Below are 242,427 nucleotides of genomic sequence, written 5' to 3' on the forward strand. Positions count from 1 at the left end.
GTTGGTGTACTTGAGGGAAACAGAGGGGGCAATAACCTCTGATACTTTAAGTAGAGTTCTGAAGACAGACCCCAGTCAGGACCTTTTAAATCTTATAGATTTTGAGGTAAGGCCAGCTACATTACAGGTCCCCGACGCGGGATTTATAGATATGACAGGCATACATCGCTGGAATCCCTCGGGCCCTACATCTGTCCCTATGTTACAACCACATGTTGGAACAGAAATCTTAACCCCGGAAAAATCAACCAGAACATAATGAGGCCAGACAGCAGTATGTTCTCAGATTTGGTTAGGGGTGCGAGGCAGGGAATGGAAACAGGGTCACCGGGTGCAAAATGTAAACCCAATGAGGATAAGGGTTATAGCTGGGAAAGGACGGGATGGACGTTTGATTCGAAACTACGGCCTTCTCACACAGAGCCCTCAAAAACAACAAGACTGTTTAACAAGGACTGTCTACTTAAGGATTCCTCACTATCATCGGGAGAGAGCAGTGTTGCAGATTTGGAGAGGAGACTATCGAATCTGCGTATGTCAACTGACAATTTGATTTTTAATCAAACTAAGCAGGAGCCTCCATCCAAGTCTGACAGGAGTCTCAAACAGGAGCCATTATCAGCATCTTTGTTCAAGTCTGCTGAGGAAATAAAAAGGCAACTGATTGAGCAGCATGCTCAACAATTAGAATTAATTTTGCGGTTGGAGCATGCAGCATCTGGATCTCTGTCTAGGACAACAAAGCGGTCTTGTAGATCACTTAAGCAGGAGGATGTCAACAAAGAAAAAGGACATACTGATTTATCTGCTAGGCCTTCTAGGTCTATTAATAAGGGTAAGTCTGATGTAAAACCTACACTGTCCATTTCTAGGATGTCCATGGAATCCGGTATGCAGGGTCAGACAGATCGGTGTTCTACATCAGCATCTGTCGACACCAGGTCCCCGTCTCACACAAGGTCACTGAAGGGTCATAAAGGTGACCGATACTCTAGACACCGTCGCCAGTCACCTAGGACTACAACCTCGCATGGTAAGTCTGAAATCCAGGATTCGCGTACGCGTAAAGGTTCCAGAGACTCGAGGTCTTCTCGATCAGAGTTCAAGGTCACGCGCGCGAAAGGGTCAAGGTCGGACAAACAACAAAGGTCGCGATCGAGGTCATCAAGCTCGTCCTCGCCAGAGGGGAGGTACTTATCTGACAAAAGTCAGCATAAGAAACACAAATCCTTTAAATCGCGATATCAAAAAGTAAGCGCGGGGGAAAAAAGTCAAAATTATACTTTAGTTCTTCGAAGGATTCCTCCAACAGCAGTTCTGAGGAAGGAAGTCTGGAGCGGTTTTCTAAATCGCGAAGGGGTAACCCAACAAAGTTACCCAAAAACCTGAAGTATGATGGGAAAACAAACTGGCTTTCGATTTGGTGCCAAAGAGCTGAAGGAAACCTTTAAAGCTAAGTTTCAGCAAGCCCAACAGAAGCAGGATGAATCACTTGAAGACTGGGCTGATAGAGTGATGACTTTGGCTACACCAGCATTTAGAGATTTGCCAGACAAGTATGCTCATCGGGAGGCAATCTCAAAATTTTGTCAGGGTTGTGTGGGCAAAGAGGCAGGGAAGCACGCTTGTTTTGCTAACCCTGGACAAGGTAAAACAGCACCAATACATCACTCAGGCTGTGGACGGCAAGTCTAAAAAGAAGGCAAAAGATGAAGTTACCATCAATGCGGTGGAGTCCCTGTCACAGGCCAAGGTAGAAACAATGATAGAGAAGGCTCTAAGTCGTTTTACCGACAAATTCACCCAAGGCTAAGGAGGACAGGAAGGAGAAGACAACACAATCTTCTAACAGCGCCTGTTTCTTCTGTAAGAAAACAGGTCATTTCAAGAAAGATTGCGACAAGTATAAGAAATGGCTACAAAAGAAAAAGGATGGGGATACAGATAACTCCACACCAGATTTAAACACCAAAGGTTCAGGTGTGTAGGCCAAACCCCTGAGCCAGGACAAGATGGCCGTCCAAAAGGAACAGAGTCTTCTAAACTCTCTCAGCCAGAAAAAACCTGCTGTTGTGGCGTTACACGCACTTTAGGCTACGGAGGTTTGTGGGACTTTTAGTCCCAATTGAAGTACTGGGACACCCCGTCCCACTAAGGATAATTGGACTTTTAGTACCGATTCAAGCATTTACTAAGGATTATGGAACCCGTCTCATTAAGGATAATGGGACATTTAGTTCCAATTCAAGCATTGGGACACCAGGTCCCACTAAGGATTATGGGACACCCCGTCCTACTAAGGATAATGGGACTTTTAGTCACAATTCAAGAATTGGGACACCCCGTCCTAATAAGGACATTGGGTTATCCCGTCCCAATAAGAACACTGGGACACTTAGTTGTAGTAAGGACATTAGGTCTTACGGATCAAACAAGGACCATGGGACTTCTAGTCTCAAACAGGATACAGCTTCAGAGGTGGAGATAGTACAGGTATTTAGGGTACGTCCAGGATCATCATCCATACCGATAATCGTCGGGGACGTCCCAATCACAGCAAGGATGGACTCTGGAGCAGAGATAACTATTCTGTCAGCAGCAATATATGATAGACTGGGAAAAAAACCAGGCATGTATATGGCGGACCAGGATTCGGCTATGAACGGCTTCATTACTAAACCTATCTGTATGAGACTAGGGAATCACTCATTCCAACACGGAGTTTATGTAGCACCAATAAACGAGGAAATGTTATTGGGTCATGATCTTCTTCACCACTGGGGAGCGATTCATGACATGCAGACAGACACACTCATTCTAGAGGATGAACGGATTCCAAACTCTACAAAATTTAGGGATGATAAGCCTGTAGTCGCCAGAGTCACAACTACCAGACGAATTGTTGTACCTCCTAACTCTGTAGTAAGAGTGTTGGGGAAAATGGATTGTCCGTTGAATGACTACTTTATTGAATCTTTCAACGATCTTGGTTTATCCGTCCCCCGTACGGTGCGGAATTCCAATACAACTCCTGTAGTATGTTTAGTCAACCCAAGCAACAACTTTAAAACAGTTAAGCAGGGATAAATCATTGCTAATGCATATGAAGTGGACAAGATACTTCAGGAACCCCATACCCAATCAGTGAGTATCCATAGCAGAAATTCTGATCCAGAGGCAACTAATGTGGACAGGAAGTTCAGCAAAGAGGCAACTAATGTGGACCCAGAACTTGTCAAGGGGATTTCTAATCCCGAAGTCCATAAGGTATTGCTACCGGACACGGTGATACAGAATTTACCGTCTCATTTGAGGACCGTATTTGAGGACTCCACCAAGCATCTTACAGCAGATCAAGCTACACAACTAAAGTGCCTGCTGGGCAACTACAGCGAAGTGTTTGCGGAAGCTGATTTTGACTTGGGAAGTTTTACGGAAATCGAACATCAGATTGACACAGGGGATGCTAAACCGATTAAACAGAGAATGCGGCGTACTCCAGCCTGTTTTGTAGGGGAAGAGGAGGCACATCTTAAAAAGATGGTGGACGCCGGTGTCATACAGGAATCTGTTTCGGAATGGGCATCAGCACCCGTTTTGATAAGAAAACGGGATGGGTCAGTTCGTTGGTGTATAGATTATCGGGCATTAAATTATGTTACCATTAAGGACACATTTCCTTTACCACTCGTGGAGGATTGTTTAGACACCCTGGCAGGTAGTGTTTGGTTTTCAAAACTAGACGCCAATTCTGCCTACTGGCAGGTAAAGACCAACGAACCAGACCGTAAGAAAACAGCATTTTTGACACAGTATGTGCTGTTTGAACACGTTAGGATGGGATTTGGATTAACAAATGCACCAGCAACATTCTCTCGTGTCGTCAATCTGATACTTAGGGGACTAACTTGGAAAACCGTGTTGGCCTTTTTGGACGACATTTTGGTTTTAGGTAGTAGCTTTGAGGATCATCTGAGGAATCTCTCGCAGGCATTAGAACGTTTCAGGACCTATGGTATGAAACTTAAGCCAAGGAAATGTCTATTCTTCCAACCGGAAGTAGAATTCTTAGGAAGGATGGTCAGTTCAAATCAAATTGCAGTAGCTGACAAGGACACAAGTGCTGTAAGAAACTGGCCAACTCCAACTTGCAGTAAGGATGTTGAAAGGCTTCTTGGGTTTGTAAACTACCATAGAACGTTCATAAGGGACTTAGCGGAAATTGCACACCCTCTCTATGGTTTAATCGGAAAGAATAAATTAATGTGGGTGATAAGTCATCAGAAGGCCTTTGAGAGACTAACGGAAATTCTCACGCAACCACCAGTATTGGCTCTACCCAATAAAACGGATCATTTTATCCTGGACACTGATGCTTCAGACGTCGCTATTGGGGGAGTACTAAGTCAAGTGCAAGGAAATGAGGAGAAAGTAATTGCTTTTAGCAGTTTTTCTCTAACAGCAGAACAGAAAAATTACTGCACCACACGTAAGGAGTTGTTGAGCATAGTCAGGTTCACTCGACAGTTTAAACACTACCTATTAGGTAAACAGTTTACCGTCCGGACAGATCATTCAAGTCTTACTTGGCTCTTACGGTTTAAGGAACCACAGGGACAACTGGCACGATGGATGGAGGAGCTTGCACAGTATCACATGATCGTCAAGCATAGGTCAGGAGTTAAGCACGGAAATGCGGATGCACTCTCACGAGTTCCGGACAGTCTTACTCGGTGTCCATCATATGTGGCAGGCATAAAGCCTGAGATGTTACAATGTGGAGGATGCCGTTACTGCAGAAGAGCTGACCGGCAATGGGGAGAATTTACCCAGGAAGTGGACGAAGCAATTGGTCTGTCTATGCAGTCCCAGGCGGGAAGGTCCGTACTTTATCCGGAGGGTGCGGAAATTATCTCTCATCAGGATGCACGTGGCAAACCGGTTATGGATAAAGTGGCTACCGTGCGTAGAGATAAACGAGTGGATCTTCTGGATGTTTCAACCAGACCAAGGGACTGTAGGAAAGGAAACCAAGGGTTTACTACAGATAAAGGGTCTAGTGTGGTGAAAGGTACCTTGCACTCGAATACATCAGTGGCAACAGTGGATCTGAGTTGTTTTCTAAACAACATATCAGACGGTCACTTGGGACTTAATGACGATGGTTCTAGCTTCGATATTGAACTTCAGAATAACACTTTGCATGTTCAAACATGTATTGTTAGATTAGCGAAAGAGCCTACAGCGGAGGAGCCATCTTGCTGGGGTTTCACATGCTGTGAACTCCAAATGGAGCAGGAAAAGGATCAGGACTTGAAATTCATCAGGGAATATCTGAAGGATGGAACAAAACCCGGAGAGGGTGAATTATTTTCATCATCTCCAGCTGGAAAGTACTACTGGATAAACAAGGAACTTTTCAAGCTTAAGGATGAGGTTTTGTATAGGAAAAAGCTAGACACTCAGGATTTGGAACTTGTAGTTCCTACGTCATTACAGGAAAGGGCAATGCAGTGGCACCATGACATTCCGTCATCGGGACATCAGGGAGTAGCCCGGACTAGGGCAAAAATTAAGGAAAAATTCTTCTGGGTACACCTTGCACGGGATGTGGAGTCTTATGTCTTGTCATGCGACACCTGTAACCGTAATAAAAAGAACAAATGTTACGGGAAGGTCCCACTAACAGAATACCAGGCAGGTGCACCAATGGAACGGGTGCATATAGACTTCTTGGGTCCCCTACCCAAGACCTCCAACTGAAATCAACACTGTCTAATGATGGTTGATCAGTTTACCAAGTGGGTAGAATGTGTTCCATTACCATCTCAAAAGGCTGAGGTTACTGCGAAAGCCGCTATCGACGAGTTCTTCTCGCGGTTTGGTTATCCATTCAAGTTGTTTTCGGACCAGGGGCGCAACTTTGAGAGCAAATTGTTTGAGGCTCTCTGTAAAGCGTTGCAGATCCATAAGGCTAGGACAACGCCGTACAGACCCTCGTCAAACGGACAAGTAGAGCGGTATAATCGTACCTTGATGGACGCCGTACGTTGCTTTCTAAGCAAAATTCAGAACCGATGGGATGAACATTTACAGCAGATTGCGGGAGCGATACGGTCATCTGTAAACCGTAGTACAGGATTTACCCCTAACATGTTAATGTTGGGAAGGGAGGTAAATGTTCCAGCACATCTTATGTTTCCCAATACATTGGTTAAGGCGGAGGACACAGATGAATATGTTTCTGGATTGACAAGGAACATTAAGCAAGCCCATCGGGTAGCTAGGGAAAACCTCAAGTCGTCGCTTAAGCGAATGAAGAGAAACTACGATTTGAGAGTTTTACTGAGGCCATACACAGAAGGGGATATAGTATATATTTTAGATACAGCGGTTACCAAAGGTAAGTGCAGGAAACTATGCTCTCCATGGAAGGGTCCTGGTATCATCATAAAGAAGATTACGCCATATCTCTACAGAGTCAAACTAATGAATCTCAATGTTCGTGGCTAATCATGACAGGATGATGCCTTGTAGGGACAGAAAGATACCAGCATGGATTACAGCATACAAAGCACAACCTGTGGGAGATAACAACCCCGCTAGGGATCTTGAGGAAGATACAGGGGAATACTGTATCTGTAGGCAGCCATGGACCGGTCAATTTATGATCCAGTGTGATCATTGCTCGGAATGGTTTCATGGATCCTGTGTCAATATCACGGCTACAGACGCGTTGGACATTGACCGGTACAAATGTAAAACGTGCTGTGAGATTTAGGATCAAGATATGCTTTTCTGTGTTTCAGATATGGCCGACAATACATTTGATGTTGAGGTTGACGGACTTTTAGCCCGTGGTCTCTACCATCCCCCTGCGAGGGACTTGGCGGAGAGACTAGCCTTGGCATTGCCTCGCCAGCAGGAAAGGTTGGAGGACCTGCTACGAAGGATGGCGTTACTGGTATGGGACAAGCTGGACCATGCCAGTGGAAAGAGAGCCAGAAGTACCGCCGCTGGCTCATGGACTTGGCAAAGGCTCTGGACACCCTCCAGATGGTGGACAGGAACTGGATTCAGCGAAATGTATGAGAGCTCCCATGCAAATCGGCCAAACCCGTTCAAGATCACCATACTGGGGATATGACGCGGGATATCCGATTGGCAGATAATCCAGCGTTAGAGTGCCATCGGGAGGATGTAGGTGGGGGAACAAAGGACCAGGAGGAAGTACTGGATCTGTTGGAAGAGAGCCCAATGGAGTTTAGCCTTTCTATTCCGGAGGCTTCAGCACCTTCACCGGAGACCAGGAAGACTCTCTCTCTTTCTCCAGACCCACCAATACTGATGGTAGCACTGCCCAAGTGGTCCCCCATCAAGGCCCCGAGGAGATTGTCACGTCCAGAAAAGACCTCAAGGACTTCTAGCCCGCGAGGAACACTCGAAAGCTTGGAAGCGTCTGGAACTTCTAGTTCCCAGCATGGATCAACCCAGCTGAAGAGTGTGGTGAGAACTTCTAGTTCTCTTGGGAAGAGGAAATTCGGACCCGTATCTGCGGCGGCAGGGAGTAGCGACAAGAAGGACAAGAGGGGAGGACACCCGGCTACCCAGTCTTCATCCGGAACACGAAAGCCGAAAGTGAAGAGGTGTTGGGTTCCCGATTGCCAGGAAGTAAATAGGTACCAGAAACCTCATGCGTTCCGGTGCCATTTACCAATAATGTTTCACACGTTTGAATGAAATGAATTAGTGTGAAATTACTTTCTCCCGTGGGTAGTCCACTAGGTGGCGGTGTGCAATCAAGTACGTGTACCCGAGTATAGTCGGGTATAGTCGGGTACACGTGCTGTATGATCAGTTCAGGCAGCGCACCGGGCGAGGACAGACGTTAATCCGTGTTCGTACCGTTCTGGGCTTATATATACACGTGGCAATGAGCTTGAGTGAGGAGGAAAACGTTTCACGTACGACAGAACCTAAGACGGTTTCAGATCCGTCTATGAGAGAACTCTTTGAAGCTATCAATAGTAGCCAGGAGGTTTTTGAGAACCAAATTGCCAATTTACGCACAGAAATTTCGGCCAAAAGTACCATAAAAGATATAGAATTTAAGAGACTTAAAGACGGTATAGAATTGGACTGGAAGAGGAACGGCAATAAGGACCAATTCAAGTTTAATTCTGATGTGGTGGATACTCTCAAACAGGCTGTGTGGGGGCTACAAAACGAAAAGTTTTAATATTGTGAGGAGTTATTATCCAAGGTTATAGCAGATATAGAGGAGCGTAATAGACATATTAGACTGGCTGACCGGTCAGAGTTTGGGTGGGATACCGTTAAGCACTATATTGCTGACCCTATTGCTAAGGACGCAGATGATTTAAAGAAGATTTACAAAGCAGAAGCCGACGCAAAAAAGGAGAAAAACAAAAAAGAACTCTTGTCTAAACGTCAGCAGCGCCGTTCCGGAGATGTTAGACCGGCGCCCTATCCGAGTTTTGCTGTGGGGGCTCCTACTTCCGGTGGTGGTCAGCTTGGTGTTCACGGAGGAGGAAATCAGCTTTTTCGTGGGCAAAGGAAAGCATGGACATACGGGACATGTTACGGATGTGGCCAACCGGGGCATTTCAGGAGGGATTGTCCGGTCCTTGTTGGAACAGACGGAAAAATCAACCCGCAACCGAAGTAGCTGTGACGCAGTATCTTCGACGAATCTTGGTACTACTGCAGGGAAACGGACAAGGCACAGAATTTGATGCTAGATAAGTATCTCAATTTAAACATAGATAGTAGAAATGACAATTTGTTGGGTGATCATGAAATAGAGTTCACCGATGATTATTTTGAGTATGAGCAAGGGCTTACATGATGGTCTAGGGGGTCATAGTGATAGACAAGAATGTAGCGTGCAGAGTGAACAGGTTAAATCAGATTTAATTTTGTCCGGATTTGTTCCTAAGGCAGAAAAATCATTGTGGATGCCAGTTCAGTGTCTTATTTTTTGGGGGGACAAGATTGATACTGAGGAGGGTTCATTATCTATTCCAGATCATAGGATTGTTAGGGCTAAGTCTTGTATAGCAGATTTAATTAAGGTTTCGGAGCAAGGTCGTTCAGTACATGTGAAGAAAGTGGCAAAATGTGTAGGTCATCTTAGTTCGATGTCCCTTGTATTTGGTAGTATCACATAGTTAATGACTCGGAGTATGAACATGCAGATAGCGAGTACATTTTCATGGAATGACCAGGTGTTTGTCAATGAACAATCTAAGGAAGAGGTTAAGTTTTGGGACAAAAACATTTGTGTTCGAAATAGTTGTCCATTAAAAGTTGAGTCTAAATGTCATCGACTTGTTTGGACTTCGGATGCAAGTTCAACAGGATATGGTGGTTATTGTGTTGTGTCTTCAGCAGTTGTATCCCAAGGTTTAATGGAGGGAATGTGATATGAGTCGTAGCTCTACATGGAGGGAGCTAACAGCTGTTTCCCAAGTGTTGAAATCACTCGTTCAGTTTTTGGAAGGGTAGCGAGTAAAATGGTTTTCAGATAATCAAGGTGTTGTTTCTATTGTTGAAAAGGGCAGTATGAAGCCAGAATTACAGTCTATAGCACTTGGTATATTTGAAGTATGTTGTACTAATAATATTAGGTTAGAGATGGCATGGGTACCTCGTTTAGAAAATGAACGAGCTGATTATTTGAGTAGAATTGATGATCCGGATGATTGGAGATATTCAATCAGCTTGATAAGCTTTGGGGTACTTTCGAAGTTGATTGGTTTGCATCTTATTATAACAAGAAGCATGAGGTTTGTTACTCCAGGTTTTGGAATCCAGGATCAGCAGGTATGGATGCCTTTGCAGTGGATTGGGCCGGTAGGAATGGGTGGTTTGTACCACCTGTGTATTTGATTACCAGAGTACTGTTTTATATGGAACAATGTCAGGCTTATGGTACTTTGATTATTCCTGATTGGAAATCAGGGAGGTTTTGGCCGATTTTGTACCCAAAGGGAGATGGTTTTGTGACAGCAGTACTAGTGAAGGATGTAAGGTTTTTGCCTCAAACAGAAAATGTTTGTTTACGTGCAAGGGGAAGTAACTCTGTGTTTAGTGAGAGAAAGCTTCCTTTTCGGTTGTTAGCTCTGTATATAGACTTTCGTTAGTTGGAGAAAACTTTACTGTTTTTTGTAAATGTAATAATAGAATTACAAGCATACATGGAATTTGTTCAGTGGCATTATGGTGCTTTCCACAACGATGGAAGTGAATAGAGTCTGTATGACTAGTGCAATATTATTATTGGTCGAGTTTGTATAACTCATGATCATGAAGCCTTTGTGCTTGATTGGTTTGTATAACCATGTTGCTAGCTGTATGCTAGTTTGGAGATTATTGTCAAAGTGATATTTGATAATTTTGCGTTGTTTGACAACGTTGGATTTACGATTATATATACATTTATGAGTTAGATTATTATTTTGTTTTTTTAAGTACTGTGTTTACGAATGAAGCATTTGTGCTTGATTGGTTTGTATAACCACATATTGCTAGCTGGAGGCTAGTTTGGACTCCTTTGTTTTGGTTATCAATTGTTTTATATTATTTTGATTAAAGTTAAAACCTGGATATTTATTTGTGTTTTTTTTTTTTTTTTATTATAAATTTATTTTTTCAGAATAATCAAAAAGAGATTATACAACTGTCACCATGTTTGAGAAGTTTGGCGAAAGGATTACCAGAATTGTTATTAAATGCAAAAGCGGATAAACTGTTCAAAAATATTATTATGGTTTTCAAAAATGGAGTAATTGGGCTAAAGCTAATAATGTAGTTGTGTTTCCTGTGAAGCCACTACAACTTTGTTTGTTTTGTAAATTTTTGGTTTTGAATGGTACTAAGCAAAGTGTATTAACAGAAATTTTTTACAGTGTTCGATGGGCACATCAGTTAGTCGGTGTGGTTTCTCTCACGGATAACAGTCTTGTAAAAAATGTTTTTGAAGGAGCGAAAAGGAAGGTTGCAAGACCGATTGTTAAAAAAGATGTTATCACTGTGGAAATTCTGGAGAAGTTGTATAACAAATATTTTGATCCCAATGATTTGTTGTCACAGAGAATTATTACGATCTCCTTATTATGTTATCAGGGTTCTTGAGGAGTGCAGAAGTGCTATTTCTGATGAGGTGCGATGTGAAGCTGTCCTCCACTCACATGGAAATTTTTATAGAGAAACCCAAAACCGATATTTATCGTGATGGAGCTTGGGTAGTTATAGCTAGGACAGGAACTAAATTGTGTCCTGTGAGCAACCTGGAATACCCTGCAGGTAGGGCGTAAGAATTGTACCTGCTGCCCCCATTGCATGATCGTAAGAGGCGACTAAATTTGGGATCTTATCTTTTCTCTTCTTGACAACTTTCTTCTTCCTAATGTCTCCCTTGACAATGCCTCACTTTTGGCCTTTAGTTGAGCGTTCGCCCCTGTGAGGAAGGTTTTGGGTTCTGTCCCCTAGCCGAGCCGAAATGGTAGTTGCTACTCCTGCTTAGCGCTCAGCATAGTTGGAGTGAAACGACTGGTTCGCCCGTTGTCAGTATAATGTGACCGGGTGGGGTGTGCTGCTGGGTGTCTTCGGCAGTATGCTTCAGTGAGTTAGCACTATAAATCGGCAAAAGTTCCGGCCTATCACAAGGAGACTTAACACGAACATACCGCAGCCTCCCAAAAAACACATACGCACTCATCACACGCATACATGTCGCACGCACGGGAGGCCGTCCTTAAATGACCTTAGATGTTAATAGGACGTTAAACAAAATAAACCAAACCAAAAAAGTAACCTGGAATTATATTTCAAGCTGGCCATGTTGGATGAGGGTAAACATGGAAGTTATTTTTAGGAATGTGACTAAGTGCCAAGGCAAATATGTGTTGAGAGATGGCAATAAACCTATGCTTTATAATAGGCTCCGTGAACAATTTATTGAATTTTATCAGCCTATTGTGCCAGATATTTCCATATATGGATTGCACAGTTTCAGAGCAGGGGGAGCAACTGCTGCAGCCTGTAATGGTGTTCCCGACAGGCTTTTCAAAAGGCATGGTCGTTGGCGGTCTGAGACTGCTAAAGACGGTTATGTGAAAGATAGTTTATCGGAAAGGCTCACAGTATCACAAAGATTAAGTTTATAATTGACATTAACTCACTGTTTTGGTGACGTTCGGTTAAATTGATATAGATTTAGTTGCTAAGTGGCTGGAGGATAGTGGTAGTATGTACAATTTGTACAAATTGTTTAACCTGTTTTTTTCCCCGTTCTTTTAGTTCATCGCACGGTGCGTTGTGGACAGTCTGTCTGTGTTTGTTGTTCATTGCCACCTGGACGGTGGCCTACGGGAGAAATAATGTTTCACACGTTTGAATGAAATGAATTAGTGTGAAATTACTTTCTCCCGTGGGTAGTCCACTAGGTGGCGGTGTGCAATCAAGTACGTGTACCCGAGTATAGTCGGGTGCACGTGCTGTATGTTCAGGCAGCGCACCGGGCGAGGACAGACGTTAATTTTCGTCTTGTTTAATTTTTTGTGTAAGGAAATGTAAGAATCTATAAGGTTAGGTTAGGTTATCAGTTACCATTTCATGTATAATTGAATAGCTTGGGGTTGCGATTTGGTACATGGATAATTTGATTACAAATTGTAAATTGTATTTGTAATATCATATGATTATTATTTATTATTAATGAATTGTTCATTAAATTCATCGCATGGTGCGTTGTGGACAGTCTGTCTGTGTTTGTTGTTCATTGCCACCTGGACGGTGGCCTACGGGAGAATCAATTTTTGACGAGAGGCTACCACCTGCTGAGCCAGAGGTCCTTATAATCCGTAAGAAGGCTCTCCAGCAAGCTGGTACATGGTTGTTATCACGTCCATGCTCATGGGAGGATTTGGTGAAGTTTGTCAAGATTCAGCGCCTCTTGACATCTACAGACAACTCCCATCATTTCCAGCACACAAGAGGAAGCTATGATAGCCATGTGCCAGCACCTGAAGTTCCCAGTTCCAAGGGAGTTTCAGTTGGAGCCCATCAACTCTGTTGCAGCACTGCTTCACTGGAAGGCCTTGTTGTTAATAGCAGCAAGGTTGGACACAGAGGAGAGGGAATACTGGAGGGAAATGTTTCCAGCACCACCAGGAATGCTGCCCCAGCGACAGAGGCCTCAGGCGTTCGATGCGCACTTTCATCTTGACAGGACACTGCACTCCATGGGTTTACCTCCACATGCCAGTCTCCGTGCCATTTTTAATGGCACGGTAGTGGAAGAAGACAAAGAGGTAGACGTGGTCGGGACCTGCGCATCGTTCTGCGATCCAGATACCTATCCTAGTGCTGAGCGTCTTTTAGACCTGCCTAGGGATATGGTTGTCGCTGTGAGACTCCATCCGAAGACAAAGTTCCAGAGCTTCCGAGAGGTTGACGACTGTTTCCGTCACTTGCGGAAACTAGTCCAGCAGGAGCGGGTAACCGCAGTTGGAGAGGTTGGACTGGATCATACTGTGCCGATGAGAGACTGGCATTACCAAATGGTGAACTTGCAAAAGATCCTACCCTTAGTGACGACCCGACATGTGCTCGTGCTTCACTGCCGTGGTATGAGCCATGACAACGGGACTGAGGTTTACATGTTGCTATTGAGTCTCGTGAGACAGGGAGTGTCGCGGGACCAGAGGATATATCTTCATTGTTTCAATGGAGATAGGTATGTCCTGGACCAATGGACTACGGCATTCCCAAACCTCTACTTGGGATTCACCAGGCTTGTGACCTCATTCACTCCACATCAGTCGGAGGCACTTAGGAAGGTGGAAGAGGGACGGATATTGCTGGAGACCGATGCCCCGTACTTTTCAGTTCGGGGGAGACCATGGTCAGCACCAAACCAGCTATACTCCGTAGCAGAATCTGTGGCAGCTGTACTCCAGATGACCCCAGAGCGACTCCTGGAGATCACCACAGCCAATTAACGCCAGGAGACTATTCCGCCAGTAGGTGAACAGCTAGTTTACCAGGATCACAACAGGACTAGGATTTTTAATCCTACCAGAAAATCCACTTAGCAGTTCCAGTCCAGTCCAGTCAGGATTTCTAATCTTGTCTGAGGTTTCCAGTCCAGTCAGGATTTCTAATCTTGTCTGAGAGTTCCAGTCCAGTCAGGATTTCTAATCTTGTCTGGGAGTTCCAGCTAGGAGTTTCTAACTCCTTCCAGTTCCAGTTCAGTGGTTCCATTTTGGGGTTTCTAACTCAGTTTAATGGTTCCAGTGGGGTTTCTAACCCTATCCAGCTAACCTGATTATTAGTAGGATTTTCAGATTCCGGTTAGTTCGTCTCAACCCAGAAGTTCAGCCCCACCAATCCAGTGGATTACCCCGGTGCTGCACTCCCCAGGATGGACTAGAGGCTTTCATCATAAGGTTGGGGGGGGGGGGGGGAGGAGTGTAGTGATCGGTGACTTGTATGTGTATACATGTGTGGTGGTGTGCGAGCTTGACTGTGTGAAGAGAAGCGTCTGAGCGACCCCGCGCATGCGTAGGAGACATTCGGGTGACAGACCTGCAGACATCTAACACGGACCAGAGCGCTATACCTACTTTAACGACTCAACCGCCTATATCTATCCAAGTTCAAGTACTAGGTAAGTGCTTCAGTGCTCCAAGAAACACTTGTAATTTTGTGTGCTAAAATAGTACTACAGTAAAATATTAAATAGCTGTCATTGTTGTAAATGATAGAACAGTTGTAGGGTACACTTGTGCATTTTTGTGGATCCGTATTAGGTTTTTTTAAAGTAATATCTATATAACACTTATATCTGACCAGCCATTTTACGTAGTTTTTCGTGTTCATGGGGACATTGAACACGTTACAAGTTACAGACGATATTTCTTCTGTGCCTGGTAAAGGTATGTGAGTTAATAGAGTTATGTTGTTGAGTTATCGCAGGGTTTATAGAACTTAAATTATATTTATTATACCATTGTTTATATGTGTTCGAGATTATCAAGCGAATTCCAGCAGTTACCAGCGAATACCAGCAATCGCTTCACGCGACTTTATTCCTATTTTAGCGGGCGATTCAAAACAGGTAGTCTGCGTTCGTCTGCGTCTGTAGTCAGTCTTGTTTGGTTAGGTGGGTGTCTAAGCGATGGACAAACAGGTGTTTCCTCAGTTCCAAAGCTTGTCATGTATTTATGTGTTAGGTTAGGTATAGTCTTTATGGGTGGGGATGGGTTTATGTAATTTAATGTGGGATTTTCGGTAATTTGTTCTTGTTAGTTGGGACGGACGGGGCATTTTTACAAAATAAGTGAGTTACTGATAGGATCTGCTGCTGAGGTTTTTGGTGTACTATCTAATGTTAGATGTTTATTATTATTTAGACAAATAGCAGAATTTACGGGATTATCTAAGGAATATTTTAGAATAATTATTATTATTAAATATTAAGGGAAATTGTTGTATTTTCACAGATTTCTGGAAGCTTTGAAGTTCTTATGAACAAAGTTTAAGTACATGTAGTTTTATTAGGTAGGATTTATTCTGCTGATGCTGAGTATAGTTCCATACACATATAGTTAAAAATGAGTGAAAATTATTTATTAGTTTATTTCTACAAATACTAGTTGAGAGTGATATTACACATTAGTTCAGTAGTTTGATTCCTGTGGTAGATTATTTACCATATTAATGTTAGTGTTAAAGTACCCAAGGTAATAGAAAGTTTGTATTTGCCAGTTAAGAATATTTATTGTTGTTATCAGTCAGTAAGTGTTACAGTTTTAGAGAGTGATTCAGGATATTAGTGAATACATAATTCATTAGTGTGGAACAGATATATATAGTTAAGAATGTGAGTTAAGAAACAATGTCATGTAAGAGAGGATGAAATTATTGTCATAAATGGAATCTTTTATGTCTCATAAATAAATGCCTAATTTACTGTAATTTGGTATCTTGGTTGTCTCATAGAAGTTATAAGCTATTCAGGTGTTTAATTGGTGCAAACTGAGTCGTCAGTTTAGGGTAGTTAGGCAAGAGTCTCCTACCCGTCCTTTATACTATTGTGGCGGTAGCCACGCTACCACAGGTTATTTTCAAGCGGAGTCAGGATACAGAGTCCTGACCACTTGACCGTCACAGTATTCTTCCTCTCAAAAGGCATAATTGCCTATTGCTTTATGAATAAACATGATACATTTGAGAACATCATATTGAAATATCTGTATCATAGTATTTCTAGATACACAAGAACAATCTTTTTTGTCAAAATCCAAGATTGCTGTCATTTTCCAAAACCATGTAAAATGTTATATACAAAAGTTTATTCGAATTTGAACCTCCAAATTTGAAGTCATTTGAAATAATGATACGAGACTGTTCAATCATAATTGGACCACAGATGAAAGGTAGCTTGAATATTGATGAGATGGCATTCAGTATTTTATGAAGACCAGAAGTGCCCATAAATACAGGATTCTTTGCCAGCATTAACAAAATGTTAACTGGTAATTAAAAGCCTTCTGGAAAGAACCATGATGGAAACATGACTGCAAATATTCAACATATTTTCTTTAAATATTTTAATATCCTCTTACTCTTTGCTACATATCTTTTCTCCTCAATGTTTTCAATTTCAAATCGTTCGACATCTTTCAATGGAAACCTGCATAAATGTATTTCATTTAATGAACACAAACATTTGGCATTGCGACAAAGCCAAACTTGCAAGTCAATGTAATACTGGGTACATACAATTTTAGTTTCCATCACTGAGGACTTTTATCAGGTACCAATATTTAGACCCCATAATGAAAAATAGCCCCCTTCCCCTGGCTTGTTTTAAATTCACCAATATTTTTTTAAATCAATTTCAGTTTGTATGCTTATTTTGTAAAATTCCATTAGTGTTATTCTGTAAATTCTCTACTTGGTTAACTGTGGCCAATTTGTCTATACAAAATCCTCCAGCCCCATTCACAAAATAGCGATATTGTCCGGGTGGGGTGTCCTGCTGGGTGTCTTCGGCAGTATGCTTCAGTGAGGTAGCACTATAAATCGGCAAAAGTTTCGGCCTATCACAAGGAGACTTAACACGGAAATACCTCCCAAAACACACATACGCATTCACTACACACATGCATGTCGCACGCACGGGAGGCCGTCCTTAAATGACCTTAGCTGTAAATAGGACGTTAAACAAAACCAAACCAAACCAGGTAGCACTATAAATCGGCAAAAGTTCCGGCTTATCACAAGGAGACTTAACACAAACATACCACAGCCTCCCAAAACTCACATGCGCACTCCTCTCACGCATACACATTTCGCACGCACGGGAGGCCGTCCTTAAATGACCTTAGCTGTTAATAGAACGTTAAACAAAATAAACCAAACCAAACCAATCCAGAAACTTGTAGATTTGACAAGAGAATTAGTCATCGAAACAACGGAAATGATACCACATGTTACAAACACCACAGGAAATACTCCTGTCTGTTAGATCCACATCTTCTTTAATCTGTTGATTGCAAGTAGGGCAAAAGAAGACTGTATCTAAACTTCCATTGTTGTCAACTTCCATGGATTCTTCTTCCTGGGTAATGACCTCATCCTGTATTGCCCGTGTTTGAATTTCTGGTTTGATGAAGTTGACTATGCAATATGCTATATCTACAAGCAATTCATTGTAATAAACAGAATCAAAGAAAAAAAATCGTGGAATGACCCATTATATGTGTGTATTGACATACACACCATGGTCTGTTTGTTAATGCCATTTGACCTTGTAGAGCCCTTTTTTTCAAAGTTGGGGATTGGTTTTGGTAAGAAAACTAGGTAAATAACATGTACAAAATGAATTACAAATTCCACACTTTTCCACCATGGGACACTTAATCTCCAGTAACCAATCTCCACAATAAGAGCATGAAATTAGTAAATTTGAACTGGCTCCAAGTAATGTGAAAAAAAATTCTACCAAAATCCCACAGAAGTTACATTTTTATGATGTTTACAGTACAATTTCAAAAAAATTTCCTTGGCAACAGGAATAATTCAGTGATCTGGTGTTAGGATTAACTGAAGTTATACCCCATGATATTCTTAAGAGGCTCAACATTAAAATAGGATTTTTTTTATATGAAGTAACTTTTGTATGCACTGCATAGAAGTTTGATGCTGTTATTCTGCATGGCCTCATCTCAGTCCAGTGGTTGTTGCCTGACTAACAAACAGTACCCTCCTGAATTGCCTGAACTTCATTGGATGCCAGCTCCTCTGTTGATGTAGAAAGCAATGCCTCCATCTTAAATTTACTGTTTATCTTTGGTTGTTCTGACACCTTAAGGACACATTGTTCCTTTTTTGCTGTGACTTGCCTTTTAAAATGAAAAAAATGGTGAAAAATGATTATATATTTCCCTCTTACAGATTTTGTAAATTTTGTGTCTTATTGACATCGATCCTTAAGTCAAGATAAAGGTTTGGTTTGGTTTGGTTTATTTTATTTAACGTCCTATTAACAGCTAAGGTCATTTAAGGACGGCCTCCCGTGCGTGCGAAATGTATGCGTGTGATGAGTGCGTATGTGTGTTTTGGGAGGCTGTGGTATGTTTGTGTTAAGTCTCCTTGTGATAGGCCGGAATTTGGTTTTGTTTATTTTGTTTAACGTCCTATTAACAGCTAAGGTCATTTAAGGACGGCCTCCCGTGCGTGCGACATGTATGCGTGTGATGAGTGCGTATGTGTGTTTTGGGAGGCTGTGGTATGTTTGTGTTAAGTCTCCTTGTGATAGGCCGGAATTTGGTTTTGTTTATTTTGTTTAACGTCCTATTAACAGCTAAGGTCATTTAAGGACGGCCTCCCGTGCGTGCGACATGTATGCGTGTGATGAGTGCGTGTGTGTGTTTTGGGAGGCTGCGGTATGTTAGTGTTAGGTCTCCTTGTGATAGGCCGGAACTTTTGCCGATTTAAAGTGCTATCTCACTGAAGCATACTGCCGGAGACACCCAGCAGCACACCCCACCCGGTCACATTATACTGACAACGGGCGAACCAGTCGTCCCACTCCTAATTTGCTGAGCGCTAAGCAGGAGTAGCAACTACCATTTTTAAAGACTCTGGTATGTCTCGGCCAGGGAACAGAACCCAAAGCCTTCCTCACAGGGGCGAACGCTCAACTAAAGGCCAAAAGTGAGGCATTGTCAAGGGAGACATTAGGAAGATTTGTTTGTTTTTGTTTAACGTCCTATTAACAGCCAGTGTCATTTAAGGACGTGCCAGGTTTTGGAGGTGGAGGAAAGCCGGAGTACCCGGAGAAAAACCACCGGCCTACAGTCAGTACCTGGCAACTGCCCGCACGTAGGTTTCGAACTCGCAACCCAGAGGTGGAGGGCTAGTGTTAAAGTGTCGGGACACCTTAACCACTCAGCCACCGCGACCCCGCTCATTAGGAAGAAGGAAGTTGTTAAGAAAGAAGAGAAAAGATAAGATCCCAAGTTTAGTCGCCTTTTACGATCATGCAATGGGGGCAGCAGGAACAATTCTTACGCCCTACCTGCATGGCAGATCACAGTGACCGATCATGGTACACTTGAAGAATTATCATCAAACATCTTGAACTGTTCAAGAATTATCCCAAAGACTTTTTTAATTCAAGCAACTTTAGGCTTTGTCAGAAATCCTGCAGAACTATGTCAATTGTATTATCATCCTGTATTTATGTCTTGATACAAATTGATTAAATTTATTTTAAAGACTTTGTATTATATAGTTCATTCATGATTCAGTAAAATATGTTGTTCATAGTGCTTCATCAACCAGGTATGACTGAGGTGGCATATTGACAGCTTAATTTATTAAACCTGACAAGGTTATTTAATGAACTATGTAATTTTAAGTTCAATTATTGTAATATATTTAATGAATTTATATTCAAATTGATCAAACAGATTTATATCTAATTCTGTGCGATATAATGACTCATTAAAACCAGTATATAATCCAACAGCAATATGAAACATCATTACGGTGCATGTACAATTACCAATACATTGTACTAGATGTATATCTAAAGTCGTAAATTCTTTGTCACTAGATTTTAAGATTACCATAGATACTGGTATGTCATATCCTGGGGGTCTATCGATATCACTTTCCTTTACATTCTTTATTGTATGTGCCAGTTATTAAAGCTTAAATTACCTTGTACCAAGATTTAAGTTGCCAAGAGGCTGATTGTAATTTGATATTAGGCATAATTTCCTCCTATAAAGTGTTCATGTATATAATGTATAATATATGATACCTGTGAGGTGATTTGTTATGTATTTACTTCTTTTATCGGATGTCATTGCTTAGAGATAACAAGTATAAGACCTTAAATTCAGTGTATGCAACATGTATCTTTCAACACACAAGCACTTAGTTGAAACTCTAAGCTTTGCTGAATGGTCGATGTACTTGTATCACAGGGAATTGCATCAGAAAGGCAGAAAGCTGCCTTCAGATTTCCTACCAGTGGTCTGGAAGCTATGATATTGAAAACATTTTTGACTATCAGGTTCTGTAAAGAAGGTTGACATTTGACACAAATATGACATATTTGAAAAGCATTCCACATGTGAAAATATTCAATCAAAAACAAACTTTTCATGGAAAGTGAAAGTCTTCTCTAAAATTCATAGATCAACAATGTTGCTTTTAGCTTATACCTTGCCTACAGTGACAGGTTTGTAAACTTGCTGAGGGTTGATAACCTAGCTGAGAATATATCATTTTACTAAAATCCAGTTGTTGATTACCTTACCAATCCATAATCTTTGGTGGAAGGGGTCCAGCTACATTAACAGGGATTACCCAAACACATTTACTGGAAGTACATGCTGTCAGTACAATGGTATTGGCATGCTCAATTTTGAATAGGAGCCCTGCCAAATGGTTACATGTCTGACCAAGTCTATCAAACAAAACAAGCATTTTAATAACATTAAAAGCTAATAAAGTAGACATTCTCCAAGTGCATTGTGCATTGTAGGGGAAATGTTTATAATTAAGTAAGATTTCAGTACTCGGCCAAAATGTGTGACTTGAGAATAAAAAATTAAACTTGTTCCAATTGGTCTATAATTGTCATTATTTTGTACCTATCATACCATGCTGTGAGAAAATATAGGGAAATAGATAGTTGTAAAAACTGGTTTTTCATAAAATGACTTGAAAAGTTGAATTCGGCCATTATTATGTTCATAACTTGGTGTCCAATTTGAAAAGATTACTTTATATTCTGAATAAATTAAATTGTTTTCCTTTCATTTATGACAATATAAGAGCATACCATAAAACATTAAAAAAAATACAAACTGAAAAATAATACTGAAAAAAACCCAAGTAAGCACCTGAAAGATCTGGACACCGTCACGAACAAATCCAACAACCAAATTGTTTACCTCCATCAGTAGAAAAATAACTTAAGCAGATGCATACTTGATTAAAAACATGTCTTTGTCTTAAATATTAATGTATTGCATCAGTTGACAACAATTTATGCATCTAGGCCAAGAAATAGTGTCTTATTTCCCATTATTTGTTCGTTACATGGACACCAATATCAAATGGACGATGTAAAATAAATTAATAAATGACAATATATGGTATTATTCTAACTGATTATATTAAAGACAACAACTTATAAACGTTTCAACTTCAATTTATTCAAAAGCTCATAGCTTAAATAGCTGCCTCCTTGTAGTTGATTTCTCAGCAACAAAAACGGGTGGAGAAATTATGGACACCACATTCTGAAGTGGCTCCCAGGAGAAGTCTTCAACAGTAGGCCAGAAATAAAACTCCTGATGTGACTGCATGAACTGAAGCAAGGCCTCCCCATTATGCAGCTCCTTGATCTAAAAATAAATTCAAAATCATATTTGAAGAATTCAAATTACCTGGTATCAGTTAGCATACATTATTTGATAAACAGCTTGCAGGGATTGGCTAAAAAAATGTTTAATACAAGAAATTATTTGTTTATATGTTATTATTTCAATAGCAAAAATAGGATCTTTGGTAACTTTTTTATGGTTTTTGTATTTGTACTACAATTATACAGATCAACTGTATACGGGAATCAACACACTTTGGTTATGTACTTACTTACCCAATTACTTTTATAGATTTTATACAATACAAGCTCTGAATATTTTAATTTAAAGATATTACAAAATAGTAATATTTTGAAAACATTACACATCAACATTTTAACACCAACATTAAACTGGTCTGGCCTTTTGAATAAACAAAACAAAGAAACAAATGGAACATAATAACCACCAAAACATGAAATTTCAACACGAGTAATACCTTTGCAACATATTGCTTAGGCTTTTTTCTTCGGTCATTAGTCAATGTTACCAAAACAAATTGACCACACCTGTAATTCACAAAATAAAGCATAAACATGAAGTGTAAACTCTCTTTCTAATCGGTAACAAAAAGCATTGACATATTTTTGAAAAAAAATATGAATTTGAAATGCTGAAGAAATTACCAGAAAGGTCCCTCAGGGTCTGGTTTGGCATTGGTGGGGGGGCATGTTCTCTGTTATGATGGCACTTAGCATTCCGTCTGTAAATGAATATCAAAAGTTAATGCTATAAAGAAATTGATAAACTACTAGAACCATAAATCAGGAAGGGCTCTCCGGTGTCACACCTTTATGTAACATTTCAGAAAAAGAAATCTTCATTCCGAGATATTAAACTCCGAAAATCTAAGCTGGGTCGGTGGCTTTTCTTCAAGAACTTTGGCTCTCCCCTAGCACCAAAACCTGGCACGTCCTTAAATGATGTTAAACTCAAACAAATTCTGAGGGAAGGACACACAAACTCTGATGAATATTATGAATATAATGATATATTTTTTTAACCAATTTCTACTTTTCATTACACAAGTACTTTTACTTATTATATTTACTTGAAGTTTTTTTTTTAACACTTATACATACCCAAGCTGATATTGAAGTCTGAGGTTGATTTATTCATCTCCTCCATTATGACATCTGTGTCTGGGGAAAAAAAGGTTTTACTTTGAATAATATGTTCATCACTCTTTCAAACTAACATAGATATTACATCAGAATCAATTGTTTTCAGAGACAACTAATTTTTCTTTTACAAGCAAAGTTGTTTCAGAAATTAAACTTTTTTGTATGGGCCAAGCTAAACAAAATGTTATCGACAATATGCTGATGACATGAAAATGAATAATATGATTTCAGGTCAACAATTATTATCACAACAGTCAACACACCAAATCTGTTGGAAGAAACATGCAATCAATATTTACATTAAAAAAAACATCATCTGGACAAAATAAGGATGAAATTAATCTTGTTCTTACAGGGATATAGATTCCATTATCAATGACTAAACTTCTTGTACTTGCTCACCTATACTAAGTCCACTCAGATCATGGGCATCATCATATGAATCATCTCCAATTTGTGTGTTCACTATAGAAGATAAATTTAACAAGAGATCCCAGAGGGATCTTGGCGCCCACCATTGAATGATCTTCATAGGTTCCATGTCAGATTGATCTTTTCTCTACTTTTCCCTTCATTTTACTAATCTGTGCAAATTGAGACATCCCTCCAGTACTTTTCAAACAAGAGAATCCTAGCTATATAAGAAATTTGAGATTTAACGATAATGGCTGTTTGTTTGCCAGGTTGTTTTCAGGACAGACTGGTCCAAAAATGCAATACAAGGGACCAAGGGGAACCTACTTATGAAATTTGAGAAAGATCCATTCAGTACTTTGAGAAATAGAGATAACAAACTTCAATTGTCAAAATCCAAGATGGCGGTCTGTCGGCCATATTGTTTTCCAATTGATCTCAAAATGCAATAAGCATAACGAGGCACCAAGGGGAACCTCCATATGAAATTTGAGAAAGATCCCTTCAGTACTTTCTCAAAAATAGCGATAACAAACTTCAATTGTCAAAATCCAAGATGGCTGCCTGTCGGCCATGTTATTTTCAGATTGGTCTCAAAATGCAATATGCATAACAAGGCACCAAGGGAAACTTACATATGAAATTTGGGAAAGATCCCTTAAATGCTTTCTCAGAAATAGTGATAACAAACTTCAATTGTCAAAATCCAAGATGGCTGCCTGTCGGCCATGTTGTTTTCAGATTGGTCTCAAAATGCAATATGCATAACTAGGCACCAAGGGAAACCTACATATGAAATTTGAGAAAGATCCCTTAAATACTTTCTCAGAATTAGCGATAACAAACTTCAATTGTCAAAATCCAAGATGGCTGCCTGTCGGCCATGTTGTTTTCCGATTGGTCTCAAAATGCAATATGCATAACTAGGCACCAAGGGGAGCCTACATATGAAATTTGAGAAAGATCCCTTCAGTACTTTCTCAGAAATAGTGATAACAAACTTCAAATGTCAAAATCCAAGATGGCTGCCTGTCGGCCATGTTGTTTTCCGATTGGTCTCAAAATGCAATATGCATAACTAGGCACCAAGGGGAACCCACATATGAAATTTGAGAAAGATCCCTTCAGTACTTTCTCAGAAATAGCGATAACAAACTTCAATTGTCAAAATCCAAGATGGCTGCCTGTCGGCCATGTTGTTTTCCGATAGGTCTCAAAAAGCAATATGCATATCTAGGCACCAAGGGGAACCTACATGTGAAATTTGAGAAAGATCCCTTCAGCACTTTCTCAGAAATAGCGATAACAAACTTCAATTATCAAAATCCAAGATGGCTGCCTGTCGGCCATGTTGTTTTCCGATTGGTCTCAAAATGCAATATGCATAACAAGGCACCAAGGGGAACCTACATGTGAAATTTGAGAAAGATCCCTTCAGCACTTTCTCAGAAATAGCGATAACAAACTTCAATTGTCAAAATCCAAGATGGCTGCCTGTCGGCCATGTTGTTTTCTGATTGGTCTCAAAATGCAATATGCATAACTAGACACCAAGGGGAGCTTACATATGAAATTTGAGAAAGATCCCTTCAGTACTTTCTCAGAAATAGCGATAACAAACTTCAATTATCAAAATCCAAGATGGCTGCCTGTCGGCCATGTTGTTTTCCGATTGGTCTCAAAATGCAATATGCATAACTAGGCACCAAGGGGAACCTACATGTGAAATTTGAGAAAGATCCCTTCAGCACTTTCTCAGAAATAGTGATAACAAACTTCAATTATCAAAATCCAAGATGGCTGCCTGTCGGCCATGTTGAATTCCGATTAGTCTCAAAATGCAATATGCATAATTAGGCACCAAGGGGAACCTACATGTGAAATTTGAGAAAGATCCCTTCAGCACTTTCTCAGAAACAGCAATAACAAACTTCAATTGTCAAAATCCAAGATGGCTGCTTGTCGGCCATGTTGTTTTCCGATTGGTCTCAAAATGCAATATGCATAACTAGACACCAAGGGGAGCTTACATATGAAATTTGAGAAAGATCCCTTCAGTACTTTCTCAGAAATAGCGATAACAAACTTCAATTGTCAAAATCCAAGATGGCTGCCTGTCGGCCATGTTGTTTTCCGATTGGTCTCAAAATGCAATATGCATAACTAGGCACCAAGGGGAACGCACATATGAAATTTGAGAAAGATCCCTTCAGTACTTTCTGAGGATTAGCGATAACAAGAATTGTTTACGGACGGAGGGACGGACGGACGGACGGACGGACGACGGACCACGGACGCAGGGCGATTTGAATAGCCCACCATCATCAGATGGTGGGCTAAAAAGGTCATCATGCCTGGCAAACAAATTAATTACTATTTTTTTTTCAGAAAGCTTATAAAGAGAGTTGCGGAACTATTTGTAATATTGGCTTATCTTGTAGTTGTACATTTTCCTATAATACTAACCAGCTAAAAGAGCACCATCCACAAGGACACCATCTACGGGGGAGTCATTCAGAGGAGCACCATCCATAGGGGTGTCATTTTCAGGAGCACCATCCACAGGAGCACCATCCACAGGGGCATCATCCACAGGGGCGTCATTCACAGGGGCACCATCCACAGAGGTATCATTCACAGGGGCATCATCCACAGGGGCGTCATTCACAGGGGCATCATCCACAGGGGCGTCATTCACAGGGGCACCATCCACAGAGGCATCATTCACGGGCATCATCCACAGGGGCGTCATTCACAGGGGCATCATCCACATGGGTGTCATTCAGAGGAGCACCATCCACAGGGGCACCATCCACAGGAGCACCATCCGCAGGGGCATCATTCACAGGGGCATCATCCACAGGGGCGTCATTCAGAGGAGCACCATCCATAGGGGTGTCATTTTCAGGAGCACCATCCACAGGAGCACCATCCACAGGGGCATCATTCACAGGAGCACCATCCACAGGGGTATCATCCACAAGGGTGTCATTCAGAGGAGCACCATCCACAGGGGCGTCATTCAGAGGAGCACCATCCACAGGAGCACCATCCACAGGAGTGTCATTCAGAGGAGCACCATCCACAGGAGCACCATCCACAGGGGCGTCATTCAGAGGAGCACCATCCACAGGGGCGTCATTCACAGGGACATCAACAGCTGGAGGGGCCACTGAAAAAAAAATAGTCTAAATATCAAAACAGTAACAACCAATTGATACTTACTAACAAAGGAAAATCATGTAGAAAAAACAACTAGAAAAATCAGTAACAGCTTGTGGCAATAGTGCATCTAACTGAACATATCTTCACCTTTCACAGACAGTATTGTGTTCCATGGAATAAGATGTTTGTATAATGTGCAAACTTATATCGACAGTCGACAGCAAAATTAAAAAGTTTACCAAAATGATCACTGACCTTGTCTCCTTCTTATCTTCAATGTGTGCACATTCCATTTCCCAACTATGTCTGCATTCTTGCATTCTGATGATCCCTCCAGCTGTTGGCATGCATCACAGAAACATGTTCTTTCTCTAGACAGAACGACAAAGGGCTGGACACTTTTGAAATGGTGGCTCTGTCTCGTCTGGGGAACAGCCTTTATGTTTCGCAGCCTTGGTTGACGGTCCCTGCTGATCTCTCTGCTATTAACAAAGAAGAATATCCTTTTTGAATGTATATGAGATTCGCTATTGTCAGTTGTCATTTTTGGTAAAGGCAAGTTTTCTTTGGCGTATTCAAAAAAGTCCTTGGCATTTGAGATCATTTCTCCTCTCTTCACCGCAGATGTTGCAGACCTCTTCAGAACCCCCACTTCACCATCACATGGTCCTTTGCCATGGCGGCTTCCAAAATAGTGTTTCTCAATATTGAGACCAAAGTCGTCTTGTCCCATAGACATATCAACAAAATTAAACTTGGACTTGTACCGAGTCGGTGCGCCATCCGAGAAATGGATCTCTGTGTGAATGTCTAGTCCAACTTCTTCGAGCAAATACTGATTGGACTTTTCAATAAAGTGCTGCACAGCATGATAATCGTGCTTGTGGTCATCAGTGATGAAGACCAGGGACTCATGGACGGTTTCATCACATCCCTCCTTCTGACATCTATAATAGACAACAATGGGATGCATGGTGACCTGTTCGTAATGCCAGTGGGCTCCCTGAGCCTCATCCTGATGATGACATGCATAATTTTCACCAAAGTCCATGCAAAACATTGCCCACTGTTTTGGCATTTTCTTCTTTAAGTCGTCGAACTGACCCGACTGCCACTTGGCATTAAACAAGTGCTTCGCAAATGGATGTAGCTTTAGTTTCAGCTCTGTAATTAGTTCTCCAATTGTTCCTTCCTTAGATACCAGAGTCATGAACTTTTTCTGGGTGTTAGGTTGAGTGACCATTTCCCAGCTCCTCCATTTTATTTGTGTGTCTATGTACTGATTCAGTCCACGAGTTTTTTCGTCAACATTATCCACCCCACAAAACTGGCAATTTCTGTCGAGACATTCCATTTTGTAATTAGCCCCATCTTTAGGGCACAAAGTAATTCTGGAAGCATCATACCTATCAACAAAGGGTCTCTCCAATTTTTTGGCACAACAATATCTCTCCAAAGCCTTCACCTGAAAGTCAACATTGACACAGTATTCGCACAAACATTGATAGTGCTTTTGTTTTGTCAATGGTAGAACATTAGAAGGTCTCAAACTAGCAAACTTACTATATGACAGCTTGTTTTCTGGATATTTTGTTTTGAAAGTTTTGTAGGACTGTACAAGGGATTGTTCTAGGGCTTTCCTGGGTTCTGTCATTTTCTTTGCACTCACAAGCCTTTGAAGCGGCAACTCTCTGGACATCTCAGAACTCTGGTAAAATTCTGTTACCTCTTTCACCGCATCATCTGGCAGACAGTCACTTCTTGTTTTTCTTCCCTCGTTTTCAAGCTCATCTACAGACAGCTTGGAGAGTTTCTTACTTAGTCCAAATTCCTTTTGTGTGGCCCGACTTATACGTCCTTTTGCAGCAAGAGAGGCATGAATTATTCTTCTAATTCGGTTGTCCCTTTCTTTCCGGCGGTTACGCAGTTCCATAAGCTTCTCTTTTACAATCAATGTTGTTGTATTCTTTTTCTTCTCTGTGGCATCTAAACCAAAGGCCTGTTTTTTTCTTCTGTAAAGTTGAGTTACCACTTCGGCGTACTTCTTTGGGTTTTTCGGTAGCACTCTCAGACACCTACTGACAGCTTTCCTTTTGGCAACTTGGGTCATTAGTGATTCATTATCCACTGGATCTATTTCTTTCTCCTTTTCTGAAGATTTAGGTTGTTTCTTTTCATGATATATTTTTCTGCCACGCTCATTAATTCTTCTCTTTTTCTGATGAGACATATTCATCCTCTGCAAACGTTTTGCTTCTCTCCATGTTTGTCGCTGCACTTCCTTACTGGCTCGTGTTTTGTTCACTGGTGCTTTTGATGTAATATGTCCTTCAAGTTTTTTTTTATTCCTATATCTCTGTTGCCGTAACCTTGCCTGCCCTTTTTGTATTTCTTTTTGTTCATTGCTCAGGTTTTTTCTATAGTCTTGTAACCGCAAGGTTTCAACAAGTCTATGTTCTTTATATTTTGCAGGATTTTCTTTGAGGCGCTCTCGCCATTCCTTGGAAATTTTTCTTTTTTGCTCTGCAGTAGTAAGTTTAGCTGCTGTGTCAATCAGCTGAAAAAAATACCAGTTTCACTTTATTGTTATTCCTGAAAAGATCATTATCAAATAATTAATATAAGATGAGATACCAATGCTACCAGTTCCTTAACTGTCTTAGTCATGAGAATAGTCCTCAGTTGGTGATATATATATATATATATTTATTTGATATTTAAATTAACTTTATAAAATTATCTCAGTTATCTCACTGAAAATTTTGAGTGGATCCATATATCCATAGAATTTAAGAATGTATAGGAAAATAACCCACCAAAAGAAATTAAATTATTAATTGCAAGACTCTTAAATTTCTTTTTAGAAAAATGTCTTAAATATTGTTGCAACTATATTTATGTTTGCAATACATGTAGACTGGACAAGAAGTGTCTCTTGTTTTGAACATATTCCATCAAAGCCAAGTTTGTTTGAATCATTAATGTACCTACAGCTTAATCGAGTAGTTAAATATGATCTGTACGATAAATCATTCGCTACATGTACATGTCCTTAAAATAATTTTTTCATTTCCACAATTAAGAAGTTCCACAATTTATGTGACAAAGACACTAACACCTTGTGTCTAAATAACGAACATGTCACTTTTAGAAATAATTTAGAATGTACTGTCCCAAAATTAATTTTTAACAATTGCGTGGGCTGTTCGAGTTTTAATTTGAGCATAAATTTTATCAAAATGTGTAGAATATATGTATATATCTCCAATTAAGTATTTTGAATATGTATGTGACAGAGACACAAACTCTTTGTGTCTGAATAACGTACAAGTAAGTTTGAATTATAACTACATTATTATGTAACTTAATTAATTTTCAACAACTGCTTTAATTCTTAGATCTTAACCTGAATAAAAAATTAATCAACATAAACTGAACAAACACCCTTCTATTCTTCAATTAAGTAGTTTGACTATGTATGTGACAAAGACGCAAACTTTTTATAAACACCTTGTGTCTGAATAACGAACATATATATATATGACTTTCAGAAATATTCAAAAATGTAATGTCACAAAATCATTCTCCAACAATTGTGTTTAGTTCTCAGATTATTAACTGAATGAAAAATTAACTAATATGTCCACAAATACACTCTTCATAAAGATCTTTTATTGTTTGACTATGTATGTGACAAAGACACGAACTCCTTGTGTCTGAATAACGAACATTTTACTTTCGGAAATATTTCATTTTTTTTCACTAAATGAAGTTAAAACAATAATCATTGGACGATAAATTATTTACTGTTTTACGAGCATTTATATATAAACAAACATATGTCAGTGTTATTTTGTAAAACATATGATTGTGTCAAAAAGAGAATGTTCGTTACTATGGACGCCGTGATTTTCGAGTCTTCGTCACGAACGAAATCGAATGTGAAAGTAAGAATTTCACGTTCATAAAATTATTTCCGGTGCAAAATTATTGAAGATTAACATAACGAGATATGCAATACAAAAGAAAGAGCTAGCTAAATTAATTATATAAATGACTTCGAATACGTACGGCGACGTTCATAACACAGGACACGTAAGTTATTTTTTCATTGTCAGTGACACAATCCAGTTTTCGTCGTCATACAGCTGAATTGAGATGGAAGAACACGAGGTTTCTCAATGAAACTAGTATGTAATCATTCTTTGTGGTGTGAATTGTTGTTTGATGTGCCAACTAGTAAAAAATTACCCAATTTTAGTCAAAAACAGAACTTACTTACCTCCTTTTCACGTTCGTTACGCCGGCGTAGATTCGCGGACACTGCTTGGTCCGCCATGATTTTCCAACAATACACCGCGCAAGTGTGAAAAAGCGTGTCTATTTTTAGCAACCCAGTCCATGTGGGGAAATCACCGCATATAGTTGTGTCTTCGGCGGTTGCGGTTTTGCAGGGAAATGGATATCCACGTTCGTTATTATATGGACACGAAATTCATCCCACATATAAAAAGTGATTTTTTTAAAAGTACAGTTGACAATTTATGTCAGCATGACAGAATGTCGAATCCAAGTCGTAAATAGAGTGTAACAAACGAAGAAACGCTAAATAATACGATCTAATTCCATTTTGTCATGCCCACAAACCTAGTGTAGTGTCGGACGCCATACATAACGAACATGTCACTAGAAGTAATTCACTTTTTTACAAATTTGGAAATAAATTTGACAATGACAAAGAAACAGAAAACATAGACCAATATCTTAATTTTTAATTGAAAAACAATAACATACCATTTTCATTTCTAATTCATTCATAATTCAGACTTAATTAGTGAAGGTTATTAATGTCACATTTTTGGCATATAAAACTGCATCAATTAAAGAAACAAATTAATTTAATTTTTTTTTTTTTTCATATTTTCCTGTTATGTTTTATCTACATGTGAAGTAGTGAGTTTAATCTAACAGAAATAATACATGTAAGTATTCATATATATTATATATTTAATTTAATAAGCAAAATACCTAAAATCCCCAGTACTGAAATCTTACTTAATTGCAATATAATTAAATCGGAACAACCACACTGTGTAAAAGAACGTCGTTTCCGTCACACGCGTAAGGGATTTCCCCACACGTGTGCACACTGTCACAACCCAGGTTCGGGGGATCCAGGGTTCTGTTGGTACCTTAATTGGTTATTTTTATAATAACATACGGAATCAATGACAGACTAAAAGGCCATGTAAATATATAATGTATATTTATTTGGGTACATTTGTATATAACATGCTACAGCAATTTGTATAGTCCAGATATACCTATTATACAGTGTAGTGTCCCCTAACAAGCCCTGCCTGCCTATGTATAGATTTGATTGATGACCTCCCCAGCTTCCCTCGCCAGTCTAGCTAGGTACCTGCAGCTAGCGCTAGCCCCTACACACACCACGCATACCTTATCACTGCGTTTGCCCCAGCCACTACAGGTGTATACACTACTGTTAGCCTAGGGTGGGACCTAATACTCACCCTATAGAGTAGCCTCAGGGAGGAGGGGAGCAGCCGAATGGAGGCTTTTAAGGGAGGGGAGGTGAAGTCACGGCTACATGGAAGCCTTCGACTCGACTCTAACTGTAAGGGACACTGCCTTTTATACCCCAACCCAGGGAAACCCAACTCCTACACAAAAAGGTACCTGTCTTGATCCAATGAAAAAGGGTTTTACTCCCTAACTTTGGTATACCCTAGATTGAAGTGCCCGTATGAGAGCCTACTTCCTGTAATATATACATGCTACCAATATACTGATGTATATACAGATATAACTGCTTTAAGATTTAATTCTTTTACACTCCTCCCCCCTTAAAACAAATGTTATCCGTTGGAAACATTTGCCAATGCAATGGCCCCATACATTTTCACAAGCAAAAACCTGCAAATTACACAAACACAATAACATCTATAAAATTTACCAACAATATAAAAATGGAGGGACTAATGTGTAAATGAGTAAATATCATCAATAATATGGAATACTCTAAAGACTAGAAAACAAAGAAATCTCATACTTAACAGGAATCATTATGAAGTAAAGTAATCTGTCCATACTGTTGTTCCGAGATTCTCGTATCAACGAACATAAAACTATAAATGTATCAAAATAGAACTATTATAAATGTCAACAACTTCTACTTCATGTATGCTGCACTGCGGTTTGCGATAATCTTCCCATCAAAACGGAATAACATACTTAAAAATGGGAATGGCGTTCCGTAAAATATGTAGGTCTATAATCGTTCACACATGTACATTACATGGCAGAAAACACATCAAAGTCGAAGTCCTCATATACATTATAGGGATGCGACTCCTTAGAACGGGGGTGCCACACTGGATCGTCCTGGATTGCACCATGTCCTTGCTCATCAATAATGACCTCCTGGTCCCGTGCGACAATAACATTAACTCGCGAAACCTGTGTTAACTGAGGAGGCCCGCGTCTTCTCTCCTCAGCAGCCTTTCTTCTTTCCTCATCCCTTTCATCCGATACCATCTTGAGCGGGAGTTTGTAATGTTCCGGGGAGACATATCGATGGTTGGCTTTACTCTCACCTGCTCCAATGGCTGTTGTATTGTCATGGTGAACACGAACCAGGTGCCGTTTCACCTGACCCCTATTGGGGTGTTGAAAACTGCACTTTGGACAGGGAAACTTAATAACCTCCCTTTTGTGAGTCCTCCCCCAGTGCCTTCTCATGCTGGAATAATGAGTAAACTGCTGCTCACAACTAGGCACGGGACATGCCATTCCGGGTGTCCAGTGCCTCAGGTCGTCGTCCACACAGGCTACCTCCTCCTCATTCACTCTAAACTCCATGCTGTCTGTGAACAAATATACACATCGGTCAGTTCAATCGAAGTACTTTGATACTGTAACTATGGCGAGTAAATGGTTGGAGGTTTAATGGTCCGGCCTGACCGAGTTTGTCTTGCTATTTTCCCTTCTGGTTCAAATACCACATCGCCTAGTTCTGATGTTTCATTGTGGTCACAGGACTCTTCATCTGTCTCAAACCCATCCTCACCTAAACTATTGGATGTCTCGTCGACCATTTCAGCCCACTCTGAGGGAGTATTCCTTCCCATATAAGGTTTTAAATGGTCTACATGTACGATAATTGGCTTTGAAGCGGGAGCTCGCTGTATTTGGTAGTTAATGTCGGTAACTTTCTTTGTTACTTTATATGGTCCGGTCCATCCTTGTCCTAACTTGTTAGCCATGGCTGGGGGGTACCATCTCCAGACGAAGTCATTCACAGAAAAACTGGTTTCTTTGCATGACCTGTCGTAGTACATCTTCTGTCGACTCGCTGCTTCGCCTAAGTTCTTGTGAACAAACTCAAATGCCGTTCTCATAGCACTTTGGACCCATGCTACATACTCCACTTGACATCTATCCTCCTTGGATATGGGCGGTAACCCAACCATCAGGTCTAAGGGGCAACATGTTTCCCTACCCAACATAACTAAATTTGGGCTACAGGCCGTAGTGCTATGTCTAGTAGCTCTATAGGCCATAAGTACAAAAGGGAGGTAGTCATCCCAGTCATCCTTATTATCATTAACAAATGACGACAGCATCTGAATTAACGTCCTATTTAGTCGTTCCACTAACCCGTCAGACTGAGGCCTATAGGTAGAGGTTCGAGTCTTGTGAATACCCATCTTTCCACAAATAGCGCTAAAAAGTTCACTCTCAAATTCCCTTCCCTGGTCAGAATGTATGAACCTGGGCATCCCAAACCTGGTAAATATTTCCGTTACGAGCTTATCGGCAACGGTTAGAGCAGTGTGGTCAACCAAAGGGAAAGCCTCTACCCATTTTGAGAAATAATCTCCCACTACCATAATGTAATTGTTCCCATTGCTAGTTGTGTGAAGACCTCCCAGGATATCTACTGCTAATCTTTCCATAGGGGCACTAGTCGGTACTGAGGGACAAAGGGGAGCTTTGTGTTTTATAGGACCAGGTTTACGTTTGGCACACGACTCGCATTCCCTACACCAGTTTTTGACATCGTCGGTAAGACCAGGCCAATAAAAGCGCCTTTGCACCAACTCTATCGTCCTATCTCGTCCAAGGTGCCCAGAGGTTACTGAGTTATGGAGGTGGTGTAATATTTCATCTCTAATACAAAAGGGGGCAACCACCTTGTAGATACTATTCCCAGTGATATCCACTGAATCTATACGGCAAAGTACCCCATTTTGGTCAAAGTCTAATACCTCCCACATGTGATATAGTTTCCTGGCGTCTGGGGGAAATAATTCTACTTCGGTTTTAGGGGGCTTTATGCGATGTCGTTCTTTGAGTGCCAAAAACTTTCCTATACTGTGATCCTCCTGTTGCCATTGTTTTAATTTTTCTGTACCCCAGCTTTCTAACCAAGCTCCTAACTCTAGTTTGTCACCCTCTGTATCAGATATATCGTCCCTGGTATCTGACTTATCATCCCACTGTATTTTGTCTCTTTTTACCTTAGAGTTATCCTTCTTGGCCCTAGTAGTGACCATCTGAATCCCGACAGGCTGATCAACATGGCCTTTGGAGGGGTCAGACACACACTCATCTACACCCTCACTATCACTACAAGTGGGACACCCTAGCTTCTTACATTTACTACAAGGTTTACGAGATAGCCCGTCAGCATTGCCATGTTTGTGCCCAGGTCGGTGCTGGACGTCTAGGTCATACAGGTCGATTACGGCCAGCCAGCGGGCTAGTATACCCTCAGCGCTTTTAAAGTTCTTGAGCCAGACTAGCGACGCGTGGTCGGTTCTGAGGAGGAATGGTCTCCCCCAAAGGTAGTGTTTAAACTCCTTAACAAAGCACACTACTGCAAACAACTCTCTGTGCGTGGTACAGTAGTTCTGTTGTGCTCGATTTAAAGTCTTACTCGCATAGGCGATCACCTTCTCCTCTCCATTTTGTATTTGGCTCAAAACCCCACCGACAGCGGTATTAGATGCGTCTGTATCTAAAATGAACTTATCTTGGGACGTCGGGTAGCTCAGGATGGGAGCGGACGTCAGCGCACTCTTAAGGGTCTCAAACGCCTTTTGACAGTTGTCATCCCAGAGAAAACGTTGGTTTTTGCGCGTAAGACGTGTCAGCGGTGAAGAAATGTCAGAGAAGTGATTTATGAACTTTCGGTAGTACCCGGTGATCCCTAGAAAGGTTCTAATTTCGGACACGTTTTGCGGTACATGCCAATCGCTTACAGCGCGGACCTTTTCAGGATCACAGCTTATTCCCTCGCCGGATACGACATGACCCAAATAGGATACTGCTGTCTGAAATAGGTTACATTTCTTCGTTTTTAATTTTAGATTAGCCTTCCTTAGACAATCAAAAACTTCTCTGAGATTCTTGAGAGCTACCTCAAATGTGTGTCCAAACACAACGACATCATCCAAATAACACAAACACTTTGTCCAGTTTAGACCGCCTAAAACTAACTGCATTAAGCGTGAGAATGTCGCGGGGGCATTACAAAGCCCAAAGGGAAGGACATTGAACTCGAAGAGACCTTTATGTGTGCTAAAAGCCGTCTTTTCTTTGTGTCTTGGGTCCATTTTACATTGCCAATATCCACTAGCAAGATCTAAAGTAGAGAACCAACGTGACCCTCCCATTGCGTCTAATGCGTCATCTATTTTCGGCAAAGGAAAGGCGTCCTTTTTCGTCGCCGCATTAAGCCGCCGATAGTCAATACAAAACCTAACACTACCATCTTTCTTGGTACACAATACAACAGGGGCTGACCAGGGGGAAGAACTGGGCTGAATGATATCATCTTTCAACATCTTGTCTAGTTCAGACTCCACGATTTCCTTCTGTGCTGGCGAAACACGCCTGGCAGGAATTTTTATTGGCGCCTGATCACATGTGTCTATGGTATGTTCTATCAAATCTGTCTGTCCAAACCCTCCATGTGGACTTAAAAAGATATCCTGAAACTCAATAACTAACTCGGTGACATCTTGTTTCTCAACTCCTGACAACTCTGGGGAAAGCTTATCAATTAATGGAACCAAATGAGGAGGTAACTCTGAGTGCTCACTACAACTATCGCTCACCTCACATACCTTGACAACTCCTTGGAATTCCCCAATAACAGTATTCTGGTGTAACCTAATGTCCTGCCTACCAAGATTAAGGACAGAGAAACATGTCTCTTTGCCTTCTGTTGCAACCAATGTCCTTGCCATACTCAATCCTTGATTCGCTAGAAACTTACTGGGTTCCACCAATCCCTCGGGGGTGGCCACTGGCCTATCTAAATATCCACGAATGTGAACCTCTGAACTAGCTGGAATAGAGACTGCCTCGCTAAGTCTCACGTGGGCACACTCATTGTACCCATCCACCGCCAGGTTTACCCGTTGTCCTTCTAACTTTAGAGCATTATCCACGAAGTCCAAAACTCCACCATGCTCAGAGAGGAAATCTACCCCTATAATCCACGACAACTGGTCTAGGTGCGCCACTATAGCCTCATGCTTATATACCACTTTGCCCACCTTAAAACTAAACCTAGCCTTCCCCGCCACCTTCAGAGTATCACCAGACGCAGAATACAGTAGGATGTTGCTACTCTTTAGTTCTGGCCTTTGGCTTTCCGGAAGTGAGAAGTAAAAATCATCCGTAACGATTGTGACCACTGACCCAGAATCAACTAAGTATCTACAACTCCTATCCCCTATCATTGCATCAAGGAATAAACAACCGGCCTTAATTGAATTAAGCCTGATCTCGGTAAGCCCTTTAGACACTACATCAAAATTATCTAATAAACAAGCGTCAGGCGTGGTTGAACTTTCGGGCACGAGTCCAACCACTTCTAGTTTTTTTGTTCGGTCGCTTCTTGTCTATTTTCTATCCGTCTCGGATTTGGACACTCCCTCGCATAATGTCCCGACTCACCACAGTTGAAACAAGTCCCATTCATAGGCCTGTTCCCGCGATTCCTATCATTTCCACGGCCACGACCTTGTCGGTTAAAGCCAGAGGAATTTCTGCCTCTATTTGCTTTCTGAAATTCTTCCTTGATGTCCTTTAATCCGTCCAAAAGCAACTGAGCTAAATCTTGCATGTTATTTGCCTCGTGTTTTACACCTAAAACCGGTGCTTGTTCAATCGAGTCAACGTACGCTTTTGGCTTTTTGATGGTCAAAGCCTGTTCGTTTTCAAAAGACTCGAATTCAATAGCCAGCGTTATAGCTGCCTCAAGAGTAGTTGGATGTTTGAACTGAACATGCTTTTTCATTTCGTGGCTTCGAAGCCCATGGATGAACTGATCTATGATGTTTACTTCGCGAGCCTTCGGAGACATATCCGGAAATGACAGCGCAGCAAGCCGTCTCAATTCTAATCCATATGAGTTTATGCTTTCTTTCTCTTTGTAAGATCTGTTTTTCAGCTGACACCTATAGGCATTTTCTCTCCCGGGAGGCGCGAACCTTTCCGCTAAAATATCCTTAATTTGCGCGTAATTGCCTAACTGGGACATGGTCAGGTCAGCTAGAATTTTCTGTGCCGCCCCTCTAAGACTCATGGCTAGCTGCTGGGCTTTCTCATAGTTACCCCAATGGTTCCAGTTAGAAACCTGCTCAAAATGTATGATGTAATCATTGAAGTCTGTCGACCCATCATAGGTCTGAGGGTCTTTTTGTTTCCTCTGTCGAGAGAATGGCTGCGTTACATTTCCTACTGACGGAAGCCTATCCGGAAGTTTATGAAATTCATCTACCTTTCCGGTATTGCCATTTCCTATCGGGTTATCTACAACCTTTGGTGTACTAGTCTGGATAGCGCTCGGCATGATAGGACCCCACTCAAACCCTACCGATTCCTGTCCTTGTAACGGGGTGTCAACTACACCAAAGACATCCTGCATATGTAGGTCATTATCAAATGTACCCCGATTGCCATGTTCCACAGCCTCAAAATTAACTGACTTTGTAGGTATTTCTCTAAAATTACCTTCATTTGACAGAGGGTTACTCAACTTAGGCCTGGCCCCTATTCCTAGTGCTTGATAACTGTTGTCCCTAACCTCAAATGTTTCAGCAAAGGGGTTTAAGTTACAGTTTTCCCCGAAACCTTGTAAGGGAACTCTCCTGTGAGAATGCCAAATAGCACCCCTACCCTGGGACATTGTAGTTCTAGTTGACATTGTGGTGACAACAGATGATGTTGTGTTTGTTAGGGGAAATGCTGTTGCCAGTGTGAATGGGCGCTTATCAACATAACTTCCAAACGAACTGTGACCCGTAAGGCCAATTAATCTATCTGTCATGATTCAAAAATCAAAGTTAATAAAAAAACAATGAGGTAAATGCTCTTAGAAAAATAAACTTACCAAAGAAACGAATACCCAATAGATTTCCCTGGATCCTGGTCACGGCACCAGTGTAAAAGAACGTCGTTTCCGTCACACGCGTAAGGGATTTCCCCACACGTGTGCACACTGTCACAACCCAGGTTCGGGGGATCCAGGGTTCTGTTGGTACCTTAATTGGTTATTTTTATAATAACATACGGAATCAATGACAGACTAAAAGGCCATGTAAATATATAATGTATATTTATTTGGGTACATTTGTATATAACATGCTACAGCAATTTGTATAGTCCAGATATACCTATTATACAGTGTAGTGTCCCCTAACAAGCACTGCCTGCCTATGTATAGATTTGATTGATGACCTCCCCAGCTTCCCTCGCCAGTCTAGCTAGGTACCTGCAGCTAGCGCTAGCCCCTACACACACCACGCATACCTTATCACTGCGTTTGCCCCAGCCACTACAGGTGTATACACTACTGTTAGCCTAGGGTGGGACCTAATACTCACCCTATAGAGTAGCCTCAGGGAGGAGGGGAGCAGCCGAATGGAGGCTTTTAAGGGAGGGGAGGTGAAGTCACGGCTACATGGAAGCCTTCGACTCGACTCTAACTGTAAGGGACACTGCCTTTTATACCCCAACCCAGGGAAACCCAACTCCTACACAAAAAGGTACCTGTCTTGATCCAATGAAAAAGGGTTTTACTCCCTAACTTTGGTATACCCTAGATTGAAGTGCCCGTATGAGAGCCTACTTCCTGTAATATATACATGCTACCAATATACTGATGTATTAATTCTTTTACACACACTGTAAGAATTGTACCTGCAGCCCGCATTGCATGATTGTAAGAGGCGACTAAATTTGGGATCTTATCTTTTCTCTTCTTTCTTAACAACTCTGCCCTGCAGGTAGGGCGTAAGCATCGTACCTACTGACCCCATTGCATGATCGTAAGAGGCGACTAAATTTGGGATCTTATCTTTTCTATTCTTTCTTGAACAACTTTCTTCTTCCTAATGTCTCCCTTGACAATGCCTCACTTCTGGTCTTCAGTTGAGCGTTCGCCCCTGTGAGGAAGGCTTTGGGTTCTGTCCCCTTGCCGAGACATACCATAGTCTTTAAAAATGGTAGGGGAGACCGGGGCTAGTTCGGCCCCGTTTTAGAAAAATCGCAAATAACAACTTACAAATTAAGATAGACATCTGAAAATGTATATTTATGTCAATAATATTTGGGCCTATTAAGTCCCATGATTCCTTAATTATTTTCTCTGCCGACAAATGGTTAATATCTGCCCAAAGTGAGTTGGCCAAGATGACCGAACTTGCCCCGCACTGGGGCTAGTTCGGCATCCACCGGGGCAAGTACGGCCCCTGCTCGAGAAGGCTGTATACTAAACGTTAGTATACTTGTATTGCCAAATAGTTGTTTTAATTGACATGTCAGAGTCTAAGGGAGGGTAATGGGTCATCCCAAGCTCAATGCCTATGCTGTCGCGGGATAGCTAGATTCTGCCAGACGGCAGTATGCGTCTTTTGTGCCCTGTCCCTGCGGTTTGATTGTGGTTTATGAATTGGAAACTCGATATATCGCTTTATACCAAGTTGATCGACAATACACCAACCATTATTAAAATCGGCATATGAGGGTGTGGTTTGGTTGGGAATATAACCTCCCGGTCCTTTTGCATCCTCAGTATTAGCCCAATACCAAATTATCTCCTCCCCCGGTTCCCTCATTCCTCTCTCCGGATTCCGGCCCCTCCCCATGACTCCCGACAATCCTGTCCCGACCCTTTTATTCTCGACTCCCGCCCATCAAGTCCAGGCATCCGCCCCTTTATCATATTAAGTTTTGAAGTCTCGTTCTAATTAATTATTCATTATACATCATGATTTTTCGGGCTGTTTTGGAAACTACTATTGCTCAATATTTCATTTTGTGTAACCTAGTTGTAGATTGAATGACCTCAACACATGTATGTATAACTCTATAATAATAATTTAATTCAAAATACAATTCATCAATTCATTCTAATCTATATCAGAATCACAGTTATGGCATGTGTAAAATAGCATGCCCCTTGTGTCCGCACATTCCTCATGTGACCACATTTTACAAATCGTGCACTCGATCCATTTCTCATTTGGCCTACTGTTGGCCCATGTCTCTAGACAAACTAAACAAAAACATTCATCTTCACTTTCGGATTGTTCGTCTCGGATTGCTGGAGATTTCCTTTTTGAAGTTTTTCTGGTTTTGTTTAACTGTTGTATTGGTTTGTGGGATGTTTTGCGTGATTTGGTTTTTGTATTACTTGTCTTCTGTTTCGATTTACGGTTGTTTTGCTCCTGTCGTAAAGCTTCTTTTTCTGGTGTATCGGTAAGTATACATGTCTTTCTACGCTTTTTGATTCCCAATGTCTTGCAAGAGGGTGCCTTTGGGAGGGGTTTTACTAGATCAGGGGAAAACTTCTTTTTCTTTGAAATGGGCGAACAGGTATACATCAACTTACGACGTGAGCTGCTTGCTATACTTTCTTCCTGTGTATTACAACTAAAACCACTGGCGTTGATGGATGTCGAGTTATCTTCTATTGGATCATGGAAGCTGTTGCTGATTTGTGATACCATTTCACAATCAGTTGAGGTTTCCGATACTTTGTAAACAGCACCACTGTAATGCGCGTTAGAGCCAGAGCCTTGCAGTATCAAATGTATAGTGCGTTGAGGTTCTACTCCAAGCCTGCAAGGGAGCAACTCCAGTTTACTTATCACACCATTCATCTCTCGAATAACAATTACTTTCATGATCATTGCATTGCATAGAGCACTAAGGAAAAGGTCACAAATGTTATTGTTATATTGTTTTTCTTGTATGTACCTCTGGATTGCAACCAATATGTCCACGTCGCCTGTTACTGCGAATTCTCTATAGAATGACTGGTGCGTGTGAATTTCAGCTGATAGACTCTTTTTCAAATCCTCATCTGTAAAAATCTCATCTCCAGCAGCATACAAGGATGAACTAACGGCATAAAGGAGGCAATGTCCGTCACCGCTTACGGATATGGATGAAATATTCTGTTCTTGAAGATAGCAATTCATGTTAGTATCTCTGTCAATTTGGGTGTCATCTACTAGTACTTGTTCCGAATCTATATCTCTGTTACTGGTAGTGGACGTGTCAAAAACTTGTTCTACTGGGGCAACCGCGGGCTTTACTGGTCCCGATTCTAATGGTCTGTCCGTCACGGCTGATGGCATGAAGTCTTCTTCTGTGAAAACTTCTGTGTTTAATGGGAAAATCCCAGCCTTTTGAAAACCACTACAAATGTTGGACATAGTTAGTGCCTCCTTCCATGGGTTACATAAAATGCCTGCAATATCATATATAGATATTGGCTTCCCTGGATTGTTACGAAGCCAGTTACTTTGCGACACCGACAGTTTTCTTTTCAGTGGTCCGAAGACCGACAGGTCCAGTGGCTGCAAGCGATGCGAACAGTGCGGTGGAAATGATAACATAACAATCCCGTTCTCCTTGGCGTAATCAAGAGCGTCTATGGAGAGATGAGAGACATGATTATCAAGCAAAATGAGAACTGGATTATTCACGGTTGGTTTGACATGTTGAACAAAGTGCTGCAGAAAGAGAAGAAAGTTATCAGCTGTCATCCAACCAGATGGATGGGCCGTTCCCTTGGAACCCGCTGGTGCTCCAATTAGAAAATGGTCTCTGTAGTTAACACGAGGATAAATAAGGAACGGTGGAATTGCTTTCCCGCCTGCGGATACACCAGCACACAGCGTGACTAGTTGTCCCCTCTCAGCTGATGTTAGAGATCCTTTTTGCTTAACACCAGTACCTGCTACAACCTTTTTTGGTTTTACCACTGTCACCACTCCAGTTTCATCGACATTCCAAATGTCACATGCCTCAAACATATGTCTCTCCGTCACTTCCGTCAGTTTGGTAAAGTATTCAGATACATTTGTTTTGTTAAAGGCTGTCGCTCTAGCGATGCTTGTTGCTTCTGGGGTCCTGAGTGAAAGTTCCGAATGACGTTTTAGAAACGAAGAGAACCAATCGGCACCCGCTATTTCCTTTTCCGACCACGATGCTGGCATTTTGATGTTAAATTGCTTGCCGCATTCATATGCTAAAAGTCTTACTTCACGTGGACACAGTCCAAAGTAAATGGTCGACGCGTGCTTTAAGTACACAACAAGTGCAGTTTCATCTCCATCTGAGAAAACTTGTCTAGGCCTTTGGTATCCGAAACGCATATTCGAAATTGATCTTTCTGATTCGGGCATCTTGTTTAGTTTTTACACATTATCTTGTAGCGTTGAACGAGGTACGCCAAACAACTGACTTGTTTTCTTTTATCCATCGATAGTATTCTTGTAATGAGCTAGCGCTCTTTGCAACACATCTGTTGATACTCTGTCCCCTCTTTTCTTTTTGTACGTACGTACCATGTTGTAATTCTAAAATAAACATGAAAAAACTTGCATAAGGTTTGGAAAGTATCAAATTATGGTGACTGATATCGGACATTTCGCAATGTCGATAAATCGCTTAGAAGAGTGCGACATAACGCACGACAGATATTGCGACAGTATGAGAAAACAGGCGACAATGCGAAAGAAATTTATTGTTGCTATCTCGCCCGTTTTGTCGCACTCTCACTCTCAGTCTGTCATGCGTTTTGTCGCACTATATATCATGCATTTTGTCACCGGTTTTGTCGTTATCTCGCCCATGAAAGTGCGCCAAAACCGGCGAGATAGCGACAGTGACACTCTCGCCCGTTTTGTCGTACTGTCTGACGTGCGTAGGCCTATAATGTCGCACTGTGACGTGTCGCTCTGTCGTGCGTTTGTTTTAGCAATGTCTTGGACGAGATAGCGACCGTTCAAACTGTCCGATATCAGCCATGCAACATATCAAATAAACAAACAATTCTGCCATATACCTCACAACAATTTTCCGTCCAGAATGCCCCGATAAAAATAATTGCAGCTAATTATTGTTCGTTGTCCGCAAGTTACAGCTGTGTGGGGCACGTTCGGCCTTGTATGGGGCAAGTTCGGCCCAGGCCGAACGTGCCCCTACTCTCAGGGCCGGACATGCCCCCAGCAGTTTTTCCGAACACTTCGCTTTGCACCTTATTTAATGGTACATGGGATGAAGTAAACATAGTGTAATAGCAAAGCCCAGTATCTTACCTTCATATTTCATATTTAAGTTCGTCCGAATTTCTTACGGTTCTCGGTGAAAATTAAAACTGAAAAGAATGTTGAAAATTTACTCACCAGGCTTAAAAATAAACATTCGCCACCAAAACGACCAAAAACACTGCGGCCATCGTTGTACTGACGTAAACAGCTTCGTCATAAGTGACGTCATAGTATAAATGACGTCTCTTTATTCTTAATTACGCGCGATATATAGCAATTAGCCGAACATGCCCCGAGGCCGGACTAGCCCCGGTCTCCCCTAGTTGCTGCTCCTGTTTAGCGCTCAGCATACAAGAAGTGGGACGACTGGTTCGCCCGTTGTCAGTATAATGTGACCGGGTGGGGTGTGCTGCTGGGTGTCTTCGGCGGTGTGCTTCAGTGAGGTAGCACTATAAAATGGCTAAAGTTCCGGCCTATCACAAGGAGACTTAACACGAACATACTGCAGCCTCCCAAAACACACATACGCACTCAATACACGCATTCATGTCGCACGCACGGGAGGCCGTCCTTAAATGACCTTAGCTGTTAATAGGACGTTAAACAAAATAAACCAAAAAAAAACAATTCTTAACAACTTCCTAATGTCTCGCTTGACAATGCCTCACTTTTTGGCCTTTTGTTGAGCGTTCATCGCTGTGAGGAAGGCTTTGGGTTCTGTTCCCTAGCCGAGACATACCAGAGTATTTAAAAATGGTAGTTGCTACTCCTGCTTAGCGCTCAGCATATTTGGAGTGGGACGACTGGTTCGCCTGTTGTCAGTATAATGTGACCGGATGGGGTGTGCTGATGGGTGTCTTTGGCAGTATGCTTCAGTGAGGTAGCACTATAAATCCGCAAAAGTTCCGGCCTATCACAAGGAGACTTAACACGAACCTACCGCAGCCTCGCAAAACACACACACGCACTCACAACACGCATGCATGTCGCATGCACGGGAGGCCGTCCTTAAATTACCTTAGCTGTTAATAGGACGTTAAACCAATAAAACCAAACCAAACCGAACAATTCCTCACTTTTGACCTTTAGTAAAGCGTTCGCCCCTGTGAGGAAGGCTTTTTGCTCTGTCCCCTGGCCGAGACATACCAGGGTCATTAAAAATGGTAGTTGCTACTCCTGCTTAGCGCTCACCATTTTGGGAGTGGGACGACTGGGATCCAACAGATGTAAATTCCCTATGCAATACCCTTCTTGACAATACTAAATTGTCCCTTGTTTATGTAAGGTCCATTAGACATGGAAGAGAGACCGAACCTTTAGCCAAGAAAGGCTTTGTGAAGTAATTTTCTCTTCAACATCAAAACATAGATTTTAGTGAATGTAGCCTTATCATATGTCAATAATATCCATTTCTTTCTGCCTCCCCAGATTTGGTGATATCATGCTCATATTGCGGGCATGTTCTTTTAGAAGTGAAATGTCCTTTGATCACAAAATGTAGTGCCCTGCAGGTAGGGCGTAAGAATTGTACCTGCTGTCCCCATTGCATGATCGTAAGAGGCGACTAAATTTGGGATCTTATCTTTTCTCTTCTCCTAATGTCTCCCTTGACAATGCCTCACTTTTGGCCTTTAGTTGAGCGTTCGCCACTGTGAGGAAGGCTTTGGGTTCTGTCGCCTAGCCGAGACATACCAGAGTCTTTAAAAATAGTAGTTGCTACTCCTGCTCAGCATAGTTGGAGTGGAACGACTGGTTCGCCCGTTGTCAGTATACTGTGACCGCAAGGGGTGTCCTGCTGGGTGTCTTCGCCAGTATGCTTCAGTGAGGTAGCACTATAAATCCGCAAAAGTTCCGGCCTATCACAAGGAGACTTAACACGAACATATCGCAGCCTCCCAAAACACACATACGCACCCACCACACGCATACACGCACGGGAGGCCGTCCTTGAATTACTTTAGCTGTTAATAGGACGTTAAACAAAATAAACCAAACCAAACCAAATCACAGAATGTAAAAATTAGATTTTTCAGATAGTAAAATAGTACTGAAGAAGAACGGCGCATATTAAGCCCAGATTTAAGGCCAATTAGCTATAGCAGAAAACGAGTGGTGTGACTTTTTTGTATATATGCCAAATGGAAATTTCTGCCAGAAAATATTTCCTGATGCAGAGTTTTTTCAATGTATGTTAACTAATCTTGTTTTATTCTTTAAAAGATACATGGACCCCAGTCTCTTGTTCTAATGAAGCATCTCAAAAAGATTGTGAACCCATGGATTGGTTTGGTTTGGTTTATTTTGTTTAACGTCCTATTAACAGCTAAGGTCATTTAAGGACGGCCTCCCGTGCGTGCGACATGTATGCGTGTGGTGAGTGCGTACGTGTGTTTTGGGACGCTGCGGTATGTTCGTGTTAAGTCTCCTTGTGATAGGCCAGAACTTTTGCCGATTTATAGTGCTATCCCACTGAAGCATACTGCCGAAGACACCCAGCAGCACACCCCAGGGGTGAACCCATGGATATTTATCCTATTGAAGTTCAAGCTACTGATTCAGAAGTGCATGATGAAGTAGGTTTTGTTTCTGTCCAGTATGCCGGAACATTATTCAAGAAGGGGAAAATGTACAGAGACTAAATGATCGTAGTGTTTGTTGTGATTCCTGCAACATATGGTATCATTACTCTTGTGTGAAAGTCACAGTCTCAGTTGAACCAGATGACCAGTGGCTGGTATTGCGCTGCATATAAAAGTTGAAAATGATAATTTAAGGACCCGAGAATAACTTCGTTTATTTGTGGAAAAATCATTTCCAGATTTTGTGAAAGTTGTATTTAATGAAAGTACAGTATAGACAAATTCCCCAAAATTACTGTGTTTGCTTACCAATTTATACAATGTACTTATAGGTACCTGTATTTTATGATTTACTTGAAAAATTGAACACATACAATGCAAGACCATAATTAAGGAATTTAAGTATTTCATCAATATCAAATTTAAAATACAAGGTGTTTTTTTCTTTATGATCAGTATTTTTACTTTAACTTACTTGATAGCTGTAAATATACCTTATGTCTACCGCGAAACAACCTTGGAAGAGGGGATACAAATTGCATAGTCCACCTGCTATCTTAATAATATCAATGTGACATAACATGGCCAGAGGTAGTTCGTATTTCAAAACTCTGAAACATTTGAGTCGTCTTATTGCTTGTTTTACATATATTCTGCGATTGGCTATTTCTTTTGTACCAAGAACCTCCACACGCATGCATGTCGCACGCACGGGAGGCCGTCCTTAAATGACCTTAGCTGTTAATAGGACGTTAAACAAAATAAACCAAACCAAGCCTCTGCAGAGGTCATCTGTGCCTCAGTGGCAGTGATCGGCCATAACTGTGTCATAGGCTTCCAAAATATCGAGAAAAATTGCTAGGTTTCTCAATAAATACCTCTGAATAATCAATTATGTGGCGGACATTGTTGAGTTTGTTAGTTTTAAAGGAAGGTGGTAAATTGGCTTTAACAACATCTTTCCCAAGGGTCGAAGCCAAGTGAATATTATGTTTGAAACACATGTTGCAGAAACACCCAAGCGATCCCCTAAATTTTGATTCAAAAGACCCGATCTGATTTTCATAATTGTTCCTTCTTAGACTGCGGACCGCAGGTAGGTTTATGTGGATTGGCTGCTACCCTACCTGGTCCTTTTTCAATATATGACTGCCCTGCAGGCAGAGCGTAAGAATTGTACCTGCTGCCCCCATTGCATGATCGTAAGAGGCGACTAAATTTGGGATCTTATCTTCTCTTTTTTCTGAACAATTTTCTTCTTCCTAATGTCTCCCTTGACAATGCCTCACTTTTGGCATTTAGTTGAGCGTTCGCCGCTGTGAGGAAGGCTTTGGGTTCTGTCCCCTGGTCGAGACATACCAGCGTCTTTAAAAATGGTATTTGCTACTCCTGCCTAACGCTCAGCTTATTTGGAGTGGGACGACTGGTTGGCCCATTGTCACTATAATGTGACCGGGCTTGGTGTCTTTGGCAGTATGCTTCAGTGAGGTAGCACTATAAATCAGCAAAAGTTCCGGCCTATCACAAGGAGACTTAACACGAACATACCGCAGCCTCCCAAAACACACATACGCACTCACCACATGCATGCAGACATGCACGCATGGGAGGCCGTCCTTAAATGACCTTAGCTGTTAATAGGACGTTAAACAAAATAAACCAAACCAAACCAAACCAAACCCTGAAATAACTTTCTCCATTAGCCAGTGGTGAGCGACGGTATAACCGTTGAGATCTCTAGCTTTCTATAGATTTCTTTAACTTGACAGTATTTGGAGGCACACTCCCGTGGATTACTTGTATTCCTCACACCGTTATCAGCTATAGGAACTCCTAATTCTAAACATACTTCTGCAAAATTTGACATCAGAAATTGACATTGTGAAGTATCTTTTTTTCCCACAAAAATGAAATCGTCTAAATAATGATGTAACGTTTGTATTTTTGCTCTGAATTGTACTACCCAATGTATAAATGATGAAAATTTTTCAAATATACTGCAAGAAGCTGAACATCCCATAGGAAGGCATTTGTCCACGTAATATTTGCCATCAAAACAAAAACCTAATAAATCAAAGTCACCCGGATGTACTGGTATAAGCCTAAAAGCCGATTTTATGTCCGTCTTTCCCAACAAGGTCCCCTGTCCCAGCTGGCTAATCATTTCAATAACTTTATCGAATGAAGTATAATTTACCGAACAAAACTCTGGGTCGATAAAATCATTTATACTTAACGAGCTCGGAGAAGATAAATGAGTAATCATCCTCCACCCCCCATCCGATTTTGGCACAACTCCTATAGGAGAAATATGGAGATTAGAAATCGGCAACTCTGAAAATGGGCCCATAATTCGACCTTGCTCTATTTCTGATGTGATCTTAGACCTTACTGCCTCGGGATGTTGGATTGCCGATATCCGGTTACCACTATGTATATGCAAACGAGGACCTACATAATTGAGTCTAAACCCCTCCCTAAAACATTTCCCCAACTCGTCCGCTACTGCTTGCAACGGATACATATTTAAACAGTTCTGAAGAGGTTGTAATTGCCTAGGGCCCATATGTCTTGGTCTACCGTTATTGCCTTGTTGATTTTGCATTGAGAATCCCTGTTGACCTGTATGTTGTTTGCCTTGACTGTGGTTACGAAAAGGTGTACTATTCATCTGATTACTACATTTAGCCTCAGGGTGATCCCCTCCACATCTCATACACTTATGTGCATAAGGGCATTGGGAACGAGAACAAGACGAGAACAAGACCCTTGGTAATTATAATCGTAACATTTTAGACTACTATTTTTCTGTAATCCTGTGTTTGTTTTCACTTGAGCTGTTGACGCTCCATGCATATATATCCACCATAACTCGCTGTCAACATTGGACCAGGACCTACCAGGATCTCTACTCTGTCTCAGCCTAAATTGCTCATCGTAAGCCTTCCACCCTGTTCCCTGTCCCCCACACCTGGCTTGCCCCAAACGAACAATTTGTATATATTTCAACAACTCCTGAGTTTTTTCGGGGTGGATCGAAAGGTAGATGCTTGTGAAAATTAAAAATGCATCAGTCCACTCATGAATGGAATGTATTGTTTTCGCTGATCTAGCCCTGGCCAAGAGCTCCCCATTATCACCCATATTTAATCTTTTTATCCCCTCGCGACGAAAGTCGGGGAGGGGATATAGCGTTCCGTTCGTACGTACTTACACGTACGTATGTTCACTTTTTGTCAGCGCTCTTGCGACTTCATTTCTGAACGGATCCTGACCAAACTTCATATATGGGTCCAGCATGGGAATACCTCAAACGAGTTCGTGTTTCAGGGTGCCAAGGTCAAGGTCAAGGTCACCGTTACTATTCATAGAAAATCTTTGTCAGCGCTCTTGCGACTTCATTTCTGAACGGATCCTGACCAAACTTCATATATGGGTCCAGCATGGGAATACCTCAAACGAGTTCGTGTTTCAGGGTGCCAAGGTCAAGGTCAAGGTCACCATTACTATTTATAGAAAATCTTTGTCAGCGCTCTTGCGACTTCATTTTTGAACTGATTCTGACCAAACTTCATATATGGGTCCAGCATGGGAATACCTCGAACGAGTTCGTCTTTCAGGGTGCCAAGGTCAAGGTCACTGTTACTATTTATAGAAAATCTTTGTCAGCGCTCTTGCGACTTCATTTCTGAACGGATCCTGACCAAACTTCATATATGGGTCCAGCACGGGAATACCTCGAACGAGTTCGTCTTTCAGGGTGCCAAGGTCAAGGTCAAGGTCACTGTTACTATTTATAGAAAATCTTTGTCAGCGCTCTTGCGACTTCATTTCTGAACGGATCCTGACCAAACTTCATATATGGGTCCAGCACGGGAATACCTCGAACGAGTTCGTGTTTCAGGGTGCCAAGGTCAAGGTCAGCGTCACTATTTATAGAAAATCTTTGTCAGCGCTCTTGCAACTTCATTTCTGAACGGATCCTGACCAAACTTCATATATGGGTCCAGCATGGGAATACCTCAAACGAGTTCGTCTTTCAGGGTGCCAAGGTCAAGGTCAGCGTCACTATTTATAGAAAATCTTTGTCAGCGCTCTTGCGACTTCATTTTTGAACGGATCCTGACCAAACTTCATATATTGGTCCAGCATGGGAATACCTCGAACGAGTTCGTCTTTCAGGATGTCTATTGCAGTTCAGTGCAAATGACAACTGATGTTATTTCAATGTCCTGCAATAACCCCACCCCCCATTTTGCGTCAGAGTTCATGTGTTAGCACGCGAGGGGATTTGTATCGTTTGCGATGCCTTGTTGGGTTTTGGTCCTCCCGAGATGCCCAGGAATTATCCAGTAAGGCCCCAAGCTCTACAAATTCGCCATTGACAATTTTTGCCCTTAATTTGGGTGACACGTTTTCCCCCAATGAACTATGCACACTGGGAACAGCTGTGACATTATAATTACAAGGAAGATCATGATCATTCAATAACAAAGAATGACCTGCTCGAGAACTAGTAGGCCTAGTGTTGTCAGTCCCTCCGGTTTCCGGTAACTCAACGTGTTGTCTAGGCATCCCCACGCTAGAATTCGAAACCCCCGATGCGGATCCCTGCCTCGGTTCCGAGTTCTGATACTTTTCCATTCGTGCCCTGGCGTACGGACTGTTGGTTTTCCGCTTTTGTATACCGGTGGCCCTCGCCCTTCCCATCACGATGAGATGATTCGACGTAGTAAATCACAAAATGAATAAAAACAGTCCTTTAAAATTCAAAAGTTAAATATTAAGGTAGGCCTATTACCTTTTCTTTTCAATCAAATTTACATTCAGGAATTATTAACAAGTACTGCTCGATAACGAATTTACAAATTTACGACAAGATGATATGTCGTAGTATACCAAGAAATTGAATAAAATAATCCTTTTAAATTTAAAATAGATTTAAACGTATTACCTTTCCTATTCAATCAAATTTTCATTCAGGAATATTAATTAGTACTGCTCAAAAGCAAATTCAAAAATTCATCAGCCCCACTTGCTAATATGGCCGCTCGCCGACACAAAAATGTCGATGTTAAATCCGTGCCATCAGTCCTTCAATAAAGCTTATTTTGTAACAAAACACATCTCAATTCTTAAATTAATAGATTTGAAAATTACTTGCAATAAAAAATTTTCAACTATTACCACAATACAAATTTTTCAATATTATTCTCTCTATCTCAATTTCCCATCCTTACCCTATGTCTCCAAAATTTGAAAGGAAGCATCCGTTAAACGGCGCCCCCTATGTTAAAATATTTCTCGAACTTCCGAGCATCCAGATGTTCTCAGCACCCAGCTTCATTGTACAAAGGGAAGTAACTCCCACTCAAAAATTCTACCTTTGGCAAACAAACACTTTACACACTTGAACTGGCGAACAAATACGCCAATGAAACAAATCCACAATTATGGTATCTGCAAACACATTGCAGAGAAGAACAGTCTTTTATTTCAATAACCCAATCTATTTTTAAGCAATAGATTTAAATATTGTTCTGCCCAGATCGGAGCCCCTGGGAGTAGATGGATAGTACCTGATAGTGAAAATTTAAGTTTTATCTTTCCAGATTCTTGTTCGACCGACGCTCCATCAATGCTAAATCGGCTGGCTGGTCTTTTTGGTCGGTTGAGTAAATAAATGGTCTGTGATATTGACTGGATGCAGAAAAACCCAAGAATATCCTTTAAGTTATTTTAACATAGTATCAAAATAGTGTTAGGGAATCTCTTAAAATGTCCAGATCAGCAATCACGATAAATAATAGATTCTAATCCTGAACAGAAGGGAAAATATTTACAAAAGCATTCGCCAATGGGAAACTGACTAGATATAAAAGATATATATGTTAAAGTGCATTTTAGAGTCATTTATTTAATTAATAATTTTGTTCATTTTCAGGGTAGCTGTAAATCTCAAATAATCATGACCGATAATAGGAAGCATGATTGTGTAGTCGAAGGTGAATTTTGTTTGTTTGTTTATGTTTTACGGCCCATCGACAACTAGGGTCATTTAGGGCCAAACAATATAATATCGTATTTTCCTATTTTTAACGTTAAAATCAGATAAAATTTGTCATTTTTAAAAGCATTCGAATTGTATATTTAGATCATTATGATAAAAAAGTTGGTTAAAAATGGTAAAATATATCTATGTACGAATAGATTATGTCAACTTTGTGATATAAATAGAACGTCAAGGAGAGTAACGTAAAAGACATCAAAGTCTATAAAATGGATCGATTTCTTTCAAGTAGCTAAATATTGTTTTCGAATCCACGGAACTGAAAAAAGTTCTCATATCCGGGACTCAAAAGTATTTATCGAGAATGTGCTTGAAATCGAAACATTCTATTAAAAAAAGGTGAAACAAATACTCATTTTATTGACTTTAGAAACTGTCAAATGCTGATGGTGTAGATTGCTTCAACTTGATTTATTAGTTCCCTACCGGTGATTTGGTTGCGTTTGTTTTTGTTTAACGTCCTATTAACAGCCAGGGTCATTTAAGGACATGCCAGGTTTTGGAGGTGGAGGAAAGCCAGAAAACCGGAGAAAAACCACCCGCCTATAGTCAGTACCTGGCAACTGCCACAATTTGGTTTCGAACTCACAACTCAGAGGTGGAGGGCTAGTGATAAAGTGACGGGACACCTTACCACTCGGCTACGCGGCCCCCGTACCAGTGAAACAATGGGAGACTATAAGTTTTCTCCCATCCTTCTGTCAGTTCAACCAGCCAGCCGGTTGTCCGTCCACTCAATTTTCCTCTCTTTACTCAGCCATGCTTCAAGGTATGTTGGTGAAAGTTTGTATGTAACTTCAGTATGAATAGCTACAGATCAAGTTCAAGTTTCAGCGATGATATCAGATGTTTGTTTTATACAATTGTGAAATCAGCCATTGGCCTGGAGGGAAGCCTGCAATGGGACCTGGAAAAGAAAGTGGACCCTCATACCTTTCATGTCCGATAAGGGAATAAACCTTGGCAGCCTCGGTGAAAGTAAATTACCTAGAGCACCATCCAGCCACTCCAGTCAATCTTGCTGGTATAGGCTGAATGTATGAAGAATAGGATGAACTTAAACAACAGACACAACACTTTGTAATCTTGAATATATGTACAAATTTATTATGTACTAATGGAATTCATCATATTTGTACACAGTTGGATCCTGTTATCAATGATATATGTATATATTTATGTACAACTGTAAAAAATATTTGTCATATAGAAAAATAACCATATTTCAACCAGTTCTTTGACTATGTTAGCTTATCAATCGGTTCTAGGTTATAAATTACATCTATGTAGGGATATACATTAATACATAGCAACCACATATCACTATTTTTTAAACCTGAACAATCTTAATTTAAGCTTAAGGATCATGAATCAGTCTTAAGTCTTCAGATTTACTTAACCAATCATTCTGGACATCATTTGTATGACGTAAGTGATTGATCAAGTAGAAACCCATGATAGATTCATATAATACTTGGAAGGTCCTGTGGCCTAAAGAAGTAATACAGGTGAAACATGTTTGTGATTCAAAGGTAGAATAATAAGATGGACTAAAATTTGAAAAAGACTGACACCTGTTCATGGGCGTTGATTAGTGCAAATTTTAATGTATTCATACTTGCCAATAACCAGGACTAATTATCTTGTACAATTTGCAATTAAACACATTTTATTGGAATGTATTGATTGAAAACCTACAAGAGATAGTTTCTTTGTAACGTAATAACCTGTCCGAGCTTCTCTTAAATTGCCAGACATTTGTTGGCCTTAATCGCCTGTAAAGAAGTGTTGATGGGCTGTTAAGAATATAATATCAATATTTGCTGAGTTTTACATCCATTTTCCCTAGTGGTCCTATCATACAAGTAGTAATAAGTGATAGATACTACCTACTGTTTGTGGAATACACTATATAACACTTCGGTAAGAATATATCTTCATAACTTTATCACAATGTTTCATATAAATATATCGAAGGGAGATAACTTCTACAAGCAAGAGAGATGATTAGGTGCGACTAGGGAGCACTCCACCATAGTAAACATGTCAATACCTCCCTGGCTATAAATCTACATTGTGTCTAGTTTAATATGCACCAGTTTAGGAACCACAGACTTGCATTAATATCTAATTAAATTATATAACTTAAGTCTGTGTTATAAGTCTCCTTGTCAAGTTTGGATTTTCTTAATTATTATTTCACAAGAACTTTGTAGTTTACTGATGGAATTTGGAAGAAAGAAAAAGAATGAAATGTATAATGTATAATATATTCATTTATATATACTTTATTAGTTTACTCTTTCTTTAAAACTATTTTCAACAATGCTGGAACATATGCAATAGTATGAAAATGTTTGTTTTATGTTTTCAGAGATAAAATCAGATCAAACAAAAGTTCTATTAACAGTAGACAATCCAGAATCTTCCCCTGATTCAGGGTCACAGTACATAATCATGGAATTCCAACTTTCCCCAATGCAGAGTTATCTGTTCTTGAGAGAAGGTATCGATTTCTGAGAAAACGACGTTATCTCCTCCCGGAAACTTATGATGTAGCAATCAATACCTGCTCATAAGAGCAGATAACTCTGTATTCCAGAACAGAATTATACCATTTATCATTCAACCTTACAAATTAATAATCAATTCAAGAAGAAAACATACCAGTAATGAATATAATGTACCATTTAAAACCATGGAAAAAAAGTATGTATATGAAGATGATTAAGTAAACAAGTTTGAGAAAATGGTCATTTAAATGAGAATTAGGCCTGTAGATAAGTACATGATATGTTTATTGATGTATACACTTAATCAGGATAAATTGGTCCCACTGACAGTTTGCTGCTATCACCTTTATGTACCTGATAATTATCAATGAACATGTACGAAAATAATTCAGAAAATATTTAACCATATCAAATTCTTCAAAAATATTTAACTTTTCTGTTCAACAGGAATACTATAAAAGCTTTAACAGGAAAATTGAAAATAATAGTTACAATTTCATCAATGATAATTTTTTATTATATAGTTTCACAGGTAATGAAATTCAAAAATTCACAATGTGCTGTACCTTGAACAAAATCACAGTTACCTCCCTTAACCATTCATTCATCAATCAGAGGGGAAAATCATAGACATGTCAAATCAAAAACAAATGTCAAATGATGTCAATGAATTTCTAACAACACCATAATTAAAAGCAGATTTGCCAATCTCTTACCAGAAATGATTCTTAAAATAAATAAATCCACTTCAATTTTGCTTCATTCATACACCTTCAGAAATGCACCAAATATATAAATTTCCCACATATTTTCCATGTAAAATGATGCATGAATCTTTACAGTATCATTGAATTCATTTATCCACATGGCGATATTCTAGACAGTAGAAAGGTTACATCCGTGATAAACGTTATTCTAGCCTATCAGATACACAAACTTTCCTATCCAGCACTACTGGAAATTTCACAAGATCAGAATTCTGATGAATGCAAACGATTTGGGGGACAATTTTCAATAAAAGTGTCTAATTGGTCCTCACTTTAAAAATCAGTGTTGATTTGGGGTTATTTTGGGGGTTTTTTTTTCGTTTTCTTTTTCTTTTCCTTGCATTTATTTGGCCTCATTACCATTTTCATAAATAAAAAGTCATTCACACTACAAAACTGACTCAAGTGTGTGTGTAGGTTGTACATTTTACCAGTTGGTTTTTTTTACTTTAAAATGTCAGAGATTGATGTAATACAAGTACAAAGAATAAAAGTGAATATATTTTATATACATATAATATACAGATCACCAGGACTTATCCAAAATAAATATTTCATTACTGCATTACAAAGATTTTTTTATTGAGATTTTAATTGAATTTATCGATCAGTGGTTCTTAATATTACGAAATTTTAAAATACCAAAATAATTTTTTCAATGATATTTTATGTTTGAAACTGGCACAAACATTATGAGTCTCTCTTCAAAATAATCAATTTTCATTGAATCTTTTGTCTGATAATTTATGTCTGAAAATTTGGCATTAAAATTATGTATAAGGTTCTACCGTGTGTATGAAACAATACATTTGTAGCACTGACCGACATATAACAATGACACGAGTAATATACCTTATAATGAACACCTGTTTCCAATTAAAATAACAAAGGTATGAAAAGTTATAATATTATCATGGTTAGAAAAATATATTAATTCTTGGAATAACTCTTCTTCTTCAGTTGAAGAGCTCTAGATTTGTAACATCTATCACATAACACGATGAAGAAATGCTCAAAGCAAGTGTAACACAAAACGTTTTGACGACACACAAGCACAATGAAATATCAAACATTATTGTGACATGTAGGCTGTGGAATGAGATATACTTTGCTGGTGGCAAGACCCAATTGCCATGAATTTGGTTTCATGCAGCGTTGAGAAGAGATTGCAGTTTCTTCATTACCTGCATCACCAAAGATACATCGTCATATCTCCAATTAAAACTACTTCTTAAAGAAAGTGTTTTTTTGTCAATATTCATCACCCAGTATGGGGGGGGGGGGGGGGGGGGGGGGGGGGGGGGGCGACAACTTTTGATTATCAATATTGAATCACATTAAATACAAATGTTGATATACGAGTACGGTACAACTGTGCCCATCCAATCTGGGCTATAAACTCTAGGATTAACACAATTATTAAAGTTAAAAGCAAGATAACAATAATATGACTCAAACCCTCAGGGCTGTGAAATTCATAAAGAAATCAAAGAAATTATAAAGTCTCGGTATGAAGCAACAGTTAAACTCTGGAACAAGGAAAAGGAATTGAATGTTCATATCTCGAAATAAAATGTTATCGTCACCCTAAAATACTTTTCTGTCTCCATACAGAGGCATCAAAGCCCATGTCTATTACCATTCCTAATGACTAATTTCACATTTTTATCAAAGTTAAACATTACTTGAAGTGAATAAATTGCGCAGTTCACGTGCATCATTTTAACACTATCTAAATGTACAGCACAAGTTTACATTAGAAATAACAAAGGATGGTATTGAAGTCAGAAAATGATGAAATGGACTTAAATGATGCTAAATTGTATAATGTTAACTTATATCTGGTTCAAATTAAATATTTGTGTCTCCTCCAGGAGTAATTAAGTAATATTAACGACCTTATCCCAAATAAGGAATTTTATCACATTATTGGAATGACATTTTTAACATGTAAAAATAATATGGAATAATAGTCACAAAAACTGTGCACCAGTGAGTTACATATACAGCACAGAAAATTGATATCAAAATTTGTTTCTTGTTTCATAGGCTAGATTCTAGTTTGCATTACAGAATTATTGTAATATAGTGTTGACTCAATTAACATTAACTGGTTACTTTTCTACTGCAACGAAATTTTAGCTAATTATGGGATCAACCATTTCACAATCAAGAAAAACGCTTGATCGTTCTATTTCGTTATGCTCCAGGCACCGATACAGTTGATGCACAGAATATGCATTGTAATGTACGATTTGGAAATGAATATACAACATCCATCTTTGGTGATGACAATGAAGATAAAAAGACGATAGAGATGAAAATGGAAGCTGTCTAAACCGGTGGGCATAGATATCATTCCTCTCATACAATGAAGCTCCCTACGGTCAGCTTAGTAAGGAATAACTGCCTTTGTAAGGCAGAGTAGTAATGACAATGAAAAACACATACTGAAATCTTCTAAGGCATTTCAAACGTCCTTGTAGAGAAAGTAATTTCAATATTGTTTTCCATTCACTTGAAGCCATTATTTCCCACTGGGGTGGCAACCCACTATGTAAAGGTCATGACCTTTTTGTAATTTAATTATCTGTAGTTGCCATAGTAAGAAAATTGTGACGCCACAGAATAGCACTAGAGTACTCCTGGGGTGTCCTTGGCACAAATGTCCTGATCTCCCTGGGTCAAAGGTCACACACTGGGCATTGTGACCTCCGAGTATGTTGTTGGTCCGAGGTCGGTGTCCAGAATCTGTATGGGTCGCCGACTTCTCGGTCGATCATCAAAAGTTAAGTCTGCATATTGTAGATCACCCTTCCCTTTATCGAACTGTGTAAATAGAAATAAACTTGCTATCACATTCAGATTATTATCAATTAAAATTTAAGCATCTATCAACCTGCTACAATACAACTACTACTGTTGTATATGTTATACATGCATTTGGCAATGTTAATCTTACACAAACTATCATTAATATTTTTTTTTTTTTTTAAGTACAGAGATGTGCCGGCTGTGCCATTCTTATTCATTTTTGCCAGAATATAAGATGTCGGCGAAGAAGCAAGACAACAGCCTATATTCTTGTTTTCAATTGATCATAAAGTATACTCTCTATGACAGATGTTGCATCTTTACATTACAAAAATGGTTTGTTTTTGATGATTCTACATGTTTTCCGACCTACTTTGTGCCATCACCCATCAGGACATACAGGCAGGATATCACAGTAAATAGCCGACCAATACAATTACACCAATAGGAGGGGCAGATCTACATTTACTTACATTATTGTAACCAATGTTCCGCTTCTCATCATTACGGGTCACATCTGGGGGCTTGTTCACAAAACTGAGGTCTGAGTTACTGTGAAAACAAGGAATGGAATAGAAACTTAGGCAAGTCACCAAAATAAAAAAAGAAATATGGAATTTTATGATTCTTAAACCTCAAACTAGTTTTTAACACTCTAGATGACATTATATAATGATAATCTTTGTGAATTCAATAAACAAAACTGCATTCTTTTTTATCATTATTGAAATTTCACATCCAGTTACAAGTGATGTATCAGTTATCTCCCTTTATGCAATTATTGACAACCTTATGAAGGATTACCTCCCTTTGCATGCATTTTTGTTTTAACACAAAACAGTTACTTACTTTCTTGGCTTCTCTGGGGGTTCTGAAAAGAAACAAGATATTTTTAATGACTGTATGTGAATCACTTTAATCATTTTGAGTGGAAATTAGAAATATTTCTTTTTATCAAACCAATGTGTGAAAGCGCGGGCTAGCTGGAATTTCCTTCCAGTTTAATGGTAGGATGTCTGCTCGAAGAGCAGGAGATCGCTAGTTCAATGCTCGGCGTAAGCTGGGTTTTTTCTTCATTACTCCTTCCTAATACATATTTATACAGTACAGTATATAGTATTATACAAATGATAGATTCTATTCCTCATAACAGATTGAGAATGCAGTTATATGTGTGTATATAATTTATATATACATGTACAGTACAATATGAAATTGTATACATTAAACATATATCAATCTTATTTGTATAATCTGAAATCTCAAATAACATTTGTATACCATGTGCCATGTTGACAATGATGTCAACATCATATTTTTAACATTCTCCGATACCTGATGATGAAGAACCGTCAAGTTCCAATGTCAAAATAAAATCTGTATATGTATATTCATTATTCAGGCTCCTCCATCCGAGTTGACTTCATTAATGAATTAGTAAGTTAATCATATCTTAGTTACCTTGGCTGAATCAGTGTGGAGTCTGGTCAATCATGTCAATGACTCTGTTGATGTGGAAAGAGTTGATATGACCAACACAGACACTTAGCCCTTGACATGACTGATCAGGCTACCAGGAAACTGAATATGTTTGTGTGTGTTTGTATATTCTGTGTCGGTGTATGAGGATGTGTGTATGTTCTGTATGTTTGATGATGATGATGATGATGAAAGACATAATTTGTGATGGTGAAAATGAAAGTAAGAAAAACATACCGATTGGAATCGATGTATGTATGTGTGTGTGTGTGTGTGTGTGTGTGTGTGTGAATATTATTGTATTTATGTATTAAAAATGCCTTAAAAATTAAAAATTAAAAAAAAAAATATCTTAGTTACCTTCAATACTCTTGTTGGCATTCCTACGCTTGAGACAAATAAATGCAACGACAGCAACCACGATGATGACGACGACCACGACGACGACAATGACAATGATGATAGTTGTGTCGATTCCTCCAGAATCTGTAGTGATAGATAACATGATCACATCTGTCATAGACTTGGTCAGACAATAGAGGATAATATTAGGCTACACAACAATTAAACTTCGAGTTTTTAACTGTTAAAGGATTTTCAAGGATACGAAAAAATTAATTCTTACATACAGTCTTAAGTTATACAGGGCATTCAAGAATTCATGAAATAATCTTGGACAAAACTGAAGAAGTTTTTTCTAAGATAAATTTTAGAGGAAGTTATAGATAAAATTAAAGAATATCAAACATATTTTGGCTCAATAGATCAATTTGAAAATAATGAGCGTCCTTAATGTATACTTGCCGTACATGTACTCATGCCTATCTGGTGGCGAGCCATATAGATATAAAAGTTTAAATTAAAGTCAAATTAAGCTTCCATCTTCATTTGTATTGCAGTATTGAGTACAACTGTAAAAATATTCCTATCTGGAAACACTATAGAACTTTTTCAACATCTTAAAAATATATACATCATTAAGTGTTTATCTGGAGCCGATAAAGGGTTCAATACACTTCATCACTAAAAGGTTTTGAAGATATCTTTTTAAATATTTACTTTGAACACCCTTACTTATTGAAATGGAAATATCATTAAGACATTGTTTGGATGTTCATTTGGTCATCACTATAGCGATTAGAAAACTTCCTTTATTACAACTCATTCCTCAGCTAATCAATATGTCGGCCACCTGCCCAAGTTGTATGATCTATAATTTAACAGCTTTGTTTCGTGAACAAACCTATTAGGGCCATAGCTATTGTCTTTTATGATTGTAATCACCAAACAACCATGTAATTATGCAAGAACAAATCAATTTTTATTATAAAAGGGTTGAAATTAAAAAACAATTCTTTTAAATATTTCAACACTTCTGGATCATTTAAATACTCTCTAGTTAATTTCACTCCCAAAAGACGGCTATGAAAACATTTTTAATTAGCTATATATATAACAATTAAACTTTAAACAACTATTTTCAGTTTGTTAACTAAAAACTACAAGATGTTTGTCATAGGAATTCAGAACTTTTTTTATCCAAATCATTATGTGACATGAAATTAATATTCAAATTTAATGTATCGTGCTTGATGAAGCAACTACTTATATTAAATCAATAATTTCACTTCATGTCATCAACACATACCAGGTATGTAAAATGATAAAATTCAAAGAAGATTTATTTTCATACAGGTTATGAATACAGAAAATTCCTGAATTTATTAGTAATTTTTCATTTGAAAAGAATTTGTCCATAAACAGAGCTTTAGAAAAATCAAATTAGCTGTGTGATTTCATTAATTTACAAATGAATCCAGTTAAAGTCTGAAATTGTATGTTAACTATAGAAAAATAAAAATTGTACATACAAAATTTTTTTAGTGTGCTACAAATTAGTCTTTGGTAAGAACAGCAAGTGATTTATAACTTAAAATTCAAGTATATGATTTTGAAGCTAGGTACAGTTTGTAGTATGATGATCTGATTACCGTGTATACTTTTGAATGTGATACTTACTGCCGTCCCCGCCCTGGGGTGACTTAGTCCCGCCGCCTCCCGATGTTGGCACTACAGATGGAACAGGAGTTGTAGTTTGGGGGGTAGTTGTGGGTGGTGGTGTTTCTGTAGAGAAGGGAGGTAATAGATGTCCAGAATCATGCAGAAAACTCACCTTTGTCAGCCATGTTATAACACAACTAGATTTCAGGCCAAGCAAACCAATGCACTGTTTCCTGTATCTGATATTGATTATTTCCCAAATTTGATAAAACAGTAATTTCAAGAAGTTTCATCATTTGGTTTTTTTGTTTTTGTTTTAATTTTTTATCAAAATCAGAATTACTTATAATTTTAGATTACTTCTATTTTGAAAGATCTACACTAGTTAATTACAAACGGACAGCCAATTGCAACAAAAGGTCTTTCTTTATAGAATTTTTGTCTGATCTTGATTTCAGCAATTGTGTTTGTACTTTAGATTTTTTGTCTGCAAACACAAAGCAATGAATATAAATATGTAACAATGAAGAGTTTTAATATAAAAATTATTTTTGCTTCCATAAGATATGTTTGTGATGTTATTCATTGTGTCAATAATATGTTACTTCAGTCAGGAAACAGTGTCTTAGTTATACTCAACCTCGTGTAGACATTAAATGGAATCTCTTGAAAGTCATACTTTGTCAGTCAAGTACATAATTTATTATGGAATTATTCAGATTATTACCAAAATTCTACATAAATATGTGGCCAACAATGATCTTCATTTGGGTAACTATTTACTTTAAATCTAAAAATGTATGCCAAAACAAGCCACTGAACTTAAAAGGATCAATCTAGAATCACAGTCTGAGTACATGCAACACTAATGCATTTTTTATCAACAAGAGGGAGAGCCATGAACATTAAAACAGCTTTAAAAGACGATTGAGACTTTGTCTGTGGTGACCTAATTAACCAGATCCTATATAGGTCACTTGAGACTGTCTCTGAGGTGACCTAATTAACCAGATCCTATATAGGTCACTTGAGACTGTCTCTGAGGTGACCTAATTAACCAGATCCTATATAGGTCACTTGAGACTGTCTCTGAAGTGACCTAATTAACCAGATCCTATAAAGGTCACTTGAGACTGTCTCTGAGGTGACCTAATTAACCAGATCCTATATAGGTCACTTGAGACTGTCTCTGAAGTGACCTAATTAACCAGATCCTAAATAGGTCACTTGAGACTGTCTCTGAGGTGACCTAATTAACCAGATTCTGTACCTAACGGTATGTGTTCAAGAGGTTCCATTCATTACTGTAGGTCATATCAAGTCAAATTAGCCATAATTCAAAAAAAAAATATTTGAAGAAGTTCAATGTATCAAAGTAATTTACAGATTTGTAATTAACTTATAAAAGTTAACTAGTTTCTTTCAAAAACAACCACTCCTTCCTATGTTCCAGAAAACCAAATTCTCACACAGATCAACACTCGATATGACAGTCAGTTTTCCACACGTTCATCTGCGTACTAGCCCAGATTACAGTACTTATTTGAAGCATGCAAATTATTAATTGTACATTCCAGCTAAGTGCAAGCCATTGCCAACTGCATTTTGCAACCATGACATGTTCAATAGTTACAACTGGTGACACCAAATTATAACTTCAATCAAGTTATTAATTGATACTTGGTAACTTTATATCAAACTATTACCGGCATCAAATTGTAACTTGAATTAAGTTATAACTGATACCAAATGATAACATTATACCAAGTTATAATTCAAATATACCAAGTTAAAATTCAAATTATAACATTATACCAAGTTATAATTCAAATTATAACATTATACCAAGTTATAATTCAAATCATAACATTACATCAAATTATAACTTTTTACCAAATTATAATTGATAACAAAATCATTTATGATTTTATACCAAGTTATAACTGATACAAAAATTATAACTTAATAACTGATTAGAACTGATACCAAATTTAATTAGAACTGATACCAGATTATTGGATATTTTATATACCAGGAATCTCATCACTGACAAAAGTTAGAACGAGATAAAGTTAGAACCATAACCTAGTCATAATTTATCAAAATCAAAATCCATTACCACCAACATTAGCCAAAATGTTACTCTATCTCCTGTATCAGTGCTCTGTGTCATTTGATGTGGGGGATAGTAATGGATCCCAATAAGTCAGACACAAATAAAAATTGATAAACTTCATCTTAAAGTTAAATTGAACTAACTTAAAAGTTTGATTAAGAGACAATAGATTGTTTAAAAGGAAAACATCTGTCACTTTAGGGTGTTAATTAGAGAATTCCTCAATACAATAAATAATGTTTACTTATAGAAGTGTTACAAATACATTCAAAATAAGATGAACTTATAGTCTGAATCCTATGTATTAGGCATTATTATGGGTGTAACCAGAGACTGGTCAGGAATAATGACAGTGTATACCAAACTAAGCCCAGAGCTACAAAACTACAGGACAATACACGGGATGTAGTCACATACTGCCATATTTGGTTGTTTGGTGGGGGGTTTTTTTCACCAGAGGGGGTTGCAGTGAGGAATTTGTCCTGATCAACATTGCGTTTGATGAATATGTTCATAATGGAGACAGAAAAAAAGAGCTTACTTGAACATTACTGAGCAATTGAACAGGACCAGTTTTGAGAAGTTCTTAGTATCAAAAGAATTGAAGTTTATTTTCATCTTGACTGAGGAAAATTTTTGTAATTATCTTCAGCTTTTTTTCTTTCTCCGTTTTATCGTAATAAGGGATTTTTAATAAATGTTCTGCTATTGTGTATTATGCCTATATCACTAACCTTTTGTAAATAAAATGATCTCAAGACTTTTACTTAAGATGTTGATAACAGTTGAAACTTGAAATATCTCTTTCATGTTTTTTTCATGATCATGCATGGGCATAAATATTTGATTAAGTACAAATTCACAGATAATATATGTTTTCTTTGACCTTTTATAATTTGTCAAGATACAAATATCCATATTATGTAAATATTACTGTACAGCACTTTAATTCATGGAATCGCAACATTTGTGGTACAAAAAAAAAGTGCAAAATGTATGCTGAACAAAATCACAACATAGAGCTGATAATAAGGTATAATTGCTAATTATCAGCATTGTTCTAGATTTAACACAAAATTTTATTTCTCAGTAACATTTTTTCTGATCATGAATTAAAGTGCCATACAGTAAGTATGTTTTCCAATGTAAAATGTATGACTATAATAATACATGTCATTTACTGGTGGATAATATTGATTATCAACATCAACATCTGTTTATAGATATATACTCATTCTGTGTGTATATGACGTCTTTTGTTTTTTGATTACAAGATATGTTTTTCCCATTTATAGAAGATACAAAAATATTAGCAAACAAAAAAAGAAGGAAACAACACCAATCTAATACAGAACTCAAGCAAGAAAATAGGAAAAAGGAAACTAAAATGGTAAAAAAAATTCAAATCACTGGAAACAGAAGTTTATTGTTTATTTATTGATATATTCAACAAATATTAATCAATTTCACCAAAATATTCTTATGACAAACAAATCAAAAATGGAAATGTGTAATGAAAAAGCACCACAGATCCCGAACTTTTTGCAGATCAAAGTGTATTATAATTATTATAAAAATATTCTGATCTGCTTCCAATGATTTTTTCAGTGTTAATGACAGAAGAGTGAAAGAAGGGGAGACAACTAAAGGGATATAAAAAGTTTAGGAAGGGAGGAAACTCAGGGGAGTTGTGTAGGTGGACATATAAATATGAAATCATAATAACATAATAAACAAATGAAAAACATAAGAAAATTAATATACGGTATATAATAATGATAAACAAAAGTGAGGTGAAATTTGAACCAAATGGAAATGACCCAACTTTACAATCATATCATTCAGTATGTATTTTTTAGAATTCTTTTGAAAGTATGAAAGCATAAGTTTTCTTTAAATCATTTTTTTATATATATATTTCCCTTTTTATCAAATTTTAAAATCTGAATTAATGAAATATAAATTGAGTCAAAAGTAAAGATTACAGGACAGATAAAGTGAAAACACCAAACAGACTAGCTGTTGACAGGATACGTAACCCTACTAATACCTACACTGTTTTTTCCTATATTTCTCAACTAGTTAAATCTTAATCCAGACATACCTATTGTAATGCTGATCATCTCGGACAGGTTGTATGTAGTCCCTGTAAAATTATTCTTGGCCTCGCAGACATAGTCTCCCGATTGGTCAATCTTGATATTAGTCAGCGATAGCTGTGCTGTAGTGCCAAGCTGAGTTCCATTACGTCGCCAAATATAGGTAGGCGTGGGGTTGCCTTCAGCAGCACAGTTCAAGGTAAGATCTTCACCCTCGTAATGCATGTCCTTTGTGGGGTTCTTTGTAATGGTGGGTGTTCTTACTTGATCTGTTTTAACAAATAATTAATTAAACCATTCATCAACAAGTTTAATAAGAAAAGTAAATATATACCTTTTTAGAAAATAATCTAAGAATGCTTTAGATATAATCATGAATATTTATGCAAATTAAACTGAAAAGAGACAACCCAAAAGTAAGCAAAATCCTGCTGAATAATTCAAAAGACGCGGATGTTTTCCTATCATACACCACTTCAATTCCATTTATCAATGATCAACGACGGCCAACTAAATGTTTTTTTCAAACTTTTTTTTTTTTTTTTTGGTTTGTTTAATGTCCTGTTAACAGCCAGGGTCATTTAAGGACGTGCCAGGTTTGGAGGTGGAGGAAAGCCGGAGTACCCGGAGAAAAACCACCGGCCTACGGTCAGTTCCTGGCAACTGCCCCACGTAGGTTTCGAACTCGGGACACCTTAACCACTAGGCCACCGCGGCCCCATATTTTTTCAAACAAAATTTTCTTGATGATTTTTTTTCTTTTCTCACAGTACTGCATGTTCACCATGTAATACGCATTTCTTTATAAAAGCAGAAAATGTCTAATTAGACATAAATGCCCCCGCTGCCACTTGACACCCTGAAACACAGTTTGGTGAGGATCGAATCAAGACATATCTAACACTATATGCCCCACATTTCATGGCGGGGAGCATAAAAATTCATGATAGTTTAACCAGAAATAATTGGTTTACAAAGGATTTAAAATAGTTGTTAAACTGTGATTAGCCTAATCATCTTTGGAACATCTGGCCAGGCCAAAGACATTTATGGGACGTCATCACAACTTCTGGACAGTCATGTGACGTCGACAAGACTTCAGTGATTAATGACGTCACAATACTGTTATGATATATATGCCTATGACACTGCTGTGTAACATGACAAATCATGCCATTTATAAGATAAATATCATTCAATGTCATAAACTTACAATAAACTTTGATTGGATCAGTTTGTTTATAGTAGGCGTTGTCTGTTGGGTCGGAGAGTGTTTCCTGTTGTAAAGTACACCGGATGATGACGTCATTGTCGTCTTTGGTCATCGGAATGTTGATAACACTACTTCCGGTGAAGGTACAGTCGGTGCTGGGCGAAGTTTGTGTGGTAGAAGTGACAGTACTACCCACAGAATCGGAAATATCCCTGTACTTGGTCCATAAGAAGGTCCCGGCCGGCCGACCAACATTACTGGTACATGTGAACTGGACTGTTCTCCCTTCCTCAATATTTGATGCTGGAACCACTTCAACTTCACCAAAGGATGTAGCGTTAGGATGTGCTGAAACAGAATAATACATAAAACCAATTGTATTTGACAACAATCACCTACTTTTAGCAACTTTGTTAGTTTTTTCTCACTATAGGTAATGATCGAATAATGTTTATTAATGGTTTTATCAAGCCAGCCTCATCAGTATCCCTTAAATATAATTTTCCATAAGAAAACCATACAGAATAGCTTTTCCCTTAAATGATTTTGTTAAGTCCATCATTTGTAAAAAAAAAATTTAAATGAAGTTTAAAGGGCCATGGATCATAAATTTGTTTTGGAAATGAACCATCACAATGACAAATTACCAGATTGCACCCTTGAAAATGTAAATCAAAACCATATAATGTATATTACCTGTGACTGTTAGACTGGTCTCACTGGATGGATTGGCCTGTATATTGTTATTTAGTCCTTGTACACTGCACTGGTATTTACGTTCATCACCACACACAACACTTGTAAACTTGATCTTCGCAGTGAGTGAAGAATCTGTGGGATTTGTTAGAACTATTCGTCCAAACACAGTCGGGTTTGTTAAATTTAATAATGTCGCTGGAGCTTGATTTGATCCTGGTGGTGAAAACGATGCTAACTGTTCGTATGTTCCAGAGTCTTTAGTGATCTCCCTGTTCCATGCTATTGAAAACAATCTATCACTTGATGTAAGACTGTATGTACACACAAGTTCTAATTCGTTATTCCCCACAAGTCCAACTGGGTTAACTGTTGTTGTGACAGAGATATCAGCTCGTAAATCTGAAATACAAAACACAGGTAATACTTTAATTAAATGTTAAGTCAATATTGATCAATAAAAGTTCAATTATCATCAAAAAATATTTAATAAAATAAATCATCTTTTTGATAAAAGATTATATTGCCTTACAGCGTCGTACTGATCGCTTGTTACAAATACATTTTTCGGGGTCTAAAATATGAACAAATGCTAAAATCTATAGCACTGGAAAACAAGTATACTGTGTACTGTTAAAGCAATACATGTCCTCTACTGGCCCCCGCTAAAAATAGTAACAGTGACCATGATCTTTACCCAAAAGCCCTAAAACTCACTCCAACGTGTTAGAGGTATAATAATCTTTTATCATTTTGTGTGAAGTCCGATCTTAACAAAACTTGGTATACATGATCAGTATAACATTTTTTTTCTCGAAAAAACATTTAAAAAAAAAAAGAAAATAAATATGTGCACTTCTAGCTCAGACAGGGGACTTCAGCAATACTATCCATCCTTGTTATATATATATGCTTCTCTACATACAGGTATTTTAAGACTCAGGGTTTTATCATCTGGGCTCAAGTGATAATTAGTATCATGTGACACACTTGTATTCTTATTCTGCTCATTTCCCATAAAGATTCACCATACGTTATTGTCATCATGTACATAAACAAGAGGCCCAGGGGCCTTAACGGTCATCTGACTCTAAATTAAAACCCTTATATTATTGTAGTATGCATTCTCTGTAGCAAGTATATAGTGGCACTGTTGGCCATGGTGGCCATCTTGGATTTCTGACCGGCCCAATAAATAATAACACTTGGTCTGGACCATCTAAGGATAATTTCTGGTAAGTTACAGCTGAATCCCACCGGTGGAATTTGAGAAGAAGTTTGAAATAGGTGTTGTTCAGGAAAACCATGATTGCGCAATCATGTTACAAAATGGCCGCCATTGCTGCCATGTCAAAGTTTTTACGAGGCCGAAAAATTAACAACACTTTGTTGGCCCTCCTTCCTTAACTTCCTCACCAATTTCCAGCTCAATGGCACCAGTGGAACTGGAGAAGAAGTTTAAAATGTGTTTTTTAAGATGGCGGATATGGCGGCCATCTTGGATTTCAGACCAATCTAAAAGAAACAACACTTGGTCGGGATCATCTCAGGAACATTTCAGGCAAGTTTCAGGCCAACAGCACTGGTGAAACTTGAGAAGAAGTTTAAAATGTGTTTTTCAAGATGGCGGCTATGGTGGCCATCTTGGATTTCGGACCGACCCGAAAAATAACAACACTTGGTCGGGATCATATCAGAATCATTACAGGCAAGTTTCAGCTCAACAGCATTGGTGGAACTTGAGAAGTTTAAAATGTGTTTTTCAAGATGGCGGCTATGGCGGCCATCTTGGATTTCGGACCGACCCGAAAAATAACAACACTTTGTCGGGATCATATCAGAATCATTACAGGCAAGTTTCAGCTCAATAGCATTGGTGAAACTTGAGAAGAAGTTTAAAATGTGTTTTTCAAGATGGCGGCTATGGCGGCCATCTTGGATTTCGGACCGACTCGGAAAATAACAACACTTGGTCGGGATCATATCAGAATCATTACAGGCAAGTTTCAGCTCAATAGCATTGGTGAAACTTGAGAAGAAGTTTAAAATGTGTTTTTCAAGATGGCGGCTATGGCGGCCATCTTGGATTTCAGACCAATCTAAAAGAAACAGCACTTGGTCGGGATCATCTCAGGAACATTTCAGGCAAGTTTCAGCCCAACAGCACTGGTGAAACTTGAGAAGAAGTTTAAAATGTGTTTTTCAAGATGGCGGCTATGGCGGCCATCTTTGATTTCAGACCAATCTAAAAGAAACAGCACTTGGTCGGGATCATCTCAGGAACATTTCAGGCAAGTTTCAGCCCAACAGCACTGGTGAAACTTGAGAAGAAGTTTAAAATGTGTTTTTCAAGATGGCGGCTATGGCGGCCATCTTGGATTTCGGACCGACCCGAAAAATAACAACATTTGGTCGGGATCATATCAGAATCATTACAGGCAAGTTTCAGCTCAATAGCATTGGTGAAACTTGAGAAGAAGTTTAAAATGTGTTTTTCAAGATGGCGGCTATGGCGGCCATCTTGGATTTCGGACCGACTCGGAAAATAACAACACTTGGTCGGGATCATATCAGAATCATTACAGGCAAGTTTCAGCTCAATAGCATTGGTGGAACTTGAGAAGAAGTTTAAAATGTGTTTTTCAAGATGGCGGCTATGGCGGCCATCTTGGATTTCAGACCAATCTAAAAGAAACAGCACTTGGTCGGGATCATCTCAGGAACATTTCAGGCAAGTTTCAGCCCAACAGCACTGGTGAAACTTGAGAAGAAGTTTAAAATGTGTTTTTCAAGATGGCGGCTATGGCGGCCATCTTTGATTTCAGACCAATCTAAAAGAAACAGCACTTGGTCGGGATCATCTCAGGAACATTTCAGGCAAGTTTCAGCCCAACAGCACTGGTGAAACTTGAGAAGAAGTTTAAAATGTGTTTTTCAAGATGGCGGCTATGGCGGCCATCTTGGATTTCGGACCGACCCGAAAAATAACAACATTTGGTCGGGATCATATCAGAATCATTACAGGCAAGTTTCAGCTCAATAGCATTGGTGGAACTTGAGAAGATTAAAATGTGTTTTTCAAGATGGCGGCTATGGCGGCCATCTTGGATTTCGGACCGACCCGAAAAATAACAACACTTGGTCGGGATCATATCAGAATCATTACAGGCAAGTTTCAGCTCAATAGCATTGGTGAAACTTGAGAAGAAGTTTAAAATGTGTTTTTCAAGATGGCGGCCATCTTGGATTTCGGACCGACTCGGAAAATAACAACACTTGGTCGGGATCATATCAGAATCATTACAGGCAAGTTTCAGCTCAATAGCATTGGTGAAACTTGAGAAGAAGTTTAAAATGTGTTTTTCAAGATGGCGGCCATCTTGGATTTCGGACCGACTCGGAAAATAACAACACTTGGTCGGGATCATATCAGAATCATTACAGGCAAGTTTCAGCTCAACAGCACTGGTGGAACTTGAGAAGAAGTTTAAAATGTGTTTTCAAGATGGCGGCTATGGCGGCCATCTTGGATTTCGGACCGACCCGAAAAATAACAACACTTGGTCGGGATCATATCATAAGTATCATTTCAGGCAAGTTTCAGCTCAATAGCACTGGTGGAACTTGAGAAGAAGTTTAAAATATGTTTATCAAGATGGTGGCTATGGCGGCCATCTTTGATTTCGGACCGACCCGAAAAATAACAACACTTGGTTGGGATCATCTCAGGATCATTTCAGGCAAGTTTCAGCTCAATAGCACTGGTGGAACTTGAGAAGAAGTTTAAAATATGTTTATCAAGATGGTGGCTATGGCGGCCATCTTTGATTTCGGACCGACCCGAAAAATAACAACACTTGGTTGGGATCATCTCAGGATCATTTCAGGCAAGTTTCAGCTCAATAGCACTGGTGGAACTTGAGAAGAAGTTTACAAGGGCCCAATGGGCCCAAATCGCTCACCTGCAATGCAGTGATCTTTTCATATATGGATCCTGCAGTTATTTGAAAGCATGCTACAGGACCAATATAATGTCTCTCTGCACTTTGGCTTTTCACTAAAAGTCATTTAAAGATTTAAGCATACTTGATCGACGTGACCTTGAATGAAGGTCAAGGTCATTCATTTGAACAAACTTGGTAGCCCTTCACCCCAGCATGCTACAGACCCAATATCAACTCCCTGGGACTCTTGGTTATTGAGAAGAAGTTGTTTAAAGATTTTAGCCTTTTTGACCCCTGTGACCTTGAATGAAGGTCAAGGTCATTCATTTGAACAAACTTGGTAGCCCTTTACCCCAGCATGCTACAGACCCAATATCAACTCTCTGGGACTCTTGGTTATTGAGAAGAAGTCGTTTAAAGATTTTAGCCTTTTTGACTCCTGTGACCTTGAATGAAAGTCAAGGTCATTCATTTGAACAAACTTGGTAGCCCTTCACCCAAGCATGCTACAGGCCAAATATTAGGTCTCTGGGACTCTTGGTTATTGAGAAGAAGTCGTTTAAAGATTTTAGCCTTTTTGACTCCTGTGACCTTGAATGAAAGTCAAGGTCATTCATTTGAACAAACTTGGTAGCTCTTTACCCGAGCATGCTACAGGCCAAATATTAGGTCTCTGGGACTGTTGGTTATCGAGAAGAAGTCGTTTAAAGATTTTAGCCTTTTTGGCCCCTGTGACCTTGAATGAAGGTCAAGACCATTCATTTGAACAAACTAGGTAGCCCTTCATCCCAGCATGCTACAGACCCAATATCAACTCCCTGGGACTGTTGGTTATTGAGAAGAAGTCGTTTGAAGATTTTAGCCTTTTTGACCCCTGTGACCTTGAATGAAGGTCAAGGTCATTCATTTGAACAAAATTGGTAGCCCTTTACCGCAGCATGCTACAGACCCAATATCAACTCCCTGAGACTCTTGGTTATTGAGAAGAAGTCGTTAAAAGATTTTAGCCTTTTTGACTCCTGTGACCTTGAATGAAAGTCAAGGTCATTCATTTGAACAAACTTGGGAGCCCTTCACCCCAGCATGCTACAGGCCAAATATTAGGCCTCTGGGACTCTTGGTTATTGAGAAGAAGTCGTTTAAAGATTTTAGCCTTTTTGACTCCTGTGACCTTGAATGACGGTCAAGGTCATTCATTTGAACAAACTTGGTAGCCCTTCACCCCAGCATGCTACAGACCCAATATCAACTCCCTGGGACTCTTGGTTATTGAGAAGAAGTCGTTTAAAGATTTTAGCCTTTTTGACCCCTGTGACCTTGAATGAAAGTCAAGGTCATTCATTTGAACAAACTTGGTAGCCCTTCACCCGAGCATGCTACAGACCCAATATCAACTCCCTGGGACTCTTGGTTATTGAGAAGAAGTCGTTTAAAGATTTTAGCCTTTTTGACTCCTGTGACCTTGAAGAAAGTCAAGGTCATTCATTTGAACAAACTTGGTAGCCCTTCACCCCAGCATGCTACAGACCCAATATCAAGTCCCTGGGACTCTTGGTTATTGAGAAGAAGTCGTTTAAAGATTTTAGCCTTTTTGACTCCTGTGACCTTGAATGACGGTCAAGGTCATTCATTTGAACAAACTTGGTAGCCCTTCACCCCAGCATGCTACAGACCCAATATCAACTCCCTGGGACTCTTGGTTATTGAGAAGAAGTCGTTTAAAGATTTTAGCCTTTTTGACCCCTGTGACCTTGAATGAAAGTCAAGGTCATTCATTTGAACAAACTTGGTAGCCCTTCACCCGAGCATGCTACAGACCCAATATCAACTCCCTGGGACTCTTGGTTATTGAGAAGAAGTCGTTTAAAGATTTTAGCCTTTTTGACTCCTGTGACCTTGAAGAAAGTCAAGGTCATTCATTTGAACAAACTTGGTAGCCCTTCACCCCAGCATGCTACAGACCCAATATCAAGTCCCTGGGACTCTTGGTTATTGAGAAGAAGTCGTTTAAAGATTTTAGCCTTTTTGACTCCTGTGACCTTGAATGAAGGTCAAGGTCATTCATTTAAACAAACTTGGTAGCCCTTCACCCCAGCATGCTACAGACCCAATATCAAGTCCCTGGGTCTTTTGGCTATTTAGAAGAAGTCGTCTAATTTTTTTTTAGCCTTTTTGACTCCTGTGACCTTGAATGAAAGTCAAGGTCATTCATTTGAACAAACTTGGTAGCCCTTTACCCCAGCATGCTACAGACCCAATATCAACTCCCTGGGACTGTTGGTTGTTGAGAAGAAGTCGTTTGAAGATTTTAGCCTTTTTGACTCCTGTGACCTTGAATGAAGGTCAAGGTCATTCATTTGAACAAACTTGGTAGCCCTTCACCCCAGCATGCTACAGGCCCAATATTAGGTCTCTAGGCCTTTTGGTTATTGAGAAGAAGTTGCTTGAATGGAAAGTTGACGCCGGACGGATGGCCGGATGGCCGGACGACGGACGGACGACGGACGCCGCGCCACGGCATAAGCTCACTTGCCCTTTGGGCAGGTGAGCTAAAAATGTGTTTTTCAAGATGGCGGCTATGGCGGCCATCTTTGATTTCGGACCGACCCGAAAAATAACAACACTTGGTTGGGATCATCTCAGGATCATTTCAGGCAAGTTTCAGCTCAATAGCACTGGTGGAACTTGAGAAGTTTAAAATGTGTTTTTCAAGATGGCGGCTATGGCGGCCATCTTGGATTTCGGACCGACCCGAAAAATAACAACACTTGGTCGGGATCATCTCAGGATCATTTCTTGCAAGTTTCAGCCCAACAGCTCTGGTGGAACTTGAGAGGAAATTTAAAATGTGTTTTCAAAATGGCGGCTATGGCGGCCATCTTGGATTTCGGACTGACCTGAAAAATAACAACACTTGGTCAGGACCATCCCAGCATCATTTCAGGCGAGTTGCAGCTCAATCCCACTGATGGAATTTGAGAAGAAGTTTTAAATAGGTGTTGTTTAGAAGAACCATGATAGCGCAATCACTTTACAAAATGGCCGCCATGGCTGCCATGTCAAAGTTTTTACGGGGTCGAAAAATAACAACACTTTGTTGGCTTTCCTTCCTTAACATCCTCACCAATTTCCAGCTCAATGGCACCAGTGGAACTGGAGAAGAAGTTTAAAATGTGTTTTTCAAGATGGTTGCCATGGCGGCCATCTTGGATTTCTGACCGACCCGAAAAATAACAACACTTCCTCAGGACCAACTCAGGATCATTTCGAATGGTAAGAGCTGAATCCCACCGGTGGAATTTGAGAAGAAGTTTTAAATAGGTGTTGTTTAGAAGAACCATGATTGCGCAATCATTATACAAAATGGCCGCCATGACTGCCATGTCGAAGTTTTTACGGGGCCAAAAAATAACAACACTTTGTTGGCTCTCCTTCCTTAACATCCTCACCAATTTCCAGCTCAATGGCACCAGTGGAACTGGAAAAGAAGTTTAAAATGTGTTTTTCAAGATGGTTGCCATGGCGGCCATCTTGGATTTCTGACCGACCTGAAAAATAACAACACTTCCTCAGGAACATCCCAGGATCATTTCAGGCAAGTTTCAGCTCAATCTCACCAGTGGAACTTGAGAAGAAGTTTCAAATGTGTTTTCAAAATGGCGGCTGTGGCAGCCATCTTGGATTTCAGACTGACCCGAAAAATAACAACACTTGGTCAGGACCATCCCAGCATCATTTCAGGCAAGTTTCAACTCAATCCCACTGATGGAACTTGAGAAGAAGTTTGAAATGTGAAAAGTTTACGCACGGCGGACGGCGGACGGCGCACGACGGACGAAGCATGATGACTATAGGTCATCCTGACCCTTCGGGTCAGATGACCTAATAAGAAGTAAATATGCCAACTATGATGCAGCATAGGTGTTTAGCATGCTCATTTGTCAGAGATCAATGTTTGACTAAAATGAACTTGCTTTGATGCACTATATAGGAACCAATTTGCTGACAAACTTTATCCAAAGATTTTTTCCCTCGCCTATTAAAAGCAATAACAATTAATTTCCCTTTTAGGGATAACTGGTTTCGTGTTGTGTCCTTGGTAACTGTCTGGTGTGACACCCATTGTCCTCTGTGTCACTTTGACTTTGACAACAAAGGGAGGTAACCCACCAAGGTGGAAAGGTAGTGTAATAGGATAGTGTAGCAGCTGATGGTATCGTGTTTATTCCTCCAATCCATCAGTGATATATATACATTTTACAATGCTATATCCTTGATATAAAACTTGAATGAACATATTTAAGCATCTTCTGCAGCTAAGTACAACAGTATAGACCAAGAAAGGAGGTGTCGAAAATGGGTAGATATAGCTAGAAAAAAAATATTGTCATAAAAAAAATCATGATCTTAGTTCAGGTTTTTTAAAACAATTTGTAAGCATCTACAGGAGCTTATACAACAGTACTGACCCCAGAAGTGTGGAGATCAATATTGGGTAGCTACACCTAGAAAGAATATTGCTGTGGTCCCAATTAAGGATATTTCAAAGAATATGTAAGCATATCCTCTGGAGTTATATTGCTCGAGAAGGGCAGAGATCAATGTTGGGTTAAGTTAGAAATATTGCCACAATCCCAGTTTTCATAATCTGCTTTATTGGCCTATATCATAAGGAAACTGTCCTGTAGATCACACAGAAGCAGATAAAGGCCAGAAAAAAAACAGTTTATAACTGTAGAAATTAAACATAATTATAATTTGTTTGCATAATTTCACCATAAAATTCTATCTGTGTATGCATGCCAGAAATAAAACTTATAGCATGCATACTTGTTTATCTATCGTACAATTATAACTGTGCAAGTTAAAGGATTATTGGACTGAATATAATCTGCCATTTCGTTCATTTACTACCCCAGGCTAAGTCATAAATACCTGGCTGTGGAATATCACATATGTGTAGTATGTACTCGAACTTTGACCAATACACTTCACCCCCATTAACGGTACTCTGTACATATAGAAAATATATACCAACCCAGTTAGCCATGAAGTAGGGTTGGGATCAATGATCAAGCTTGCATGGATAGGCTAGCATAAAATGTTTTGTTCAACTCTCTTGAAAACTGAGGAATATTTTCTCATTTTTATCATATGGTTTCATATGGTGACTTTTTATATAATAAATTAGAATCTGTGTCAACATAAAAGTTGACCTAACAGCAGAAAGCCTAATGATTATGGTAAGTAAAACACCTATATTGACTGGTTTCTGTAATAGAGCCAGTCTGATACACACCTCTAATACATTCCTCACCACATAGTTGTGGCCTATTAGGTGTAGATCTACCCACACAGCTAATAGGTTAATTGGTTATAATGCCCTGTATAATGACAATTATTGTGAAAATTTGATACAATTGGTTTCACAACACTAGTTAAAGAACTAATCACTAATAGCATTATATTTTGGGTTAAAAGTTACAATTTTTTTTCTAATGATAATTGAGGGATTACTCATATTTCATTCTGATATATTGATGGAACCTGATCACAACTAAATATGTACGTAAAGAATTTCCCCATTCATAACATGAATGTACTTTTTTAAATCATCATTTTCATTAACCACTTAATAGATTCTGCTACCAGGTGGTCAGGGTACAGGGCATTATTTATGGAAATAGAGGTACTAGTCTTTCACAAACAGGTGACCAGGGTTGGTGACCAGGGTTCAAATCCACAATTGTAGGTGAAAAAGTATGGGGCTATCTGCCCAACCACATATAGGCCTTCTCCAGCTATTCAGCTTTCCAACCACAGTAAAATCACTCCCATGCTGACATCAGGACTACTTAATGCCCAACCACATATAGGCCTTCTCCAGCTATTCAGCCTTCCAACCACAGTAAAATCACTCCCATGCTGACATCAGGGCTACTTAATGCCCAACCACATATAGGCCTTCTCCAGCTATTCAGCCTTCCAACCACAGTAAAATCACTCCCATGCTGACATCAGGGCTACTTAATGCCCAACCACATATAGGCCTTCTCCAGCTATTCAGCTTTCCAGCCACAGTAAAATCACTCCCATGCTGACATCAGGACTACTTAATGCCCAACCACATATAGGCCTTCTCCAGCTATTCAGCTTTCCAACCACAGTAAATCACTCCAATGCTGACATCAGGGCTACTTAATGCCCAACCACATATAGGCCTTCTCCAGCTATTCAGCTTTCCAACCACAGTAAAACACTCCCATGCTGACATCAGGGCTACTTAATGCCCAACCACATATAGGCCTTCTCCAGCTATTCAGCTTTCCAACCACAGTAAAATCACTCCCATGCTGACATCAGGGGCTACTTAATGCCCAACCACATATAGGCCTTCTCCAGCTATTCAGCTTTCCAACCACAGTAAAATCACTCCCATGCTGACATCAGGGCTACTTAATGCCCAACCACATATAGGCCTTCTCCAGCTATTCAGCTTTCCAACCACAGTAAAATCACTCCCATGCTGACATCAGGGCTACTTAATGCCCAACCACATATAGGCCTTCTCCAGCTATTCAGCTTTCCAACCACAGTAAAACACTCCCATGCTAACATCAGGACTACTTAATGCCCAACCACATATAGGCCTTCTCCAGCTATTCAGCTTTCCAACCACAGTAAAACACTCCCATGCTGACATCAGGGCTACTTAATGCCCAACCACATATAGGCCTTCTCCAGCTATTCAGCTTTCCAACCACAGTAAAACACTCCCATGCTAACATCAGGGCTACTTAATGCCCAACCACATATAGGCCTTCTCCAGCTATTCAGCTTTCCAACCACAGTAAAACACTCCCATGCTGACATCAGGGCTACTTAATGCCCAACCACATATAGGCCTTCTCCAGCTATTCAGCTTTCCAGCCACAGTAAAACACTCCCATGCTAACATCAGGACTACTTAATGCCCAACCACATATAGGCCTTCTCCAGCTATTCAGCTTTCCAACCACAGTAAAATCACTCCCATGCTGACATCAGGGCTACTTAATGCCCAACCACATATAGGCCTTCTCCAGCTATTCAGCCTTCCAACCACAGTAAAATCACTCCCATGCTGACATCAGGGCTACTTAATGCCCAACCACATATAGGCCTTCTCCAGCTATTCAGCCTTCCAACCACAGTAAAATCACTCCCATGCTGACATCAGGGCTACTTAATGCCCAACCACATATAGGCCTTCTCCAGCTATTCAGCTTTCCAGCCACAGTAAAATCACTCCCATGCTGACATCAGGACTACTTAATGCCCAACCACATATAGGCCTTCTCCAGCTATTCAGCTTTCCAACCACAGTAAATCACTCCCATGCTGACATCAGGGCTACTTAATGCCCAACCACATATAGGCCTTCTCCAGCTATTCAGCTTTCCAACCACAGTAAAATCACTCCCATGCTGACATCAGGGCTACTTAATGCCCAACCACATATAGGCCTTCTCCAGCTATTCAGCTTTCCAACCACAGTAAAATCACTCCCATGCTGACATCAGGGCTACTTAATGCCCAAACACATATAGGCCTAGATCTCCAGCTATTCAGCTTTCCAACCACAGTAAAATCACTCCCACGCTGACATCAGGGCTACTTAATGCCCAACCACATATAGGCCTTCTCCAGCTATTCAGCTTTCCAACCACAGTAAAATCACTCCCATGCTGACATCAGGACTACTTAATGCCCAACCACATATAGGCCTTCTCCAGCTATTCAGCTTTCCAACCACAGTAAAATCACTCCCATGCACGCTGACATCAGGGCTACTTAATGCCCAACCACATATAGGCCTTCTCCAGCTATTCAGCTTTCCAACCACAGTAAAACACTCCCATGCTAACATCAGGGCTACTTAATGCCCAACCACATATAGGCCTTCTCCAGCTATTCAGCCTTCCAGCCACAGTAAAATCACTCCCATGCTGACATCAGGACTACTTAACATCAGTGATTACAGGAGTATGTTAAATAACTTGTTTTCCAATTATTGTAAAATAAATATTTATTCTTATATTAACAAAAAAATATTCTTTAAGATCCCAATTTGTAACAACAGCAAAAATTTAAGAATTTAATTACCTCTTGGAAAGAAAAGTGAATTTTGATAAATCTACCCTTTCCCCAATTACCTGGTTTTGTGTCGGCTGTGTGTGTGAATTATTTACATGCGATTTATTTTGTTTTCTCATCAATTTATTTGCAATAAATTTTGAAAATGGAATAAAGACTGTCATAAAAATTCACTTAAGAATTCAAACAAATATTTTAATCGCTTTCTGAAAACAAACCCTCACACAATACACCAATGATACGATTTTAACACCTGTGTGATCAGTCACCACGACGATAAACGAGTCCATTATCCCATTACACCTGGGGCTTACACCTGGAAAACTCCAGTGACAATTATCACAGATTTGTGGCAGGCTAATGATAGGCATCAGGGCAAGGGCATAAAATCATGTAGCCGAGCAGTAGACCTTACCGTGCAAACCGATAGTCTGACTAGTCTCCAAAACTTTTTTATATCAGAATCCTCAAAATTAACTTCAAATTGAGTGGATTGTGGTATGATTGTAAAAACCTTGGGAAATGGTTACAAAGTATATCATAACACCATAAAAATTCCAAATATGGCAACAAAACATTGAAATGAAGAATTTCAATTTATGTAAATGTAGATTTTAGTCAAATATATGTAAACTGCTGCTATTTATTACAGCCACTTTTATAAACAGATTTTGATTAACCCAAAGTATTAATTATGATTAATTAATTTATCGTTAAAATGTTCTTAAATTTATTCATTTTTATCTTTTAAACACCATTCCAGGAGAACCAAACTAACAATGCTGTTTTAACATGAAGGTCTGTGAACACACAACACTGAAAAATAAACATCCCAAACTTGATACCCTACAAAACCAATATATCAAGAAAACATCATATTTTGCACATTTTATTTGAATCAAAATTCATTTGGATCTGACAAGAAATAATAACAGGATTCCAATCCCAGAACATGATACAATTAAAGCTATTTATCGGCATGAAAAGATCAATCGGCGCCCGGAGAAGAAGGTTAAAATAACATTAGGACTGGTCCTCCTAGCGTGTAATTGTCCATGATTGGGAATTGGAATGTGCTACAATACCCCGAGTACAAGGTCTATACCCCAGACAGTAATACCCGACATTCCAACACTGGGGTTTAAATAAGGATACAGACTTACGGAATAACAGGGGCGCTCTTCCGGAACCTTGAGAGGTTTTTATGTAGTTTTCAAAGATGATCCACATCAAAGGATTATAAGGGACTTTTAAGGTTAGGTAGATACTCAAAAATGCAGTTCAACTCAGACCAGGGATGAGATTAATGACCCCAACACCCCTATTAGATGATAATGGGCCTTTTACTTCAAAGATCATGGTTTGTCTATTTTGTTCTGTGGGGGTCATATGCAGGAGAAATGATCACAGATGTTTAAAATGACCTTTAGATTGATACACACAATAAGCCCAGGTGAGATTTAAATTTAAGTCTGTGTCATCCCAACAACTATCCAAACAAAAACTGCAAGTGTACAAGCATACCAAATACAGATTAAAATGTAATGTATTTATACCTGCATTACCATATGATCAACAAAATTTTATTTCAATAATAGATTACCATAATTTCACTGATAATGGATATGTTCAACAGTAGTATTGAAATAAAATACTGTCCCAGTTTCACCAATATTTCTTTCATCTATTTTTTTGATAGAATTGACAGGTTCCTAAACACAGATTTGATTTTCTTAAATCCAATTACACTAATTAATCAATTAATTTGATCAATTACCATGGTAATAGTTATGGAAAATCTCAAACTGTGCCAACAGATTTACTAACTACAATGAGGTCAGAAGTCTTGTCTCAAATCTCCTTCAAAATTAATAGACATTAGAAAAGCTCCTTCTCCCACTGAAGCGATTCTTTCCATGCTTTTGTATTTTCATAAGAGCCTATCTTGCGTCAACCCAGACAAGAGGATTCAGATCTACAGAACCTTGGGCATCAGATTGTTCAAGCCTATTGGAAAACATAAAATCAATCGGATCACTTTATTGTGTCACCGTAAAGACGTTTCACAAGACACAAGATATTAGAGTCTTTGATACAAATTGAGGGGCCCGATAAATCAGCCAATGACCAAGTTAATGCATCACATGTACAGCTGTTTGATAAAGACAGGACCTAACAAGGAGGCCATGGTGGAAACTCAAAAAAGTCTGAACTTAACAGATAAACAAATACTTTTAATTTAATACCATATTTTTAATATCCTCAAATAAGCCCCCTCCCCTGGTAAAACTTTTCTTATGTAAGCCCCTTCAAATAGGGAAAAGGTTTCAAACTGTAGCTCAAAAAAGCCCCCTTCCCCAACGTAAAGTTTTTATAGTACTGTAATTATCCTCAAATAAGCTCCATCCCCTAGAGTAAGATGGCATTATCATATTTATCTTCAAATAAGCCCCATCCTCTCTTGTAACAGTTCAGTATTAAAATTTGGAGAGGAATTATTTGTGCACCACCTTATAAGCTTACTGTTTCAAAATTGATTCTGCGAAAATGGGGCCAATTAAGGTATTAGGTATTTGTAAGTGTGCAGGGGCTTTGTGTACAGGGCTTATTTGTGTTTAGGACACAACATGATATAATATATATTATTCCAGGTAAGAGTTACTGTCCTGTTACCTTGACGATGAACAAATAAAGAACAGTGTCACTAGATCTTTTCCTTGAAACAGAACCTCGTGATCAACTGTTAACTATTCACCACTTTTGTCTTCCTTGTAAAGAAATTTGATTTCCCCTGATAACACACACTGCCTCACCTGAACTGTTCATCATTTGTCTTCCCTATGTTTTGTATGATGCATGCTATTTACTAAACACAACTATCCATTACACAGAAACATGATCTTCAGACCAAAACTAAAAACATTCAGGGTGGTTTGTCTTCCTGAAATAAACCAAACCTTGTCACGTTCTGGATCTCAATCAGCTGATCATGTTTACATTTTATATTGTTCATGTGCCAAGGCCAACGATTTGGATCTGTACCTGTCTACGATATTTGGGATCTGTACCTGTCTACAATATTTGGATCTGTACCTGTCTACAATATTTGGATCTGTACCTGTCTACAATATTTGGGATCTGTACCCGTATACAATATTTGGATCTGTACCCGTCTACAATATTTGGATCTGTACCCGTCTACAATATTTGGATCTGTACCTGTATACAATATTTGGATCTGTACCTGTATACAATATTTGGATCTGTACCTGTATACAATATTTGGGTCTGTACCTGTCTACAATATTTGGGTCTGTACCTGTATACAATATTTGGGTCTGTACCTGTCTACAATATTTGGATCTGGTACCTGGTATTTACAATATTTGGTCTGTCCTGTATACAATATTTGGGTTCTTGTACCTGTACAATATTTGGGTTCGGTATATGGTCTACGATTAATTTGGCTCCTGTATTCTGTATACCAATCATTTGGGTCTGTTACCCTGTCTTCTACTCTACCTTATTTGGATCTGTACCTGTCTACAATATTTGGATCTGTACCTGTCTACAATATTTGGGTCTGTACCTGTCTACAATATTTGGGTCTGTACCTGTCTACAATATTTGGGTCTGTACCTGTATACAATATTTGGGTCTGTACCTGTATACAATATTTGGGTCTGTACCTGTCTACAATATTTGGGTCTGTACCTGTCTACACTCTACAATATTTGGATCTGTACTTGTCTACAATATTTGGGTCTGTACCTGTCTACGATATTTGAAATATCATCATTGAACCCATGTCAGCTAGTTGGCAAGAATCCAAATTTGGGGAAACAAACTCTTTCTTATATTTGTAAACACTGTCCGTGCACATACAGGTATATAGTAATGTCTAGGTAAATTGAACCACCACTACATCAGTGTTCAGTGTTTGTCGTAAAATGAAGTAAAACAAAATTGATGTGGTTGCCTAAAAAAACCATATACATATATACTGTACGTTTTACACAGGTAAACCAACAAGGCTTGTAAACTATAAATAACATACAGGTAACCTTTCTCTGTCAACATTACTGAAAACATGATATACCAATCTGTATTACACAATTTCACTGTCTGGGGCGACAGACCTATTATTACACAGGTATTAGATCTTATATATATAGTAATGTTATATGTATAGAATATGTATAGATCTTTGAGGTTTAAATCTCCTCTCACAGGAATCAATTCATTCACCATGAAAGTTTAAATCCCATGTCTACAGATTTATTTTATTCACTGACAAGAAATCTGCTCGATAAGATATTTATGCATTTCACAAGGAAATCATAAGTGGTCCGTTAACTCTGTTTTTTTTTCTATCAAAAGCAGCAAACAAATTGTAGTAAAGTTAGATTTCCTTTGAGAAATACTACCTACCCAATATCGCATATACATTATTGAACTTCAAATTCTCTAAGGAAATAATTTATACTATCAGACAATCTCTAACCAATACATGGTGCAGGTGTACATGTTCCGATAGTATCTCTCTGGCAAAAACGTAATGAATAATTCAAACCCACTTCACAATGTTCACCTATACATGTATTTATGGAAAATCAAATTGAATTTTGTACTTCAATATATTACTAGTCACCCAGACTACACATACTACAAAGGTGTTACTATAATAACACCACCAGACTTCCTGGTCACGATGATAACCTATCAGGGTTTGTTTACGTTCTGTGTATTTTAGATAAACATCATTTTGCCCTAGCGCTTATCAAAATAGTAACTTCTCTATGTTTTAATCAGATTCAGAATCAGAATTTTATAAGGAAAACTAAGTATAAAATGACATCAGTATTCTCCATCACATTTCATATTCATAACCAAGTCACAGTAACTACACAGGTGGTACACTGTACATCAGATGGACACAATTAATATTCCTCATTATAATTATATTCACAAGTCTAAAGCATGTGTTATGAATTTGCATAAAGTAATGCATTGTCCTATTGTTTTGGTGTCAAGTAACAACTGGAAAGCAAAATGACTCGCTTTAGATTATGATTTGAGATACTGTAAGCATCCTGGAAGTTCTACCCAAAATTTATAGGGGCCGCGGTGGCCGAGTGGTTAAGGTGTCCCGACACTTTATCACTAGCCCTCCACCTCTGGGTTGCGAGTTCAAAACCTACGTGGGGCAGTTGCCAGGTACTGACCGTAGGCCGGTGGTTTTTCTCCGGGTACTCCGGCTTTCCTCCACCTCCAAAACCTGGCACGTCCTTAAATGACCCTGGCTGTTAATAGGACGTTAAACAAAATCAAACAAACAAACAAACTACCCAAAATTTACAGAGTTTTTTCTCCTAGGCTTTTTGCTGTCATACTCTCCCCCTACTCAATACTTAAGAAAATAAGACTTCATGCAGATTTGGAAATGCAACATCAACTCACCCCCCTCCAATAAAATTACTAACAAGGACCTTTAACTTGACCCAAAAACTCCTAAAAAGTAATTAGCATCAACACAATTAATTACTGTAGATCAATATTATACTATCAATTTCATTCCTAAGTTGGTAGATTTTTTTGTTAGTTACAATGAATTACAATCTGGTACCAAAGCGTGTGATGTCAAAGTGGAATAATCAGTTGTTTGATAAATAGTTAATACAAAAACCACCCTGTAACTGTGCTCAATGAATATTTTATAATAACTGATCTTAGATCTCAGACCTAACAGAGAACTTCAATCATGCACAAAATTGTCTATGTATTACCTGATTTTGATGGAAATAGACGATTACTTCGACTTAGGTGTTTCCCTTATAGCTGAGCTTTGTTATCTTTCAAAGCTAATATTTCATAATATTCAGAGAATCAATAGTATCTATGTGTAGATTGTTTGGTGGGTGATGATTTTCAACCCCAAAGTTGTATCATAATTCTGAATTTTGGTTTTAAAAATATTTATGATAATAGAGTAAAATTTCATTGTTTTGTGTTGCATTTGTTAATCTAACAAAACATGACAAAGCCCTGATTTACATTGTTTTATGATTTCTTAATTATATCTTTCATAACTGAATACCTCAAATGTAGTAATCATACACACATTCATGATAATTATACCTGCATGTTCTATAGCATTACAGACATGTATTAGATTTATCAAATCTGGAGGCCTGTAAATCTGGCTTCTTGCCTTTACAACAGAAATCCCTTACAAGCTGAAATAATACTTAGAAGTATCTTACTGTTGAGACTTTTAAGTTTGGGAACAATAAAATATCATACATACTATAACACTGTACAGTATTAAAGTATTAAAGGTCATTAGAAGTCAATTTATTGAGTATTGCAATCTGCTGGTTAACAGGCATATAAGGTATACATATACACCTTGATAATACAAGAGTTTACTTTGGGAAATTAAAAACATTCAGTTAATATTTAGATATCCTGATAGACTTCTAAAATTGTCACGAAAATAACAATTTTCTTTTGGTCTTTCAGACAGTTTATATAATTTCTTAGGTTCTAATCAAATTCAAACATCAAGTGTATTTTTCAAATGTTTATTAACAAAACCAACTTTATTTGTTATAGTGCAATTTTCAATTTGACATGAAATGTAGGTTGCTTTTGTTAAATCAAATACAGTATCATACAACCTGACCTTGTGAACTGATCCCTACATATTCTACAAAGCTCTAAAGGTCTCTCAATTGAGATCCCTATGACTGCCCTGTGTTGCCCCCTACATCAGCCCCATACATCACCAGGAGGAGGTAATTCAGTTGTCAGGTTTTCCTAAATACCATTATAGAAATGTAAACAATACCTCTCCAACACTGTCCCTGTATATCCTGATAACAGGGCATCTAGAGCTGTGGAGTGACATCAATTATGTCCCTAATGAGAAACTGTCAGTTACTGCCCTCAAACATAAACAACAGCAATTGTATTGTTCTCCCTCCCTCCCCTCCACAAAATAATGCTACATTACACAAGAGTCAAAAAAGAGATTGAATTACATTAATCTATGATTGTATGTAAATATATCTTCTGGGTATGTCCTTAATTCACCTCAAAATGTCCCTCAAAGTGCCTCTTTCAGCCACCTTTGAATTCCCCCTGTGGTGCCCCTACCTGACCATTTGTATTTTACCTGGGGCTACAACTCCCAGCAACAGGCCCCTAGCTTCTCTGTCAGCTTTCTCTGTCCCTTGACAACAATGGGTGCTTTAGATAACAATTTCCCCCTGTGGTGCCCCTGATAAAGAGAGTGTCAAGTTTTAATTTACTGGTCTGGAGTGTATTGGAGGGTAGAAAATCCTGGCCAGTAGACAATGGAGGTGTGGACTGAGATTACACAGGTGCCCTGTCCTGTAGAATCTGGGAAAGGGTAACATGCATGGCATCTCCGTCACCATTACTATTTACAGCTTAATCTAACTACCAACTCTGCCAAAACTTTCACTACTTTACTGAAATTCTTATGCTTATTCATTTAAGTTTTACCTTTTAAATGCTTTATTTAAAAAACAAAAACCATATAAACTCCGACACCACATCACTATCTCTCAGAATGTCTGGTGTTAGGGCCAGAAGAAACTCTGGCTACTTTATTAATTACAACACATAAATTTGCTGATGTAAATTAAAACTAACAAAACATTGGAGTGTCTGGACACTGTGTCATATATGTATATATATAACACATGTCTTTTTATCAGACATGGCTGGTCAGAGGTGGGGTAACTTTAATTCATACGAGTCAATTTAACTGGCTAAAAAGTTGTGATTAAGAGGTGGGGCATTCAAACAAGTGGATACAAGTCAAGTTCAGACCAGTCATCATAACTCATTAACTCCATATATGTAATAAGAATTTTTTTTTCTATTGTGTAGATAATTAACTTTGACAAGGGGAGATAACTGTTTGCATGGTCATATTCTTTTAAGGCCTGGAATTTCTACTAACAACTGTATTCATCACAACTACATGTCATACTTTTGTCAGCAAACAGCTTAATTCATATTTCATCTTGACTTGCAAACATATATCTTATCTTCATGTAATTGTACTACATGCATATATATGTTTTGTCATGTAAATGCACATACCAAGGTTCAGAAGTACATGTAGTAGCAGTTGGACAATTCAAAGTTGGTAAGCTGTAAAGCAGATAAAATATTGGGAAAATGTAAAATTACATTGGTGTATTAAAAAAAATTGTCTATAACAATCCTGGTGGTGTTAAATCCACTACTCAATGTGCCATCTCAAAGACTCATGTAAATTGTACAGATACTATACTACATAAATAATTATATACAGCAAGATACTTATACAGCTAGATTACAAAGCAAATTAAGATTCAGATTAGCCACCCCTCTATAATTTCAAAGATTTTCCTTTAAGTTAAACATTTTACTTGAATAAAATATATCAGTGACATCAAATACCTATATCCTATGTAAGCAGTCACCGTCCCAAGGGCAAACTTGTCTCTTCATCAAGGGCACAACCAGCTAAAGGACAAATGGTATAACAATATCCCACGATATTCATTTTTTATCGCTGACGACCCATTTACGTGAGTATGGAACACTTATCACGAAAACCTAACTCTACATCGAGGAGAGTTATTAATTATTAAAAGGTAAATGATAAAATATACATTCAGTAATCATTGGGTTTCGATCAAAATTTCCCATTTTATAAATGGCTTTTTAAAATTCACTTATAACAATTATATGAGAAAACATTCACAGTCTGGAGTCCGAGACAACATTTATGGTATAAGGAGTAATTTCAACTCTGCTTCGTTTCACAATTCATTATTTCAGTCTAATATGTTCAGGTTTTCCAGCGTTACTGCAATAGATTTTTTTCTATTCAGGTGACTTATTTTTCCAGCAGCCCAGCAGTCTAATGTCGATACAGGTCATTCAACTGACATTACCTCCGTCCTAATCACCAAAATGTTGAGTGATCAAGCTGTCCCGAGGGTATAAAAATCTACCTGTAGTACAGTGAAATGACCACACGCTATAAGAAGCATCAGACTACAGCTATAGGTCTTCAGTACATGAATCCATCCTTTTGAAGTGTGAATTCCAAAGTTTTTTGGGGGTTTTTTTTATTGAAATACAATTGAATTTACAAAGAAATAAAGTGAACATGGAAATTGGAATCATCATTTCAGCCCTGAAAACCAAATCTGATTTCATTCTTAATTCAATTTTATTGTACACAAGTGTGATTTTTCAATCAAGAAAAAAAACAGAAATCAGGTACTCGAGTACTCAACGTGTCGAGCTCAACGTGTACTTTTTGTGGAATGGAGACTGGGTAATTGTATAGTTAATTATATAAAGATCTTGTCCTGTCTACAGACATTACATGTACATATGAAAGCCTATCTGTTGATCAGCCAGGAAGTCAAATCTGATAAAAGCCGTCTCGACTGACAACACTAGTACTAACATAACATTAATAACATCAACATTTTCTTTCAGTGGAAAAAAAAAATTCATTTCTATTAGCCTAGCTAATTCAAAACTGCCCAGTCATCCTGATAAATATATAGTACACAAAATGTGTTTTACTTGAAATTGAATATGTTTTGTATAATGTGTGTACACTTAGACAGTGACCTTGGTAAAAGTTTTCTAACTTTCAGACTCCAGCCGAGGCCAATAACGAGATTTAAATCCCATATCGCCATTATAAGTCTAGTGATCAGTTCTAACCAAGCTCCGTCAACCTAAGTGTCAAACAAGCATTTACAACAAAGCCCGACTGCTCAGACTTTCAAACATGATAGGTAAATTATTTTTCAAATCCAAACATTATGAAACATATCTCAAAGAGCTGAGACGCATTGATAAATTTAGGGATTTTACCAAATATGTTAGTAAAGTACAATAGTTTAGGGTGTTTTGTCTTTATTTTCTATTGCGTTCAAAAGTAGGTAAAATTATGGAAAGTACATGGACAATTTTCAACTGGGAATGGGGCAGACATCACTACATATACATATGTAACAGTCAGGGTCACATTTGAAAACTTAAAAATAACGACCCCTAGTTTGACAAATGTTTCCCAAAGAGTGACAGAATAGACCTGTTGTAGCTGTAGTAGATATTTGTGTGTAGGTGTCACGCTCTGATTGATAGACAAGGTACTTTTGTTTACAATTGTAGCTGTCTCTGGTGGTAGGCATGATGTAGTGTATGGTACGTATAGCACAATCTGTTTATAAAACATTCTCCCTGAACCCCAAATAACTTTATCCAGTATCAAATTCATAACATCATATTCCCATGCTGCAGTTTATATACTCGAAGTTATCTGAATTTTGTTAGCACTAGAATTTATATACATGTACAGTATACATATTTATTAGTTTTAAATTGTTGAAAAATATCTTCAAAGAGACCAGTCCCTTGTGAGCTAACATATTACATAATTAAACTAAATTTCTTAACTGAAATTCTCCAAAGTAAAGAGCATTATAGATTTTCTGAGAATTTGTTAGATTTTTTTCCTTCATATAATCATTTCCTAGGTAGAGGCTGCAAGGTGACTTTCAAATATTTCCTGATTTTAATATCTTTGTTTAATTATGAGCAATTGGTCAGAGGAGGAAGGGGCTAAGATTTTTATTCATAATTATTTGAAACATAAATAGTTAACCGTATTAAGAATCATATTATCATAAGTTATACAATAAAGGTCGCTGGTTAATGTTTTTGTACCGTAATGTTTTGCAATATTTAGGTCAAGCTACGAAAGTTAAGCAGGATATTCAAATTACCTTTAATATAATAGAGACCATTTACAGTATTTATTCATTTCAGGCTGTTTCATTGGATTTACAAAGAATATACATGAATTTTCTTGATAATTTGGTAGAAATTTGTTCAGTTCATGCTGTATTAAAGTCTGAACCATGTAAGGGCAATAAGATTTGCTTGTTTGTTTCCTGGGTTTATCACCCCGTGAATAGTCCGGGTCATTTTATGGCAGTCGCCTTGTAGCAGTTGGTGACTACCTCACTGAACGATATACAATTCTCTACTTCCCAGCACAACAAATACGCTTAGGGAACCACACACCTCAGATCTTCACCTGAGGTTGCGTGGCTGGCACTTTAACCGACTAAGCTTTTGCGGCACACTTGCGATAAGAAGCCAAGTCTGAAAAACTTGTAATGGAAATGTTGCAACAAATCTACTAGGCAACATCCAATGAATTTTGAAGGATGTTTACAAATAAAATCCTTGATCATTTTCAAAACACAATATCATGATCAGGAGTTCCATTTCTAAAAGACAGGGTGGGTTATAACCTTGTTCTTAAAATGAAGATATATCTGATAAGAAAAGCTCTTTATCTCTAAATTCACTGTGATTTTGTTCCATAGTTAGGGACATTCACCTAATTTCCCTGTATAGACTCAATATAGCATGACAAATAAACCTATCGACCAAGTTGTGTATCTAAATCGGCTAATTAGGGCAATATGTCACAATCCATTCACTTAGTCAACTAGATTGACATTCCACATATATACTCGTGTCAGTGTGTATCTATTATACATAGCAATGAAAGCTTGTCGTGTAGCGATTCTTTCTGCAGAAAACAAAAATATGATGATATATGAATAACTTTGTCAAAAGACGACAATCTTATTATCATTTTATCAGTAAATAACTCTGAGATTATACAAAGAACTTGCATTTTCTAATCATAGCTTTAAACAGTCACTAGAACTAAGAAGTGGGCCCAGCCTCCAGTATAAACTTGTAGTACTCTACTTATATTATTGAACCGTTATGTTTGAATATGGGTATTGACGTCAAATTATTATGTAATTAAAACTGGACAATAAGCATTTAAAATTAATACACTTTTCACCGGGAATTAAATTTTGTGGTATCATCTTTTTGAAAATATCTTTTTTTTAATAATTTGAGAATATATTTATAAATCTAAATCGATAAAATAAATTCATGTGTGACTGTGGGTAAAAATAAGCTTTAAAGTGATATCTAGTTGCTGTGGTTCGACAAAAATAAATCAGTGTCCCACATGCACATCATAAATTTTTGTTTTGTCTACATATGTGAATTACATATAGCCAAAGTGAGTTTGCTCACCCTATAGTTAGATTCGGGGGCCTAGCTAGTCACAATAAATACTGATTACAATACAGCTGTAAATGTACCACAATTAAAATGCATAAAAGCAGGAAAATAATATGGATATATTGACGATCGAAAAATATAAGGAAGGTAAACAAAACAAAACAAAATTTGTATGGAGACACTTGAAAAGGTCCTTGGATATCAATGCTTAGACTGGCCACCTGTCTATAGAATATTTGAATTATTAATCAAATTGAGGACGTTAAATGATTTTGGTCTCAAGGATATGTCTGATCCTTAGTTTCAAACTAGGGGGAGATAATCTAGTATTAGATTTTAGAGGAGTAATTCTAACAAAAACTTTGGGTCTTTTGGCCAGTCTAATCAATACTATGTAAATTGAGGTTTAGTTTTAAATTTGTCACAGACATAAAACTTCAGTATCAGTAATTGTGTAATCAGTAATTGTATAATCACATATCTCATCATATCAATAAAACACTTGATTGACACTGACATGTATAAAAAGTGATGTATAAGTGTACAAGGTGAGTAGGTCCTACCTGTAGATTGAATTACAGGTGATTATTACCTGTCCATCTCTGACAGTGATGGAACAGGTATGTACAGGTAATATGTGGGAGGCAGAATGTGGGAGGAGGTCAGCTTGGGTCACAATATACAATATATAGGTATTGGACAGTGTATACCTTCTGTTACCATCTGACACAGAACACAAGCATTCATCAATGACTCAGGATATATCAAACAACAAACATGTCTATTGAAATTCTGTCAAAATACTTAATAGTTACCTCATTGCTTACCCCTAAAATCAATTCATTGCGAGTCCTGACCCCCTTGGTCACCAATATGGGATATATATATATGGTACAGCTCAGGAGAGTGAAATCAGAATCTACCTCATAACTACAAATTGTTGTTGTATTATAATGGTGACAATGGTACCAGCCCCAGTGAGATTATATAATCCAAACATACAACAAAGATGAGGAAAATGGGGTGAAGGGTTACTATAAACATCAATTTTTGTAGAGTTTTATCATACATTAGTCCACCATTTGAGTCCTATTTCAAACAAAGACTGCATCTTCAAATTATGTGGGCAAATTCCCTAGAAAAGTGAAAAAAGTAAGATCACAAAATAGCAGAGATGAAGTGTGTGTGTGTGAGTGTGTGAGTGTGTGTGTGGGGGGGAGGGGATGTTGCAACATTAAGGATTGCACTTCAGGAACGAGACTCATCCTACAAGATGTGCGTTGTAACCACGGAAACACAATCAACAGGTGGAAAAGTCCTGACTCACTGGGTGGAGTTTGTGTTGTAGGAGTGGCCATGGCCACGCAACAAAATCAATGTCATTGGTTTGTATGCTGAGGGTTTATCATCCAATGTCCTGTGTTTAGTACACAATACACTGGTAGGTTTAACTGTTTACCAAACGTAATTGATTGTACAATATAACTGACGGTAACAAAAAAGGAACGGAAATATAACTAATATACACAGGAAGTTTGAATAATACTCTATGATATTTCAATACAGCCAGCCTTGAGCTCTTTTATAGCAAAAAAAAAAAAGCAAGCAGCCTATGAATTGAGTTTTCTCCCACTTCTAGGACTCTCAACTCAATCGTTGGTATTCTAAATCCTGACTTTTATGTTTCTCCGAGTTCTGGGACTCTTAATCCCAACTTTGGTGACTCTCAATCTCGATTTTTGTGACTCTCAATATATACATGTGATTCTGAAATCTCTATCCCGACATTTGTTAATATCAATTTCAACTTCTGTGACACTAAAGTTCTGGGACCTCTCGGTCTTAACTTGAGGGAGCTTCTATCCGGACTTTTGGGACTTTAATTATATAACTCTCAATTTTTTTTTCTTTAGTAATTGTTCCCAAGACCTCACCTGACTAGTTATAGCTATGAAAAGTGTGTACATATTGTATTTGTCTTTCTACCATAATACCAAAACAGTTCAAAAGAAAAAAACTTGAGATGTTGTTCTAGTACTCCATGTCAGAATATGTTTTTTTCTTAACATTCTTTAGCTTGGTAGTAAATTATTTCTAGAGTTGTATGACAGGATGTCACAAGTATAAGTGGCCTATATATATATATCGGTCATAAAAATTATCTTGTGAGAGCTAGAGCCGGATTCACACAATCAGAACGTAACTATGACTGTCAATATACCAGGTCACATTGAATCAAGATTTTATAAAGTAATTTGTCCAGTACATAAATTAAAATATGACATGTTATATCAAACATGACAATTTGACAATCAGCATGTGTATCACATTACAATTAGATTCAAGCTGGTATCGGGCAGAATGAAGTATCTTGTGTATTGATGTTACAGTATATGATAACTGACTGTGTCTCCACTAAATTAACTACCAATGTTGATATAGCTGATATACATTATCATGTTGAACTGATATGGATATTTATATGTGTACATTATTAAACATCGGTTTGTAACATGATCAATCCACATAAATATTGACTATTCTTACAATCCACATAAATATTGACTATTCTTACAATCCACATAAATATTGACTATTCTTACCAACGTATTTACACTTATATGGTAGAATGTAAATAATATCGCTGAAAAACTTAACTAAAATCAATGAGGTTTTAAGTTTAATATTCAACCTCGAGTTTACGTGTAAACTGTTCATCATGATCTTCATCTCCAGTGACATTTCACCAAACAAGTTACTTGTTTGAAATACTGTCTTCACCAATTTGGTCTTCTTTCATTACTGATTTTTTCCCTCTACTTTATACACTGTCTATATATACAGTGTTGTATATATATATTTTATCTGTACAGTACATTGGCAGGTGAAGATAAGCTGTCTACCTGTTGGGATTACCTGTAAGTTTGAATACCTGTGATTTGTCCCCGGGGGTATACACAGTAGCTGATAAATGATGATAAACTAGAAACCCAAACATTTCCATGTCACCTACCCTATAACTACACACCGTACATCCTGCTGTGTCAGAACTTACCGGTAATTTGTTTAAAAACAGTAATGCAATTGACCTGCAGTAAAAAAACTTGAACTTTTAAATTCAAAATGTGTTCTTGATACAGTTATACTAATTTTGTTTATCTTGTTTATATCATGTCCGTGCATAATGAACTCAATGAAATGCAAGTTGTTTTCCTTCCTGTTTTTAAATTAAGTATGATATCAATGATTGAAACAACTGTATATACAATTTTTAAAACAAGACCCTGACTAATTATTAATTGATTCTCATACAGGTTTTAAAAGACAACATTACTTCTCATAAGTTGTCAAATAGAATTGTTCAAAAGTGTTGACTTAATTTCAATGCAATTAACAATGAAAGACTTAATTTCTTGGCCTACTATAAGATGCATTTTTTTCTGGCAGGTCAGTGTATATGTATACGTATCTATCCATATTTCTTATATTCAATTAAAGCTAACAATGCTTTCTAGATTTACGTTTGACCTACTTTGGATTTGTCTTCACTAGGACTATATAGTAGATCATACCTTATATAGATATGTAGCTTGCCAGATGTTGGACAGCCGAACTAATGGTCTACTATAGCTACAGGGGGAGAGGGATGGACGTCACAGGTTGGTCTCATAACTGTGATGTAATCAGTCCGTCTGACACACATAAAGGCCTCTAGATATAGCTAGGTTTATCATTTCATCACTAAATGTTCAATATTAGTTTTATAATTGAAAGTGACATTTAACTTTAGTTTCAAATTGAACTGACATGTATTCTGGTAGAATAACTTCATTCAGCAAACACAGGATCATAATAATTCTTGGTCATTTATCTCCTTATAAGTATTTCGTATGCTGTTACAATTTCTGACATCTTTAAGCTTAAATTACTAATAAATAAAATATTATAATACGCGAATAATTGCAATAAATGATTTCTCCAATCATCAAGTACAGACTCGGGTCAGGATCATAATGTGTAATATATACTCATAACATCAATATGTTATGTTATGATTATATAACATTATGTATCCTGACCCAAGTCTGTACTTCATGTTCATTATAAACTCTCTTAGTGAACTCATCATGTCATTTTAAAGTGTATGATGTCATAAGTACAATCAATCTTGCACATAAAATGTATTTCCTGGTATCAGTATACAGATAAGTTATACAACATATTTTTCTACGATTTACTTCAGTACTTCCAAGTAAATACACATTTCAATGTAAAGATACTTAGTCTAACCTAAATAGAGGTGGATATGAATCATGCCTTAGTTATGCAGTTTATATATGTCTAATACTATCAACATTTGCATATATTTAAGATGTTTTGTATAGAAAATCTTAGGAAAACAACTTGACATGTAATAGTCATGTTGTCAAATTTTATTTTTTAAATTATTTCTTTTCAAATTTTACAAATTACACATCCAACAAAAGAGTAGTTTTGATTGATTGAAAGTAAGTAATTATAAAATGCTGTTGTATATTTTTACATAAAACCTTAAGTTACAGTATTAGGGAACTTATTATCTAATAAACGAAATAAATTCACTGCTTTAAACTTTTCCACAGATTTTTCCTCAGATTGTATCTACATGTAATTTTAACTTAAAATGGATAATGAATAAAACAATGTCAAGGAAGTAACTATAGCCTCGTTGTTCATTAAATGCATCATTTCTATGCTACACAGTTATCAATATCATTTACATCTTGTGAATCATTTTTCCTGTTGTTGCTGCAATATTTCATACAAAACAGGAAACATTTATGGATTATATGCAAAATGTATGTAAGTGTTCAAATATGATCCCTGCGGATGAAGTCACATAAAGAAAAGAAACACTTAACAACACAAGACTGTCTTAAGCTCTTTTGTCAGATAGCATGTTGGCTTTGTTTTAAAACAGGATATGTACAAAATATGTACAAAATAAATATATTCTCTCGAACATCTTTATTATCATGCACATTAGTTTTTTTTCCTTGAAAAAAGGCTGTGCTATCTTGTTATGTGATAACAATATTTATATTTTGTTCGAAGTATAACTGAGTCATGTGACAATTATGACTAACTTTTACACTTTACAAGCCACTTGGACCCTGGCAGTAACATGTAGTGTGTATCATTTAAAGGGTTTAAGAGTTTAATCACCTCACATTTATGACCCCTCCATGTCCCAGACATAAAACTAAATTGATATAGTTGGGGCAAGTGGTGGGTAGAATATGGACATTTTATCTCATCCCTTCATTATAAAGGGTTCTACAAATCTGGTGCCAGCGGTGGGATGATTTCACACATACCAGTGGTTAATTTTATCTCTGCTTGGACATATATAATGACCATTTGGAACAACTCTATCAAATACATAACAAAGAATTCTAGGGAACAGGGTGAAGGGTGTATATCTGTCAACATGCTTTGGTTTATAACTGATTGCTATATGTGGCATGCTGTCGTTTTAATCAACTTGACAATGGAACTTTCAAACATTAATTTAAGGAAGGGGACATTGGTTGCTTTTTGAACAATGATGCACCCTGCGTATAGTGTTTGAAAGCTCCAACTGATGTCCATGAAGAAATCCATATCAATATTATTGCTTTATTTTTCTTATATATTTTACAAACAAAATAATGTGTTCAATGTTTTAACAAGTTATCTAAGCTCATAATGTTTTAACATGATCAATTTATTACAAAGAATGCTGGAATAAACTAAAAAAATGCTGGAATAAACTATCAACACAATCAGTGTCTAACTATAGTTTTATTGAATATCATGATGTCAAACACAATGAATCGAAAGATGTTTTTAGTGGAGCAGCATAACAACTCAAGGTCAATGTATAATTACAGGTAGGTTCCAACAGCACCCCGACCTGATAGTCGATATGTGTTCAAAGCTTTTTTGTGTTCAAAATTTCAAAACATACTTCTCTTTATGCCAGATCTAATACACTTTTGGTCTGTGGACCCTGCATACAAAACTCTCCACCTAAGCTTAGTTTGAAAACAGTAAATCTGTCAAGTATTCCTTCTTGAAGGTTGAAGTTTTACAAAGTTTTATCTAGATTGACAAACATACTCCAACTGTCACTTCATTCCAAATCCCTGTGTGATATCTGGGGCATAGAATTTGCTGCTTCACAACTGCTACTGATTCAAAAGATTTGCCAGTCGTCTCTCAACATTATTTAATCACCAAGACATGAACAGCATTATTAACATAACATTTTCTTTCTTTTCTTTTCATACCTTTCATACACTTTTATACACACTGTTCTATGATTTTTTTTGTGAGTTAAATGCTTAGTGACAACATTATGTTATGAACATATAATTTTTTTTCTTTTCAACAGACTCAAATCATACTTTATATACTAACTTCTTGTTGTTGTTTAATGTATTTGTATTAAATAAAGTCCACTGTTTATCGAGACCAATATATAATAGTTAGAATATTTACTGACGAATATCTTACACCTAAGTTATTGACAACATTCCCAGGTAAGGGTCTTACTCCGGAGATAAATCCTCCTAAGAACCAGTACTATCGTTTATCTTCACAGCTAAGACAGATTACAAACCTAAGTATGAGATAGCTATGGGTATACTATTTAAATACACATTGATAACTTTTCTTCTAGACAGTTTGACTTCTTGAGTGACAAGACGAAATTTGTAAAATTTAACATGTTTTTGTCTCTAATTATATGACCATGAAATTGTCAAAACCGCAATCAGGAATAATTCAAATCTTGTGACAGACAGTCACATGCTTTATATCAACACAGAAATAATGTGTCCTTTGTGGCTAAAAGGAAATTCTGTAATGCTAGAGTCATTTGTTCAACTAAACTTGGCTATATATATATGTCATAAATTGTGTATTTTTATTACAAGTTTAAAATGTTTAGACAAGCCTCTGGTACTTAACACTGGGGGAACTGCTTTGTTGTAGTTTTTTTCTGACGATATATACCTAAGTGTATTATAAAATATAACTTGTAAATCGGTCTCTCCATAAGGATGTGTATTCAGGAAAGCTTCAAATGGTAATATGAATTGCTTTATACAGAGACAGCTTCAGACATCCATATAACTTCGTGCATTATCTCATACAGTTGAGCAGTTCCATTCAGCCCGGCTTGGTACGCTAAGGTGTGTATCACTCACAGTCAAACAGGTGCCCGTTCCTTAGGAAGCGCTAGTGATATATTTTTACGGGTCGTATCAAGTTCTCGCTATTTAGATAAAGTTCTTTTACAAACATACAGTATAAGGTGACATTAACACGTTCTGGTTTAATCTCTAGAAAGAATAACAGTTAGTGAAGTGAAGGTTTAGCCAAGCGAGACACTCCCAAACAGACGCTATTTTTATCTCGAGTAGACGACACAGCCGGTTGTTCCCGAGACACGAGTGTTTTATATATATATTCAGCGTTACCTACCTTTGACAAACACCAAAACTGCGACAGTCGTGTAAAGAAAATACTGCAATAAATCCATGATTCTGGTTTGTTTAAGATCCATGTCGAAATTCTTGTTTTAAAGTTCTTTTGCTGCTCAATTCAAATTCAACACATCCGCCATCGTTTGAGTCACTTCCCAAAATGCCCATAATGCAGTTCGGCCCAGGTAAAACTATCCACCTGAGATTGTTTGAGGCGCCTTTGGGGAAATCGTTGTAGACTTTTTATACTAATCATAATATTAAAATATTTGCTTTAAAACCAGATTCTAAGTTTCAAGACAAAAATAAAGATAAAAAAACGGCTGCCTTGATATAGATTTTTGTCGCGGGATGTTGACAGCAAGCTAGGGAACGATTTTTTAAAAGATTACAATGTGTCAATTTGAACTAATAATAACAATACCCCGTTCTGGCCTCCGGAAGGTACAACCCAGGAAGCTATAATGAGTAACACACGACGAAATTGAGTGATGACTGTCACTTTACTATTTAAATCGATATACAGTCACTCATGTATTTGATTATAAATTTACTCTGAAATAGATACATTGGGTAATACATTGATGGCATGTGTAACTCTCGAGTTTTATTTCAAATATGTCAGTTCTATCTTGACCGTGGATGAAAATCATGAGGGCAAATTTGTGTCAGAATCCTTTGTTGCGACTATATTTTTTTTTTTTTTTTTCATTTATAACTAAATGTCGTTTTTTAGTCAACATATCATTTCATTCAAATGCAGAACAAAATAATAAGCAACAAAATTGCAATAGTCGAGTTGCGATATATGTGTTGGCAGTTTGAACTTTTGTAATGATAATGGTGAGGATGCGAATGTGTGCTTAAAGTCTACGTCATTTTATTTTGTTTGAACATATCAAAGAATTTGTCATTTTTGAATAGATATATACTTGCTTCTGCCTTTCTGTTTCCACAGTAGTTTGTCAATATTAAGTCATAGCAGAGTAGGAGCGTAAATCATTAAGTTTAGCTTAAACAGAATCCATTACCATCAAGCAATAAGATTGCTATATGGTATGGTATGTGCTACATATATATGTGATGTACAGTTTTATTTCAGTAAAATGCATAGCCAACAAATTATGTAGGATTTAGAATGAAGCTATTCTATCGATAAAAAATATATATTATACTTTTGGAATTCAAGGTTTTCATTTTCGGTATTATGCGTACAATGCTTGGATATCCACAGAAGGGGCCTGTTCATTCCGGAATTGAGACGAATGCGGAAATACTGGTCAATTTTACATAAGTCTATTTTGCTACGAATTGATTTTGATTTAAACTAATTTTATGGTCCTTATTAAATGACAAATTGATGAAAGACAACTTACGATTTCTTCTCTTTAAATACATCATATACAATCAGGTTTACATCAAGTGACGCACATTATTCTTGTGATTCACTTTGTTATGATTCACTACTTAAAACATGCTGGCAATATTAATTAGATTACGAGAAACTAAAAACCGTATTTCTGCGCTCATAAAATTGCCACATAAGTCGCCTCTTCCTGTCTGACATACTGTATTTCTGACTTTACTTGTCAACCCTCCATATCTATAGGGGAGGATAACAGTTTTTATCCAACAAGTTATAAAATGCCATTCACTCTCAATTATTTATCATGATATGTCGTTTCAAGGAGTAAGTTTGTCGTAACGAGGTTTGTACTTTCCCAAGACTTGAACGTTTCACCTCGATCCCCAAGGAAATTCCCCCGAAAAATGGTATCTATATTGATACCGTTGAGTGCTACTAGTAATTCACTTTCAATCGACCTCCATCGGTTACACATTTTATGTCTTTATTACCGTTTAAAATATCCAAACATACCATGGACAAAAACAGTTTTAGAGCGAGAACAAAGCTCCATATCATAAACAGCCTATGTATTTTTTATCCGGCTTTACAAGCATTGAAGAGTTACGGTCCGTTCATACAGGTTTATATGTTTAGAGGTTCAATTTTAATGTTCAATGTTTATTCAACTTCAGCCTTACGACTTATAAGCGTATTAAAGATTACATAATACAATTTATAATCCCGGTAATATGTAATACAAATTAACGGAAGATGGACAGCATTAATATAATTACTTTATTGGAAATAAGTATTACAGTTAGGTTACAGATGTTATGACATTTCTGAGCGGGAAGATCGAATGGATAAGTGAGTGGAGTATACAATAGTGTAGTCAGGGGATGGACGGCTATAATGTTGGTAAACCTAGAAACTGATATGGGTGAAAGGTAAATAAGCTAAGGCTGATATCTACAACATTCTGTGAAATATAATTTCATGTACTCCCCTACAAAGCTCTTTCCTGTTACGTACAGACAACAGCCGGACAAGGTTATATGAAGATGGACGGTTCCAGTAATACATTTAAATAAATTCTTTCGATTATCTTTTTCGAACGGACATATCAGAAACTCATCCTCTACCTAGTTTCGGTCACATTGTGTTTAGAGGTATATGTTTGGCATATATTATTTAATATAAAATTGGTATGTTAACGATAAAGGCATACTATATGATTACAAATATATGTGCATGAAAATAGACATACAGTGTACAGACTAGAATTACGTACACATCTATTGAATAATAATCCTTGATGTAATTTAAATTCTTCCAGCCATCAAGAAAGAAAGTACTCTACATATGACACACAATCGGGCAGCAATGACATTAATTTCTCAGCATACAATAATAGCCCTTTGATAAGGTCGATAAATGATGAAAATATCGATCGAGGAAACAATTTGTCACATAATCGGTCTGTTATCCATAAAATTAATTCGTGATTGGAATTTTTTGTATACGTCACTATTTAGGCGTCTTTCATTGGCTGTACCGGTCAGAAATCAATTGTGACGTCATAATATGGACAATGACGTGACGTCGTGAATTGTGAATGGCAAAAAATGTCTGTCTCCGTTTAATTCTGCCCTCCACATTATGACTATCAAACTTTTTTTGTCAAAACGGAAGGGGTTTTTTTGCGTCATATGAGAAAAAGTACCTTCTATCTGTTTCATTTCAGATTTTATGATTTTAAGATAGTGGTCAAATTTTTGCTACCTCAGGTTCGCAAAAATAAACACTTTAAGACTCGTTTAATCCAATCCCATATGAAGCATCAGCGAATTTGTTCCTCTAATAAGATTTTCCAAAGGAAATCTGTAAAGAACTGTAAAAACGTTCCTAACATGACAAAGCATTACCAAAGACTAAACGTTCCTTGACTATGATTCTCCACATGAAAGCATTACTGATTTAGATGAAAACTCCAACTAAGATTTCACATAAGAAAACATAAACAGTGTTTCCTCTGGCCCTGGCACCATGTCTGGTGTAGGCTAAGGAAAGCATAGTCAGAGTTTCATTTGGCCCCAATACCCATGTCTGGTACATGTAGACGAAGGAAACATAGCCTGGGTTTCCTGTGGTCCTAATACCATGTCTGGTACAGTACACTGTATATGTAAGCTGTGGAAAACATAATCCCAGATTCCTTTGGCCCTAATAGTATTATACCATGTCTGATACACGTAGGTTAAGGATAACACTACATAATTACAGAGAAAAAACTCATAAACTAAGATTCCCATATGAAGTAAGTCCTGATATCAAAGAAAGTCTCGTTAGGAAGAACGTTTGTTTCTGTAATGTTTTCTAATGAAATTTACGTTGAGTGTTTTCCTTCAATTAAGAGACGTTGATGAAAACGGGGCCCGGAGGTTTGTTATCTAGTGATTTACGACATATAGTTTAACAAACATGAAAGGCACCGCCACAATGTTAGTGGTGATAATCTATAGAGTATCACTTCCTTATATGGTGTTCTACGTCACAGGGGATCAATACCTGTCCGATCTACATCTGCCCCTGAAGGCCAAACACAGCCCGGTCAAAGGTTACCGATATCTATACAGGTAACAGCGGTTTGTATCAACAATATATTGTCATAACTTCCGGGGTGGTATTTTTGTCACAAACACTTTGTGTAAAACGGAAAAAAGACCGCTGTCCGTTTTCAGTTGTAGTCGCCCCGTTGTCAATACGCAGGCTAGTTAAAATGGAGTATCTCATTCCTTTAAGGAGCAATGCTTATCCAGAGACTTGTATATCTTGTGATATTCAAGTCTCTGGCTTATCTAGTACTCAACCAGATGATATAAAACATTGTTAACCCTATAAGATATCTTATGTATGTACTTTTTTATACGATCTAACAGAAATATATATATATATATACTAACCTAGTTATATACGTTTCTGATATAAAGAAAAGTTTGTGGGATATCATATATTTTATGAGATAACTTAAATATAAAAGATACAAGATACCTAATTAAACTCTAATTAAGCTATCTAATAAAGAAATTATATATATGATAAACATTATGTTATCTTGTATACTTTGTCGTTTATTACACGAACCGTTAAAAACATATATAGTTCTATGTCATAAAGATGTCTCGTCTTAATAACGATCTGTGTGAACAGAGGTCTCTTAGCCATAGGTGTTTAGCACCCTCATTAGTCAAAGATCGATTATGACTTAATACATATGTACCCATGGGCAGTTCAGTTGTATTGCATCTGTGTCAGTAAATATTACATAGTTGCGACATGTTCGATGTTTGACCAATGGATGCACAAGGTCTACAGGTATTGTATTATAGACTTGTAAATTAACTTCTCGTGTCTCCCCTTTAGTTGGTGACTATCAAATTGGACCTAATTCTGACTGTTCATTAAAACTTCGTAGATTAACAACCCACTTATCTACACACCTGTGTAGGTCGGTCTGAACAGTTCGGACACTGGTCACTACCGTGTTATCTGCCTAGCTCCCTATCATATTTACAGGTATGGCGTTGATGGCAGTCGCGTTGATTACCAACGACAGGTATGACCCCCCGAGGCCACGATTTTAATCAATTCTCTAACGAGATATTGTAGGGAACAGTAGGCAGATCTATGGCACCAGGCTGACCAGTTATACTAGTCAGATATTGACCCCTGGCTACTTTTTACGCTACACGTACAGGATGGGCCGATCTTTCTGTCGTCGTTCGATGTAAAGGGGATGATTGACATGGTACAAGGTCCACTTGTACAGGTGTGAGTGGTACAATATCATGGCTACATGTTACCAATGTATAATAAAAGCCCTGATGGCAATTATACGAGCGGTTTTGTCCTAATTGCAACTTGGTACCCCTGTCTGGCGAGTCGGAGACGCAAATTAAGTACGGAATATTGTTGGAATGACACAACATTTAAACTGTTCTGCAATCTTGTTTCCTCGTAGTATAATACAAACTCCAGCGTTCTTAGCTGATTTTTTTTACTACAATACGGAAAACCCTGTAACATGAAACATATACAAAATGTTGAAGATTTTTTACACTGAAATTCAATATATAGCATGCAATACTAATATGCAAACATAAACAATTATCATTATATTAAATCCGCAAACTGACTTAAAAACGAAAGGAGTGGCTTTCATGAAAATCTATTGAGAAGAACAGGAAAGGGGATAGACCATGTTAGGGTGTATCATATGGCGCGGGAAGGATGTCATAACTAATTATTTCTGCCTAATTATTTTGTTTCGATTATTGCCTAGACAATAATAATTTTGCCTAAGCAGAAATCGAATTTTGACTAGGCAGAAATCGACTTTTGCCTAGGCAAAATTATCTAATTATGACATCCTTCCCGCGCCATAGTATCATGACTGGGTAAAAATCGACTGAAACATACAATTTAAATCTATGCAGGACCATGTTCTCAAAAGGAGAACCACGAGGGTGGCAATAATCACGAAGAGACTATTAAGGTTTGGTTTGATATTCCCAATGTTAAAAAAACTACCAGAACTCTCAACTAAAACGAAAAGATAAATAGAGCACACTGGAGTATCAATAACAACCGAAAGCTACCAAATCACATTTAAAGGGAAACAACTCTTACTTATTTTACAGCTAAATGGGTGTAATTTCCAAACCATTGAAACAGAGACCAATTGAACCGGAGAGCTATATATTAAGCATATACATGTATGTATCTGATAATATAATGAAGAAATAATAAGTATGAAAACCCGAATATATACAATACTTCTTCGAGTACTTCTTCGATTGTACCGATTTGTAGCAACTTACTTGAATAAAATTACCTTCAATACATTTATCAACAAGACTATTCTCAACAGTATCACAATAAGATGAGATTTAAATGAAAATATAGATACAAAAAAATATATATTGTCACGGTAATTGATCGCCAATCAGTAGAATCTAGCGTGAAAACAAGTGCAAATAACATCTGCATCAAGCCGTGCTGACAGAGTTACGTGCCTTGAAATAGCTCTTTTTGATACGCATATGTTATACGCATGCGCGATATACCATAGCAACAAAGTAAATCCAAGATGGAGGGCGACGGTGAAAAACCACCTTCTCCGAAGCCGGAAAATCCAGGTACACTTTTAGAAATGAACCCTCGAGAAATTGCAAGCGTTAAGAAATATATAGCTGAGGATGTCGTTATATTGTACGCAGTGTATGATGTTGTTATGAGATAGTCTGATCTGTAAAAGTAAACGGTAACTGCTACGTGCCCGCGGAATTTTATGACACTGTCGTTGTAAACACACAATTTCACACTAAGCTTTTTGTTATGAAGTCCTCTTAACAAACCAACTGCGTCAATTCGTATTGACTGTTAGGTTCCGCCATATAATAAATTTATATTGTATGATGTTGTTGCAAAGCAGACCTCTGACGTTAGCATAATTTGTCGATATGCAATCTGGTAATTCGTGTACGTGTTATGAGCCCATGACTCGTACGCTCATTTCAAATTCTGCAATGGAAAACACACGTAGCTCATTTAAATTGGGAATATGTCAGATAAACGAGTACTGATTATTCGCACTAATGCGATTTTACCAGTGATCAGGTGGTAGGGCTTTGTCCGTTGCCCGTGTTCAGTAATGTTCTCGTTGTAGCATGTCAAAGTTTTTAAACATCTGTTGTGAACATATAAAGATGTAACACCACCCCATGTATTGATAATCAGCTAGAATTAACCAAGATAGGAACAGTTCTTTAGGCTTTTTGAAACAAAATCTAAAAATAAACTCACCAGACGTTTATATAACAAAGCAAAGATGGACCCAAGCTTGAATAAAGCTTGTACAAAACAACAACATTGAGATAAATATACGGGTAATATAAATGCCATCATGCTAGCCCTGCTACAGACATGTTACAACATTTCTGATGGCCAAAACTCCAAAAAAGCCAACTGTGCACATTCTTTATTCTCTCCTTGTCCTACATAATAGCAGTCAAACATATCTAGCGTTATATACGATCTTACTCAGCTGATTGATCATGATGCTTTGCCAGGGATTGTCACATTTGAGATTTAATTCCTGTAAGGACACTTGACAGGAAAATGTTTTTTCCCAGTTCTTTCGCATTGATGCCCAACTAAAATCCCACAGTGCAGGTGGTATTGAGAGTCTTGGGTTGAGATATAAAATCTCAAGAAATTAAGGAGTGTAAAAGGAGTCAGTCTGACAGTGTAGCCTTGTACATAGTGTTAAATATGGTCTCTGTGATTCAGCTGACAGAGCATGCTACTTTTGCTGAGGAGGTAGTGCCCGGGATTATCACGTCGCAGACCCGGATTTGATTTCTTTGTCCGGACACTCGGGACACATTTTAAAATGCAACAGTCTGGTACATCAGTGTCAAAAAGTTTGATAGTCTTTTTAGAAGAATCATTGAGGGGCACCAATCCTTTAGAAAATAAAGAGAAATAAATCTTCAGATTAGAAAATCCTCCAAAACTAACATTGTTCATCTCCAAGGATCTAAGAAAATCCTTAGTGGGATACTGAACCTTCTTGAAATGAATAAATGAAACAGAAAGGAAGAGACGCATCTTAAATTGAAACCAGGTTTCTGATCATTTTATTCTTCAACTTTTATTGCTGGTGGTCTGTTGATGACAGCCTGATTAGGCTGAAATAGCACAACGCGTTAGGCCAATTAGGAAGATATATACTGATCAGGAATCTAGTTTCAAGATTGCTTCTCTTCTTTTATGTTTCATTCATTGTATTATGATAAGTTATATAGCAATCACTGTAAAAACAAGTGCCATGAATAATCTTCTGTATCTTATAGTATTATTACTATAAAATCACATAACCCTGTCCATGCTACCCGGTATTTCACTATACACAGTCACTATTATATAGTGTACTAGTGAAATAGAACCAAGGACTGAATTGATTATCAGACAGAAAGCTTCGTTGATATTTGGTAATTCAGTCAGATACATTACCTTCCTTATCCTAAACTTGTATTTAATCATTTGTTTTGAGATTTCAGTTGGATGCAGATTAAGAATTACCAGTAGCATAGATCTTAGTTTTTGCTCCTGAATTTGTTTGGCTTTTAAATGGTAGATGAATGCTGACTTTTGTCATGGATAAGACATATTATTTCCTTTTTAAAATAGTGTAAAGTTATTGAAATTGCTTTTATAGGTTATTTGCTAGTTAAAATGTGGACATAGTTATTTCATTTCATATCAGTTTTGTTTTACAATAACAACAGGAAAATGTCCACATGATAGATGTATACAAACACATATGATACTTTTAACAAACTCAGTGTTGAGGTTGTGATATTACAAACAGCATTAGTTAAATGTATGACACATTTTCTAAAGATGATATGTTAATGATATATTGCTTTTATTAATTTGTCACTCGAGGATCCCGTGACTCTCCGGCATCTGGCTCAGGAAATGAGGGCACTGGTCGTAAGTCACGCAATTTAAAAGAGGCCACCTCACATTTAAAGGAGGAGGCAATGCGTAGATACAGGTTACGTCAAGAGGCAATGGCATCAGACTCGGGTGGTGAGGGGACTCCCATACCACCAGAAACTCGAATACCAAAACCGCCAGAAGGGGAAAAACCGACCAGCAGAAGAAACAGTCCTCGACAGAGAACAGTTCAATCAAGTGAGGAAGCAGGAAAGCAGAATGAGATTTCACAACCAGAATTAATTCACGAAAAGAGTGATGCATCTCTCCCTGTATCTGTTGATGAGAAGATGGAAGAGAATACGGAGCGCCTTGTATCAAATTCTGTAGATCTTCAGGAATGGGGGAGTTTGTCCAATACTCCTGTACTTGAGATGGAACAGAGCAACCTGAGTCAGGGGAAGGTTTCCCATACACAAGTGATCACGTCTACCTCGGTTGACCTTGACAATATCAGCAGCCAAATCATCACCACCAGAACAGATGTGGAGCAGATCGAAAGTCAAATCATTACTAGCAGTGAGATTTCAGGTCTGGCCGAGTCGGAGATTCATCATATGGTGGAAATGATGGAGAAGAACCAGGGAGAAGGGTTGGAAAAGATAACCATCACTACAAAAGAATTTGTTCAAGATGATCAAACTGTTCAAGATAGTGAAATCCAAGAAGAAAAGGACAGCAGGATTCAGCAGAGCTTGGGAGTAGTCCAAATGACTGCCCGCGAAATGTCTCGAGAACCATCTATGGAGGAAGACATGTTCAAGGAAAATTTTGAGGTTGTCCACCAGTCAGAAAACAATGCTGTATTATCACAATTATCTCGTGAAGGAACTTTGGTTGAGGAGCAGATCGTACCCACACAAACAGGAATACAAGACGCTGCTGTACAGGCAGGAGAATCGGGAGGTATTGCGACTGTGCACCGCCTAGCCTTCTGTTCTTTCCAGGCCCTTAGACATCTTCTATACATTTTCAATGCTTTTATCTCAGTCCACTCTTTGACATTTCAGACTATTTTGCATGTCCACATCAAATTTCACATTTTATAAACCATTAGTTTTAAGCTATTTTAAATGTGTACATGTTCATAGATCATTATGAAGGACTCTAATCATTTATGTTTTATGGTTATATAGATTGTGGTGAATTTTGGCTGAAAAAAACCCAACCATAATCTAATACAGGCAATTGCAGATCGCAGTTAAAAATAAAGATAATATTTTCATTTATGAAATTAAAAGTAAATAAATTCAGAAATCGGAAAGATATTATTATAGTCCGATTAAAATCGAATCTTGATCTACGCTCATCTGGAAACTACACTCACCTAATGGGAACATAGATTAAGACACAATTTTAATCTGATTGGATAATGTTATTTTGGATATTTTTATCTTTTGTTCTTATTTTGAACCAATTGAATTGAAGGAATTTCTGGTGTAGTGAAATTACATGTGAGAAAACGTTATTGTGATTTGGTTTGAAAGTTAACAAAAATGACCTTTTAGTATTTTATTGGTTAGAATATTACAAAGATTGAATTTGTTTGTAATTTTTGACCATAATTATCACTGAACATGGACATTGGTTATTATTAGTACTTGCCAATTTATCTCTACATTGTATTGAGCCTGAGATCTGTCAGTTTTACACCCGTCAATTTTGACCTCTTGGTCCTAATATGTTTCCTCTGTTAAAATTCATTCAATTTTGTAGAACAGTTTAGTCAATTGCAAACAAACAATTTGATCAATTATTGTCTCTAGCAGGATTTGTTGTAAGACATTCGAAGACAATTTAAGAATTTATCCCTGAAAAAGTTGAAAAGTTGGCAAGTACACTGATAAAGAACACAATTTTGAAGATATCTTCCTTTTCTGTGGAATGTTATATATATTTTGCTAGCTGCAGGAACTGTAGATCATTGTCCAATCGATTGATATTATGTACTACTGAAGGTAATACCTAATACATATGTATATCTGTAGGAACTTGTGATTCAGTAACTCGATTGCTAAAGCCTAAAAACAAAACATTTGAAATTTGTATGCATGAGATGGTGTTATTTTTTGCCATTTTGAGGAAAGATTAAAGATTAATCTTAAAATTGGGAAAAGTATCTAAATACCCTTTGAAAGTAAATATTATAGACAAATTTGTAGTCTGTTTCAGAATTTTATGCGAAAAATTAATTCTGTGAAACCTTTTGTAAAACTCAATCTGCACCATCGATAGAAATACATGTACCTCACAGGGCATTTATAATCTTTGTCAGTAATTCCAAATAAATGTAACCAAGGTTACTGAAGGTCACTTTCTAAAATATTGAATGCTTTATAACTCTTTGGTTGGTAAACTAAAATTTTAAAAAGGGACATAGATTGGACGAAGGACTATACATCCTGTAGCTAACGTGAGTGCTAGTTTAGAATTGATTACGACCCCACTACTAGTTCATTGACTGTAAGGTTTGTACCAGTAGATGGTAGATTTGTGTGACAAATGTAGACCCTTGTGTGAGTACTTGTAGATTATGTTGATAAAGCTGACCTATAAACCACAGTTCTAAAGTTTATTGTGAAAAACATATCCCGGAGTACCTCTAACATTTGGTTTTATGTGAATAAATTTTCCCACAAAAGGTTAATAAAATCTTGTTAAACCCACTCGAGGATAGCATTTGGGTGTCTGCAGCCAAGGTCAATATTCCATCACAAAAATGGAATTATTTTGATGTAAAAAGTTGAAGATTTTTCTATTTAAGTGTATTGTATTAATTCCAATATATTTACTTTTGCCCTAAAAATTATTACTTGCAAAATATATTGGTACACAAAATTAAGATTTAGAGTGGGGAAACACATGAATTTTGACATAAGATTGTATATTTTGTCATAACTTTACTTACTTGCAGTTGAAAATTATGCAAGTATTGTTTACAAAAGAGAACTAGAGAATTTATATATAAGTTAATTACCTACGGAATGGCTTTAGAACACTGTGGTTTAACGGTAGCTACCTATTTGAAGTTTTTGACTACCTACCCCAATCTTGTACTAAATTTACTGAAGTCTTCTCTAAACAACCATTTGCCTTTGAATCATCCTCATTAAAAAAATACATTAGAATAGATAAATTCCTCCACACACAATCCAATATAAAAATATTTTTGATCTGTTGTGTTTTCAAAAATTTGTTTTATTTATATGTTAAAGTTTTAAACTTAATTATAAAAAATGTTTGGGCCCATTTTTATTTCTATTTTATCTTCTTTTTTTTAACTTGATTGAAGTAAGATTATTCTGAAATACTGGATGCTATTTATATCCTTACAGTCATTGATCTGGTACAGCAGAGGTGGGGTCCAGTTTGGAGGGTGGGGGGCATGTTGTCACAATTCTTGTTCTTCTCACAGCTGGGTAACCCAGCATAGCTATGAATGCATGGAATGTTTGCTTTATTTATTGTAAAATGCATGTTATTTTCACTTTTCACAATCTTGATAAATGATAAAGATTTGTCAACAAATATATTTCATCAAATCTGTATTTTGTGGATTTTTTCATCATGTACATTAAGAATGTATTGTTGGTTTTAATTCACAGATTTTGAAATTAAAATAAATATTTTATGACAGAACTTGTATTTTATTAGATTTGCTAGTAATATATACCCAAAGCTATACTTAAATATAAAATTGCTGAAACTTCAACTTATATAATCTTCATCATATCATAAAATATTGACCAAGTATTGGAGAAAATTTCTAGGTGATATACACTGCTTCTCTTTCTACACATCTCTTCAGCATTCAGTTATCAAACGATTGTGCATGTATATAATCTATCTCACATATTATTTGAGAATTTTTTTTTAGTTTTATTTACAGAGGTAAAAAATGTTTAAAATAGCATAACACCCATACTGAAATTATACTGGCCTAATTTGATATAATAAATTTACAAATTTAATTAACATGTGAAAATATCCACTGGTCAAATTAAACAAGCGTGTTAAAATTTTGTACTCGTCCAAACCTGAAAATTATTTTGTACAGTATTTTAGGAAATATCTTGATAAATATTTGATATTTATAGCCTGCAAAATTATATACTGGCCAAGTCTGAGCTGGTTTCCCCATCATGTAGCAAGGGAATCTTTAAACCTTGTACTTTAGTGTACCATGGTAAGTTATAAGTAAGTCAGCATTGGCTTCGACCTGCTGCCAGCAAATTGACATTACTCTGGAGAATATTTTTTGTAATCTGAAGCTAAAATATTCTATATTAAAAGAAAAATGATAAAATTTCATTGATGTGAAAAAAATGTTGTTTGATTTAAAAAGCTTATCAAAAATATGAGGAGTATGGGTTTATTACTGGACAACAGCATACCGTTACTCTGGATTTCTCCTGAACTACAAGTCATAGGGGTGGGCTTATTACCAGGCATGGGGTTACTGCATGTCACACACAGTGAAATAAAATGCCTTATGATACAAAATGTTTCATCAATTGATGCTTGTTGCATGTACACTCTTTACACGCCGCTGGCGTAGCTACCGTGTATGCTAACCTTGTATGCCAAGGCATCCCCATTTTTTTTCTGAAAAAAAATTGAATTAAGAAAGAAAAAATGAAGCTACGCCACTGCATATATACTCCTCACCATGTAGTGCTACATCAGTAAGCATCACTTCAACCTGTAATGTACAAATTACATTTTCTAAATTTTTTAATCTATTTGTTGTCTAAATGTTTCCTCCTTAATTTAGTCTTTATAATCGTAAATTATTCTCTTTTTATAGTTGTGTGTTGTGTAAAATTAGTAAAATGACTGAACTAGATTCTGATCTGTTTAGAATTTAATTGTTGTATATGTTCTGTGGATGTGATAAGTATATATGTAGATTTCACCAAGAATTGTCTCTTTGTGTAAATTGTTTATTCCCTTATAAAATGAAAGAAAGATCAAATAACATGTTCTAGTTTTGGGGTTACATGCATTTATAAAGTCTAAAGCTAATTTGTTGCTCCTAATGTTTAAAAAAAAAAGATAAGTTATATGAATTGATGATGTATGGTGAATAATTAGAAATTTGACAACATTTTATATCTCTTGTTTTTGTTTGTTAGAAGGGACCGATGGAGAACAAATACCTGAACCACCTCTAGTAGAGGCCCAGGGGCAGGAGGCAGAAAAGGCCCCAGAACAGGAGGCAGAAAAAGCCCCAGAACAGGAGGCAGAAAAAGCCCCAGAACAGGAGGCAGAAAAGGCCCCAGAACAGGAGGCAGAAAAAGCCCCAGAACAGGAGGCAGAAAAAGCCCCAGAACAGGAGGCAGAAAAAGCCCCAGAACAGGAGGCAGAAAAGGCCCCAGAACAAGAGGCAGAAAAGGCCCCAGAACAGGAGGCAGAAAAGACCCCTGAGCAGGAGACAGAAAAGGCCCCTGAGCAAGAGGCAGAAAAGGTCCCAGAACAGGAGGCAGAAAAAGCCCCCGAACAGGAATCAGAAAAGGCCCCTGAGCAAGAGGCAGAAAAGGCCCCTGAGCAAGAGGCAGAAAAGGCCCCAGAACAAGCAGAAGAGGCACCAAAACAAACAACAGACGGAGAAAAGCTTGAAGAAAATGTTAAAGTAGGTGAAAAGACAGAAGGAGAGGAAGGAAAAGAACAGACTCCTGGTGAGTCAGAGCAAGCACCTGAAGGTGAAAAGGCCCCAGAACAAGTGCAGGAAGGAGAAAAAGCCCCTGAACAGACACAGGAAGGAGAAAAGGCCCCTGAACAGGCACAGGAAGCTGAAAAGGCACCTGAACAGGCACAGGAAGCTGAAAAGGCCCCAGAACAAGCACAGGAAGGAGAAAAGGCCCCAGAGCAGGTACAGGAAGGAGAAAAGGCCCCAGAACAAGCACAGGAAGGAGAAAAGGCCCCAGAGCAGGTACAGGAAGGAGAAAAGGCCCCAGAACAGGCACAGGAAGGAGAAAAAGCCCCTGAACAGGCACAGGAAGGAGAAAAAGCCCCTGAACAGGCACAGGAAGGAGAGAAGGCCCCTGAACAAGCACAAGAAGCTGAAAAACCACAAGAAGATGGCAGTGGTGATAAACCTGTTGAGGGTGAAAAAGTTCAGGAACAGGAAGAATCTGTTGCAATGGACAAGCCAGGAGATGAAACTGCCAATGCTTCAAACAGTGATGGGAAAGGTAAGTCCTAGATATGTACATGTATTCAGTTCTTTTGTTGATCTTACAAAAAGAAAAATGGAATAGTAAAAAGTTAATCTTACAAAAGGAAATACGGAATAGCAAAAAGTTTTTAATCTTCCTTTGAAAATCAAAAGAACAGTTAGTTTTTATTGTTTGTAACTGATACAATTATACTATTGTTAATTTGTCATGTAGTTATAGAAGATGAAGAAAACATTCATTTGAATAAAAACGATAATTATTCAAAATTAATACTGAATACTCAGGATAATACTACTAGTATTGGTATCCTGCAAGCAGACATTTTTCATTTATTAAAATTCATCTATCTGTAACAGAAGAAACACAAGTGGAGGTGAAGGAGGAAGCAGAGGGTGAGAAAACACAAGAAGAAGAGGAAGAAAAAGGCATTCCTTCCAACTTCTTCTATGAACTGGACAAAATGACATCCAAGCCAATGATAACAGAAGACTCTGGTCTACCTGAGGACATGCTGTCACTCCAGTATCCTTTGTTACTGTCGTCCTGTGACATGCTCACGTACAGGTCCAATCCTGTGACATGCTCATGTACAGGTCCAAACTGCTGGGTAGAAATATCAGTCATCATTTTGCCATATATATGAATTGTGTCACTCCATGCAATTTATTTTGATGTTTACTTTTTTTGTACCTTTCCAAAAGTGTGATGTAAAAAGGATGTTTTTTTTTGGTGGAAATTATCAAACAGACCATAGTTTTCTCAACTGAGTACTTTGTTTTCAAGATATGGTGACTTTTTTCAAGATTTGTATTTTTTTTCTTCCAAAATAGAAAAATTAGACCCTTTGAAAATGACCAATTTTACATTATTTTAAAGTTTGTCATGGTATAGTTTTCGTATAATATACATAACTATTCAGTGTTGAGTTTCCTTGACCGTTTCCCTAGATATTCTTTTGGTTACGACTGTACAAAAAGAGCTAACCTTCATTTACTTGATGAGAAAACTGTGATATTTGCTGCGGGAAACCTGGTTCAACTGGTGGACCTTCAGACTCGTGAACATACGTATCTACGTAGTACAAGTGGAGGTGGAGTTGGAGCCCTCGCGGTCAGTAGCAATGATATCTCATTGAGATGCATATTGTATAATTGGTAATATTTGCAGGAGATTGAATTTTTGAATATACATAAATGTGTGGATCGAAACTTCAGAATATTTACAAGTCGGTGTTGTGTGAAATTTAATACCTGCAAACTAGTTCCGAGTGAGACCTCAAAATGTTTTCCCTCCTGAATTTAACAACTATACAATACTTCTATTTACCTTAAAGAATAGTTTCTTGCTAAATAAACATATTGCTTTGATTATGGCGGAATACAAATATTTTTCATGATTATAAGATTTTTGTTAATAGACTACAGGTTATTAGAATTTATATACTGATATCTTAAAGCATTTCACAGAATACTTAAAATTGCTTTTTGTATATTTATCAAAATGTAAATTTAATTCCATTGAAAGAATGTTATCTATATACCTTCCCTAATTTAACAATTAAACGCTTGGTAGATTGTATTTATTGGCAAGATCAATGCAATCTGGGTGACAGATAAATAGAATGACGCCCGTTAGGGCGTCATGAATATTTATCTGTCACCCAGATTGCATTGATATTGACAATAAATATAATCTAACAAGCGTTTAATTGTTATATTTACATTAGATACGTTAAACTTCACTTTCTCTTTGCTAAATCTGGGATTTAAGTTAAGATATTCCCCTGTTTGTTCAATTGAAAGAACGGCACATGTGAAATCGATTTCATTGTAGTGCTTGGTTTGCATTCAAATTGATGTGTAATACAAAGCCTTGGCATGACTATGATCAACATAGCACCAAAATGACGTCATAATTACGCGATTGTTCTAAGTCGAAATCCTTGCTAGGTTTGATTCACCCGCAACGCATTGCCAAACATTTTTTTGACGCTGACGGAAGTGACGTCATGTGATCTGGGCTGCATTTATACGGTGATCAATACCATCTGGTTTAACACAGGAGTAATGGGAGACCGTCACACAGAATGTAAATATAAGATCTTAACAGACAAATGATGTAAGATGGTTTGAAAGGGAGACAGACAAATCAATGTTTAGTGTCTCTGCTGTTGTAGGTTCATCCAAGCAGGAAGTACTTTGCTGTTGCTGAGAAAGGAAATTCTCCTAACATTAATATATTTGAGTACCCCTCCCTGAAGTTGTACCGGATCATGAGGGGAGGAACAGAGAGGTCCTATTCCTACGTCGACTTTAGGTCAGTCAGAGAAAAGATACTACTACATTTTGATAAAATTTGTACTTAGTTTGAAAATTATGATAAATATTTTCGGATGACAAAATGAATATACATGTATATGTGAAGCATTTCCCTAGCAACAGGCCAAAAAATTACTTAAGATTTCTTATTCAATACCTTTTAAATACCCATTAATTTAGATATCAGCAAAGAAAATCTGACCAAGAATCAATAAGTGCCTGGTGTTAATGGGTGTTCATTCTCAATCAGACCTGATAGATTAGTTGAAATAACAAATTGTATCCAGAATTAAATCACGGATATCAAAATCTCCCTAGATCTCACAGAATTTCATCTTCAATACAATAATAACTTGTGTTGTTTGATTTCAGCTCGGATGGAGAACTGCTGGCTTCTCAGGGAGGTAACCCAGATTTCATGTTGACCGTGTGGCGATGGCGAGAGGAAATGACTGTCCTTAGGTCCAAGGCTTTCTCCCAAGATGTTTTCCGTGCAACCTTTTCCACTGAGCTGGAAGGTCAACTGACCACTGCCGGAACAACCCATATAAGGTAAATAGGTCAGCTGACCACTGCCAGAACAGCCCATATAATGTAAATAGGTCAACTGACCACTGCCAGAACAACCCATATAAGGTAAATAGGTCAGCTGACCACTGCCAGAACAGCCAATATAATGTAAATAGGTCAACTGACCACTGCCAGAACAACCCATATAAGGTAAATAGGTCAGCTGACCACTGCCGGAACAACCCATATAAGGTAAATAGGTCAGCTGACCACTGTCAGAACAGCCCATATAATGTAAATAGGTCAACTGACCACTGTCGGACAAAGACAATATAAGGTCAACTATATGTTGGCTAATACACCTGCATCAATGGATTGCTCAATTCACCAGTCTCCAGAAAAATCAAGAATGGCATCATATTTACCCCGGTACCCTCAAATAAGCCCACTCCCCCAGTTTTATCCCCTTCTAGTACCATATTTACCTCAAATAACCCCTCCCCCAGTGTAAAAGTTTAGTACCATATTTACCTCAAATAACCCCTCCCCTGGTGTAAAAGTTTAGTACCATATTTACCTCAAATAACCCCTCCCCTGGTGTAAAAGTTTGAGGCGGGCTTACTTTTACATCACTTTTAGCTTACTATTTCCAGATTGATGGATCTGCAAAAATGAAGAAATGGACTTATTTGTTGCCTGGGATTTAAAATACATTATGTTTTCATAACTGTCCTGATCCTGTGAGCTAAAAATATTACTATTCAAGTTTTTGTTCTCAAAGTGAAAAAGTTCTTAAATTGGCATGCTCTTATTTTTAAGGTTCTGGAAAATGGCTGACACTTTCACAGGTTTGAAACTTCAAGGAGCTCTTGGTAAGTTTGGCAAGACAGAGATTTCTGACATTGAAGGATATGTGGAGCTTCCAGATGGGAAAGTGTTGTCCGGATGTGAGTGGGGAAACATGCTGTTATGGGAAGGAGGCCTCATCAAAGTGGAGATTTGCTGCAAGGGGAGAAAACCCTGTCACATTGGTAACATCATGCAGATCCTATTGGACGAAGGAGAGTTGATGACTGTCGGAGAGGATGGGTTCATCAAGGTAATAGCTGACAGACATGGCTATGATGGGACTGTGGGGTTAATAAAAACAGGAGACATTATATCATGCTTAGACTGGCCCCTTGTCTGTAGAATTTATGAAAAATTATGGACAAAAATTGAGCTTTATATCATTTTGATTTTTAAGAAATGTCTTCACTCCTAAGTTTCAAACTTGAGGAAGATGAGCTTGTGTATGAATTTATTTTGACAAATCTGGACAGAAACTTAGGGCTGATAGGCCTTAAGTCTTTAATATGCTATGGTTTCATACAGATAATTAAAACTGATCTGAAATAGGTCATGCAGGGTTTTAAAAGAAAAAAAAAAAAAAAAAACCTGAAGTATGTCTTTCAGTGGAGAAATATGTCATTCAATAAACATCAGCTATTCCTTATTTCTCAGATAAACCCATGCCTGGTTATAACATTTGGACTCTCTTATAATTTTATTTCTGGAAATAGCTACTCATCACAAAAATTGAATTCTAACTCATGAATAAAACAAAACCATGTGACTTTCAAAGTATTTTCAAATAGTTCAATGCATATGTGATGTATTTGTCTGTAGGTTTGGGACTTTGAGAGTGTTGACACAGCTGATACCACAGATGACACTGGAATGTTTGAAATGGAACCAATGAACGAACTCCGAGTGGGTGATGGTGTCAAATTACAATCCATTAGTAAATCTTTTGATGCCGAGACTGAGATGACGTTCTGGTACGCCCAGGTGGGTACATTGCATACAGCTACAAAACATGAGCAAAATTAGAAAATAAAATGTTCCATTTTTTTAATGATTCATAATTTCTTTGTTTTACCAAACGTTTGGAGCTAAAAAGATGTTTTGTGACAGCAAGCGTGAATTGGGCTCAAATTCTTTCTAGAATTTGAAAGGCACAATATATATTTTTTTTATTACTGTGTCCTAGAAAATAGCAAAAAGAAAAACCTTTGAAATTAAAAGAAAATTTTACACAATACTTTATATCTATAGAGGTACCCTTACATAACTCCCAGGTGTGAATTGCTGTTGTTTTATCCCCTTCTAGGATGCTAATGGAGGTATCTGGAAGCTCGATTTATCATTCTCCCATACCTCCCTGGCCCCAGAGAAGATGTTTACCTACCACGCCGGTGCCATTCTCGGCTGTGATACATCGCCTGTCAGTCACATAGTTGCTACTACAGGCCAGGATCGTAAGTATCTTCACAAACTTAAAATAGTCTGAAGATAAGCTTTCCTAACATTGATTAAAAAATATCCTGAAAATGTTTATTTTTGGCTAGTGATACCACTTAATCTATAATAAGTGTATAGAGCTATAAGTCAAGATTCAATGCGTGTATACTGTAAAGAAGAAGAAGTAAATGAAAAAATCTTTGTCAGTATAAGTTATTTGAATAGATTTTAGATATTAATGTTTTGCCATTTTCGTTGTCCCAATATGAAGATTTCCTCCAAAACTTAAACATTTTGGTATTAACTTTGGTTAACAGACACTGTCAGAGTATTTGACTACCTGCAGCAGAAACAACTTTGTGAGATGAAATTTGCATCAGGAGGTTCTGCCCTTCTCTGGGCCCCACAAGTTGTGAGTATTTTGTTTCTATTTGTTGTCAGTTGACTAAATTTTCAGACAGGCAGTCAGTTAAAAAGTTATGAGAGACTGACCATAAGCCTATTTGTTTTTGAATTTTAGGGTATAACCAAGTTATAACAGATTAGCGCTATGAGGAATTGTAATTTGATTTCTTTACACAAAGTAATTCCAGAAACTTTGTCATTGTAGGTGGATCCTAAGGGAGCTACAATTCTGGCTGGATTTATGGATGGCGTAGTGAGAGTTTTCAACATCAGCCAACTGACTGACGATTCCACTCGGAAACATAAGAATGACTGTGATCTGGTTTTACAACAAGCCTTCAAACCTCATTCATCTGTTGTCAACAGTATGGCCATAAACAAAGCCGGGGACATCCTCGCCACAGGGGTAAACAAATTTACTTTATTAAACGATGATTGTTTGAACCAAAAACACTTTTCCATTCAGTTTTTAACCAGATACTTTGACAACTATGAAAATTTCAACAATAATTTGTTTTGGTAATATTTGTTATCAAATACCCAACAGCCATGCTGATAACAAATACAAATGTATTTCATTTAGGGGCCATAGGTATTGCAATGCATTCATCTATGAAATTCTTCAATGAAAGCGATCACCCTTATTACACTAATAACAACAATTAAAAGTAGTAATAATGCAAATTATGCATGTTTGGCTGAATGGAATTATTAATTGACGTACTGAAAAGTTGTCAGTTGGCTGTTTAACAATGCAAAAAAATTGATAAATAAATAAAAGGTATAAAATCAAAAAATAAAAATCCATGTAAAGATGTAATTATAAAAAGAATATTTTGTTATTGTGTAACTCGTTTTTTTGTATGGACATTGTGTTAATGTATAACATATTTCCAGGGTGAAGATGGAACAGTTTTCTTCCTCACCGTCGGAACAACATACAACCCTATTGGTTTTATTAATATGCCATCAGCCATCAAAAAAGTCCAGTGGTCTCCGGAAAGTAAGGTACGCACAATCATAGACTGGAAATGAAGTATTACAGATTGGAGAGTGAACATTGACATGAAATGAATGGGAAAATGCTAGTGCCGAACTTAATATGAAAAATTATTTATGCCACCACCATGAAATAAGGGAAGGGGGCATATAGTATTACCCATGGCCGTCCCATTGCATCCCGCCACAATGCAACGTAACTAGCTAATCTCAGGAACTGCTGATGTGATCCTCACCAAACTGTGTTTCAGGGTGTCGAGTGGTAGTGGGAGCATTTATGTCTGACAGACATTTTCTAGTTGTTAATTTATCACATGAATCTACTTTAAAACTGGTTATTTTAAGATCAAATTTTCCTGGTTCTGTTTTGACTATAAAATCTTTTTCATCACAACCAGTATAGGATTTTATTTGTGATGTTTCTGTTTATTTTTATAATGTTCTTATACAGTCAAACTTGTCAATTCAAACTTGGATAACTAGATCAAATCTTATATAAGATATCATTCGTACCAAACCCTGAAACTTGAATCCTCAGATAAGTCAATTTTTTTTTGCAATACTGATGACTTCAAGTTGTTGAAAGAATTGAAAAATATGTTTACTTTTGATATCTTTCTGCTTTTTTGTCAATTTTGTGACCTGAGTTGTTTTGCTAAATCTTCTTTTAACTTTGCTTTCTCTAAAAACAGGATATCAGGAGGGAGACACTTCTAGTGTTTTGTGACAAGGGCAAAGTTATAGAGGTCGAGAGTCCAGATGGCGCCACGTTTGATACATCACACACTTTCAAAATAACAGGGCTTAAAACCCGAGAATATAACTTCAAGAGTGTCAAGTCCACTCTCAGGGTGAGTTTAAGTGAAGTTAAAGCTCTCTGTAGTGTTAACAGAAGAATGACATATAATTTTTTGAGAAAAGTTTTTAATTCTTACTTTGACATACAACTTCAAGGTTTAAAATTACTTTATATCATACATAATTCTTTGACATCAGAATTCTAGTTTGTGATTTTAATCTCACTACTACACACTAATTTTCATACCAGACAAACAAATATGTATCGCTAGCTTCAAAACATAAGAAGGGCTTTTGCTCTCATTTCGGATGTGGCTTTTGTCTCATTTTGGGATGAAAATTGGTGAATTGGAAAGACCTTTACAAGAGTAAACTGCTGATTTTGGTTTTGATATCATGTGCAAATATTTCAATGGAAAACCCTGTACATAAAGTCACAATGATATTGGGTTTCTTAAATCTTTCAATATTGTAAATTACCCTTTTAATGAATCATCAATTAATGACAAATTAATTAGCATATTGATCAAATGGTGTAACCATAAAATAAAAGGAAATAACTTAAATAGCTTCAACTTCAATTTGTGTGATCAAATTTTCCACAATATTTGCTAATGCCAAAATAAGATCAATGATAAAACTTGTTTGCTTATAGTCAAATTTGTGATTTTTTTTCATCAATCCCTGAACAATTTTAACTTTGATTTTTTGAAATTTCCTTTTGTAATATGGTAAAAAGAAACCTGTTTGTTCAATATCAAAATTTTGAAGGAGATTTTTTTTTAAATTTCTTATCTTCTATAGGCATTCGAATTATTGATATAATTTCTTCACTTAAATAGTGTTCACTACAATAATAATGTTTGTTCAAAATTTTGAAAATAACTAAAAATTTTAAAATTTGTTGTGCTTTAGAGTACAAACATCCATGATAAAAACCTTGAAATATTTCGGTTTTAATTTGTCATCATTCATTACATCTCAGCATGAGGAGGAGCTGGAGAGGAAGAAAATAGAAGAAGAAGCGAGAAAGAAGAAAGAAGCTGAGGAAAGGAGAAAGCGGATAGAGAGAGGATTGGAAACAGAGTCAGAACAAGGAGATGAAGGAGGTCTGTACGGAATAAACTATAAGTACAGTGTATGGGATAGAGATTTTGATGTTTGTTGTGAATCCCAAAGAAATCCCAATTGTATACATTGTGATAAGTGAAGTTTTATGATATCAAATTGATATAGAAATCAATCTAAATGTTATCTAAATGTTTCTCTGTCATCCGCAAATCTTATCGGGAAAACTTCTGATCTTGATAAAAAGTGTTTTGGGTATAGAGTAGGAATCAGCGTGGAGGTATTAGTCGGCCATCCTGGTGACAGTTCTAGTTGTTAAATGATGTAAACACTAAACTGATTTTTGTTTCAGAAGAGGAAAAGCAGCCGGAGGAGGAATGGACGCCATATATACCATCTGATCCTAGTCCAATCCTTGAAGGTTTCTACACTGAGGACGGCAGCTTCTGGCTCTCCATGGTACAACTACTTTATTTCTTTCATACTTTAGATAAAGAGTGGGGTGTACTTCCATATTTACCCCTGAATTAGTCCAATCAATGTCATTATTTAAGACCTAAAAAGTTTACTAATACTCATCTGAAAGTGAAATATAATCACTAGGTTCATCTTTGTTTCATAATTTTGAGCTATCAGAGATCTGTCGGTCTGTACCATAAGATATGATTAACCCTAACAGCATTTGTAAATTTAAACTATATACATGAGGGTACCAAACAATTTTTTGACACATTTTGTTTTCTTAATGCTGTTTTCTTTAATACCCATTTTTTTACTTTAAACCTTTTTTTGTTGGAACAAATGACCTTTTTTAGTGTTGATGGGCTGTTAAGAATATGTTAATAAAAATAATTTTGTAAGTCAACAACTCTGGTCCTATCTTACGAACTGTTTAGCTGGTGATAGTGGTGTTTCTGATTGTCCTGTGTATTATTTGGCTGGTGATAGTGGTGTTTCTGATTGTCCTGTGTATTATTTGGCTGGTGATAGTGGTGTTTCTGATTGTCCTGTGTATTATTTACAGGGTGATTTCGATGCTGGTTACCTGTACAAGTGTAACTGATTGTCCTGTGTATTATTTACAGGGTGATTTCGATGCTGGTTACCTGTACAAGTGTAAGTTTATGAGTCCTGAAGAGAAGTCTGGCCTGCCTGAGGAGTTGATTGACCAGCCCATTCAGTCTATACCAGTGGTGGACAGTGAGGATGTACCAATTAACATTATCAAGTTCAGGTAGGTCGCTGCTGCCAAAACATACACTTAACTATTGATAGAATGGTGACCATTTTGAAATCCAATCAAGTGTTAGTACGTCATATTAAAAACAGTGATTTAACCTTGCTGAAAAAAATCTGAAGCATAAAGTACTAACATTGGCAAACTACGTCATTACTTTTGATATGTTGATGGAACATATCTTCAAGTCAATATGTCTTTATTAGGTCATCTGACCCAAAGGGTCAGGATGACCTATAGTCATCGTGCTTCGTCCGTCGTCGTCCGCCGTGCGCCGTGCGTTGTGCGCCGTGCGCCGTCCGTAAACTTTTTCTTTCAAAACGCTACTCCTCCTTAACCCTTGGGTGGATTACTTCCAAATTTGGTTTGAAGCATCATTGGGGGAGGGCAATCATATTTTATATAAATGAGGCTGGTCTGACCCCTGGGGCCAGAAGGGCGGGGCCCCAAAAAGGGAACTTAGGTGAATATTGCTATAAAATCCTACTCCTCCTTTACCCTTGGGTGGATTACAACTAAATTTGGTGTGAAACATCATTGGGGGAGGGCGGTCATATTTTATATAAATGAAGTTGGTGTGACCCCTGGGGCCTGAGGGGCGGGGCCCCAAAAGGGGAAATTTGATGAAATTTTGCTATAAAATCCTACTCCTCCTTAACCCTTTAGTGGATTTCAACCAGATATGTTGTGAAACATCATTTGGGGAGGGCGGTCATATTTTATATAAATGAAGTTGGTGTGACCCCTGGGGCCTGAGGGGCGGGGCCCCAAAAGGGGAACTTTGATGAAATTTTGCTATAAAATCCTACTCCTCCTTAACCCTTTAGTGGATTTCAACCAGATATGTTGTGAAACATCATTTGGGGAGGGCGGTCATATTTTATATAAATGAGGCTAGTGTGACCCCTGGGGCCTGAGGGGTGGGGCCCCAAATGGGTAACTTTGATGAAATTTTGCTATAAAATCCTACTCCTCCTTAACCCTTTAGTAGATTTCAACCAGATATGTTGTGAAACATCATTGGGGGAGGGTGGTCATATTTTATATAAATGAGGCTGGTGTGAGCCCTGGGGCCAGAGTGACGGGCCCAAAAAAGGGAACTTTGATGAAATTTTGCTATAAAATCCTACTCGTCCTTAACCCTTTGGTGGATTTCAACCAGATATTGTGTGAAACATCATTGGTGGAGGGTGGTCATATTTTATATAAATGAGGCTGGTGTGGCCCCTGGGGCCAGAGGGGCGGGGCCCCAAAAGGGGAACTTTGATGAAATTTTGCTATAAAATCCTATTCCTCCTAACACCCATAGTGAATTATTACCAAATTTGGTGTGAAACATCATTGGAGGAGAACAATCATATTTTATATAAATGAGGCTGGTTTGACCCCTAGGGCCTGAGGGGCGGGGCCCCAAAAGGGGAACTTTGGTGAATTTTTGCTATAAATCTACTTCTCTCTAACCCTTGGGTGGATTAATACGAAATATGGTGTGAAACATCCTTTGGGAAGGGTGGTCATATTTTATATAAACGAGGCTAGTGTGACCCCTGGGGCCTGAGGGGCAGGGCCCCAAAATGGGAACTTTGGTGAGTATTTGCTGTTAAATCCTAATCCTCCCTAACCTTTTGGTGCATTACAACCAAATTTGATGTGAAACATATTAGGTGACGGCAATCATGTTTTTTAATGAGACAGGTTTGACCCCTGGGGAAAAAAAGATGGGGCAAAAGGAGTGCTTAGGTTAAACATTTCTTAAAAATGCAATTCCTCCTTAATGCCTTAATTGATTACAACCATATTTAGTATGAAACATCATTGGGGAAAGGCAATCCTAATTGATATAAATGAGTCTTGTCTGACCCATTGGGACAGAGGGGCATGCCCCAAAAATGGGAACTTGGCTAAAATTTTGCTTTATGATGCTGCTCTTCCTAGACAAGCTAAATGGATAAAAACCAAATTTGATCTAAAACATAACTGGCTGCGATAAATAATTTATGGTAATAATGCTGGATTGGGGTGTGTGTCCCTGCTGTAAGTGTAAGTGTTTGTCAGATGACCGTTAAGGCCCATGGGCCTCTTGTTTATTTATTTTTATTTAGAAATGACAAAGTTTCTTTCCATCAGTAGAGCTGATTCCATGTATGGTTGAGTATTTGAAGAGTTTTAAGAAATGATGATTATCCAGAATTTTTGTTCTGCCATTTTGGATTACAAGTTACTACATTTTTTATGTTAGAAAAATGTGGATTTGGGAAAACAAGAAAAGCACTTAGAGAAACAGAAAAAAAAATAATTTTGGTATGACTTTTGGATAATTATGATAAACTGTTTCTGTTTCAGTTCTAATGGGCGACAGGTGTTGATGGGTATGAGTGACGGTGCGGTGAGGATCTATAACCTAGAGACACCTTACGACATAACAACCATGGGGCCGTACTGGACGCTGACCATGCATGACAACAACTACGGACATATTACGGGACTCAAATGTAGCTACGATAACACCATGATAATGACCGTGGGAGGGGACAGTAACTTCTTCCTCTACCAGTACATGGGGCAGGAGGAGATTGACAAGAAAACGGAGGAAAATAAAGCCAAGATTCCTTCTGCTAGGGTGAGTGTTATTTTACGTCAATAATCCCATGTCAGCCGAGGTATTATTGTTTATGTCCCTCAGCCCTGTGTTGGTCTGAAGTATGATTACTAGATATCCTTGAATAAACCCTCTTTTCTAGTGAATACGCTTACTATTAAATTTTGGAGATAATTTTATTTGCTTACTATTTCAAGTTTGATGATTCTGCAAAAATAAAGGAAGGGGATAGTTCGGGGAGCAGGTTATTTGTGGGGTGGGCTTATTTGTAGACAAGGGATTATTTGTGAATAAATATGGTGAGTGATATAACACTAAATCAGTAGGAATAAGTTGATATCAAAACAAGAGGAAAAGCAATATAACCACCAAGTGATTTAAAACAAATATGAACATTTATTTTCCATTGTCTTTGAATTTTGTTTTAATATGCTTACAGAAACGTGGAGACGAGATCATAGATGATATTGATGACCCCAATGCCTACAGGTAGAGCTTAAGTTTGAGTACTTAATACAGCAACAATAACTCAGAGACTCCTTTATTTGATGTGAAAGTGATTTTCCAGTTCTTACCATTATGTGATTTTCAAGAACATTTACAATTAAATATATGTTGGTAAAATTGATAATGAACTGAAGAAAAAATATTTAGAATTTTTTCTGTTATCATACGTTTACCATTTATGGTCTGAGTTTCATCAATATTCCTTAACTTAAGATTTTCCATTGGAAAGCATTACAGAATTTAGGGAAGGTTCCTTAACTTAGATTTCCGTCTAAATCCTTAGCTAAGACTTGTGTCATTAGATTATGTAATGCTTTTCTATGGACATTTTTAAGTTAAGGAATTTCCTTAAGTTAAGTAATGTTGATGAACTCAGGTCAAGATGTTATGCAAGATATATTAATAAAACAAACAACACTGTCACTTATCATAGTAAATCTCTTACTTTAGTATTGAGGATGCCAAACAGAAGGCAGAACATGATAAGATGATGAAACAGGCCGAGGAGAAGAAGAGGGACGTGAAACAAAGGATTGCTCACCTCCGCCGACAGTTCAAGACTTTACTGGAACAGAATGAGAACCTGCCTAATCATCTACAGCTTAGGAAAGATGTAAGTATCTAGTGTTCATAACTGGGGTCTGATGTATGGACAAGGGTCTGAGCTTATGTGTCGAGAAACAGATTCATCAGTTTTAACGCCCCCCCCCCCCCCTCCCCCTTTCCCCCAGTAAAGTCTCTATAGTAAAGAGGGTATATACCGTATAGTAAATCACTTTGTGTATCGATCAGTGCAAAGCTTGTATACAAGATGTCTCTTGAACTCCTGGATAGATTTAGTTCATATTCATACCATAACATTACACAATTAAGTTCTGCACTTGATTAGATTTCCCTCGTCATCTGTCAAGGTTAAAAGTAAGAGTCACATTTAATCACTTTCAATGTATTATTTCGTTACTTTAGTAGATGTAAATCTACTGTAATTATAAGAATTGTTCAATACTTTTCAAATATTTCCAGGAATTTGAGATGGATAGAGAAATTAAATTGGAGCTTCAGAGACAGAAGGCAGAGAGGATAGCGATCGTGAGGAAGGAGAATGCGTGGGAGTCCGAGAAACACCGGATAGCTTTGGAAAAAATTCGCAAGAGGTGAGAAATGGAATAATCAGTTTTTCTATATTAATATAAACAAACTGGGATTTCTGAGTAAATTTAGTCTGCAATACACGCTGTATTGCAAATCAGTGATGATTATTTTTACTCACTGTAAGTACCCAGAAAAAATCTTCAAATCTTCAATAAAAAATTCTTTGATAGTAATAGAAATTTAAAGCTAATCATGGTCTTGGGTGGCCTTTAGAACTAGAGATTATCCTAGTAAAGCTAGTTAAAGCTAGTAGGACACCAGTGTATCACATGTTTACTTCCCATTAGAATGGTACACAATCCTGTAACTGGGTGTATTTGAGTAACAGAGTTTAGAGAGACAACCAGCACTTCACAAAGAAGTTAAACTTGAGTTGTCCATCCATTCATGTTCAGAACGAAAAAAAAAAAAAATGAAAATACATGTAAAATAGAACATTGGAACTGAAATTAAAATGAACTTGAAATTCTTGAAATTGGCAATTCATACTTTCACCAAGGGGGCCGGGGTTTGATTCCCCGATCGGACGTGAAAAAGTATAGGGTCACTTACCCGACCACGTGGGTTTTCTCTGTGGATTCTGGTTTCCTCTCACAGTAAGACCCCTCCCACACTTTCATCCGGGCCATCAAGAGAGATTAATATAAGTTGATGTAACTTGTTTCGCAATTGTTGTAAAATAGATAAAGTTTTCATTTACAAAGATTATCTTGAATAAAACTGTTGATGGCAATTCATATTCTTAAGTAGATATTTTGTAATAAATTTGGTATAAGGTCTGTATCGTTAAATTGTGTTCTACTGTCACGATTATATTTGTAATATAAGATAACCTCATTTGCAGGTTTAAGGATGTGGTCGAGTGTGAACGTATCGTGGTGAGGGCATTCAACACTTCTCACGAAATAGCAAGTTTCCGAGCAGCCAAACTGTCTGACGACTTCTACACACTAAAGGCCGAGTTTGAACGCCGCAGAACACAGACCATGATGAGGGATGACCTCACTCGGGATCCCACCCGTGACCTCATGACAGGTAGGAACCAATCAGGACAAGGACAGATTAGCCAATCACAATGTAGACTTGTTTACTTGTTTATTTTCAATAATTCAGCAATTTGAAGTAAGATTGTACAAAAGATACACAAGATTCAATACACATTGACCTAGATAAAGTTGTAGGTTAGTGATTCATATTAAGGATTTCATTCTGTAACTATTTAAAAAAAGCATGTTAGTTTTTGTGAGTTATTGGATTGGTTCATCTTTCAGTGGAATTTGACTTGGATGTGTATAATAATCTGACATTTATATTATTGTACCTGTAACATGTTAAGTAATCCATGTTTTTGTAGCGAATGTAATGACCTGTCTCAAATTGATAATGATATGTATAATGTATCTTGTAATAGAAACATGTCAACAATTTAGGAATTTATGCCAAACTTATTTTCCTATAATAGTTTTATTATTTTTTTTGTAAGGGCTTTTTGGGACAGATAATGGGCACCTTCTGGATTGTAATGTTTCATACTTTAGCTATGTTCCTAAAAAAATAGTTTACTGCTGAGAATTTCTATCCCAATTCAACAGGTTTTTTTTAATGACAAAAAGGCCTCATCCCAACCCTGTGAAAAAAATCCCTGTTGTTAAGTTGATCTTTACAAAGTACAAAATGATATAGATTTTTCCATGGAACATCAGTAAATGTGCTATTTGTTTACAGGTCAGACTCGTCACACAGACGTGGGCGGTGATGGAGAAAAGAAGGATGACCAATCAGGGCTCAAGGTCACCACAACCTTGAAAGGCAGTATGGGTGAACGTATCTCCAAGGCTCTACAGAAAGTGGAGGAGAAGAAAAAGAAGCGTGCTGCCAGAAAGGCTCAGGTAGGTCACAGTAAGATTAAATGATAGTGTACAATAAGTTAAGATCAGTTCTAAATATAACATTGCACAAGAGGTCAAGGTCAGTTCTAAATGTAAAATTGTACAATAAGTCAAGGTCAGTTCTAAATGTAATATTGTACCATAGGTCAAGGTCAGATCTAGATATAACATGGTACAATAGGTCAAGGTCAGTTCTAAATGTAACATTGCCCAGTAGGTCAAGGTTTTTCTAAATATAACTCCATGAATCGGTCAAGGTCATCTGCAAGCAAGTTTATCCTCACTACAACGCCTGATTTTGATATTTTGACACCATTATCCGGTGGAGGAAATTGATGTCTGGTTTATCTATTCCAACAAAGATTGACAAAATTTTGCAGATAATGTTGATTAGTTACATCTCCATTACAAACACTTGTGTTGGTTAGTGTTCCAATAAGAAATCAGCCGGGTGTGATATAAATTGTGGTTGTAGTGGTCAGACCTGTTCAACACCAAGCCTGACGATGACTACGAGGACCCCGCGGACGTGTCAGCCATTAAGGAAGCCAAAGATAACATGGGTGACTACAAGCTGAAGACGGCTCAGGACTACGTCGTCCCCGACCACCTCAGGATGAATGTGGAGAAGGCTAGAGGTCGCCTGCTTATCCTAAAGGACATTGTGAGTCAATTATGTTTTATATAGTCAAAGACTTATTCAGGAAGAATTTTCTTTAGGAAATACATGTAATTCTAGAATGAATGTTTCGTTTGTTTGTTTTCTAATACTTACCTTTGGATGGCATTACCGAGATGTTAACCAACTTATAGTCTTAAAAGAGGTGTGATTTAAAAGGACTGGAAATGTCATGCCCCTTATGACATCCTAACTGAGGAAAGTGACAGTTCACTGTCAATCTCAAAGTCAGAAATGGATATTAACTTATCTTAGTGTAAACCAACTTATTTTATTCTTCTCATACGTTTCCAAGCAAACTATGTTTTTTTCTTATTTTTCTTGTTTTGTTAATTATGAGTTAGAATGATGTCATTTACCGTTTAGTTAGAATCAAGATGGTCTCTGTTGTTTTAAATTATAGAATCAACTTACCTTTGTTTTTGGAAATTAAATGACCAGGATTTGTCTACGTATATTGCACACATACAATGTATCTTACCTTGGGTCGCAGTGGCCGAGTGGTTAAGGTCTCCCAACACTTTAACACTAGCCCTCCACCTCTGGGTTGCGAGTTCGAAACCCACATGGTGCAGTTGTCTGGTACTGACCGTAGGCCGGTGGTTTTTCTCCGGATACTCCGGCTTTCCTTCTGGCATGTCCTGAAATGACCCTGGCTGTTAATAGGACGTTAAATAAAATAACCTACTGTAAATCACTTATATTTCGCGTGGGATTTATTTTCGCGTTAATTCGCGAGGAGAGTCAAACGTGAATTAAAATCCCTCGCGAATATTTATATAAGAATGACAAGAATAAGTGGCATCCATTTTGAATATACCGTAATCTTTAGATTTTGAACAGACATCGCCATTAAAGTAATATTAGAATGATAATTCGCGAAATTATGTATTCGCGAATAAGTCGAATGAGGTGAGTTTGCGAAATTAAGTACTTGCGAAATATAAGTGATTTACAGTAACCTAACCTAACCTGTATATAGAAAATTTGAATATGTGGTGGTATTCCAGATTCACGAGCAAAAGTACCACTTTAACCTGCGGCTACTGAAACTTCGTGACAAGAAATTACACGTGATTGAGGTGATCAAGGAGCTGATCCAACAGCTAGAGAATATCCAGACACACCTGGCACCAGAAAAGTGCAAGTCTATTCCCCCGATCCCTCGCATGTACCCCGTGGAAACACCGGAAAAGTAAGTCAGCTGTAATTCTACCCAACAATCCATCATTACTGAATGTATTTGAATTTAGCACACACCTCCATTGTGAGAATTAACATTTCCAGATTTTATTGTCTTCTTTGGTTCACGGTCAGGTATTAAGCATTTCTTGTTATCACTATTTCTCAAGAAATGCAAAATGAATCTTTCTCAAATTTCATGTGAAGGTTCCCCGTGATCCATAGTTAGGCATGCTTATGACTAATGAAAATAAAAATAATGGCTGACAGGCAGCCATTTTATATTTGGCTTTGTCAGGTTGCTATTACTGTTTCTAAAGATGAATTTCATATATATACGCATGTAAGATATACCCTCAGTCCCTAGATGTAACTTTGAGACTGCTTAGAACAACAGGATGACTTACAAGCAGCCATCTTAGATTTTGACAATGGAAGATTGTTCTCACTCTTTCTCAGAAAGTTTACTTTTGATATGTAGGTATCACTTGGACCTTAGATGTGCTTGTATAACATTTAGAGTGACAGAGTAATCAGTTGAAAAATACTGCCAACAGAAATCTGAAATCTCTAGTTAATTAGATAAATGAAAACTTTCCATTTCAATCAATCCATTATCAATTTCTAAGTAATAAATAAATCATTTTAATGTCTTGAAATTCAAGGCAACAAATAACAAATAATAATAAAAGAAAATATCAAACCTGCGTAGGTCTTATGAAGGACTAAAAACATTTCTGTGTGTATACAGGAAGCTTGAGTACACAAGGGAGACCCTGATAGCCTTTAAGAGGGAGAAAGAAGAAGCTGCAGCTGCTGCAAAGGGAGGAGGATCAGGAGGGTTTGGTGGTTTTGGAGGAGGCTCTGATGATAAAAAGGTCAGCATGCAGTCTCGTGATTGGTCAATATCATTCAATAGTCAGTCATAATCATCTTGATGTTTGTTTTACTGATTTTAAGAAATTTAATACAGCTGTATATTCTAATCCATCAAATAATGAGGGCATGCCCAGATACAAATTTGTGGTATACTGGAACCAAAGTAATACAATTGCTCTCTCAACCAGTTTCTTAAATTTGGTACATATGAGCATCTCATTTTTTGTTTAATTTAGAGCACCAGCTCTGAGATCAACAAAAATAAAATCTTCACTAAGATATATTATTATACAGTATGTAACCTTGTAACCAGTTCATCCTGACCTATACATATGATGTATTTTTACAGGGTGGAAGACCGTCCCCAACCCCCGGGCAGAAGCATGGCACTGTGTCCAGTGTTGTCAGCAAAGTCAGTGTAGAGGCCACTGAGGATGGAGTCGAGTTATCTCCCCTTGAAGAGCAAATGAAGGTTGCAGAGGAAATCATGTAAGTAAAGACTCCTGAATTACACATATAGACACTGTATACATATTTCTTCAGTATTTTTTTTATGTTTTACATTCCGTCATCAGGTAAAATGTTAAAGATGGAGCAAGTGTCCAGTTTCCATGTGATTTAATCTAATACCAGTATATGATTTGTATTTAACAACATTCTGACTTGATACATCTCAAACCTCCTGTCTGTGTTACTGTTTCTCACCTTTGTATTATTTATACAGGATGCTTTACAATCAGGATCATCTGTTGAAGAAAATTGAAGAGCTTCTGAGGGACTTTGATGCTGAGCTCCGACTTCTCCGACACGACAAGTTCAAGCTGGACATTGTCATGAAGAATGCTGATCTGAGGTATTTTAACATTTTCCTGAAAAACGTTTCTAAACTGAGATCAATTCAGATTTTTATACAAAATTTCTTGGTTGATATCTATTAAAATTTTATTTCGATATCTTCAGATTTTGATTCAATTTTTTATAAACGTCTTTGAGAAGTAGTAATACAGTAGAGAAGCAGAATTACACATCATTTATACATTTAACAGATGGATAATCAGACCAAATCTAGTGTAAAATCATTTGGTAATTATTCAATATCTCCCATGTTAAGGTTTTATTGTACATTGAAGATATAAATATAATTTTTTCATTACTGACTTTGATGGACAGGTTAGTTTAACTGTTGTTTACATTACTGACATTAGTTTGTATTTTGACTAACCTCTTGTTTACATTAATGACATTGGTTGGTACTTTGACTAACCTGTTGTTTACATTTATGACATTTGTGAGTATTTTGACTTACTGACATTGGTAAGTATTTTGACTAACCAGTTGTTTACATTACTGATATTGGTTGGTATTTCGACTTACCTATTATTTACACTACTGACATTGGTTAGTACTTTGACCAACTGGTTGTTTACATTACCGACATTAGTTAGTATTTTGACTAACCTGTTGTTTACATTAATGATATTAGTTAGTATTTTGACTAACCTGTTGTTTACATTACTGACATTAGTTTGTATTTTGACTAACCTGTTGTTTACATTACTGATATTTGTTAGTATTTTGACTAACATGTTGTTTACATTACTGATATTTGTTAGTATTTTGACTAACCTGTTGTTTACATTACTGATATTGGTTAGTATTTTGACTAACCTGTTGTTTACATTAATGACTGACATTGGTTGGTATTTTGACTAACCTGTTGTTTACATTTATGACATTTGTGAGTATTTTGACTTACTGACATTGGTAAGTATTTTGACTAACCAGTTGTTTACATTACTGATATTGGTTGGTATTTCGACTTACCTATTATTTACACTACTGACATTGGTTAGTACTTTGACCAACTGGTTGTTTACATTACTGACATTAGTTAGTATTTTGACTAACCTGTTGTTTACATTAATGATATTAGTTAGTATTTTGACTAACCTGTTGTTTACATTACTGATATTTGTTAGTATTTTGACCAACCTGTTGTTTATATTCCTGTCATTGTTTGTATTTTGACTAACCTGTTGTTTACATTACTGATATTTGTTAGTATTTTGACTTACCCGTTGTTTACATTACTGACATTGGTTAGTATTTTGACTAACCTGTTGTTTACATTAATGATATTTTTTAGTATTTCGACTTACCTATTATTTACATTACTGACATTAGTTAGTATTTTGACTAACCCGTTGTTTACATTACTGATATTTGTTAATATTTTGACTAACCTGTTGTTTACATTACTGACATTAGTTGCTATTTTGACTAACCTATTATTTACATTACTGACATTTGTTTGTATTTTGACTAACCAGTTGTTTACATTACTGACATTAGTTTGTATTTTGACTAACCAGTTGTTTACATTACTGATAATTGTTAGTATTTTGACTAACCTATTATTTACATTACTGATGTAGGTTACTATTATGACTAACCCGTTGTTTACATTACACCTCTTCTGACATTGGTGTTTTGACTTTAACCTGTTGTTTATCTTTCAGACAAGTGACCTTGTTTGAGGAGTTTGTTTTGCTGAAGGAGTTTGAGAAGAGAGAGGATGTTCTGGCAGCAAAGGTTACATCTAAACAACAGGAGAAACTAGATATGCAGCATAAGGTATGTATCTGAAGTAGTAGTCTGTGTTTGTATGCCATTAGATTTCCTAGATATTTGTGTTTCAGGTGTAACCAGCGTAAAGTATGTGTGGTAAAATTACAAATTTTAATACCGTTAAAGTTACTTTTTTCAAAGGGAATTTATTGTTCACTGATTTTGATGAAAGATTATTTTTTAAATGAACCAGAAAAAAATTATAGTCCATTTCATAATTATATAAGATATTTAATCCTTGCTGCCTAATTTTTTTTAATAAACTTTTAAAAATTTGACCCATAGAAAATATCTTTATAGTATTAAAATGCTATCAAAAAGGGTAACTGACTAGCCAAGGGTACATGATAGCAAATAAGGGCAAATATACACATCCGTCATAAGTTGACATAACTTGTTTTCACAATTGTTGCAAAATAAAGTTTAAATTACATCAGAGTCTTATTTGACCTGTTCCAGATCATCGACGTCCAGGCCAAGCTGGAAGCGAAGAAGAAGGAGATTGAGAAATTGCTGGAGAGAGAGCGCTCACTTAATACCACCTTCCAGGGATCCCTTGGTGACAACAACAAGTTTTCCGACTACCTCTCCAAAGTCTTCAAGAAAAAGATTAAGCGTGCCAAGAAGAAGACAACAGATGAAGGTTTGTAAATCTATAGGTCCTGGTATCTACAATAAGATTGATCAGTTTGGAAATAGGTGATATCAAATGTCACCTTCTACACAAACACAAATGTGTCCCAATGTTTCAAGACCGATTGGTCACATTTGTCAATCTCTAACTCATAGAAGAGGTTGACAAATTTAAAGTGAATGACTTATATCTTGACAAATGGACCAGTTGCTCATGAAATGTCAGTCATAGGTTGACAAATGGACCAGTCGGTCTTGAAAAGTTGTGACACATACATTGTTTATGTAGAAGGTAACATTTGATAGCATTATCATATACATTGTTTGTGTAGAAGGTAACATTTGATAGCATTATACGTCCTTGATAGGAATTTTACACATTTGTTAGTAGTCCTGAACATGATTACTTTAAATGTTTCATTTTCGACTTTGCGGTTTTTAATTTAAAATAAAATCCTGAAAATTTGATACCATGATTATATTATTTGAAGAGAATGTTATGGTCCACTTCCTGATTTCTATGAAAAACATTCATATTAGTATAGATTTTCAAACTTGGTTCTTTGGACTTAAATAACATCATCTTGTTATTGGATAAAATTGACAATTACAATTTACTGAAAAGGAAGATTTCATACTTCATATAATTGAAAACTTTATCTACTAAAACTGTCATTTTACAGTTAATCTCTTACCCTGCTTGCACCCAACTTTACATTAAATTTTGAAAAGAACCACCAGAAAAAAAAACCCACTGTTTGCAGTATTTTGTTCTGAAAAACCTTTCATGGAATACAGTAAGTTTATTTAAAATATGTTTTGTAGGATCTGATGATGACAGCGATGAAGACTCAAGTGATGATGATGATTGGGATGAGGATGAGGATGAAGATGATGAGGAGGCAATGGGATATGACCTTGACATCTGTCCATCCGGCTGTGACCAGAACCTCTACGACAACACATGTCAGCTGCGTGAGAAACGTCTAGACATTGAGGAAGCGTTGACAGAGGAAAAGAAAAATAATGAGGCCCTTAAGAAGGAGCTTGACAGTTTTAACAAGAAGGCCAAGGTCATTGATGCAGGACTGAAAACTGCTGCCAACGACCTTGAGGCATTCCAGGTATGAATTTTCTGTCATCTAGAAACGCACAGCATAATCCCTATAGACTCTTGACATTACACAAGATATTTATTTTCATAGATTCGATATCATAAAATCTTGTAGCTGTCAAGCTAAGACCTTAATTCTATGTTAAGCTTCGTGTCTGAATTTGTGATTTTACACATTTGAGTTTGAATTTATATTCATTGTTTCATAATTAAACAGAAAACAGATTTTGTTGAGGGGTGAAATGGCCTCCAAACTTTGAACATCAAGTGATGAAAATATAGCTCCCTTACGCTACACTTGGCATGCAGTTCACATACTTTGGAAATAACACTCTTTGAAACAAGCTGGTTTTGAAAATAAGACACCAACTTTGTCACCAAACAGCCCGGTAAACTTTGGTATATGAGAGACAAGGCAGGAGTTGGAATAATAGAAAGTTTAGATATGTGATGTTAAGATTTTTGTTGAAATAAGCCCCTGCTCACCAATAAGCTTCTACCCATCAATAAGCACTGCACAACAATAATCCACTGCTCACCAATAAGCCTCTACCTGCCAATAAGCCTCTACCCACCAATAACCCCATGTCTTCATTTGTGCAGAATCATCAATTTGTTCACATATGGTAATGTTAAAAGCCACAGCTTATTTTCAAGAATTTTGAATGTTAAATATTACAAATTCAGCTAGGAATTGTATTGATGTTGTAGCTGGAGAAACAACAGAAGCTGAACGAACTGGATGTGATTGTGACGCTGAAGCTTCATCAGATCCAATACATGATGAACGGACAGCTCCCTCAGGACTTGTCTCAGACTCTTGTGTTCGAGTCCAATGGTGTTGTACGGCTTCAACAACGGATCAAGGAGCTGGAGCATGAGAAACATGCACAGAAGAAACACATGAGGTAAGTCAGAATACGATAAAACAGGAGCTGAGGAAAGCTCCAGTACAGTGAAACCTGACTTTACTGACCACTGACTTTAATGACCACTGACTTTACTGACTTTACTGACCACTGACTTTACTGACCACTGACTTTACTGATCACTGACTTTAATGACATTGTATAACATCTGACAATATCCACCTGAATAGCAACATATTTCACTGTCATTGCCGTCACTGGCTTTACCAACACACTGTCATATCCGACACATTGACTCAGTCTTAACAGTGCCTTCATCTGTTTTTTCACCAATAAAATAAGGTAAAAAAAACTCCCACCCTCATCTCTTTTTTTAAAAAATTTGCCCCGAGAAAAAAACAACAACTTCTATTTAGTTTTAAGGGGGTCTTATCAATATATTTGTATTTCTGAGATGATCCTACGGACATTTACAGAACGAGTATGGAAACCAAGGCTTTGTATTTTGCTTACAAATATTTGTTCAGAAAAAATATGACACAGGACATTTTCTAATTTTTTTCATCCTGTGTGTTTTCCAACAGAGAGTCAAAGCGTAAGCACGTACAACTGATCAAGGACAGGAAAGTGTTTGACAGTAAGATTGGTGAGTTGGAGGGCGAGTGTGATAAGTTGATGATTGACAAGTTTGGTTGTATCGTGGACCTGGAGAAACTAGAGACCATCACTGTTAACCGACAGATCGAGGAACTGAAGGAGAAGCTACGAATTACAGAGATACAGTGTTCTGAGGAGCTCGAGGAATGGAACGTAAGTATATCTCACTATTCTTAAAATAAGAGGTGGTTTAAATGTAGGATAAAAAAACAGCATTTGAAAGAACTTTGATTGAACTGCAATAGGCATGGCTGGGTGTAATATCAAACATGGGGTTCTTGCTGAATGAATGTTGCATTCAAAAAATGTGTACTTGCTACTTTGTTGTAAAATGCATTTAAAAAGAATGATGAAATCGAGTTTCCTTTATATTATGAATTGAAAGAAATACATGTTTTAGGTTTTAGACAAAACAGTTATTAAATTCTTTGAAAGACATGTAATGCTTTAGTAATTACATATTCTTCAAAAATACAGACAAATGCTTCATTTTGTTTTTGAGGTTATGACCCTAACCTTAAAAACTTAATGCTTTTAGCAAACATTTGTTAAATAATTCCCAATAAGTTTATTTTGTTTTTAACAGTAATTATCAAATCTTCCAAAAACTAAGGGGAGGTAATTGTTACAGAATCCCAAAGTGTAAAATACATTGAGTATGTTATATGTATCATTAAACAGAGAAAATATTTAATGATTTTCATGAAAAATGTTTTTATCATCCTATTTGATTAAATTCAATTAAATTCAATGGGTTTAATGTCCGCTATTACGGCCTTGCGTCTCTTCAGCTGAGGAGTGTCTGCTATCATTGTATGATTGTTGTATGTTATTATAGGAGAAGATTGCAGAAAGGAAGGATAGAATCACCTACCTGATCAGGGACAACACCAGAAGATTAGACCAGCTGTGTGTTTTACTTAATGATAAAAAGGATTACGAGTCATCGCTGGATACCAGACAGGAGAGTTCTGTAAGTTTACCTACCAACTGGTAGTTCACATGTGGGCTTACTTCACACTACTCCACATTTTGTGTAGTTTGGATCATATAAGCGCCTTGGTTTTTACCAGGGTTTGGTTTGGATTTGTATTAGTTAATGTTCTATCACAGCTATGGTCATTTAAAGATGGCCTCCCCTGTGTGCGAGATGCATGTGCGAATATGTAATAGTCATTTCTTACCAAAAAAGGCATATGGTGCGGATTACCTTCACCTTAAATATAATTATTGCCAAGAAGTCTTCAGAAAAGCATGAAGCATGATCTTGTGAACTTTTATAGTCTGCAAAATATTAAAATAAAATTGAAAAAAAATTAAAGTCAGGAAATGAAATTCTCTGATATATATTGGGTTACTGTAAATATTTTCCTGTGACTGACATATTCTCTGATATATATTGGGTTACTGTAAATATTTTCCTGTGACTGACATATTTTGACAATTGCATGGACCTTCTGGATTTGTTTTTAATGAATTTGCAAGATCCAGATGTTGCAATTTGTGAAGGAATATTACTGTGTAGGGAGTATATTGGTAAATTTTAATTTTTGGCATTTTGTTTCCCGAATCTCCTTTATTGTGACATTAGGCCAATAATTAGTACAGTTGATGCAGGATTTCGAACTTTAACTCCATGTTTAAAACAAAATTAAAAAAAGAAGTTATCCAATTTTTCTTGTATTTTCTCAGGGTGAGGAGTATAGTGGTGCTCGGAAGGCAGACATTCGTGAGAAACAACGTCTGATTCAACTTGTCCAGCTGCAGGCCCAGGAAATTGATGCTCTAAAGGAAGAGATTATGTTATTGTCAAGGAAAGGTGGACACATTCTGCCTCCTGCTCAACCCCCGCTACCGCAAAGTCCGCAGAACGTTCGAGCAATCAGTAACTAGGCCTGGTTCTGATAATTGTGCTGTGTTACCTTGTTGGGGAAAAAAAACCAATTTAAGAAGAAGAATTATCACCTAAAATACTGAAATCAATGAATATTTTATGCACTTTGTTATGGATTTAGTAGCTAAACATAGGCAAGAAAATAAAAATTTTCTCTAGAAAATGGAATTTTTAATTAGAAAATAACCTGAAACAGTCAAAAGGACACAAATTCATTGTGATAATTAAATTACAGAAGTTTTATATTTGAGTAATATCTATTCAAGATTTTACTCTGGATGGAGCTTATTGACTGATTTTTCTTGTATCAAATCCGTCCCATTCTATGTTTTGGATTTATTTCTGAATCATACACACACATTCTGTTAATTAAATATATACTTACATTAAAGTAAACTCCAGTTAAGATTTAATAAATAATAGTCTTCACTGATTACACATATCACTGGCTTGGAAAGTTTCATTGAACTCATCTCATGTATGAAAGTCATTACCTTTGTGATAATACATATTATATGGAAAACGAAAGTTGAATTATTTTTAGCATTCCAATTTGACTGTGATATCTAGATTATGTACTGTTGGTACCATACATATATGTTTCTTTTATGTATATGTCTATCACCTGCAGTTTATTTATGATATATTTTATGATTGTGCTTAAATATGTAAAATAAAGATGAAATATACTAGATTCACTTTGCTGAGTATTGTTTGTTTCAATCCCAGGCAAAAATTTTGAAATATGTGGTTTGTTTCCTGCCTGGGCAGTTTTCACTTCTGAGGATGCTGGAGATTGTGTACTGTCTAGTTGCGTCTTTGTCCATGACACTTTACTTCAATTACTCTGGATAGAATATCACAAGCTAACTGTATAAATTTCAGTGAGGTAGTCACCAACTACTACAAGGAGACCACACTTCATAATAACTCTGGATGTCCATGGGGCGATTAACCCAGCAAACAAACAATACAAATACATTTACACCTTGCTTTAAATATTTTACGATGTGCAATTCCCAAAGATGTGTTTGGGTGAATTTGCAGAAATAGAGGACCATGTCGATAGGCAGATGTAAACACTTTCATGTAGCTCTCCAAAACTTTAATATCATACTCTCTGTGTGCAATCAGCAGGTTTCTGTTTTGTTTGGTCAGATATTTTGAAATTGGCATTTCATTAGTTAACCGTAAGGTGATTAACTGAAAGAATGGACTCGGAAATGACAGACTGCAGTTATCTCCCTTTAGATGTACACAATTATTTTGAGGTCTAAAGTGTTTTCCTCTTAATGACCTTCGTGAGATACTAATAAGGTAGGAACCCCAGCAGAATTAACGAATTGTGGGACACAATTAAAGTGACCAAATTACATGTAAATGTTGACGGTAATGGATGGTTGTCCTTCTGACAGATCAATGTGGCCGGTATGACCCCAACTAGACATTCAGTTTCATTGTTGATTTATCACATACGATACGACGCCAACATAACAATAAAATGGATTTATTAAATACTAATATCACAAAGTATCTGCACAGCAAACAATAGGATATATTTTGTAAATAATTCAATTCAATTCAATTCTTTTATTACTTTCGGCCGTATGGCCTATCAGTCACAAAAACATTGTACATGAAATACATAAATTACAGCATGGCGTATACAACAGAACATAACATATAGAGAATGAGACATCATAACATCAATGATTGGTTTAGTGATTATTTCTTAATTTAGTAGCTTCATGTATATATATTCCTAGAGAACACAGTTCCTTTACATTTTGTACTCTGAATAGCTGAATTAATTTAAAATTAATTGACACCACACCAAATCCACACTTACAATCTAAATTGACACTTGCATACGCGCTCATGCTGATACCCAACACTGGACTCGGTGTACAAAGGAACAAAATGATTCCATTTGGGAAAGAGGAAACAGACAATCATGCAGATTAATGACGTCACAGACAAAAACTGAACATCAATAACACAATATGCTTCCTTAGACACAAAAGACAGAACAGATAAATGGACAAACAAACCGATAGAAATACATCGGACGCAACAGATGAGAAAGAGCTTTAGTCAAATGGCAAACGTTCTGACAGTCAAAACGATACGGGTACCGCTCTGAGTGTCAACAACCACCAAGAGGCTTTCACAAGCTTCTTCCTTAGACATGCAACATGCAGACAGACGAATGGACAGACATGCAACGGCGAAGAACGAACAAGCATTCAGACGAACAAATCAGACATCCGGGCCGAAAGGAAGTCTCAATGATATGCGTAGTATTTGAACGAAACATGTGTCGGGTATCATATATTTACATTATCACACGTTAATCAGGTTGTCCACGTCTACTTTCACACCGCCATATTGAGTAATTGTATCCAAGAATCATCATCATCATCGTCATCGTCGTCGTCGTCGTCGTCATTGCCATCGTCGTCATTGCCATCGTCGTCATCATCGTCGTCATCGCCATCCTCGTCGTCGTCGTCATCATCATCATCATCATCAAAAGCAATCTTCAAGAGGCCAGTCGATATAACACTGACAACATGTGTGACAGTTGTTTTACCAAATCATCTGCTAGCCAAGTCATCGACCCTTACCAAAGAGGTTTGATGTTTACCAAGGTAAGTTCCGTGTAGTCCGTTCGTTGGAATTTGGTGGCGTGATTCTTCCAGTTACTTGTTGAGTTAAATAAGGAAACACTGTCGACTTATATGGACTACAAGAAATTAAGGCTTTGATCTATTTCCTCACTATCGTTTCATCAGTAAGACATGTCCACACAGCTTTTTCGCAGTCAAATAGAATCAGTAATTTCAAGGTCCCCTAGGTCGACAACATATATAGGGATACAGAGGAAACTGTGAATAGATAGAATTCTGAGGGATAAGTTCCGGGATACAACACGGATCTGTCCTTGGTCCACTTCTTTTTTTCCGTTTTCATTAACAAGTTTCCATGCGTAGATTTTATGTATCTCATTACAGGCGGAAATAAATTAAGTTTTCATAGTAATTTCATACTAATTACAATGGATGGAGGTGTATAACTACGGATCTATTACAATAACACTTTGATAACATGTCCAAGTGGGGTAAGGATTGGCGGATATAAATACATGTCAGAAAGTCTAGATACTTGTCATGTAACTATTCCCGGTAATAGGTAAGAACTGCTTACTGTGTAGATAAGTGAACAGATATTTGAGCTATGATAGCGACGTGTTTGTCATGCTGGGAAGAACCTTTGGATGTACGTGTGCACAGGGAATGGACACTTTGTTACTGCCTAGGTGTATTTGGACATATCTTATTCACGGTGATTGACATTCGGCAAAATTGACACCTCTTGTTGTTCATTTAAGCAATAAACAGTGGTTTCAATGTTGCTATCGTCAATATGGCAGCAAGATGGATGGTGGGCAAATGGCATGGGAACCCGTTAGGGTTTCCATGCTACATTTGCCCACCATACATTTTGCTGCCATATCGACTATAAAAACAGTAAAACCACTGTTCAATACTTATATTTACATTGTCTTACCATTTTCGTCAACTTAAAAAAAATCTTTGAAAAAAAACATAATCCAACACAAACAATCCCGCCTTTTTTAATGTCACATGACCCACTGGGTGTTATAGCCTGAGGTACTGGGTGTTATAGGTGTATGGTGGCAACTGCCTCTTAGCATTGTGTCAATGGGGACATGCGGAGCAAATGTAAATATTACAGAATGATATTCTAAAGCCATAAGACATGAACATCTGTCTGTACACACTAAGATAGGTCCAAATACACCTTGACCGCAAGAAATTCCCAGTTCCCTGTGTTGGACACACTAGGTTAGATCCAAATACACAAGGACTGTCACCAATTCTCGGGTCCCTGTGTAAGGCACAATATGAAAGGTCCAAATACATCTAGACCGTAACGAATTCTCAAGTCCCTGTATCGGACACACTATAGGCCCGTATACCCCGAGTTTCCTCCATGGCCCTGCCACCATGTACCATGTCTGGTGTAGGGGCCCTACACGGTATCAGGGCCAGAGGAAACTCGGGCTAAGGCCCCTTATATGATTGAACGAAATATACCTAGACCGTCACGAACTCTAAGTTCACACTAGGATATATCTTATACGCACAGATCGTCACGAATTCTCAGGTCCCTGTGTTAGACACATCAGGATTGATACCCAGACCATAAGGAATTCTTAGGTCCCCGAGTATAAAGTAACAAGGAATGCTGTACTGTAAAGTGATCAACAAATACAATGAAAGAGGTTATGCAGCACGGCTATTGAACATCCTTAGTGGGAGAGATATCCACCGCCAACCTAAATTGTTTAAAAGATAGGTGACTTTTTGGAAACCCAAAACCAGGGTACGTTTGACAAAGCTTTGTATATATTGGATTATCTGCCGTGATTTTCTACTCTCCACTTGGGGTCGCTAAGTAAGGCGGATAAACCGGAAATACATCATTGTGATTATGACGTCATCTGTTGACATCACGTGTCATCTCTTATCAACGAGATTCACGACTTCGGTAACGATATGGCCTATTTCGCTCTCACATTTTCTTTACTTTCTCAAAGTTTTCCTTTGAAGAACTATTGTCACAGATACAGTCAACACGGTGAGTGACACGTGCAAGTGATATTCTGACAAATTCGCTTTAAAACATTTTCAGAAATACTGTTTTTAAACGTTCTCTGAAAGTCCACGGGACAAGGAAGGAGGGGCTAGCGGTACATTACGGTGTAATCTTGTTACAAATATAACATCTGTGCGTATTTATCTGTTTAAAGAAAAACAACAGGACAATGTGTTGGTATTTATGATTAATTAAATCAAGAAATTAACGTTGGTTTATAATGAATCACAATCTTATGCAGCCTGTTTATTTTTTCTTAAGATTCACGAAGATTCAGCCTCAGTTACGCGCCAAGAAAAGACATTGGTGGCCACATCGTCCAGTTGATCAAAACTTGGTTCGGTAATAATATGTGCTTTATTATTTTTTGTTCCATCCGACACAGGCGCCTTGACAAGTGTAACAGGAGAGGAGAAAATGTAGTGGCCAGACCGGGGTTCGAACCCGGGACCTCCGAACACTAGCCGGATGCTCTACCAATTGAGCTACATGGTCACCGATGATCGACCCAGTCGTCCCGACTACACAACTCCCTCCTTTTTTCCAAGTCTTCGCCCTCGAAGACACACGAGACCCTTATACCACCACCGTGGGTATTTTAGTTGGGCGCCAATTTTGTAACAGGAGAGGAGAAAATGTAGCGGCCAGACCGGGGTTCGAACCCGGGACCTCCGAACACTAGCCGGATGCTCTACCATTTGAGCTACCTGGTCACCGATGATCGACCCAGTCCAGTCCCGCTACACAAGTAAGTTTTATAGTTGGTAAGAATGAATACGACACATAATGTGTCCATATAAAATGATAATTTATTGATTTATAATTTACAGAAAATACGCATGATATGCAATGATATGTGATCTGTTAGATTTAAAGTGATTGTTATAAGTTAGTGACATCGCCAGTGATTGTCGATTAATATTTCAAATAGTTTTACATCAATTGCACCAATTACATGCTGAGGCAAATCGTTTCAGTTGTATTTTACTCGGACGATGAAAAGGGGTTTTCTTATCTGTAATCAACAACACTTCTTGAATAATTTCTGTTTTTGATATCTTTTATTGTTAACATCCATTTTAAACATATTACACTTGACAAGATTGTCATAGATGTTATTTAGAATTTTAAATACGATGGTCAAATACCTTCCGATACGACAGTATTCCTATGATTACAGGTTTAATCGTTGTAGCCTCTCAGAAAACGTGAAGTTTTTGAGACTCGGTACAAGCTTTGTGGCTCTTTGCTGGAAATTTTTAATGTCTTTCACTTTGAATGGACTCCATACTCTGGAAGCATATTTCAAACGAGGCTTTACAGATGCCTTAAATAGTAGTTTAAACATTTTTCATCTAGATCTAACTATGTAAATATTTTACCAGCTCTATAGATTATGAAGAATTTTCTATTTTTCCTTGAATTTGATCAAAAGTACCCCTGTTTTTGTTTGGGTAGAATTTTAACAATATTTTTTTCTGATCAATGACCAAAGAAAAAGTCAGAATACTTTTATGTGGGTATTTCTTTCTTGTTTTATCATTAAAATGATAAATGATAATAAAAAAAAAACACTCACAATTACAAACAATGTTACAAGGCCTTTCGCCAAATAGAGATTTTTATTGATTTGTAAATCAATTCTTTTACATTTTTTGCATCATTAGAATATAGTTTAGACAAGGAAGTAGTCCTATGGAAACATTAAATCACTCTATGTGGAAAAAGATCCGTTTTGGTTACTGGTCGGACTTCGGACCTCCGTCCTTCAACATTTTTCGCATTTGATGTGAGATATGCATTTCAGTTTTTCTAAGACTATATAGGTTTAAACATGGAATGTAGAAACAATTGTAGATTTAAAGTTCGCACAGATTCCCGGCTTTATTCGTCTTAATAATAGAGTCGTCGCCGGTGAGGTTATGTATTGGTGGACTCATGGGTTCCTGGGTCCCTAGGTTGGATACCGAAGGTATGCAGGGTGTTGAAGTAAAGAAACAATACAAACTAGGCGGGGTCAATCACAACAGACAAAGGGAACCTCATTGGTACATCTGTTTATTGTCGACCGGTTTCGTCCGTTCCGTAGGCTTCTTCAGGACAAAGCAGATAATATTTGTACCCCTAAAGTACTAAAAATGAGGATGCCACATGTATTGTTAATTGTGAGATATTATGAAATTTAACTGACATATTTAGGTTATCAACCATAACATACATTAAAACGTTCTGTTTCCTAAACAGTGTGTCACCTGAAACATACCCGAATATACAACGTGAGACAAATAAAAAGAGTATAAACAATGCGAAAAAAATCAGTTTCTAATAATAAATCTGTATTTCCCCTTCATTCCAGGGACATTGGGTCCACTAGAAAACCGCGGAAGTTAAGAAACAAACACAATTTGTGTACAAGGTGATCAACGGCAAGCTACCTGTCAAACAGTCACCTCCGGAAATGGCTAAAGCTGACCATTGTGGTCACGTCAGCGTTCCTGCGTACGCCGTCCAATCGGACCTGGGGTATTTTCTCCATACATCTTTGTTCTGACACCAGGGAACGATGGGGTTAACCTCCTCATAAACAGTTGGCGTGGCTATACGTACAGCAGTAGACACAGGGACACCAAGAGGAAGTCTCGGTGGCATGTCAAAGGTCAGGGACGTGTTGATCCAAATCTATATATAGAACTTTTGTTTATGATGCTTTCTGGATATATATAATATATCATATAACATTTTTTGATATAATATAATATATACTTAATGGTCGTTGCAAATTAAACAACATGGCGGAATGTAGACGTGATTGATTTGATTTTAGTGTGAAAATAATGATGATACCCAACAGGCGAAAAATGTGTACTCTGCATAACCCAGTGTCTTCCTGTTATTCGATCTGCATGCCTGTCCGTGCTTTTTGTTTGCTCCTCGTGTTTGTTTTTACCATTACTTGTACGTACACTCCTCTGTCTGCACGTGGTATGTCTAAGGAAGAAGCTTGTGAAAGCCTTTTGGTGGTTGTTGGCACTCAGAGTGGTACCTGTACCGTTTTGACTGTCAGAACGTTTGCCATTTGACTAAAGCTCTTTCTCATCTGTTACGTCCGATTTATTTCCATCGGACTGTCTGTCTGTCCATTTGTCTGTCTGCATGTTGCATGTCTAAGGAAGCAGTTTGTGAAAGTCTCTGCCTAGTTGTTAAGACTCATATTGTTTCTCGAAACCTTTGCGTCAAAACGTTTTGTACGATCTACTTCCATCGGATTGTTTGTCTGTCCATTCGTCTGTCTGCATGCTGCATATCTAAGGAAGAAATTCGTGAAAGTCTCTTCATGGTGGTTAACACGCAAATTGTTAATCGTTACCGTTTGAGTGTCAGAATGTTTTGTACGATCTACATTTTATTACATCGGATTGTTTGTCTGTCTATTCGTCTGTCTGCATGTTGCATGTCTAAGGAAGAAGCTTCTGAAAGTTTTTTGGTGGTTGTTGACACTCAGAGCGGTACCTGTATCGTTTTGACTGTCAGAACGTTTGTCATTTGACTAAAGCTCTTTCTCATTTGTTATGTCCGATTTATTTCCATCGGACTATTTGTCAGTCTATTCGTCTGTCTGCATGTTGCATGTCTAAGGAAGCAGTTTATGAAAGCCTCTGTCTAGTTGTTAAGACTCATATTGTTTCTCGTAACCTTTTGACTGTCAAAACGTTTTGTACGATCTACTACCATCAGAATGTTTGTCTGTCTATTCGTCTGTCTGCATGCTGCTGTCTGTCCATTCGTCTGTCTGCATGCTGCATATCTAAGGAAGAAATTCGTGAAAGTCTATTGATGGTGGTTAACACTCAGATTGATAATCGTTACCGTTTGAGTGTCAGAATGTTTTGTACGATCTACATTTTATTACATCGGATTGTTTGTTTGTGTATTCGTCTGTCTGCATCTTGCTGTCTGTCCATTCGTCTGTCTGCATGTTGCATGTCTAAGGAAGAAGCATGTGAAAGCCTTTTGGTGGTTGTTGAAACTCAGAGCGGTACCTGTACCGTTTTGACTGTCAGAACGTTTGTCATTTGACTAAAGCTCTTTCTCATCTGTTACGTCCGATTTATTTCCATCGGACTGTCTGTCTGTCCATTTGTCTGTCTGCATGTTGCATGTCTAAGGAAGAAGCTTGTGAAAGTCTCTGCCTAGTTGTTAAGACTCGTATCGTTCTTGTAACCTTTTGACGTCAAAACGTTTTGTACGATCTACTTCCATCGGATTGTTTGTCTGTCCATTCGTCTGTCTGCATGCTGCATATCTAAGGAAGAAATTCGTGAAAGTCTCTTGATGGTGGTTAACACTCAGATTGTTAATCGTTACCGTTTGAGTGTCAGAATATTTTGTACGATCTACTTTTTATTACATCGGATTGTTTCTCTGTCTATTCGTCTGTCTGCATGCTGCATATCTAAGGAAGAAATTCGTGAAAGTCTCTTGATGGTGGTTAACACTCAGATTGTTAATCGTTACCGTTTGAGTGTCAGAATGTTTTGTACGATCTACATTTTATTAAATTGGACTATTCGTCTGTCTGCATGTTGCTGTCTGTCCGTTCGTCTGTCTGCATGTTGCATGTATAAGGAAGAAGCTTGTGAAGGCCTCTTGGTGGTTATTGACACTCAGAGCGGTACCCGTATCGTTTTGACTGTCAGAACGTTTGTCATTTGACTAAAGCTCTTTCTCATCTGTTTCGTCCGATTTATTTCCATCGGACTTTCTGTCTGTCCATTCGTCTGTCTGCATGTTGCATGTCTAAGGAAGGAGTGTGTGAAAGTCTCTGGCTAGTTGTTAAGACTCATATCGTTCTCGTAACCTTTTGACTGTCAAAACGTTTTGTACGATCTACTTCCAATCGGATTGTTTGTCTGTCCATTCGTCTGTCTGCATGCTGCATATATAAGGAAGAAATTCGTGAAAGTCTATTGATGGTGGTTAACACTCAGATTGTTAATCGTTACCGTTTGAGTGTCAGAATGTTTTGTACGATCTACCATTTATTACATCGGATTGTTTGTTTGTGTATTCGTCTGTCTGCATCTTGCTGTCTGTCCATTCGTCTGTCTGCATGTTGCATGTCTAAGGAAGAAGCTTGTGAAAGCCTTTTGGTGGTTGTTGACACTCAGAGCGGTACCCGTATCGTTTTGACTGTCAGAACGTTTGCCATTTGACTAAAGCTCTTTCTCATCTGTTACGTCCGATTTATTTCTTTCGGACATTCTGTCTGTCCATTCGTCTGTCTGCATGTTGCATGTCTAAGGAAGAAGCTTGTGAAAGCCTTTTGGTGGTTGTTGACACTCAGAGCGGTACCCGTATCGTTTTGACTGTCAGAACGTTTGCCATTTGACTAAAGCTCTTTCTCATCTGTTACGTCCGATTTATTTCCATCGGACTGTCTGTCTGTCCATTTGTCTGTCTGCATGTTGCATGTCTAAGGAAGGAGTGTGTGAAAGTCTCTGCCTAGTTGTTAAGACTCATATCGTTCTCGTAACCTTTTGACGTCAAAACGTTTTGTACGATCTACTTCCAATCGGATTGTTTGTCTGTCAATTCGTCTGTCTGCATGCTGCATAATTATCTAAGGAAAAAATTCGTGAAAGTCTATTGGATGGTGGTTAACACCCATATTGTTAATCGTTACCGTTTGAGTGTCAGAATGTTTTGTACGATCTACATTTTATTACATTGGACTATTCGTCTGTCTGCATGTTACTGTCTGTCCGTTCGTCTGTCTGCATGTTGCATGTATAAGGAAGAAGCTTGTGAAGGCCTCTTGGTGGTTATTGACACTCAGAGCGGTACCTGTATCGTTTTGACTGTCAGAACGTTTGCCATTTGACTAAAGCTCTTTCTCATCTGTTACGTCCGATTTATTTCCATCGGACTGTCTGTCTGTCCATTTGTCTGTCTGCATGTTGCATGTCTAAGGAAGGAGTGTGTGAAAGTCTCTGCCTAGTTGTTAAGACTCATATCGTTCTTGTAACCTTTTGACGTCAAAACGTTTTGTACGATCTACTTCCAATCGGATTGTTTGTCTGTCCATTCGTCTGTCTGCATGCTGCATATATAAGGAAGAAATTCGTGAAAGTCTTTTGATGGTGGTTTACACTCAGATTGTTAATCGTTACTGTTTGAGTGTCAGAATGTTTTGTACGATCTACATTTTATTACATTGGACTATTCGTCTGTCTGCATGTTGCTGTCTGTCCGTTCGTCTGTCTGCATGTTGCATGTCTAAGGAAGAAGCTTGTGAAGGCCTCTTGGTGGTTATTGACACTCAGAGCGGTACCCGTATCGTTTTGACTGTCAGAACGTTTGCCATTTGACTAAAGCTCTTTCTCATCTGTTTCGCCCGATTTATTTCCATCGGACTTTCTGTCTGTCCATTTGTCTGTCTGCATGTTGCATGTCTAAGGAAGAAGCTTGTGAAAGCCTTTTGGTGGTTGTTGACACTCAGAGCGGTACCCGTATCGTTTTGACTGTCAGAACGTTTGCCATTTGACTAAAGCTCTTTCTCATCTGTTACGTCCGATTTATTTCCATCGGACTTTCTGTCTGTCCATTTGTCTGTCTGCATGTTGCATGTCTAAGGAAGAAGCTTGTGAAAGCCTTTTGGTGGTTGTTGACACTCAGAGCGGTCCCCGTATCGTTTTGACTGTCAGAACGTTTGCCATTTGACTAAAGCTCTTTCTCATCTGTTACGTCCGATTTATTTCCATCGGATTGTCTGTCTGTCCATTCGTCTGTCTGCATGTTGCATATCTAAGTAGAAGCTTGTGAAAGTCTCTGCCTAGTTGTTAAGACTCATATCGTTCTCGTAACCTTTTGACGTCAAAACGTTTTGTACGATCTACTTCCATCGGATTGTCTGTCTGTCCATTCGTCTGTTTGCATGTTGCATATCTAAGGAAGAAGCTTGTGTAAATATCTTGGTGGTTGTTGACTTAGAGCGGTACTCGTACCGTTTTGACTGTTAAAACGTTTGTCATCTGATTAAAGGTCTTCCTCGTCAGATATGTCCGAGACATTTCTATCGGATTGTTTGTCTATCCATTCGTCTTTCTGTTCTGTTGTCTTCGTTGTCTCTCTTTGATATGACTGATCCCATCTTTCTGTTTGTAACCACTGTTCTTCCCGAATATCTTTGTCTCTATTTTGTTCACCTTGTAACGTGTATTGGGTATCATCAAGAGTGTGTGTATGTGTTGATTTGGTGTGCGAGTCAATGACTAATTATAAATATTGTATTTTCTTCAATGCAGATATATTGTTTTATTACCTTGCAATACAACCATTTTGTTGTTATACTGGCGTCCCGTGTTATTTTTAAGATTAAAGTGAAACGTAATCCGTCTGACCATTCGTCTGTTGACCTATTTTTACGATATCGATAAAACACGAAAAATATTGATGTTATCGTAGATTGTTTCACTTGTCCATAGATGACTAATTTTCGGGCTGATGGAGTTCAGAAAAGCCACTAGGATTAATATTTGTTTTACTATGCATAAGGTAAACAAACATATCAGGCATCCTGGGAAAGAAATAAAATATGCATTCTCACTGTTTGTTTCAGTTTCTTCAGGCTAGTATTCAATATCAATAATTATCAAATGTGATTGAGATGATAAACTTACCGGCTAGGTGCTACAAAATGACCGCCATCGAACCAAAAGTAACTATACATACCCGGGTACCGTTGAACAAAGGCAATGATATTTACAAAAGTAGAGAGACTTTAAGATTGTAATACATGTCCTTAAACCAGACATCAGCCGTAACCTTAGTAACACACATTTATCTGTTTTTCGTATCAAGAACAATAATCTGGCATGTATGATCAACCTGAATGCCTCTCCGCAAACCTAATTGAAACATATCTGGTAGAAATGGGATAGGCTGACAGAGATTTCCTGGCAAAGAGCTATGTATCTATGATGGTGAAGAATCTGCAAGATCACCCGCTGGTTCAGATAAAATCGTCAACCAAACATAGCCATGTTTTCGTGTTTACATAGCCTGGTTACTGTTCACTTACGAAATCTCAACACAAGACGTGTTTACGAAATTCACTGCTATCCGACGATGATCTGGCGGTACATTAGATGCGTATAATGATGTCATTGAAAAGGTGCATGCATATCACGACCAGGCGTTCTGAAAGGGTAAGCGTCATCGTCGTCTACCATGTAAATCATGATTAAATCTAAAGCCGTTATGACAATGTAAATACAATTTTAATGCAGTCACCGTCAAGTTGCTCTTTTTAGAAATGGTTTTAAAACGAAATATATTTTTCCAATACAGCTTTCCTCGTTTTAGCAAAGTTATTTGTGACTTTCAGAATAGTCTCAAAAATGCTGATATCCCAGTGAATTGTCCTCTATCCATTTATTTATATTTATTTCTATAACTATTAACTTTTTTATTTCTGTAACTGTAACGGAGAGAACTGTGAAGGGAAACAACTCGTTTGTAACATGGTTGACGCAATATCTACAGGTTTACGGTCATGTAACACATAATCTTATCATTATTGTTATTATAATGGAATACGTCATATAAAAAAATGAAGGCACAGTCGCCTTCACTTTGTGTATATAACAAATACCATAACATATAACAAAATGTTTGATCCTCTGATTAACACCGTTAGATTGACTGAGTTTAAACTTTGTTGTCGCATTGTTGTCCCCAAATGAAGTGCATCAACGTATCAATTGGTTAAGTTATCTTTCAGACACCAATGTAATAGTTAGCTGTGCGTCATCGATGTTACCTTGCAATTCTCCAGGGGAGCGAAATTGAACATAAGTTCTGGAGTATTGATGGAGCCAAAAGACAGTACTATAATATTTCTTTTGTACTCCTTTACATTGTACCTGGTATATGTCCTTTTATGTTGTCACACATATCAATTTGGTGTTGACATTTCTCAAGGATTGCTAAGCAATAAAACAATCTAGCAATTAAAGTGGAAGTTAAATTCTTTTAAAGATTTGTACACGAGATACAAGAGATACCAACACCTTTCGAAACAAACTGAAAGTCTGATACAGTAGATCTAAAATTAATTAGGCTAGAGTTTTGATAATAGGAGGCGACCGAAATCAAAACTCGAAATGCCAAAATCTGGATTGGAAGGTACAAAAGACTGATAATTCAGTACATTTGATAATTTTCAATGAATATAATCATAAGTTTTAATATCTCATTCTAAAAGAACATTACGTTATGCGTTTATTCTTTACTTTGTCACTGTTCGACTGAATCAAAGCGTGACAAGCAGCGGGATACAAAACTAATAATTTCGCTTAGAAGATGTTTGAAATAATGTTGATGACAATTTTAAATATTTTGTTTATTTGATGCAGTACAGAAAGATTGTCTTAATTAATGTGAAAATACAACAAAATAAAAAAAAAAACATAAACAAAGAATTGATACACGTAATTGCATTTAATTAATACAGTGTTTATGAACATATATTCACAATTTTTGTAAAACGGAGGTCGTTTCCAATTACCCTAGCAATGACGGCTTTTACAATATTATACCCACCATTCAGACCTCCACAAAGTCGTCCGTGTCACGTCTGTTTGTAGACATTCCGTTCATGTCTGTAGATACGTTTTCCCTGCCGTCCACTTTCTAAGTATCAAGTACTTAGCATATCGTCCAACAATCTCTCTTATACTCAAACGACTAGCTCAATATGCTACACTCTTTAGCTATTTTCATGCTCTTTTATAAAACTGCTTGGTGATTACACAAAACAATCAAAATGCTTCTTGTTTATATTGAACTTGGCTTGTAAAGAAGAATGTATATTGAAGTTCAGCTGATATAACGAATCCTCCAGACTTGCGCCCGAAACAGACCAGGCTTTGGTGAAGCTATTAAGTGCATCATTTCGTGGAATTTGGAAGTGATATGTATATCAGATGATAATATGATTTCGGCTAGGACAAACAGGGCACTTTACTAAACATAGCAGTTCAATCAAATAAACAAAGCTGTACATGTTCTGCGAGTTTAAAACTAAATTGGTTCTTCGCATAATAGAAATGGTGCTCGTTTTCATATTTACATAGCTTGCTTGGAAGTTTTGTATATTTGCTTTTCATTGCGATAGTTCCCTACTTATAAACTGCAGAATATATTTCTAGCGAAAAAAGATGATCAAAAAATGAATTATATATACAACCAAAAAGGCATTTAAAGCTTTTAACGAAATCACACATTTCTCACAAACGACTTTCACTCCACATAGAAGACAGGAACGTGTTACAAATGTTTATCAAAATGTCTTTGTCTTGAAATTGTCTCTGTGTCGAAAAGTTACACCAGGAACACCTATTGTTCATTATCACTTCACAGACTCGAACAAAGCAAGGTAGACAATTCCACATGACTTACAGATGATGCCAAATCCTCTCCGATTTAGATTAAGATGACGTCACCATGGTGTGCGGATTTATTGTGCTTCCTTTTCGCGATTCTTGTTTTTTCCTCCAATTTGGCGATTTAACATATATTGAGTCACGGTTAGAATTTATAGTGACATATATACCTGTTGGAATCACGGAAGTATATAATTTTCCCAAGATCCCCTCATTAACCTGACTAAATTTGCGTTATTTTGAATATATCTGGTCATTTGTTATCTTCAGAGCTCACTTTCAATAAAATTCATTATTGATATTTGGCAAATTTATCAAAAACTACACATTAAGTTATACAGTTAAAAGTCAATACTAGAAAACTGACATTTACTTATATTTGTTCGTAAATGAAATTGTAACGATGTCTACTGTTGCTATGATACACCGGATGTCTCATTGTTGCTATGACGATATATCATGTGTCGAATATTACGCTGTTTCAACTAATTTGGATTAATGCTGCTTTTTACCAAGACTTCAAATTACCGTGTGACTAAGAATAGCTGGTAATATTACTTTTTAATGACCAGAATGAGCCCCTGATATTATAAGCCTATAGAGACTGAATGCCTAGTAGTACATATCCTCCGCCATGTCCTTAACCTGGATATCAGCAATATGCCTCGTTGCACCAAAACCACGTGTTCCGGCCTGACTTGCGCCCTTGTTTGATCCATACTGGAGACCGATGATCCCTGCGCCGTCCTGAGAGTAATCGTCAGCGCGGATGTCAGAAATATGGCGCACTCCACCGATGACCATACCGCTCTGGCTCGCTCCTTTGTTGCTCCCCGACTGTAGACCGATAACCCCGTGACCTTCCATTGAGCAGTCTTCTGTGCGAATGTCGGAGACGTGACGAATGCCGCCAATGTTCATACCGGTTTGACTTGCGCCTTTATTGCTGCCAGCCTGGAGACCTATGATTCCATGACCTTCCATTGATGAGTTGTCTACCCTAATGTCGGACACGTGACGAACTGATCCAATCGCCATTCCTTTCTGGCTTGCGCACTTATTTGTTCCGGCTTGTAGGCCTACAATTCCTTGTCCCTCCTGGGTCATTTCATCAGCTCTGATGTCTGAAATATGGCGTACCGCTCCCATAGACATTCCCTTTTGACTTGCGCATTTGTTGGTTCCGGCTTGTAATCCAATAACCCCGTGACCTTCTTGTGACATTTCATCTGCTCTGATATCAGACACGTGACGAACTGCTCCCATAGACATTCCTTTCTGACTTGCGCACTTGTTTGTTCCGGCTTGGAGCCCTACAATTCCTTGCCCGTCCTGAGACATATCATCTGCTCTGATATCGGCAATATGGCGGACGGCACCGATGGACATCCCCTTTTGGCTTGCGCATTTGTTGGTTCCGGCTTGAAGACCAATAATCCCCTGTCCCGCTCTCAGTTGATCTTGGGTAAAATTGACCACGTGTCTTTCGGTAGGCTTGGCGCCGCAGGTTGGGCCATTGAATTTATGTCTCTGTGCCTGTGTAATAAATACAACTTGATTAAGCAAAACAGGTGCCTCTTTTTAATATTGAATTAATAAAAATGTATCAAGACAACCAAAACCAATTAACAATTTTGTTTTTGTAAACAACCATATCAATGACTGGAAATTATTCATTCACAATTAGAGCATATTACCATTTAGTCATTGGTTTCATCAACACTCCACAACGTGAAGAAATTCCTTAACTTGAAATTTCAAGTAAGAAAGTATTATCATATTTCAGAAACAAGATAAGTTAAGGAATTCACTGTCCATCTGTAATGCCTTCTCATGAATAATTGAGGGAATTTCTTTGAATCAGAGAATATCGATAAACTGGGACATTTTGTGTGTGCTGACTTGATTATCCTTATGACCGCCTATATCAATTTAAAAGTCAATAAAAGTTAGTAAAGTAACTCGGCCGCTCAAAACTTTGATAGTTAAAGGCGTGTTTGAATGCTATATTGATTTTTGACATTTTTCGAGCAAGAGATGAACTTCTATCAAAGTGAGATAGATTCACTAATTAAAAACAAAATGACATGAAAAAGCTTATATCAATTAACAACGTCAAGACACTAAAAAGCCTTAATTAATACGCAATTCGCACATAAAATATATGATTTCATTATTAAATCAGAAGATAAAGAACTGGAAACATGTAATCTATTGATTTCTTCTGTTATGTCATTCGATTAAGATCAACATTCAGAGAAGGAATATTTTGTATGAAATGTTATACTTCCTGATGCAAGGTAGATAAACAGCAAGGTGTCAGTTTGTATTGTTAGAGAGAATGAACACTACACACTACAAATATAACAGTTCTTGCCATACTCGCTGCTTCTTTAATTAACATGCATGTCATTGTAGATTAAAAAGGCGTCAGTTTGCTTGAGCCGTTCGATTGTCATGGCTGTCTACACGAGAAATAAACCGGAAAAAATGAAACGCACGTTGACTTATGTGCATTAAAGCTCAGAAAAAAGACGCAATCGCCAGCATACAAAAATATCTCGAAAATATCAAACTCACCAAAACCGCAGACTTCACCAGCTTAAAAACAGACGCGCGACTTAACAGAGTTTTCCCATAGGACCGACAGGCCGAAATCCCTTTTCCCTAGTATGGCTCGAGGGCCGAGTTGGGATCTGATATGAAAAGCTATGCTTAAGCAAACACTTTTGCGTAGGAAACATATTTGTTCTTGTACTGTATTTCACATTATCGATCTCCTATGAATCGTCACTTTATTTGTTTACAAACCTTGGAACCGTTTGTTGTCATTTAATCAACAAAGAATGGCTACATCGAAACGAAACCATAATTCGAACCGGGTAAAACGAGGGCAAAATATGAAAAAAATATAGATCTGCATAAACACCATTCAACAAGTACAAAGATAATTAGACAATGCGTTCCAGAAGGGAAAGAACCTTCTGCCTTGTACATAAAAATTAGGCCGAATAATTAGTTACATTCTCAAACTGAAACTAGGGTGTTGTCAATGGAGTAACTAGGTATATCATCAAACACGGGACACTTGGGGATTTTCGTCACAAAGAAATAATCATCGTCCCATTTTATCTTTGGTCTTTGTAGTTATTGTAATGTTATTTTCCAGATCATTTTGTTACGTAGATAACTGTATTAAGTGTATTGGTCTCGAATTTCGACGAGAAGAACCGGAAGCGGTCACAATCAGCGAATACTTACATCACATAAGTATGTAGTAGAATACACGGAAGTGCGTTGAAGAATTCGGAAACGGTCGAAATAATGGAATATCTACAGAGAAAATCCTCGCTGGCTGACACTATTGACTTGATACGCTGTTTGGGTGATATTGGATCAGGTACATCACCGACGATATAAGCATTCTACCTATAACACTGGTATGTAATTTTAATAACACTATGTTTCAGTAGGAAACTCGTACTGAATTACATCATGTCAATACTATACTCACATGAAATGATAAATATTGTTTAACAATTTTTTTTTTGTATTATCATTTAGTCATCATATATGATTATATATATCATAATATCAGAACTACTATTTGTACTAGTTTTATTTATAAACCAGGTGAGGTTATGACAGACAAAGAAAACAATTTGTAAGACGAAAACAATGTATTTGTAAAAAGCTGTGTACAATTGTATATATAAATATCATCATCGATATACAACTGAAATGTATAGCTGCTTTTCGTTGGAATACCATATGAACGTGACAGCGTCATATGCGAAAAGTAGTGTATCATTTAAAAAACTATTAAAGTATCAAATGTAACTATACAGACTCGAATGTCCTTATGTCCTTATAATAAATAAAAATACTTAACAGTTTAAGTAACAACAGAGGAACTGAAAACGCCTCCTTTGTTGTTTATCGATATTTTCATTGACGCTCTGGCAGCTTTTCGCAAAAAGCTTGGCTGTATGGCGAAAGCGTTGTCCTTAACAACCAAACACCGTCCAGATCAAGAATGTAGACAGTAAACAAAGGTACCCTTCATCAATGAACGAAAGATGTGGAAACGGTGCGAAAGAAGTTAGTAGATAAAAGAATGCTGAGCTTTCAATAATGTTGCTCATGCTGCTCCAAGTGCTGTGGAAAAATAATTTATGCATGGGAGACTTTCATTTACATAGCTTTCTTCATGTCCTCTGCGAGATCATCAACGTGAATATCAGAGACATGTCGAATGGAACCAATAGCTGTCATGCCTGCCTGACTAGCGCCATCTGTATATCCCATATCTCCACGAATCACTGCCGCGCCCTCTAGTGACAAGTCATCGGCAACGATGTCACGGATGTGCCGAATGGCACCCATGGCTGTCATTCCCTTTTGACTTGCCCATCTGTTTGTGCCGCACTGAAGATTGATTGTCCCCTTGCCCTCGTCGCAAGCATCATCGGCTCTGATGTCGGAGATGTGGCGCACTGCCCCCATGGCTGTCATGCCTTTCTGACTGGCGTAGTGGTTAGTGCCTACTTGCTGATTCTGCATTGTTAAAGACTCTTTGTCGTACACATCGCATCGAATGTCGGCTACATGGCGGACTGCGCCCATTTTCATACCCTTCTGAGAGGCAAACTTATTACTACCGGCTTCTATGGGTATAATTCCACAGCTTGCTTTAAGTTGCTCGTATGTGAAATTGCGTTTTTCTGGTTTGTCATGAGGTTGTGTTCCAGCCATGGGACCATCAAATCCATGTCGCTGCGCCTGCGATAGAAAATCGAAATAACACTACAGAATTTTATTCAATTACAAGTTGAAATTGCATCATTATTATTATTTATTGACAAATTCTCCAGAGGTCTTAATTTTTTCACGTTTGTTTTTACTTTTTTTTCACATTTTGGTATTGCTTGTAATTAAATAAAACTATATTATCATTAGTATTATAATTTGAACGTGACAAACGTTTAAATGAACGGCAGACATTGGGTATTGAAATGTACAATAACACACCTGATATATAGTTAGACGTATTAAATTTAGCAGGGAGGTTATTTCATATAACACAGGAATGTGTAGCAGCGATGAAAAACGTAAATAGCATGTCTCACAGGACAATATAAATATAGACACATCCATGAGTATTTATGTTGATATCAAGCCAAAATTGTGACGATTTGATATCACCAATGTATTCAAAACAAGGTGATGTATTTTTTTTCCAAATGTAAGCAGTTTTGAAAAATACTCAATTTTATTATAATTGTCATGAATGTGTCTCGAGCACAAATAAACGCGGCTCCGCCAATTTAATTAAAAAAGCCGGAATATCGGCAATCGTGTTAAAACATCCAAACAACACACATTAACTACATTCCATTTCAGCATAAAAGGAATTTTGCCAAACTTCACGAAAAATTTGTCCAAAATAAAAAAACTTAAATACCACAGTTTCATAATAATAATTATGTTTCTGACACTCTTACATGTGCTGTACAAATTGTTCGTGACGTGGTTACCGATATTAGGCTTTCTGTTATATTCTTTTCAAGACACCTCAAAACGGAGAAGCATAAAGTAATGCATTGGCGTCTCTGTTAAATACTTATTAATCCGATATAAAGTATTTAGCTAACTGTCGGTACTACTCAAAAACTCAGCTGAATGATAGACGCTGCTGGTGGAGTTTTGATCATCAAGGTTTGCCGTTACACTTCGCGCCACGTTAAGATTAGTGGCAACGGTTAAGATTACTTGAAATGATCAATATCCCCAAAACTCTAAGACTCGTCCCTGTGTAGGATTTACAAACTCTAGCTAGGCCTGGAGCATATAAGTCTCATCCCTGAGTTGGATTAACAAACTCTAGCTAGACAATTATTTAATTATTGTGTAGATGCAACATTTGTTGAGAAACATTTACTTTCAAATTTATTTCCCGGTTTTCCACACTTTTGGCCCTTTAGCACCACAGACGAGTCCAAGGACGAGACACTGTGTGATGTAGTTTCCGACTAATTAAACTTTTATTCACTCTTGTAACATTTGAAGGAATCCTTCAATATAAATCAACAGCGTTGCAATTGGTTTATTTTTCCAACCAGTTAGATATGTTTATGATATGAGACGAGGTAATATTATTATACAACAAAATTACTAATAAGGTGATTTGCTTCATTCTTGAATTTCTACTCCACAACCGATAACCTTTATGATAGGTCTGAATTTGAATTAATGAGAGGACGTTTGACAAAGTCTAAGACTACCCAAAATAGTATAAGACCCAAAACGGCAAAAATGTGCTTCAATTTAAAATCAACAGCAATGTTCTGTAGGTATGAGAACAGTCAAGGGCGAACAAAGAAGAGTGTTAGATATTTATCACGACACTCAGGTTGGCCGCGTATTGAAGTTATCACAAGAATCTAAAAATATGTTATATGACTATGAATAAATCGCCACAATATATATTTTTGTGGTCTTCTGGAAGTGACCTAAATATTGACGCATTGCCGTATATGTCACAATTATAGGACAAGAAAAACTAATATTTCACCATATATAGCAAAACAAATATATTTTACGTGACTATGATAGAGCAAACAATCGTATATGCTATTTTTTTTTTTATATATAATTCAATCTTGCTTGTAACAAACATTTTCATTCCCATAAGAATTAATCTAATCGGTCCGTAACGTACAAATTGACGACGTCGTTTGTAACGTCGCTTTTGACTGGTTGATACGGCTGTGGAATTATGTTCCGAGAGAAAAGGGTCAATCAATAAAATTGGATACCGCAAGAACTGTGTATAGTGAATTAAATTATAACAATTACTTGAACACATTTTTATGCTATGGAGTCATCACACAAAAAGTGAACCCTTATTCTAATCCACTTCCTTTTTTCTGTGTCTATTTCCATAGTATTAAATATATCCAATCTAACCCTTAAATACTAGGTATCTGTTTTACTGTTTTATAAAGCGAATGAAACACCAGAACATAACCTTTATTATATTGACAGATCTAATTTATCACAATGAGGACTGCGACCTCAAGGAATAAACTAATGTTTTAAGCTGATTGGTATGTTATCAAATAATAAAAATAATAATAAATAATAAATTATCAAATATTATCCTTTTGTATCCCCCGGGTATTATAGATAGTGTATTTTAATATTAACTTGGTAAAATATCAAATCTTAAATGATTTTAGAAGTAACTGGTTTGATGATGCCATTTACTAAGATTTGTCTGATGGCGTTCTACAACCGAAATTCAGGGTCACATGATGTGGGCTGAATACCGATGTCTACAAAACCATGTCTTTAATGGACTAAGCTATGTGAAACAAACCACACAGAAATTTAGTTAGGATTAAATGTGAATATTCTTTAAAGATATTTTTTATCAATTAGAGTTAAGAATATAATCCCTGGGCCGCTTGGTAGTTAGGATTAAGGGTGTTCATATTTGTAGTGTAGGGTGACTGGGTAGTACGCTTGTTATTCCAATGGTGGCTTTAGATGGGTAAACATATGTATTTAATGTGGGGTATATCTCGTCAGTAGGACGTATGTCTATAGATTCACCAGCATGATGTGGCATACTTAGACTGTGTGTAGTGACTGGTCACACCGGTATATACAACGACAGAAACATTTCTGATATATGGATACATTCCGCCTTTTCAGCATTCTTCATTCAGCAATTTACGTATTTCTGTTAAATTGATATACTTAGTCATTTGCATTTTCTTATCTTTCCGTAAAAACGTAAAACGCAGCCAGCACACATTTTCTAAATTTGTCACTCATGATGATTTCTCGTGTATCTTACCTTTACAATGTAATCCATATTCTTATTCTCGTCAGCTGTTCACATTCCAAACATGTAAACTCGAACATTTCCAAGTCAACAGAGACATCACTATCAATTATTTTATCTTGTACATTATGACACCGCTATCGCTCTAACCACCGACGATTATATAACAGTGTATATAATGTTGTTGGTTCTTACTTCAAGTTATAAGCAACCATAGACGGCCCCACAATGTCAACGGATAATAATAAGGCGTAACGGGCTAGCCGGTTTTATTTCGGCATAAAAAGTCCGGAAAAGCGAGTGGATGACAGACTTAGACCCATTTAGTTTCGCATTCATGCTCAATTTTTCATAATCATTTTCCTTTTTATTTATTTTGTTGATACTCTTTTGGAACTTTTGCACTGTATACGTCTGACTGTCTGACGTTTATACATGACGTCGTCTTTTTTAAGTTATGACGCATCTATTGTGGTATTTTCCATCCGAATGAATGTCAACGAAATAATCCAAATTAAGCTTTATTCAAAACGAATCATTTCAATGGTGTTGTACAGCACTATGTGATGCCCACGTACCCTCCAGGGCGTCATTGAACTTTTTTCCCTTCTCTGATAACCTGTTACATATTAACTAGGACACCATCGTCATTAGAATATACATTTATTGTATATCAAAGCATGTTGAATTCCACAAAAATGAGACTTCTGATATCGATTACATGATAAATATCACCAGGGCTGGAAATTAATAGTGTTCTACAAAGAGGGTTTTTTGACATCGCTATTTCTCCCGATTTCTAGCTAGACGATATTCTAATATTGTATTATTGAGATAATTATGGAGCATTTTCGCTGTTTTAAGTTTTTAAGTGCTATGATGTTATATGCTGAATACTCAAGGGATTGAGCTACGAATGACCCATGTTATCATTCGGAATATCCTTATATAAATCGGAGGTTGATACAGTTTGTCCGTAATACTATGAAATCAGAAATACTCCATTTTACATCTCGTTAGAAAAGCTAATCTTTCCATTAAATTCTAGCCCTGGAACACCAGTAAATTTCACCCAACCAGGGTAATGCTCAGTATTGGCCTTTCATGAAAATCGGAATTCTATTATATAATTATTATCATATTAAATAAACTGACATGCGTATTGGTGTACATTTTAGACATTACACTAACCTTGATTATTTATTTACTCCACCATCTACACAATGTGAATTAGTACCTATCCGTTTAATAGGTCTTGTTATGACACGTCTGATATAATTCGGATTGTGATAGAAAATATAGGTATTACGCATGCGTCAACACAACATCAAATTGTCCTCAATTTCCAGATGCATTTCAAATGCTTATACAATTCACAATATATCACAATTAATGTCAAATGTTCCGCAATGATTCAATTTTTTAAATAGATCTTCATTAATCGTTGTCGTTAAAACAATCACGTGATTAGCATTTCATGCTATTTAATATGTTATTTTTTTAGTTCCTCTGCTAAATCCGAAACAGCAATGTCCGAGATATGTCGGACTGCACCGAAAGCTGTCATTCCTTTTTGACTCGCATGTCGGTTGGTTCCGTACTGTAAAGGGACCTCGGAAGAAGCACTTCGGTCAAGGTCGTCTGCACGAATATCAGCAATATGGCGGACGGCTCCAAATCCCGTCATGCCTTTCTGTGATGCATGCTGGTTACTTCCGGACTGGAGTGTTATGATGCCCTGGACCTTCCTGTGTAGCATCGTCAGCTCTAATATCAGCAATATGTCGGACAGCGCCAATCTTCATTCCCTTCTGGGAGGCGAACTTGTTTGATCCACTCTGCAAGCCGATGGTTCCATGGGACGACTTCAATTGCTCGTAGGTGAATGTCCTCTTAGCAGATTGACAAGGTCGGGATCCTGCAGTTGGACCGTTAAAACCATGTCTCTGTGCCTAGAAGGAAATAAGTATCACCTGAAACTTGTATTTCTTAGAATGTTTTATACGAATTTGTTACGTTGGTATATAATCATTAAGGAATGAAAAATGAATTCGTCTGTCACTGCGAAAATGTCGCAGATATTCTAATGTGTCTATCAGAAAGCAAATACGAGCAGTTGGAACTACGTCATTTAATACACAAAAAGCCAACACTAGAGGACATGATATTCAGAAAGATTTCATCGGCAGTACTAAAAGTCTTAATTTGGACTAATCACACTCCACTACGTTGGGAAAAAAATCCTACTTCACAAAAGGACTTTAACCAGATTCTTTGCAACTATCGAATTCGACGGGTTCATGCGTAAGGAAACACATATATAGATCGATATCTGGTATTGAATCTCCTTCAAACCAATGTTAACGAAGGTGCAATGAAAAATGATATCATGTCAAGGTAAATCTACATGTATACTACTATGATTAGAGATTAGAGACAACTATAGCTACTACTCTCAAATAAGTACTTAAACTAAAAATTGTTTTAAAGCTTACTCGATAGACGTTTTAAATCTTAAATACATTTTACTTCGGTAAGTGTACGTAGCTTATCAGAAGAATTATGTTTCTGTCAGCGTAACTATTTATTTCAAAGATTATGAGCTCCCTTTTCATCCTACAAACATCTCGGCTGTATGCGTGGACTTATATATGCTTAGCTTTTTTTTTTGCTCTGATAATATTCATGTTTTCTTTTAAAACATCTGATTTCATCAGAATGCTGCCAAAACATTAAATCGCATTCAGCACTTACTGGGTTGACTTGGTTGGAAGAGCTTTTAGGTGAATGAAATAGCTACCAAAATGACTTACTGCAGTTACATTCCCATTTCTTAATATATGTATGTTTGTGTGGTACAATGTATTTTCATAGGTTTAAATCCGAGAAAATTCACATATTTCTTACTTAAACATAATTGATAGTTTGGTTATTTCACTGTAGAGTACTGCAGTTACATGTCTCACTAAACTAGGGAGAGTTGCTACATGATAACGTATTGTTATACAAATGTAATACAGATAATCATAAGATATTCGCGAATTCATTTCATTGTATTTAGGAACTATTTTAATCCTGTTACGGATAACAAAAAACACGGCAACGTACCGTAAAGCTTGTATGTACGGATGATTGTCCAATTTCACAGAGATCAGACAACAGGTACTCATGTTTCAGGATAGAAAACTAACCAGACAACGTACTGTAGGTGATGCAAAGAGGGGTGACATATTCAGCATAATATATTGTGTTAGACTTCAAAATGTATGCGTAATTGAATGGGGTCACCAAACGCCTGCGCGGATCATGAAATCTGGCTTTTTAGAATAAATAATATCTGATACATTTTTTTAATTTTCCAAATAAAAACCAATGTTTAAACTACTGACAAGTACACGTGTTTTTAAATACTTTTCAGTGCAAAGTGAATAATGTTTTGGAAAGAAAGGAAACATATTAGAGCAGTTAGAAAAATTGGTACTTTTAATAATATTCATGGATAAATAAAACGCGTTTCATAGACAAATGTCAACCAGATGTTTTAATACGAAGTACACTGTAATAAAAACATGGATAAGATATCAACATATCCCGTAAGTATGTTCACTAAATCTATTTGCATGTCATTTGCATCTTGTGTCGTACACCACTGAAAGCTACGTGGACTAGCATACTGTCACGTGTTAAGATACTGTTTTGTTATTGCTCGTGCGCATGCGTCTATCAAGAGCATTATGCGTATTTTAGCTTAAATATAATTAATATATTAATCAGTTTAATAAAAGTTTATTTTTTATTTTATTTTCTCAAATAAACGTTTTATTGATTACAGTAGTTTTAATATATGTATATCTTGGATTAATTCAATTATCAAAAATAATATTTTACGAATGATTTGTTTGTGCAGACGTTTTTTAATTGTAAGGGGCAACAGTAGAGAATAGGACAGAAAGAGTGAAAGACGAATTGTTTTGTTTTAAGAATCGGTCGAAATACACAGGGTATTTGTTTTTAGTAAGCTATATACATCTTACTTTTCTACAGTTCTTAATTTCTTGATCTATAATCACTATATTTTATACGCATGACATAAAAAGATAAATGACATTTACATTAATAACAAAAAAATATGTGTTTGATGTCTTCTAAACGCCGTAAACCTCTGATGTTATGAGTAACCCGGATATTAGTATACATTATATACACAATGAGAGGCGACAAGAAATATGTTGATGCGAACAGCCCGCCTGATACACCTATTGCAGGATATACGTATATACAGCGATCATGTTACAACAGTTATATCAAATTGATACAATTTAAAAAACGACGACGAAACAATTTTCTTTATTACAATTATATCTTTTTGCATATTTCTGAAGTTACACAACTCACATTACCATCAGAATTGAAATACTGGAACCATGTTTGTGTCTTTACAGCAAAATATGTGTATGGTGTACAGGCGAAATATGTATCAAATGCTTACAAATGTTAATTAGATATATGCCATTTGGTCTTCATACCTGATATCCTAGTTCACATCTTCATCTGTGCACCTCTTCACGTGTTGAAAACTCACGTTATCTGATTAACTACCGAGAATTCCAAGAAAATAGTTTTTAGCCGGATTTGACCAAGTAACAATAACAGTAATCTGAATACATGGTAGCATGTTTATCAACGTTTTCAATGTGTTTTACCGTTCAAAACTAAGATTGATCTGGATATGCGTTTTGACTGTAGAAGAAAATCTACACCAATCTTAGGTAGGTTTTGATATGTATCAACATAATCGCTGAACCTATTCCCTCTTGGCAGTTTTCTGACTTCAATAACTTTCTCTCGGACACCACAGTTAATGCAGCGACTTCAACTATATTCATAAGGTGATGGTTGTTTACTTTCGAATGTGCAGATCTATATTGTATACACACAAACAACTGCTAAAAATGTATAAACATGTACATTTTCTTTATTCACAAACACAGCCACGTCGACACATTAATAAATTATAATAGAATATATGTAAAAATGTAAAAAAAGTAATTGATTTTTTATAAGATCTTATACGGATTTGAATGAACCAATTTTACATATTTTACAAGTAATTATCCTCTCATCGCTGTTAAATTGCACCATATAACACTATATATTAAATGAAAGAATTTTCACATCTCTGATACACAGTGAGTAATCTCCCCCTTGCTCCGCTAGAGGGTTCTGTCTCTGACGCGTCACTGACAATGTCTGTAGCAGAGTCAAAGGGGAAATAGCAGATGCACTGGCGTTTTTAATGGAACAGGATCCTACAGATACTTAGGAGTTACAACAATCCAGGAGGGGAGGGAAAGCACCTACGGCATCCAGATCCGGAAGGAAAGAGACGATGATCCAGTAGAAATATAGAGTAAGTCTCTAAGAAGGACGGTAAGAGCAGGAGGTTCGGTGTTTCAGTAGATATTTGGGTGGAGTTGTGCGGGTCGGTTTTTACATAGGGACGGGAAAGTACTGATGAGGTCCAATGTTCCGTATAGAGCTCAGACAGACAAAGCCAACAATAGCAAACATTGCGTAGATGTGTACACGTACATTTCATGTGATCGATCACATGATCAAACGACGTCGTTTGTATAGCTTCTGTTGGTCGTAGCTAATTGGTATAGAGAAAGTGTCTTCTGCTGACCCTTCTTGCATATCCTTTCGAAAGAGAAAATCTCATCAACTGATGAGCAACATTTTATTATGCTTAGGGTGTTTTCCTTCTTTAAAATTGAATTCAATTTCTTCTTTTGATAAATATCTATATATTATGTTGTTCACATATCCATTTCGACGTTACTGTCCATGTGTGACGATCTTGGTCTCAATTCCTCGGCCAAATCTCTAACTGGGATATCCGACACGTGCCTCTGACTTCCCATGGGGTACATTCCCTTCTGGCTGTCAAACTTGTTGGTACCATACTGGAGCGAAACAGTGTCTGAAGCTTCTCTGCATAAATCATCAGCTCTGATATCGGAGATATGGCGAACAGCACCCATGGACGTCATTCCCTTCTGGCTAGCGAACTGGTTGGTACCTGACTGCAGTTGGATCATTGTCTGACCCTCTTTACAGGCGTCGTCAGCGCGAATATCAGAAATATGACGAACAGCACCCATAGAGGTCATGCCCCTCTGCGAAGCAAATTTGTTTGTACCAGACTGCAGGCTGATGTCGCTGGCAGATCGTTGATCAAACTGATCAGCTCTGATATCGGCGATGTGACGAACAGCTCCCATGGACATCCCCTTCTGACTGGCAAAGCGGTTGGTTCCAGCTTGAAGAGTAAGCATGGACTGACCTTCAGCCACCTGGTCATCAGCCCTGATGTCAGAAATATGACGAACAGCACCCATGGACGTCATACCTTTCTGTGAGGCAAATTTGTTTGAGCCACTCTGGAGACCAATGGTACCATGACCAGACTTGAGCTGTTCATAAGAGAAGTTCCTCTTCTGAGCAGTGGTCGGCTTTGAACCAGCTGTTGGGCCGTTGAACCCATTCCTCTGAGCCTACAAGAAGTAAACAAACACTTCCGTTGTAGTAACATGGATACATGGCCGATGGAGTTGATGTTAGACGTGGTGTTACGTACAACTGGAACAAGCGGCATGTGCGTGCAGATCGATTTCATCGGGGTCAGTATCTGGGCCTGGGGGCTTCCCATCTTCTATTCTTCTATCAAAGAGAACGCGTTGCGCGTCCTTTTCTTTTTAATTTTGTGGTTTTCAAAAAAATAATAAACTAGTGGAAATTTTGGCACGTCTTTATTTCTCTAAAGTCTGCGATTTGAATTTCGATTATTTTTGTTTGCTATATACATAGATATTCCCTAGAACTCTAGAGTCTATTTTGCTTAAAGCGGTACACATAATTACTCGATACACTATACAGGATATATCTATATATATATATATATATATATACGAATGCTGTTAAGTTAACTACTTTGTGGTCAGTGGATATAGAGTCTACATTTTAACCACCTGGAGCTCACTATGATAGTAAGCATAGTGATAAACTTTGGACAAACTCCCGATGAAATCTGAGCAAAATGAAACCACAAGCTAGCATAAACGTCAGATTGTTCACATAATTCTTTATCGTATACCACAATGGCGTTCAAACACCCATTTGAATGTTCAAACTTTTCATTTTTTTTCCAAATTAATTTTGTTTTGTATCTCGCTAATGGCAAAAGGTTTTCGAAAAAAATCAATGTGATTTATATTTCCTTTTTTCTTATCTCTTTTTAATATTTTTTGATATTCGTGTATAAGAATATATTGAACAATCTGACCGTTTCTTTGACTACGTACTTACACAGATATGGATGCTGACGTTGAACACTATGACATGTAGAGCTCAATAGCACGTAAGCACGAACGAAGAAGCACGGAAGCACGAGAACAAAATCGGCTCAAGCATACTGACGCCCGAAGACAAGAAAAGTGAACTTATACAAGCAAACTGCATAGAAAGAAAAAAATGCTGATAAGCGATAGATGTGTAGAGTAATAAGTATATTAATTAGCATCTCTATTGACATTTGTGCGATCTCAAAATAACTTTTAATACATATTTAGTATTGAACTGAATAAATATTTTGTTGGTTAATTTATAATTACTGTGAACGATTCATGATAGTTCAAATTTGAGAAATAAAAAAAAATAGAATTTTCTTAGTTTATTTGAATTTCAAAACTTTTTCCCAAATTTTCGTCTATTTTCGTAAATAACAGAAATATAACCCAATTGGTTTATCATCCTTTACGAATTCCAGTTTCTAGAGATTGCACAAATGATGTCTAATATTAACATACATCAACAAGCATTTACATACATGTTACGATGCAGGGTTAGTCTACATAAGTGACTTAGCATTCCAGTATGAAAAACAAGACTTACCTCAGTTCCTACTTGAAGAATGGTAGCAATAACCATGGCCATATTACGGCCCTCGTAAAGGTCCACTGTCTGAAACAAGCTGTTATCCTTCAAACCGTAACACTTTGCACCTTTCAGGAATTTTTCAATATTTTCCATCTGAAAAATAATTGATACGACATAAGCAAATGCTAAAGGTTTATTTTCTTACATTATTGTAGATATTGTAGACCTGAAAATGTTTACCTGATCGATATGGTATTTCGCTGTAACAACTATGACGGAAATGTGAAATTTGTCAGAAAAGCATGAAAGTTCAACACAAATTTTTACTTTACAAAATAAAATTTACTTCTGGTAACGGTAAGATGACGGGGAAAATGAAAGCGGGTTAGCATTTTTTAAATTTTTTTTTTATATTATAAACAACATTGAGCCAATATGTATAAGAAGGTATTCATTAGATACGTTTGTCTTTTAAGGCAGATAAAATGTTAAATGCTTAAAATGTTGTACTTTAGGAATTAATTGTGAACTATAAAATAGGACATAATATTACAAAATGGATAAATTGTATACAAGTTTCATCACCTTAACAAATTTGAAAGTAACCAAACAGAGTTAACAGAATAACTGATACAGATCTACAGTTATGCTGTCTCTTTAATGTTTATAAGACGTCTACCTATGTATATACACGATACAAGGACTTGTTGTTTTATCTTAATACAAAACGTGACATTATGTCACGTGATGTTATTTCATTGTTATCATTGTGCCATCATCACAGTCATTTATACGTATTTATCATCAAAATTAAAATCCAAGATTAACACCGTGATTGTGATCTTTTAAGAAAATGTAATACTGCATAGTTGGTTGTGTATATTCTCGGAGGATTTTAGCTGTATTCGAGGACATTAAATATATCGCTAATTTTAATACCCACAGAGCATTAATATACTCATATACAGAGGTGTTTACTGCAGACTGAGAGTGTTTACAAGGCGTGGTTGCGCGAAACATATTTTCCCGCGGTCTAAATCCGATTAAGACGATCGCGAAATATTAGCCCAATTCCATCTAACAACTATGCAGTATTGAAGTCAATGAATTGCAATATTAAAATTTAATGTTCATACCTGCTTGAAGGCGAGTTCCGACTCATTGTATGAGGGTTTGAAGTTCTGTGCTGCTGGGGGGAGATTTGCTGTTCCTGCATATAATTTCTGCAATAATCTGAAAAAATAAGAAAGTAAAATAGAAACTAAAAAAATGATAATCTTGTCTGACCACACCTGACACAAAGGTTTATTTTAAGTTTATATGTTCATCCTCTAGTTAAAATCAGGCGTTGTATAAGCCTACCACATTTTGAGTGTGTGTGACTTTAAAATGATTTGACCTAGATTTGTACGGCGTTTGTCGTCGATGAAACAGAAGACGCTTGCGCCCAGGAACACCTGGTCCTTTTCAAGAACACTGCCAAATTGCACGCATGGTTTAAAAATATATCTTATTTACACGAAAAACTTACACCCACGGTATAGACATATATCTAATTAACACCGACATAAGGCACCCAGGGTATAGGAAATATAAACAGAAGAAAAAATAATAAAAATGTCTGAATAACTATCGCTTGCAAGAAGCGCTTGTAAGACCGAGAGTTTCATACAGAATTTACTGATGGAGTACAATTGAATTTCATCATTTCTCAATTTAAGATAGATAGAAAATGATAAGACACACGTCAGGTGGTGGTTTCGTCACTACACGAAAATATACCTTGAATTAAAATAGTATCTAAACAAACGTACTTATAAGATATAATAAGACGAGATATTTTAATTAATTTTATGTAGTTTAAATATATGTTCGTACCCTACTTTTGGGGTTTGATATTTCTTTTTTTGAGAGGACGTTAGGTATTATAATTATGTACTCACTAATATATTTTGTAATTCCGTTGTCACCAACCTATTTGCATTGGGTAGAATGTGACTTTACCTATATTTGAACTACTAGATTTCCATTGCAGGTCACGTGGATGAACTAAAAGACGCTTATATTTTCCCTTCCATGTCACTGAGTGTTATTTTCCTGGGACCATTTCAAGGATTTCATTGTAGATCTCCATTTTGCTCTTGTTTTAATGAGTTTGTGTTAGATCTATGGTGTTATTCACATGTCGGTTTCTTTATACCTTATAAAAGATTTATATTTTCATGTGATACATGTGATTGATTAATTAAAAAATATTCAATTTTTCTTGATGAAAACACAGAGAATACAGACATAATAACGAAACCATAATTTCACCTTAACATCTATGAAACGCGGACAAAATATGACCAAAAACATAGATATGAATGGAAACTCCCGAAAAGGTACAAGTGGGACAAGACTATGTGTTCTCCAAGGGTAAGCGTCTCCTCTTTTATCAATGACACCAGTCATACAAATCTAGGTCAAATCCGGTTTAAGTCACATCTCAAAATGAGAATAGGGATGGTGGCGAAGAAACAACTAGACATATCAACAAGTCTCGAACATCCCAGACTATATATTGATCATGAACTATTCCTATGGTCTTTGTGTTGTTATACTTTCCGTCAGTAGTCGACAGTTGCCATGTAAATCGTTATAATGGGAAGTACTTGGATATCGAATCAATTCCCTCCCCAATGTTCCCACTCTTTTAACAGGCAAAACTTTAGTATTCCTCTAAGACAAGCCATGTTATGACAATAAAGTAATCTACACATAACACATAAGAAACGTACTTGGTAAGTACAATGCCATTTTTTAAGTTCTTCTCCACCGCGGCAGGACCTTGTCCAATATCTTCTCCGGTCAATTCCTGGATCCAGATTCTTACTTCTGCCTCAGAGGCACTGTCGTACTTGGCTCCCAACTATAAAACGAAGAAATATTAAAAATTAACATATTACCTCCCAAAAATGTCACAATCAATATTATTTAATATGCACATCGGTTTTTAACAAATGAAACAAACCCTCTTAATGAAACATTGTCGTCTGCTTTTGTTTTGACACAAAAATCCACCCTCTTGCTATGCAGTGATGGATTTTGGTGTTACCAAAACCGTTTATCTTGTGTTATTTCTGGGAATGCATTGTTGTCATTGGCGACCAACACACCTGTTTAAAATATGTTCATGGCCCCCATGGTCTTCGAGATAAAGAGGTCCGACTGTAGTAAAATGATACATATGACGCCTGTGGTCGTTAAGTGTGACTAATAACAGTATGTCTAGTATACTGCAATCGTAAGTATATTGACGCACTCAAGTTCTAGCGCTAATTTGAATTAAACAAGATTAGCGTTATGATGAACTTGCGCTACAACAATATATACATATTTCAGCAATCATTATGACTTGACGATTTGGTATTATTGGCATTCCTAATTCCGCCAGTTACCTTTGTTACCCCAAACCCTGATAACTGAAAATTCTGCTTTAAACGCTATATAAAATGTAGTCGGCTACCTCGGGATATCTCGAATCACTGACAAATATGTTGTAAATGTCCAATATAAACGTAACAAAATTTCAGTACCGAACCATACTTAATGTCCACACTGCTTTTATATTTACAAACATGTTCAATTTGACTTAAGATACCAAGTACAACAAGATCAATATCAAGAGTAAGCAGGACTATTATATGAACTGAGTGAGAAGGGATTTCGGTATTCAGTATGCTAAATGACCGTTTCCGCACACGGATATTCAATTTCGTTCATTGAAATATCAACCATGTAGCAGATTATTCTATAGTACACTGAATATATTCCAAAGCAAGGTTGTGAGTGTAGCGTAATGTACGCAGAACATATCTGGCATACAGTACAGTACATATATATTAGCAACACTATGAAAACGTAATTGGAATTGAGTTTATATCTGAAAGTGGGCTATAAAAATAAGAACTCCATATTACAAAATAATGGTGTACTATAGTTTATTGTGAGATTTGTTTGACTAGGTATCAAATGATTTGCTTTCAAAGAAGCCATAGATGTTTCATATGAAAATAAGCAGCGGGAGAAGAAGAGAAACTTGTAATCACCTGGCCAGCCAGTCTATAGACTGTAGGGAGGGCCTATATTTGGCCGGCCCGTTATCTGGAGGTAGGCTACTGTTTCTGCCTCAGCGATAACAATATTGTACGGTGTGGGAGATTCTTGGCTCGTAGCCAGGTATTTACAAGGAAGCCTTGTGTGGATTGGGAGGCGGAGATATCATGTTGATATGGCGGGTGAGAGAGCAGGCACCGACATTTTGTCAAGTAATACAACGAATGTTCTGGAGAAAATCTGTATTTACGTTGTTTTGCTTTCCTTACCACAGGGAAGTAATTCAAAACAACGTCAATTCAAGGTGACATTCGCTATCCATCTTTCGGACGTAAAAATATACTACATTTAAAATGATATTACATTAAAAATGATATATACAAGGAATAAAACCAATTTATCTCGCAGGGATGATAAGGATGTTCCAGATTTTTTAGGGATAAGCATAATGCAACGGAGTTTTGGTAGACATGTGTGAGTATGTATCTTTATCAATCACGTGACTTATTGATGACAAAAACATTATTGGTACGGTTCAGTTATTGCTGTCATGAACCCCCGAAATATGCTATATATCATAAAAGCTGTATGAATAAACAAATAAGGAGCGTGAACATAAATTCCATAAGACAATGGATAACAGTAATATATACAAGATAATATCATCACAACAATTAAACTGATACAGCAGTTATCATCAAACATCAATATAAACAAATTGCGTTTGACAAAAGAAATCAAAATTGCAATGATTGATGGAACAATGAAAAAAAGTTATTATAAATATAACAAGCTATATGAGACAATGCAGCCTTCTAAAGAAGCAAATAGAATAAAATTATAAACGGACGTTTTACAACTAAAATCAATGAACCGAGAAAAACAACTACTTCGCAAATGTTAATAAGAAACAACATAGGTTGCTTGCATACTTGAAATAATCGCAATATTGCTTTTGAAACTGATTTTTAGCATTCATTAATTCTGGTATAAGTATTGAATATTGAAGTAATATGAGTTACGGCATTCAATGGGTGACACTAGATATGTTAGTTCTCGAATATATGTTATATGTACTATGGTGAGTGATATAACTACTAGGGTCATTAAGAATAAGTGGTAGTATTGGGATGAGCTTGATATAAGAGAAGCCTATTGCTTCGATGAGTATTGAGGTTATAAGGCTACAGTGATTTCAAAGTAGGGAGGATATAGAACTTTGGCAATTTCGAGATGATAATGGTGTGGGTCAGTTCGAGAATGAGGGATCATCGATGATGCATATTTTTAATCTGATAAGAAAAAAAGTAATTAAAAATCTTACATTCTCTAGCATGTGAGAAGCATTATGTTGATATGATGATGAAATTCTACTGATTCCTGAATCTTCCATCTACACTTATATCTATAATATCTATATCAAATAACACATTTGTAGCTGTCGTTTCTAACCAGAAGGTGTACCATAATATATTAGTGTATTTGTATATGAATTTTGAACTTTCTGTATGTTATCCTTATTATAACTGACAGTTCATGAAACGAGAGTGAGGCAGATAATTCCCACAATTATCAGAGGAATGTCGGCTATTCCTGTAGAAGTTATACACTTGAAGACTGCTAGTAGTATTTACATAGACCTTAAAATACACACGTTAAACGATGAGTCACTCTCATAGAGATGCATTATATCTATACCAGCCATGACGTCATACTTTCAGGAATTTTACGCACCAGTTGCTGGGCAGCTGTTCCTATGTATAAACAAGATACGGGGTTCTACTCAGGAAATGAGATAAATGTCTACATCTCTTAATTTAAAGTGAGAGGAAGCTTGCTGTGTAAGGCTGCCTATAAAGATAACATGCACGTTTTTTTCTATACTAAACCATGCAGTTCTGCTTCTATGTCGATGTCGAATCTCTCAGGATTGTTATATATACAAGTATATATATATATTCTGTATGTAAGTTATTGTTCTTATATATATGAAAGTCTTTTCTTATATAAAAGAAAACTTGTTTGACTTTTGTTCAGTTTAATACAATAGATATATATATATAAGTTATTGAACAACGAAAGTCTTGAATGAAACAGATATATCCTAAAATTTATCTTTATTTTTGAAGAAAAAAAACAACTGATGTTTTCTCCTGGTTATTTCAATCTTGGGTCTACACTAGTTCAGATGCCTAATAGATACGCTATGGGAACATGCTTACTCCCGACCTACCTAATGAAGATTGAAGTGTTATCTACTCTCACACTAACTACTTAAATACTGCACCAAAAGTACATTTCGTGACGTCACTTTTGAGTCTGGTTTCCTAGGTGATTAACTACTCATATATCTGAGTATTGCACATGCGTAATGCGCATCAGGCAAATACCCTTTTCGAAGCAGACATATCTCGGTGGAGGGAAATGGTTGATAAATTTCGTCTTGAATTCTGCCGTTCAACAACCTTTTCAGTCGCCTGTCAGTAGAATGGGTTATAGAGAGAAAAAGTTATTAAAGGGTGACGGCATCAGGATGTAGGGCTGATGGACTGAATTTCAACGTTTCCTTAATATCAACCAATGACAGTGAAATGTGACAAAATATTATTAGAGTTTCACGAAACGTTGGGCAACAAAATTTGCTTATCACCATAACTTGATAAAACATTTTGATGTAGTAAAAAATTCCACCTTGTCGTATCAATTCACTTTGTCAATGGTTTGATAAAGGTCACGTTTAATAATCAAGTCGTTTGTCGGTGAAGTGGTCGGAACCCTATTTATTGATCTAAGTGTGCATTTGCAAACCTGATTTACTTGAGTTATTGATTAATAAACATACAAACATATTGTTAGTAAGACATGTATAGAATGTGAAATAAAAAATAACAGTAAAATAAGCTGGTAATGATGAGGGTTTACACAGAAAGCAAATAACGTGAACCATACCTGTCAACAAAAACATAAATAGTGATAATGATTACTTCAGCGGCAAATCCATACAAATCAACGAACGATAACTCCATATCAACATTAATCAACGAACGATAACTCCATTAAAACAAAGAGCATAAAACAGCTGAAAAGGAAACGGTTGATTCGTGCCCAATATCAACATGTTAAAACAATATGTTTATAAAAGTCAGTGTTGATTTAAAGATTGTTATGAACTACAGGCGCATTACATTGCATTGTGTTGTATAACAGGTGCTGAATGTTTCTAAATATTATAATAAAGGGAAGCTGTTTGTTATGTCAATATACACGTGATAAAAACCTACACGATGGTTTGGTCTCTCTCAAGATTCACCATTGCATGACTAGCCATCTTAAAGCTACAGTTCAGCTGTCGATATTGACCTTCTCAGACAGTAAGATAACCATCTGAAAGATGTGAAGAAGAACTTTCTGAGAATGATCCCTGTCTCAGTATCTCAAAAATCACTTTTAAAACTTCAGTTTTATTTTCGTGTGTTTAAAGTTTCTGTTCTAATAAAACAATGTTCTTTTTAAATCTATGTTATTAATGTATAAGGTTTTTCTTTTTGAAAAAAACCGTGAAATTTGTAGTCACTGAAACAAGGATGAAGCGGAGACATTGAGTTGAAATAGACATGACTGGGTCAAAATGGAGCCAAATTTGTTTCATTTTATTTTAATTTGGAATGAACATAATTTTAGACATTTTGCTTGATTTTTAGAAAATAAAAGATTAAAGATTACTTTATCCAATTGACTGATTAGAGTAAAACAACATCGATCAAATGATTATCTGATTGTGTGGGTGTAAGACATGTACACATATGCACATATATGTACTAAACATGTGTATATATACACACATATGCGTATTTAACATGTGTACACGTGTACATTTGATTTAAACAGTAGCAAATAAAACAACAAAAATGATATTTCGACAGCTGAAAACAAAGTTGACCCAGTTATCTCCACAGAAAAAGCATTGGTTAAAACAAGGCTACATAAATACCATTGCAATGAATCTTCGTCAATATGAATTGATAACTTTAATTTTCATCTATGGCAGAAAAATATAAATGAGTTGCAATAGTATTTAAAGCCCTCAAAAATTATTAGCTTTATTATATGAAATATATTTCGCAGAAAAGAGAAGAGTACAAGAGAACAAGATGATACATCTCAGCAACAGCTTTAGCAAACATACATGTTTGAAGTTATTTACGATTATTGATCAGACAATGAAACTGATAAGCAATTCATTATTATATGCTGTTATACACCTCATTTACATCACGTGCACAACACAATTTAAGCAAATATCGCCATAAAAGACTAATAAGACGAAAAACATCATTTATTATTTGTGTATAGTCAAAAGTAACTGCGGCAATTAGTTAAGTTGATATTTTTCTTGTGTAGATCTTAAGGTTTTTGTAAAAATATTGTTGTGGACGTGTTATGAAGTACATTGAAAGCTACATAATATCCTAATTTTGACAAATAGAAATTGTTATCAGAAAAGCAATGATACATTCATTGTAGAAAACACATAGTAGTATAAAGTTCATACATACGTTACATCTGGAAATGAATGCACATATATACATATAGAATACATATGTTAGTATGTCATGCTCATACATTTGGACAACAGTAACATTGGCCCAGAATGGTTGTGACAATCTTATCACGAGATGATAATCTTGTACATTATAAATGCTTAATACAAATTTATTATCTTCATTAAAGGGAGGGGTTTCGTCAAAATTGTACTGATTTCGGTAATTACAGATACAAAATTCAAGTTTGTAACCGTAGCCAAATGTTGCATAATCATTGTATAACAATGATATCGAATTCTAAACATTAATTTGATATTTGGAAATATTGATCAAAAACTGTCTGTGAACCTCCGAAAATTCTGTTTCTTTGTCAAGCAATAGGCTAACACATCTAAACGATCTTAAATTTTGTGTTAAGCATTGCACAACCGGGCCATTGAGGACTGGTAACACACAACAAGTTCGTTTGGAAATAAGAAAACACAACAGGACCAGGATCCTATGCTGGAGGTGTAGGTGTAGTGTAGGGGTGTAGACAGGGTGTGGACAAATGATGAAACTAGCTGAAACTACACTATACATTAATTAATTATTAACAATTTAGTTATTTGTCAGTCATGGAAGTTACACTTTTTTCTTATAAGAAATAGCAATGCATGTTTGTATGAACATTATGATTATCATTGATGTGCATTGCGTAGATGAAGCATTATAGATATAAATACAGATTTCTTTATCAATCCAGATCATTAAGCTATGTGTAATAGGACAGTCTCTTCTCGATACAATAGGGTCAATAGGTGTATGACCCTTTGTGGACAGATCTATAAATAGTCCACTGTAATGGGCCTAATCCTGGTACCACATTAATGTTATTTAGGGAGACAGTGTCAATCAGTCAATGGTAGACTTATGATGTGGAATATTAAATCGTAATTGCTCATTTCAACCGAGGAGGCTTGCTAGGATTCAGGAAGGAAAACATAATGGGGGCTCTATTTTTGAAACAAGAGTCACAATTCTGGATCGAACTTCATTATGTTAGGATTTCAGGATATGGTGTGGAAATTATATGTAAATAATATGATAAAAATCACAAACTAGGACTGGTCATAAATTGGGACGGGTGGGCGACTTGGGATTCAGGCCTCCTTCAGGATATTGTGGATCGAGGTGGGGCTAATACACTTTGTTACCTTCTGTTTGATAATTTTTATCGCATATAGAACCTGTGTTTCCTGTAAAAAGCACATAAAACATCAAAAGCAAACATCGACATAATAATTAGGCAAACAGACATTTTCTAGAACATCACCTAGCGTAAGCTACCATGCAAACCCTATCATAGTTCACAAACATAACGTTGCATTTCCCTATTAAATATGTAGAAGAGGAAAATAGAGATAAACAACAACAGGAAAAAGAAGAGAAACAGAGAGAAAAAATGAAGAGAAGTAACGAGAGAGATATGAAGAGAAACAGCAACAGGGAAATGAAGAGAAGTAACGAGAGAGATATGAAGGGAAAGAACAAAAGGAAAATGGAGAGAAGCAACAGAAGAGAAACAGAGAAAAAAAATGAAGAGAAGTAACGAGAGAGATATGAAGAGAAACAGCAACAGGAAAATGAAGAGAAGTAACGAGAGAGATATGAAGGGAAAGAACAAAAGGAAAATGGAGAGAAGCAACAGAAGAGAAACAGAGAAAAAAAATGAAGAGAAGTAACGAGAGAGATATGAAGAGAAACAGCAACAGGAAAATGAAGAGAAGTAACGAGAGAGATATGAAGAGAAAGAACAAAAGGAAAATGAAGTGAAACGAACAGATGAGAACAAAGCCGACGATATAGAAAAACAGAACAAATTGAGACAAACAGGATGAATCGTCTCAGAAAAGATTGAAATCTTCGAATTGAACGTTACAATGTGAACTATTTTGTAATTAGCAGACATCAATGCAAGTCAAACAAGAATTTGTTCCTATTATTTAACCAGTGTTGTGATATTTTATTTCGAAAATTTGTAGCATCTGAATTGATTCATGACGTACATAATGTGTATTCTTGTTTGACCTAGATATATTACAGCATTAAACGAGTTTTTCCATGCACATGAAGCTGTGAGAGAGCAACAAAGATAGCGTACTCATCCACATCATAGCGTTACGGAGGTAGTTCTTAACCATTTCATATCGCTCTTTCTGAGAAAAGGTACCATCATATTGTTAAATACCTACTTAATTATTTAATCCATTGTTATTAAAATAAGTGTGTTAACCATAACTGATTTGATATCCGCATAATTAAATAAAATGCCAATATCCGTACTGAATCATCCTTATTCTATAATTGTATATATACAAGGACAGAATGTCCCAGAGTCCGTAAAGGCATACAAACCGGCTACGTACAGTGTACAAGAAGCGGATCACTTATAGAGGATAATCGAACAATAACATGTCATATATTCACAGTAAGCACACAAGCAAGAACTACAGAGTGGAGCAGAACATGTTACGTCATAGAAGCACGTGTGTGAGTTATTACGTAAGTGAGGCCAATTTTCCTTATAACCATTGCCCATAGACCAATTCTGGCATAAACTGTTGATCACGTCGTCACTAGACGGAAAAAAGGTTGCCGAACAAATATCTCGGCCGATTTCCATGCTGTGAATAAAAAACGCCGTTTCAATTGGCGAATACTGAATGATATTGCGACTTTTTTCAGATGTTATCGAATGTTGTTTTATCTTTTTTATTTCATTTTTTCAGTTTTGCAATTCTAGCGAATAGCATAATGAAAATTGGCTTAACATGAATATATAGTTGTATTTTCAAGGCGAAAAAGCGAAGCAGCCCTCTTCACAAGCAGCAGATCTGTAGATGAATGCATTAAACTAAATATATGGTACATTATTCATTAGCCATGTAAATATGAGAATATGCAAGCTTGCAATAAATTGGGTTATATGTTGTGTGTGTTTATCATAAGGAGAAAGGCCTTCACCTTGTACAGTAAGTATATATATATATACATTGCAGGCGGTGATAATGTTGTCATGTGTTGTCAATTTGGTGTAAAGTACGACGCGAGTGCTATCCCCCATCAACACGTGCGCCAGTGGCTGTAGCGCGTGGCAAATAATTGAGTGTATAATTTGTGATCATGTTTTACACGTGTGTTTAATCAAAACATGAAGGGGTGAGTTCCCATTAACGTCCAAAACTGTGTGTGGGACAAGTGAAATGGCAAATAGTGTACCCCGGTATAATTTTTCTGTTTTAATCGTTAAAGCTAAATAATACGTTGCTATAGTAGATCACACTCTGTAAGAAAATGTCTTCTGATGATTAACATTGTTCTTTATGCCCCTGAATAATTACCTATGCCTTAATATCATTTCTAATATCAGATGCTATATTTAACAGTGGCATCATGTAAGTTCGAGATTAACATACGCGCTGAGTAATATATATTTATCATTATCATTGTGTTTATTGTATTCTATTGTTGTTTGAGATATTGTTACACTTCTTCCTTCACACCTTACGAGACAAACATGTCAGATGTAAACAACATCGGAGGGGCAGAGTTATGAACTATGGATTCATTCTGTGAACTCGGTGAGGTTTCCTGGATGATGAACAGTTTTATTATAACCAGATGCGGCGCTTATCTGAAAACAGTTTCATCCTCCCCAAGTTTAACTTCTCGCCAAACTCGTAATAACCTCATTACGTGATATTAGATTAACTGCTTAAAATAAATAGCATGAAATTGCATTGCACGAGAAGGCCAAACGAGGTCAACAAATGGAAATAACCTGAAGAAGATAATATTATATAAAATGTTATACTAGGGAAATTGTTTCGCGTGTTTTGTAGACATGTCGGAGACCTGAACCTTGACCTTGAAACAATTTTATTTACTTTATTTGTGCGGAGAAACAGAAGGTACGAAATCAATCACATGTATATGTTATGGAAAAAACTGATAAATACCAATCTAGACTAACTTCTCTTCTAAAAAAAATAGATAAAAATATTTGGGAGATATTTTTTTTCCAGCTAAGTAATACTACTAACGATAACTTAACATGGTCTTAGTAGTGCTTAGAATGTTATCCATGAAAAAGTAAAAAGAAAAAAAGTTATTTGTCTTCTGAATTGATAAAAAAAAAATGTTATGAACTGCTTGGAGTGATGAAAATTGTGCTGACAGAATAATTCCCCGTCTGATATAGCAAAGGCATACATAACAGATAATGGTACAGGTTCTTGGCAGCAGACAATAGAATGGTAATTGGTGTTTGTTTCTATCATTACCAGAAGTTTCTAGTTAGGGTGTATGTATATGTGTAATGTCAGGTGATGCCAAAGCCACATACAGTTTATGTTTACCTTCTCCCTACCTGTTTGTTCTGTTTCTCGTTAATAAACACTGATTGTGAGGGGTACACAAGGGGTTTCCAAAAATTCAATAAATAGGATAATATAAAGATATTTTCTTTAATCCTTACAATTGCCACAACAAGAGCTTTCTTAGTCTATACTATGTTCCTTTTCAATGTGGTGAATAATTTAGAATATTTTGTGTAATAAAATGTATTTGTTACCCCAATTGGGCCCCGCTAAGGCTCCAGGTAGGATAGATCAAAACTGGATGTATCTGACAGCCAACTGCTGGTATATATTACCTAGGATATACCTACATGTACAGTTGGCATGGCATTACCATGCCAGCTGACGTGGTGTTGCTATGGCAACAGAAAGTGGATCTTTTATCTCGAATTTTGCTGATTCTTCAAGGTATCCATTTTACCTTCAAAGTGTTTTCAACTCTATGGTTGGTATTACTGATAAAACATCAAGAAATATTAAGATTTTTATACGATACGAGATACAAAAACACTTAAGTTTAGGCAGAAACCATGAAAACATCCACTCTGTTTTGTCAAAAGGAGAAAAGTGTTTTAATATGATATAAAAATTAAATAAAATGAAGTGGTAAAATAACGTTAAAAGTGAGATGTTATTTCAATACATATGTACTAAAATAATGTTGATGATGATAATAGTTTTTTGTAAGGTATAGAAAATGTACAATAGGTTTTTGTAAAGTATAGATGATCTATAATAGATTTTTTGTAAGGTACAGATAAAAAATATCAGGTATTGTCTTTGCAATGATTTAGTCAGTGATGAAATATATATGGTAATTGTATGCAGATAATACAGGTCAGTTTTTCGACTTATTAACTCCATCCCATAGTACAAATTTGGTATTTTTTAAAGGTTTTTATTTATCTCTGAGGACATACTAAAAGGTTCGAAAAATAGATACACATTCAAATTAACTTAACAGAGGAGGTATGAATATATTACGATCTGTTGAAATCTGTTAAATTTCAGGTTACCCATAAGGTTTATATATATATCTGTTTCTCGCATGTAGATTTTATAAAGGGCTGTAAATGATTACCACAATGTTTAATGCATGATTATATATGTTATTGAAGATTATGTTTGTTGTGATATTTATGTGATATAAGGAAATATTAATAATATTGCTTTTGTGGGACATGAGTAACATGTATTAGAGTTTTACTTCAGTTTAAGTATAGACATGTATGACATTAATCAGACATATGATGCAGGATTAGTTAATCATTTAAGTTGAAGGGTTTCAGGAAATCCAAACATGGCACTATAAATTAATCATCGTATGTATAATATTATAATGTATAGTGTATATAAAATGTAAGTGCAGTTGGCCTTGAAGTTTAACTTTGTCCATAAATACTACAGTGTACTTGACCTATGTTGTATAGCATGTTTTCGCCGTCACGTTTCCTGAGTGCTGTATGGAGATAGTTTAATGACTTCGTGAGTCCATGTTGGCAGGGATTAGGTATAATCATGCTTCAATTCGCTTTATTTATTATATATGAAACTTTGTAATTTTATACTGATCATGTAATATTTTGAATAAGATTCGTGAAACAGTAGACAGAGGTATTTTTAGAGTCCCTATTTGGTACAAGTGAGTGTAAATCTAAAAATAGTTAAATACATGCGTGCAAACAAAAAAGTGCTGAGTATGAAATATTTCAAGAATTCGTCATATTAAATATATCTCCCTCCTTAGAACCCCATTAATTACTGAACTATGTTTATCTTCGAATAAATGTACCAGACACTAGAAACCCGGTTATCACAAAAACGAAATCATGTGGAGTAAAAAAATCAGACGAAACGAAATGACTTGTAACATGATCGTTGTGCTTGCAATGCGGGCTTCCATTGGTAGAAACCCAAGCCGTTGGGCTATTTTTAGAAATGCGCGAGAAAAAGGGGTGAAGCAATTTGTTAGCCTTCATATAGATACACTCGGGTATCAAGTTACAAAGAAAGGCTGGGTTTAGATTGTTCCGGGTCGAAAATTGACAAAACACCGCTTATGAGTAATTCTTGGCGTTCTGGAATGCAATTCCGATTGGATGACAACGAGTTCCTATGACAGGGCATTCGAACTTCTCTTTAGAACCCATGAAAATATGAAATGTATCCATGGGGAATCTACCTGAAACAACTGTAACACCTGCAATGGCGACGTTTTAACTACGATGTTGTGAATTATCATTATTGTCTTCAAAGTTACTGTATGATCGATAAATTACCTAACAAATAACAGAAAGGTTCATAGTTTAACTGTATGTTTAGATATTCGATATCTTCTGTAAGAATTTAGTTTGAATTGGGAGGAAGTCAGATGAAATGTAGATCTTAAGTGTATAGAAACATATAAATATCAGTATTTCAGATATCCCTATGATATTATTATCTTCCGATATATAGAGTATACGTTAAACGTAGATTCTATCTGTTGTCGTATATAAGTATAGTACTTCGCCCAGGAATGTTTTGAATGCCTTAAGTGGCCCTGCTTTAGTGTAGCGGATCAGGTTACACCCGGAAGTTAATTCGCCTGTCAAAATTATACATACTTTTGTCTATCGAGACCTTTAACACAAGTTATTTACTTTAAATTTGACCTTGTTGATGTGTTTTCTGTATATTTTACTGTTTCTACTTAAATTTGTTTTGTGTCCCGAGATTTGTACGTGTTACTATATATATATTTCCCCTATACTGATTTATATAGAACGGATAATTGTATGTCTGAAATAAGTGATATACGTATTCATTCGGTGAATCTACCATCGCACAGGGAAATAAATCCTTGATTTGTTTGAATCTTTGACGCTGAAATAAAATAACGATACAAAAAAGAGAAAATGTATCCGGACCTGAAAAAAACCCTCATCGAAACAAATTAATAAAACAAAAATGAAAACCATAAAAGCACATTCAGTTTTAAATAGCAGACAATGAATTATTAATAAAATTCTCTTAACATATAATTAACATAACTAATATAATCCTTACCTTGCTGGTGAGAGCGCGGTCCATTCCCATGGGTTTCATACGGTCAGACATGGTGACAAGTTTTGTGTTTTAAGTTACACAAGAAAATGTGAGGTATAAACTAAATAGCAAGGCGGTTCTGGAGCCGGACTTTTGTAACTACTGAAGGTCTATGTGGCCTTCCTTTTATACGGATCGGTGGTATCCCCCTGAAGCAGACAGTGAACACTAGAGGAAATGTGTTGGTGCAGACACAGAAATCCCCTTGTGCTTTACTTCCGACCACCAAGCGTACACTCACACACTGCTGTAGAAAGACTGGGACGAACCGAGAGATGATGCAGAGGCTGTGCGGTTACCAAGGAATCAGTTACATAGCTAGGTGGCAGCACCAGTCGTTGCTGCTACATCTCTAGCATCCCAAAACATCTCTTACACCAACGCTATCCGATTTCATTAACGCATGCCTTGTCCAAATTTGTACACAACTTTACCCATGTGATTTGGTGCTTGGATCAGTTGCCATGGTGAAGCCAAACTAATATAAAGTTTTAGCCAATCAGCGTTTAGGATAACTTTTTATTCTAAGTATCTTCATGATTTCCTGCTTTTCATTTCTCCGAGTCGCTATGGCTCTCAGACTTAGTAAGTGTTCCATAGCACTTGTGCCAACAGAGCCGGAGAATCGAGACCGGAAAACAAGTCGGTTTTTAGTTTGTAAGGGAAGTGCATTCCGCTGGCTGTTTGTACATGTAAAGTATCTGATACACAAGAGGGGCTGCGCTGTGTGTTAACTCATTGTTAATTCATTATTCAGCCAAACTGGAATGTATTACGGAAACTTCTGTAGTGCGGTGTAGTCAAACTATTAATAGTGGGAGATTTGGGGAGAATACCTCAAATATCTCTCATATGTGTTCATACAGGATAAATGTCAATAATGATTCAAAACCATAGTTATACTTTTGTTTACCAACAATTACCGGACAAACAACTTAAAGCTGTTTGTGTACAGTGTCACAAAGTACATTGTTAATTTTAAAACAAATTTGGACTTAAAGTTATTCTAATTAAACATACTTTTAACTTTTAAAACCCTATTTCAATTTACACGTGCGTTTAACAGCTGATGGAATTATTGACCAAACTATATTTATATCGACATTATGACACATGTGATATCAAATTGAATTTAAAATATAAATTGAAATGGAATCAAAATATATTTATTTAATACAAAAATATTCCTATTAAATACTGGATAGAAAAAACACAAACTCCAAATGAGTTACGGATATTACAGACCGGTGCCGTTTTTGTAATTATTCCCAACGCGGTCCTGATCAAAACGAAACTGTAATAAATTTGTTCGCCGCTCTATGGTATTATTTTCGATCAGATCTCGATATAACCGAGTACCAGATTACTTCGAACAAGACTGTGTTTTCGGCAGGGAAAGGAACAAAGAATCGGAAATATGATTTATATGTATGTAAATAAGAAATAAGGATGTATATAAGTTGTAACTCTTGTTTCTGAATCCGATTCATATCCGGAAAAATGATTTTATGTGTTACGTTCATATGTACCTTTATATGAATGAAATACAGTTTATATAAAATAGAAAATAAATTCCTAGAAGTTCGATGGCAGCAGCCGAGTATAGCACGGAGAAGTACAATAACTCTATAACGAAAATTCAAATTATAGACAGGAGAAATTATTATCATTTTTGTACACTTGAATAATAAGTATCTATAAAAACAAAATTACGGTCAATATCATAAATGAGTCGGATTTCAGGGAGATATACAAAGTATGAATAGTACAAAATGTAGATTAGAACATATGAGAACACTATTTTGAATGGTTTGCTAAAAAAACAAAAAACAAAAAACAAGATAACGCCAACATAATAACGAATCCGTTATTCTGTTATCGAAGTCAATAAAGCGAGGTAAAAATATGAACAAACATAAAGACATGCATGGCTAATGTGACCTGATTATTTGGTCTAAACAATTCTGAATTAAAGATGGATGTTAACCAAGGTCACGTCATAAACACCCCTTTATTCCATATTTCTTTTTTTCAATTTCACTTTTTGCGTTGGGTTTAAGACCAATTAATTGACATGACAATAAGTATAACTTCATTACTTTATAAAATGAAAGATCAAAACAAAATCCAACATCATTACGTCCACATTCAGCACAAAGGGCGGAGTTAATTTGATACACCGGATACATTGTAATGACATTGGTAAACATACAGCTGTATCGAACGGTGACGTCACAGTCTGATTAAATACGGATGTAGTTACGTTCTAATCCAATTTCCCTTAGTCCTGCAGAACATAACATTTGTCGATAAAGATCGGATATAATCTTCTCTCTATCTATTACGTCACTTCCGGTAAGGCGAGGATGCGATTCTTGTCTTAAATGATACCCAATCTTAGTACAGCGCCGTATGTGATGATGAAGAAATCACTTCCAGTTGTACAGAGATCAATCAACATGCATCAATCAATCATACATATTAGATACACAGTCAACTATCCATTGATAAGGATCCCATATATTGCCTACAACATCTCGGATCGCGATAGCTCAGTCGGTTAGAGCACCGACCACGTCATCTCATCTGAAGATACATGGTTCGACTCACCTACCCGTGTGAGTTTGTGATTCCAGGGAAGCTGAGAAACGGGCTGGTCTGTGCTGTCGTAGTTATTTCACTGGGTAAAACACTTTACCCCGATTACTATGAATGGCATACAGGGCCTTCTGTGACGGGGTTCAGTAGTCACCAACTACTACAACTAGACCCCGCCTCAAAATAACCCTGGCTGTTCACGGGGCTGTAAACCCAGCTAACAAACATATAAATTATCATCAAGTCATCGAAGGTATAGCTCTAGAAACCGTCTGCACATGATCTTTAATACCATTCCCCTTAAAAAAAGGCGAGAATTAATGATACAAAACTTTCCCCGTCCGCCAAAAAATGATTAGTGTATAAGTGTATTGAGTTAACACAGAATAACATCAATTTAGTATTTTCGATTAAAAACACTCAGGTGTAAAAACATGAGAACAAACATCCTCAGACACACTGAAATTATACTAAATTAAAGCCGTTATACGCTACTGTAGGTTATTTTAGATTGTATTCCATCTCTTCTCTGTTATGTCTGTCTAGTTGTCTCTCTTTCCCTCTTTCTCTCTATCTTTACATGTGTGTGGGTAAGTGTGTTTATCCCTGTGCCTATGTTCTCGTCTTATTATATCTGTATTAAAAGCTTTGAAAAATAAAACAATTATAAAAAATGATTCAGATTGTATGTTAACTAATTACCTTACAAATCGTATACTGAGTTAAGTTTGTATGCTAACTCACAACTAAATCTGCATGGTTAAGATGTGTAAGGTCCAAGCTTTGATCAATAACAGGAAACACTGAAGATTTTATAAATAAAAAAACGCTTGGATTTCTCGTTTCTTTCAAGAGCTTAAAACACTGCAAGAAAAAAAATGCAAATAAGCTGGAACAGATGAGTACAAAGTACGTATGTGTACCTGAACAAACAATACCCTACCCTACTCCTGTCTGACATATTCCTGTAAGAAGTCAACAATATTCGTTTACACTGTATACTAATGGTAAACACGCCCACTGTAAAATAAAATAATATATCATGATGAAGAGAATAAAGGCAGCTCTGAGAGAAGTGGACTTATAAGCCCATTACAGACGTTGGAGTTATTTTATTTCATGCCAGGGTAAAGTTTTTGAAGCCAATTTAACATTTGTGTAGGTCGGTGTACGCTATGTAACAAGTCATAAACTATGGAAAATTAAATGTATACTTGTCTTTAATAGGAACGCTGGCTGGTACACTGCAATACTAAGTGATAAGGACATGTCGCTATCACATTCTGACGAGTAAGAGTACGCCCGCCTTATTAATACCAATGGGGAATATTAATTACCTTGTCGGAACTGCTTTAAGGTATTAAAGTACATTCGTAATACGTGTTTCAATGTATTGATAAGCTATTCAAGTGATGATGATGAATTAAGGATGATGATGATGACGACGACGAGGGTGAATTGAATTCAGAGAATGTGAGATATGCGTGTGTATGTGAGGTATGTGTGTGTATGTGAGGTATGTGTGTATGTGAGGTATGTGTGTGTATGTGAGGTATGTGTGTGTATGTGAGGTATGTGTGTATGTGAGGTATGTGTGTGTATGTGAGGTATGTGTGTGTATGTGTGGTATGTGTGTATGTGAGGTATGTGTGTGTATGTGAGGTATGTGTGTATGTGAGGTATGTGTGTGTATGTGAGGTATGTGTGTGTATGTGAGGTATGTGTGTGTATGTGAGATATGCGTGTGTATTTGAGGTCTGTGTGTGTATGTGTGGTATGTGTGTATGTGAGGTATGTGTGTGTATGAGAGGTATGTGTGTATGTGAGGTATGTGTGTGTATGTGAGGTATGTGTGTGTATGTGAGGTATGTGTGTGTATGTGAGGTCGCTGTGTGTATGTGAGGTTTGTGTGTGTATGTGAGGTCTGTGTGTGTATGTGAGGTCTATGTGTGTATGTGAGGTATGTGTGTGTATGTGAGGTCTGTGTGTGTATGTGAGGTAAATGTGTGTGTATGCGAGGTATGTGTGTGTATGTGAAGTATGTGTGTGTATGTGAGATCTGTGTGTGTATGCGAGGTTTGTGTGTGTATGTGAGGTCTGTGTGTGTATGTGAGGTATGTGTGTGTATGTGAGGTATGTGTGTATGTGAGATCTGTGTGTGTATGTGAGGTTTGTGTGTGTATGTGAGGTCTGTGTGTGTATGTGAGGTATGTGTGTGTATGTGAGGTATGTGTGTATGTGAGATCTGTGTGTGTATGTGAGGTTTGTGTGTGTATGTGAGGTCTGTGTGTGTATGTGAGGTATGTGTGTGTATGCGAGGTATGTGTGTGTATTTAAGGTATGTGTGTTTGTGAGCTACATTTTATCTATATTGTATGTAATTATCTGTTATGTATGTACTGTATATAGTTGTACTGATAAACCGTAAGGTTTAAAGTAATAATAAATTGAATTGAATTGATGACGAGTGATGTTTCTTTGTCCAAACAGATAGATACTCCGAAACAATACAAAAGTGTAAAGAATATATCTTTGGGTAGTCTGATGGCGTTCTGGAAAGTGCCCCCGACTTTTATCAAGACGGTCGGAGTTCGTTTGTCAACCGGTCGTAAAAATATATATAGTCACCTGTCCGACCACGTGGGTTTTCTCCGGGTACTCCGGTTTCCCCCTACAGTAAGACCCCTTGCATGGTTCCGCCAGGGCTACAAGAGTGATTAAAATAAGTTAATATAAATGTTAATCAATTGTTGCAATTAAATAGAATTTATTTTATTAAATGGTTGCTTAGAAGAATGACATATAATTAACTTATTTATTCATATTGATTGATTTAATTATATATTATCTACTAAACAAAAACTATTCTGTTAGTGACCTTGTGTGTGTATCGGTCAATGTCGAATCCTTAAAAAAAAACCTCCCAAGTACCAAGATGAAGGAGTTAGGGCTAGACCTACAGGTTGTTTGAGGACTTGTAGACGTTTTGTGCAATCTAAACACTCATTCATCTTTACCAAGATTTAAGACTCAATTTATGAGGTTATACATGCGAGATAATGATCCCTGTACATGTTCCAAACTCACACACCCCGACTTGTAAGTAACTCAGTGTAATCCTCGGATTGATAAGAATAATTACCGACCTTGAACTTGTGCACGTGCTACTCGAGGAAAGCATAACAAAGGAAGTAATTATCGGGATAAAACTCACCATTAAAAAACATATTCTGAAAAAAAGTCGAAATGGTATTAAGAAATACGGCAGTTTCTGTCAAAATTCTGTTGATGTTAAACTGTGAGTTGTAGATTTCAATATATGTAGGCAGATCCCCTTTACCGGCTCCTCATAGACGTTCTGAACCACGTCGGCTTATAATCCTAAATCTATGTTTACCATTTCAAAACCCCTGGTCTGGCAACTGAATACCACTCTAAGACATTTTAATGGGCGAACCATGCCATTGAGAAAATGAGTCAGTTTCCTCGTGCGCACGTGTTTCACGTCTGTCGTACGGTGCGAGTTTCTGGAGTATATCTTGTCCGTCGGAAAGCCTCAGACGGTATTAGTGCTTTCCAAGGTACCTCGGAGTCACTGATTATGAGTACGACAAGAATAGATGTTTGTACGTGATAAGAATGGCAAAAAGCAACACGAGATCAGTATTAAAAAAAATGTTGAATTTTTTTTCAGAAACTTTTAATTTTTCAATTAACAAGACCGTCTAGTGGAGCTTTGGTTTGTTGACTTTTTCCATACTGTTTCAAATGTCACTGGCAAACTTCATGACGCCACTGACCGTAGTCTACGTTATGACGTCAAGAAATAAAAGTCACCTCAGCGATAAAAATAAGTATTGTTAGGGCAAATAATAATATGAAGTTTATGGCACTTAAGAAACGTATGCAACGTGGCAATGTTTGTTTGTTTTTTCTAGAGACTGGTTAGAAAAAAACTTCTTTGACTCGTTTCATTAATCTTCAGATCTGGTATCACTGGAACGTGTGGGCGTACTTGGTTTGGTCCCCACACGTTGTCGGTACCATATTGGAATCTACCAGTCCAAACCACAGATTACAATCACATGTTGTGTAACACCCTGAATTATCTTGTTGATCTTAAGTGGTAGTAACGTAATCGTTGGAGCACTTCTATCCAGAGTGTTTACTTTGTAAATGGATTAGTGAGTTTGTCTATGGGTACATAACAAGATTTACATGTACAGAGAATGGTTCACTGTTGTGTACAATGGGAATGTAGGGATGTCTTAGAACCTCGGTCAGATGGTAGCAGTCAAGCGTATTTCGGATATAGATCAAGTTATAGTAATCAAGATTTCCAATCTGACATCGTTGGTCAGATGGTAGTAGTCAAGAGTATCTCGGATGCAAATCAAACGAAAAGTTATCATAATTCTCTGACAACATTTGGTAGGGGTATAACTCAAACGTATTCCTGATGCAGATCAAATGACAACATTCATGATTCACTATCAGGAGATTGTGGTCGTTCTCAAACGTATTTCTGATACAGATCAGGTGACAATGGCCCCTCCTCACAACTCGTCAGATTCTGTATCTAAATAAAGAGTACCGGAATCAGCCGACGCTATCTGATTGTGACAGTGTGATAGTATCTAATGTCATGGTAGTCGACAATGATTACACAGAAAATAATGTGTTATTTAAGAAATAATTAACGATGATTCGTGTATTATTGCAGGATATACAACGAGGACGAGGATATGTTGCAATTGAATTAATAACGAAGGCCGCAGGCCTGAGTTATTAATTAAAATTGCAAAATATCCGAGTCCGAGTTGTATATCCTGCAACAATATACGAGTCAAAGTTGATTATTTCTATTCTACCATGTACTGTTTAGTTCTGAGATCGACCTCTTTCTAATAGAAAAACAGCAAAGAAACCCCGAGAAAACCTTGTAATTTATTTCTTGAGTATTGCATTATTTGTTGATGAAATATACAGGCAATACAGTACTAAAATCAAGAGCATCTATCATAAAGCATTGATTTTGAAAATTAAAAAAAAAGAAAAAAAAAAAGAAAGAAAAAAGAGGAAAAAAAAGGGGGGCCTCCGTAGGATTCGAACTCGCGTCGTGATAAAAATTTATTGAAAGACTAACCCATTAGCCCACTCGGCTATGGTAACCTTTTATTGCGGAGAACAAAGAAAGATTAAATTAAGACGTTTCTATATTTGTTAAAATGAAGTAGTAAAATGCTGTATACCGAGGGTTATTTACAGGTACAAGGGGAGACAATAAAGTTTTAGGAGGATTCTGTTTGTTATTGTTTTACGTCATATCATCACAATAAGGTCATTTCAATATTTGAATAGGACCAACTTAAAGGCCGATGTAATATCCAAAATTAGTCGCCTCCTATCTATCAAGCGATCGGTGACTTCAGGAAAATGGACAAACAGAAGCCTTTTTCAACATACAAAAGTTATTGATTTAATTAATCTTGCATCCTTCAAGAGATCTAACATAGTGTTACGAAACATTCTTCAGAAATATTATAATCTAATAATGTCCACTTCAACTGTTGCTAGTAACATGGCCATGCTCGATTTAGTACGAAGAAAGCCGAATGGGTCATCTACTTCCGTCTGAAAGAAAACACGTCCTTTTCAAGAAGATATAACGGAAAGGCCCGAGTGGTTTTCCGATATGGTTACCATCAGTAATATATCAACACCGCTCCGTTAACTTTTTTTTTCAAAATATCAACCAAGAATTATTGCAGTCGATTTTGATTTTAGTAATAAACAGAAAGTGTTAGTTTGGTAACAAGCTCTTGGTAATTATCACGTTTTGTATCTTTTCCTTCTGGTGATTTTTAACATCAGTCGCTTTGAGGTACCATATTATTACGGATTTAGTCACCAACATCAGTTTCGTCTATGCTATGTATTTATTTTGCCGTAAACCCGCTGATGTAACGACCGATACTTGAGTATTTTAAGCAATCAGCAGTTCCCAGACACCGTTAACTGCCCTAGTGTGTTATAGCTTTTAATCAACACAATCTCCACAGCTTTACGATAACGTCTATCGTTTTTACCAAGTAGGCACCAATCATCCAGCCACAGGGCATTAAACATGTGTAACAGGAAAGCGAGTAGAGTGCCTCCCCTGGGGATCGAACCCGCGACCCCCGGGTTGCAGGTCTGTCCCTCTACCTACTGCTCCCCTTAGCGCGAAGCTACAATGTAGTACACAATCTCAACAGATTTTCGATAACGCCAGTCGCCCTTACCAAGTGTACACCATTCGTGGCATCCTATTAAATATCTGCACCTTAACCGGTGTGTTTTCCTTTCTCCCACTTTTTAAAAATAACATAGGGGCAGGTATGTTTTGACAGTCATTATAGTCTGCTTCATATATACCTTACCTGGATTTTACCTGTGTTCTCCCACATTACCTGGATTTTACCTATGTTCTCCCACATTACCTGGATTTTACCCGTTTCTCCCACATTACCTGGATTTTACCTGTTTCTCCCACATTACCTGGATTTTACCTATGTTCTCCCACATTACCTGGATTTTACCCGTTTCTCCCACATTACCTGGATTTTACCCGTTTCTCCCACATTACCTCGATTTTACCTGTTTCTCCCACATTACCTGGATTTTACCTGTGTTCTCCCACATTACCTGGATTTTACCTGTGTTCTCCCACATTACCTGGATTTTACCCGTTTCTCCCACATTACCTGGATTTTACCTGTGTTCTCCCACATTACCTACATTTTACCTGTTTCTCCCACATTACCTGGATTTTACCTGTGTTCTCCCACATTACCTACATTTTACCTGTTTCTCCCACATTACCTGGATTTTACCTGTTTCTCCCACATTACCTGGATTTTACCTGTTTCTCCCACATTACCTACATTTTACCTGTTTCTCCCACATTACCTACATTTTACCTGTTTCTCCCACATTACATGGTTTTTACTTCTATTTTACACAAACTTTTAATTCATATCATTTCGTTACTATTTAATCATATTTTACATACCATATACCATTTTCATAATCTAGATTTGCAGAAGACATATATAGTACAACAACATATATATCATAGATATTTCACTGTCTGAAATTATCAAAAATGCGAAACAAAATCACATCAGGCCATTTACTACTATCCGGTAACCCTTACCAACATGGCTAAGTATCGCTGATATCTTTCTTGGAACTAATTAACCTAACTGATTACAAATCATATATACATATAGGATTGGAAACAAGCTAAAAACTTATACATATTCCTTTCCTAAAATACGAGTACAGTGTTAATCATGGACATTTACACACAATAATCAGATGGACAAATTAACTTCTCAACAAAATACTTCAGTTGATTACATATTTGATACTTTAAATTCTGGAAAATTTGATGTCATGTAGCCTCAGTTGTGTTTGAAAACTTATCAAGATGTGGACATTATTAAAATCTTTTACTGTTACAAATGAAATTCTGAACAGAAATGAATATTTCTTCATTTTCCTTAGTGTTTAGCGATTGATCACCCCATAACAGAATAGCTATAAGATTTTCATTAATATTATACTTCCTCATTACATTTGATAAATATTATTGTTGGATTAAACTATTGATATCAGTGTTTGAGCTGTCTGATTTGTAAATATACATGCATCAGGATGGCTATGTCTATCACTATTCCCTGTCTACCAATAACAAGGTAAATGCAGATTTGGATGAGATTTCTTCGGTACAAGGACATCGCCTACAATGGATACACACAGGACCCCAGGACAAAATATCTACGACTATTTTACTAGATGTGGATGCACATTCCCAGAACAGACTATAATTGGCGTGCCATTGTTCTCAAGTGTTTATATAATTATTTTGATCCCAAAAAGTTGGAGAAAGGAGAACAAACCCTTAATCCATACTAGTGTAACGAGTATTGTGCTTCAGCCGGGGATCGAACCCGCGACCCTTGACTTGTCGGACCGCCGCTGTACGTATTGAGCTAAAGAGATTATTTGCGAAGCTAAAAAGGTGACCGCGTCACTGTGTACAATATTTACAATAATACCCTGCCACACTTATTTTTTATTTTGGAAATTTGTAACGAATGTAAAATACATGTATGTACGTATTTCTGAACGGGTGAAGCCTGTCCCATTCACATATTTAGACGAAAAGATGTTCAAACTATTTAAGGCACTAGTAAGACCCCATCTTGAATACGCCTCAAGCGTATGGAGTCCCTATAAGACGAGGGACATCGATTTGATAGAGAACGTCCAGAGGAGGGCCACAAAACTCATACCTGGTTTTAAAAACTTGTCGTACCCGGAACGCTTGCAGAGACTGAAACTGCCAACCTTAGAACACCGAAGGAATAGAGGTGACCTAATCAACGTCTTTAAAATCGTGAAGAATATTTATGACGAGCGAGTCACAACAAATATGTTCCAAATGGACACCACCAGCAGGACAAGGGGACACTCGCACAAAATATTCAAAAAACGATGTAACCTAGACATAAGAAAAAACTTTTTCAGCTTCAGGGTAGTAGATGTTTGGAACAATTTGCCACAACATGTTATAGATGCCGAGGAGGTTAAACAGTTTGAAATTGCACTGGACAATCACTGGGATAATACCAACAAATAACTTGTGTATATATATGAAAAAGGACAAATTAACTCATTGCACACCAGATGTATATCACATTGTAAACATTGTAATATCAATTGATATGGACATAGAGGCTTACAGCCTGCGTCCATTATTTATCGTATTAAATCGTATTAAATTCACCAATCTAATTAAAATCTACATGGTCATTCTCACTACGGTCATTCTCACTACGCTACATGAACGATGTTCATGTTACGTAGTGAGAATGACCATCTTGATTTTAATTAGATTGAGCCTTCATAAGACTTTGACCGCGACAGGAAAAAGTTGTTTTGACGATTGAACAACAATAGAAACATGACTTCATGTCAAAGAATGTCTAAACACTCAGCTAATCGTTACTGAGTCACCTAGTGGTAGGCGATTATACCGTAACGTTACAACTTACTAGTGTTATAGTGAGTAACCACACTACTGTATTGTCCCATCTAAATATAGCCACGTGACCTTGACCTGTGACGTAGGCGAGGCATGTTAACTGTTTGATGTGGTTATGACGTGTTAGCGGTACACCAACAGCCTGGGTCTATTTTAGGTTCGCCTTCTTACATGTCCAATGCTTTTCTTTTAATATGCGGCTTGTGAGCGTTTGATGCGGAAGAAAGTAATTATACATATTTTTCGGAGAAAACGAGCATTTTTATCATATTATCAATATTGCGAACAATTTCTCTGACAGTTACTGACTGGAATATACATGTGTGTTGTGTAAAAGGTTTAGAAGGAGACAAGACGAAACTTCAGACACCTCCAGAACGTGGTTACATACATATATAAACAGCCATACAGCAGTTGATAGCATTTATATACGGTCTCTGTTATATTTATCATAGAACTTTATATCAGTTTCTAGAGATCAATATTCTAATACTTTTTGAAATCTAAATGTCTTTTCTAAATAAAATAATATACATCATTACTGTATTTATACTTTTGAATTCAATACTGTTTTTATGTTCAAAATAACGTTCTGATTTAGAAGATATGGTGATACGATTAAACAACCAGGGATTATAATCTGTAAATACAATCGTAATATTAACTCAAAATCTAAAATAAAGGTTGACACGTGGACCACTGACGCTATTCAAGGAGACGACCAGGCGTTCCGGAATGGTAAGCGCCTACTTCATCATCGACATCCGCCATACAAATCTGGGTATCGTTCTCAAACGAAAATAGAGTGGTGACATGGATTCAACAGAAATTTCAACGGAGTATATATAGTGTATGATTTCATATTAACGTAAGGGAATGAAATATCTCACAATTTTATCATGGTGTTAATCATGGAATCTTCCCATGGTCTTCATAAAACTTCGTCTCGAGAAATTATTGATTGTTGATATTCTGTCAGCAGTCGAATTCTCTTAAAGAAATCGTGATAATTGAAAGAAGTGCTTTAATAACGAACCAACAGGTTTTCCAAAAGCTACATGTATTTGGAATCTAAATCTTCATGCAATTATCATTATTCTTTGCTTGTTAATAGTAATACGAATAACAGTAAGAAACTTCGATAAAAGGCATAGTTGAGTTGTGAAGTTTAGTTTAAAAATCCAACATAAACGAGGAAGGTCATATTCCTTTTCATTGGACCCATATATAGTTTTATATGTAAACTGGCCAAATACCCAAATTTTGTTTTTCTAAATAATTGCCCATGTGAATTATAATGCTACATGGTTTTGCCATTTAATCCTAGAAACCAAAATATAAAGTTAATTTATATTCAAAATTTTAGATTTAATATTCTAGAGACAGGGGCCAGTCTATATTGAATGGTCAGGACGGTTTAAATGTTGATATAAACCTTGGCTCTCTCCACGGTTCAGTTCAGAAAATGGAAATATCTAAATATAGATACAGGTATTAAACGTGACTCTGGTGTAATATACATGTAAGACGTATAGCAGACATAATATTTTAGTAAGAATGCGATCAAATTGCAAATGTATACACGTTTGTTGTTTTGGTTAATGTTGATCGTTTTAGGTACATCCTAGCTCCAACTCACTCCCCTTAATCCACCTCTGTTTTCTTCCGTTACCTAAATTAGATCACCGATCAGTGCGAAACAATAAAAATATCACCTGGTTATTTTGTTTGCCAACACATGACACCAGCAGATGGCGCTATCAGACCTTGGACAGGTGGCGCTGCATGAGTCATAGACTCACTGCTCTATTTCCTGGGGGTATACCATGGGGCCTTACGTAACCGACGGGTGTATAAACGCCATGTGTGGTGATGAACACATGTACTTTGTTCGTGTAGTTCTTAAATAATATCCACGTGAAATGAATATGAAAATTGTATGAAAATATCTAAGAACCTTCTTTTCTCAAATTTTTACAAACATTAAATTTTCTCAATTAAATCATATTTATTGCTTGAATTAAGAGGTATCTAACGTAGCTGACTATTCTCACATTAGTCGCCTGTCAGTGTGCGCCCACATCAGTCGCCTGTCAGTGTGCGCCCACATCAGTCACCTGTCAGTGTGCGCCCACATCAGTCGCCTATCAGTGTGCGCCCACATCACTCGCCTGTCAGTGTGCGCCCACGTCTGTCGCCTGTCAGTGTGCGCCCACGTCTGTCGCCTGTCAGTGTGCGCCCACATCAGTCGCCTGTCAGTGTGCGCCCACATCAGTCGCCTGTCAGTGTGCGCCCACATCAGTCACCTGTCAGTGTGCGCCCACATTAGTTGCCTGTCAGTGTGCGCCCACATCAGTCGCCTGTCAGTGTGCGCCCACATCAGTCGCCTGTCAGTGTGCGCCCACATCAGTCGCCTGTCAGTGTGCGCCCACATCAGTCGCCTGTCAGTGTGCGCCCACATCAGTCGCCTGTCAGTGTGCGCCCACGTCTGTCGCCTGTCAGTGTGCACCCACATCACTCGCCTGTCAGTGTGCGCCCACATCACTCGCCTGTCAGTGTGCGCCCACATCAGTCACCTGTCAGTGTGCGCCCACATTAGTTGCCTGTCAGTGTGCGCCCACATCACTCGCCTGTCAGTGTGCGCCCACATCAGTCGCCTGTCAGTGTGCGCCCACATCAGTCGCCTGTCAGTGTGCGCCCACGTCTGTCGCCTGTCAGTGTGCGCCCACGTCTGTCGCCTGTCAGTGTGCGCCCACGTCTGTCGCCTGTCAGTGTGCGCCCACATCGGTCGCCTGTCAGTGTGTGCCCACATCGCTCGCCTGTCAGTGTGTGCCCACATCACTCGCCTGTCAGTGTGCGCCCACATCACTCGCCTGTCAGTGTGTGCCCACATTAGTTGCCACTCAGAGTTTCTAACATAAGTCGCCTTATAGGGCCAATAGATAAATGTTATTAGTACTCTTCTCGGTAATTTAACATTTGCCCAGGCCTGTGTTGAATTTCATCACAAATCTTCCGGATTTCAACATTTTCGTCCATAAGATCCCAGTTGTATGATGTCCTAAACATCACTGACGAGTCCTGAAATGACGAATCATTTGTATGATGTCCCTAACATCACTGGCGAGTCATGGAACAGCTGCACGATGTCCCCAACATCACTGACGAGTCCTGAAACAGCTGTATGATGCGTTTTTATAATAATTATTCGAGAGAGTATACCTATTATAATGTTATTTCTAAAGATATTCATTTTTGTTTTGTAGAGTCATTTGATGAGTGGTGTCATTTGTAAATCCATGGTGAAAATATGTGCCACAAATTACTTAAAAAAGTTTATCTATAACTTTTTAAATCTCCACATTTTATCAATTTGTATACTTTAAACACCAATTGTACCTGGACGTCTCATCGGTCTAATTGTAAGTAAGTCAGGCCGAGAAAACATTAAAGGAATGAAATAAAGAAAAGCCAGTAACCGAGATATAATGATATATACCTGATTTTATTACTCGTATAAGACTCGGGCAATCACCGAATTCCGAGGAAAAGAAGCCTGTTGGAATATAATGCTGGCAAATGGCATTTTAACAAGGCGAATTTAACTTATATTGGCAGACACTTTAGGAACTCACCATGTAACGGAAAAATTACTGGCAACCAGCATCCATTGTTGGGCTTTATGGACGTTTATATCGTCAAGGATTACAATACAATTACTTGGTACTTCAATCACTGAACACTGGGAATTTATGTGCGAAATTGCGGCGGAAATATTTATTCTGAAGATGACGTCATGAATTTGACCTCGACCTTCAAATTGACGGAATGTTTATAAAAATAAAAAAGGCTTTCACCGTACACATGTTAAATAAGTACTCTTTGAGTGTATAATTATGAAGATTATACTGTAAAATCCTCAATTTTGTGGTGTTTTTCTGTTCGCTGATTTGGTGGATAAGATTAATTATCGAGAAAGTCTTTGATATATGTTGTGTGTGTTTTATAAACATACTGATATCACTCAAAATTAGTTGATATTTTATTACATTAATGCCTGTTATCCTCACAGTTAATACAGATCAATACATAGAGTTCCTCAGTAATCACAGTAAAACAATGTTAACAAAAAAGAACCCACAGGAAGACGAATGGAAACGAGGCTGACCTATAATGTCAACCGGTGTAAACAAAATAAACTACTGGTAAAAAAAGTACCAGGTACAATACATAACACACTACCGGTGTATATGCAAATATGGGAACATTTTGGGTGATTACAATTATATGTTTTGCAAAAACAAAATATTAATGCATATGGCATGTGCATTGGATGAAAGTTTACATAGCTTGAACGGGGGCCGCGGTGGCTGAGTTGTTAAGGTGTCCCGACACTTTAACACTAGCCCTCCACCACTGGGTTGCGAGTTCGAAACCAACGTGGGGCAGTTGCCAGGTACTGACCGTAGGCCGGTGCTTTTTCTCCGGGTACTCCGGCTTTCCTCCACCTCCAAAACCTGGAACGTCCTTAAATGACCCTGGCTGTTAATAGGACGTTAAACAAAAATCAAACAAATCAAACAAAACATAGCTTGAACATAATGCTTACGAGGGATTGTAATAATGCTTTGTTTGAGCGTTTGTTGTGGCATTAAATGATATGCATCTATTAATATGTCCTCTATACTGACAATATGGAAAGAGTATGTATATCTCGTAGTGTGAACAAATATGAGAATTCTGAGAATATATAAGTAGTTTAATCCAGGATAGATATGGACACGTGATATATACAATATAAGTCTAGGTACAAACATGTATGTGTGTGAATGTTATATTATAACATGTGCATGAAACTGAAATATAGTGAAAACTTAATAAAATGAAAAAAAAAAAAAAAATCCTCAAAGCCGTATGCCACGAAGAATTCTGATATTGATGTCTAACCTATGTACTCTCATTTATCTGAGAAATATGTTGGAAGACATCATAATTTTAGCTCGCCGCTTGAAGAGGAGGGTGGGGGGTATAGGTATAGTGACATACAATATAGATTCCAGTTGGTAAACCCACCCACTAACGCTAGTGTGAGGTATAGTGATATACAATATGGTTCCAGTCGGTACACTTACCCACTAACACTAGTGTGAGGTATAGTGATATACAATATCATTACATTGATATATAATGTGAAGCGAGTTTTGTACATGTGTACATGTATCTGTTTTTTTTTCTAATCATCAACTTGAACGAAATGCCATGCTTTGGCTGTTTCCATTTTGAGCGACCATTTAGGAATATGAATTTACGTTTTTCTTCCAAAATTAGTAAGGGAGTAACTATGCAATACATGTCGGGTCATAACCTGCCAGTGAGAAAGAAGAAAATTCTCATACATTATAGTCTGGAAGAATTACAAAAGTTTCAAGAATGTAAATTCCTAAAATTACATTAATTAAATCTTTAAAGAAAGTTAATGATTCTGAAAATAGAGAAATTTGAAGGTATGTATTAAATATTCTACCACTGGCCTAAGTCCAGACGCCCTAGTGTGTTTATATTGTATAGCACAAACGACCTTCACGTATCCCAAGGTCGAACGCCCGATTCTAAACACTGCAGCACGAAGTATAATGCTGTTTTGAAGATGTATCTGGTATCAGACAGAGAGATGGTACGAAGGGAGCGAGGGGAGGATGGGGTGGCGGTACGGGACGGAAAGTGGAAAGGATGGAAGAAAGAGAATGAACGAGGGGGAAGGAAGGAGAGATAGAAATGGAGATAAAAGTAGAAAAAGAGGACGGAGACTAGATAAGCATGATCAAAAGGGAAAGCAAGGAGAGGATGGGGAGACGGTGGGGGTATTTGGTAGTGGGTATGGGAATCTACTCATCAGATTCCGTGAGCTATATCTAGGTTTATACTGTACGGGAGACTGATGTTTCATCCTCCTGAAAGTATCAGATATATAATCAGATTTATTTTTAGACGATATAAAAACGGTCGACAGATATGAAGTGAAATTGCTTGAAATGAAATTGTGCGAGTTTATAATATATGTTGATATCATATTTCTTTCACCGCCTGGCAATTGTTCGTGCGCGAGTTATACTGACAAAAGTGGGAGGTCGTATTAAATACTTAGAATGTGTTGTATTTCCCCTTCAAACATGGGCAGATGTCAAAATAACTGTCGACAGCATAAAGCAATTACTTAATAAAAACACGTGTTTTAACTTTGATCTGGCCCCTTTAACTTTGATCCCGGTCTCCTTTCAATGATCTTTGCGCATTTCCATGAGTCGACACTTCAACTGTCGGCTAAAAACACAACAAAACAAAAATAAAAAAACTAACATCTGTATATTATCTTACTTAGAACCAAGATTCCTCAGCTGTCCTGAGGATAACTGCTTTGAAATATTTCGACAGCTACCTAACAATGTTTTAACTTGCCTAGTCCAGTCATACCTATTGGCGACTTCCAGTTGTACCTTTTCATAATAATTTGGTGAAAAAGAAATGACCGCCATTTTGTTTCGGTAATCTTCCGGTGCGTTCGAATGCGGTATTAGTATGTACATGTATGAATATCGGAAAGTGCACAGTCGGCGCCGATGGTCTATACATTAAAGTTCCACAATCATTCCATAACAATAACAAGTTATAGTGTGATAATAACTTGTTTGTTCTTTATATTAATGCTTTTAAACCAGTAGGGTGTAATTCGGAAAGTTTTGATGCTTGAGTTTCGCACCGTAACAACACTTCAAAATACCATTAACGCATAATTTTATTCTAAACCTCTTTGGTTGGGAGTAAATTGGATTTGGTTTGTGCTATCGAGCTATAAACACAGATAAATATATACTTACGACTATTTACTACATTGTAGCCCCGATCATTTAATCGAAAATTTATACTAATTCGTTAAAAAAATAGATAAATAAAATAGATAAATAAATACAAAAAATAATTATAATAACAATAATTAAACAAATGAATAAAAGACAAAAATTAAACAAAACAAAATATAAATAAGAAAAAAAGTAAAGTAAAATAAATATAAAGAATAATGTTCCCCAGGTTATTCTACACATTTTTGTAATTTCGCGTGCTTTTTGTTTATTTACATTCCATCTAAAGTGTAGAATACTTTGTACTAAGCTAATTCTATATGCTTGTTAGCATTTCTACTCTACAGCCATCCTCTTCTGATGTGGCGAAAACACGGAGGCCCCAAACACAACTACCGAACGCTACTCAGCTGCCCGCGTTATGTTCCGGAATCGAAATTGGCAACCTTGGGAAATGTTCTGTGTCTAGTACTATTTATATCGCGTACTCCTCTTAAACTCATTTTCTGTGCTATACATTAATTGTTTGGCTGGTGTTGATTCATTCAAATGCCAATGTATCATGCATGTTTGATTGATAGTCGCGTGCACATCATTCTTTCTGCATTAACGCGATAGATTTGATAACAGAAATCGTTGCTGTTTTTTGATGATTTGTAGGTTCTGCTGAATATAAACAGGTCGACAAGTATCAGGTGATTTATCCTTAAGTTATTATACATGTAACTACATCTATCACATAGCTGGCATGTCCTACCATGCAATACGGCTAAATCATAAACATGTAAGACAGTGTGTAATCACGCTATTGTGACGTCGGTGTCGATGTTCGCCGGTCTCATATGCAAATGAATTTGAGAATTCTCACCTATATTCTCATAAACATGTGAGTTCTCACCTATATTCTCATAAACATGAGAATTCTCACCTATATTCTCATAAACATGAGAGTTCTCACCTATATTCTCATAAACATGAGAGTTCTCACCTATATTCTCATAAACATGAGAGTTCTCACCTGTATTCTCATAAACATGAGAGTTCTCACCTATATTCTCATAAACATGAGAGTTCTCACCTATATTCTCATAAACATGAGCCATGTGATACACAGAGTATCACAGTCGTGTCTATATCAAATATATTTAAATAATTTGATAGGCCACTCATATTAGATCCTCAGTTTATTTGTGCTTCGATACAAAGTCGATGAGACTATAAGACTGTTTGGTCACGTGATTACTGTTGTGATGTCACTTATCTCATTGTGACAAAATAGGACTTTTATTTGTTCTTCTAGAACTTAAAAAACTGAAATTAGTGTAATGGGGAAAAAAACCATCCTATTAAAATGCTACATTTTTTATGTATATTCCGGAACACGTGATTTTATTCTCCTTGTGCCTTTATTTCCAGGGGTCTCCATGATGATCTATGTTTACATGACGGTTTATAGGGTTATAACACCATTTCCTAAAACAGTCATGGGTTAGATATATGACGTCATTAATGTCGAGTCAATTAAGGAGTAATCAGAAATGAAGATATATTCTCAAATTCTACGCTTCCCAGTAAATAAACGAATTGTAATACATGTATATGGTATTATTTTATGTATAGGCACATGCACATATTCACAATATTCAACTTTTTGTTAAGTTTGTTTTCTTTCGTTTAGTACAAAGTACTTGTCTTCTGTGTCTCTGTTTGCATATTGCACTTATAAAGGTTACGAAACGAGTCTTTGAAAATTTCATTTTTTTCCAGCAAAAAAATAAAACTTCAACACGAGTTTAAATTTCAAGATATTTTAATCATAAAACTAAAAACAAATGTACATTTTGAAGTATGGAAGACAAAAACAAACGGCAACAGCAATTTTTTTGCGCAATTTTCTAATGATAACTTGACATTTTCCATATGGTGCAGTCTGAAAAAACATTAAATGGGTGAATTCACTAGATAATAAGTCGATAATTTGATAAAGTGTTGTGTAATTTCTATAAATTACCTCCAGTTCAGCAGCTGTATCCTCGGAGTCCCGTTCGTTTATCACGTAGAATAAAAAGCTAACAGCATACCGTGCTGTTTCATACACTCGATCTTCACATTAAACTTCACTTACATACGGTAATAGCGTTGAAAATAAAATCAGAGTAAAATATGAAAGTTATGTGCTTTATTGGAACAAGCATTTATATTTCTGTGCTATCTTATCTTTCACTCAGGTTTTTATTGTAGATCACTGACATGAACGTTGTTTATAGAATGAAAGTTTAGACTTTCAGGTCTTGCAACTTCAAATGTGTAAGTTTTATCAAGTAGTTTGAATAACTTTTACTTCTTTGTAAATACAAACTCTAACTTACAATTACGACACAACTTTTATTGCATTTTGACAGTGAAATAATTTATCAGACTGATAAAACTTGTTAATATAAGTTTGGCTATGGAAATATAAGTTTTTCGTTTTTACTCGTGAAAATATCGATATTCTGTCATACTCGTGAAATATATGTTATATTCAACGGGAAACCATTCAATATCCTCTAGCATGCAGTAAAATATGTATTTTATTGTTGTTTTTTTCACAACTCTGAAAATGTCATCAAAATATATGTAGAATTATTATAAAACATCAGTTACCTTGAACCGAATGTTTATTTTCAATAGGACTTGAAACAGGCGTTTTTATTGGCTATATTCTGCATCCCATGTTTGTAACGTCTCTTTTGACAGGTTAGGCGTAAAATGCAGCCAAGGGGGATAACTCTTATATAGGTGTACCCGAGAACCCCAATTTTTGTAAACTGTTCCAAATGTCAGATAACAGCTAACATTCTCAAAAGTGACGTCAATTTAACGAGATATGTGACGTCATTGAGTCGATATTGTGAACAGTGGAGGCATTATCTACCACCAAATTTTGTTATAATCTTGCCTCGCTTCACAGATATAAGTAAACAAACTTCAGATCACTTTTTTCCGAACTGATTAAATGTTGTGCTCCGCGATGAATTATGTTTCGCCATGTTCCTCACAGATATGCCCCTCGATGATATAACCTGTCAGTGTGCCGTTAAATAAGAACATATACAACTTATCTATTTTTTGCTCCAAAGAAAAATCGTCCTCATATATATTTATATTTTAAAAAATAGTTATGTAGAACGTAGGGGGAAATGATTAACTGTTATGTAGATGATAGAGGAGTTTTAATGTCCGTAATCCTCCCTTCTGACCCAAATTCTATATACACGGTGAAATTTCCCCACCATCAATGTCTACATGTGATTGACTTTACATACCGCACTTCTGAAGTTATGTATGATTCAGAAATAATGTGTTTTTCATTTCGAAGAGACAATTTATAGACTGTTTCACTTTCAGACCTAGATAAGACCCATTTCCCTCTGAGCTATCTCGCGAAATGGTTCGGCCTCGCCCTGTTAGCGAGAAAGATTGCAGGCACGCGCTTAAAAGCGCATTAGATTTCGTGTGGCGTAATAGCTGAATGAAAATAAACAAACCCAAAAATGTCTGCGAATTGAAGGCAAATCTACAGAGAATGTGCATCTGTGTTAACACGAATTTTACAAACAGGTTTACAATTTATGGAATGCGAAATTGCTCTCAAGACCGACAATGTTCTAGTTAGTTTGATTTTTCGGATCCATTGTACGTAGCCAGGCAAGAAATGGCGAATCATTATTTACGAACCTCACAAGGAGCGCCAACTATCACGCACGATATAACGATCGCCCACGTTTGACATCACTTGGTTTGTTTTCTGATAACGTCACAAATATTCACCGATCAAAAGGTCGTGATAAGCTTAGATATATATTGTTTGTGCAGTGAAATCATGTATTTACGTAAGAACCGGCCATATAGACTTTGCCCTGTTTCATCAAAGGTCCCAGACTTAGAAAATTCCTTCACTTAAAATTTCCCGTTGGAAATCATTACTGGATTTAAGGGGAAAATATAAGCTAAATAATGTTCATTAAATTCTGTACGTAATGCTTACCTATTGACAATTATGATCATGAGTTCAGGAGTACTGATAATGCTGCGGCCAGGTATTCTCTCACCCTGGACAGGGATATCTGCAGTTTAACCGGGGTGAAATATTCTTATCTCTCCCTAGGGAAAAGACAAGCTACACGTGCTCTTTGAACGTGCTCTAGTTCTCGATATGGTGACGTCACTATGACCTGACCCGGAACGTTTGAATGCTAAATATCAATATTATTCACAAAAGAAATTAAAATAAGTATTAATAATCAGAGTTAACTGAGTGTTTGGTGTTCTTTTTGACAAGCTAATCGGAACTATATTTTGTATGAAATCAACATCGTAAGGTGTAAAGCGTCTGCTGCAGTCTCATCACAACTGTCATCCGCCGTCCACCTGTTGTTGTTTACATACGCTTGGATTTGGCTCGCACTCCGATTGGAAAACGGGGTAAGAGAAAAATAATCATTCACACCTTTTTGGGATGAGATAGGGGATCTCAACCCTCGGAGGGAGATTGTTAAGTTCCCAAACACTCGGCAAGCCTCGTGTTTGGGAATTTAACAATCTCCCTCCTCGGGTTGAGATCCCCTCATCTCACCCCAAAAGGGGTGACAGATTCTATAAATCTCTTACAGTCTAGGTACATTTCAACCTGTCTGTTTTAGATGTTTAATGAGGTTAGATAAACATTCGTCAAAAATTACATTCTATTTCATTTCTACCCACACATATCCCCCCCCCCCCCCCCCCCCCCTTGTTTTTTACTGAATACCATTCTAAGATCGCCTAAAGCATCATCAATATACTATGTATCTAGGACAGGTCTAAATACACCCGGACCGTTACGTATGATAATATCACCAACAGTCATATTCTACAGGAGGGTGATCCTCCATTTTGCCATGGCTGTAATTAACCTTTTACTGTAAAACATTTTATGATTAACTGTCCCGATTTCAAACAAACTCGCGAGACCTTTTTAACGTTACGTCTATGAAATGCTTATTCAATACAATTGCTTTATCACCTTTATTTGCTTATTTGGTGATTTAGGAATTTCTGCAATAGAACTATTCAATAATGTATATATAATGTGTGTTACCACCAGTACGTTTGATATCGGTAGTTTTAAGATGTTTACCTTTTACCATTTTAGTTTTAATTTGATGTGTATTTTGTCTGGCTATAATTGACTCAAATTGTCGAGGCATGAACAATACATAACAATGCAGTACAATACATAACAATGGGTACAATACATAACAATGGGTACAATACATAACAATGGGTACAATACATAACAATGCAGTAAAGTACAATACAATACATTGCATTGCAATACAATACAATACATTACAATACAATACAATACAATACAATACAATACAATAAGATACAATAAGATACAATAAAATTTAATACAGTGCAATCCAATACAGTACATGAATACAATACAATACAATACAATATAGGTACAATACAATACATGTACAATACAATAAAATACAATACAATACAATACAATACATGTACAATACAATAAAATAAAATAAAATACAATACAATACATGTACAATACAATACAATACATGTACAATACAATACAATACATGTACAATACAATACAATACATGTACAATACAATACATGTACAATACAATACAATACTTGTACAATACAATACAATACATGTACAATACAATACAATACATTACATTACAATACAATACAATACTTGTACAATACAATACAATACAATACATGTACAATACAATACAATACATGTACAATACAATACAATACAATACATGTACAATACAATAAATGTACAATACATTAAAATACAATACAATACATGTACAATACAATACATGCACAATACAATACAATACAATACATGTACAAAACAATACATGTACAATACAATACATGTACAATACAATACAATACAATGCATGTACAATACAATACATGTACAATACAATACATTTACAATACAATACAATTACAATACAATACATGTACAATACAATAAAATAAAATACAATACAATTACAATACAATACAATACAATACATGTACAATACATGTACAATACAATACATGTACAATACATGTACAATACAATACAATAAATGTACAATACAATACAATACAATACAATACATGTACAATACAATACAATACATGTACAATACAATACATTACAATTACAATTACAATACAATACAATACAATCAATACAATACAATTACAATACAATACATGTACAATACAATACGGGTACAATACAATACAATTACAATACAATACAATCACAGTTATGTGATCGCACAACGTTCCACGATGTGCGATATGCGCACGATGTGCGATATGTGCGATACGGATCGTGCAGGAAAATGTGCGCACGATGGGCGATTGGAACAGTACATGTGCGATATGTATCGTGGTCGATATAAAATGAGGAACGCGTCATCTAATTATTTAAACGTGTGGAACGATTTAAAAGATATACAACGATTAACATTTTAAGAGGCAGCTAATTACCATATTTTTGGTGAAATATATGCAATAATTATTAGGAATGAAACTAAATACCGATGTATAGTTAAATAAGTTATCTAAATGATTATTAAAGGACTTTATATAATTTGCTCGGACGTCGTCGAGGACACCACTAGGCCTTGACGAGTCGAAGAAATGTGTATTCAGCGAGATTATATACAGACTATTTAATACATGTAGAACTAAACAACTGATAAAACGACTTGTTTTGAATAGAAACATTTCTGTTGTGTTTAAAAATACATAATATATGTAATTTATGTATTAAGTAAGATAAATAATCGTAGTGATGTCCGTCTACCATTCTGGTACATGTACATGTAGATGTATCACCAGGCCGTCGAAAACATCACGAATACTTGCGAGACAAAATGACGGTACTTAAATGGCAAAAATTATCAGGTCATACATGTTCCATGAATAAAAACAATTGTTATGCAGCACGTATATATATCATAATTTTAATTTTTTTCCTTACATCTTTTCGTATAACTAGTTATTCCGTAATATTTATAACCCTATCGTTAGCTGTGCGGTTTACATCGCACAGTTGTGCGGTTTGTATCGCACATCGCACATCGCACTTTGTGCGCACGATGTCTGCACGGTCTGCGCACGATGTTTTTGGAACGTTGTGCGATCACACAACTGTACAATACAATACAATTACAATACAATACATGTACAATACAATACAATACAATACAATACAAAATGTACATGTACAATACAATACATGTACAATACAATACAATACAATACAATGCAATACAATACAATACATGTACAATACAATACAATACAATACAATACATGTACAATACAATACATGTACAATACAATACTTGTACAATACATGTACAATACAATACAATACAATACATGTACAATACAATACAATACTTGTACAATACATGTACAATACAATACATGTACAATACAATACAATACATGTACAATACAATACAATACATGTACAATACAATACAATACAATACATGTACAATACAATACAATACATGTACAATACAATACAATACATGTACAATACAATACAATACATGTACAATACAATACAATACAATACAATACAATACAATACAATACAATACATATGTCAATGTAAAGATGCTAGGGTAAGCATTACGTGTACCGATCCCCTATATTATGATATATTCGGAATGTCCATTTCCACTCTCCAAGACCAGAGTCTTGATGATAGACATCACGAACGCGCATACCTGTCTGTTTCCTCTTTATGAGACAAACCGATGTCGAATGACACAAGAATGTATTCCTCCGCCAACCCTTCTACCACCTGTGTTCTGATAGCCTATATCCGCAGGGTATTATGGGATTGACAATAATCGCCGGAATTCGAACTGTGGGCACGGCGTTCTAGGGTAGATGGCATATGTTGGTAATAGTGACGTCACTCTATTTCATTCCTTTTCTTGTTTTTGTGCTGAATACTAACAGCGGTGAAAATCCATCGTAGTATGAGTAAAACAGTTAATTATATGTTTAATAGACACATTTATACGTTATTCATATGAAAACCAGAAATGTTACGATCTCCTATAATGCATTGAGAAACAATTGCCGGTAGGTAAAAGATTTTTTTTTTAGATTAAAAATCCCTTTTCTGAAAACAAAGCTTAATAATCATAATTTTTTTCTTTTCTTGCCACTTACACCTTCATATTAATTGTTCGTGGCAGAAACAGTTTCATCAACAGAAAGTATCACAGACAACCAACAATCGAACACGGACCTGTACACGAGAGGAGAGGGAAGAGATGAGAGGAAGGGGTCCTGATGAGGGGGCAAAATTATTACAATAAAGTATGCGATCACAAAGGGAGATTACTCATCACATGTTAGGGTCATGTGGGAGGGAGGAACGAGAGGGGGTCGTCCCGGTGACGGGGATGGGTATGGAAGAGGTTTCCATGGAATTGAAGGTATAAGAAGTAGAGAGAGAAATGAGTGAGGTAGCAACATATTTTTGTTTACGGAATGTGCCGATTATTTCCGATTGAAGATATCAACTTCATTTCGATACAGCAGAAATCGACATTTTTTCAGTTTGCAGTTACGTATTTTATTTAACGTAGAATGTCCATTTCCCTCTTGTGACGCCGAACACTTAGTTCAGTAATTGCAATATTGTCATTGATCTCAAATATTTGTAGGTATCTCAATTAAATATGAGAAATCTGTAAAATATCCTCAAATCTCAACTTGGTTTAATGACAATTAAGTTAATTACAATCACTTTAATAGCTTTTCCTTAGGGGCCGAAGATGTTAACGTGATTGTATTTTAGTTAAGTTGATAACAATAATAATAGTTCCCCCTTTGAGGGCCCCACGACACCCAAATACCTCGTGTAGTACATGGTTCCTGGTAACCTGTGTTGTGTCGTGCAGACGGAGGTGCATTTCCCTATCAGCTGCACTTTGGTGGGTCGTGGATGATAAAACCGTCAGGAATGTGTAGATGTTTGCTTAGTCCGACTTTGCTGGCAGTAATCTATTTATAGAAATACACGTGAAAAGCAGTCAATGTCGTATCCAGTGTTCATTAAAATACGATTGTTATTATCAGAATCATCACGCGCGGCGGGAACCGATTCCAGCGGAGTCGTATGTTCTTCATCAGAAGATTCATCGTTGAACACATGGGGAAAGAAAACATTTAAATTCAAATCGGCTACAGTTCATCTGTTGTTTAGATTTTATTGTTTATTTCCAGACAGGTTAAAGGTCAGACCGAATATATAACTTGGACGGAAGCCAGGCATTGTGTGATCTTTAAAGACATGCCCTTTCACCATAGCGAATCGACTCACACATTATTAACCAACTCGGTATACAGAGGATTAGTGTAGACGAAAAGACTTGTGTAAATGACAAGATTATATTCTCATAACTTATAAAGTGCAGAGAATTACATACAAAATTGTACAGGACATATGATATAATACATAGATACATTGGTTAAGCAAAAGATTATACTAAATAATGTTGAGTCGTATACCTATTTTCTTAATTAATTTCACAAGTGATTTCAATTCATCATCATTAAACTTGAATGGACTGGGTCTTTCATAATAGTATCTAGATATATACACATGTATTTTCCTGTTTAATGATATTTGTTGATCGCTACAATTAAATGAATAATGAAACTCGTCTCCTATTTCGTTCAGGTTGCAAAGACTACAGATTCTATTTTCTCTGGGGATGTTATTCTCGATTCAAATACAATCTTGTACACTCACCCCCTGAGGTCATACACTTGTCAAATTTAATGCTGGTCTAAGGACGATAGCATCCTGTAATTTAATTCTTAGTGATGTTTATTTATAGGATTATCGGATCCTTCAATTTACAGGTTAGAACACTTCTAAAATTATAATTAAGTTGTTGAAAATTACCTGGGACAAAAATAGGCCTAAATCAAACTTTTAATGGTTTTTTGCTTTTTTAAAGATGATAATAAGAAATGTCTGGTAGATATGGTATTGGTAACTAAGTTATCGACGTTGTCCATACTTGTGCCATATTTCTTAATCGTTTTAAAGAGAATATCACTTTATTTCTGAGGTTAATATAGTGTTATACCAACCTGGTAGAATCAAAAATCTTAACCTCGGTTATTATCTTATTCTACCAAGTTGATAAAACGCCACATTGACCTCACCAAAGGTTCATAATTGATAAGTGTTTACTCATATCCGAATACGTCATTGCCAATCCGGGTTCTAGAAGTGAAGACATCATTTGATATATACTGTTTCATGTTTCATTCTATTACATTTCAATTATTTGATATTGAAGTCCCGAATTTAGTATGTGAGGAAGACTAATGGTATTTCTGGAAACGTACCAAAGATACATCGTCTGTATATCTTCAAACACGTGTCAAAACTCTCAGTTGTTAGAAGCAATGTAGAACGCTAACAGCCTTGCCTCCGTTTCTTTAGAGAAATATTCTCTAGTTGGCGTAGTTTTTATTTTTACGGGCATTGTTAGAGCTAGTGTTTCGGTGTTTATTTCTCGATTTTAAAAGTGGTCATGTTTGCCTCGCCTTGGCACGTATATTATAACTGGGCCACTTTCATGTCTGACAAAAACGAGGGAAAAATATCTGTTGTTCATTTATTGAAGGACCCGTGTCTGATTTTATTTGACATGCATACATGTAATTTATGTTTTACAGTGTAAACGAAGAGAGTTTAAGGTTACCTTACTAGCTCAGACTACGTGGAATTTCCCTTTAGTCTATTGGTAAGACGTTTGCCTTGAGAGCGATAGGTCGCTAGTTCGAGCCCAAGCACCTACAGGTTATTATTTCATTATTCCTTCCTATACTACAGATTTGGTGCCGTTGGCCATTCCTAGTGAAATCTGTAGGCGATTGAGAGGCTTCCTTGGAGCTAAAGTACCTAGGTTGTGGTTGTATTCGGAGGTGAAGTGTTTGTGAAGGAGGGAGTAGTGTAGCTAGCTCAGATTGGGGGTGGAGTGGGGAATTTCCCCGTAGTCTAGTGGTATAGGATGCTTGCCTTGAGAGAAAAAGGTCGCTAGTGCGAGCTCCATCACGGACAGGTTATTTTCATTACTCCCTCCTATCACAGCAGTATCTAATTGGAGCAAGCGTGAAACGGAAGATAACTTATTAAAATCAGTTCGATAGTTTTTACTAGAGCTGTCTCAAGGTAAATCAGCCTGCATGTTAAGCCGACCTATCCAGATTTACTTCTTATTGATACTGTTATATATTTAAACAACTTGGTAGACTTGGGCTGCGTGTATAATATGTGTTGTGTTAAAACGTGATACTCGAAGTCATCATTATTCCCATCCCAAGATAAGCTTGGTTTGGTTTGTTTTGTTAAACGTCCTATTAACAAACAGAGATATTCAAGGACGTGCCATACTTTGGAGGTATAGGAAAGCTGGGGTACCCGGAGAAAAACCTGCGGCCTACCGTCAGTACCTTGCAACTGCCCCACGTGAGCTTCGAACTCGTAACCCAGAGGTGGAGGGCTAGTGATAAAGGGTCAGTAAAACGTAAGGTTGTGTCAAAGGAGATAAGATCCCAGTCGCTTCTTCCTATTATGCAATGCGGGCAGTAGGCACAATTCTTTCACCCTATCTCCAGGGCAGTTAAACCCGGGGCCATGTATTTGTGCAGTTTGTTATTTCGTGCAAAAACAAAGAATATCGAGAAAACAACGAAACCATAATTCAAACTCAAAGTCGATTAAACGAGGACAAACTGTAAAATAAAAAATATAGATTTACATGGAACCCCTTGAACATTACAGGAATAAGACCAGGTGTGCCGGGAGATTAAGCGTCTCCTGATTCATCGACGACACCCGCCATACAAATCTAGGTCACGGCGACACCAGTCATACAAATCTAGGTCACAAACGTTTAACAGCAGGGCTATTGATATGTCTATCGTTAAACAGTTGTTCTTCCTGTCGCTGTGAAAAGATTATGTTTAATATTGTAAAATTACAAAATGGTACTTATAAGTCCCCATAGCGAAATATATTAACTGCTATTTCGGTAAAACAGTATTTAGAAGCCACTGCAGAGAGCAGGCGCCGGCTCTACCTGTATATGTATTCTAATGGCGTTAACTGTCGGTAAAACAGCGGAACTTTCGGTACATGTAAACTTGCACACACTATTATCTAGTTCCGTACAGCATCTCTCCATCGTGTCTGTTCGTAAAGCGGACAATCTGCAAAATTTATACTTCAACAAGAAAATGTTAGAACTTCCATATTCTTAAGAAAATCGTTTTCGCTTATTTCATGCGAATTTTATATACAGTTCTGTACTTATAGGCCTTTTAACAGGCGAAGTAACCTCTAAGATGGTGGACATGTATTAAACAGAATAACCTACCCTTCGAGTAAAGCAGGGAATACTTGTATATTTTAAGTTGGAAAGCGTGTGTTTGGCTTCGTAAAAATCTTACCCAGAAGTATGAGATCCCCGTGTCTCCTCCACAGTGGAGGGTTTTTCCATTTTTACATGTTACATGTGTTATGTTGTAAGCCATATCTATTGTTGTAAATTGAGACGTCCTTTCCTCAACTTCACGAGGAGATTGGTGGAAACTTAGCAAGAGGGTGTGACAGAGACATGTCCAATTTGAGATTTTACTGCTGGTTTAAACCAAGGCTCTGTCTAAATCAAAATGATTTAATTGTCGATGTGACGTCAATCTTTTGTTGTCATGACGCCAACGTATTGTTGCCAGCACGTGCTATCACCCTAGGGGTTGACAGTGATATCACACACATAGGTTGACAGAGAAATATTGAACAAGTCAAACAGTTACTATAGAATCTTACCTTGAGAGTGTGATAGATAAATTTCAAACCCGAGGGAGGATATTCTAGGTGTCTGAGTGATGCTCTGTCGAGGGTCAAACAATAAATAGTGTGATATGTGACTGTGGTAATTGCAATGTCATTATATGTACAACTCTACACCATTGTTATAAAGTGTGTAAAGGATTCAAATAAATATGCATATTGTTGCTCTGAATTACTTCTTGTGTTAAGGTCATATTTACTTTGTGAAAACCTGTCCTGCCGCTTCATATAACAAAGCAGAGATTAACTTTATTGAGGTTGATACATGGAATTGTTAACATTCGAAAAGTAATATTTCCCTCAGCTTTTGGCTTGGGGGAATATTGCTTGCCGAGGGAAATATCACCTTCCGAAGGTTAACAATTCCTTGTATTAACCTAAACAACCGTATCATCTAGAGGGTTTATCTGCTGTCATAACACCACACCGTATTCCTGGTACAAGTCACTTTATCATACGTCGATCGTGGTCATACAAACGCTTAGCATAGTAGGACAGTATTGCTATAGTATACAAACATGTGAGTGACTTCCGTTATACTAATTGACCTACAGTATGGACAATAGCGACAATTACCGACTGGTAAAATACATACATGACATCTGCCACGTCTTCAAAGTAGGGGATGATTATTTTTCTCTCACAGTTCACCTAATTTTTATCTCCATTTTTAGACATGAGAGATTTCTCTGTCAACCCCTAGGGTATGACAGATTGCACGCGCTAACCTTCTGAACCGGAAGTACTTCTGGAACTACTTTTGAGTGACGAACCATGGGATGTCATGGAATAGTGGGCGAAACAGCCGATGTTTCCACCTAATGAGGCGGCTGTCAATAGCAGTCTTCAGATCTCCATGTCGCAAATATGCCTGACCGAAATAGCAATTGGGTTCACCAACAGCAGGAATCTGTAAGTTCATATCTCAAGCGAAGAACAGCGTGTACACACCTGTCCAGGGTCAGAGAAAATGGGGTCACGGGGGGACGGTTTTTATGGCAGCTTGTTGCTTGAAGAGTGGGTTAATATTCCAATAATTAAGGACCGTCAATAAACTTTGATGAATTCTGTGTATAAAGGAGTTAGGAATGTAACAGCTGCGCGAGGGGAACATACCACGTGATCATTACGTGGGATCAAGTCTGCTGCTCTTCCAAGAGGACGACATTATCGAACATTATGAAATACACAATATTTGTTCGTTCATGAACACTTTACAGATGTATCTTAACTAACTTGCCACAGTTTACAGAAAATTACAGATGAGTTAACCCCGCGAATCTGTTCCATTGCCGTTAATAACTGTAATAACACGGTAATTACCTACAATGTCAGGCATGTATATAGATAAATACAGTGAGAAAGTACATATTTAAAATAAATAAAGATAATGATAGAAATGAATCCACAGATTAATTAACACGGCATTAGACGATGCGTGATGGTTATGTTTCTGAACTCTTGGAACACGGACAATATGGGAGAATCCAGGTTACCCAAACCGGTTCCTTCTCCGGATTGCCCCGTTAGAAAATTCGTAAGAAGGCAATCAAGCAAGAATGCTTCTTTTAAGTGAAACACGTTGCGAATTACCAGGCTTACAACACATAAAAACCAGAATCAATTCACGTAAAGAGCACAGAGGGCTTATATACGTGATTCAAAGTACGAGAATGGTATTTATATACCTCATTTATGATTTGCGGGAAATATGTGTGTTAACGTTTCGGTTTTATAACTATCAAGGCGTAAAGCAGGTATAAAGGGGGGGGGGGGGGGGGGGGGGGGGGGGGGTAACACAATATGTTCGTGGCATGCTAGGTTATTGTAATCATTAGAACGTCTTTTTTTCAAATGCTCTCATTGATGATTCTTGACATTATTGCCCCAATAATATTACGCATTTATGGCCATGGTTGCAATTATTATTTTACCTCATGTTTGTAGCTGTGTCCATAATTAGTTAAAACGTCTCCAAGTTGCCAGTCGTGCAGTCGAAGAAGAAGAAATACTTAGTAGATGAATTTATGCAAATCAAAAATGTTAAAAACACGAAAATATCAACAAATGTATCGGGCAACTGATTTCAAGAGATTTTAAAGGAAACTTGCAATGATACCTGGATTTGGAATCGTATCAATCGAGCGACTTGGATCACAGGACTTAGTAATAAAATAATATTTTATATCTTCTATTTATTTCTGAGTATCAGCATTTATTATTATTTTTCGGTATAATAAACAATTCATGTCCCTGGTTGCAGGGTAGTATGGAGGTTTATTTACCCGGCGGTATCATACGAGTATTTCCATCGGTAAATATGATATCTCGGCGTAAATAAACATTCATATCACCCTGTAACCAGGGCATTAAATGTATATTATTGTGTCACTTGTACACAAGTATTTGGAAATGCATGGAGACCAGTGGTCATGGGAGATTTATACAACAAACCAATGACTTAAAATGACAGCAATTCCCGTGATCCCGGTGATAAAGAAATATATGGAAGCCTCAGATTGAAGTCACGTCTTTGGAACTGTCTTAGAAACGAGTCAAAGAGCGAGAAGTCGACGAGCAATGCTGTTTCCAAAAATAGTCTTTGATAAGTTGATTATTCTTTGTTTTATTCTTGTCTAAAGAGGCACTCGCAAAAATCCCGGCAAACTCCGTCAATATTCGGAACGGCATTTCTAATTCCGAGTTTTGACGGAATTGACCGAGTGGTGCGATTCACATTGTTCTGCTATGAGCAATTGGAAATAATTGTTGGTACATTGTAGTATTAAACTTGATGAACTGAGAACATACTGAGAAAACATGTCTCCTGAGAACACGCTTGTGTAGTGTACCATCTGTGTGGAGTTTGATGTGGTTTGTGGTTTTTGTTGAGTAAACATCACGGGAGGAGTTATTACTACATTACAAGGATGGACACAAGCTCTTGACTTGTTATCTATAATATATAAAAATATGAATAACAAAATCTGTCATGAGATATTCATTGTAAAGGCATTAAGCGGAATACATTTTAATATATTGCTCATAAAATTTTACCATATCATTACAAAAAACTCTCAATAAACCTGAATAGGTATATCTATGGGGTAATTCACAATTACATCCAATCCCTGTGCAGAAAGAATTCGTTCTTCCGAAAGAGGGCGCATAGCTAACTGTATTACTCAGCAAACGCTGATGTTTGTTGTAATGGCGATGTACACAAGAAGGAGATGATTAAGAAAACAGTACACCTAACACATGTTAATTATCTGTCAATTACATTTGTATATATCATCATAATGGCTATTACATTATAGCGCGTGCGAGGTCTCACTTACGGCGTTGTATTACGTCACTATATAAAAATGTTCCCATTTTTCCATTGTAATTTTGATCTGTACTGTTATATATACGTTTTATATATAAATACAGTATTGTCACTGTAGATGAATTTCTATCAAATTTATGTGGTAATATTTCAGACTTTCAAGTAGTTCTCTGTTCGATCTTTTAATATTGGTCTTTCACCTAGGCGCCCGGGGTTCGATTCTCCGTGAGGACGTGAACATTTTGGGATCACCTGCCCGACCACGTGGGTTTCCTCCAGGTACTCCGGTTTCCTCCCAAAGTAAGACCTCTCCCACACTTCCATCTGGGCCAACAAGCGTGATTAATATAAGTTTGATATAACTTGTTTTGCAATTATTGTTAAATACAATTTAATGTATAAAATTTACATCTAATTAATATTGGGGAAAATGGTGACAATGACACTTAATTATCGAGAAGATTACATTCTGTTCCAAAATTCAAGCGAAAAGAAGTCATAATCTCTTTTTTAAACTTTTGTCGAGAGTGAAAATTTTAATCATCAAAAATTCACGTTTCCAACCTCGTTCAACATAACAACTGTGGATATTTTCGTCTTAATTAATTAATGATTAATCAATTTTGTGTCCCGAAGATATTCCGTTTGTAAACGGCTCAACATTCTCTGTGTAACTGTCTTTACATTGTATGTTACTTTCGGTCTCGTGAGCAACTGTATATATAGGACACTGTTATCTTTGTTTTTAATTTGTTAACGTGTTAACTAGATATATCTCTGTGCAGTGGGTGCCATGTTATGCATTTTTGAGAAGCAGTGTTGAAGTAAGTACATGGAAGCAATTTGAGAAGTCATATGGTAAATACATGTATATTACCTGAAATTCTTTCAATTGACATTCATAGGGAATATGAATGACACAAAAACTACAAAAGGCACTACACATGACCTAAATCAGTATATATAATCAAATGTTCGCGAACTTGATCATTTAGAAAGCGAAATCGAAGGTAACCCCCCAAAGTTTCGAGGATGGCGAAGGCAAGGTAAAATAAAAACGTTTAAAAATGAACATGCGGATTTTCAGATTAAAAGATGACAAGACGTATATGTATAATTGTATACACCAGAAATCTACAGTTCTCTTGACTGGGAAAAGATCATACACATAAAAGTATACATATGGAAACCATGGTCACAAAATCGTTAGTCATCCGGATATCCTTTTCCGCGTTTCGATTAAACTTTTATGTGTAATGAAGTTAATCACAGGGAAATCCGGACACTCATCGTCAATCTGACCAGGATTTTATTTGTACGGTTGGTACTGAACGTTTTCGTTTATCGCGGTCTGAACGGTTGGACCGGTTGGACCAGAGTTGCTCGTTTATGAATTACAGACGGACCTTTGTGATTTTAATTGTTTCAAAGCCTGCATTAATATCTGCAGGTCCGTCAAGATATATGCCTGAAATATCACAACTAAAAACAGACTAACCGGTTTGTCCGTATAAGCGAACAGACCCCTGTTCTCTAGTCCAGTGAAGCTGTTGAGACCGAACTATACCTATCCTTCCATCCTTTAATATTACGATTCCAATATAAATGTTTAAGTGTGATCTATTTCGTTGACAATGCCACTAAATCGAATAAACGTTACTGCACCAGACTCTGCAATATCCAGAAAGGTAGTTGTACATATTTGACGTGGCCTACACATTCAGAATTGTAGTACATGTGTTCAGACACCCACTCAAATGGTTGAACATATCGAAGTATGACTTAGGAGTATAGGGAACGATTTACCTGATTCCAGTCCAAACGTTTTAATTTTCAGTGAATTAATATGTTCTTTTTATCACCAAATAGCAACCAACTAGAAAGAAGTGCCATTTAAAGGACTATAAATGCCATCGATAGCTTGCCCCTGATGACATCATAACTGGGGATGTTGACAGTTAACTGGCGATCAATATGACTGCTCCATCTGACAGGCCGCATCATCAGAAATAGATAACATATTTAATTTTAAATGAAATCGAATCTATGTAAGACGGAAAAAATGTGCAAAGAAAATAGACATATGCATTAATACATCGCTGTGATATTTACAGACGTCATTTTATATATAACTGTAAAGGGCTGTCATTTATAACGAATGTGAAAATCACAAAGAACGACAATTCCTGCATAACTATTAGTATTTTGTGTCAAATTCCAATATGACATTTCCACTCATGATAGTAGTATAGGGTATGATACGTATTGAAGGATTAGTGATTAAGAGGCTGGCTGTACAAGGTGACCGTGCACTCCCATCGGTCACAGGGTCAACTCTCTACAACTGTAAAGGTGATTAGGGGCTCCACGTATAGGGAAAACTGTATACATACCACGCCCGAAACCTATACAATTTTGATACGAATCAAAGGTACCGTCATCGAACCGTGAAATACATTTGTCGAAAAAACATTCTGTTGGGGGAAAAAACATAGATATTTCTGGATTCAGGCCAGATGGGGGAAATATCATCAGTGAGTCTGCCGTAGAGGTATCACCTCTGACGGATACTTAAGGAACTCTCGCCCCCCTCGGAGCGGTATGTGCAACTTTCAACCTGATGGATGAGATAGGAAAGGATTTCTCTTAATCCAATATCATTTGATATTCACAACAACTGTCTATGTTAATTAACATTTTATCTCGTACGTATGGAAGAACTCGCACTTGCTTTTTATACTGATCCAGTCTCTAATTCATATAAGCTACATCGCGATGAATAATCGGGATCAAGTGTAAAATGGAGAATACAAAATCATTATTTAATGATGGCAAACTACGGTCAATATATAGATTTCATAGATATATAACCAGGTGTTTCGGAAGAGTAGGCACTGTCCTCAAATCTGTTAATTCAGTATATAGAATTTAACACGGATATTTCAGTCAACAGTAACCAGTTATTAAAAAAATGGAATATGTCTTTTAAAATTTTGTTTTTGTTTTATTATGTTAAATCTTCATCCAATTATCAGAAATCTAGATTCATTAGAAAGTTGATAATTAAGTTAAATGGAAGACTGGCCCCTGAGAAACAAGTTTACCATAATAAAAAAAATATCCACTGTTAGTATCAAACGTTAAGTTTCAACTTCTTCAATCCAATCTTGATATATACCTATATCACAAAATAGCTCATTGAACTTTGACAAGTTCCATCGCTTCATCATTTTCAGTACTCGAAGATTTTATCGATGAGTTCAGGAACGTCACGCTTACGACACTTTCCGTACCAATATGAACTGGTCGGACATTGTCAAGTGTAATGATATTGGCAGAAACTTGTTATTATCTTCTACCAATTTAGGGCACCTGTAATCGTGGGGCACTCGAGAGGAATTCTCGCTCAAATAAAACAGTTGACATAATAACGTAAAGCGTTTTATGAAAGGATTTCAGGTGGTTAGCTGACCATGTCTACATTGCAAAGTCAATTGAGAAATTTTCTGAAGAGCTATTTGGACATTATAACAACCGTCTGGAGCCCGCAGATCCACCACTGCACACTAAACCAGAACGAGGCCGAAGGATAGATTTAGTTATTGGGTTGGGGATGGTGTTCTTATATGAGAGCCTAATTTTAATATCATCATGACAGCTGACGATTTAGATCGGACAGATACCGTCCGTACTGATGTAATGATACATTTTTTTCGGAACCCAGTGTCCAGTGTACCGTGACATTTAGTTGTGGATGTTTCAAGTTTCAAGTTTTTTATTTACCAAATGTCATATAACATATAGGTATATATCAATACATAATACAAGAATCATAATAATAGAATGTCCCAAGATGGCGGAGGATAATTCCTTATACATGTACAAAATTAATATTAATACTCATTACCATTAATATCATTAAAATAATGAAGTACAATATAGCACTATAGACGATACCGCATAGGTTCATAAATTCATTAGATTGTTTCTTTGATCTGTTGCATGCACCAAATATTTACCCAAATTACGTAATATTTTAATATTTTTATATGAAAATAATTCTATTAGCTTGAATACACTAGGATGTAGACAATCTTGTTTTGAATTTGGTTCAATATGCTTTGGAAAATGCAATTGAAAAACTCATTTGCTTGGTGTTGAACACTTCTAAAAGTTGCGAAGTGGTTCCTTTGAACTTTACCCTTGAACAATGATCACAAAAATATAAAATTAAAAGCTTGATTTCGTAACGTAAGCGAGTGAATACGAGTTAAATCTGTTATGGGGTCCATTAGATATCCTGTTTATATCCAAAGTTATCACGGACGGAGTGACGGACGGACTGAGTGACGGACGGACTGAGTGACGGACGGACTAAGTGACAGACGGACTGAATGGCGGACGGATGGACGGAGTGACGGACGGATGGAGCGACGGAGTGACGGACGGACGGAGCGACGGAGTGACGGGAGGAGTGATGGACGGACGGAGTGACGGGAGGAGTGACGGACGGACGGAGTGACGGACGGGAGGAGTGACGGACGGGAGGAGTGACGGACGGAGTGACGGACGGACTCACACTCACTACATACCTCTCCTCTTTTGAGTAAAGGTAAAACAGCCTCGTTACTTGATTTTGTGTGTTTGATACAAAATCTGTTGATGGTTCTTCATATGGCTGTAATTGGACCACAGAAATTTCCTCCACATTTAAAACCGGAGACTGCATTACAGTATTAAGCCGTTCGGTAGCAGTGGGAGGGAAGCATCAAAATAAACAGAATCGCGCCCAATCAAAGGTTTATATGATTTCAAAACCAGTCTAGAGGATATCCCCCTTGTGAGCAATATCCCGATATTTCCAGCATTCAGCAATAATGATCTGCAGCCCTGTCTTGTATTTACAAACCCCCATACATACACAAACGTATCTATCGATAGAGACCTACTTAAAGGCGCATAGTCTGCGACAAAGAATAGTTATGACTGACTGAAAACAATAAAAGGCTGTTGTATATTGTTTAAAATTCCTAAAATAACCTACTTTATGTCAGCCTGGCGCTGATTATCGCTTGTTAGCTGCTGTAATTAAAAACACATAAATGGTCATTTGTTGATGACATAAGAATTCAAACTCAATTAATTTTAACTGGTGTTGGCATAATATTTATCAGTTACTTAAAACGATATCCTTCTTAAATACTGTTAAGTAGGAAAGATGGGGTGATTTGTTGACACTAATGGCAGAAGTCATCTTCCACTCCTTAGCGCTATTACAATCTTCCAAAAGTTTGAACTTCTTTTTTAGATTTAAAGTGAACAGATGGTCAATTGCATCCCGAACAAAGTTTATCGTTACTCTGCCTTTAATAGCGATAATAAATAAATAAATAAATAAACAAAAATAAATAACTAATCAAATAAATAAAGTGTTAATAAATAATTATATCGTGCGCATACAGTTCGAATGATTTTTCTCACCAAGTACTTGTCATAAACGGCCACCTGTCTCCAGAATATTAAAATTATATATTTAATTGAGGTTAATGATTTTGGTCTTGGGGATATGTCTGAATTTTCAAATTAGGGGAGATAATCTAATATTATAATTTAGTGGAGCAATTCTGACAAAAACTTAGGGGCTGGTGGCCAGTCTTTATACTTGTCAAGAAGACCTCAGTTTTTCAAAATCCAGAACAGATCACACAAGTAAGATCTAGTAACACCAGGATACATTCTAGAGTATAAACCGCTGTTTGTCCGTCAGGAGTGATTAGGGCAGGATTTGATTGACAGCCGGATTTTTCTTTCGTCAAGAGATAGCCGAAATAATAAAAAAGAAAGAAGAAAACAGGAGATAAATATAGCGTAGGGCACGACCGGAGCTCTGGCCTCGGTTAATATTGTTTTAACCAGATTGAGCAAACCAACAAATTTTAATAGGCGACCTGTTTCAATGCGGTTTCCGGCAAACAGACCAAAACAAATGCAGGAGGTTTTTTTTTTTTTGCGGAATGAAACTTGTTCAAAACAGCAAACATTTTGTCTGACAGGATTTAACGTCACCACACAGTCATGGTAATCACGTGATATTTTAGTTTCATGATGGGTAGCGTCCTCGCAACAATCATGGCCATTATCCTAAATATGTTTCATTTAACTGTATTAAACCTCCTCCGTGACAGGGGCCTCAGACGGTTAGAGCGCCGGCCACATAGTCTAAGATGAAGATCCGAGGGGTGTAGTTCGACGCTCCCTACCTGTGTCAGCTTGTGTTTCGCGCGAAGCTTAAAAAGGGGCCGGTCTGTGCTGTCGTGGTTGTGTACTTAGGTAAGACACTTTACCTTATTGTTCTGGATGAAAGGAAGAAAGTTGAATTGATCGACCAGGTGTATTTTTTAATTATTTGAAAAAATAGTGAAACCAATTTTGTTATACGGTTGTGAGATATGGGGTTTTACAAATATAAAATCAATTGAGCGTTTTTATTTAAAATTTTGTAAATTACTATTAGGTTTGAAAAAAAGTATACCAAGTTACATGGTATATGGCGAACTGGGTACAAAACCACTTGTAATTGACATAAAAATAAAGATGATTAATTATTGGTCAAATATGATTATATCAAAAGAAAGTAAATTGAATGTTGTAATGTATAATATGTTATATCATGTATTTATTAATGAAAATAGAGTTGTTCCATACTTAAGTTTTATACAAAATATTTTAAATGATTGTGGTCTGATGTACATGTATATATGGAATTCTCAATTCCATAATAATTTGAACCCACAATGGGTTAAAGCTCAAGTTAAGCAGATATTGTGTGATCAATTTTTACAAAAATGGAATAATGACATTTTTAATTCATCGATGTCAGTCTGTTATAGAATATATATAAAAGAGTGTAATTTTGAAAAATATTTTGATATATTAAGTGACAACGACAGAATTTTGATGTGTAGATTTAGAACAAGTAATCATAAACTCATTGTGGAAACTGGTAGATGGAATAATGTAAATTACCAAAATAGAATTTGTCCTTATTGTGATACCAATGACATCGGTGATGAATTTCATTATCTATTAAAATGCCCATTTTTGACTTTGGAAAGAAAATTATATATGAATAAATACTATTATACGATACCAAATATTATAAAATTTTCACAGCTAATGAAATCTACAAATATCAAAACATTAAGAAATTTATGTAAATTTATCAAAGTTCTGTTTAAAAAAGTTATATAATTTGTCCTCTTTATATGTTGTATTTGTTGAATGTTGTAAATATGTTTCTCTATACATTGAACTTTTGTAAAGAGATTGAATAAAGAAAGTTGTGGTAATACGCTTTGGTCATCTGAAGTTGTGGATGGAAAGCAACGGGCCTCCTGTGTTTTGTTCAGAGAGGTAGTCACCAACTACTACAAGGAGACACCGTCTCGAAATTACCCTGGTTGTTCACGGGATGGTAAATCCAACGAACAAACAAACTTCTATGACAGCCACATCGTGTAGGGGCGTTGCCAGTCTTGTTTGGAAGGGTGGCATGTTCTTTTGGCCAAATGAAAATTGTGTTCCATAATTGTTTGAAATTAAAATGTACAAATGAACTGGGTATAGAGATTACCCCTCTCCCCGTTCCACCCTCGTTTCCCCCTCTTAGTAATCCCGCTAAACCCACAAATTCTGGGTATCCGGGTGTAACGGAGACGTATAACCCGGATACGTGTTACCATGACAACTACAATTCTAATGAGGGACGGGATATTCTTACGTGGGATATTATTAGTCAGAATTGAAAGCTTTTGTTTTTGTTTTTATAAATTCCGGGTAACTTATAAATATTCACCTGTGTATTTGAAACCAAAGGGATTTGGTACAAATTCCTACATCAACATTCCGTCCGTATTATATGCCAAGTCACTGTGACTGAAGCAACACGAATGTCGGTGAATTGGAGGATGTATTATAAATGGTTTTGATCTTTTCAAAGAGTAATCTTGTCTAAGGCGGCATATAGACATGACGTCATCAATCACTGTGTTTGACGTTAACCGTGATCCGTGATGTATCATGTTCCAATTCCTGAAATTATCTGAATTCTAATCAGGCATCGGTTTCATATAAGCGTTCTTAAAGTGACTCTAATATGGTTAAAAAAAACGACGAGAAAAAGATATAAAACGTTATATTTTTTTCTGAGTGTGTTACAGAACTAACACTTTCTTTTAATTACAAAAATCAAAAGTCACAGCAACTTTTCTGATAGATATCTTTATTCAAACTGCATTAAAACATTACTGGATTAAAGGGGGGATGTCTAAGTTTGGAGCCTTTCCTTAAATTCTCTAACGAATTACCTTGGATATTTTTAAGTTAAATTCTATTTTAAGTTATGGAACATTGGTGAAACTGTGTCAGGTGCCGTCCTCTCAAAGGAAATGTAGAACCGTCGTTAAGATACATATAGATGAATCGGTATAACCATGGTTTGAACAATCTTTAAGCAATCAACATATTTAAAATATTTCAAATGAAGTTCCTGTAAGGTACATATTTTGTTTATGTTGGTGAATGCAAGGCGCGACTGTGACGCACGCGGTAGTCCGGTTCCCTTCCACAGTTAACTCCTCGTGTACTTCCATTGGGGCCAACAAGAGCGATTTCAGCAGTATAAGTTCAATTTTATATATCTTTGTTATGTATGTGTACATAACTTGTAATTTATCTCTGGGTATACGGTAGTCAGACAGCTGCACGCGCGCACAGCTGTGGGGGCGTGTGTAAGGTGTGGTTCACATATAAAAGTGCTGCAAGCTTGATTTTGAAGTTATGCAGCCGGAGCTTACACTTCGGTACATTTTGATACTGTCGATAATGGCTGCTATCTCCTACAAATCACCACATGCGGTGTATGACGAACTTAAAACGCTCAGATTAGTTGATTCGGAATTCTGTTTTGAAATATGATAAAGTTTTCGAGTTGACTGGAGATACTGCTGTCTATAAGATGGGGGCTCCCCTTACTTCATGTATCAGATATAGAAACAGACAGTCAGCAGAAAATAAACAACAACAAAAAACACGACTCTGATACAGTCTGCTTCATCCTCCTCCGTCTCTACTCATCCCCACCCACCCATCACCTGTTTCCTCTTCTTACCCTCTAAACAACCACTTTTTCTCCATTCCTCCCCACCCCCACCCCCTCCCCACCATCGCGCCCTCTACTCATCCCTCTCCCCTTCTCCCTCTCCCGACCACTCTGCCCCCTGTCAACCCCGTTGCTAATTCTACCCCCCCCCCCCCCCCACCCGGTCTTTTCCCCCCGACCTCCTCGACCCTCCTAATCCCTTTCTTCTAAATCTCCCTCCTTTCCCTCTTACTCCGCCAATCCAAATTCCTATTTAATTTTACCCACCCCGCCCCTCCAAATCCCTTTCTAGTCTTACCCCTATCTATGACCACCCCAATCCTCCCAATCCCTTTCTATTCTACCTGCTATCCCGACTACTCTGCTCCCTCAAATCCCCGCTCTAATTCTACCCCTTTCCCCGACCCCACTCCGCCCCCCAAGATCCTAGAAAAGCCAAAGCTGCTCGATATTACAGATGTTTCTCCTCCTTCTGAAACGTTTTTCACGATACAATCTTCAGCTTGTTGAAGGTGATCACTTTGTGATACTTCAGTGACTCCCTGGATATTCTCCGCTGGTCAGTAAAGTATGGCATAAGCACAACATTGCTTTAGGACCAGACGATTACTCTGTACTAGTTTGTAAATGGCACCCGTTACCCTCTACCTCTCCCTCACAGCGGCCTGGCCTCTGTGTGACCACACCATCGTGTAGAGGCACTCAGCCATAAGTACGTGCATGTTTATTCGGCCTTGACCGCATCAATCAGTATAACAGAGTTGGTCATGTTACCCGGTGTGAGGTTTTGGGGTCAGTAATGAGGTATACCCGGTATCCAGGGACTATAGTTTCCTTGGTTACGGAGAGTGTTGTACCCAATATGATATTATCCAGAATTCTGTAGAAATGTACCCAGCGTCTACAGTAATGATGTATAACAGCTATGACGATTGACCGGTACAAATTTTACGGGGTGTATATTTGGGATGTACCCGGAACGACTATTCATGTATATACGCGGTAGGATGAAGGGTATGCTTTGCAACGGGAATCACGTTACATTGTTCTATCAGGAAACTGGTCCTAGTATTTCCGGCGGGAGAACCGATTTCATTTTTCTGTTTTCTTTATTACCCCGGAAATGCACGTAAGAAATTCCGCTAAGGTAGCTCGTTATTGATATCACACAATCATGTTCTTAAAACGATTCCCCGATCAAAGTCCCGAAGTCGTAGGAGTAACGGTGCTTATATATAAAATCGGTGTGGATGTTGCAGAGGTTACCCTATGGACCCCCAGACGTGTTATTACAGTGCGAAGAGATACTGAAGTACTACACACAAGTATGTCTATTGGTTTCGTCTGTCAGCAGGGGGGTGGGGTGGGGAGGGGGTGTGGGGTGGGGGCTATGTATAAATAATTGAAGTTGGTGGGGGTGGGGCGTACATGTACGTTGTGTGTCAGGAATAAGGAAGCGGAGTACTTATTACTTGTAGACGCACGAGGGTGAAACTGGTACACGTAAAATCTGTTACCAGTCGCCAGGAAGACTCCTGATATAGGAGCCACCTTTATATACGTTTTGACGGTGTTTCTGTGTGTGTGGATCTAGGCCACCAGCCCCTGAGTTTTCTCAGCTTAATTCCAATACCAGATTATCTCCCCTTGTTCGAAACTTAGAATCAGACATATCCCAGGGACTAAAACTATAGAGGTCAATTTTTTTTTTATATAATTTTAATATTCCAGAGACTCGACCAGACTAATATGGATCTCTCATACTGAAGATCGGTTGATGACATCTTCGTTATTGATTAATTACTTTACTCATATTAAAGGTCATGCAACGGATATCTAACTTCTTGGAGAGTGTCATAACGTAAAAAAAACGTGTCCTCTCGAGTAGCTTAACAATTCCAATTCATACGTACACACGTAACGTTTAATGGTGTCATTATTTTAGCGGTTTTTGTTCTGAAATCATCGCGCTAACATATATGTATACCAGTTCATCAAAGCATCTCTCAGTAAAGAACTGTTGAAATAGGAAACTCAAAATGCATACATTTAAACTTATCATTAAATTATCCTTTCAATTCATACAGAAGTATTGTATTTACGGGAAAAACGAAACCCTCGATATTGTAAAATTGAATCATAAATCTGTATTTTTTAAGCTAAATATTTACACAAAGGAGGGTCTAGTTTACTACAGAGAAATGACAATGACAGAGCGACCGGGGCTCGATTCCCTGATCGGACGTGTAAAAGTATGTGGTGACATGCCCGACTACGTGGGTGTTCCCCGTGTACTCCGTTTTCCCCACATTTGTTTTGTATTTTCCTTTGTAAATGAAAAAGTTTATATTCATAAAAAAATGTTTGTGAGGTTTTGTTTGTTTGTTTGTTTGTTTTCTTGTTTCTAGGGTTTTAACGTCTTCGCAACAGCCAGGGTCATATGAGGACGGATGTCAAGGAGACAACTACAGTCAGGGTCATATGAGGACGGGTGTCAAGGAGACACCAACAGCCAGGGTTATATGAGGACGGATGTCAAGGAGACAACTACAGTCAGGGTCATATGAGGACGGGTGTCAAGGAGACACCAACAGCCAGGGTCATACGAGGACGGGTGTCAAGGAGACACCAACAGCCAGGGTCATATGAGGACGGGTGTCAAGGAGACACCAACAGTCAGGGTTATATGAGGACGGATGTCAAGGAGACAACTACAGAGGAAAACAAAGCACAGAAAGACAGCGTAGTGAGGGAATATTTAAAGTGTTGTAAAGGGATAGAAATTCTAGTTTGATTTCTTCACGGTCCCCTTTATAGAAGACACGGAAGAAAATCGCCGAGTCTCGAGGGGACCAACTTTTAGTCGCCTCTTACGACATGCAGTGAGTTATACCAGGCATATCATATGCGGGTCTAAAAATAAAGTAACGTAGTGTTTCATTCTAATTATCAGTCAACGACTAACTAAAACAACATTTAAATTCCCGAATATAAATAGCACACACCAGAATACACGTCCAAATGAATCCCGCCATCCTTTGTCTCTCCGTCATTTGTTTTAGTCACGTGATCCGATGTTTAATTTATAAGTTAACACTTCAAATTTACAAACAGTATATATCCAACGTGGTAACCACACTGATCTACGCTAACAATCCCAACATTCATGACTGCATTAAAGCAATTTCTTTTAATACATGACAACCAGTTTTAGCGTTAAATTTACGCATGAAAACTTCAACTATACATTTCGAACGATCCATTCGGTGTACGGTTGTGAAGACTAGATATATGAGAGTGGAAGTTATTTTAAAAGTCTGCTTGCCATGGGAGAGCACGTGCGGTACATGTTATAGCACGTGTGAATGCACACCCCGACTTCCGGTATACCTTATATAATGAAGATGAAGCCACGGAATGTCTTCCTCTTCCACTGCCGGTGTAAACATAGACGGGAGATGCGTACACCGCTCCGACTACAGACACGCGATATTTGGATCATAAACACAATTCTACACCGGGATCATTCACACGTGCATCGCGCTTTCATCCTGCACGTGTATTGTATCAAACATGGTTGAAACAAAGGCAGATTATTAAGGTTAAATCTAAGTAAAACAAAACCATTTTAGGTTGAATTTTGAGATATGAAATGATTGTTGAAGCCGTCGTGTCGGGTCTGAAATACACTGAAGGTTTGGGGGATAACTGGCCGGAGAGGTCCTTTTTAAGAAACGGCCAGAAAACTGAGGCCGTAGAGTATCTCACGTAATTATCTTGTGGAGAACGTACAATGATGACAACCTGTACAGTTATTGACTTTTGATGTTGTGGAAACCGATATTTATTAGCCCGATGATAATCTTATTAACCGACGTAACGTCCTCATACATCTGTACTAGTATATTTATATTAACAGAAGCTAATTACGCCGGTATTTGTTCTATTGTTTGACATATAAAATTACAAATCCTTTTGGTGATATGGATATCGATATCTATTAACCTGAGGAAACTCGTATTAATTGAGGGTAAGATGTATACTAATTATCTATAATAAGACAACTAACGCCGGTGTCTGTTTTACTATTTGACGTATGGAATTAGTGATGAGTGTGCTTTTCATCTTCGAAAGTTCGACGGAAAATTATCAGAAATCTGCGATGGAGTTGTTTGTAACGTCTTGACGTCATAAACAGTAATCTAGGGTCATAAAAAATGATGTCAGCTCCACATGTCAATCACAAATGTGAGTTTACAGCTGTCATATTATAAATGTTTCGGTATTGGGAATCGTTATAAAGAGGCATACCGGTCTGGTCCATAATGGGGAGGGGGATGCCCCCGGCACCTGTCATAAGTTATGTTTATTCTTCAGACATTTATAATACATACAATAAGATGAATATTTACATTTGTGGATATTAAGCATGATGATGTTGTACCGTGTGTGCTATCAAAGATGGACCTCAGCATTCCTCTGCCGTGGATTTTGACGTGATACGGCTGCTTACACTCTCTAAGGATTATAACATGCTATGTAGTTTATATCTTCCTGAGAAAAACAGATGAAGAACTTCCCCGAGGTTATTTAGTACAATAGTTTTTATATAAATATCGAAATTCTCTGATACGCCATCTTATACTAACGTCTCCTCTCGGAGTATTTCAGTTAATTCATTTCGGTTTACTATTCGTCAACGGATTGTTACGCATGGCTTCCCAATCTACATACTGTCTAGTTACGCACTGATTCCCAATCCATATACTGCTTAGTCATGCATGGCTTCACAATCCATATACTGTCTAGTTACGCATGACTTCAAAATCCATATACTGTCTAGTTACGCATGATTTACCAATCCATATACTGTCTAGTTAAGCAAGGCTTCACAATCTACATATTGTCTAGTTACGCATGGCTTCACAATCCATATACTGACTAGTTACGCATGACTTCACAATCCACATACTACCCAGTTACGCATGGCTTCACAATCCATATACTGACTAGTTACGCATGGCTTCACAATCCATATACTGACTAGTTACGCTTGGCTTCACAATCCATATACTGACTAGTTACGCATGGCTTCACAATCCACATACTACCCAGTTACGCATGGCTTCACAATCCATATACTGTCTAGTTAAGCAAGGTTTCACAATCCATATACTGTCTAGTTAAGCAAGGTTTCACAATCTACATACTGACTAGTTACGCATGACTTCACAATCCATATACTGACTAGTTACGCATGGCTTCACAATCCATATACTGACTAGTTACGCTTGGCTTCACAATCCATATACTGACTAGTTACGCATGGCTTCACAATCCACATACTACCCAGTTACGCATGGCTTCACAATCCACATACTACCCAGTTACGCATGGCTTCACAATCCATATACTGTCTAGTTAAGCAAGGTTTCACAATCTACAATAACATACTGTCTAGTTACGCAGGGCTTCACAATCCATATACTGTCTAGTTACGCATGGCTTCACAATTTATGTACTGACTAGTTACGCATGACTTCACAATCCATATACTACCCAGTTACGCATGGCTTCACAATCCATATACTGACTAGCTACGCATGACTTCACAATCCATATACTGACTAGTTACGCATGGCTTCACAATTTATGTACGTCGTGCTACCAAATCAGCTTCCCAATATACATTTTTTCATGTTTTACGTATTGTCATGTTCTTGTTATTATGATGATCTTGATAGCTGGAATGTTTCCTTACCATAATGATCTCGTTATTATAATGATATCTTTATTGTAATGACCTAGTTATTGTAATAATATCGTTATTGTGATGATCTCGTTATTGCGATGATCTCGTTATTGCGATGATCTCGTTATTGTAATGATCTCGTTATTATAGTGATATTTTTATTGTGATGATCTCGTTATCGTGATGATCTCTATATTGTGATGATCTCGTTAATATAATGATCTCGTTATCGTGATGATCTCGTTATTATAATGATCTTGTTAATATAATAATCTCGTTATCGTGATGATCTCGTTATCGTAATGATCTCGTTATCGTGATGATCTCGTTATTATAATGATCTCGTTAATATAATGATCTCGTTAATATAATGATCTCGTTATTGTGATGATCTCGTTATCGTGATGATCTCGTTATCGTGATGATCTCGTTATTGTAATGATCTCGTTAATATAATGATCTCGTTTTTGTGATGATCTCGTTATTGTGATGATCTCGTTATCGTGAAGATCTCGTTATTGTGATGATCTCGTTATTGTAATGCTCTCGTTATTGTAATGATCTCGTTATCGTGATGATCTCGTTATTGTAATGATCTCGTTAATATAATGATCTCGTTATCGTGATGATCTCGTTATTGTAATGATCTCGTTATTGTGATGATCTCGTTTATATAATGATCTCGTTATCGTGATGATCTCGTTATTGTGATGCTCTTGTTAATATAATGATCTCGCGTTAATATAATGATCTCGTTATCGTGATGATCTCGTTAATATAATGATCTCGTTATTGTGATGATCTCGTTATTGTGATGATCTCGTTAATATAATGATCTCGTTATTGTGATGATCTCGTTATTGTTATGATCACGTTATCGTGATGATCTCGTGATGATCTCGTTATCGTGATGATATCTTTATCGTGATGATCTCGTTATCGTGATGATCTCGTTATCGTGATGATCTCGTTATCGTGATGATCTCGTTATTGCCATGATCTCGTTATTGCCATGATCTCGTTATTGTGATGATCTCGTTATTTTGATGATCTCGTTATCGTGATGATCTCGTTATTGTAATGATCTCGTTATTATGATGATCTCGTTATTGTGATGTTCTCGTTATTGTAATGATCTCGTAAATATAATGATCTCGTTATTGTAATGATCTCGTTATTGTGATGATCTCGTTATTGTGATGATCTCGTTATCGTGATGATCTCGTTATTGTGATGATCCCGTTATCGTGATGATCTCGTGATGATCTCGTTACCGTGATGATATCGTTATCGTGATGATCTCGTTATTGTGATGATCTCGTTATCGTGATGATCTCGTTATTGTGATGATCTCGTTATTGTGATGATCTCGTTATCGTGATGATCTCGTTAATATAATGATCTCGTTATTGTGATGATCTCGTTATTGTGATGATCTCGTTATTGTAATGATCTCGTTATTATCGTAATGATCTCGTTATTCTAATTATCTCGTTATTATAGTGATCTCGTTATTGTAATGATCTCGTTATCGTGATGATCTCGTTATTGTGATGATCTCGTTATCGTGATGATCTCGTTATTGTAATGATCTCGTTATTGTGATGATCTCGTTATTGTAATGATCTCGTTATTGTGATGATCTCGTTATTGTGATGTTCTTGTTATTGTGATGATCTCGTTAATATAATGACTTCGTTATCGTGATGATCTCGTTATTGTGATGGTCTCGTTATTGTGATGATCTTGTTATTGTGATGATCTCGTTATCGTTATCGTGATGATCTCGTTATTGCCATGATCTCGTTATTGTGATGATCTCGTTATCGTGATGATCTCGTTAATATAATGATCTCGTTATTGTGATGATCTCGTTATTGTGATGATCTCGTTATTGTGATGATCTCGTTATTGTGATGATCTCGTTATTGTGATGATCTCGTTATTGTAATGATCTCGTTATTGTGATGATCTCGTTATCGTGAGGATCTCGTTATTGTGATGATCTCGTTATCGTGATGATCTCGTTAATATAATGATCTCGTTTATATTATTAACTCGTTATTATAGTGATATCTTTATTGTTATTACCTAGTTATTATGATGATCTCGTTAATATAATAATATCGTTATTGTAATGATCTCGTTATTATAGTGATCTCGTGATGATCTCGTTATTGTGATGATCTCGTTATTGTGATGATCTCGTTATCGTGATGATCTCGTTATCGTAATATTCTCGTTATTGTAATGATCTCGTTATTGTGATGATCTCGTTATTGTGATGATCTCGTTATCGTGATTATCTCATTATCGTAATGATCTCGTTATTCTAATTATCTCGTTATTATAGTGATCTCGTTATTGTAATGATCTCGTTATCGTGATGATCTCGTTAATATAATGATCTCGTTATCGTGATGATCTCGTTATTGTAATGATCTCGTAATTGTGATGATCTCGTTATTGTAATGATCTCGTTATTGTGATGATCTCGTTATTGTGATGTTCTTGTTATTGTGATGATCTCGTTAATATAATGACTTCGTTATCGTGATGATCTCGTTATTGTGATGGTCTCGTTATTGTGATGATCTTGTTATTGTGATGATCTCGTTATCGTTATCGTGATGATCTCGTTATTGCCATGATCTCGTTATTGTGATGATCTCGTTATCGTGATGATCTCGTTAATATAATGATCTCGTTATTGTGATGATCTCGTTATTGTGATGATCTCGTTATTGTGATGATCTCGTTATTGTGATGATCTCGTTATTGTAATGATCTCGTTATTGTAATGATCTCGTTATTGTGATGATCTCGTTATTGTAATGATCTCGTTATTGTGATGATCTCGTTATTGTAATGATCTCGTTATTGTGATGATCTCGTTATCGTAATAATATCGTTATTGTGATAATCTCGTTAATGTAAATGTTACTCTTCTTGTTGTGATGTCATTGTTATCATAACATTCTCAGCATTCTCGTTAATGTAATGTTCCTTTTACTGTAACGTCCCTCGTCCATTTTACAACAGCTTTGAAATATGTTATATCAACATATACAATCATGCTTGTCTGAACGGATGGAAGCGCAGGAGGGGAATTATTGTGAGAAACCAAAGTATCCGGACCAAACCAACTCGGCCGAGCAGATTACCCCAATACCTCTTAACGTCTGATCAGGGAATGGGGCTCCGGCCGATAAGGCGAAGGACAAATGTGTTACCACATTCACCACCCAACCATCATAACTACAATGGTTCATTGGGCGTGTTGAGTCGAAATGTATAAGGGGAGTTAACTCTTACAATGTAAACCTGCACGTTATTGTGTATTGATTTATTGGTTGCTTCCCCTGCATTATCAGTTTTCTAAAAGTAAATTGACTTTGGACGTGTAGTCCTCTGGGTGGGATATATATCTGACGAATTCCTTTTTATTGTTACTGGTTATATGTGTTCCCCGAAAGTACCAAGTGATGTATTCGGGTTTATATCCTGCAGCATAGTGGTACGAATTAATATTTGCAGATGATAAAATATAACCTGCAAAATAAACAAGAAAAGACGACATATTTGTTTTCTTTTATTCTTCATGACACAAACGTTTAATAAACTATTCTTTATTGTTGTAACACGATTTGAACTGATTCGTCTAATTGCGGAAACAGACATCTCTCTTTTACTTATACATATATCTGTTCAATCCTTAGCTGTAACTGTCCAATTTGGTTTGGTTTGGTTTATTTTGTTTAACGTCCTATATTAACAGCCAAATAAAACGTTGGTAGATTTAATCCATAGTT

At 37.1% G+C, this 242,427-nt stretch overlaps 8 protein-coding genes across 16 annotated transcripts; 4 read left to right on the forward strand and 4 right to left on the reverse strand.

Moving 5' to 3' along the window:
- Positions 1-258: 258 nt before the first annotated feature.
- Positions 259-1,389, forward strand: LOC117340504 (pre-mRNA-splicing factor CWC22 homolog). The gene has a single exon (XM_033902264.1). The coding sequence runs from the start codon at positions 259-261 to the stop codon at positions 1,387-1,389; it is 1,131 nt and encodes a 376-aa protein (XP_033758155.1).
- An 11,639-nt stretch (positions 1,390-13,028) lies between these two features.
- Positions 13,029-14,027, forward strand: LOC117340505 (putative deoxyribonuclease TATDN2). Its single transcript, XM_033902265.1, has one exon. The coding sequence runs from the start codon at positions 13,029-13,031 to the stop codon at positions 14,025-14,027; it is 999 nt and encodes a 332-aa protein (XP_033758156.1).
- An 8,591-nt stretch (positions 14,028-22,618) lies between these two features.
- LOC117340506 lies at positions 22,619-26,270 on the reverse strand. Its single transcript, XM_033902266.1, has 4 exons — positions 25,985-26,270; positions 23,507-23,569; positions 23,063-23,122; positions 22,619-22,683 (listed from the first exon to the last, which is right to left on the reverse strand). Exons 1-4 carry the CDS (start codon positions 26,268-26,270, stop codon positions 22,619-22,621), a joined length of 474 nt encoding a protein of 157 aa, XP_033758157.1.
- An 11,322-nt stretch (positions 26,271-37,592) lies between these two features.
- LOC117340507 (paraneoplastic antigen Ma3-like) lies at positions 37,593-38,909 on the reverse strand. Its single transcript, XM_033902267.1, has one exon. The coding sequence runs from the start codon at positions 38,907-38,909 to the stop codon at positions 37,593-37,595; it is 1,317 nt and encodes a 438-aa protein (XP_033758158.1).
- A 15,110-nt stretch (positions 38,910-54,019) lies between these two features.
- LOC117341429 (leucine-rich repeats and immunoglobulin-like domains protein 2) lies at positions 54,020-100,561 on the reverse strand. 2 transcript variants are annotated; one of them, XM_033903279.1, is made up of 9 exons: positions 100,391-100,561; positions 68,634-69,035; positions 67,938-68,285; positions 66,730-66,993; positions 62,528-62,578; positions 60,869-60,994; positions 59,879-59,900; positions 59,503-59,581; positions 54,020-59,044 (listed from the first exon to the last, which is right to left on the reverse strand). In XM_033903279.1, the coding sequence occupies exons 1-9, from the start codon at positions 100,470-100,472 to the stop codon at positions 58,907-58,909; spliced, it is 1,512 nt and encodes a 503-aa protein (XP_033759170.1). In that variant the 5' UTR covers positions 100,473-100,561; the 3' UTR covers positions 54,020-58,906. The 2 variants fall into 2 exon arrangements, with proteins under 2 accessions (XP_033759170.1, XP_033759169.1); XM_033903278.1 differs by having other exon boundaries at positions 62,528-62,632; positions 100,391-100,560.
- A 6,300-nt stretch (positions 100,562-106,861) lies between these two features.
- Positions 106,862-142,479, forward strand: LOC117340311 (cilia- and flagella-associated protein 44-like). 4 transcript variants are annotated; one of them, XM_033902079.1, is made up of 36 exons: positions 106,875-106,938; positions 109,253-110,212; positions 114,442-115,298; positions 115,329-115,500; positions 115,842-116,007; positions 116,433-116,595; positions 117,662-117,801; positions 118,176-118,355; positions 119,133-119,412; positions 119,982-120,143; positions 120,466-120,613; positions 120,914-121,008; positions 121,207-121,407; positions 121,899-122,009; positions 122,693-122,851; positions 123,784-123,907; positions 124,219-124,325; positions 124,952-125,100; positions 127,447-127,723; positions 128,142-128,191; positions 128,660-128,822; positions 129,233-129,363; positions 130,206-130,396; positions 131,087-131,250; positions 131,726-131,914; positions 132,940-133,124; positions 133,863-133,989; positions 134,340-134,479; positions 134,715-134,843; positions 136,510-136,624; positions 137,078-137,261; positions 138,077-138,375; positions 139,077-139,273; positions 139,819-140,044; positions 140,730-140,864; positions 141,584-142,479. In XM_033902079.1, exons 1-36 carry the CDS (start codon positions 106,890-106,892, stop codon positions 141,782-141,784), a joined length of 7,326 nt encoding a protein of 2,441 aa, XP_033757970.1. In that variant the 5' UTR covers positions 106,875-106,889; the 3' UTR covers positions 141,785-142,479. The 4 variants fall into 4 exon arrangements, with proteins under 4 accessions (XP_033757971.1, XP_033757970.1, XP_033757969.1 ...); XM_033902078.1 differs by having other exon boundaries at positions 114,442-115,500; XM_033902080.1 differs by lacking the exon at positions 109,253-110,212 and having other exon boundaries at positions 106,862-106,938; positions 114,442-115,500.
- A 13,471-nt stretch (positions 142,480-155,950) lies between these two features.
- LOC117340594 (transgelin-like) lies at positions 155,951-189,143 on the reverse strand. 5 transcript variants are annotated; one of them, XM_033902356.1, is made up of 7 exons: positions 188,794-189,143; positions 182,542-182,583; positions 180,083-180,185; positions 175,484-175,614; positions 173,840-173,936; positions 172,719-172,856; positions 155,951-158,449 (listed from the first exon to the last, which is right to left on the reverse strand). In XM_033902356.1, exons 6-7 carry the CDS (start codon positions 172,854-172,856, stop codon positions 157,526-157,528), a joined length of 1,062 nt encoding a protein of 353 aa, XP_033758247.1. In that variant the 5' UTR covers positions 173,840-173,936; positions 175,484-175,614; positions 180,083-180,185; positions 182,542-182,583; positions 188,794-189,143; the 3' UTR covers positions 155,951-157,525. The 5 variants fall into 5 exon arrangements, with proteins under 5 accessions (XP_033758247.1, XP_033758245.1, XP_033758248.1 ...); XM_033902354.1 differs by lacking the exons at positions 180,083-180,185; positions 182,542-182,583 and having other exon boundaries at positions 188,794-189,134; XM_033902357.1 differs by lacking the exons at positions 182,542-182,583; positions 188,794-189,143 and having other exon boundaries at positions 180,083-180,260.
- A 12,116-nt stretch (positions 189,144-201,259) lies between these two features.
- Positions 201,260-203,440, forward strand: LOC117340509 (laminin subunit alpha-5-like). The gene is made up of 2 exons (XM_033902268.1): positions 201,260-201,305; positions 202,584-203,440. Exons 1-2 carry the CDS (start codon positions 201,260-201,262, stop codon positions 203,438-203,440), a joined length of 903 nt encoding a protein of 300 aa, XP_033758159.1.
- The last annotated feature ends 38,987 nt before the right edge of the window (positions 203,441-242,427 follow it).

Source organism: Pecten maximus, chromosome 13 (assembly GCF_902652985.1).
Source record: "Pecten maximus chromosome 13, xPecMax1.1, whole genome shotgun sequence".
Taxonomy (NCBI): domain Eukaryota; kingdom Metazoa; phylum Mollusca; class Bivalvia; order Pectinida; family Pectinidae; genus Pecten; species Pecten maximus.

Excerpts from the sequence above, each read along its gene's own strand:
- LOC117340311 (XM_033902078.1), top strand. The coding sequence starts at position 106,890 with ATGGAGGGCGACGGTGAAAAACCACCTTCTCCGAAGCCGGAAAATCCA. Across the intron at positions 124,326-124,951 it reads GCAGCTTCTGGCTCTCCATG|GGTGATTTCGATGCTGGTTA; the intron begins GTACAACTACTT and ends TATTATTTACAG. Across the intron at positions 130,397-131,086 it reads CACCCGTGACCTCATGACAG|GTCAGACTCGTCACACAGAC; the intron begins GTAGGAACCAAT and ends ATTTGTTTACAG.
- LOC117340594 (XM_033902354.1), bottom strand. The coding sequence starts at position 188,844 with ATGTCTGACCGTATGAAACCCATGGGAATGGACCGCGCTCTCACCAGC. Across the intron at positions 173,937-175,483 it reads AATGGCATTGTACTTACCAA|ATTATTGCAGAAATTATATG; the intron begins GTACGTTTCTTA and ends TTATTTTTTCAG. Across the intron at positions 158,450-172,718 it reads TTCTTCAAGTAGGAACTGAG|GCACAGAGACATAAATTCAA; the intron begins GTAAGTCTTGTT and ends TTTATTACACAG.
- LOC117341429 (XM_033903278.1), bottom strand. The coding sequence starts at position 100,472 with ATGGATCTTAAACAAACCAGAATCATGGATTTATTGCAGTATTTTCTT. Across the intron at positions 66,994-67,937 it reads TGATCCAATCAAAGTTTATT|ATCAAGTAAGAACACCCACC; the intron begins GTAAGTTTATGA and ends TTGTTAAAACAG. Across the intron at positions 62,633-66,729 it reads GATGATCAGCATTACAATAG|AAACACCACCACCCACAACT; the intron begins GTATGTCTGGAT and ends CCTTCTCTACAG.
- LOC117340506 (XM_033902266.1), bottom strand. The coding sequence starts at position 26,270 with ATGACGCCCCTGTGGATGATGCCCGTGAATGATGCCTCTGTGGATGGT. Across the intron at positions 23,123-23,506 it reads TCTGAGTGGACTTAGTATAG|ACACAGATGTCATAATGGAG; the intron begins GTGAGCAAGTAC and ends TTTTTTCCCCAG. Across the intron at positions 22,684-23,062 it reads AGACTTCAATATCAGCTTGG|ACGGAATGCTAAGTGCCATC; the intron begins GTATGTATAAGT and ends ATTCATTTACAG.
- LOC117340509 (XM_033902268.1), top strand. The coding sequence starts at position 201,260 with ATGGTAAGCGCCTACTTCATCATCGACATCCGCCATACAAATCTGG. Across the intron at positions 201,306-202,583 it reads CATCCGCCATACAAATCTGG|TCGCCTGTCAGTGTGCGCCC; the intron begins GTATCGTTCTCA and ends TTCTCACATTAG.
- LOC117340507 (XM_033902267.1), bottom strand. The coding sequence starts at position 38,909 with ATGTCCCAGGGTAGGGGTGCTATTTGGCATTCTCACAGGAGAGTTCCC.
- LOC117340504 (XM_033902264.1), top strand. The coding sequence starts at position 259 with ATGAGGCCAGACAGCAGTATGTTCTCAGATTTGGTTAGGGGTGCGAGG.
- LOC117340505 (XM_033902265.1), top strand. The coding sequence starts at position 13,029 with ATGATAGCCATGTGCCAGCACCTGAAGTTCCCAGTTCCAAGGGAGTTT.